At 43.0% G+C, this 236,877-nt stretch overlaps 10 protein-coding genes and 1 pseudogene across 11 annotated transcripts; 5 read left to right on the top strand and 6 right to left on the bottom strand.

Annotated features, from left to right (window-relative positions):
• Positions 1 to 4,324: 4,324 nt before the first annotated feature.
• On the top strand, positions 4,325 to 30,389 carry LOC117373127 (glycine receptor subunit beta-like). The gene is made up of 12 exons (XM_055225218.1): positions 4,325 to 4,359; positions 12,264 to 12,390; positions 13,142 to 13,248; positions 13,373 to 13,440; positions 15,034 to 15,260; positions 17,553 to 17,635; positions 18,680 to 18,817; positions 20,208 to 20,360; positions 21,260 to 21,408; positions 22,663 to 22,812; positions 29,572 to 29,574; positions 30,077 to 30,389. The coding sequence occupies exons 2-12, from the start codon at positions 12,269 to 12,271 to the stop codon at positions 30,368 to 30,370; spliced, it is 1,494 nt and encodes a 497-aa protein (XP_055081193.1). The 5' UTR covers positions 4,325 to 4,359; positions 12,264 to 12,268; the 3' UTR covers positions 30,371 to 30,389.
• Positions 4,866 to 11,236, bottom strand: LOC117370424 (trichohyalin-like; annotated as a pseudogene).
• LOC117373264 (protein CutA homolog) lies at positions 25,410 to 134,562 on the bottom strand. The gene is made up of 8 exons (XM_033969215.2): positions 134,509 to 134,562; positions 134,363 to 134,413; positions 133,924 to 134,072; positions 132,429 to 132,488; positions 132,025 to 132,070; positions 131,913 to 131,962; positions 129,676 to 130,957; positions 25,410 to 25,459 (listed from the first exon to the last, which is right to left on the bottom strand). Exons 1-7 carry the CDS (start codon positions 134,512 to 134,514, stop codon positions 130,837 to 130,839), a joined length of 483 nt encoding a protein of 160 aa, XP_033825106.1. The 5' UTR covers positions 134,515 to 134,562; the 3' UTR covers positions 25,410 to 25,459; positions 129,676 to 130,836.
• On the top strand, positions 39,835 to 68,801 carry LOC117374808 (glutamate receptor 2-like). The gene is made up of 19 exons (XM_033971009.2): positions 39,835 to 39,894; positions 41,463 to 41,603; positions 45,700 to 45,939; positions 47,210 to 47,331; positions 47,732 to 47,806; positions 48,012 to 48,065; positions 49,636 to 49,794; positions 50,759 to 50,926; positions 51,552 to 51,656; positions 54,103 to 54,210; positions 54,349 to 54,412; positions 55,606 to 55,748; positions 56,413 to 56,628; positions 58,516 to 58,670; positions 60,401 to 60,599; positions 60,889 to 61,136; positions 62,834 to 62,948; positions 64,304 to 64,438; positions 67,990 to 68,801. Exons 2-19 carry the CDS (start codon positions 41,516 to 41,518, stop codon positions 68,122 to 68,124), a joined length of 2,529 nt encoding a protein of 842 aa, XP_033826900.2. The 5' UTR covers positions 39,835 to 39,894; positions 41,463 to 41,515; the 3' UTR covers positions 68,125 to 68,801.
• LOC117373722 (ras-related C3 botulinum toxin substrate 2) lies at positions 75,973 to 91,211 on the bottom strand. Its single transcript, XM_033969816.2, has 6 exons — positions 91,102 to 91,211; positions 78,987 to 79,058; positions 76,974 to 77,091; positions 76,819 to 76,881; positions 76,552 to 76,711; positions 75,973 to 76,326 (listed from the first exon to the last, which is right to left on the bottom strand). Exons 1-6 carry the CDS (start codon positions 91,134 to 91,136, stop codon positions 76,196 to 76,198), a joined length of 579 nt encoding a protein of 192 aa, XP_033825707.1. The 5' UTR covers positions 91,137 to 91,211; the 3' UTR covers positions 75,973 to 76,195.
• On the bottom strand, positions 112,504 to 117,300 carry ift27 (intraflagellar transport 27 homolog (Chlamydomonas)). Its single transcript, XM_033965859.2, has 7 exons — positions 117,252 to 117,300; positions 116,990 to 117,069; positions 116,648 to 116,707; positions 115,920 to 115,979; positions 114,947 to 115,064; positions 114,110 to 114,219; positions 112,504 to 112,748 (listed from the first exon to the last, which is right to left on the bottom strand). Exons 1-7 carry the CDS (start codon positions 117,283 to 117,285, stop codon positions 112,647 to 112,649), a joined length of 564 nt encoding a protein of 187 aa, XP_033821750.1. The 5' UTR covers positions 117,286 to 117,300; the 3' UTR covers positions 112,504 to 112,646.
• Positions 117,927 to 126,739, top strand: LOC117374887 (synaptogyrin-1-like). Its single transcript, XM_033971096.2, has 4 exons — positions 117,927 to 118,032; positions 120,342 to 120,579; positions 121,503 to 121,648; positions 126,412 to 126,739. The coding sequence occupies exons 1-4, from the start codon at positions 117,931 to 117,933 to the stop codon at positions 126,619 to 126,621; spliced, it is 696 nt and encodes a 231-aa protein (XP_033826987.1). The 5' UTR covers positions 117,927 to 117,930; the 3' UTR covers positions 126,622 to 126,739.
• On the top strand, positions 134,524 to 157,841 carry tab1 (TGF-beta activated kinase 1/MAP3K7 binding protein 1). 2 transcript variants are annotated; one of them, XM_033972914.2, is made up of 11 exons: positions 134,524 to 134,814; positions 135,395 to 135,525; positions 135,999 to 136,152; positions 136,527 to 136,619; positions 139,813 to 139,921; positions 140,876 to 140,992; positions 142,564 to 142,675; positions 143,379 to 143,520; positions 145,987 to 146,197; positions 146,537 to 146,690; positions 153,905 to 157,841. In XM_033972914.2, exons 1-11 carry the CDS (start codon positions 134,785 to 134,787, stop codon positions 154,140 to 154,142), a joined length of 1,491 nt encoding a protein of 496 aa, XP_033828805.1. In that variant the 5' UTR covers positions 134,524 to 134,784; the 3' UTR covers positions 154,143 to 157,841. The 2 variants fall into 2 exon arrangements, with proteins under 2 accessions (XP_033828805.1, XP_033828812.1); XM_033972921.2 differs by having other exon boundaries at positions 134,592 to 134,814; positions 153,908 to 155,141.
• A 6,044-nt stretch (positions 157,842 to 163,885) lies between these two features.
• Positions 163,886 to 190,435, top strand: mgat3b (beta-1,4-mannosyl-glycoprotein 4-beta-N-acetylglucosaminyltransferase b). The gene is made up of 6 exons (XM_033974574.2): positions 163,886 to 164,267; positions 178,310 to 178,717; positions 182,531 to 183,138; positions 183,432 to 183,714; positions 189,362 to 189,962; positions 190,401 to 190,435. The coding sequence occupies exons 2-5, from the start codon at positions 178,316 to 178,318 to the stop codon at positions 189,857 to 189,859; spliced, it is 1,791 nt and encodes a 596-aa protein (XP_033830465.1). The 5' UTR covers positions 163,886 to 164,267; positions 178,310 to 178,315; the 3' UTR covers positions 189,860 to 189,962; positions 190,401 to 190,435.
• Positions 190,436 to 200,003: 9,568 nt separating this feature from the next.
• On the bottom strand, positions 200,004 to 215,129 carry LOC117370398 (transmembrane protease serine 6). The gene is made up of 16 exons (XM_033965848.2): positions 215,073 to 215,129; positions 213,254 to 213,376; positions 213,095 to 213,162; positions 212,756 to 212,922; positions 211,807 to 212,005; positions 210,994 to 211,130; positions 210,067 to 210,182; positions 209,455 to 209,564; positions 207,534 to 207,676; positions 205,837 to 205,935; positions 201,711 to 201,839; positions 201,235 to 201,351; positions 200,992 to 201,160; positions 200,672 to 200,931; positions 200,451 to 200,587; positions 200,004 to 200,198 (listed from the first exon to the last, which is right to left on the bottom strand). The coding sequence occupies exons 1-16, from the start codon at positions 215,127 to 215,129 to the stop codon at positions 200,037 to 200,039; spliced, it is 2,193 nt and encodes a 730-aa protein (XP_033821739.1). The 3' UTR covers positions 200,004 to 200,036.
• A 1,971-nt stretch (positions 215,130 to 217,100) lies between these two features.
• LOC117378212 (interleukin-2 receptor subunit beta-like) lies at positions 217,101 to 228,425 on the bottom strand. Its single transcript, XM_055225223.1, has 10 exons — positions 228,309 to 228,425; positions 224,265 to 224,338; positions 223,101 to 223,203; positions 222,770 to 222,863; positions 222,202 to 222,289; positions 221,568 to 221,701; positions 221,299 to 221,488; positions 220,163 to 220,256; positions 220,014 to 220,080; positions 217,101 to 219,060 (listed from the first exon to the last, which is right to left on the bottom strand). Exons 2-10 carry the CDS (start codon positions 224,329 to 224,331, stop codon positions 218,473 to 218,475), a joined length of 1,425 nt encoding a protein of 474 aa, XP_055081198.1. The 5' UTR covers positions 224,332 to 224,338; positions 228,309 to 228,425; the 3' UTR covers positions 217,101 to 218,472.
• Positions 228,426 to 236,877: the final 8,452 nt, after the last annotated feature.

Genomic DNA, 236,877 nt, shown 5'->3' with positions numbered 1-236,877 from the left:
GGACAATGAAACGCTGCAGATAGAAACAGAATCTGGCTCTGGCACTTGGATACACATTAGTCCTGGACACATCTGTGGCTGTCCGCCCATGAGAGTGAATTTCTCCTTCACTGTGGTTCTCTTTGAGGTTTCTCTTTTTCCCACTGGGCGTTTTTTTGTTTGTTTTTTTTTTTTCGTGCCGAGAACGAGGGTCTAAGGACAGCAGGCACTCTGGGACACTTCTCCATTTGCTTGTTTTCTGTTGATTAATTTGCTTGTTTGTTTCTCTTTCATTGTTGATTCTTTAACGTTCTTTTGGTTAAATTAATTCTCACATTCAGCTCTGAGAGGCAACTGCTCGTGTGATTTTGGGCTTTACAAAAATAAATTGAATTGAAAATGGAAGGAAATGTGAACTAAGTGTCTTGCGGACTCAACACCCACACTCACTGGCAGTAATGAAGAACACATATTGATATAATGAGATCAGGAGCTCAAAAGTGCAACATTTACAAGGCTCCTTTCTGAAAATGTTGAGGGCTGCATTGACTGCACCACTGTGGCCTCCCTGTGTGAGGCAGTCGCTGTCCATGGTGCTGCGTGCTGCTGGACTCTGAACTTAATGGAATCATGGAATGACTTCCCATCATGAATGTCAGATGAGAACACATTTAAAATATTAGAACAAAGACACCTTTCCCCAGTCTGTCCCATGGTGTTTGTAAGGTCTTTCAATGTCATGATCCATTCAAAATACAAGCTAAGGGACCCGGCACCAGCACTGTCTACATACACCAAACTTTACAAATATTGCAATTTAAAACCAAATAATTAGGAGTGATTTAGAGGTCCTGTATTATGCAAAATTGACTTGTGTAGCTTTAAGCCATATTATAATGCTGTTATCTCCTCAAAAACACACCCAGAGTTGTGTTCTATTTCATTCACACATGTTTGAGTAACACTTTATTATTAGTCTGTCTACATCTGCAAAGCTCAAAATGCTCCGTTTCACCTTGTGATGTCATGAAGTGGTAGTTTTCAAGTTAGCAGCTACATTTTACCTTTAGTTCAGTAGAGACTGGACATTCCAGGACTTAAAATTATCCAAATGATTCTCCACAATGGAGCACTTCCTGTATTACCACATGATGACATCACAAGGTGGAGTGTTTTCAGTTTGAGAGAAGAACTTAGCCTAAATGTGCAGGGTTTGTGCGTTAAACGTGTGAATGAAACAAAACACAACTCCAGGTCTGTTTGTGATGAGAAAACAACATTATAAAATAGATAAGAGACTAAGAGACTACTATATTGGCCCTTTAAGAATATTTTTCTTTCAAATACTCTGATATAAAATCCTCTCTGTACTTGTTATGTAACTATGTAGTACTATAATTGTCATAGTTGTTGCGCTCCAGCTGCAGTGTAAGAGTCTCTGCTTCACTGCATTCACAGGATCAGTGTACTGTGTGTACTGTGTGCACTGCAGGCTATAGACCCCCCTCCCTCCTCTTTCTTTCCCAATATCTCCTTCTCTCCTCTCTCTCCTCCCACCTCTATCTTTTCCCATGCACCTCTCTCTTTAGCTCTCCTCCCCCTTCTCTCCCTACTTCTGCCTCTGTCCTTCTCTCCTTCACCTCTTTCTCTCCTCTCTCTCTTTCCCTCTCCTCCCTCCTTATTTCATCCCCCTCTGCTCTCTTCTCTCATCTTCTGCCTCTCCCTCTCTTTCTCTCCCCAGTCTCTTCTCTACCACCCTCCCCCATCTTTCTCTCTTGTTTATTCTCTCTCCCTCTGTGCCTCTCTTCCCTCCACTCCCACTTTTCCAACCCATTCTCTCCCCTCTATCCTCTCCTCACCCTCTCTCCTTCCTTCACCACCCTTCTCTCCCTCTCCTGTCTCACTCCTCTGTTCTGTCCTCCTCCTCTCTCCCTCTTTCTCTCTCCTCCTCCCTCTTTCCAACTCTCTTCTTCCTCTTTTTCTCTCTCCTGTCCTTCCTTCTGTCACCCCCCCTCCTTCTCTCTCATTCCACTCCCTCTCCCTCTCTTTCTCTCCCCAGTCTCTTCTCTACCACCCTCCCCCATCTTTCTCTCTTGTTTATTCTCTCTCCCTCTGTGCCTCTCTTCCCTCCACTCCCACTTTTCCAACCCATTCTCTCCCCTCTATCCTCTCCTCACCCTCTCTCCTTCCTTCACCACCCTTCTCTCCCTCTCCTGTCTCGCTCCTCTGTTCTGTCCTCCTCCTCTCTCCCTCTTTCTCTCTCCTCCTCCCTCTTTCCAACTCTCTTCTTCCTCTTTTTCTCTCTCCTGTCCTTCCTTCTGTCACCCCCCCTCCTTCTCTCTCATTCCACTCCCTCTCCCTCTCTTTCTCTCCCCAGTCTCTTCTCTACCACCCTCCCCCATCTTTCTCTCTTGTTTATTCTCTCTCCCTCTGTGCCTCTCTTCCCTCCACTCCCACTTTTCCAACCCATTCTCTCCCCTCTATCCTCTCCTCACCCTCTCTCCTTCCTTCACCACCCTTCTCTCCCTCTCCTGTCTCACTCCTCTGTTCTGTCCTCCTCCTCTCTCCCTCTTTCTCTCTCCTCCTCCCTCTTTCCAACTCTCCTTCCTCTTATTCTCTCTCCTGTCCTTCCTTCTGTCACCCTCCCCCCTCCTTCTCTCTCATTCAACTCCCTCTCTCCCTCCCTGCTTCTCTCTTCTCCCTCTATAGCTTTATCTCCCCTTCCCTCTCTTCCCTGCTCCTCTCCCTCCCTCCCATCATTCCCCTCTCTTCCCCTCTCTTTCTCTCCCTCCCTGCTTCTCTCTTACCCTCTCCCCATTGCTCTCTTCTCTGTCCTTCTCTCCCTCCCTCTATCTCTCCCTCCCCTCCCTTCTCTGTCTCTCTCCTCTCTCCATCTTTGTCTCTCCTCAACTTTCTCTCAATCCCTCCTTCTCTCAGACCCTCTCCCCCCTCTTCCCACCTCCCCATCTTCCTCTCTCTTCTCCCTCCTTCTCCCTCCTTTCCTTGCTTCTCTCTTCCCCTTGCCCCAATCTTTCCCTCTACTCTGTCCTTCCCTTCCCCTCCTTCTTTTCCTCTCCCTTCTTCTCTCTCTCCTCTCCTATCTCTCCCTCCATGCTTCTCTCTTACCCTCTCCCACTTTCTCTCTCCTTTGTCCTTCTCTCCACTCTTCTCTCTCCCTCCTTCTCTCTCCCTCCTTCTCTCTCCCTCCTCCCTCCTTCTCTCTCCTTACCTCTCTCTCCCTCCCTGCTTCTCTCTTACCCTCTTCCCATTTCTCTCTTCTCTCTCCCTCCCTCCCCCCTCCCTCTCTCCTCTCCTCTCTCTCTCTTTCCCTCCCTGCTTCTCACCCGCTACACCTTTCTCTCCTCTCTCTATCTCCCTGCCTCTCTCTTACCCTCTCCCCATTTCTTTCTCCTCTATCCTTCTCTCCTCCCCTCTCTCTCTCCCTCCCCTCTCTTTCTCTCTCCTCTCTTCTCTCCATCCCTGCTTCTCTCTTACCCTCTTCCCATTTCTCTCTCCTCTGTCCTTCTCTCCTCTCTTCCCTCTCCCTCCCGTCTCCTTCTCTCTCCTCTCTCCCTCCCTGCTTCTCTCTTACCCTCTCCCTCTTTCTCTCTCCTCTATCCTTCTCTCCTCTCTTCCCTCTCCCTCCCCTTCTCTCTCCTCTCTTCTCTCCCTCCCTGCTTCTCTCTTACACTCTTTCCATTTCTCTCTCCTCTGTCTTTCTCTCCTCCCCTCTCTATCCCTCCCCTCTCATCTCTCTCCTCCCTGCTTCTCTCTTACCCTCTCCCTCTTTCTCTCTCCTCTGTCCTTCTCTCCTCTCTTCTCTCTCCCTCTCCCTCCCCTCTCCTTCTCTCTCCTCTCTTCTCTCCCTCCCTGCTTCTCTCTTACCCCCTCTTTCTCTCTTCTCTGTCCTTCTCTCCTCTATTCCCTCTCCCTCCTTCTTTCTCCTCTCCTCTCTCCCTCCCTGCTTCTCTCTTACCCTCTCCCTCTTTCTCTCTCCTCTGTCCTTCTCTCCTCTCTTCCCTCTCCCTCCCCCTCCCCTCCTCTCTCCTCTATTTCTCTCCCTGCTTCTCACCCTCTACCCCCTTCTCTCTCCTCTGTCCTTCTCTCCTGCCCTTTCTCTCCCTCTCTCTTCCCTCCTCTCCCCCTCTTTCTCTCCCTCCCTCTCCCCCGCCCGCTCCTTGACAGTGTTTTATTGCCCTGTAGGCAGGAGCAGAGGCAGCACAACTTGGTGGAGGATGTGAGCGCGGCGCAGTGCAGATAGAGCGCGCGCGGAGAGGACAGCCGTGAGGACGCACGCGACAGGACGCACGCGAGGACGCACGCGAGGACGCACGCGGCTGCACAGGACAGGGTCTCCTCCAAGACACTTCCGTTCCGCAGGTAACGTTTTTGGACTAGCACGCACAGGGTTGGCACGGTCCTGTATGTGTGTGTGTGTGTGTGTGTGCGCGCGTGCCTGTGTGAATGTGCGTGAACCCGTCTGTGTCTGTGTGTGCGTGCGTGTGTGCGTGCGCGCGCACACGCGGGACTGTGATTGTGCTGTGTCAGACCGGTCCGGCGCGTGACCAAAGTTAGGCTCCGGTCCTGTGCCTGTGCGCAGCCCCGTTTGACCTGACTGTAGTCCCGGAGGATGAGTTACTCGGTCTCAGGTTGGTCTCCCCGTGTGTGTCCAGTGTATGTCCCGTGCACAGTTATCCCGGTACCTCACGCAGCTGCCCCCTGTGCTCCGGTAGAACGCGTTTGTCCTGTACACTCGCAGCAGTTCTCATATGTCACTGTCACTTTAGGCCAATCAGGAGAGAGCGTTAGTCTTACTGTAGCCTATCGTGTTGCAGAGGCTATGTAAGGAGCTTTTTACGATTTGGTGCATTGTTCAATCACTCAGGCTAATGCTGCGCCTGCCCCGGGACAGCCTGGCAGGAGCGTGGTAGCCGCTCTACAACCACAAACCCTACAGGACTGTGAGCCCGCGGGGATGGCACGAAATAAAAATGGATTTAAGACATGATATACTGTTGCTACCTCCTCAAAAACAGACCTGGAGTTGTGTTTTGTTTCATTCACACATGTTTGAGTAACACTTTATCATTAGTCTGTCTACATCTCCAAAGCTCAAAATGCTCTGTTCCACCTTGTGATGTCAGCAAGTGTCAGCTCTTTTAAGCTGGAGTTGTGTTTTGTTTCCTGGGCTGAAATCATCCAAATGTTTCTAGTGAATTGTATCAAGTTTAAAAGCACTTTCTGTATCACCACATGATGATATCACAAGGTGGAACAGAGTGTTTTGAGTTTAAGAGAAGAACTCAGCCTAAATATGCAGGTTTGTGTGTTAAACATGTGTGAATGAAACAAACCTGAGCTCCAGGTCTGTTTGTGATGAGGAAATAGCTTAATATGGGCCCTTTAAAATGCAGATTTATATTCTTTTGTTTTGAAATAATCAGGATGGACATTGGATTCTTTAGTTATTTCTTCAGAAAATATGACAAATGACCATTTCAGGATAATCATAAATAAAGTGTAAACAGGTCTTTGGTAGAAATGCTGACTCATGTGCGCTCTGAACATTCACATAGCCTAAATAAAAAAATACGTAAGAAGACAGGCGAGATGTGAACTGGTGAATGAATGGTTGGGGGGCGAGCACTAGGGCTGCGGCCAACAATTATGTCAGTGGTCGACTGGTCAAGTAATTCTGAGTTTAAAAAAAACAAAACATTTTGACACATGGTGACCGCCTCTCCGTCCTTCTCCCTTCTCTGCTTTCTCTCTTGTCTTCCTTCTCTCCCTCTTTCTCTCTTTTCCCCTCTCCTCCTTCTCTCTTCTCCCCCTCTCCTCTTTTTCTCTTCTCCCCCTCTGCTCTTTCTCTCTTTCCCCCTCTCTTCTTTCTCTCTGCTCCCCTCTCCTCTTTCTCTCTCTACCCCTGTCCTCTTTCTCTCGCGTCCTCCGCCTCTCCCATTCTTTCTTCTCCCTCTCCTCTTTCTCTTTCCTCTTCCGCCTGTCTCTCCTTCTCCCCCTCTCCTCTTTCTCTCTCCTCTTCCGCTTCTCTCTCCTTCTCTCTTCTTCCTCTGTCCTCTTCCATTTATCCCATTTTGTCTCTTCTCCCCCTCTCGTCTTTCTCTCTTTTCCCCTCTCCTCCTTCTCTCTTCTCCCCCTCTCCTCTTTCTCTCTTTTCCCCTCTCCTCTTTCTCTCTTCTCCCCCTCTCCTCTTTTTCTCTTCTCCCCCTCTCCTTTTTCTCTCTTCTCCCCCTCTCCTCTTTCTTTCTTTTCCCCTCTCCTCTTTCTCTCTTCTCCCCGTCCTCTTTCTCTCGCATCCTCCGCCTCTCCCTCTTTCTTTCTTCTCCCTCTCCTCTTTTCTCTTCCGCCTGTCTCTCCTTCTCCCCCTCTCCTCTTTCTCTCTCCTCTTCCGCTTCTCTCTCCTTCTCTCGTCTTCCTCTGTCCTCTTCCATTTATCCCTTTTTGTCTCTTCTCCCCCTCTCCTCTTTCTCTCTTTTCCCCTCTCCTCTTTCTCTCTTTTCCCCTCTCCTCCTTCTCTCTTTCCCCCTCTCCTCTTTCTCTCTTCTCACCCTCTCCTCTTTCTCTCTTTTCCCCTGTCCTCTTTCTCTCGCGTCCTCCGCCTCTCCCATTCTTTCTTCTCCCTCTCCTCTTTCTCTTTCCTCTTCCGCCTGTCTCTCCTTCTCCCCCTCTCCTCTTTCTCTCTCCTCTTCCACTTCTCTCTCCTTCTCTCTTCTTCCTCTGTCCTCTTCCATTTATCCCATTTTGTCTCTTCTCCCCCTCTCGTCTTTCTCTCTTTTCCCCTCTCCTCCTTGTCTCTTCTCCCCCTCTCCTCTTTCTCTCTTTTCCCCTCTCCTCTTTCTCTCTTCTCCCCCTCTCCTCTTTTTCTCTTCTCCCCCTCTCCTTTTTCTCTCTTCTCCCCCTCTCCTCTTTCTTTCTTTTCCCCTCTCCTCTTTCTCTCTTCTCCCCGTCCTCTTTCTCTCGCATCCTCCGCCTCTCCCTCTTTCTTTCTTCTCCCTCTCCTCTTTCTCTTTTCTCTTCCGCCTGTCTCTCCTTTTCCCCCTCTCCTCTTTCTCTCTCCTCTTCCGCTTCTCTCTCCTTCTCTCTTCTTCCTCTGTCCTCTTCCATTTATCCCTTTTTGTCTCTTCTCCCCCTCTCCTCTTTCTCTCTTTTCCCCTCTCCTCCTTCTCTCTTCTCCCCTTCTCCTCTTTCTCTCTTTTCCCCTCTCCTCTTTCTCTCTTCTCCCCCTCTCCTCTTTCTCTCTTTTCCCCTCTCCTCTTTCGCTCTCGCCCTCCACCTCTCCATCTTTCTTGCTTCTCCCCTCTCCTCTTTCTCTCTCCTTTTTCTCTCTCATCTTCTGCCTCACTCTTTCTCTCCCCCCATCCTCTTTCTCTCTCGTCTTCTGCCTCTCCCCCTTTCTCTCTTATCCGCCTCTCCTCTTCCGCCTCTCCTCTTCCGCCTCTTCTCTTCTGCCTCTCTCTCCTTCTCCTCTTTCTCTCTCCTCTTCCTTCTCTCCTTCTTTCTCTCTTCTCCCCCCTCCTCTTTCTCTTTCCTCTTCCGCTTCTCTCTTCTTCTCCTCTCTTCTTCCTCTGTCCTCTTCCGTCCCTCCCTTTTTGTCTCTCCTCCCCCTCTCCTCTTTCTCTTTTCCCCCCTCTCCTTTTTCTCTCTCCTCTTCCGCCTCTCTGTCCTTCTCTCTTCTCCCCTCTCCTCTTTCTCTCTCGTCTTCCTTCTCTCCCTCTTTCTCTCTTTTTCCCGCTCCTCTTTCTCTCTTTTCCCCCTCTCCTTTTCTCTCTTCTCCCCCTCTCCTTTTCTCTCTCCTCTTCTGCCTCTCCATCCTTCTCTTTTCTCCCCTCAACTCTTTCTCTCTCGTCTTCCTTCTCTCCCTCTTTCTCTCTTCTCCCCCTCTCCTCTTTCTCTCTCTTCTTCTGTCTTGCTCTCTTTCTCTCTTCCCCACTCACCTCTTTCTCTCTCATCTTCCCCCTCTGTCTTTCTCTCTTTTCTCCCCCTCTCCTCATTCTCTCTCCTCTTCTGCCTCTTCATCCTTCTCTCCTCTCCCTTCTCCTCTCCTCTTTCTCTCTCGTCTTCCGTCTCTCCCTCTTTCTATCTTCCCCCTCCTTTGCTTCCTCCTTCTCTCTTTTTTCCCCCTCTCCTCTCTCTCTCATCTTCCCCCCTCTCTTTCTCTCTTTTCTCCCCCTCTCCTCATTCTCTCTCCTCTTCTGCCTCTCCATACTTCTCTCTTCTCCCCTCTCCTTTCTCTCTTGTCTTGTGCCTCTCCCTCTTTCTATCTTCCCTCTCTCCTCTTTCTCTCTCATCTTCCTTCTCTCCCTCTTTCTCTCTTCTCCCCCTCTCCTCTTTCTCTCTCTACTTCTGTCTCGCTCTCTTTCTATCTTCCCCTTCTCCTCTTTCTATCTCATCTTCCTTCTCTCCTTCTTTCTCTATTCTCCCCCTCTCCTCTTTCTCTCTCCTCTTCTGCCTCTTTCTTTCTCTCTTCTCCCCTCTCCTCTTTCTCTCTTGTCTTCTGCCTCTCCCTCTTTCTATCTTCCCCGTCTCCTCTTTCTCCCTCTTTCTCTTTTCTTTTTCGTTTTCTGCTTCTTTCTCTCTCCTTTATTCCACCGTAAATCAAATCCTAATCGATGTTAAATCACATTCTATTGTCTAGAAAAATCGTTTTTTTCCCTCATAGTCATGGTATTGGTATCGAGAGTAAGTCTTGATTATCGAGTATCGAGTCTATTTCTTAGTATCAAAATTGAGTTTACATTTAAACATTGTTTTTGTGTTTTTGGACATTGTTTTTGTATTTTTGGACATTGTTTTTGTGTTTTTGGACATTGTTTTTGTATTTTTGGAAATGTTTTTGTGTTTTTGGACATTATTTTTGTGTTTTTGGACATTGTTTTTGTGTTTTTGTATTTTTGGACATTGTTTTTGTGTTTTTGTATTTTTGGACATTGTTTTTGTGTTTTTGGACATTGTTTTTGTATTTTTTGACATTGTTTTTGTGTTTTTGGACATTGTTTTTGTGTTTTTGGACATTGTTTTTGTGTTTTTGGACACTGTTTTTGTGTTTTTGGACATTGTTTTTGTGTTTTTTGACATTGTTTTTGTGTTTTGGACATTGTTTTTGTGTTTTTGGACATTGTTTTTGTGTTTTTGGACACTGTTTTTGTATTTTTGGACATTGTTTTTGTATTTTTGGACATTGTTTTTGTGTTTTTGGACATTGTTTTTATGTTTTTGGACATGTTTGTTTCATAATGCTCCTGTTTTTATGTGTCGTCCAGATTACAATGAACAGTTATTCAAAATCCAGCTTATAGCGATCTCCGTCTCTGTGTCATTGTCGCGAGCCCAAGGTTAGCTGGCGTGCTCTTTGGAGACACTTTAACGTCCCACCATCAGCAGCGTCCATAAAGAGCCTGTCCTCTGAACCCTCTGCACATTCATCATCATCATTTCCCCTCTCAGGCTCCCGGGACACCTTATAACCCTCTACGTGCACTGGCTCACATACTGCCGTTTTGCACCTGATGCCCTCTCACATGAATGTAACTGTAGTGGGCGATGTGAAGTGTCTTGCCCAGGGACACAGCTGTATGCCCTTCACGGAGGTTTGAACCCACAACTCTCACATTATGAAATGGAAAGATGGAAAGGGCTTGTGTGGAGGAGTTCAAGTATCTCGGGGTCTTGTTCACGAGTGAGGGAAGGATGGAGCGTGAGATTGACAGGCGGATCGGTGCAGCGTCTGCAGTGATGCGGTCGCTGTATCGGTCCGTTGTGGTGAAGAAGGAGCTGAGCTGGAAGACGAAGCTCTCAATTTACTGGTCAGTCTACGTTCCTACCCTCACCTATGGTCATGAGCTCTGGGTAATGACTGAAAGGACAAGATCGTGGATAAGTGGGATGTGCGGATGAGCGGATGAGTGCAGATGAGTTTCCTCCGCAGGGTGGCTGGGCGCACCCTTAGGGATAGGGTGAGGAGCTCAGTCACACAGGAGGAGCTCGGAGTAGAGCCGCTACTCCTACACGTCGAGAGGAGCCAGCTGAGGTGGCTCAGGCATCTGCTCAGGATGCCTTCTGGACGCCTTCCTAGGGAGGTGTTCTGGGCATGTCCCACCGGGAGGTGGCCCCGGGGAAGACCCAGGACACGCTGGAGGGACTATGTCTCTCGGCTGGCCTGGGAACGCCTTGGGGTCTCACTGGAGGAGCTGGAGGACGTGTCTGGGGTGTGGGAAGTCTGGGAGTCCCTGCTCAGATTGCTGCCCCCGGATAAGCGGAAGAAAATGGATGGATGGATGGAAAGAGCTTGTGTACCTTAAATCAGCTGATGTCACAGTGACATGACGTGACCACTGTGAGGAAGAGCCATAATGAGCAGTCCACACTGTCAGGGAGGAAAACAAACTAAAACTTGGTCTGAAAAAAATAATCTATTACAATAAATAAACGTGACACCAAATGAACTGGACAATTAGAAGATACTGGAACACTCCAGTCTGCAAAGGACCAAACCTCCTCGTCAAAGCCTGATTCCTCACATCTCATAGGATAAGCAGGGCTGGGCCTGGTCAGTACTTGGATGTGAGAGCGCCAGGAATTCCAGGGACCACAGGGGGGCGCCAGGGGCAACTCTGCCATCGTGTCCTTATGCAAGACACTTCAACCACATTGCCTAGTATGAAAGTGGTGTGTGTGTGTGTGTTGTTGGTGGTCAAAGGGGCTGATGCCCTCACAGCAGCCTCACTTCTGTCAGTCTGCCCCAGGGCAGCTATGGGTACAGCAGTAGTTTACCAACACCTAGTGTGGAGTGAATGAATAATGCACAGAATTGTAAAAGATACTTAAAGGATCAGTATGTGTCCTGCACTGTTACTGTTTTAAAAATGTACTACAATCACAACTGAACCTGGGTGATCAGGGCTTTAACCTGCAGATACAGACACATGTGCGTCTCATTCTCAGTATAGTACAGGCCTCCTGTGGAAGGGGCAGGGTCAGGGTAGAGGCTGCACTAGCACTGATCCATGATTGGCTGCAGGTGCTGGGGTTTAGGTGGTGACCATTCAGATCAGAGAGAATCCTCCACGTCACCTTCAGACCTCATACAGAACCTCACCTTCACACATGTAACATCAGAGGAGCTGTGAGTCTGTCTGACCAGCAGGGGGTGCTGCTTCACGAGGCTCAGAATGTAGGCCTTGAGAGACAAGGATGAAGTTATGGCTTTAGACTCTAAAGTTAGAGAATCCTGTGTCACCATAGCAACACATCAGGACACCCAGCACCTAGGTCACCCAGAGCTTAACGCTCAGAGCACCCAAAGCCTAACTCCACAGAGAGCCTAATCACCCTGGCACCCTACACCCTCTTACAATCAGAGCTCAGACCACATTACGCAGCTCCTTTTAACAAGGGGGAAGCTCTGCTGAAAACAGTTCAACTTCACATCAAGTGTGGACAAAATATGAATGAGTGTATTCACCATAATGACCTCACAGTGCTGTTCTCCTGGACCTCATGGCCTCCTCTTGTGTCGTGCAGTTTGTGACTTGTCCTTCACCCCTCACTCACCTCCTCTGTTCTAATGCCTGAACAGACTCTCCTAAATGTCAGTGAAGGGCCAAGTAAAATGATTCACTGACAACATATCGAAATGCTGATTGTTTAAGTCTTTATAACAAAAAATAAACAACCATTTTGAATTTACAGGGCACAAGTTATTTTGCTTCTTCATTAAAAACACTATGATTTGAGCTTCACAAAAAGTACAATTTATATAAGTAAGTATAAGTATATTCAATGTTTTTTCTTTCTTTATGTTTAGTAATACTTACATTTTATATACAAACAGAAGACATGGAATATATGTAGTAAGACGTATGGAATTCTGCAGCAAAGAAAACAAGCATTTTTATATTTTATATTCAAATCCTCAGAGTAAGTGAGCTCCATGATGGCGTCTCCTGGTTTGTGCCCTGTCAGTGTCAAATATGCCAAAAGTGCAAATCAGAGATCAAACTAAAGGGTGAAGGCTGTTTTTTGAGTTATTTTGAGTTTACTTTGCTGTGTCATCCATAGTTTTGATGCTTCAGTGAGAATCTTCAGTATAAGTAAAGAGGAACCATACATATAAAAGTGTCCAAACATTTGACTTGTCATTTATCTCTATATCTACATTTATAACATATTTGAATTGATCTGTTCGGTTTGTAATTTATCATGTTTTGAAGAGTTTCATAAAACAGCAGTCAGATCAGATCCTTGTCTCTGTGCCCTGTATGTTGAAGGCAAGATGGCTGCCAGGCACGTCTTGGTCCTCCTGCTGCTCGGGCTGTGCTGCACTGACCTGGCCTGGGCCAAAGAGGGCAAGTCTGCAAAGAAGGGCAAGAAGGGCAAGAAGGTGGTGTGTCCCGCGTAAGTACTTCATATTAATCTTATGATGTACTTACACTGATAACAATCACATCTTTGGGGTTGAATAATGGAACCACTTTATGAAGATATTGTGAAAAGGTCATTTGACTTTTGTTTATTTAAAATGACAGAAGACGTTCAACTTTGTGCCAGTTTTTGTTTCATGTGGCTAGGTCCAATAATTGCAGATATTATACAGAGATATTAACCATAAACCAGGACAACACATCTGCAATCTGACAGTTACACTGCAAACTCCACCACAGAGTCTAAACTGTTGTCCAGCTCTGTTTAAACTAGAGGGATTCTACAAAACCTTTTTAAGGTTTAATCATGTTCTAATGCCGTTACCTCCTCAAAAACATACTCGGAATTGTGTTTTGTTTCATTCGCACATGTTTGAGTAACACTTTATTATTACTACTACTATTATTATTTATTAGAAACACTCAAACAGAGGTTCAGCGCAGGAGAACTGGTCAGGTAGGGTCAGTAGATCCTGTGTCAGGGCAGCCCTCAGGACAGAAGTGTCTGTCCTCTGTCTCCTGCAGCATCACAGCAGCTCCAGGGTGAGCCAGGTGAGCTCTGAAGACATAGTAAAGTCTCTTCTAAGCCTCTTCTGCTTAGAAGAGACTTTCCTATGTCTCTTTGCTTTAGTCTTGTCTCACTCTGCTCTGTTACTTTGGTTTAGAAATGAGACAGGACATTCCCTCTGAAGTCTTTTCTCTCTTTCTCTCTCTCTCCTTCACAGTCAGTTGTCGCCTGAAGACATGGCCCACGTTCCAGCCAACTCCACTTCCAACATTCTGAACCGCCTGATGGTGACCTATGACCCCAGGATCAGGCCCAACTTCCAGGGTAGGCCACAAAGCCATCACCAGCTTCACTGTTAAACTCAATCCTTTTTTAGGTTTTAGAACACAGAGACAAGACTAAAACAGTCATGTAATGTGAATGTGCTCTGATTGTTTCACTCTGTCAGGAATCCCTGTGGAATCCAAAGTCAATATCTTCATCAACAGCTTCGGCTCCATCCAGGAGACCACCATGGTGAGTGTGAGGAGCACCTGGCATGTGAGCTCTTTGCTTCAGATCTCTGCAAGATTGTGCTGAAATATCCATAATACCTAGCCCTGCATATATCAAATACGAGGTAAACATGAATATACTGAATGACCATGTTATTCCATCAATGGATTTTTTCTTCCCTGATGGCACAGGCATATTCCAAGATGACAATGCCAGGAATCATCGGGCTCAAATTGTGACAGAGTGGTTCAGGAGCATGAGACATCATTTTCACACATAGATTGTCCACCACAGAGTCCAGACCTTAACCCCATTGAGAATCTTTGGGATGTGGTGGAGAAGGCTTTGTGCAGCGTCAGACTCTAACATCATCAATGCAAGAGGTGAAAAATTAACCCAACACTGGATGGAAATAAATCTTGTGACATTGCAGAAGCGAAATCGAAACAATGCCACAACAAATGTGTAATCAAAGCTAAAGGTGGAACAACCAAATATTAGAGTGTGTGACCTTTTTTTATTAGCCAGGCAGTATATAACTTTTACTGATAATAATTGTAAGGCTGATTTATTCTTAATTAACAAAAACTTCACATAAACATCATTTGTAGAGCAGATCCACTGACCCAGCATTTCCAGCTCCCACAGATGCCATTGTGTCCTTAGACACTTGAACGGTGAATGGTTCCTTGATGTAGAACGCTTCGAGTGCGTGGAAAAGCACTCTATAAAAATGTGAGCATTTACCAAATGTGACCAATACGACCATTATCTAATCAGAAAGCAGAATGAACCTTATATGAGTCTTTCATGTCTTGCCAGTTGGTTTAAACCTGAAATGCCTCTCTCTGATTTATAATGGTCACTACTTAAACTCCAGCACCTGCAGCCGATCATGAATCAGTGCTAGTGCAGCCTCTGCAGCTCTGGGAGTGAGTTCTAGAGGTTCTGAGCTTTCACATGAGGTATGATCTATCCATAAACTTAGAATAAGAATAACTTTTATGTGTCCTCTGCAAGTTTAGACACTGGCAACTCAGGTTCAAAAACAGTAAAAGTGCATTCTACATATACACTGCCAGGCCAAAAAAAAGGTCACCACCAAAACATTTTCACACATTTAATACAATATTTGGTTGTTCTGTTTTTAGCAAGATTTATTTCCATCCAGTGTTGCATTCATTTTTCACCTCTTGCATTGATGATGGTCGATTCTGACCGCTGCACGAAGCCTTCTCCAGCACATCCCAAAGATTCTCAATGGGGTTAAGGTCTGGACTCTGTGGTGGACAATCCATGTTTGAAAATGATATCTCATGTTCCTGAACCACTCTTTTACAATTTGAGCCCGATGAATCCTGGCATTGTCATCTTGGAATATGCCCGTGCCATCAGGGAAGAATAAATCCATTGATGGAATAACCTGGTCATTCAGTATATTCAGGTGTCAGCTGACCTCATTCTTTGAGCACAGACTGTTGCTGAACCTAGACCTGACCAACTGCAGCAACACCAACCTATTTGCTTAGTTAAATCCAGGTGGCAACTTTTTTTTTGGCCGGGCAGTGTAATTCATTTAAATCACAAATTAAAATGGTAATACCTTGTTGGCAGGACTACCGTGTGAATATATTCCTGCGTCAGCGCTGGAACGACCCGCGTCTCCGCCTGCCCACGGATTTCAAGAGCGACGCCCTCACAGTTGACCCCAAGATGTTCCAGTGTCTGTGGAAACCAGACCTGTTTTTTGCCAACGAGAAGAACGCTAACTTCCACGACGTCACCCAGGACAACATCCTACTCTTCATCTTCAGGAACGGGGATGTGCTCATCAGTATGAGGTAGACCTGCGAGGGTGAATAGGCCTGAGTGGATGAGAACAACTACAGTATGTGGATGAGTAGACCTTATGTAGATGAGTAGGCCTGATGTGGATGAGTAGGCCTGATGTAGATGAGTAGGCCTTATGTGGATGAGTAGACCTTATGTAAATGAGTAGGCCTGATGTGGATGAGTAGGCCTTATGTAGATGAGTAGGCCTTATGTGGATGAGTAGACCTGATGTGGATGAGAAGGCCTGATGTAGATGAGTAGGCCTGATGTGGATGAGTAGGTCTGATGTAGATGAGTAGGCTTGATGTGGATGAGTAGACCTTATGTAGATGAGTAGGCCTGATGTAGATGAGTAGGCCTTATGTGGATGAGTAGACCTTATGTAAATGAGTAGGCCTGGTGTGGATGAGTAGGCCTTATGTAGACGAGTAGGCCTTATGTGGATGAGTAGACCTTATGTAGATGAGTAGGCCTGGTGTGGATGAGTAGGCCTTATGTAGATGAGTAGGCCTTATGTGGATGAGTAGACCTTATGTAGATGAGTAGGCCTTATGTCGATGAGTAGACCTTATGCAAATGAGTAGGCCTGGTGTGGATGAGTAGGCCTTATGTAGATGAGTAGGCCTGATGTGGATGAGTAGACCTTATGTAGATGAGTAGGCCTTATGTGGATGAGTAGATCAATGTGGATGAGAAGGCCTGATGTAGATAAGTAGGCCTGATGTGGATGAGTAGGCCTTATGTAGATGAGTAGACCTGATGTGGATGAGCAGAACTGATGTAGATGAGTAGGCCTGATGTGGATGAGTAGGCCTTATGTGGATGAGCAGACCTTATGTAGATGAGTAGGCCCGATGTGGATGAGTAGACCTTATGTGGATGAGTAGGCCTGGGGTGGATGAGTAGGCCTTATGTGGATGAGTAGACCTTATGTAGATGTGTAGGCCTGATGTGGATGAGAAGGCCTTATGTGGATGAGAAGGCTTTATGTAGATGAGTAGGCCTTATGTGGATGAGCAGACCTTATGTAGATGTGTAAGCCTGATGTGGATGAGTAGGCCTGATGTGGATGAGAAGGCTTTATGTTGGTGAAAATGTCTTACGTGAATGTGTAGTCTTTATATGAATGAGTTGGTCTATGTGGATGAAAAGAGCAATGCAGATGAGTAGGCTTATGTGGATAAGAAGGCCTGCGTGGCAAAAAAGGCCTTATGGGGAATAAGTGGGCTTGTGTAGATGAGTTGGTCTTATGTGAGTGAGAAAGCATTATGTGAATGAGTAGGCCTGAGTTGATTAGTAGACCTCAGTGAATGCGTTGGCCTATGTGCATGAGAAGTCTTTATACAGATGAGTAGGCTTATGTGGATGAGTAGGCCTTGTGTGAACAAATAGGTTTGAGTGGGTGAGCAGACATTTGTGGATGAGAAGGCCAGTGTGAATGAGTAGGCCTGTGTGGAAGAGTAGACCTGTGTGGAGGGGTAGGCCTGTGTGAATGAGTAGACCTGTGTGGAGGGATAGGCCCATGTGGAGAAGGTGACCTGTGTGAAGGATTAGACCAGTATGGGTGAATAAGCCTATATGGAGGAGTAGGGCTGTGTGGAGGAGTAGGCTGGTGTGGAGGAGTAGGCCTGTGCGGAGTAGTAGAACCATGTGTGGAGGATTAGGCCTGTGTGGAGGAGTAGGCCTGTATGGAGGAGTAGGCCTGTGTGGATGGGCAGACTTATGTAGATGAGAAGGTCTATGTGAATGAGCTTATGATGATGTTTCATGAGGACATGAGTAGGCCTGAGAGAATGAGTAGACCTGAGAGGATGAGTAGGCCTGAGAGGATGAATAGGCCTGAGAGGATGAGTAGGCCTGAGAGAATGAGTAGGCCTGAGAGGATGAGTAGGCCTGAGAGGATGAATAGGCCTGAGAGGATGAGTAGGCCTGAGAGGATGAATAGGCCTGGGAGGATGAGTAGGTCTGAGAGGATGAGTAGGTCTATTAGGCTTATGTAGATGAAGAAGCCTGAGGAGGATGTTTGTATAAGTAAGCCTTTTCTTGTAACAGATGATATATTCAGTGTTCTAATCCTGCCTATATTCATCACAATGATTAGAAAAAGATGATGTATGTGTGTGTGTGTGTGTGCGTGTGTGTGTGTGTGTGTGTGTGTGTGTGTGTGTGTGTGGGGTGGGTGTGTGGGTGTGTGGGGGTGGGTGTGTGTGTGTGTGTGGGTGTGTGTGTGTGTGGGGGGGGGGTGGGGGTGTGGGGGTGTGTGTGTGGGTGTGTGGGGGTGGGGGTGTGTGTGTGTGCAGGTTGTCGGTGACACTGTCCTGTCCCCTGGACCTCACCCTGTTCCCCATGGACACACAGTTCTGCAAGATGCAACTGGAGAGCTGTGAGTAACTCAGAGGCACAACTACTATGTGATACTGAGAAGACAGAAAGAAACACAGACAGAGGGGGGGGGGGGGGGGGGGGGGGCAGAAAGAAAGACAGAGGAGAGAAGGAGAAAGCGAGGGGGGGTAGAGAGAGGAGAGAGAGATAGACAGAAAGACAGAGGAGAGAGGGGGGAGAGAGAGAAGGACAGGAGAGAGAGGAGTGAGAGAGACAGATGAGACAGTGAGAGAGAGTGAGAGGGAGAGGAGAAGAGAGAAGAATGACAGATGAGTGGAGAGAGAGATAGAGGAGAGAGGGGGAAAGAGAGAGGGAGAGGGGGAGAGAGAGAGGGAGAGGAGTGAGAGATTGAAAGACATATTAACAGAGGAGAGAGAGAGACAGAAAGACAGGAGAGAGGGAGAGAGAAAGAAAGATAGAGGGAGAGGAGAGAAGGAGTTAAAGGAGAAAGAAAAAGAGAAAGACAGAAGACAGAGAAAGGCAGAGGAGAGAGAGAAACAGAGAGAGGAGAGAAAGATGGAAAGACAGAGGAGAGAGTGAGAGACCTAGAGAGAGGGAGAGGAGAGAAGAGAGAGGAGAGAGAGATGGAAAGATAGATAAAGAGAGGAGAGACAGAGACAGAAAGACGAGTGAGAGGAAGAAACCAAGAGAGACAGAGAGAGAGAAAAAAAACTTTAAAGACACAAACAGAGGAGAGAGAGATGGAAAGACAGATAAAGACAAGGCTCATATTTGGGGAGTGGTCAGAGAGATGGGTGGGGAAACAGAGAAGAGGCAAAGAAGAGAGACAAAGGAGAAACAAGAAAAGAGGGAGCGATGAAGATGAGCAACAGAGGAGAGAGATATGGAAAGACACAAGGGAGAGATAGAAAAGAGACAGAAATACAAACTGGGGGAGGAAGGGAAGAAGAGAGGCAGAGGAGAGAAAGAGAGATAGAGACAGAAAAAGAGAAGGGAGGAAGGTATGAGACAGAGGAAAGACAGACACACGAATGGAGCTACAGTTCAGTGTCCCCAGAGTAAGGTGTGTCTGTGTGTGTCGCAGTCGGTTACACCACTCGAGAGCTGGTGTTCATGTGGCAGTCAGACCCAGTGCAGATGGACGAGATCTCCCTGCCTCAGTTTGACATCCGCCAAGAGGACATCAAGTACGGCAACTGCACCAAGTACTACCAGGGCACAGGTCAGTACTGCATCATGTACCGCACTAAGTACTCTGCCAAATACTGCACCAAGTGTGTGGGGTCCCCCAGGGGTCAATCCTGGGACCCCTGTTGTTCATTCTCTACATTTACATATGCAGCAATAATGTGTCCTACCACAACTCTGCAGATGACACTCAGATCTATGTCTCACTGGCAGCAGGTGAATATGGACCAGTGGATTCACTCACTGCATCCAACAGATCAGTGTGTGGATGCAAAACAACTTTCTCCAGATAAACTCAGACAAGACTCAAGTCATTATGTTTAGTCCACAGAAACATAGAGAAAGTGTCAGCAGTCACCTCCAGTCTCTCTCTCTAAAACCTTCAAATCAAGAAATTAGGGCAATAATGGACTTGTCAAATCAATAACATCTGCAGCTTTTTACCATCTAAAAACATTGCAAAACTTAAAGGTATACTGTCAAAACCAGACTTGGAGAGACTTATCCATGCAATTGTCTATAGTAGGTTAGACTACTCTAACAGCCTCTCCAAACAAGCCTTAAAACAGCTGCAGTACATCCAGAACGCTGCTGCTCGGGTCCTGATTAGAACCAGGAAGTACTTCACACCTGTGCTCAGGTCTCTGGCTCCTGTGGCTCAGAGAATAGACTGTAATGCAGCTCTGCTTGTGTCTCTCCATGGACCAGCACCAAAGAACATCTCCCAGATGTTAGAGTCACGATTAAACATGAGGAATCACCATTTCAGTTTTGTGCAACTAAAACCTGGAACAGTCTTCAAATGAGAGACAGGCCTCTACTTTGACAATGTTTAAATTCAGGCTCCAAATGGTTCTGTTTATCTGTGCATATGACTGAAAGGGTTTTATTCTGCACTTTTTCTCTTCTAATGTTAATTTTATGGGGATTATTTGTGATTATTTATGTTTTGATTAGTTGTATTGTGGTTTTAACGTCTTTCTTATTATGTAAAGCACTTTGAATTACTTTGCACACAAATTGTTTTATACTTGCCTTGCCAAGTTTATCACCAAGTACTACACTGTGTAAAGACTATCACAAGTACTGCTTCAAGTACTGCACCAAGCACTATCAGGGCACAGGTCAGTACTGCACCCTGGTAGTACACTGAGAACTAGCTGTGCACTGGTCAATACTGCAACAGGTACTACACCGAGTACCACACAACCTACGACCAGAGCACAGGTTAGTTCAGCACCAAGTACTACACTGCATATTCTCACCAAGTACTACACTGTGTACTACTAGGGCACAGGTCAGTGCTGCTTCAGGTACTATACACAGTACTGCACCTTGTACTTCCAGGGCACAGGTCAGTATTTTAGGTGGTTGCTCGTGGATGTTATGATGATGGTTCCTCACAGATCCTTGTGTTCCTGCAGGACATTACACATGTGTAGAGGTGATCTTCACACTTCGCCGGCAGGTGGGCTTCTACATGATGGGTGTGTACGCTCCCACACTACTCACAGTGGTCCTGTCCTGGCTCTCCTTTTGGATTAACCCGGATGCCTCGGCTGCCAGAGTGCCCTTGGGTCTGTAATGCACTATGTAGTTAATACGTGGGGTAAACGACTAAACAAAATAGGACCAAGGACAGTGAGGTGGGACCTACTTTAAAACATGTAGAGACCAGAGAACAAACACTTACATATTACAGTGGTGAGTTATGGTACAAACACAACATCTATTATAAAAAATTATATTTAAAAGAGAAATTTGTGTACGATCTTTATGTTGTCCTGCACATTGTTCAGTGTGTCTTCAGTGTTTTTTGTTGTTTCTACTACACACTTTAAGACTGTGTACCTGATTTTTCCCATGCATTTGAGCAAAATGTATCTTTATAAGCAGCTCTAGAGGTCAAATTACGTCAGATAATCTAATAATCTAGCTGTTGTTAGCTTTACCATCATGGAAAAACTCATCTCTGGTCTCTCAGCGCTTATAAACATTAGGATTAGGATGTTCAGAATGCATAAGGAAGTGAGGAATAACTTTGGACCACTGAAAACGCTTTAAAATTAACTAGTTCTGTTTTTCTTGTTTTTAAGCAGAAATGGGTAGAGTAGCAAAAAAAACTAGTAACGCTGCTTCAAAATAATATTATTCAAGTACATGTATAATGTAGTGGTTCAAGAAACTACTCAAGTAAGAAGAAAAAGGCATTTGGGAAAAGTACTACTCAAGTAAGAGTAACTTTAAGAGTAACTGTCAGTACATAACATCTGATTTGTAATTTGAAGTTAAATCTGTGTAATTCCTCAGTCATGCAGGTATGATGCATTGTAGAAGAAAAATTCAAAGATGTTCACTGGACAAAAAATTGGATAAGCAGTGAAACACAGTTGACAGATTTTTTATTTTATTTTATTTTATTTTTTACAATTTGAAGTTAATTTAATCCCCCTGCCCCCTCCTCTGGTGCACACAGGTATCCTCTCGGTGCTGTCCCTGTCCAGTGAGAGCATGTCTCTGGCTTCACAGCTGCCCAAAGTGTCCTACGTGAAGGCGCTGGACATCTGGCTCATCACCTGCCTCATGTTTGGCTTCCTGTCCCTGGTGGAGTTCGCTGTGGTGCAGGTACAGTTGTTTGTGGGTTTTATAAGGCCAACATCAAAATTACTACTGAATACTACTGAATATAGGGAGATACATTATAATTATAGACTGTATAAAGAAGTGGACATGATTCAATTCAATTCAGTTTATTTTTGTAAAGCCCAAAGCCACAGCAGCAGTCGCCTCTTTGGGCTGAACATGAGAATTGATTTAACCAACAGAAAGTTAGAGAATCAACAATAAAACAGAAACAGACAAGCAAATGAATCAACAGAAAATGGAGAAGTGTCCCAGAGCGCCCCCTGTCCTTAGACCCTCAGCAAGAAACATGAGTGAGACATTACCCATAGTGTTCAGCTCCAGTCAAATGAAGCTCATCGAGACTAGAGCAGTTACAGGGGCCAATTTGGAGTTAAGTCCCAGCTCCCACAGATGAATGCTGTTGTTGAATGCGTTGAAGGTGGAATATAAAAAGGTGGCATCTAAAATGTGAAATTAAAATCTTCCCTTTATTCAATTCTGGGTGTTTATTTATATATATATATATATATATATATATATATATATATATATATATATATATATATATATATATATATATATATATATATATATATATATATATATATATATATTTTTTTTTTTTTTTATTCCTACAAAACCATGTATTCTTACAGTGAGTGGGCTCACCTCTCCACAGATATAACTCCACGAAAATAGAGATTTTAGAGATTAAATGCCACACTGTGAAACATTCCTGGCAAAGCAATAAGAAGCAGGTGAAAGGTTACATGTTAAATCTTTCAGAATATTGTTGTGTAATGAGTGTAAGAAGAAGAGGTTTGGTGATTTATGGTTTTAAAGGTCCTGTATTCCACACCATGTTAGAATGTTCCCTCCTCAAAAACAGACCTTGTGTTTTGTTTCATTCACACATGTTTGACTAACACTTTATTATTAGTCTGTCTACATCTCCAAAGCTCAAAATACTCTGTTCCACCTTGTGATGTCATGAAGTGGTAGTTTTCAAGTTAACAGCTCCTTTTACCTTTAGTTCAGTGAAGATTAGCAAATCCAGGCCTAAAATCATCCAAATGATTCTAGTGAAGGTGTGTGGAGTTTAAAAACACAGTGGAGCACTTCCTGTATTACCACTTCATGACATCACAAGGTGGAACAGAGTGTTTTCAGTTTGAGAGAATATGGAGCCTTAAAAAATAATCGGTAGTGTATGCCTGTTTACTATCTTGTGTTGTGTTGCCTCTGTCTCTATAGGTCATTCTGAACAGTCCTAAGCTCATTGAAGAGGAGAAGGCCAAAATGGCAACCAAAGAAAAGGCTTTGAAAGAAAAAGAGGGAAAGAAAAACAGTAAGAACACGGTGAACGGAACCGGAGGAACGCCCATCCACGTCAACACCCTGCAGGTGAGTTCAATCTCATAACCTCATAACAGTGCTCAGGCATTATTTGTGATACTTTGCAGCTGATGTCATCAACCTTTCCTGGGGGTGTGAAGCTAACTAAAGGCACTGCTCCGTCTGAAGCTGTTACTCAAATTAGACATAAATCTGAGCTTTATTTTAACACAATTTCACCAAACAGAACTGACTTCGTTAGCACTACAACAGGTGGGCTGATTTGTGCTGTTAAACAAGTCTCTCACATAAAATCACATTCACAAACTAGCTAGCATCAGCCAACAGCTTTTCAGTTAGTCACTCTCACCATTTTCTCCTTCTAAATAGAACCATGAATGCTCGTATCGATCACAGGTTCCTGAAAGTGTTTAAATCCATTTTGTATTTTTTCTTAAGTTTTTTCTTCTTTCTTAAAACATTTGTGTCAGTGTTTGCTAATTTGTGCATTGAATCACCATGGTAGCTATATCATATACCCCACAAAAGAAAAAAAAAAAAAAACCCTCTTTAATACCCCACAGAAGTAAAATACCCCTTTTTAATACACCCCAAAAGTAAAATAAACCTCCTCTTTCATACACCACATAAGTAAAATAAACCCCCTCTTTAATACCCCACAGAAGTAAAATAAACCCCCTCTTTAATACCCCACAGAAGTAAAATAAATCCTCTTTAATACCCCACAGAAGTAAAATGAATCATCTTTAATACCCCACAGAAGTAAAATACCCCCTCTTTAATACCCCACAGAAGTAAAATATCCCCTCTTTAATACCCCACAGAAATAAACCTCCTCTTTAAGACTCCACAGAAGTAAAATACCCCCTCTTTAATACCCCACAGAAGTAAATTACCCCCTCTTTAATACACCACAGAAGTAAAATAAACCCTCTTTAATACCCCACAGAAGTAAAATACCTCCTCTTTAATACCTCATAGAAGTGAAATACATCCTCTTTAATACAACACAGAAGTAAAATACCCACTCTTTAAAACCCCACAGAAGTAAAATAAACCCTCTTTAATACCCCACAAAAGTAAAATAAACCCTCTTTAATACCCCACAGATGTAAAATACCTCCTCTTTAATACCCCACAGAAGTAAAATAAACCCTCTTTAATACCCCACAGAAGTAAAATAAACCTCCTCTTTCATACCCCACATAAGTAAAATAAACCCCGTCTTTAATACACCACAGAAGTCAAATAAACCCCCTCTTTAATACCCCACAGAAGTAAAATATCCCCTCTTTAATACCCCACAGAAGTAAAATAAACCTCCTCTTTAATACCCCACAGAAGTAAAATACCCCCTCTTTAATACACCACAGAAGTAAAATAAACTTCCTCTTTAATACCCCACAGAAGTAAAATACCCCCTCTTTAAAACCCCACAGAAGTAAAATAAACCCTCTTTAATACCCCACAAAAGTAAAATAAACCTCCTCTTTCATACCCCACATGAGTAAAATAAACCCCCTCTTTAATACACCACAGAAGTCAAATAAACCCCCTCTTTAATACCCCACAGAAGTAAAATATCCCCTCTTTAATACCCCACAGAAGTAAAATACCCCCTCTTTAAAACCCCACAGAAGTAAAATAAACCCTCTTTAATACCTCACAAAAGTAAAATAAACCCTCTTTAATACTCCACAGATGTAAAATACTTCCTCTTTAATACCCCACAGAAGTAAAATAAACCCTCTTTAATACCCCACAGAAGTAAAATAAACCTCCTCTTTAATACCCCACAGAAGTAAAATAAACCCTCTTTAAAACCCCATAGAAGTAAAAAACCTCATCTTTAATACCCCACAGAAGTAAAATAAACCCTCTTTAATACCCCACAGAATACCCCACAGAAGTAAAATACCCCCTCTTTAATACTCCACAGAAGTAAAATAAACCTCCTCTTTAATACTCCACAGAAGTAAAATACCCCCTCTTTAATACCCCAGAGAAGTAAAATACCCCCTCTTTAATACCCCACAGAAGTAAAATAAACCCCCTTTAATACCCCACAGAAGTAAAATAAACCCTCTTTAATACCCCACAGAAGTAAAAGAAACCCTCTTTAATACCCCACAGAAGTAAAATACCTACTCTTTAATACCCCACAGAAGTAAAATACCTCCTCTTTAATACCCCAAGGAAGTAAAATAAACCTCCTCTTTAATACCCCACAGAAGTAAAATAAACCCTCTTCAATACCCCACAGTAGTAAAATTAACCCTCTTTAATACCCCACAGACGTAAAATACCCCCTTTTTAATACCCTACGGAAGTAAAACAAACCCTCTTTATTACTCCACAGAAGTAAAATACCTCCTTTTTAATACCCCACAGAAGTAAAATACCCCCTCTTTACTACCCCACAGAAGTAAAATAAACCTCCTCTTTAATACCCCACAGAAGTAAAATAAACCTCCTCTTTAATACCCCACAGACAATAATAATAATAATAATAATGCCTTACACTTGTAATGCGCTTTACAGGCTTGTCAAAGCCTCTCAAAGTGCTACACTATAGTCATTATTCATTCATTTCCACACTTGGTGATGGTAAGCTACTATTGTAGCCACAGCTGCCCTGGGGAGACTGACGGAAGCGAGGCTGCCAATGTGCGCCATCGGCCCCTCCGACCACCACCTATCATTCACGCACACGCCACTTTTCATACTAATGTGGGTGAAGTGTCTTGCCTAAGGACACAACGACAGAACTTGGTCCGAGCGGGACTCGATCCTCCGACCTTAGGGTTGGGGGACCAACACACTAACCACTGAGCCACTGTTGCCCACAGACGTAAAATACCTCCTCTTTAATACCTCACAGAAGTAAAATAAACCCTCTTTAATAGCCCACAGAAGTAAAATGAACCCTCTTTAATACCCCACAGAAGTAAAATGAACCTCCTCTTTAATACCCCACAGAAGTAAAAAACCCTCTTTAAAACCCCATAGAAGTAAAATAAACCCTCTTTAATACCCCACATAAGTAAAATAAACCCTCTTTAATACCCCACAGAAGTAAAAGACCTCCTTTTTAATACCCCACAGAAGTAAAATAAACCCTCTTTAATACCCCACAGAAGTAAAATACCCCCTCTTTAATACACCACAGAAGTAAAAGACCTCCTTTTTAATACCCCACAGAAGTAAAATAAACCCTCTTTAATACCCCACAGAAGTAAAATACCCCCTCTTTAATACACCACAGAAGTAAAATAAACCTCCTCTTTAATACCCCACAGAAGTAAAATACCCCCTCTTTAAAACCCCACAGAAGTAAAATAAACCCTCTTTAATACCCCACAAAAGTAAAATAAACCCTCTTTAATACTCCACAGACGTAAAATACCTCCTCTTTAATACCCCACAGAAGTAAAATACCTCCTCTTTAATACCCCAAGGACGTAAAATAAACCTCCTCTTTAATACCCCACAGAAATAAAATAAACCCTCTTTAATACCCCACAGAAGTAAAATAAACCCTCTTTAATACCCCACAGAAGTAAAATACCTCCTCTTTAATACCCCAAGGAAGTAAAATAAACCTCCTCTTTAATACCCCACAGAAGTAAAATACCCCCTCTTTAATACCCCACAGAAGTAAAATAAACCTCCTCTTTAATACCCCACAGAAGTAAAATACCCCCTCTTTAATACCCCACAGAAGTAAAATACCCCCTCTTTAATACACCACCGAAGTAAATTACCCCCTCTTTAATACCCCACAGAAGTAAAATAAACCTCCTCTTTAGTACCCCATAGAAGTAAAATAAACCTCCTCTTTAATATCCCACAGAAGTAAAATAAACCTCCTCTTTAATACCCCACAGAAGTAAAATGAACCTCCTCTTTAATACCCCACAGAAGTAAAAAAAAACCCTCTTTAATACCCCACAAAAGTAAAACAAACCCTCTTTAATACCCCACAGACGTAAAATACCCCCTCTTTAATACCCCACAGAAGTAAAATAAACCCTCTTTAATACCCCACAGAAGTAAAATAAACCCTATTTAATACCCCACAGAAGTAAAATAAACCCTCTTTAATACCCCACAGAAGTAAAATGAACCTCCTTATTAATACCCCACAGAAGTAAAATGAACCTCCTCTTTAATACCCCACAGAAGTAAAAAAAAACCTCTTTAAAACTCCATAGAAGTAAAATAAACCCTCTTTAATACCCCACATAAGTAAAATAAACCCTCTTTAATACCCCACAGAAGTAAAATAAACCCTCTTTAATACCCCACAGAAGTAAAATAAACCCTCTTTAATACCCCACAGAAGTAAAATACCCCCTCTTTAATACCCCACAAAAGTTAAATACCCCCTCTTTTATACATCACAGTATTAAAATTAACCCTCTTTAATACCCCACAGAAGTAAAATACCCCCTTTTTAATACCCCACAGAAGTAAAACACCCCCTCTTTAATGCCCCACAGAAGTAAAATAAACCCTATTTAATACCCCACAGAAGTAAAAGACCTCCTTTTTAATACCCCACAGAAGTAAAATAAACCCTCTTTAATACCCCACAGAAGTAAAATACCCCCTCTTTAATACCCCACAGAAGTAAAATAACCCCTCTTTAATACACCACAGAAGTAAAATACCCCCTCTTTAATACCCCACAGAAGTAAAATAAACCTCCTCTTTGATACCCCACAGAAGTAAAATACCGCCTCTTTATTACCCCACAAAAGTAAAATAAACTATCTTTAATACCCCACAAAAGTAAAATACCCCCTCTTTAAAACCCCATAGAAGTAAAATACGCCCTATTTAATACTCCACAGAAGTAAAATACCCCATCTTCAATACCCCACAGAAGTAAAATACCCCCTCTTTTATACCCCACAGAAGTAAAATTAACCCTCTTTAATACCCCACAGATGTAAAATACCCCCTTTTAATACCCCACAGAAGTAAAATAAACCCTCTTTAATACCCCACAGAAGTAAAATACCTCCTTTTTAATACCCCACAGAAGTAAAATAAACCCTCTTTAATACAGCACAGAAGTAAAATAAACCCTCTTTATAACCCCACAGAAGCAAAATAAACCTTCTTTAATACCCCACAGAAGTAAAATAAACCCTCTTTAATACCCCACAGAAGTAAAATACCCCCTCTTTAATACCCCACAGAAGTAAGATAAACCTCCTCTTTATTATCCCACAGAAGTAAAATAAACCTCCTCTTTAATACCCCACAGAATTAAAATAAACCTCCTCTTTAATACCCCACAGAAGTAAAATAAACCCTCTTTAATACCCCACAGAAGTAAAATAAACCCTCTTTAATACCCAACAGAAGTAAAATACCTCCTCTTTAATACCTCGTAGAAGTGAAGTACCCCCTCTTTAATACTCCACAGAAGCAAAATACCCCCTCTTTAATACCCCAGAGAAGTAAAATACCCCATCTTTAATACCCCAGAGAAGTAAAATACCCCCTCTTTAATACTCCACAGAAGCAAAATACCCCCTGTTTAATACCCCAGAGAAGTAAAATAAACCCTCTTTAATACCCCACAGAAGTAAAATAAACCCTCTTTAATACCCCACAGAAGTAAAATACACCCTCTTTAATACCCCACAGAAGTAAAATAAACCTTCTCTTTAATATCCCACAGAAGTAAAATAAACCTCCTCTTTAATACCCCACAGAAGTAAAATAAACCTCCTCTTTAATACCCCACATAAGTAAAATAAACCCCAATTAATACCCTACAGAAGTAAAATACTGCCTCTTTAACATAGCAGACAAAAACAATGAAACGTATAGTAGTGCACAGGGGAGTACTGTAGTTTATCATTACTGCTGAACTTTTTTACTTCATGCAGTTATGAAACCAGTGATAAAGACTATTAATTACATTCTCTGCAAAACCCTGTGCCACTGCTAGTTTCAGCAGTTTATACTTGACATCCAAGCTGAACGTGGTGTATCACAACGATGTAAGATGGCTCAGTCGGGGATATGTGCTTCAGCCCTTCTACTGTCTTAGGGAGGAAATCACACAATTCTTGGCAGAAAAGGGGCAACCGATGGCAAAATGATCTGATCCTGCTTGGCAGGTTGATTTTGGATTGTTAGTTGATATAATAGGACATCTGAACACGCTTAACACAAGTCTTCAGGGGTAAAATGCAGCGGTAAGCAGACATGCAGCAGACATTTCATCTCTGGATCAGGAGTTCAGAGAGCGCTTTCAGGATTTTGCAGCAATTGAAAAGGAAATCACACTTATTTCGTCTCCTTTTTTTGTGGACCCTGTTAACACCACAGGACGCCTGCAGCTGGAGCTTATTGAGCTGCAGTGTGAAGCCGAGTGTCGCAGTTGGCACCAACAACTCCCACTTGCTGACTTTTATCACCAACTGGATAAAGACAGGTTTAATGAAATTCAAACATTACTAAGAAAATGCTGAGTTTGTTTTGTTCGACATATTTGTGTGAGAAAACACACGAGTCCAGATCTCAGTTTCACCTTCACATTAGTGCAGGCAAGTTATTTATTATCCTTTTGAGGTTAATGGATTCTAAAATCTGAGTGAATTTATTGTGATTGTCAAAACCACAGTTTAAATGTTCACTTTTTCACATTTATAATCTGTGTATCATTGATTTTGTTTCTGAAAGGTGAAAGCCAAAGAATGATCAGGCCAAATTATCACGTCACCAAATTTGGCCCTCTTTGAAAAAAGTTTGGACACCCCTGATTTAAAACACTCAAAACAGAAGCAGGTGTGATTATAAATGTTTATCACCAGATTATTAAAGTGTATTTGTGGAACCAAACCAAATGCTTTTTTTCCACATTTCAGTTCTGGAGCGGCCAGTTTTTAGACCTAGACAATCATTAGATCTTGTATTAAAAGTTCCCATATCAAAGTTCAACAAACAAGTGAGATATTGAGTCAGTTTATCGCCATATAAATACATTTCATACAGTGTTGTTCTTCTGACAGAGCGATGGCCAACCTACTTTTTCATAGAGTGCACAGTGATGGGTTTAAATTCACCTGTTATGAAATGAAGGGCTGAGTAAAGAGTGGATCTAAAGGTTTCAAAGTAAAGGCTGAAGTCTGCATGTTTATTGTATCTCCTTAATCCAGAACAGAAGGAAAGATTCATTATGATACGTTTAGTTCATAAGAAGCACAGTGATAATGTGTGATCCAAATGTTGGGATGAAAATGAGAGAAGGATGAGAATATGAAGTTCTGATCTCCTGTCTGTTTTCCAGGTGGCAGAAAAGCCTTGTAAGAAAGTATGCACGTCCAAGTCGGATCTGCGGTCCAACGACTTCAGCATTGTGGGCTCTTTACCGCGCGACTTTGAGCTCTCCAACTTTGACTGTTACGGCAAACCCATCGAAGTAGCAGGAGGCCTCAAGTCTCAGAAGAAAGCCAACAAGAAACCGCCCCCTCCCAAACCCGTCATCCCCGCAGCAGCAAAACGCATCGACCTCTACGCACGTGCTCTCTTCCCCTTCTCCTTCCTCTTCTTCAATGTGGTCTACTGGTCCATCTATCTATGACCGCTCAAGCTACGGTTAACGCTGGCATTTGTACAGTCATCCAATATTACATTGTGCATTTGATGAAATAGGTTGGGTTCATGCTGCAGAGTTTGACGAGGCTGACATTTGAGATGGAGTGCAGGGGTGAGGAAAATTCTACTGCGGCATGATTTTAGTTCCACACCACATTAAAGCAAGGTATATTACTTTAATTATATTCAAGGATCTCTATGTAACTACACTGCCTGGCCAAAAAAAAAAGTCGCCACTTGGATTTAACTAAGCAAATAGATACAAGCCTCCTGCAGTTGGTCAGGTCTAGGTTCAGCAGAATGAGGTCAGCTGACACCTGAATATACTGAATGACCAGGTTATTCCATCAATGGATTTTTTCTTCCCTGATGGTACGGGCATATTCCAAGATGATAATGCCAGGATTCATTGGGCTCAAATTGTGAAAGAGTGGTTCAGGAGCATGAGACATCATTTTCACACATGGATTGTCCACCACCACAGAGTCCAGATCTTAACTCCATTGAGAATCTTTGGGATGTGCTGGAGAAGGCTTTGTGCAGTGGTCAGACTCTACCAGCATCAATGCAAGAGGAGAAAAATGTATGCAACACTGAATGGAAATAAATCTTGTGACGTTGCAGAAGCGAAATCGAAACAATGCCACAGCAAAAGTGTGCTGTAATCAAAGGCGGAACAACCAAATATTAGAGTGTGTGACCTTTTTTTTTTTTGGTGGTGACTTTTTTTTTTGGCCCAGCAGTTTATTTTGGCACTTACTTATCTCTACAAAGAGGAGCAACAGTAGGTCAGTTGGTAGTTTTGGTGATTCAAATCCCATTCTCAACATAAATATCACTGGTTGAGGGGTCAGATCCACTCACCCACAGGTTGCTCTTGTTGTGTCCTTGGGCAAGACACTTAACCCACCTCACCCCCAGTGTCTGCGCACACTGGTGTGTGAATGGGTGAGTGGTTTCTTAATGTAAAGCGTTTTGACTGCCTCAAAGGTGGAACAAGTTACCATGTTATAACTTGATTGGGAATGTTCCATAGTATGGCATTAAACGTTTACCTCCATGCACTCAAGGAGGTGATGTCATTGGGCCAGTTAGAGGGTCAGAACCATAGAGGAGCGAACATGTTTTTAAAATTGTATTTTTGAGCAATAAATGCACCTGTAATCAAATACATTAAATATCATTTGGTTTTATGCCACACTGTGAAACATTAGAAGGAAGGCAATTCCAGCTCCATGGAAACAAGCAGGTGGCAAATCATCCACCAGAAAAGTTACATAGTGCACCTTTAAGAATATAAACTTGGATTTCCGCAGTATGGACACAATGATTATTAGTTCAGTCATGAGCTGGATGATTGAACTTATTTCATGACATTTATGACAGAATATGTGGTTTGAAATGAAAACAAATATATAAGTATATAATAGTTTAGTTGATAAGTTTATCTGTCTATACAATGTGCAAATATATTAATGTACTCACTCCCTTCCAGGCAGTTCAAATAGTTAAACCAGTCCCACTCCATACACTGTTTACGTATTTCATGTTGCTGCATTCATACGACACCACACACCGCCCTACTTGGCCCTACTCTACTCTAATCAGCCATACTGGGCCCTACTCTACTGTAATCAGCCCTTACTTGGCCTTGTTGTGTTTCAAGTGGCTCTGTGCAACTATAGCGGCTGGCAACCTCACTGTTAGTGTCACTACTTCCTGTGCAGTTGTGTCTGTACCTCGGTTTTTGCAGAGTCACTAAAATTAATAAATATTTAAAGCTCAGACCGTGGACAGGGAGGGGAGGGTGGATGTTACTGACCACATGTTAAACACTACACAAATAACATGAGGACAGAGGACACTTCTGTGTTTAGAAAGAGAGATGTTTGTCTCAATGCTAATGCTAATACTAATTTTGAGTCTAAATTAATATTACTACAACACAACAAACTGAAATATTCTGCATTTAAAAACAATAGGATAGCCTTTATTTTTATTCATTTAAATTTTAATAGGTTGTTTATTTTATATTTTCCAGTTTTAATGAAAGTGACTGTTAGCTTTGAGACACAGTGAGCTAGCTAGCATGCTGCTGTGGAATCAGGTACCGTATCCATGGAAACTGCCCACAACAAACCATGGGAACTCTGTAGGAACCATGGATTCCACCAGCACGCTGACCACACACTGACCAATCATTCAGAGTTATGGCGTGTTTTCATTAGCCCTACTCAGCCCTACTCAGCTCTACTCGGCCCTACTCAGCCTTACTCAGCCCTACTCAGCCCTACTTGACTTCAATTTGTTGCGTTTCTGGTACCGGCTTGGCCTGGGTTTTTCCACTGATTGGTCTGAATGCTGGTGGTTTCCACAGAGTCCACAGGTATTGATTTGTTGTGGGCAGTTTCCATGGATACCAGTGGAAACAAAACCAGGCCAAGTAGAATAAGACTAAGTAGGGCTGGTAGAAACATGCTGTATGTTTAGGTAGTGCACACTCACATCTTTTGTTTCTCCAGTGTGCCCTGGGTTTTCCCCTGGGTCTCCTCCCGGTGGGGCACAGACCACCTCTCTAGAGAGGCATCCAAGCCGCCTTAGCTGGCCATTCTGAACCTGAAGGAGCTGTTTCTCTACTTCATTTGTTACCTCAACAGACTCCCAATCCTTGGGAGTGTGATGCAAACTGTAGGCCCTGCTCTGTCAGAGACTGTTAGACTGTGTTCAATCTGAGCTTTATTTAAAGACAAACCAGAAAGAACTGATGTGTAACTACAACAGGTGAGTTGATTTGTGCTGTTAAACAGGTTTACAGTCACAAGCTAGCTAACATGAGCCAACAGGTTTTCAGTTCAGTCACTCACCATTTTGTTAAAAACCAAACCCCTAATTAGGACCATGAACTCTCGTGTCAATCACAATGTCCTGAAAATGTGCTGTTTAAATCCATTTTGTACTTTGTGCTCTTACACATCTTATGGCTTAAAGTCCTTTGATGACACTCACGTCTTTTGGGCTGAATAATGGCACCACTTCATGAAGCTATTGTGAAAAAAAATCATTTCTTTTTTATTTATTTAAACTGACGGAGAAGACACTGAACTTTGTGCCGTTTTTTGTTTCGTGTGGATTGGCCCAGTAATTACAGAGAAATGAAGCATAAACCAGGTGCACACATCTGTAATCTGACAGTTACACCGTAAACTCCATGAGAGAATTCTGACCTGTCTCCAGCTCTGGTTAAACTACGGACTGCAGGACGTTATGACTTCACATGAACTCAGCCTATTCACGTGATTGTAGTGTCTGACATTTCCTAATAGAGTAAAACCAAGCTGATTGTAAACTGTTTTTTTGTTTTTTTTTATCCATAATTCTTGAATATCTGACTTTGGTTGCAGGCAGAGGTGGGCAGAGTAGCCAAAAACTGTACTAGAGTAAGAGTAACGTGACTTCAAAATAATCGTACTAAAGTAGAAGTACAAAGTAGTGGTCCAAGAAATGACTAAAGTAAAAAGTAAGTGGGAAAAGTACTCCTCAAGTAACTTAAAGACTAAACGTTTGTGGCATAGCATCTGATTTATAATTTGAAAAACAAAACATGAAATAATACACAGAATATGGTCATTTCAAACAGACACAAAAATGAACCAAACTAAATTGTATCTGAAGGAGCTGCGAGAAACACAAATGTTCAAATCACGACGTAAAGCTAACTGAGTACTACCCACCTCTGTTTGCCGGTTTCCAAAGAGGGTTGTATCTTTCTCATAGACTCTATAGATAAATGGACATAGCTAACTCGCTAGCCACTGCGTTCCAAACAAACAGGAAGTGAGCATGAGCACACTTTTGCTTTACACGATCCTGTTTTTCATTTTGCTCTTGTGTCCGTCAGTCAAGACATGAACATTAAAAACAGATAAATCAGGTGCCATCTTTCCCCGAGGTTTCTCCTGTTAGCGTTAGCAATTGATTTGACTGACAGCGCTGATGATTCAATTCAATTTATTTTTGTTGTGCCCAAAATCACAACAGCAGTCGCCTCTTTGGGCTGAATATGAGAAGGGATTTAACCGGCAGAAAGTTAGAAAATCAATAATGAAAGAGAAACAGACATGCAAATGAGCCGAACGCTACAGGTGACATCACACTCCCTTAGTCCACTTCTTTATACAGTCTATGATCTTACCTCATGTAAAACAGTCGTGATAACCAGTCTGCCGGAGCAGAGTGGAGGAGCATGCAGACGCCATGTGCCAAAATCCAAATGAAATATGCAATGTACAGCTGTCTACAATTGTAAGTGTAAGAAGGTGCATGCCGAGGGGAATAAAGCTCATATCTGTTCCAACTACTTTTTTTTTAGCCTTTGTTTAGCCAGAAGAGTAAAGACAGGGCCAGTATCCCATTTTTCCTCATGTATTTAAGCAGAATGTATCTTGTCCCAGTGCAGATATATTGTACAAGGAGCTCTTGATGTCAAAATGTCTAACTTATGCATTTGTTTTATATGCATCTAGCTTTATTGTTTGTTAATCAGGAAGTGCGTGTGGTCTCTCTGCTCGTGGTTATCCAAAATGAGCCTTCAATAGATCTAAGAAAGCTAAAAAAAAAAAAAAAAAAAAAAAAATAGGACAACAGAGAATCTGAACCCATCTTCAGTGTAGTTAGCCCCACCCTGCAGACAGATATAAAGCAGTGTCCAGCAGTAATCTGACCAGAACCAAAGACGAGGCTTGGATGAGCAGCGAAAAGTATTCACTCCTACAACTTTTTATCCAGTTGACAAATTTAACTTTGGCTTTTACCACTTTCAGACAGATCCACTTCTGCGTTGTTCAGACTAGACTCAACTGAGTCAAGTTCACAGCCAAAAGCAGTACTATTGTCTTCTCTAACTCTGGTGTTCTCATCCAGATGCACCAACCGTAGACTAAACACCAAACTCCATTCACAATAAACAGATGAACTGACGTAATATTTTGTAGCTTTAATGTTGACTCCTTCATGACATGGAGTGAAAACTTTTGCCAGAAATGAAAATAAAATAAAAAATATAATAATAATAATAATAATAATAATAATAATAATAATAATAATATGTTTACATAAATTATTGAGTATTAAGCATAACAAAGCATTATTTATATGCAGCTTCCATTAGCAGTGACTATTTATACATCATATTTTTATGCTACAATCATCACGCTTTTCAACCAAAATTATTTAACAATGGCATGAAATAAACATTGATTTACAAACATAAGCGTCCATATTATGAATTAAAGTAACTTGCAACATTGATTCATCAGTCCTTAACAGTGGACCGACTGGGTTCCCCAGCTGTGGACCATGTATCTTCCCTTCTGCTGGGATAACAAAACAGGAAGTGATGCGCTTGACTTTGTACAAACTTTATCGACAAACCAAAACAATACAACATTGAACAGATGACCTAACAATGAATATTAAACCTGACACTAACAATAATGGCTTTCTTAAAATCACAAACATTAGTCTTTGAACCTGTTTCTGTCTTAAAGTGTTTGTAGACCCAAAGCAAACAAAGGAAACAAGGAAAACAATAGAGCTAGCCAGGTACTACTAGCTACTACTATTACTGCTACTAGTGCTGCTGCTACTATTACTAGTGCTACTACTTCTGTACTACTGCTACTACTACTACAACTACTATTACTACAACTACTTCTACTACTGCTGCTACTACTCCTACAATTACTACTACTACTACTACTATACAGTATACATTTCTACTAGTACTGCTACTACTACAATTACTAATACAAATACTACAGTGAATGCTCCTAAAGCTACTGCTACTACTGCTGCTTTTACTACTACTACAACTACTATTATTATTACAACAACCACCACTACTACTACAACTACTACTACTACTACTGCTACTACTACTACTACTACTCCTACTAATACTACTACTGCTGCTATTATTGCTATTACTACCACTGCTACTACTTCTACAACTACTGCTACTACTACTACTAATGTTACTACTACTGCAACTACTAATACAACTACTACTATTACTGCTGCTGCTACTACTACTACTACTACTGCTACTACTACTACTACTACTCCTACTAATACTACTACTGCTGCTATTATTGCTATTACTACCACTGCTACTACTTCTACAACTACTGCTACTACTACTACTAATGTTACTACTACTGCAACTACTAATACAACTACTACTATTACTGCTACTACTACTACTACTACTACTACTACTACTACTACTACTACTGCTACTTTTACTCTACTGCTACTGCTGCTACTACTACTACTACTGCTACTACTTTTACTCTACTGCTACTGCTACTACTACTACAACAAGTACTACTACTGCTAATACTGCTAGTAATACTGCTACTAACAGCTACTGTTATTACTTAAAATACTACTACTACTACTACTACTACTACTACTACTACTACTGTTGAGGAGGAGGTGAGGAGAGGTGGAGACAGTAGTGGAGGAGAGAGGTTAGGAGAGGAGGAGGAGGAGAGTGGAGGTGAGGAGAGGAGGTCAGAAGGAGGAGCAGAGGAGGAAAAGAGGTCAAGAGGAGGTGGAGGCTTTCTAATACTACTACTGCCACAACTATTTCAAATGCTACTACTATTTCATAGAGTAATACTATTACTGCTACTACTACTACTACTATTACTACTATTTCAAATCCTACCACTAGTAGTATTTGAAGAAGTTGTTGTAGTTGTAGTAGTAATATTTGAAGTAGAAAGTTGAAATAAATACATTAGTAAAGAGAAAATGTTCAAATGTAAATAAATGTAGAAATAAAAAAAAAAAACATGTAAAAAATACATTTGAGAATAATGTAGATGTTTAAATAAATGTAAAATAATAATAATAATAATAATAATAATAATAATAATAATAATAATAATAATAATAATAATAATAATAATAATAATAATAATTTCAGTGATAAAGGGCCGTTCTGACCCTTGTGACAGAGGAAGGACAGGCCACAGTGTGAGAGCTGCATATCAGCCTGAGCTCGACATGTCAATCAATATTTCCACTTTCATGTTGGAGATAAATGTCTATGGCCCATTGTAACTTTGCAGGGGGAGCTGGAGAGACATTTTTAAAGATACACTTTTAAATCCACATATCATTTTGTCCAGCTCATCAAAATACACAGACACTACTATGGGTTTGAATCTGATGATGTTTGCAAAAGTTACAGGATTTTTTTCTGTAAATGTTTTCTGTAAACTTTTGACCTCAGACATGTCCTGATGTTGCTGCCTCAGTTCGTAAGTCCATCGTTTGTAAAAGTATGAGTGTTGGATTTTGGACATCTGTATAGCTAGATTCAAAATGGCTGCCTTCATGTTGGAGATAGGGTATGGCCCCCATAGACTTTTTGCTCAGGGTCACATAAAGGATGTATTATGGCAAACTTTTTTTTTTCCACTTCCCATTGACTTTTTTGAGGCGTGGCCATGCAAATATCGATGTAGGCAGGGCGTGGTCTTTTTATATAGTGAGGGATATATATATATATATATATATATATATATATATATATATATATATATATATATATATATATATATATTTCCCTCGCTATATCATGACCACGCCCAACATTTTATTTAAAATTGAATTAGTAATCTTTTATCGCACATGGGTTTTATGTCTTTTGGCCAAGTTTGGGGTGTTTTTGATTAAATCTGTTGGAGGAGATGGAAAAGATTATGATGAGTGATTTTGTCAATTCCAGGTTTGATCTAATATGGCTTTAGGGTTTAGGGCGGGGCCATAATATAATTTTTTACATGTCGTGACCTCGCTGAACTCAATTTTTTTCAATACCACTTGCCTGTACATTATTCTTTACTGCTAGATTTTCTCCAAAATTGTACAAATGCAATAGGGCTGTAACACCTTTGTGTTTGGGCTCAAAGTTTTAACTTATGAAAGTGATGCCAGTTCAATAGCATCAGATGATACTATAAGACTGACGCACACGTCTACTCCCAAACAAGCTCAAAGATGGCCTAAGGCAGGGGTGTTCAAACTTTTCTCATTAAGTGCCACATATAAAAACACAGACAAACCTGAGGGCCGATTGAGGGAATGATGTAATATAGTGTTAATCTTAAAGTACTAGGATCTGTGCAGAGTTTCACAGAATAACCAGTGTCAACCTGAAAATACATTTCTACTCCAAATTCACATCTTGAATGTCTCCAAAGCCTTCTGAGAAAAAAAGACATCTCGTCTGGGTGAAGTTTCTGAAGGCGTTTATGATCGCCCGGTAAGTGCCATATCTTTCTCTTCATTTTGATCTCTGCCTCTGCTCCTGTATTTTTTTATTTATTTTTATTTTTTTTTATTTTATCACTTGGCCACACCGTATTCAACTTTAAGATTTAGTTTTTGTTTCCTTATGTTGTGGACAGTTCATTTGAAGTTGTAAAAGTGTGTTTGTTTAGTTTGTTCGACTGGTTTTGTGTACTAGTTTTGTTCTGATGAAAAAAAAAACCTAACTTGTCGGGTTTTACAGTGTGTCTGAAAAGTCCATTTTGCAGAATATGTTTGCTTTAACTATGCTTTAGTGAGATGAGTATGCGCTTTAATCAGGCTCAGTGTCTCGCCATCCTACTGTAGGCTGTTTGGAGAGGTTAGGTTACATCACAGGGCAAACACCTGATGCTGTGGGGGTATCACGTACATGACACGTATGGTGTGGTGGTACAGAGGCCAGTGTGTTATCGTTATGAACACGTTTGGGGAATAAAAACGTGCGACCTAATCTAAGGCACAGACCAAGTGCAGACGCCACGGCTGAGGGGGTGACTCCTCTGCCGCCCTCTTGTGGTAGTGGGGGGGAAGTACACAGGCCTCCGCGCGCACTGGTTTGTGATGTGCGCTCCTGCTCCACACTCTTCTGCGACTCAGAAAGCACCTTTAAATATGTTCGATACGTTGGAACGGGGGAGGAAAGACGCGTGGAAGCTGTGGTGTGGTGTCATATAAAGAAGAGGTCCTTTAGGATGGCTCTTTAACGGTGCCATATGAAAGCGTGCGGCGCGTGCTGCGGTGTTAACAGTCCGTTCTTGCCGTTTCTTTAGAAGCACCGCGGCTCTGTTTACGACAGGGCAGTGATCTGGGACACTCTTTGTGATATTTGTGCCGTTTCTTCCCCATGAGCGCATGATCGTGTTATCCTCGGCAGAGCGGTGCTGTTCTGGGCCATCCGCGGCGCGCGCCCCCTGCTCAGCCGCAGCGGCAGCACGCGCATTCCTTTGAGGAGGGCACGCGACCGCACACTCCACGTCTCCTTCACGGCACGATGGCGTGAGTCCCGACTGCGCCCAAAAACACTCGGAGCTGTGCTTTTAGGACGAACCTCCGCCATGGAGCTGCTGCTGCTGCTGCTGTCTCTACTGTGGCGCCACGCGTTCTGCGGATCTCCGAGCGTTCAGATCGGTGAGTCGTGCCCGTCTTCTCCACCGTGCGCCATTCCTCAGCACTCAGCCACGAGCAGTGCCGCTGTCACAGCGACACCTTATACTGGCACTGGATTCTTTCATTTTATGTCTCTGCACGTGTGGCTCCTTGATTCTCAGCCTTTATTGCCAGTGCGCGTGCACGCGGGTCCTCGGGTATCTGCCATGGCGTTCAACAAGGACAGAGACGGAGACATGTTTTCTGAGGCCCGCGCGGAGAGCCCGGTACACAGATCCATGACTACACAGCGCTGTGGCCCCGGAGCTCCGTCATGTGGCTCATGAATGCGGGGTTTGTCCGCTGTGTGCGGGTCGAGTGATGAGTTGGATGTGCAGGTGGCCCCACTCGTCTGAGAGGTGTAGTGGCAGCACATTTTATAGACAATAAGCACCATAAATGTAACCTTATTTGCAAAACATTCTGCATTATTTTTGGTTGTCTCCTTTGAGCTCAAAGTGTCTTGCACAGCGGCATCATGTCAGACTAAAGACTGTAGAAGCACGCGCATCATGTAGCGCCCTGGCCCCTGAGCCGCGAGCGCAGCTCATGTAAATCACTGCATAAAGCCTACATGTTTCACTGATCGTTCAAGTGGAAGAGTGGTATAGGCCAGAGTCCTCCTGGAGCCCGTCACTGAGCGCGTAGCAGCCAGGGAGTCCTCTGCCCGGGCCTCCTCTGGGCCTCCTCCGGGTCTCCTACGGGTGCCAGTGAAGGGCCAAGGAGCACCGAGAGGACCGGGAGCACCGGGAGCAGGCTCTCTGTTGCGCACAGGTCTGCTTAGAGGCTCGTAGCTCCGCAGGGCATGACGCGCGGAGGAGACATTTCAGACCCAGGAGGCCCAGAAAAGACCGGGACTAAAATAAAACTCTCCTCCTGATCTAAGCGAACAGACACACGTGACCTACTTTCTCTTTCTGGGCTATTCTTCACCAGCTCACTGTGTATCACATACAAGTGCACGTGTGTCTCTCCCTTCCCCCCTTCCTTTCCTTCTCGCCTCTTCTGTCTCTCTCTTCCCCCCCTCTTTCTCTGTCTCCCCACTCCCCTGCCCCCCCCCTTTCTCTGCATCCTGCTCTCCCCCCTCTCCTTCTCACATCTTCCCTGTCCACCTCTCTCCTCTCCCTCTTTCTCTCACTCTCTCCATCTCTGTCCTCCCTCCTTGCTCTCTCCCTTTCTCTCCTCATCCCCTTCTTTCTCTTTCCTCTTTCCCCTCGCCTTATCTCTGTCTCTCTCCTCTCTCCTCTGTTTCATGGGCGACAGTGGCTCAGTTGGTAGAGCGCTTATCCTCTGATGCAAAGGTCGGCAGTTTGAATCCCGCTCTCGACATAAACATCATTGGTTGAGCGGTCAGATCCACTGACCAACAGGTTGGCGGTTTGTTGCTGTTGTTGTGTCCTTGGGCAAGACATTTAACCCACCTCACCCCCAGTGTCTGTGTACACTGGTGTGTGAATGTGTGTGTGGTTCCTTTGACTGTCTTGGAAAAGCCCTACATCACTATACAAGCACTATACAAAACCATGGACCTTGTTTCTTGTCTCCTCTAGGGGGCTTGTTCCCACGGGGAGCGGACCAGGAGTACAGTGCGTTCCGGGTGGGCATGGTACAGTTCGGGATGGCAGACTTCCGCCTCACGCCTCACATAGACAACTTGGAGGTCACCAACAGCTTTGCCGTCACCAACTGCTGTGAGTACAACACTGTAGTCCATGTGTAGTAGTTATTCTGGGGTAAGCCTTTCCCTTTTCTTCACGTAGGATTTAAAGGTTCTGTATTACACAAAACTGACTCTTGTGAGCTTGACGCCATGTTCTAATGCTGTTACCTCCTCAAAAACAGACCTGGAGTTGTGTTTTGCTTCATTCACACATGTTTGAGTAACACTTTATTATTAGTCTGTTTGCATCTCCAAAGCTCAAAATGCTCTTTTCCACCTTGTGATGTGTTAAACATGTGTGAATGAAACAAAACAAAATAAATCACTGTGTGTATTGCTGGTTAGGTTTCCCTTATTCTGCAAAATTGACTTATTAGAGCTTTTAACTATGTTCTACTTTTTTCTTCTTATTGACCCTCTCAAGTTATATTTAAACTGATTCATATATGAGTCATTTTAACTCTCCTGTATTCAAGACATCATTGCTCTGATCTACTCCTGTTTCACCCGGCACTAGTACACGCCCATTGTGATGACCTCACTTCGGCTGTGTCCAAATATCTACACTACAGTTGTCCCTTGCTATATCGCGGTTACATCTTTTGTGCTGTCGCTGTTTCGCAGATTTTTTGTGCAATTTCACATGCTTTTTTTTACAGTGTATGAGCGTGCATTGTGTTCTGCATCCTGATTGGCTAACGGACTCTAGACCATTGTCCATCAGTCTCCTCTCTGTCCCCTGTACAGTACAGAATGTGTTCAGACAAATTTACATAAATGTTGGATCGCAGTGTGACTCTGAAGTGCTGTATGTTTGCAATTTGTTTTCTCCCCGACAAAACCCACTTTGAGAGTGTTTAAACACGAGAGAAATGTGAGAAAATGTTAATGCCTGTGTGAGAAAAGTGTATAAAGTGTGTAGTGAGGGGTTTTACAGCTGCAAAACATATAGAATAATTGTTAAAAAATAAAGCTGATACTTCTCGGATTTCTATTATTGTGGGTTATTTTTAGAACGTAACCCCTGTGATAAACCAGGGACCAGTGTATTCTCTACTTACTTGCAAGAGGCGGAAAAACAGCAGCAGAGAGAAGCACTGGTTTATCGCGCTGTTGATGCTGATTATGAATAAAACTTAACTCTTAAATAAACCATTGTAGTGTAAAGTTTCCAGTGTTGGCTGCTTACTTTAGCTTTAGCTGTAAAAGAGCAATAATTTCTACACCTCAGACAAAAATCAGATAATCCAGTCTGTTTATGTACGATCCAGCTTGACAAAAAATTATGGTTGTGATTAGTCCATAAATACATCTGTGCCACTCCAATCTGATCAGTATTTATGACACAAATCAAGTTTTAGCAGAGTTTAGTTTTAGTTTTTAGACTTTTTTCACCCAGACATCAGAGTCACATGATTTGAATGTAGTGAACTGTGTGTCTGTGAGTGTGTGCATTATAGTCTGTAAAGAGTGTGGGACTGTGTAGTAAATGAGGGGTTATAGTGAACAGTCGGACACAGCCTTTGTTCTTGTTGAGGGGTCATTTTGGCTGGTATAATCCATAGGAGAGGTCAACAGTAGCCACTTTGTTGTGATGATGTTTACGGTGATGTCAGGTCCCATTGGACTTCGCAGTTTCCCAAACTGAAAGTCAGTGGACCTGTTTCTTTTATTAAGTTGTTTTAGATTAATATTGTGATTTAAAATGTGCAAATTATAATATAATGATCCCCAGGTGTCATAGATTACTGTACAGCAGACACAAGCACAAGGTCTGGTTACTTGCCTTGTGTTTGTCCAATATATGTGATGTGTTTGTGTGGCATTGTATGTATGTATGGCGTTTTTCTCTGTGATTTGACTGTGAAGACAAATTTCCCCTCGGGAACAATAAAATAACTAACTAACTAACTAAAAGGGAGTGATTCCACGTGGATGTTACAGAGTAAATGGTGCTGTCATGTCAGTCTGGCTCATGGCAGCTCAGGGTCACATGTGGCTGTACCAGACTGTTTCCATGGAGCTGAGCAGTATCTGTCTGGTCCCAGTGCAGTTAGCCTACATTGCAAAAGCAGCTCTTAGGGTTAAAATGAGACCATTGTGTGCTGACTGCATCTAATTATAAATGAGAAAGTGAAGGCTAAGCGGTCACACTGCCTTGGCAAAGCCTGACCTTGTCTGATCCCTGAAGCTAAGCAGAGCTGGGCCTGGTCAGGACTTGGATGGCAGACCTCTGGGAAAATCAGGTGCAACAGTGGGGTGTCTCTAGTAGGAACTCTCATTAGGCAGGACACTTCACCCACATTGACTATTGTGAGTGTGGTGTGATGGTGCAGTTTGGCAGCCTCACTTCCATCTGTCTGTCCCAGGGCAGCTGAGGCCACAATAGTAGCTCCCACTACATTGTGTGGAGTGGATGAATAATGATGACTACAGTGGAGCGCTTTGAGAGGCTTTGTGGGCCGGTAAAGCACATTATTGATAGGTTGGCAGACACTGGTTCTGATTACAAATGAGATGAAACGACTGCATTGCCAAGGCCTCTTTTTCAGTTGGACACATAAATGTGCCTACAACAGGTCAGACCTCTCATTTTACTGAAAAATAGTTAGTTAATAGTTGGTGAAGATTATATTTTGACTTCCTGTTTAGTTACATTCAGCAGATGTAACACATGTAGAGGTTATTCCACAAACAAGCAGCCATAGCTTCAGTACATTTGAGAGCAGTATCTGTACTTTCTACTCCACTACATTTTTGAACAGGACTGAAAATTAATAAATGAAAATACTATTATTTTATTAAAGAGGGGTTATTCTTCTATGGGATATTAACTACCAAAACACATAACGTATTTAGATCAGTATGGTACTTTTATTGTATTGAAAATGCTATAGTCACCAAAAACAACGTATTAACATGTTTTACTTTCATTTTTGCTGCTCTACGTCCCCCCTCCCTTTGCCCTCCGTGTCAAATCACTTCCCCATCAGAGCATCCCTCCCACTAATGACAGTACTGTACATCGCATCGGGTTTTTTAAAGTCATGTTTCTTGTGTGGGAGTGTAGGTGATGTAGGCTTGTGGGCGGAGCTTTGCACAGAATCATACAGCTAAATGTAAGGAGGGTTCAAATACGGCCCGGGAGAGATGGCTAAAATACTCAAACATGCATGGGTGACATCTAAAACCTCTTCAGGGATGTTTTTAGTGAGGGAACCACGTTATAAAATGGTAGAAAGCCAAAAAAAAACAAAAAAACCTTTAAATTAAGGTTTAAACTATCAGAAAAATGTCTTCCTTGCTTGTAAATTGTCTCTGCATTTTGGATGCGATGTAGAAATCTGTGCTACGTCCTCTATTTTCCGACTCTTCTTTTCAACTTTTTCTCACAAAGTGCCACTTAACTGTAAAATTATTATAAATATTGACCACAGATTCTATCCCATTAAACCAAGTCATATTTTCGAAGTTGTATTTGGAGTGATTTGTGCATGTTTGAGCAATCTTTAATCACTTATTTTAAAATGCCATATTGCCGATCAACTCCTGTTTACACCGTCCCCCAGTACCAGTACACTGCTTTTTTTTTTTTACAGTGTATGAGCGTGCATTGTATTCTGCGTCGTGATTGGCAGTTGGACTGTAGACCATTGTCCATCAGTCTCCTCTGTGCTGTGTCTCCTGCACAGTACAGAATGTGTTCAGACAAATTTACATAAATTTTAGATCGCAGTGTGACTTTGAAGTGCTGTATGTTTGCAAGTTTTCTCCCCGACAAAACCCACAATGTCGATGAAATGATGAAACAAAAGGCATCTACAAAGGTTTGAACTTTGAGAGTGTTTAAACAAGAGAGAAATGTGAGAAAATGTTGAGAAAATGTCTGAGAAAAATGTATAAAGTGTGTGGTGAGGGGTTTTACAGCTGCAAAACATATAGAATAATTGTAAAAAATAAAGCTAACTACTTTTTATTTCGCATATTTTAGATTTTTTTAGACCGTAACCCCTGCGATAAGTGAGGGACCACTGTATTGTGATTTAAAATGTGAATATTATAACATCATGATCCACAGGTGTCATAGATAACAGTCTGCTTTCTGATGCAAACTCCTCCTTCTCCAGTTTGTTCCCAGTTTTCCCGAGGTGTCTTTGCCATATTCGGATTCTACGATAAGAAGTCGGTGAACACAATTACGTCGTTCTGCGAGACGCTCCACGTGTCCTTCATCACTCCCTCCTTCCCCATAGAGGGCACCAACCAGTTTGTCCTGCAAATGAGGCCGGACATCAAGGGCCCCCTGGTGTCCCTGGTGGAGTACTACAAGTGGGAGAAGTTTGCTTATCTCTACGACAGCGACAGAGGTGCTAAAAAATAGGAAGACTGAATGTCCGATCGTCACCTGTCAACTAATCACAGTCTGCTCCTTGTCTGTTCATATAAATGCACTTTCTGTCCAGCAGCAGAAACATTAGCCTCTTCAGCCTCTCCATCTCATCCTCGTCATCACCCTCAATGACTGTATGTGTAAGAGGTATCCATCATTCATAGTCATACTTCATACTTCCTTCCTCCGTCCTTAAGGAACTTTCAAGGGATGTTATCAATATTCCTTGAGGGGTCAAACTAACTTCAGGCACTGCTCTGCTCCGTCTGAAGTTGTGTGACTCAAGTTAGACTTTACCCTGAGCTTTGTTTTAACATAATCTGACATTAAGAACTAGCCTAGAACAAGTGACCTGATTTGTCCTGTTAACCAAGTCGTCCTCAAATAAGACACAAGCTAACATTAGCCAATAGTTAGTCACTCGCACTTTTTTATAGAAAATTTGATAAAATTATTTGAATTTAAATTAGATGCCTGTATTTATCACAGGCTCCTGAAAGTGTGTTGTTTAAATTATTTTTTGTTTTGGGTTTTTCACAGTAGACAATTTTTCACTGGAGACAATAAAGATGTTTCGGGTCCCATCCAGCAGAGATCCACGACACAATAGGGACATAATGGCCCATAAAGATGTGAGCTGGTAAACAAGGGCAGGGCTGGACTTAGTGAAATCAGAGAGTCGCATAAATCCCAGCGCCTCAAGCCAGTACCATCAAACTGAAAATGGCTTCTGGATGGGAGCCGAAATGTCTTGATAAAAAAAAAAAAACATAGTCCAGATCACCAGCAGGGACATTACATTGAACCACTCCTGGACAAATGAGGGATTTTTCTTATTTCTGAATATGGAAAGACTTAAAGCCACCGTATGTAACTTTTTAGTCAAATAAAATAGACAAAAATAAGAGTGCTTTTCATTTAGGTTGTTTTTATTGAACTGAAAACCTTTGAAAAACATGCATCCTTACTGTGTTCCTTTGGCCATAATATTCCACAATATGCCATAAAACATATCTTTATAGAGAATGTTCCAAAGTGTGGTTTTAACTTTCTATTTCCAAGGAATTGACACGATACCTCCTGAAAGTTACATACTGTAACCTTTAAGTGGTTGTTCCTCCATGTTTGTATAGTGTATCACCATAGTAACTAACCCCCAGCAGAACACAAGCGATGTTACTGAAAACTATCAGTATATAACTACACCTAAGCATGATGAACTGAAAGATGATGTCTGCTGTGTTTAGGGTTGTCTACGCTGCAGGTCATACTGGACACTGCAGCAGAGAAGAAGTGGGTTGTCACAGCGATAAACGTGGGAGAGCTGAAAGATGAGAGGAAAGATGAAGCATACCGCTCGCTCTTCCAGGTGAGGCTCATTATTTTATAAGAAGAAGCCCTAATTGTGAACAGTTGGTATTGGACATAATTGGACACCGTCTCCAGACCTTGATCCAGGCTTGGTCAAGACTATCTTTGCTCTTTGCTGGAGGAGTTTTTGGGGAAAAAACAGAGTTCTTGGAGGAAACCCACACAGACACAAGGAGAAACATGCAAACTCTGCACAAAAAGGCCCAAACTTAGTTTCTGCTACTTTCCGTCTGCAGTCCCCAAGGAGGCACACACAACAATAAAAATACACACACACACAGGGTATATATATATATATATATATATATATATATATATATATATATATATATATAAACCCAGGTCTGGTCCATTGGAGGTGCACGTGCTCATGCTGCTGACCTACCTCTCTGATTCAGGACTTGGAGATCCGGAAAGAGCGGCGCATCATCCTGGACTGTGAGCAGGACAAAGTCAAAGACATCTTGGAGCAGGTGAATCTGGACGCAGTAGCATGATCTGATGTTTTTTATGTTCTAGTGAGCAAGACACATGTAACATCTCTCCTCCAGGGTCTATGCTCACTGCTGTGTGAATATGTGTTAATGGGTGCATGGATTCATAATGTAAAGCATTAAATACAGGTAGAAAAGATGTATTCAAAAGTGACATTTATTAACATTTACTTTCTCCCCACAGGTGATCACCATTGGGAGACATGTTAAAGGATACCACTACATCATTGGCAACCTGGTGAGACAATGCACTATATGTACTTTTGATAAATAGTGTCTGTGGAAGGCTCCTAAACAAACTGTAGAAGTGTAGAAGAGTCTAGAAGGCCCTCTAAGTGTAGAATATCCTCAAACCAAAGTGTAGAAGACCCTTGAACCAAAGTGTAGAAGACTCTCAAACCAAAGTGTAGAAGACTCTCAAACCAAAGTGTAGAAGACTCTCAAACCAATGTGTAGAAGATCCTCGAACCAAAGTGTAGAAGACTCTCAAACCAAAGTGTAGAAGACTCTCAAACCAAAGTGTAGAAGACTCTCGAACCAAAGTGTAGAAGACACTCAAACCAAAGTGTAGAAGACCCTCAAACCAAAGTGTAGAAGACTCTCAAACCAATGTGTAGAAGACACTCAAACCAAAGTGTAGAAGACCCTCGAACCAAAGTGTAGAAAGCCCTCGAACCAAAGTGTAGAAGAACCTCGAACCAGTGTGTAGAAGACTCTCAAACCAATGTGTAGAAGACCCTTGAACCAAAGTGTAGAAGACCCTCGAACCAAAGTGTAGAAAGCCCTTGAACCAAAGTGTAGAAGACCCTCGAACCAAAGTGTAGAAAGCCCTCGAACCAAAGTGTAGAAGAACCTCGAACCAGTGTGTAGAAGAACCTCGAACAAAAGTGTAGAAAGCCCTCGAACCAAAGTGTAGAAGAACCTCGAACCAGTGTGTAGAAGAACCTCAAACCAATGTTTAGAAGATACTCGAACCAAAGTGTAGAAAGCCCTCAAACCAAAGTGTAGAAGAACCTCGAACCAGTGTGTAGAAGAACCTCAAACCAATGTTTAGAAGATACTCGAACCAAAGTGTAGAAAGCCCTCAAACCAAAGTGTAGAAGACCCTCGAACAAAAGTGTAGAAGAAGAAGTTTTTATTTCACTCTTTTGTCCATAAATAAAAATATGAACATTAGTAATAGATAAATCAGGTGCCTTCTTTCCTCAAGGTTGCTCCCGCTAGTGTTAGCAACAGGTTTGAATGACATCGTTGCTAACTGCCCTCTCCCTGCAAAACCAGCAGTATGAGCAGGAAAGGACGTGACCTTCAACAGTCTCCAGATCCTTGGTTGTTGTGATACTCATGGCTGAAATTCCAAATATGGAACTTGGTCCAAATTGGCCCCTGTAACTGCTCTAGCCTTGATGAGTTTCATTTAACTGGAGCTGGACACTATGGGCGACATGACACTCACTTACTCCACTTCTTCTTACTTCTTTATACAGTCTATGGTAACCGTGTATTAAATGAAGTATTACTCATACATGCATGAATCAATCCAATTACAACTCAGACTAAAATAAAAAGAGGACACTGTTATCGCGTACTTAAAAGCTCATTAATGTTAGTTTTATATAATATCATATATACATACATACATCTAACTAAGACTCATGACCAAAAACAGAAGATCCCAAAATTTAAGTGTAGACAGCCCCTGAACCTAAGAGTAGAAGGATAATTTTGAACTGCTGATATCAAGATGAATATACACATGCAGTGAATGCTCCAGGACTTAGTTTGTGTTTCTGTCTGTGTTTGAAAAGGGCTTTTTGGATGGAGACCTGTCTAAAATCCAGTATGGAGGAGCCAATGTGTCTGGCTTTCAGATTGTAGACTTCGATGACCCTGTGGTTGCCAAGTTTGACCAGAGATGGGAGGCTCTGGAAGAGAAAGAGTACCCAGGAGCAGACGCACGCATCCGGGTGAGTGCTCAGCCTGCATGGCCTGGAGAAGATACGCTTAAATAATATTGAAAGACTGTCAAAAATAACTGGCACAGATGTTGTGATCCATCTGTGTGCCCCCTCCCCTCACCCAGCAGACCCTCAGTGAAAAGCAGTGAACTGTAAGGATTTTTGAGGACAAACTGCTGCAACATGAAGCCTTTATGTAAATTTCATACAGAACAGAATGGTAGTGAATAAAAAAAAAGTTTAGAAAGTGCAACTGGGTCTGTAACAACTTTAATTTACAAAAATATACCTAGTGTAGTGTTAAGTTTCATTCACACATGGTTGAGTAATCCTGCCTTTAGACTGTCTTCTCTCCTGAAACACTCCCAAACACTCATACTAGTGATCCTAGCTGGCGGTAACACAGAAACGCTTCTCAGTGTTTTTAAATTTCAGAAAGTTTAATTTTTTGGGTCGACAATGGCCCAATGGTTAGAGCATCTGCCTGTGTATTAATTTGGTTTGTGCATGGTGCTGATGGCTCAGATTGGCAGCTGTCGTTTCTGTCCATCTTGAGAGGTCCTGTATAAATCCAATGCATTAATTGTGACACATAATTGTTTTTAGCCTCATTTGAACTGCTTCACTCCTCCTGCAAAGTCAAATACTTAAATGTCAAAACTACTGAATAATAAAGGTATCTGGCCTTTTTTCTATTCTGAAGGAGAGATTCTGCAGTCTGTTGCTGTTTTCATAAAAGTCATATTAAGGTGGGAATAAAGTCATGTATGATCTATTATTATTATTATTATTATTATTATTATTATTATTATTATTATTATTATTATTATTATTATTCACTAGTGATGGAGAAAGTGAACTAATACTTGCAAACCCAGCAGACAGTAGCTTATAGAGAGCGCAGTTATTTTGAATGTTTCATTTGAAGAGGGTCCCGCTCTTAACATGCCACCCGTTTGTGCTCTTGGTCCAGTATACGTCGGCTTTGACCTATGACGCGGTGCATGTGATGACTGAGGCCTTCCGCTTCCTCTACAAACAGCGGATTGACATGAACCGACGTGGGAACACCGGAGACTGCCTGGCCAACCCGGCTGTGCCCTGGGCCCAGGGTGTGGAGATTGAGCGTGCACTCAAACGGGTGAGGTGTGGGGCCAATATGACCATGGCGTTAGAGTAAGTTTGCTCATCTGGCTCTAACTAGTTTTTTATGTAAACAAAAACAAAAAGAGCAAAGATTCTGAATTGCAGTGCACAAGGTTTGTGTATATGTTTAGGACCGGACTGGGTCAGATGAGACCAAAACAACTTCACAATGACTTTGTAATGATGAGTCGGCAGAAATTTGTAAGTTGACTTTTTTGTTTTAGCTATAAACCGTATTGTTACCCCACAAAATGTTATAAAACTTGGAAATGTTTTTGTTTAATTAAAGCCCCATCCTGTAACGTTTTAGCCATAAAAACATTTTAGGCATAAAACTCATCTGTCTCCATGGAGAATGCTCATTTCCATGAAATCATGGAGGTGCCACCTCCAGAAACTGTTCCACTGTGGTTAATTAATATGAGTAACCCAGTTCATCTGTTCCAGCGCTAAGGCCTCACACTGAAGGACTTTGAAACACTCAGACTGTAACAGCTGAGGACTTCAGCTATGACTAGAGCTATGTGACGTGGACTCAGAGCCCCAGGACCAGGTCTGAGCAGTGTGTGTGTGTGTGTGTGTGTGTGTGGGTGTGGGGGTGTGTGTGTGTGTGTGCACAGGTGCGTGTGGATGGACTCACGGGGAATATACAGTTTGACCAGCATGGCCGAAGAGTCAACTACTCAGTGACCATCATGGAGCTGAAGAACAACGGCCCTGTTAAGGTACCTATACACACATACACACACATGCACGCATACATACACGCACACACACACACACACACACACACATACACGTGCACACACATGCCTGCACACACAGGTTTCCAGGCTGTGTGGGGACATTATATTGACTTTTAATTCCTTGGAGAGTGATTCTAACCTTACTTATTACTTGCCTAACCTTGACCTAAAATCTAATTTCAAAGAGATTTGCCGTCCCAGTAAAGCTAACAACAACTATCATGCAAGCGCGTACTTCCTGATTATCGGACAATAAAACGCTTTATAATTAGATGAAGACAGTACACAACAGACATATTTTGAGAGTTGCTCATATAATATATCTGTACTGAGGCTACTGGGAACATTGCTAAGTGCCCAGTCCCTGCCAAACAAATGAGGGCAATGTGTGTGAGCGTGTACCTTCACTAAGGTACTGCTTGCTCCTGGTTGGCTCCTTGGTTGCTAAGATACTAACACTCGAAATTCTAAATAGAGAACTTGGCTCCAAATTAGCCTGGCTTGTCTTCTTTTGGATGGAGCTGAACACTTTGGATGACGTCACAACTCCTCAGGCCACTTCTTTTAGTATCAGCTTTATTTTTTACAATTACTCTTTATGTTTTGCAGCTGTAAAACCCCTCACCACACACTTTATACACTTTTCTCACACAGGCATTAACATTTTCTCACATTTCTCTCTTGTTTAAACACTCATATATTATATCCCTCTTCCTCGATGTTCACTTTAAATGTGTTGTTCTCGTGCCTCTGCTCCAGCAGTATCCACAGAGGTGCCTCTCCGTGCAGAGAAACACTTAAGTCTAAAGCTTTTCTGAAATTTGACGGTGCAGAACGTTTCATCGACATTGTGGGTTTTGTCGGGGAGAAAACTTTCAAACATACAGCACTTCAGAGTCACACTGCGATCCAACTTTTATGTAAATTTGGCTGAACATATTCTGAGTGTAGTCTGTATGAATTTATGAACTATTTTTTTTATTTATAGAAAGTGAAGTTGGGACTTGGAGCTTTATAGAAATCATCTAATTTGAGTTACAAGAAATAGAAACATTCCACTAATTTTGCAATGCTTTGTGCTATTTTGGTGATATTATGGTGTAATTTTGAAAATGTTCTGACCTAAAAACAGTCCTCCAGCAGTGACTCATGGAGATTTTTGGGGCCACTACTTTATTCTCCCTCCACTGTGTAGAATGAAAGATAGATCAGGTCCCAGGCTCATTCAAGACACTGTTTTCTAAATCTTTGATGTCGGGATGTCTTGGTTGGAAAATCTGCTGTTCTGTAACAACAATGTTCAGTAAAAGATGATTAGAGTGCATATGACAGGTTTCCTTGATTTTCTAAATCAGACTTGGTTTGGCGGGACCTGTGGTAAATATTTGGCAAAGTTTTACCTCAGTAGCCAGTGGCAGTTTGGGGTAAAAATTTAAAAAGAGAAGTACATGTTTCTTGCAGATTAAACATTGATTTAACAATGCTGCTATTTAACAGAGAGCTATGTTGCAGGCCTGATGAATGTCAGTCTATGCTTCTCTTATTTATGTATATTTAAGCACTAATTTAAGGGGCCTGAACCATTTCTTCATGTAATTGAGCAAAATCTTGCCCCAGTTCAGACATATTGTATCAGCAGCTCTTGAGGTCAAAATAATGTTGTCTGCAGCTAATTATAAACTGTTTTATCAATGCAGTGACATCACGCTGGAGATGTTCTACATGTATTGCTGTGGTGGCATGTTCAGCAGTTACCATGGTGACACAATGCACACATTAGCAAACATTTTCAAAAAGGTTTAAGACAGTTTGAAAACTCAAGAAAAAAATACAAAATTTATTTAAATTGGGCATTTTCAGGTGCCTACAACTGATATGAGTGTTTATGGTCCTGTTTAGGTGTTTCATTTCCAACAACAAAAAGGTGAGAGTGACTAGCTGAAAAAACAATAATGTTGGCTAATTCTAGCTAACTTGTGACTATAATGTCATGTTTGAGAGAGTTTAATAACACAAATAATTTCTCACCTGTTGTGGTTCCAAGTCTTTCTGGTCAGATTGTGTTAAAATAAAGGCTTAGATTAAACTCTAATAGAGCTTCTGACAGAGCAGTGCCTCCAGTTAGAATCACACCCCCAACGAATGTTAATGACATTAACTGCAAACTATTAGTTGTCCAATAGTCAGGAAGTGCGCGTTAGATACTGTTAACTTTACTGTGGTGGTAAAACTCTGCTCTGGTCTCTGAGAGTTGTGAAACGTGCTTATAAACTCACTGAGGAGAATAATCAGGATGCTCTGAATGCATAAGGTCAGTGAGGAATTACTTTGGACCACTGCAAACCTTTTAAAAAAGTGCTGCTTTTCATGTTTTTAAGAAGGTTTAAATCAGGTACAATGTTTACATGCTCCGTTTGTGCACCAGATTGGTTATTGGAACGAGCTTGACAAGATGGTGGTAACCAAGTCGGACCTGTACCCCAATGACACCATGGGGATGGAGAACAAGACAGTTATCGTGACCACCATTCTGGTAAGATCTAAGTGTATACAGACTACAAAGATGGGACCCAAAACACAACTTAACCACCATGTATGTTTGTGTGTGTGTGTGTGTGTGTGTGTGTGTGTGTGGGTGTGTGTGTGTGTGTGTGTGTGCATGTGCGTACAGGAGGCCCCCTATGTCATGCTCAAGAAGAACGCAGAGCTCTTCCAAGACAACGAACGTTATGAGGGTAAAAGGCATTATTCAATCTTCTCATAAAATGTCTTTAATTACAAAATTGTGTAGGCTACATTCTATCCTACTTCTAAGATAACTTTATAACTCTCATAAATAATTCAGCAACACTGAATAAACACTTCAAATGTTACTAAAAAAACATTAATGTTAGTGTCCAAGCAGATGTTAATAACAGAAAGCATAAGAGAGTTTAGCATTAGCACAAAAATTGCAGAATTTGCACAATTTATGCTGAATACACCCTTTAGTGGAGATAACCTTGACCAAACTCAGGTTACTCAGTTGTAACTGAGTAACCTCTAAATGAGTAACCTCTAACTCTCAATGTCTACCCAGGTCACCTGAGCCCACCTGTCAACTTAAGTCACCTCACCCCAGAACAGGCAACAATACTTTTTGTTCCATCAAGAACCACAATTCCCACTTTTATAAGTTTACCTTATAATATACCTTAAGGATCAAAACTTAGACATTGTTTTCAAATAAGAAACATGTTTTTTTTGTTTTGCAGTATTTTTATTGCCTCTCAAAATTCATAGCCAATGAAAAAGCCACAAGATCCACCTCAGTGCCCTCTAGGGATGGATGTTGGAGGGCACTGACTGAAAGTGGTCTTTTAAAAGTTTTATTGAGAAGTGTTTGACTTCCTGAATGAGAAAGTCAGACATCCCCAAAGCATCACTGGTAAAGTGACAGACAGGAGTTTGAATTCTGTAAGCATGGGGAAGACAAAGACCACTGCTAGCATGATTTTCAGTCCTCTTGTAGGGGGAGTCAGGTCTAAGCTCTTTTCCTCATTGTCGCCAATCACTATATCACCTGGATAGACAGGGTCATTGGTGGTCTCAATCTGTATGTTTATCTCAGTAGGCATGTCCTATATTAATCCTGAAAAGATTTTATAAATAAACAAAGAATGTAATAATTTACCTTAGTGCACAAGGTAAGTAACTTTAGGGTCCAGATTAATCTGGCCATGTGTTGAATGAGCTGTGCAAACTGAAAAAGAATGTGAGATGATTATTAGAAACTGTGTGTACTATTATTATTTCCCCAAATCTTATATTTAAGAGAAGTAAGAGCCTATAAGAGCCACGTCCATTTTTTATGAAACCAAACATGAAATACCAATGTCTGAATAGACTAAATATACTCTTATAATTAAAAACCTTCTCTCTCTTCCAGGGTACTGTGTGGACCTGGCTGCAGAGATTGCCAAACACTGTGGCATCCGCTATCAGCTGCGTATTGTTGGGGATGGCAAGTACGGGGCTCGTGATGCTGAGACCAAAATCTGGAACGGGATGGTTGGAGAGCTGGTGTATGGGGTGAGGGAGTGACACAAGCTTGCACATTCTACAAGTAGATGGTATAAGGCCCGTTCACACATGCAAGAGTCTCAGAACATTGCAGAGTTTGCCCTGTTCATGGCATTCGGTTCTCTGCATTCTTTCACATAGCAAGAAGCTGCAGCATCAGTTAAATTGAATGAGAATGGAACATAGTCAGGAAACCAAGCTTGCAAGCAAGGACGCCAGGCTCGTGACCAAAGAAACCAAGCTATGGTCCTGACAATTTTCTGACTTTATTCACAAATATGCATATTGTGTGACTGCATATTCCTTGGAATTTACCCAGCAAATTACCAGATCAAAAATGCAGAGAAATCATTTCTGGCTTTGTTCACACATGACCCTGTTCCGTCAAAATGCAGGTAAAGTCCCAGGTTCTCCCCCTTTAGTCCCCCAGACCTTGCCGCTTCTCCCCCTGATCTCTCCTCTTTAGTCCCCCAGACACCACTCCTCCTCTACCCTCATGCTCTCAGTCCCCCATACTCTGCACCTCCTCCACCTTTAACCTCCCCGTTAACTGTCGAGGCAATGCCCAATTTAGCAGCTCTTTTGGACTGAGGCCGTGGGCGAGGTTCAGGTCTTTAGTCCCACTTTAAGACATGTTAACAGGTTCTTTCTGATGCCTGTGTCTCCTGCACAGAAAGCAGACATCGCCATAGCTCCTCTGACCATCACACTAGTGCGGGAGGAGGTTATTGACTTCTCCAAGCCCTTCATGTCCCTGGGCATCTCCATCATGATCAAGAAGCCGCAGAAGTCCAAACCAGGCGTCTTCTCCTTCCTAGACCCTCTAGCCTACGAGATCTGGATGTGCATCGTGTTCGCCTACATCGGAGTGAGCGTGGTGCTGTTTCTGGTGAGCAATGGGATGGAGTTATCAGAGTGTGCTATAGACATTATGCAGATGACATCACAACTTTTGGAACTTTATTACTGAGTTTATTACTATTGATACTTTGCAGTGATGCAGGGAAGTTCTACATGTATGTGTATGGCAGAATAGTAAAGGAAAAATTGCCTTATATCTATCTGAAGGAAGGAGCTAGCTACATTTAAACAAACACACCTATTCTGTACAGTTTCTGTTTGTTAGCTAGGTCTATTAAACTATACTAATTGTGAACTGTGCCTAAGTCATACTTAACATAATCATCAGGCACATCGATACAGACTTTGGGATCAGACACAGTGGAACTGAACCTTTCAACTTAAATACAAAGTTTCGGAGTCTAATGTGAAGCAAAACAATAGTTCAATGGACAAAAATGATGCCATAAAAAGCAAAGAACCATGTTTAGTCTGTTGTGCTACCCATAGTTCTGCCTCAGTGCCAGTCAGAATGTTGAGGAGTATTTTTCAAATACATGCATATGCATATCCTCGCATAGAAATCATAGAGGCCGCTCTAGTGTTCTGAGCCTATGGAGCGTGTTCCAACAGAATGGCCTCCATGTCAGGACAGGATACTTCTCCCATAAGAAGCAATGTTATTAGAGGTCCCTCAAAAGCCAGGCTTCACTCACTTTTCCACAGATTTTAGATTTTGTATTAACAGTCACTGTGTATATTTTATGCACAGTGACTGTGTATAAAACCAGAGTTGGTTTGGATTTTTTATATTAAGAAATTAGATTTTAATAGAACAGTTTTCTCCATATTGAATACAAAGAACCCCTGTCATGCACTCTCAAGTGGATATTAATGTATACTACACTTAGCAGTCAGTCCACACATCAAAACTGATTTTACTAAATAATTTATGAATGACGAGGACTGAAGTCAATGGTAACAATCATTTTCTGCTAGTTATGTTTTGTCTTGTTATTTTAAATGCATTTATTGCCAATATAAATGTTTATTAACTGTGTTTTAACTGTTAAGTGTAGGCATACATTAATTGGCTGTTAGTTTGGCTACACCAACACATTAGGAGCAGTAAGTTAGTGTAACTGACCTTAACTTGTGAAAGGATTAACATTTTTTCTCCTGCTTTGTTATTTATAGTAATAAAATTACCAAAAATACAAAGTAAAGTTTCTGGCTTTGCATCTGTCTGTGGCAGCCGTCTTGGGGTGACATTTATTGCTGCTGTCCAAGTCACATCTGACAAGATTTTATGCTGCTTCTATGGTTTCTATGACAACCTCTATAGGATTGTTAATTGTGATGTCATTTCCATCCAGGTCCATCAGATGAATGAAAGCAATGAACATTTACAATGTTCTCTCTTTTTACTAACAACACATCTCATAATAAAAATGAGATTGCAGTCATTTAAAGCCAACAAGGTCATGAGCATGAATGTGTAGTTATACCTGTGACAGAAGGTGTACAAGGGAGGATGAGGTAAGAAGTCGTCTACATCTCCAGAGCTCAAAATGCTCTGTTCCACCTTGTGATGTCATGAAGCGGTAGTTTAAATTAACATCTATCTTTTACCTTTAGTTCAGTAGAGATCAGCAAGTCCAGAGCTGAAAATTACCAAATGATTCTAGTGAAGGTGTTCAGAAACATAGTTGAACACTTCCTGTATTGCCACATTACATCACAAGGTGGAAGAGTGGTTTTATGTTCAAGGGAAGAACTCTAAAGTCTAAGTCTAACCATTCAGGGTTTGTGTGTTAAAAATGTGTGAATGAAACAAAACACAACTCCAGGTCTGTTTGTGATGAGGAAACAACATTAGAACATAGATAAGAAAAAAGCGTAATATGGGCCTTGAACAGCTCCTTGTGTCCTGTAGGTTTCACGCTTCAGCCCGTACGAGTGGACCCTGGAGGAGCCGGAAGATGGTGCATTACCCCTCACCACGGAATCCACCAATGAGTTCGGCATCTTCAACTCGCTGTGGTTCTCCCTGGGTGCCTTCATGCGCCAGGGCTGCGACATCTCACCCAGGTACGCAACAGGCCACTCTCCTCGCTGTATCTTCAACGCATTAAAGATAGATGTGCAGGCAGATGAGGAGAGGAGTATAGGAGGAACATACGAAATGAATAATTGATCCAGAGTCCTCAGGCTTCTCATGTGCAACCAGAGTGTATGTGTAATGCACCAGAGCAGAGGAGCCGATGTCCCGAGGCTGCCCTAAGGGGAGATAGGAAAGAGCGACGTAGCGATAGTCCAAGTCTCCAGTCCTCATCCAGTGCGCTCAGACCAGGCCACATCATACGCGCTTTAAAGAACACATTATGCGTTCTTGTGGCTTTACTTCCCTTTTGAACCTGTTTTTGATAAGTATTTCTTCTTTTCTAACTTATAATGTCCAATGTTAATTTCCAATGCTGTCACCAACAGGAATGTGTAAAGGCAAAGTAAACAAAATAGGTCCTTTGTGTCTGTGAATTCTATGCTAATAGAGCCATGTGTTTGTTTTGAACATAATTTGACCAATCTGGTGATGATTCTTAAAAACTGTGTAGGAAAGGTTCGGAGTTTTATCTATGATGCAACAGTCTAGGCAAAATACAAACACCGCATTTTCGAGTCTCAGAGAAGACGACATTGGATTAATGTTCCCTCATTAAAAACATACCTGGAGTTGTATTTTGTTTTATTCACACTTATTTTGTTAATCTATTATGTCAAAGTTGTCTTCTCTGAGCGCTCTGTTCACATAATGGCCGTTTGGTAGTTAAAGTCACAAGAATGCATCAAATGCATCTTTAATGGATTAATGAAACATGCATGAACGAAGTAAAAATAAAGAAATACTCCGGGTGTGGAGAATAAGATGATTAAAAGTTTTGTTAAGTCAGTTCAAGTTAATTTTGCTTAATATGTGCTTTTCAAAGGTCAAATTACACAAAAATGGCTCTTGTTGTGTTTTGTCTCATTCACATGTTTGAGAATCCCTTTATTATTAGTCTGTTTACATCTTCAAAGCTCAAAATGCTTTGTTCCACCTTGTGATGTCATGTGGTAGTTTTCAAGTTAACAGCTCCTTTTACCTTTTGTTCAGTAGAGATTGGAAATTCCAGGACTGAAATTATCCAGATGATTCTCATGAAGGTCTATGGAATTTAAAAACACAGTACTACCACATGGCATCACAAGGTGGAACAGAGTGCTTTCAGTTTGAGAGAAGAACTAATTATGCAGGGTTTGTGTTAAACATGTGTGAATGAAACAAAACACAACTCCAGGTCCGTAGCAAAAGAAAAATAAAATCCGCCAACTGGACAAAACATTGTAGGAGTGAAAACGTTTCATGTGTTCACTGCTTTACAGTTTCAGAAACTGTAAACAATAGGTATTTTCAGTTTCAGTGTAGTTAGCTCCGCCCTTTAGACAGATATAAGGTAGTGTCCAACAGTAATCTGACCAGAACTGAAGAAGGGGCTTGGATGAGCTGCCCAACGTCTTCACTCCTACAGCGATCTGTCCAGTTGACAGATTTTATTTTTCTTTAGGCAGTATGGCATTACATTTCTATTTTCCATCTTGCATTTATTCAATTTAATGCGAAGGTGTTCAACTAGATGTGCTTGACACAATTTTGACACTGTGGTCTGAACGTAGCATTCCTGTTCCCTTATGTGTGTCATCCAATAGTCTTTTAAAGCCAAACCTGCAGTATACATCAGGCTTCATATAGAGACATGCTTCTCCGTGTGCTACCTCTGTAGGTCTCTGTCTGGACGCATTGTGGGCGGGGTCTGGTGGTTCTTCACACTCATCATCATCTCGTCCTACACGGCTAACCTGGCAGCCTTCCTCACTGTGGAGAGGATGGTGTCGCCCATCGAGAGCGCAGAAGACCTGGCCAAGCAGACAGAGATCGCCTATGGAACACTGGACTCGGGCTCCACCAAAGAGTTCTTCAGAGTCAGTGACATTTTGGGCCTAATATTAACTGTATCAAAGTATATGTGATTATATATCAAATGGAAACTGATGAGTTATTCTATTCTTTGCCAAATTGTAAAAATGTATCCAATTATTTTTAGAGTAATTTATAAATAACACACAAGATTGTATTGTTCTAATGCTCACAGGGTCTTAATAGGAGTGGCTAGCAGACACTGTCCTCTGCTCTGTTTCTCAGTAGAGAGATGTAACAGTATAAGAAAATAAAAACGCACTATTGACCAAACATTGTCCTTTCTACACACAGCGCTCAAAGATTGCCCTCTTTGATAAGATGTGGCAGTACATGAAGTCTGCAGAGCCTTCTGTGTTTGTGAAGAAGACTTCGGAGGGTGTGCAGCGTGTGAGGAAGTCCAAAGGGAAGTACGCCTACCTGCTAGAGTCCACCATGAACGAGTACATCGAGCAGAGGAAACCCTGTGACACCATGAAAGTGGGCGGCAACCTGGACTCCAAAGGCTACGGCATCGCCACGCCCAAGGCATCGCCATTAAGGTGGGTGGATCAGTATAACAATGCTAGCCAGCCTAAAGCCATGTACCATTCACTTAGGCAAGCTGCTGCAGAGCATACTGCCCCTCTCCTTATTCCAAATCAATAAAAGCTTATTCAAGAGTAAGATAGGCCTATTGGCCACACAGGTGGTGAGGGCCAGAGTGTGCACTCTGGACAAGCTACCCAAGGAGGAAAGCCTTTCTGGGGCACAGGATGGGCAGTATGTCAGTGGCTGAATGGGGCATGGCCGCTAAAGTGGTTGTTATAATTATCCACCTACCCTGATGACCTCTTGTGGTTTGTATGGTCCATGGTGACCTCCTCTGACCCAGGTGAGAGGTGGCTGCTCCGACCAACTCTAACACTTTGATTCTTCTATGTAAAATTGACAAAGACATGTCACTATGGCAACCAATTTCTCTTTAGTTTTTTATATATACATGTGTACATGATGGAAGGGGGACTTCCAATGTAGTGTAGTGTGTTAAAGTGCTTGGCTTTCTCAGTTTTACATATTATGAGCTGAATGTGAACATGTTCTCTGGTTCTGTTCACAGTAGGCCTTTGGCACCCCAATAGAACAAGCTGCTTCACTAGCTCACAGTTTGAGCCAATTAGAGGAGAATGGGCCTTACCACCTAATCTCTGCTAACACAAGAGTCACGACCCACAGCGCCCATTTTAAGCAGTGCCACCAGGTCCAGTGTGGGCAAGGCCTGGTGTGAACAAGGCCAGCTCCTTAGAATGTATCCTGCTTCAGTGATGAGTCAGTCAGAATACATAACTCTCTAAACCTCATGTACACTTCTGTTATAAGATCCAACTACAATGAAGTCTACTATATCCCTCCACTGAGGACTGCACACTGCCATGCATTTACTTGAAGTAGTCTTATGGTTTATACTCAGATTCTTCAGCACATATCTAGCACTTCAGATACTCAAGTACTGCTTCATGTGACTATCTCAGTGCAGGTGTTTTCTTAGCCTTAGGTCTGCCTTAGCCAGGGGTTTGCAACCTTTAGCTTCCAAAAATTCTCAATTCAAATAAGAGAATAAATAAATATTACGTGCCCACAGCATACAGTCGATTTCCTGATTCCTCTGTACATGTGACTGCTTGGAGGCTAAAACACAAGAATCACACATGCAGGTTGCAGATGTCTGGTCTGTGCAGCTTTATTCAGATGCACTGCTTCATGTCTCTGTTCCACAGATTCTACTGAGGCTTACTTATACAAAGTGTTTTTTTTTTGTTTTTTTTTCTATGTCTCTTAACACTTGTTCTGAATTCTTATGTGCGGGTGTGTGGCCCTAATCATGGATCAGGTAATGTGCTTTCTAATTATGAGCGGGATCAGGTGATGGGCTTCTTGAATATGGGCAGGGTCAAGTAATGTCCTTTCTGATGGCGTAATATTCATGTAATATACATAACTTTTCTCCAGTGGTGGGCGGAGCCAGGTGGCGGGTAGGGCCTGGTATTGTTTTATCTGATGGTGAGCAGCGTCTGACTGTGGGCTGGGTTTGATAATGGGTGGGGTCGCTCAGTGAGCAGGGTTTGGCTGTGGGCGGGGTCTGTCAGTGGGAGGAGTCTGGTGGGGGGTGGATGTTGTAGGGTGTGTCCTCTCTTTGCAGGTCCTGCTCGTGTGCCTCGTGGCTAAGCCCTGGCCTCTAACAGCCCATGTGTTCATGTAGAAATGCGGTGAACCTGGCGGTGTTAAAGTTGAACGAACAGGGGCTTCTGGACAAACTGAAAAACAAGTGGTGGTATGACAAAGGCGAGTGCGGCAGCGGAGGAGGGGAGAGCAAGGCAAGCACACACACGCACACGTGCTGTGCACAGGGAGCAGCACACAGCCACACGCTCACCGGTTCTGTTCCCACATGAGCCTCCCATGAGCCAGCCATGGGTCGGGCGTGGCCTGTGCTGCTCCCTAGACTCTGTATAGTGGAGCCTCCTGTTTGGGTGAGGTCAGGGTTCAGGTACAGGGGTCATGTCAGGGTCAGGTGACCTCACACCAGATGGCAGCGCCCCCTGTAGGTGATGCTGTGAATGAAGAGTTTGTGCAGAAGTCAAACTCATTCATTCAGGGCTCCCTCATGATATTTCAGCTGCCAATGAATCTGCAGGTATCGAGTAGCACTTCTCATTCTTTTAGGACAACTTTTATCAATTAAAAATCTAAATTTACATAAACCACTATAACTTTGGCAAACAACTACTTGAGCTGGCCATTTTGTATAAACACAGAGAATTAGAAGTGCTCCCTACACTAATAACATAAGATAACATTGATAACGATGTTATTTATGTTATTCCTATTAAAGAGTGCCAGTAAACCTTGCCGTATTGAAACTGAATGAGCAAGGAACCCTAGACAAGATGAAAAACAAGTGGTGGTACGATAAAGGCGAGTGTGGCTTCAAGGATTCAACTAATAAGGTTAGTTTAATGTCTGTACAGTGTGAACACACATATCCAGGCCTAGACCAGATACTGTAGGAGCACATGTCTGTCTGTGTCCATGTGTGTCCTGTGCCCACGTGCAATACACCTCGTACAGACCAGGTTAGATTCTTGCACTGCTGACTCATGTTATAACATTTCATCATAAATATAGCTGGAGTTTTTAATAGTTTAGTAGTAATGCTGCACATGCACTGTTTCTTTCTTTAGCTATCTAAGCATTGCTCAGTAGCTTTCAAGAAGAAATGTTAAGCTTTTTTAAAAAATCTGCTGCTTAGTGATAAACTTTAACATTGTGTAGATCATGAATTTATATTTTGTTCTTTGTAAACCATGAGACTGATTTACAATGACTTAATAATACAAATGGGACCACTGATGTCCCATTCAAACTGCAGAAGAACGCTGACATTGTTCTATACTGAGACGCGGTATTTCAATTCAGTACATGGATGCATGTAAGTATGACCTCCACAGAACAGCAGCTGTAGTACTATTGGTCAGTAGTCAGTAGTAGTAGTCAGATTCAGATCTCCTGGGTGCGCCTGATAAGAGTCAGAGAAGTATTTTCACAGTCTGTTTGGTGTTTTCTGTATGTAGTCCTACTGGTATGTTAAGTGTTTGTGGGGAGTATCGTGTCTTTAAATCTCTTCTCTTTTTGCCTGGTTGAGTGTACTGACTGTGTGTTGTGCCTGCAGGAGAAGACCAGCGCCCTGTCCCTCAGTAACGTGGCAGGGGTCTTCTACATCCTGGTGGGGGGTCTGGGGCTGGCCATGATGGTGGCTCTGGTGGAGTTCTGTTACAAAAGTCGTGCAGAGGCCAAAAAAATGAAAGTATGTTTCTCACGTTGTCATCACTCATCTAGATTATCAGCACACTCATAACATCAGCTATTGGCTTTATCCATCCACCCTCATCCTGAGCTGAGACCATTGGGCTTAGAGTTCACACAGGGCTGACTGCAGAAGCTCAGTCTAAACTGAAAGTCACTTAAGGGGGGGGGGGGGGGGGGGGGGTACGTGTGCGCGTGCATGGTGGAGTGCCATCATAGTGATGGCACTTTCTCCACATTGCCATCACAGCTGGAATACTCTGTCATCATGACTGTGACAGCACAGGCTCTGGGTCCTGGAGCTGCTCTCTGGGGCCCTGTTTTCTGATGCATGGCCTCTGTAGCATACTGTTTCCATTCACATATCTTCCATACGTCTTCCAGTGTTGTAGTGGACCTCTGCGGATAAGGTCCCTCTGCTCCTCAGAACCCACAGAGAGGGGCTGAGCCTCCATCTGCTGCTTCACCCAGCGCATCCAACCATCACGGCACTTATACCATGGTCATCTGAGGCCAGATTACCAGTGATACGATCAGCAAGCACAGAGTTCTATTTACGTACCTTGATATGATTATTGCCAATTCATTTAGCATCTTCTAATGTAGCTCTAACTTCTTACTGGCCTGGTATCCATGGCACCCAGAATTGAAGATATACTGGTCTGTTTGGTCTGAAGGCCCACCTCCTCCGAACTCCTCTTGGACCATGGTATAGGTACAGGACATGAGCCATGCACCATTGCTCTGCTCTGGGAGACTGACCTGGTCTTTATTTCTTCATGAAGGTTGTAGCCAACACTCTGGCGTCCCCCCAGCACACAGGGAACTACACACACCCTATGTCCTCTCCTCCTCCTCCTCAACACGCCCCCAACTACAGCCTGGTGTCCCCCAGCCACCTGCCCACCTACACCACCTATAAGGAGGGCTACAACGTATACGCCATTGACAGTGTGAAGATCTAAGCGGGTAGGACTGGGGCAATGGATGGCCTACCTCCTCTGCTCACTCATAAGCATCATGAAGTCTCATCAGGGAGCAGGTCCAGAGCAGGAGGAAAGGAAATTCCTTCAGAACAAATGCATAGGGATAACCTACAACCATAGCTAAATGTGTTGTTTGGACATGTGACGTATTTGGTTCCTTTAGCCTAAAATAGTTTTACCTTTCGCATTGTATTTCTGTCTGGTTTCAAAAAGTTTTGAATTATGAAAAATATTGAGATTAGTTAAATAATAATAGATCACATTTGTATGCAAGTATGAAAAAATAGCTTATCTCAATGTAAGCTATTAAAACTCAAAAGCCTCTTTTCCATCGGCACTGTTCTCTTGGGGCCGCGTTGGAGCGGGTCTGTTGGGTGCAGGTCCTTCCAGCCGAGTTGTTTCCATGTTCCGGGCACAGCTTTAGGTCCAGGGACAGAATTATACTCATAATTGCATGACCAATCTCAGCGATTCCCAAAAAGACATTTAATAATTCCAAGTTTGTGGTGCTATGAGATGAGGCTTTAGCAAATGGTAAAGCTAGCACAAACACAAAACTACTTCTGGTTTATGGTCAGCTTTTTCTGCATTTATTTAATTTGTTTGCTCCTCTGCACCACGTTTTAGCAGCTCTTTATGTGATGTAGTGGGGTTGGCTCATGTTAGATGGATTATGCTCTAGAAATATTATATTTTCACTCTTTGTGCGAGAGTGTTGTGCATTATAAACAGTTAACAGCTGTTGCATTCACATTAGCTTTGTTTTGTGGCGCATGTCAGCTCAACATTTAAGTTGCCATAACTCGAAATACGGCATTTTATCACAAGATCAAGTCAGCGTTTGTTTGGTGAGAGATAAATATTTTAAGTTTATATCTGCTTTTCATCATATTGTTTTCACGTGACTCTGTGTTCTCTCTTGTCCAGTCATCAGTTTAGTCGTTAACCACACCTAGAGCCATTTCTATGAGAGCTAGTAACCTCCAGGGTCCACTTCAGACCCCTCAAACAGGCTGGTATGATTCACTTTAGACAGTGGAGACACTTGTGGGCAGTACCGATCCGCTCCAAAGTGAACAGTGGAAACCAGGCTAAAAAACCCAAAAAGTGAATGATTGCAGATATTACTAGTTTGCAGTGTGGATTTTTATTTTATTTCTTCTTTATTAATACATTTTTTTCTTTGATTTATTTTTTTGTTTTTGTAAAAAAAAAAAAAAAAAAAAATGTATATATATTTTTTTCCATACATGTTTTCCAGGACTGCCAACAGTGATGCTGCTCCCAACCACCCACACTTCTACCCTGCAACATCCTCCCCTCCAACCACCCACCCCCCACCCACCCTCCATCTACCCTGCAACAACCCACTCTCCAACCACCCAACAACCCACCTTTCAGCAATCCAACCACCCTCCGTCAAACCACCCACCCTCCTACCCCCCGACCACCCACCCACTATACATCCAATGATCCATTCTACAACAACCGTCTCAAGCCCCACCCACTCTTTCCACTTGGTCTGTCATCATGAGCCATTGGCCTTATTTCTCTAGAGATTCAAGGATTCCATAATTTCTTCATGAAGGCAGTAAACTATATCAACATTTTAAATTTTGGTTTTGGAAATGTATTTCTAACTCCATCTTTTCAAATATAGAATGGCATTGCCAAGGCAACCATGAATCACCGAACATGATCTGATTGACACTCAGAGCTCACGTTAGTGGTGTGGAGACCAGAACAAAGTATACAGACCTAAGAAAGGCTATTTTTACCCTTTAAGTGAAAGTCCATCCTTACTCATCAAATTCAATGTATTTTTTGTATAGCTCAAAACCACATCGGCGGGCAGAGCTTCATCAAATTGTGACTTAACCAACGAACAGAAAGTTCAAACAGTCATTAGTCAATAAAAAAACATTAAAGATTCACAACAAGCACCTGAAACCTGAAAGATATACCTCGGGGAGAAGCACAGTGAGATCCACCACATGGACGGCAGCTGTAGATGTGTCCAGGACTGTATCCATTTGTAGATATAGTTCAAGTCTGTTGAGCCAGAGTCCACTCAAGTTTAAGGGACAGAGGGAGGGTCATTCAGGATATGGTGAGGGTTGGAATGAGATTCTGGTGGAGTATCATGTCACCCCTACAGGTCACCGGAAGCATCTGCAGCAGCTGCATGGCCTTGTCCATGTTGTAAAGCCTCCTCCCTTTCAGCTGTGGATTGGTGATTACACCTAGACCAGGTTTAAATCAGACATAAAACAGGTCTAAACCTGTTAATGGTGAGTGCATGAGTCTGCTATGAAATGAACCTTACTCCTGTATCTGTGGGCAGCTCCTCAACGTTTCTGACATAACTAGCTGTCACATTTGAGCATGTGTAGATAAAATAAATCAATACAGTGAAAAGAAAGCAGTATGTCTGATTGTCCACCATCACTTCCATTGTTACATTAATAACACATTCATTTGACAGCCCCTGCCCTGACCATGCCCACCCCCCACGTGTGTGTGTGGAGCAGGGTCTCGCACTGTAACGTTTTCTTGTTTGTTGCAGATGAAGTTTACTGATGCCATGCGCTCTAAAGCCCGCCTGTCCATCACGGGCTCCACCGGTGAGAATGGCCGCGTCCCTGTGTCCTACCTGCGGCCTGGATTACCCATGAGCCTCAGCATGACGCACCTGTCCTGACCCCGCCCCGCGCAGTGCCTTATGCCCCACTCCTTTTCCTGAGCCCCACCCACAGACACGTCCCATCAAAACCACACCCCTCCTGGATATCATCAACCCAATCAAGCACAGGACGCCTTTTCTACGCCGGGCCACGAGGACATGTCCTTGGACCGCTCTTGTACAGAATAGAAAACACTCCCTAGGTGTTGATGCAATAACTCTGTGTGTCAGGGACCACTGCACAGGACGCACCCGGAGGCTTCAGGCCTCTACAGACTCTTCGACATGACATCATCATTTGTTATTGTATCATTTTATCGTTCATTTCCTTCTTTCTGCCTGAAATGCAGTAGTAGTAGATGATTTTGATTCAGAGATGAAGAGACTAAGTATGCAACCATACTTACATATTGAAGAAGCTGTTGGTTGCACTAGACTGCGCCTGGATAATTCAATATTTATAAAAGTTCATCAAATGGAGTTAATATAGTTTACAGATAACAGAAGTGATGGATGTTTGGTGACATGAGTAGGAGCAAGTTAGGATACTGCAGAGTCCATATGTACAATGCCCTCCTCTAATGTTACAATATGTGGTAGCGTTGGTACCTTTGTGTTGTGGTTCTGGAGACTCAACAAGCATACAAAGTTCTTCAACAGTGATTCATGTAGATTCATTATAAATATGTAGGTTTATGTTTCAGATGAGGTGAGCATGATGAAACACTTTCTAAAGTAAGTTTTTTCATAATTACTTGGTTAAAATTCAGAAGGAGAAGGGGCACTACATTTTTTATGTGAATTCATAAAATTCTGAAATGTCTGTAGTGGGTTTCCCAGTCATAGTAAACCCCTTTTAATTGTCAAAATTATGATTTGTTGACCTCCAACACAACACAAGACAAACCTCAGCACAAATTAACTAATGTGTACTTATTTATTTTCACTGTAGTGGTTCAAAAGTAGCGGTCCCTGCTCTCCTTTTGATTTTGTAATCTCGCCAAAATGTACAACCTGAACACCAGTGTGGGGCGCTGTACAGTCCTGCTTGTTGTTCCCTCGTGTCACCAGGTGTCCCTCTGCCCAAACGCTTCTTTGCACACACACAAACTGAGCCGAGCCGTGCCGCGTCCGCCACAGCTCCATTCAAATACTGTGAATACTCATGTTTATAGACAAGGAGCCAGACCAGTGCCAAGTCGCTCACTGGGGTCTATGACTTTCTTATTGGCTCAGACCAGTGCTTCTCAAAATGTGCTGTGTGTATCAGGCGATACTTGAGTCTTTTAAAGAGGGGGTATTACACTTCTATGGAGTATTATTTACTTCCACCTTGCATATTTAGATCCCCCATTCATAGCGATTCATAGCGTCATCACAACACAATCAGCTGCATCCCACTAATGAAACTACTGCACATCACATCAGGTTTGTCAAGTTGTAGTGTATTGTTTTGTATCCTGCTCTAGTGTTTATGAAAACTGGGAAGTATGGAAGTACGGATGGTTTGAATAGGGCCTGGGCGAAATCGCTAGATTACTCAGACATGCTTAGATGACATATAAAACCACATGTTATAACCGCAGGTTATAACATGGTAGAAAACTCCAATAAGTCAATTTTACCCCCTCTTTAAAGTTTCCATCCTTAATTTAATCATTTTTTTTCCTACCTTTAGTTCTGATTTATTCTAGGTTTAGTTCAGTGATGATCCATGTTTAGATCTGATGTAGTCTGGTTTAGTTGATGTTTAATTTTGTTTGGTCCAAGGTTTTCATGAACTTTTATTGAACGTCCAAAAATCGAATAACTTGACTAAATACACTAGAATAATTAGAGCCTATTGACATTTTTATTAAACAAAAAAGTATGAAAAATCCAACAGTCTGCCTGCATCTAGTCGTTTGGAAAGAGTAAAAGAAAATTTTTAAGACCAATAAACTGCATTTTTTTTAGCAGAACCTTGTGGGGACACAGCATTTGAGAATCATTGCGTCATTATTTTTTTGGATAAATATAAGGTGATAGTTTGTCAAAGATCTGTATATGGTGCTGCAAATATAGCAGCATATGCCATAAGACAATTATTGTAATATTATTATAAATATGATTTTAAAACTGTAGTGTCATGCCGTTCTCACATAGGCTTGTAAGTTGGATAAGAGACATTTTGGGGACATTTTGGGAACTCGGGTACAGTGGCCCTTATCCATATGCCCGGGATGAACAGGCTTTGTTTTCTTTCTCAAATCAATACTTAAATCAAGAAATACTGACTTTTTAAATGGTGCCAATGTATTACAGATTTTTATATACAGTATATTTACTTATCATGCTTAATGCCATGTGAAATTTAAAGTTAACAGAGAGAAAAATGTACGAGTGTGGACAAATATGAAGATCCAGATTGTGTTTGTGTAAAACTTTACTCACAAGTCACCAGAGAGACGCTCAGAAGAGAGACAGAGACCGTGAGCCGCTCAGAGGACAGTCAGACAGTGAGCCACTTACAGGAGAGACAGAGATGGACAATGAGCCGCTCAGAGGACAGAGACAGTTAGCCGCTCAGAGGAGAGACAGACAGTGAGCCGCTCAGAGGAGAGACAAACAGTGTGCCGCACAGAAGACAGTCAGACAGTGAGCCGCTCACAGGAGAGACAGAGATGGACAATGAGCCGCTCAGGGGAGAGACAGACAGTGAGACGCTCAGAGGACAGAGACAGGCTGTTAGCTGCTCAGAGGAGAGACAGACAGTGAGCGGCTCAGAGGAGAGACAGTGAGCGGCTCAGAGGAGAGACAGAGACAGGCAGTGAGCTGCTCAGAAGAGAGACAGACTGAGCCGCTCAGAGGAGAGACAGACAGTGAGCCGCTCCAAGGAGAGACAGACAGTGAGCCGCTCAGCCGAGAGGCAGACAGTGAGCCGCTCAGCCGAGAGGCAGACTGAGTGTCCACACACAGATTTCTAGAGTGTTTTGTGACTTTTGATAAAAACTCCATGCTCTCTTTATACTATGGTGTATGGCATCTTCTCACAGCCGTGGTTAAAGGTATGAATATGCATGTGTTGAGTTCTCACAGCTGTTGGCAGCCTCTTCCACTCTGTAACTTGTCCATGTGTTTGAGTTTCCTCAGACGGGCACAAGCCGCAGTGCCCTCTATTGCCATGAGTGTGAATAAATGTGAGAATGGACCGTGTGGCTTCTTTCATCAGAGCACAGGTAAACAGAGCACAGGTAAACAGAGCTCAGGTAAGCAGAGCACAGGTAAACAGAGCACAAGTAAACAGCTCAGATAAACAGAGCATAGGTAAACAGAGCTCAGGTAAACAGCACAGGTAAACAGAGCACAGGTAAACAGAGCTCAGGTAAACAGAGCTCAGGTAAACAGAGCACAGGTAAACAGAGCGCAGGTACAGGAGAGTGCAGGTACACCAGAGTGCAGGTACACCAGAGTGCAGGTACACCAGAGAGCAGGTACACCAGAGTGCAGGTACACCAGAGCATAGGTACAACAGAGCATAGGTACAACAGAGCGCAGGTAAACAGAGCACAGGTAAACAGAGCGCAGGTACAGGAGAGTGCAGGTACATCAGAGTGCAGGTACACCAGAGCATAGGTACAGCAGAGCGCAGGTAAACAGAGCACAGTTACAGGAGAGTGCAGGTACACCAAAGTGCAGGTACAGGAGAGTGCAGGTACACCAGAGTGCAGGTACACCAGAGCATAGGTACAACAGAGCACAGGTGCCAGGCTTAGCATTGTCTTGCTGAAATAAGCAGGGACGTCCCTAAAAAAGACGGTGCTTGGATGGCAGCATATGTAGCTCCAAAACCTGTATGTACCTTTCAGTATTAATGGTGCCTTCATGGATGTTCCCCATGAGCACTAACACACCCCCAGACCATCACAGAGGCACTAACACACCCTCAGACCATCACAGAGGCTTTTGAACTTTGCACTGATAACAATCCGGATGGTCCCTTTCCTCTTTGGCTCCCAGGACACGACGTCCATGATTTCCAAAAACACTTTGTGTCAGTCCATCTCAGGTGAGCTCGGGCCCAGAAAAGCCGGCGACGTTTCTGGGTGTTGTTGATATATGACTTTCGTTTTGCATGGTACAGTTTTAACTTGCACTTGAAGATGTAGCGACAAACTTTGTTAACTGACAATGGTTTCCTGAAGTGTTCCTGAGCCCATGTGGTAATATCTTTTACACATTCATGTCTGTTTTTAATACAGTACCACCTGAGGGGTCAAAGGTCACGGACATTCAATGTTGGTTTTCGGTCTTGCTTCTTACGTGCAGAGATTTCTCCAGATTCTTTGAATCTTTTGATGATATTATGGACTGTAGATGATGAAATCCCTAAATTCCTTGCAATTGTACATTGAGAAACATTGTTCTTAGACTGTGACTGAACTATTTGCTCACACATTTGTTCACAAAGTGAACCTCACCCCATCCTTGCTTTTGAATGACGAAGCCCTTCGGGGATGCTCCTTTTATACCCAATCATGACACTCACCTGTTTCCAATTCACCTGTTCACCTGTAGAATGTTCCAAACAGGTTGATTTTAAGCATTCCTCAACTTTCCCATTCTTTTGTTGCCCCTGTTCCAGCTTTATTGGAATGTGTTACAGACATCAAATTGAAAACGCAAGTTTCTGGTGTTTATTACTTTGTAGTTTATTCAGTTCAATATAAGTTGAAAAAGATTTGCAAATCATTGCATTCTGTATTTATTTTATTTTATTGTTTTTGTTTTTGTTTCACAGTGTCCCAACTTCATTGGAATTGGGGTTATACATTAAAATGTATATTGAAATGTATTCCGATACATAGTCCAATCAGAGTACAGTGGTCCCTCGCTATATTGCGGTTCACCTTTTGTTGTCTTGCTGTTTCGCAGATTTTTTTGTGTATGAACGTGCATTGTGTTCTGCGTCCTGATTGACTGTAGACCATTGTCCATCAGTCTCCTCCGTGCCGTGTCTCCTGTACAGTACAGAATGTGTTCAAGCAAATTTACACAAATGTTGGATCGCAGTGTGACTCTGAAGTGCTGTATGTTTTACAAGTTTTCTCCCCGACAAAACCCAAAATGTCGATGAAACTTTCTACACCAACAAAGAAATGCTTTGGACTTAAGTGTTTCTGTGCACGCCACTGTGGATGCCACTGGAGCAGAGACACGTGAACAACACATTTAAAGTGACCATCGAGGAAGAGGGATATAATATACGAAGGCTTGAACTTTAAGAGTGTTTAAACAAGAGAGAAATGTGAGAAAATGTTAATGCCTGTGTGAGAAAAGTGTATAAGTGTGTGGTGAGGGGTTTTACAGCTGCAAAACACACACACACACACACACACCACACCCCCACGCACACACACACACACACCCATATATATATATATATATATATATATATATATATATATATATATATATATATATATATATATATATATACTGCATTCTGAATACTTTGAATACTTTTTCATCAAGTGAAGACACAAGAAATGGATTAAAAGCAGCTTCACATTTCACCGTTTTACTGGAGAAGGAAAGATCTCACATACCTCACAACCAGAGCAGTGTTTAATTTTTTTTCTCACTGATTCTGTGCAGTTTGAAGCATAAATTACATGATCAAATACCACAATGTATTCCTTTGGTTAAAAAAAAAAAAAAAAAAAAAGTATTCTGAATATGATACAAGTATTCATTTACTTCCACAGTACTGAATTCGCTTCAACAGGCCCAGGGCAGTACTTGAATAAACTCTCATTTACAACCAAATCCGATCATTATTTTCTGAGTGAGTATTGTGACGACAGAGCACCAAGCACCAAAACATAGGTGCAGCGTTACCCGGAAGCAATCAGAAGAGAATGAGCTACCAACTCTGACCTTTTTATATGGTGGTGCCCTCTGCTGGTAGATGGACTGCACTAACCAGATGCATTCACAAGAATGCAAAAAAATATACACAAAGAAGTTTAAAATGTTTTATTGATTAAAGTGGTTGAGTATCAGCTGATTGCTTGTAATTAGTGATATACTAACTACACACACATATATATAAATGTGTGTGTGTGTGTGTATATATATATATATATATATATATATATATATATATATATATATATATATATATATATATATATATATATATATATAGACCCCACCACAGCACTGAGACTGCTCTTATCAAGGTGACAAATGACATCCGCCTGAACACTGATGCAGGCAAAGTCTCAGTCTCGATCCTGTTAGATCTGAGTGCTGCCTTTGACTCTGTGGATCATGAGATCCTCTTACAGAGACTAGAGGACAGGGAGGGTGTCTGTGGTACGGCACTAAACTTGTTCAAGTCCTAGAAAACAGGGAGTACTTTGTTGAAATCGGAAAATGTGTCTCAGATAAAATGTGCCTGACCTGTGGGGACCCCCAGGGGTCAATCCTGGGACCCCTGTTATTCAATCTCTACATGCTGCCATTAGGCCAGTTAATACGCAGCAATAATGTGTCCTACTACAACTCTGCAGATGACACTCAGATCTATGTCTCACCTGCAGCAGGTGAATATGGACCAGTGGATTCACTCTTTCACTTCATCCAGCAGGTCAGTGTGTGGATGCAAAACAATATGTGGTATACACCACATTTGCTTGCCACTGGCCTCAAGGGTGGTTTTCCACAACCTCATGGAGTTTGCAGTGAAGGCTCTTAGAGTCCTGTTGATGTTGCACAGCCCCGTTCAGTGATCCATGCGTGTGGCATTGAGTCATACACTTTCTTGTAATCAATCCAGGCAGTGCACAGGTTGGTCTTACAGGTTCTGCAGTCTCGGGCAACTGTTCGGTCGACCAGGAGCTGGTGTTTGGCTCCCCTGGTATCTTTGCTGATGCTCTTCCGCGCTGTGCTCATGTATTGATCCATGTGCCCAGTTATCTTAGCTGCGATGAGCCCTAACATGAGCTTCCATGTTGTGGAGAGACAGATTACTGGCAAATATTTGGATGGTACTGTACCCTTTGAGAGATCCTTCTGTATCAGGATTGTACGCCCTTCGGTTAGCCATTCAGGGTGCATCCCATCCATTAGCAGCTGGTTCATTTGTAACAGTGAGCTTCTTCAGCCAGTAGGTGTGGATCATGTCAGGGCCTGGTGTGGTCCAGTTTTTCATGCCTGAGACTCTTTCCTGGATGTCTGCCACTGTGATGATGACTGGATTCTGTTCTGGGAGGTTGCTCTGGTCTCTCAAAGCCACCAGCCACTGTGCATCGCTGTTATGTGCTGCCTCCTTCTCCCACATACCTCTCCAGTACTGTTCAGTTTCCAGTCTTGGGGTTGCCTTGTGTTCATTCGGGCCATGATCTTATCTTTCAGGTCAGTCGCTGCCTCTCTCAGCATGGTACTTATTGGGGCTTCGTACCCAAACTCTGGTTGGGGAGTTAACATTAACTCCTCTTTCAGTTTGTAATAATAATAATAATATAACAGCCAATATCTAACTTCCAGCTCCACTAATGTTCATAACTAAGATTTGAGAAATATTAACTATGTAATAACTAATAATCTACACAAAACAGTGCTACATATGGTAATGATTTCTGACAGCGGAATTATGCTCATAAACATACTCATAGTACATACATCAAACACATTTGGAGTTGTTGAGGTGTTTTAATGAAGCATACAAATGGCAGGACAAACAATGGCACATAATGGAGTTGTGTAAATGCCACAGGCAGTGTATGTGTCCCACACACTGAGGGCAGCGGGGAGCAGCCTGTGCACACCTCTGTTTGATCAGAGCTTCTCAGTGAGTAAACTGGTTCAGATGATGTCACATTTCATTTAAGATGAACTTTTGTCAATAAATACTTTGACTTTATACTGTTTACTATTTTTGACAAAACAAAAATACTAAAGCAACTTTACAGAAAATATAATCTAAATTTGTTCTTCCAACATCAACGGTTCCTCTACCTGCAGCAGAAATAACAGGCACATATGAGGTGGCCCTTCAGTGTGAGGCATGGCTTTGGGTGTAGTACTCTTGTTCTTGCACTGCTCAGAGGAGGGTGCACTTCTTGCCCTTGGCGCGGGCCGGCGGCGGGCACAGCACGGCACGAATGGCCTCATCAAACACTGTCTTCAGACCACGCTGGGTCAGAGCCGAACATTCCAGGTACTTCACTGCATCTGCAGCAAACAAACACTCAAATAAACAAACACAAACAATAAACAAATACACAAATAAACAAACACACACAATAAACAAACACACAAATAAACAAACACACACAATAAATAAACACACACAATAAACAAACACACAGTGCAGAGGAGGGACAGTGTCCTCAGACTGGACAGGTGCAGAGGGGGACATTGTCAGGGATAGGGCAGGTGGCTGTGGACGGGACTCACCGATCTCCTTGGCCAGAGCCAGGCCCTGGGGGTAGGTGATAGGGGCCAGCTTCTTCTCCTTGAGCTTCTCGATGGTTTCCTTCTCATCCCTCAAGTCCAGCTTGGTGCCCACCAAGATGATGGGTGTGGATGGACAGTGGTGCCGCACCTCCGGGTACCACTAAGACACAACAGAACAGAGGGTTATGTCACAGTCTGCTATGGACACATGCCCAGGTCTATGGACACATGTCCTGGACACATGTGAATGTCTGCTGAGGAGCATACCTTGGCTCTGACGTTCTCATAGGAGGCAGGGCTCACTAGGGAGAAGCAGATGAGGAACACGTCCTGTGGAGCACAGCAGGGTCAGTCATAGAGTTGCTGAAGGGTGTGTGTGTGGTAGGACAGGGGGCGGAACTTGTGGAGGTGTGTATAGTTACTGTCTGTGGGTAGGACAGGGGGCGGAGCCTGTCGTAGTCCTCCTGTCCCGCTGTATCCCAAAGACCCAGGTTCACTGGTTTACTGTCCACCATCACATTGGCAGAGTAGTTATCAAACCTGGAGCACAGAGGTACACATTCAGCCTCTTTATATTATTATTATTACATCGTATGTTGGGATATTCAGAAATAATCATGTTCAGAAATATTGCTTTTCATTATAACAGCTGTAATCTTATTTACTCACAATTACAAGTTACAACTACATGATATTCAGATTGTCTTTATGTGTCCTCAAACCAATCAAGGAGTCAGTCGAGCTCATCACTTTGGATTTCCAGCTCTCACAACTAAAATAAGTTAACCCAAAAGATGTGGACCAATGAGGAAATCGTCTACAAGCAGTCTGGTTGTATTTATATGTCGCAAAACTGTTTAAGGAAGTGGAAAATAATGTTGTTCTCAATATTGTACAGGAAACCATGGCTGTTCATTTGACCCATTTCTAAACAGAACCACTGTTTTCAAGATGTGATTTTCTGGTGGAGGTCTGCATCCTGTGCTTCACTCCCTGAGTCTACCTGGACGTGTTATGATCCAAATGAAAGAATATGTATATGAAGTTGTAATAATGATGGATAAAAATAATGGATTTATATATCCCCTTTTAAGACACCCAAAGTGCTTTCTCCATTCATTCAACACTTGGTGGTGGTAGCTCTTATTGTAGCCACAGCTGCCCTGGTTTTTGCAACAGTGCCCCACAATGCCACATAATATTTCCAGAGGTCTCACATCCAAGTACTAACCAGTTTCAGTATGGCCATATGGCATATACTGCTGTTAGATAATCAGGAAACTTGGCCAGGATGACTCTTAATTATGCATTTATTTTCTTCTGCTTTATCCAAGACTGGGTCACAGAGGCAGCCGTCTGAGCAGGGAGCCCCAGATTTCCCTCTCCACACACACACCTCTTCCAGCTCTTCAGGGGGAACCTGAGGTGTTCCCAGGGCAGCTGAGAGACATAGTCCCTCCAGTGTGTCCTGGAGTCACCTACAGTTAATGGACTAAACCAGGAACGTAGACTGAGCAGTAAATGGAGAGTTTTGTCTTTAGACCCAGCTCCTTCTTTACCATAACAGTCTGATTTAGCTCTGAGATATTTCAGCTCCTTCACTTGAGGCAGGGACACCCCACCACCTGAAGAGGGCGCCACCTTTTTCCAGTTGAGAACCATGCCCTCAGATTGGATGCAGCTGAGATGAGAGATGAGTTCCTGTCGTCCTTGAACCAGACCCTTTCAACCCCTCAACAGAACTGGTGACAAACATCCAACGTCTGACATGCACTGGGACCAGGTCAGAACCAGGACTAAACCAGGACCAAACATGCACAGGGACCAGATTTACTACAGAGAACGCAACTCCTGCTCCAGTCATACAGAGACCAGACAACCCTAAGCAAAGGGCCCCAGACCCCATACTCCCAGAGTGCCCCACAGGACACCACGAGGGGCACGGTCCGGCGTCTTCTCCATCCTCTAAGCCTTGTGTGTGAGTGCTGATGGTGATCAGAGGAACTGATGGTGTAGATTGGCAGCTGCACTTCTGCTGCACTTCTGGGCACTTGTTGCTACAATAGTAACTTAACATCAACAAGTGTGGAGCAGAGGATGCAGAGGATGCAGAGGAAACGGGGTCAGAGGAGCAGAGGGTGCAGAGGAGAGGGGGTCAGAGGAGCAGAGGATGCAGAGAAGGTCAGGGGAGGTCAGAGGAGGTCAGAGGAGGTCAGAGGGGGTCAGAGGGGGTCAGAGGAGCAGAGGAGAGGGGGTCAGGGGAGCAGAGGATGCAGAGGAGAGGGGGTCAGAGGAGCAGAGGATGCAGAGGAGAGGGGGTCAGAGGAGCAGAGGATGCAGAGGAGAGGGGGTCAGAGGAGCAGATGATGCAAAGGAGAGGGGTCAGAGGAGCAGAGGATGCTTTAGTGGTACTCGTGTAGGGCAGGGTGACTCACACTGTGGGGATGTACTCTCCGGGGAAGGCGTTGGTGGTGTAGCTGATGAGGAGACAGGTCTTACCCACAGCTCTGGAACACACAAAAACATCAGATCAGTGTCTGTGTAAACAAAGGCCTGAGCCTTTTAGGCCTGCAAAGGAAGTGACATCACTGACGCCTATCTGACTACAGGACTACAGTAATAGGCAAGTCACTGCAGTCTTGTTTTACCCTGTGGTGAGTGTTTTGCCTGGAACGTTTCACAGTTAAACTCATTTATCTCCATGGAGACACCGCCACCAGGCCGAGAGGTAGGTCTTAAACGTTTAGAGAAGAGTGCATGTTTTCAATGTAATTATAGCAAATGAATTATGGTTCTAAATGTACAGTAAATCTCTATTTATTAAAAATTGCAATTGAATAAATACCATAGAGATATATTTAATTCCATACTGTGGAACATTCCAGGCAAAACAATTACAACTCCATGGAGAGTGCTAGACATGTCACAGAAAAAATGCATTGTGTACCTTTAATGATTCAACACATCACATGAAAAAAACATCAATACAATATATTTATTTAATATATACTGACACACACAAGATTTACTGACTCGCACAAGACCTTCTGACAACACACAAGACCTACTCATACACAGTAGACCTACTGACAACAAACAAGACCTACCCATACACAGAAGACCTACTGACAACACATAAGACCTACTCATACACAGAAGACCTACTGACTCGCACAAGACTTACTCATACACACAAGACCTACTGACACACACTAGACCTACTGATACACACAAGACCTACTCATACACACAAGACCTACTGACACCACACAAGACCTACTGATACACACAAGACCTACTGACACACACTAGACCAACTGATACACACAAGACCTACTGACAACACACAAGACCTACTGACAACACACAAGACCTACTGATACACACAAGACCTACTCATACACACAAGACTTACTGACTCGCACAAGACCTACTCATACACACAAGACTTACTGACTTGCACAAGACCTACTCATACACACAAGGCCTATTGACACACACACAAGACCTACTCATACACACAAGACCTACTGACTTGCACAAGGCCTATTGACACACACTACACCTACTGATACACACAAGGCCTACTGACACACACTAGACCTACTGATACACACAAGGCCTACTGACACGCACAAGGCCTATTGACACACACTAGATCTACTGATACACACAAGGCCTACTGACACACACTAGACCTACTGACATGCCATAGCACATATGGGGCACTGTCAAACTGTTGCTAACACTAGCAGGAGTGACCTTGGGGAAAGAAGGTGCCTGGTTTGTCTGTTATTAATGTTCATATCTTGATACCTGATCCAATTGGACTACTGTGATCTGAATATTTAAAACACAAGATCAAACAGCTTTATGTTTGTTTCACTGTTTGTTCTGTATTTCATTTCACTAATTGGAGATGTTAAAATGACACATGCCTCACGACAAGAATTGTGTTTTCTGTTTTTCTCACCAATTATGTGCAGTTTGAAGCCTGAATTGTGTGATCAAGTACTGCAATGTGTTCATTTGATATTAGAAAAGTAACTATGTTCTGAACCACCAAAACAAAAAGTAACTGTACCAGAATACTGACACCTACAAGACCTACAGACACACAGAGAGAACACCCAAACCACAACGGGCAGGAAGTATACCCTGACAGAAACAAGTATTTATAATCAAACTATAGGGAGTGACTAGTCTAAACTCAAACCTTCTCACATTTTGCTGGTACTTTAAAATAGGCCAATGGTACTCAAGTAGAAGTAACAAATATCCATCCATCCATTTTCTTCCGCTTATCCGGGGCCGGGTTGCGGGGGCAGCAGTCTAAGCAGGGACTCCCAGACTTCCCTCACCCCGGACACATCCTCCAGCTCCTCCGGTGGGACCCCAAGGCGTTCCCAGGCCAGCCGAGAGACATAGTCCCTCCAGCGTGTCCTGGGTCTTCCCCGGGGCCTCCTCACGGTGGGAAATGCCCAGAACACCTCCCTAGGGAGGCGTCCAGGAGGCATCCTGAGCAGATGTCCGAGCCACCTCAGCTGGTTCCTCTCAACGTGTAGGAGCAGCGGCTCTACTCCGAGCTCCTCCCGTGTTACCGAGCTCCTCACCCTATCCCTAAGGGTGCGCCCGGCCACTCTGCGGAGGAAGCCCATTTCAGCCGCTTGTATCCACGATCTTGTCCTTTCGGTCATTACCCAGAGCTCATGACCATAGGTGAGGGTAGGAACGTAGATTGACCGGTAAATCGAGAGCTTCGCCTTCCGGCTCAGCTCCTTCTTTACCACAACGGACCGATACAGGGACCGCATCACTGCAGACGCTGCACCGATCCGCGTGTCAATCTCCCGCTCCATCCTTCCCTCACTCGTGAACAAGACCCCGAGATACTTGAACTCCTCCACTTGGGGCAGAGACTCACCACCCACCCGGAGAGAGCAAACCACCTTTTTCCGGTCGAGAACCATGGCCTCGGATTTGGAGGAGCTGATTCTCATCCCAGCCGCTTCACACTCGGCTGCAAACCGCCCCAGTGCCTGCTGCAGGTCCTGGCTCGAAGAAGCAATCAGGACAACATCATCTGCAAACAGCAGAGATGAAATCCTGTGGTTCCCAAACCAGGCCCCCTCCGGCCCCTGGCTGCGCCTAGAAATTCTGTCCATAAATATAATGAACAGAACCGGTGACAAAGGGCAGCCCTGGTGGAGTCCAACATGCACCGGGAACAGGTCTGACTTACTGCCGGCAATGCGAACACAGCTCCTGCTCTGGTCATACAGGGACCGGACAGCCCTTAGCAAAGAGCCCCGGACCCCATACTCCCAGAGCACCCCCCAAAGGACATCACGAGGGACACGGTCGAATGCCTTCTCCAGATCCACAAAACACATGTGGACTGGTTGGGCATACTCCCATGAGCCCTCGAGGACCCGATGGAGAGTATAGAGCTGGTCCAGTGTTCCACGACCAGGACGAAAACCACACTGCTCCTCCTGAATCCGAGGTTCCACTATCGGTCGGATTCTCCTCTCCAGTACCCTGGAAAAGACCTTACCGGGAAGGCTGAGGAGTGTGATTCCCCTGTAATTGGAACACACCCTCCGGTCCCCCTTCTTATACAGAGGGACCACCACCCCGGTCTGCCATTCCACAGGTACTGTCCCCGACCGCCACGCGATGTTGCAGAGACGTGTCAGCCAAGACAGCCCCACAACATCCAGAGACTTGAGGCACTCAGGACGGATCTCGTCCACCCCCGGAGCCTTGCCACCGAGGAGCTTGCCAACCACCTCAGTGACTTCAGCCAGGGTGATGGACGAGTCCGCCTCTGGGTCCCCAGTTTCTGCTTCCTCCTCGGAAGACGTGACAGTGGGATTGAGGAGATCCTCAAAGTATTCCTTCCACCGCCCGGCAACATCCCCAGTCGAGGTCAGCAGCTCTCCACCCGCACTGTAAACAGTGTTGGTGAAGCACTGCTTCCCCCTCCTGAGGCGTCGGACGGTTTGCCAGAATCTCTTTGAGGCCGTCCGATAGTCCTTCTCCATGGCCTCCCCGAACTCCTCCCAACCCCGAGTTTTTGCCTCTGTGACTGCCCGAGCCGCAGCACGCTTGGCCCACTGGTACTCATCAGCTGCCTCAGGAATCCCACGAGCCAACAAGGCTCGATAGGACTCCTTCTTCAGCTTCCCTTACTTCCGGTGTCCACCACCGGGTTCGGGGATTGCCGCCGCGACAAGCACCACAGACCTTACGACCACAGCTACGAGCAGCCGCATCGACAATAGAGGTGGAGAACATGGCCCACTCGGAGTCCATGTCTCCAACCTCCCCCGGGATCAGGGAGAAGTTCTCCCGGAGGTGGGAGTTGAAGACCCCCCTGACAGAGGGCTCCGCCAGACGTTCCCAGCAGACCCTCACAATGCGCTTGGGCCTGCCAGGTCTGTCCGGCTTCCTCCTCCGCCAGCGGATCCAACTCACCACCAGGTGGTGATCAGTGTGACAGCTCAGCCCCTCTCTTCACCCGAGTGTCCAAGACACGCGGTCGGAGGTCAGATGACACGACAACAAAGTCGATCATCGACCTCCGACCTAGAGTGTCCTGGTGCCACGTGCACCGATGGACACCCTTGTGCTCGAACATGGTGTTTGTTATGAACAAACTGTGACTAGCACAGAAGTCCAATAACAAAACACCGCTTGGGTTCAGATCGGGGAGGCCTTTCCTCCCAATCACGCCCCTCCAAGTGTCACTAACAAATAATAACAATAGTAACAAATAATGACACAAAAATTATGCATAAAATTATACACCGTAGTGACAGTGTAGTGACGGTGTAGTGATGGTGTAGTGACGGTGTAGTGATTGTGTAGTGACGGTGTAGTGACGGTGTATTGACAGTGTAGTGATGGTGTAGTGACAGTGTAGTGATGGTTTAATGATGGTGTAGTGATGGTGTAGTGATGGTTTAGTGGTGGTGTAGTGATGGTGTAGTGATGATTTAGTGGTTGTGTAGTGATGGTGTAGTGACGGTGTAGTGATGGTGTAGTGACAGTGTAGTGACGGCGTAGTGTTGGTTTAGTGATGGCGTAGTCATGGTTTAGTGGTGGTGTAGTGATGGTGTAGTGGTGGTGTAGTGATGGTGTAGTGATGGTGTAGTGACAGTGTAGTGATGGTGTAGTGACGGTGTAGTGATGGTTTAGTGGTGGTGTAGTGATGGTATAGTGATGGTGTAGTGATGGTTTAGTGGTGGTGTAGTGATGGTGTAGTGTAGCCTGGGTTTTGCCAGACAACATCACCACACTACACTACACCATCAGTAGACTACACCATCACTACACCATCATTTGACGCTTTTGAGGAAAGCTACAGGAAGTACCTGAAACATATAAAGGAGATAAACAAACGCTCTTGTCTGACTAAAACAATGACTAATGAAGCTTTTGTCACGTCACAGTATGATGAGGAACTGAAACTTCGACTTTGAAACAGGCATTTTTGTTGCACAAAAACTACTTTAAAAGATGTAGCTTTACTGTGAGCAGGCTTGCCTCTCCTCAGATCTGACTTGTAATTTGGCCTAGTTAATTGCAAGTTGCTGCTTCTCTCCATGGAGATATTATTGTTTTGTGAGATTAATGTGAATGTGAATTAAAGATTTTATTTAATACTTCATATTATGAATACTGTACCATTACTTGTTTTGCCTCCTGTGAGCTCCACTGTGGTATGTTTGCTATAAGAACTTTGAACTGTTATGTGTATGTCTAAACTCAGAGAACTAGCTAAGTACACATGCTATGTTTGTGCTGTCCTGATGTAAACCAAAGGGACCTGTTAATGTCGAGACATACTGAGTTAATCATTAAGAGGATGTTATGAGATATGCCAGTATAAGAGCTCACTGAGGAGAGGTGATTTAGAGGAGATCGTGTCGAATCAGTATGAATGATGCCTGTGCCGAAATAAAAGAAACTGGTTTATGGATCTACTTGAGCCTACTGGACTTTTGTTTGCGGTGTGCCTCCGGGAAAAGCTGACAGTTTTTGCCTTAATGTTCCACAGTATGGCATTACTGTTCAAACTAAAATTTACCCCACTGGTAAAGGGGCGGTGTTATGGTTAAAGTGCAGATTTATGTTTTTCTGAATCTTTGTTTGGTGGGTAATACCCCAGCATATATCACAGTTTACATTAGTTATGTAGCAGTTTGTGGGAGAAAAGGTTTTAAAAGATTGGCACAAACATACAGGAAGTTCTAAAATAGAACCTCTGTGTCATCTACACAGAAATTTACATCTAAACGAGAGACAATTTACACCTTCAATTTTCACCTAAAGGTGTTATCATTTATACTTAGTTTAATCGTAAGTACTGTATTGTGTAATTCAGGTGTTATTCCATGAAGCGAGCTAAAGCCAAAACCTGCCTTATTTGGGCAATCCAGCCTCATCAAATCCTCAGTTCTGTTCCATCAAAATGAATAATCAGAGCTGAATTGCCGTAGTAACAAGCATGCAGGTATAAACCTGATGGGACCAGGCTAACTGTCCAGATTATTATAGCTTTGTCTCTGAGACAAAGCTATAATAGGTGTAAAATAGGTTTTAGGACCCTGTGTTACCACACACCATCATCACCATCTCTGATACACTTTCAGAATGACTTTTAATAATGAGCAGCTGTGTGCTCCCGCACAGGACACTGTGTGGACACTGCACACTTCATGTACGTCAATTGATCTGGACCATGCACAGCATGAAAATAAATTGCTCTTCAAGATTCATTTTTATCAATTAAAATGTTTTAATATGAATAAAGTCTACATTTTCTATGTCTCTTGGTGAGGGGCGGCACAGACACAGAAGCTGCTCAGAAACCATGAGAATGAGCTAGTTTTCAGTGAGTTCTGTGTTTTCATTGGGCTCTGTGTTTTCAGTGGGTTCTCTGTTTTCAGTGGGTTCTGTGTTTTCAGTAGGTTCTGTCTTTTCTGTGGGTTCTGTGTTTTCAGTGAGTTCTGTGTTTTCAGTGGGTTCTGTGTTTTCAGTGGGCTCTGTGTTTTCAGTGGGTTCTTCACACAAAGCACTGTTTAAACCTCCAGCGTGAGTTATCTTTTCTATCATGAAACAGGCTTAATCTGGAGATGGAGCTTCAGTTTCAGGATTTCAGAAGAAAAAAAAACAAAAAACTTTGATGGAATATCCCCTTCGTCAAGTTTTGGGCCTTGTTTACATTATGGTTGCTAGGTAACATAAAAGGAATTACAGATTTTTAGTAAAATCTTGAATTGAATTACTGCATGTTAACTATGTTTTATTGAAATGAGTAGTCTGACCTGCCACATGCACTTTAACGTATCTCAGGATATGTAAGTGAGTACTGCCCACGTGTTTTTGAAATGAAGGTACTGCAGTAGTACAAGCGTGCACAGAGCCTAGGTTTAGTGAGGCCTGAGGCTATGCAGAACTCTCCTGTGACTCACTCGTCTTTCACCAGACAAGCCTGCATAACAGCGGGGAGGGACTTATGCACAACAGGGTTATAGCCACAGGTGGGAAGTACTCAGCTACATGTACTTTTTTGTAGAAATCACACTTTTCAGAGTATTTCAGATCCAGGCTCAAACAGTTCTGTTTAGCTGTGCATGCGACTGTACTTGTCTCTTTTAATGTTCATTTTATGAATTACTCTGTGTACAAATTGTGCTCTACAAATAAAATTGCCTTCCCTACTTTTCTAGAAGCATGTTTCCACTCCTACGTATTATTAGTAGAAGTACTTTTATTGATGTAACAGTACTCTTACTTGAGTAAAAGTCCTTCAGATATGATTTAGTTTGTCTAATTTTTGTGTCTGTCTTTTGAAAATACCACATTTTGTGCATTATCAGATTCAAATGACATTCACTTCAAACTTAACTTGATTAACTCAGTTAATCACACTCCTCAGCCTTCCCGGTAAGGTCTATTCCAGGGTACTGGAGAGGAGAATCTGACCGATAGTCGAACCTCGGATTCAGGAGGAGTGGTTTTCATCCTGGTCGTGGAACACTGGACCAGCTCTATACTCTCCATTGGGTCCTCGAGGGTTCATGGGAGTATGCCCAACCAGTCCACATGTGTTTTGTGGATCTGGAGAAGGCATTCGACCGTGTCCCTCATGGTGTCCTTTGGGGGGAGGAGCTGTGTTTGCATTGCCGGCAGTAAGTCTCACCTGTTCCCGGTGCATGTTGGACTCCGCCAGGGCTGCCCTTTGTCACCGGTTCTGTTCATTATATTTATGGACAGAATTTCTAGGCGCAGTCAGGGGCCGGAGGGGGTCTGGTTCGGGAACCACAGGATTTCATCTCTGCTATTTGCGGATGATGTTGTCCTGATGGCTTCATCGAGCCAGGACCTGCAGCAGGCACTGGGGCGGTTTGCAGCCGAGTGTGAAGCGGCTGGGATGAGAATCAGCTCCTCCAAATCCAAGGCCATGGTTCTTCCTCCGCAGAGTGGCTGGGCGCACCCTTAGGGATAGGGTGAGGAGCTCAGTCACACGGGAGGAGCTCGGAGTAGAGCCGCTGCTCCTACATGTTGAGAGGAACCAGTTGAGGTGGCTCGGGCATCTGCTCAGGATGCCTCCTGGACGCCTCCCCAGGGAGGTGTTCTGGGCATGTCCCACCAGGAGGAGGCCCCAGGGAAGACCCAGGACACGCTGGAGGGACTATGTCTCTCAGCTGGCCTGGGAACGCCTTGGGATCCCACCGGAGGAGCTGGAGGACGTGTCTGGGGGGAGTCCCTGCTTAGACTGCTGCCCCCGCGACCCGGCCCCGGATAAGCGGTAGAAAATGGATGGATGGATGGATGGAATAATTTTTGTGTCTGTCTTTTGAAAATACCACATTTTGTGCATTATCAGATTCAAATGACATTCACTGTCCCATCCCGACAGTTACTCTTTAATTTATTCTTTCTTGAGTAGTACTTTTCCCATATACTTGTTTTAGTATTTCAGTAATATCATTTTGAAGTACTTAACTCTAAGTACCTTAACTCCTTACTGTCTGAAAACCATGAAAAACAGCACTATTTCATTTGAAACAGTTTGCAGTGGTCCAAAGTTATTCCTCACTGACCTTATGCATTCTGAACATCCTAATTACTCACCATGATGAGTTTATAAATGCTTTTGTTCCCACAGTAAACCTAACCACTAGCATACTAACAGTGGACTTATTTTGACCTCAAGAGCTGCCTGTACAATATATCTGTACGTGACATGACACATTTTTCTCAAACACATGGGGAATACTTGGTACTTGGTAGTAGTAACTAAGCCTGAATCAATCCTAATACGTGATTTGTTCAGTATGAATTAAGTCTTTGTTCATGTTTTTTTAAGACTAATTAAAGGTTCTACATTACACAAAATGGACTCTTGTGAGCTTTAAGTCATGTTCTAACACTGTTACCTCCTCAAAAACAGACCTGGAGTTGTGTTTTGTTTCATTCACACATGTTTGAGTAACACTTTATTATTAGTCTGTCTACATAATCAATAGTCTAATTTTGGTTATCTTCAAAACAACCTTTAAAGTCGGCATCCATGCATCAGTTTTAGAATGATGCAAACTTAGGACCGTTGCCGTTGTGATCGCATCATATTCTCGTGTCTTTAATTCTCTTTTAAACATGCTTTTAAAACTACCTCAGTTTCTAATGAGGCGTAGAGGCGTTGGAGCTCCCACTGCTGTCGACAACGGGAATGAGCAAAGGGGATGTAAACAAATGCTAATAGAGCCATGCGTTTGTTGTGAGCACAATCTGGTGATGGTTTATGGCCTTGAAAACTGTGTAAGAGAAGTCTGGACTTTAAGGAACAGTGTGATTGGTCTAAAAGATATCCACATTTCAAACTTGCAACCAGGCATTTGCAATCAGAAACACATGGCTGCAATCAGGGCAGTCCTGTGTGATGTCACGTAGTACTTAAAATTGCAATGGCCACTAGAGGCAGCACAAAGTTGAAAATAACTAGGAATATACAGTAGGTAATGTTATTAAAGCACCGTGTGCACAGTTTAGCGGCGAGTGGGTTTAGTGTTTAGTTCAACTTTAAGTACAAAATAATGTGTTTGAATGACAAGTCAATGTAGTTTTTTGTGACAGGTCAAAGGTCAAGAGGGGACATAAAACACAAAGTCACACAAAGTCACACAGAGATATTAAAGGCCCTGCACCAGCTTTTTTCACATGTCTTTGTCCAAAATGTGTTTCACCCCAGTGCATCTCATTATAAACAGTTTAATTTTATGAGAACCAGTAAGCGTGCTGTTAGCATGCTAGTTGTTGTTCGCACAATAGCCTCACCATAACAACCATAATGACAGCACGACTCCGGTCTAGTCTCTGAAAGCTGTGAAAAGGTGAGTAAAGGATGTTCTGAGTGTATAAGACACGTCAGAAGTAACTCTGGAGCACTGCAGACTGTTTAAAATGATCTAGTTTTGTGTTTTTTTATGTTTTCAAGACAATAAAAATAAGGTTGAGCGGCTTTAATCATTAATCAAATAATTGTTTCTTTTATCAGAGATTACATTTTATTACTTTTTTCGAATAGCCTTTCTGAGAGAGCTTTTTGTGTTTTTAAAATTGTACATTTCAGAGTAGTTTTCAGTACTTTTACCTCTACTTGAGTACTACATTGCACAGTGTAACGGTACTCTTATGAAATATGAAATGATTTGAATATTTGTGTTTCTTGCAGCTCCTCCAGATTTGATTTAGCTTGTCTCATTTTCGTGTCTATTTTCCCCCATCCCCCCGTGTAGGAGTACACTCTGAAGTACTCCTACATGTGTACATTTTTGGTTGCTCTACCCAATTCTGATTTTAGAATGTAAACACGTTCCTCGGCTCCATTTTACATCCGCACACACACGAGCGCACACACGAGCGCACACACACGAGCACACACACGAGCACACACACGAGCACACACACAAGCACACACACGTTTGGGTTTTCATACTTTGAGCGGGACATTACCTTGACTACTCACTACGTGTCTAACTTTAACTTATTTAAAAGTGCATACGGTTTTCATGTTTTTCTAATCCTGACTTGGTTTGGTGGGATAGTATCTGTGGCAAATATTTATTGTAGTTTTACATCAGTTGCATGGTAGTTTGTGGAGAAAGAGAGAAGAAGAAAAGTACAAAAATACATGAAGTAGCGCAGATCACCTCTACCTCTGTCAACACTCCAAAAAACTCAGAGACCATTTACACACCAGGAAGGCATTTTTTTGACAATTTAAACTTTCTAAACTAAATAAAAGTGTGTGATTCATTTGTCTCTTGTGCATTTTAGACCTTTAGCTCTTGTAAACATTATGGTTGCTAGGTAACTGTTATGGAATTACCTCATACCATGTCAGATTTGCTGTCATTGTCCAAACTGGGAAGTCAAATTGTAAAGTTCTCCAAAATAAAAGACAACATTTTTATTTTTTGTCAAATATTAAATATAGTCACTTGCCTAACCTTACCTAACTCCTAACCTATTTGACCTTTAAACAGAGGAGGGTAGAGTAGCCAAAAATTGTATTAAACTAAAGTAAGAATAACGTTACTTCAAAATAATATTACTCAAGTAGAAGTACAAAGTAGAGGTTCAAGAAATGACTCAAGTAAGAGTAACTTAAAGAGTAACTGTCAGGACGTAACATCTGATTTATAATTTAAAGTTAATATATTTTGAAGAATAAAATATTAAATAAAGTAAAACACGTGGTATTTTCAAAGGACAGACACAAAAATGAGCCAAACTAAATCATATCTGAAGGAGCTGCAGGAAACACAAATGTTCAAATCATTTCATATTGTTGAATAAAACTCAAGTCACTTTAGATTCGCTCACAGAGGGAACTTTTACTCAAGTAAGAGTACTGTACTTCAATTTAAAAAAAAAACTCAAGTAGGAGTAAAAACATGCTGCTTGGAAAGTACAAAGTAAAGAAAAAGTTCTTTAAAAAGTTACTCAAATAAATGTAACTGAGTACTACCTACTTTTGACTTTAATCCATGCTGTGTATCTAATAAGAAATGATTCTCTTGATTTTTGTCCCCTTAAGGCATGTGTGTACAGACTGTAGTCCCCACAGTGTGCTAATTCCCTGCTAACACACTCGCAGCATGCACAGGCAGAGCTGCAATGTAGTACACAGAGATCTGCACACACCATGCAGACCGCACACTTCCTGCTCTATTCTGACAGTAACTTCTGCTTTTGCATTTCCTCCTGAGTGACCTGACAGTCAGAGTTGTTCCTCCATCTGTCAAACTGCTCAAAAACATCCAAAAAACACAAGTTTTTTTCATAAATTCCCATCGCCAAATTAGTCCAAGAGCCAGAGCTGCATTTTGAAGCATGTTCCAGCCTGCTCTCCCTGACACTAAAGGTATTTGACCGAAAACAAGTCACTTTGGGAACTTTTCATCACTCAAAAAATTTAAAATAACACATTTCAAAGTGTAGAATATTTTCTGATGAGTAAAGTGCACCTACCCATCTCCCACCACCACACACTTGATGGCCTGCATGTTGCTGTTGTCCTGGGTCTCGCGCTGACAGGATGAAGGAGCGCGTGATGGGTGCTCACAGTTGGGTGCTCTGGGCGGCTGCTTTGGGTGGCCCCTCCCTCGGTGCTTTGTCTCTTCCTGATTCTTGCACTCTTTTTAGTTTCAGGTCAAACACATGAGACACAGCTTCCTTATGCTTCCTGTATGGTTGTTTTTTTTCTGAATTACTGAATTTAAATGTGCACTGAGTAACTTTTCTAATCTGCCTTTTGCTTGTCTCTATGGATATGTTATTGCTTTGCTTAAATGTTCCACAGTATGATTTTAAATCTGTCCGTGTACTTATTGTGAGTGGGCTTGCTTTTCCACAGACCAGTGGCTCGACTTGGTTGCATCACTTGTCTGTGCCCATGGAGATGTTCTTAATTAATATGACATTAAATATTCTTACTGTGAGTGGGCTTGCCTCTCCATCGAGCTGAATAGGATCTTGATCTAGTGGTGCCAGCTGCTTGTCTCCATGGCGATGTTATTGCATAAGTAAATACAGGCCTCAGTGTATATAATGTAGATTTATGTGGCACTTTTCCACCTTTAAGGCTCAGAGCACTTTACATCAAGAAACCACTCACACATTCACACACCCCCACACACCCCCACACACACTCACACACACACACCCCCACACACACACACTCACCCCCACACACTCCCACACACACACCCACACACCCCCACACTCACACACACATGCACACACACACCCTCACACACATACTCACACACAGATGGAAATGAAGGGGGTTAAGTGTGTTGCCCAAGGACACAACAACAGCATTCATCTGTGGGAGGTGGAATCACACCACCAACCTGTGCGTCAGTGGATCTGACCGCTCCACCAATGATATTTATGTCGAGAGTGGGATTCAAACTAACAACTTTCAGATCAGTGGACAAACACCTGTGTCACTATTACAAATGTTTATGAAAGAGGATTGTTCAAATAAGCTGATAATGTCATAAATGAAAGATGCAGCCAAATAAGTTCAGATGGTCTCAAACTCAAGCAAAAATACAAAATACATTTAAAGTGACTATGACAGACATGGGCAAACTACACTGCCCGTCGGGCTTATTAATCTGGTCTGTCGAACGCAATCAAATTATATTAAAATTGGGAAGGATAAATCTTGTACAATTTACCTTTCCCCTGTAATGCCAACGTTTCCCCAAAAGATGTCACACTTCAGCTACATCACCCTTGTTTGCGTGTTACTCTCTTATTGTCTTATCAGCCCTTCTGCAAAAAATTGCTGAGCATCGAGTGTTAAATACAGAGTGGACAACAATATTTTTCATTGAAGTCCAATCAAAGGCTGTATGCCAAATATGCCATGACACTGTTGCAGTTTTCAAAGAGTACAGTATCAGCCGTCACTTTGCGACGAAGCATGCCAACTGTGCTAGCAAGCAGTCAACGCAGTAATGAGTGGCTATGGCTCAGAGGTTGGCAGCCAATTTACAGATTTAATTCATGCATTTGGATAACAATTTGTACAATGAGCCTTGCATATTCAGGCTTTGCTACATGTTACAGACCAAATCTCTAATGTAATATATATATATATAAGTTTATCCTGGTCCAGCCCCTCTATCAAGTTTTAGAACAGACTTGCTTCCTGAGACAAAATTGTGGCTGATGGGCTCTTTGGTTGCTATGATACTGGTGGTTAGAATTGCAAAAGTGAACTCAGCTCTAAATTGGCCCCTACAACTGCTCTAGCCTTGTAATGTAGCTAGTCCATTACCATCATGGAGGCTAGCAGAAAGGAAGGACATACACAAGCGTTTAAAATGTTTTATTGATAAATGTGTATCACTGAATTGATTGTAATTGTGCAAATTTTAACTTACCCATGTTGTCTGCCTTAGGTGTTTCGGCCAAATGAGTCCCCTTCTTCTTCTTCTAATAGTGTTTTATGGCGGTTGGCACGCAACTAGAAATGGTGAATTACCGTCACCATCCGGTATGGAGTGTGGGCCGGGACGACCCCAATAGCCTTTCTATACCCTCTTTATCAGTTTTGTGGAGATAAGATACTTTGTTATTGCTCTGAGTACACAATCTTGTTTAAATCCTTGTAAAATGTATTTTAATTTGCAGCGAACACTATTCTGATGAAGTATCTTTTAATTCTGATGAAGTATCTTTTAAAATTCTATGTTGCAACTGATATTTTGAACAATATATGATTACATGTTCAACAGTTTCCTGACAGCTACAATAATCACACTCCCCCGTTTCATGCTTTCCTATCATTTTAAGTGTGCTATTTAGTCTTGTGTGACCCAGCCTCAGTCTTGCCAACACATCCTCCTCCTCCCGGTTCTTGCAACCCCATTCCGCTGTTTTACCCTCAACCCTTCCCTGTAGATTGTAATAAAACCGGCCCTTAGGGCATGAATCCCATTTACTCTGCCATTGTTTTCTTACCCTATCTTTAATGATTGTCTTAATTTCTGATTTACTATATTTTACTGGGAAATCTACCTCCTCCTTTGCAGCTCCTCCTTTTGCCCACTTATCTGCCAGCTCATTCCCTTCCACCCCTATATGTGCTGGAACCCACATGAAAATGACATATTTCTTTTGTCTGTTTATTCTTTCCAGTATTGCCCTACTTCCAGTAGTGCCCTACTTCCCAAATTATGTCTTGTCTCGTCTCTGACTTGAATGTTTTAACACTTGTCACTGCACTGCTTGAGTCTGAAGCGATCACATTCTGCTTTGGCCCATTCTCCTCCACCCAAGTCAATGCCAAGAGTATTGCCAGCAACTCTCCTGTATAAACAGCCACATTGTCACTTGTCCTCTTTTTAACTGCAACACCTATATCTGGAATAACATATGCTATGCCCACCTTCCCATTCGCTAGCTTTGAAGCATCAGTATACATTATTAAATGTTCAGAGTACTTTCCACAGATATACTCATCAACTCCCGCACTACTGCATTTCCTCCCCAGGAGTCCTAAATCTACTACAGGTTCCTTAAGCAACCACGGAGGCACCCCAGCGATCGGGACTGTAGGACTTAATTCCAAATGGGCTATTCCTGCCCCTTGCGCCAAAGCTGGTGAAGTTTGCCTTTTCTTTTTCCTGACATGGTTTTAACACGCTCAGTCCTGGATGACTTTCACTATGTCCTTATGTGTAGACTAGTCCAATAAACTAGAACCAGTTGGTCCCTTCTACAGCTTAGTGGCATTTCCCCCATTTCCACCTGTAGTGCATCTACCGGAGTTGTCCTCATCGCCCCACAACAAATTCTTAACGCCTGATTCTGGATTATTTCTAGTTTTTTAAGACTACTCTTTGAGGCAGAATTATACAAGATACACCCGTAATCCACCACCGACCTGATCATAGCTATGTATATTGTCTTTAAACATGTCCGGCTGGCTCCCCACTCCCGTCCTCTCAAGCATCTCATAATGTTAATTACCTTTTTACATTTTTCCACTGTTTTATTAATATGCAATCCCCATGTTAACCTATTATCAAACCACATACCCAAATACTTAAACTCTGTTACTCTCTCCAAATCTACTCCATACAGCTTGACAGTATTCTGATCCACTTTCTTCCTGGTAAAAAACATGACCTTTGTTTTATTTACAGAAAATCTAAAACCCCACTTTACAGTCCATGCTTCTTCTTTCTGTATAGCTTTCTCACATTGAAGTCCATATTTCTACCTCTCTTCCATATCACTCCATCATCTGCATAGAGGGACACCCCCACTGAACCTTCTACATTACAAAATATTTCATTAATCATTACAGAGAACAATACTGGACTCACAATACTTCCTTGTGGAGTACCATTATCCACTTCATATTTAGAGCTAAAATCTTTTCCCACCCACACTAAAATATTTCTACCTGTTAAAAAGTTTCGAACCCACTTTAACATAACCTCGTATTCCCATCTGATGGAGCCATCCATCCATCCATCCATTTTCTTCCGCTTATCCGGAGCCGGGTCGCGGGGGCAGCAGTCTAAGCAGGGACTCCCAGACTTCCCTCACCCCGGACACGTCCTCCAGCTCCTCCGGTGGGACCCCAAGGCATTCCCAGGCCAGCCAAGAGACATAGTCCCTCCAGCGTGTTCTGGGTCTTCCCCGGGGCCTCCTCCCGGTGGGACATGCCCAGAACACCTCCCTAGGGAGGCGTCCAGGAGGCATCCTGAGCAGATGCCCGAGCCACCTCAGCTGGTTCCTCTCAACGTGTAGGAGCAGCGGCTCTACTCCGAGCTCCTCCCGTGTGACCGAGCTCCTCACCCTATCCCTAAGGGTGCGCCCGGCCACTCTGCGGAGGAAGCCCATTTCAGCCGCTTGTATCCGCGATCTTGTCCTTTCGGTCATTACCCAGAGCTCATGACCATAGGTGAGGGTAGGAACGTAGATTGACCGGTAAATCGAGAGCTTCGCCTTCCGGCTCAGCTCCTTCTTTACCACAACGGACCGATAAAGCGACCGCATCACTGCAGACGCTGCACCGATCCGCCTGTCAATCTCCCGCTCCATCCTTCCCTCACTCGTGAACAAGACCCCGAGATACTTGAACTCCTCCACTTGGGGCCTGATGGAGCCGTATGATTAAACCCTCCCTCCACATCATATCATATGCCTTTTCCACGTCAAAGAAAACTGAGACAACACCTTCTTTATTTGCTTGGGCTCTCCTAACTTCATGCTCTAAAATAACTGCCGGATCTATTGTGCTCCTGCCTTTTCTAAAACCATATTGATGGTTTTTAAGTAGATCATTTTTTTTCCAGAAAGTAGCATAATCTCTCATTAACCATTTTCTCCATCAATTTCCCCAAATGAGAAGTCAGGGCTATAGGTCTGTAGCTTTCTGCTAGGCTGGGATCTTTTCCTGGTTTGCAAATGGGAACTACTACAGCCTCCTTCCACCGCTCAGGTAAACTACTCTCCCCCCACACTCTATTGTACAACACTAGGAGCTTGAACTTCCTTTTTGTACAAAGGTTCTTCAGCATACAGTAAGAGATTTCATCTTTTCCAGGTGATGTCTTTCCACACTTACTTAAAGCAGCATTTAACTCTGTCATTATGAACTCCACATTTATCACACATTCATACTCACTCACATCTTCTAACCTTTCAATATTTTTCCCCATTGTCTTTCTCCTTGCTCTCCTTTCATCTATACTCAGATTTTCATTACTGTGAACCTTCACAAAATGTTTTGCCAATAGCTCCGCTTTACTTTTATTATCTAAAATTACTCGCTCCTCATTCTTCAACACAGGATAACTAATTTTTTTATTATTACCAGACATTCTTTTAATCGTACCCCACACTTGGCTTATAGATGTTTGCCTACCTAATGTGTCACAATACCCTCTCCAGTATGTTTTCTTTGCTCCCTTAACCACTTTCCTGGCAATAGCCATTCTCCTCTTATATTCAATGTAATTTTGGTAACAATGATTTCGTTCTAAATCTTTGTATGCCTTATTCCTCTCTCGAACAGCTTTAGTACACTCCTCTGACCACCAAGGGACAATCTTTCTCTTTTGCTTACCTTCCTTCTTCCTTATTGTCTGTTTTGTTGCACTCAAGATTGCCCTGCACAAAGAAAAATTCAAGTCATCCACATTAACATTTTCATTTATCTTCTCCATTTCATTTTCACAAATAATTCTGAATTTACCCCATTCTACCTCTTTAAAACACCACCTACTCATTCCACTCGTGTCACCCTTCTCCAACCTGACACCTACCTCTGTTATAATTGGATAGTGATCACTACCTACAGTAGATTCTTTATCGACTTTCCACGAGCAAGTCCCTGCAATGGTTTCAGAAACTAGTGTTAAGTCTACCGCTGATTGTGTCCCATTTCTTGCATCAAACCTGGTCCCACTTCCATCATTCAAACACACAAGCCCCTTCAAATCCATCAAGTCTTCCACCACTAACCCATTCTCATCATTATGCCCACTCCACAATGTACTGTGCGAGTTAAAATCACCACAACATATAGCCTTACCCTCAAGATAAACTGTAAATTCTTCTAGCCCCTCCATTGATAACCGCTTACATGGATTATAAAAATTTACTATATTAACCTTACCTTCTTTACCCCAAACCTCTATCACAATACACTCCAGGACCTTTCCATTACTTAATACCCTATACTGAGTCCCATCCCTAACAAATATTGCACACCCACCCCCATTCCCCCCTTGCCTATCCCTTCGAACACATTCATATCCTGTAATACTAAAATCCAATGTAGGCTTAAGCCATGTCTCTTGTACAAAAATTATATCAGGCTTCACCTTACTATATTGCACATACCCCTTAAATTCCTGTCCATTTGCTATAATGCTTCTAGCATTCCACTGAAGTACAATCAGGTCTTCTCACCTGCTCCTCCCACCTTTCTGTCCTCCTCCAACATCTTGTACACTTGCTCCCACATCACTCATTTTACACCCAAATACTTCTCTGCCCCCTTTACCACAATCTTGATTTTATCTGCCCTATGCTTGGCTTATTCAGAGCAATTAATCACATATGCTAAAAATACTAACAAGTCATCCATAACCAGGCCTGGACTTATTTCTTCTCTGCATGGAGCAGCAGCCACTCCTCCACTTCGTCTCTGCACTTGGACCTTTTTTACAGCTTCCGCATAAGTGATATTCTCTGCTTGTTTGACCTTTTCCACCTCCACTGCCTTCTTCCTGACCTCACACCCACCAAACGTCGCAGTATGCTGCCCCCCACAATTGCAACACTTAACTTGGGCATTCTCACTACACTCCTCAATCCTGTGTTCCCCTCCACACTTTGGGCACCTCTGCTTCCCTCTACACACCGCAGCTATATGCCCATACAGTTGGCATTTGTAGCACCGGAGCGGAGGCGGGACAAACTCTCTAACCGGGAAACTCAGACAACCCACTCTTTCACTCTTTAAGGAAGCACCACATCACGAAATTCCAAAAGTACCGACAAGCTCTGAACTCTTTGACCATCACTCCATCTCATCAATCTTTTAATAGAACTCACCCCTTCACCCAGACTGTTTTTGATTTTATCCAAATCCTCATCCAAAGGAATCCCTGAAATCACCCCACGTGCCCCTTTCCTTTCACCCACAATCTTACACTCACTCACTACCATTTTTCCGATACTCCCAACCTTCATTGCAATGTTTTTCTGCTCCTCTGACTTGCACACAATCAACAAACTACTATCTCGCAAAACCACATCCCCAAGTTTCTTTTTTATCTCCCTAGACAAAGCAAGAACTCCGACTTTTCCAACCTCTCCTTCATTTTTAAACTTAATAATGGCCTTAGGATTATGTTGCTCCCTCACTGCTCTTTTCTGAACCCCAGATCCCCCTTCATCTGGACTCACATCTTCCAAAGACATTCTCCGTTTACTACTCTGGCTGCTCCTATTCCCAGCCTTTCCCCTCCCCCATCCTCCTGCTCTACCTGAGTGTATAAAGTCGTCAAAGTCCCCGTCATCATCATCGTCCTCTTGGGACGACATCCCGACCCAGTCACAAACCGGATTATGCCGAACCGCCAAAATTGCAGTGCAAACTTAAACAGATAAGCATGTTTTTCGTTCGAATTCCCTTCCCCAACGCGCCGCTGAAAATTCAAACCTTCACCGGGACCAAAAATCAATCTCCAAATGAGTCCCCGGGGAGCCGAAGCACCTTAAGAAGGTTCCGGGGCAGACCACTGGGGGTTAACAAGGAGGGGTGCTGTATATTTTAGCTTTGTGGGGGAACGTGATTAGTTTCCACTATTAAAACAATTGAAGTAAAACGGAGCTCTATTTTAATTAACAACTTAATTGAATAAATTCTTACATTGGTTGATTGGAGCTGAATTTTAACAAGAGAACTGGATTTGAGAAAGAATTACCTGTTATACCGAATGGGCTCACCCAATTAGGGAGAGGCTCTATAAAAGGAACAATCTCAGTGGCTACCTGAGAGGGTGCTGCATGTGTAACAGGTACTGCATGTGTAACAGATACTGCATGTGTAACAGGTACTGCATGTGTAACAGGTACTGCATGTGTAACAGGTACTGCAAAAAACTTTTTTCTTGTTTCTTTGTAAAGTTTATGGTGAAAAATAAACGCACTTGGGTCTGCACTAGACTAATTGTCTCAGCTCTGCTCTGTTCCTCTTTTAACCGCTAAAGTTGCTATCTGGGCGATTACAATTGATGTCAGAAGCTGGGGCCCATGCAACAGAGTAACTGAGGATGAGTACAAGAAGAAAAGTGCAGATCGACCAACATGAGGAGCCTGACGAGGGGACAAGTGCACCTGCCGACCAAGAGGCTGGAGCAGCTTGCAATCCTGGGGACAAGCTGGAGGAGTTGACGGTGCTGGTAAAGTCACTCGCACAGTCCCAGGCAGTCAGAGATCAGCGTTTAGAAAAGGAAGCAGTACAACAAGAAACAAAATGGAAAAACATGCAGCGCCAGATGAAACAAATGCAGTCTTTGGTGACTCGTGTCATCCAAAGACAAGATCAAGAGCAAGAAATGGCTCCCCCTACAGGTCAGAATGAAAACTATGAAGATGAAAGCTATGGTCAATGTGAACACAATAGATTTTTTAGAGAGATGGTAATCCACAGAGAGCCAAAGCTGCTACCACTCTCACCTGAGGATGATATTGAACATTTTCTTACCACTTTTGAGAGAATGGCTCAAGTTTGCAGATGGCAAAGAGATGAGTGGGCACTCCGCCTCGTGCCTCTACTCACAGGCAAAGCTCGCAGTGCGTATGTTCAGATGGACTTTGCGGAGGCTGAAGATTATGAAAAGGTTAAAGCAGCAATATTAACAAAATATGAAATAACTTCAGAGACTTCGGTCCATAGAGATCTTGCAAGATGAAACCCCGAAGGAGCTAGACGTATGACTGAAGGACATGTTCTCTAAATGGGTCAAACCTGAAAAATCTACAATAAAGGAGATATCAGAGACTTTGATTTTGGAGTAGTTCCTGAGAATGGTTCACGCGGAGCTTGCAGTGTGGATCCGTGAACATGACCCCAAGACGGCAGAAAAAGCAGCAGAGCTGGCAGAGGTCTTCCTAGCTGCAAGGAAAGGACTCAACCACACCACTTATGGACGGAGCTCCTTCCAGGTCCAAAGAGGTCGGGACTGAGAACATGGACACAGAGACCGAGCCCAAAGTAAGCACAATGGGGGTGAACGGGGTTTTGGTCATAATATGGCTCTGTCTAAACAAAGGCAAATTATACCTAGCCATGTTCAAAAATCAAATCTTGGTAACAGTTCCCATAGGTCCAGCAAAGAAGTCAGATGCTACTTGTGTAATGGGCTAGGCCACACCCAGTATTCCTGTCCTTTAGCTAATAAGTCTAAGCCATCCCTTTACTGTGCAGTGCCCAGACCTGTGCGGCCAAGTCATTTTGCAACCCAGAGAGCTTGTACCGCACCAATCCTGATAAATGGCCACCGTACTACAGCACTATTGGATACGGGTGGGTTTCAGTCTATGGTTTTGTCAAGTTTGGTGTCAAGGGAAAAATGGAGTGAGGACGAGACTACCATTAGCTGTATTCATGGAGATGAGCACCAGTATCCAATAGCAGAGGTGTACTTGACAGTGGGAGGTCAAACTTTTCTAATGCCAGTAGCTTTGGCCCCAAATTTTCCTTTTGATGTGATTCTGGGTAATGATGTTCCAATTTTGTTAGATTTGATGCAGGAGTCAGAAAACTTGCCGGAGAACCTGAATATACCCAAATACTTACCTGTAAATCCTAATCTACTTGAAGATATACCTGCAAATCCATCTGTAAACTTACCTGAAAAAGCAGCACCACATAGGCCTTATAATATGGTTATTACAAGAGCTCAGCACGCAAAAGAGTCTTTGAAAGAGTTACCATTTTGGGGGGAGGACCTTGAACCTGTAAGGGAAAAACCAGTCAAATCAAAGGCACAGAAAAGACAGGAAAAGTTTATAGGTACAGCTTGCAAACAGACAGGAAAAACAATCAAACCTTCTCTCCAAATTGAGTTTGACCTCCCATCAGATGTAGCCAGACTCCAAAAAGATGATGCAACCCTAAAACCCTGGTTCCAAAAAGTTACAGAAGTGGAAGGGGTGAAACAGGGCAGTCCAGGATGTTTAGAGGAGGCAACATACATCATTAAAGCGGGCATTCTGTACCAAGCAAGGGCACTGTTGAAGCCTTGGCATTACCCAAATCCTTTAGAGCCAAAGTAATGGAGCTCGGTCATTCGGTGCCATGGGTGGGACACATGGCATTCCAAAAAACTTTGTGCAGAATTTCAAGCAGATTTGTTTGGCCGGGCATGTACAATGACATCTCAAAATTCTGTAATGCATGTGAAATATGTCAACTTACCTCGTCTCGCAAAGCCCCTCGTGCTATGTTGCAGCCTCTACCTATTATCGAAACTCCACTTGACAGAATAGGAATGGACATAGTTGGGCCATTAGAACGCAGCAGTTCAGGAAACAAATATATTTTATTTCTCTGTGATTATGCAACTTGGTATCCTGAGGCATTTCCTTCGAAAACAATCAAAGCCAGAAATGTTGTTAACTGTTTATTACAGCTGTTTTCCAGAGTGGGAATACCAAAAGAAATTTTGACAGACTGTGGGACAAACTTTATGTCTAGGTTATTACAGCAGGTTTACAAGCTCCTAGGTATTAAGGGTATTAGGACCACCCCATACCACCCCCAGATGGACGGGCTAGTTGAGCGGTACAATCAGACTTTGAAAAATATGCTGCGTAAGTTTGTCTCACACAGGAGTAGACTGGGACCAGTGGTTGCCATACCTGCTATTCGCATACCGTGAAGTGCCACAGGCCTCAACGGGGTTCTCGCCCTTCGAGTTGCTCTACGGACGCCAAGTAAGGGGGCCTCTCGACCTCCTCAAAGACTATTGGGAGAATCCAACCCCCTCAGAGGAGAATGTGGTGGCCTATGTGGTAAACATGAGGCAACGTCTAGAGGAAATGTCTGCTCTGGCAAAAGAGACTTTAAGGACCGCTCAACAAAATCAAAAGACTTGGTATGATCGCAAGGCTAGGGAAAGAAGCTTTGAACCTGGCCAGAAAGTGCTTCTTCTCCTCCCCACCTCATTTCCAAATGGCATGGTCCATATGAAGGTCACATATGAACTTTATATGCCTGACAGAACCAAAAAACATCAAACGTTTCAAGTGAACTTGTTAAAAGAATTTCAGTCCCACCAGGAATCTGTTCATCAGCTGCTGATCCGTGCTGTTGAGGACGAGGAAAGGCCAGAGAAGTTCATGCCTGGAAGCCAGGGTGAGTCGCTAGTCGTAGACACGTCACATCTGTCTATCTCCCAGCAGGAGCAACTGGTTCCTCTCATTGACCCAGAGCTGTTCAGAAACTCACCTGGTTACACAGACCTGGTCCAGCACAACATCCGGCTGAAAAAAGAGGCTCCTCCATGTCAGAAGAGCTACAGAATACCTGAGCGGTTGGTGCAAGCTTTGAAAAAAGAAATCAAATTGATGTTGGAACTAGGCATAATTGAAATCTCAAACAGTGAATGGTGCAGTCCAGTGGTTCTAGTGCCCAAAAAGGATGACTCGCTGAGATTTTGCATAGACTTTTGTTATCTGAATTCTGTTTCATTGTGTGACCCTTATCCAATGCCTAGGATTGATGAGCTGGAGCGAGTGGGGCAGGCAGAGTACATCACCACCCTGGACCTGAGCAAAGGCTATTGGCAAGTGGCACTGGCTCCAGAGGTCCGAGAGCTGACAGCCTTTAAAACTCCTTTTGGTATGTACCAATTCAGAGTTATGCCATTTGGACTCCAGGGGGCACCAGCCACCTTTCAAAGACTAATGGACTATGTTCTGAGAGATGTTTCAGAATTTGCAGTGGCATATTTGGACGACATTGTAATCTACAGCCAAACCTGGGAAGAACACATGGCTCACCTAAAACAAGTCCTCCAGTGCATAAAGTCTGCTGGCCTAACTATTAATTCTCAGAAATGCTGTCTGGCTCAGAGAGAGGTGGAGTACCTGGGCTTTGTCATTGGACATGGCAAACTCAGGCCCCAGGTGGGAAAAATGGAGGCTATTCATTCTTTCCCCATTCCAACCACAAAGAAGAAAGTGAAGAGCTTCCTAGGTGATAGGTTCACCTTTTTAACCTATATTACAGTTCAAAAGAGAAGAGAAGACAAGAGAGATTATTTTGTCTCAATATTGAGGAGAAAGAGCGGGGAGGCAAAACCTTCAGTTTACAACCTCACTCCTTTCTGAAGTTTCCACCGTCTTTCTCCTCCTTTTATTTAGTTAGGGACCCTAGTTACAAATGCGTTCTCAAGGGATGGGGGACATAGTTTACATACTTTGCAAGCAGTTAAAACTGACGTCATAAAATGACGTCTACCATTTGCACAAAAGGTTTGTCATAGTCAGGAAGTGCTAACACAGCACTAGAAACTAAGGCCTGTTTTACTTCTGTAAATGCTTTTTCACTCTCCTCTGTCCATTGTAGTTTGTCCTGCATATTTATTGTCACATCATACATCATTTTACTCAATGGATGGGTGATTTCAGCATAATTAGCTATCCACTGTCTACAGTAATTAGTTAATCCTAGAAATGACATCATTTGTTTCTTTGTTTGAGGTTTTGGTGCTTTAAGTATAGTCTCTTTACATCCTGCTATTATTGTACGGCCTCCAGCACTCAAACTATGTCCTAAATACTTCACTGTATTTTTGCAAAGTTGAAGCTTATTTTTACTCACTTTATGGCCATTTTCTGCTAGGAATTTTAGTAGAGCAATTGAATCAATTTCACATGATTTTCTATCTGGGGAAGCCAAAAGTATGTCATCCACATACAGAAGTACTTGGCTTCCTTTAGGTGGGTTAAATTTTGCTAGGTTAGCCGACATAGCCTGTGAGTATATTGTCCCTCAAAAGTAAATGCAAACCAGAATTGACTATCTTTATCTATAGGCACCGAGAAGAAAGCATTACTAATGTCTACAACTGTAAATACCTCAGCATCTGATCTGAGTGAATTTAATAGTGTGTGTGGATCTGGCACACACGGTGCTCACTGAATTACTGCATTATTTACAGCTTGTAGGTCCTGTACCATTCTCCACCCTGTAGATGGTGCTTGTTTTTTCACAGGAAATATTGGACTATTACAAGGTGAATCATCACACTCCACTATTACCCCTGCTTGTTTTAAGCTTTCTATTTCTGGTCTAATCCCCTCTATAGCATCAGGTTTTAATTTATACTGTTTCACACAAGGTCTGTATTCAGATTTGGGTCTAATTGTTACCCATATTACCCCTTTAATCAGCTATATAGCTGTTGACCTTTTGCCTCACTTCTAGTTTGTGTAGTTTTCATCTGGTGTACTAGCTCTGTTGCCTCTTGATACGGGTGATACGGGGGCGGGGGCACTTGTTGCTCCCCTCCCGCTACTGCTCCCTCTATCTCAGCTTGAGCCTGCTGTACTGATGTTTCTGGCTGAGCCGCTATTACAGTGGTGAAATCATCTTCCTCCTTTGTATTAAGCATAATTTGTTGCTTACGTTTTACCTCTGTCTGGCCTTTTTCTCTGGCTTGTGCCAGTTCCAACCATCTTTCCCAATGATAGTACAGTATAGTATAGTATAGTATAGTATAGTATAGTATAGTATAGTATAGTATAGTATAGTATAGTATAGTATAGTATAGATAGTTTACACATATCATATTCTTCATTTTTGCATTTTTCCTGTATTTTATTTTGTATTTTATTTAGTATTTTATTTAGTATTTTATTTTGGATTTTATTTTGGAGCTCCATTATTTTAGAAGATTTTAACTCGCCTTCAAATTTATTTGAACTGTATTTTGTTACCCACAAATCTAACTGTGTACATTTTTCAGGATATTTTGCGTGCACGGCTTTCTAGTCTTTTACTTTTGGTGTCAATTTTGTAGTTCTATTTCCCATTTTTATTTCCTCAAATTTAGTCCAGCTTTTAACTCCTAGGGAGGTCTCTATCGCTGGAATACAACAACAACAGGTTGGTACGAGTGATTAGTGTGGTATCTCTCACTTTAGCCTCAGCAGGCGGAGAGATCTTGCCTCTGCATCCACAGAAATACACCGTATTTCCCCAACCTTTTTGGTATGAGATTCGTCACCTAGTGGTTCAGAATCTCCACTCACACGTCTCTCTCTCTCACACACCCTTGCTTTTTATTCCACGGTTTTGTACCAGCCAGTAAAATGTCACTATTTTACCCGGTAACGGGACTCCGCATCCGTCCCTCTTATCACGGTTTTGTACCAGCCAGTAAAATATCACTATTTTACCCGGTAACGGGACTCCGTATCCGTCCCTAGTACTACTACTACTATTAGTATTAGTAGGTTTTAGTACCTAATTGGAGCCTAGGATAATTAGGGTTTCTCTACGCGCATGACCCCCAGTCATACCGTTTTTTAAAGCAAGACTTACTCACTCGTCTCGTCTCTCTCCCTCGGTATCCCGTCAACCTTTAGACTCCAAAAGATATCGAAGAGACCAGTCCTGGAAAAGGTCTCAAATGCTGTGGCCACAGTCTCTCCTGGGTCTCCGACATCCGCTGGAGTCCTCCGGTATATTGGGATCCGGCTCGAAGGACCAAGTTGATAGGTTCACCTTTTTAACTTATATTACAGTTCAAAAGAGAAGAGAAGACAAGAGAGATTATTTTGTCTCAATATTGAGGAGAAAGAGCGGGGAGGCAAAACCTTCAGTTTACAACCTCACTCCTTTCTGAAGTTTCCACCGTCTTTCTCCTCCTTTTATTTAGTTAGGGACCCTAGTTACAAATGCGTTCTCAAGGGATGGGGGACATAGTTTACATACTTTGCAAGCAGAATAAAAACATATGACGAGATTCACAGAGAAATACATTTTGTTTTCGCATCTCCAAAGGTCATTCCCAAGATGTTTCTGTTTCACACATTCAGAGTGACCTTCTTCCCGTGGGATCCTGCAACTTTCAAAAGATAACTTCTGCAAGACTCAAGAACAAACATTAGTGCAGATGACATAGTTTACATAGTTGAAATGAATATAATGATTATAGTAACTACAGTTACAGTACAGTACCTACAGTACCTTTAAAATGAACAGTGAGATAACATCATATAACTTGAATATATATTTTGAATCCATCACTAGGGCTTATTGGCTGGCACAGGAAATTCATTCCACACTTTGCAGATCGCTCCGCAGTGCTTAATGACCTCACCAAAGCATCAGCACCGAGTAAAGTGATATGGACTGACCAATGTGACCTCGCTTTCAGGGACCTAAAGGAGGCCTTGGACAACCATACCATTCTACAAACCTCAGACTTCAACAAACCATTCCTTTTACAAACTGATGCATCTGGAGTGGGCTTAGGTTGAGTTTTATTGCAGGAGGTGGATGGAGAGACAATGCCAGTTGACTTTTTGAGCAGAAAGCTACAGGATAGAGAGACCAGGTATTCTACTGTTGAAAAGGAGTGCTTGGCCATGAAGTGGGTGATCGAGTCCCTAAGATACTACCTGTTGGGACGCCATTTCAGCCTAGAAACTGATCATCATGCTCTACAGTGGCTCCATAAAATGAAGGACTCAAATACAAGAATTGCAGGCTGGTACCTGGCCCTACAGCCTTTCAACTTCACAGTCCACTGCAAGCCTGGCAAGGCCAATGTAGTTGCTGACTCTCTCTCCAGGTTATATGAAGACTAAAAATATTGTACCCTTAAAAGAGGGGGGAGGAAATGTAATGTAGCTAGTCCATTACCATCATGGATGCTAGCAGAAAGGAAGGACATACACAAGCGTTTAAAATGTTTTATTGATAAATGTGTATCACTGAATTGATTGTAATTCTGCAAATTTTAACTTACCCATGTTGTCTGCCTTAGGTGTTTCGGCCAAATGAGTCCCTGGGGAGGTGAAGCACCTTAAGAAGGTTCCGGGGCAGACCACTACATGAGAGGGTGCTGTATTTGTAACAGGTACTGCAAAGGCTGATTTAAAAAAAAAACAAAAAACTTCTTTCTTGTTTCTTTGTAAAGTTTATGGTGAAAAATAAATGCACTTGGGTCTGCACTAGACTAATTGTCTCAGCTCTGCTCTGTTCCTCTTTTAAAAAGTTTGCTAAAGTTGCTATCTGGGCGATTGCAAGCCTCGATGAACTTCATTTGACTGGAGCTGAACTCTGTGGTGACGTCACACTCACTCAGTCCACTTCTTTACACAGACTGTGGGTTGGACACAAGCAACAGATGTGACAAACATAGACGTGGTTGTATAATCATTACCTAGCAGTCATAATGTTAACAAATAAATGACAGCCTCTTTATTTTGATAAATGAATGTATCTTGAGCCTAAATGGTGTTTTCAGTGTTGACAACTCAGCGCTACTTCATGTATTTTTGTACTTTTCTTCTCTCTTTCTACACACACTGCCATATTGACCACAGGTACTATCCCATCACATGAAATTAGGATCTGGAGGTGGCAAACTCTACATGTGTGTGGACTGTCACCAACAAAACAGCTATTTAATCACACTGTAATTATAAGTGTAATGACACAAACAGGAATGAGCTGATGATATAGGTGTGGCCAAAAGTGGACCAGCTCACAAACGTAAACCTACTGCAGTTTATTAGGCATATCCAAACTATGGCCCGGTCCACACCAGTTTTCCTTGGCCCAGGTGAGTTGGCCTATATTACCTTAAAGTGCATTTGACAGATTCATATATTTTAGTGGTATAGTACCTGATGTTAATATTCAATAAAAGTCCTATACAACACAAAATTGACTCTTGTGAGCTTTAAATCATGTTATAATGGCGTTAGTTCCTCAAAAACAGACCTGGAGTTGTGTTTCATTCACATATGTTTGTGTACATCTCCAAAGCTCAAAATGCTTTGTTCCACCTTGTGATGTCATGAAGCTGTAGTTTTCATGTTATGTTTTACTTTTTGTTCAGTAGAAATTGGCAATTTCAGATTTGAAATTATCCAAATGATTCTAGTGAAGGTGTGTGGAATTTAAAAACACAGTGGAGCACTTCCTGTATTACCACACGATGACATCACAAGGTGCTACAGAATGATTTCTGTTTGAGAGAAGAACTCAGCCTAAATATGCAGGTTTGTGTGTTAAACATGTGTGAATGAAACAAAACACAACTCCAGGTCTGTTTGTGATGAGGAAACAACATTAGAACAGAGATCAGATAAAGTGTAACATGGGCCATTTACATGAGAAGAAAAAGTACACAAATACAGGAAGTAGTAGTGAGTTCACATACACATTCACACACAAACACACACAAACGTGGAAGTGGTCGAGGGGGATTAAAGGCCAGTTTAAGCAGAAATTCTTTGAGAAGTGATTTTAATTGATCATCCAAAATGCACGAACAGGAAGACTTTTTCAGGCTGCTGAAAACTTCATTAAACCAAAGAAAGGTTATTTATTGGTCTAATCATAACAATGATGTAATTCAGACAGGTTTTACTCATAGACTGTGTATATTAATGGGCATTGCTAACCTGCTAGCCACCGCACTTCCAACTTCATCGACTCAGTTCACTTTACATTGAAAAATTGTCACCCCTCTCTGTAACTGCTGCAGTCAGCCTCATAATTTTGGTCTTAAAATGTGTGTTTTAATCCCCCTCTACATAATCCTGGTTTTATCTCGCTATTGTGTCCATAAATCAAGAAATAAACATTAATAACTGTTGTTCTGCTAGAATTAACTACAGGTTTGACTGACAGTGTTGCTATGCCCCGTCCCCTGCTAAACCAGCTGTGTGGGTGGGAAGAGGCGTTACCATCAACAGCCTCACTCCAGATTGCCTCTTTCGTTGCTATGACACTCATGGTCGGAATTCCAAATATGGAAATATGGAGCTTCAAATTGGCCACTATACCTGCTCTAGCCTCGATGAGCTTCATTTGGAGCTGTTCGCTGTGGGTGACGTCACACTATCTTCTTTATACAGACTATGGTTTTAGCCATTTTGGTTACTAGGTAACATACTTCTACATACGTCATATTCCGTTACCCTTTTCCAACCTGAAAGTAACAAAACTAAAAAAGGTCAGGCAGTATTCTAAATAAAATCTTAAATATAATCATAACTGTGTTTTAGTGAAATGTGTATTCTAAGCAGCAATATGTACTTTGAGCAGGACTTTTTAAGGTTAAGCTTAAGGTACACTTTATTGCCTTTGTAGGGAAGTGTGTGTCTCCTCAGGAGGAGTGAGCACCGCGGTGACTGGGGACCCATCTCCACATCTTGAGCTAGTCTTGGTCAGGACGACTTTAGCTGGAGGACTTGACCTAATGTGCAGGTTTTGGGTTGATGGAGGAAACTGAAGTACCAGGAGGAAACCCACCCAGACACAGAATAAAAATAGAAGAGATTGGTTAAATCCTCCTATCACTCATTCAGAGCATAACAAAGGATGGCCAATAGGAGGAGAGGAGGCGGGGATACAATTTTATATTTACATGATACTCTATTCTATATATTTTTTGAGCTTTTAACCATGTTATAACATCCGTCATTAAAAAACATCTGGAGTTGTATTTGTTTGATGAATTGATGAAGTCTGCTCCTTCTAAACCCCATAGAAACATGCAAATTTGAATTTTCCAGTTTTGTGACGTCACAGGTACAGTCCAGAGATTTCCTGTTCTGTTTTTAAGTATATAAATCAAAATATGAGCATTTCTGCATCAGATGCTGACACAAAAATGCAGTCCCTTATAAATGCACGTTTGTGAAAAACAGATTGTGACCAATGTTACCAAAAACGTGTGCACAGCAGTCAAGAATACTTCCTAGGCACTCTGTTGTATGAAAGATACAGACAGCTAACGCTAACGTGTCTTCATCGGGGCAATGTTTGAACTTGTATTAGCATGTCGGAAAAAGTCACCAACCCCAGTCCTGGCTTGTTTGTCAAATAGTACTTCCCCCTACTTGCAGCAGATGGCGATCTGACTCTAGTTTTCAGTATTGGAAACGAGGAGTCTGCCTCTGGGGATGCAACTGTTTCAGATGCCCTCACAGTGGTGACTGAACCCTTGTGCCCTGACCCTCTGCCCAGTGGACCCTCTTTCAATTCAATTCAATTCATTTATTTTTGTAACGCCCAAAATCACAACAACAGTTATCTCGAAGGGTGTTCATGTTTTGGTTGATGGGGGAAACCGGAGTACACGGAGGAAACCCATCCAGACATGGGGAGAAACATGAAAAACTCCACACAGAAAGGCCTGGGTGACCCGGGGATCAAACCAAACCCTCTTGCTGTGAGGTATGAGTGTTGCCACTCAGCCACCGTGCTGCCTACACACAAAAACAAAACAACAGGAAAAATCAGACAAAACAAGAAAAATTGGCCAGACGAGGAGGAGGAGGCGAGGGGGAGAGGGAGGCGGGTGGAGGAGGGCCAGGCGGGGAGGAGGAGAGGGTCCAGCTGTCATCGAGGCATCTGAAAGAGTTACACTCCACAGGGGGAGTGGGACAGGGGACAACATGTGAATAGCATTGCTGATGAGAAAATAGGACAAAGCAGAGGATAGTGCTCAGGTTTCCATACTTCCCCCAGCTAGTTATCTCCTACTGCAGCCTATCTTATCCCGGGCTTTAATGTCCCTAACTCCCTCACTATGTAACCTGGTCATAAGCTATACCGAAGAGGAAGGTTTTAAGCCTGGTCTTAAATACAGAGACTGTGGGGGCCTGTTTAACATCAGCAGGGAGTTGATCCCATAGCACAGGAGCTTGGTAACTGAATGCTCTCCCTCCCACTGTACTTTTGGACACTCTAGGAACCACTAATAGTCCTGCATTCTGAGAGCGGAGTGCTCTGTTTGGCTGGTATGGGACAATAACATCTTGCAGATAGGATGGGGCCATACCGTTTAGGGTTTTGTATGTAAGGAGGAGGACTTTGAATTTGATTCTAAGCTCGACAGGAAGCCAGTGCAGATATTTTAGTACAGGACTGATGTGGTCTCTTCTTTTAGTCCCTATTAGGACTCTGGCTGCTGCATTTTGGACCAACTGGAGGCTCCTTATAGTACTTTTGGGGCAGGTGGCGAGCAGAGAATTACAGCAATCAAGTCTGGAAGTAACAAATGCATGGATGAGTTTTTCAGCATCGTTTTTAGGTAAAATATTTCCATTTTAGTTATATTTCGCAGGTGAAAGTATACGGTTTTACAAGCTATGTTTATATGGGCTGTGAATGAGAGCTGTCACTTCGCTGAATGACCCCTACCCTGTCCTAGATGAGCCCCCTCTGTTCCTTAGTCTTGAATGGCTCTGGCCCTACAGATTTGAACTTTATCTGCAAATGGATGCATTAGTCCTGGACACATCTGTACCCTGCCTATCCTGGTTTAGTCCTGGTTTAGTCCCAATTTAGTCCCAATTTAGTTCCAGTTTAGTCCTGGTACATTAGTCCTAGTTTAGTCCTGGTGTAGTCCCAATTTAGTCCAGGTTTAGTCCTTGTTTCAACCTGGTTTAGTTCTAGTTTAGTCCTGGTTTATTCCTGGTTTAGTCCCGATTTAGTTCTTGTTTAGTGCCGGTTTAGTCCTAGTCTAGTCCCGGTTTAGTCCCAGTTTAGTTCTGATTTAGTTCTGGTATAGTCCTGGTTTAGTCAATAATTTATCCCCGGTTTAGTCCCAGTTTAGTCCTGGTTTATTCCCAGTTTAGTCCTGGTTTCAATCTGGTTTAGTCCAAGTTTGGTGCATGGGAGTGGATCTCTCCTTCACTGTGATTCTTCTTGAGGTTTGTCTTTTTCCCTCTGGGTTAGTTTGAGTTGTTCCTGCAGGAGGAGGGTCTGGGGACAGGGAGCACTCTGGGACATTTTTCTATTTGCTTGTTTTCTATCAATATTGTTAATCTGTCTGTTTCACTGTTGGATTTTCTTTCTGTTGGTAAAATCAGTGATCTTGTTCAGCCCTGAATTCCAAAGTAAAGGTCCTAAAGAGTTTAATGTTTACAGACTAATACACATGATGCATGATATTTACTTTTACTTTAAAAAAAGTACCTCTTGGTTACATCATCACACTTTATTATTATTTGTATTTACATATATTTATGGCCTTAGAAAAGGGAAAACAATTGAATACAAAAATAAATACAAACAGCAGATTAACAACATGCTCTCTGATGTGTAGATTACAGGTGCAGAGAGAGCAGAGAGGAGCAGAGAGGAGCAGAGAGGAGCAGAGAGGAGCAGAGAGGAGCAGAGAGGAGCAGAGAGAGCAGAGAGAGCAGAGAGGAGCAGAGAGGAGCAGAGAGAGCAGAGAGAACAGAGAGAGCAGAGAGTTAGTTGTCTAGCTGGCCAGGCTGTGCATCCTCTCACAGCTCTGCTCGTACAGGGACAGGCAGGTCTGGGCCAATCGGAGCAGAGGGGCGGAACAGGTGTCGAGCTCCTTCTGTAACACAAACACTCAAAGTTTACTATGCTTCAGATTGCATTCTCACGCGATATTAAAATTTCAAACTCAATTTCAATACTAAGGAATAGACTTGATACTTAGACCGATTTTGATACCACAATAATAATAAATCTTGTTATTTTGACATTAGAATGTGATTTTCCACATTAAATGGTAGTACTTTCTTTTCTATTCCCATGTGGCCTTTTGTCTGTGTAATCCCTCAGTGTCCAGTAGGTTCATAGTGGTCCATGGGTGTATACTAGTCTATGTTTCTTATACTTGTGAAAGATACAGCTCAAGATCATTATAAAGCTTCAGGAAAGGTTCATTTCTGTCTTGTGATTTTTTTTAGAATTGATACCTGCTCAAATTTCAATACTACTTTTAGAATCAATTAGTATCTGATTTTTGATACTTTGGCAACCATATTCTCTACAGGTGAAAAAGGACCAACGCACAACAACAAAACTACTGTTATTCTAAAGGACATGCATCAAACTCAAGGCCCACGGGCCAAATGTGGCCCTCCACATAATTTTATGTGACCCTCGACAGGGTAAATTAAAATGTGTCATTTTATCAAGAGATATGTCGTTACACAGCCATATTTTACATCTATGCAAATGAATATGCAATATTTGTAACTTGAATAAGTGATAAATACAGAAACAGTTAATTAAAAAGTTGCAAAAGTAGTTAGATTTATTTTACATCTGCCCATTTTGCTGATGTGGCCCTCAGTGAAAATGTGTTTAACACCCCTGTTCTAAAGCAACATGTACCTAGATTGCCTAGTCAGGTCAGCGGAGTCTGCTCACAGTAAGACAGCATTTTTTTCAAGGTATTTTTGAGCAATAAAAACACCTGATGTTGAATTAATGCAAGACAGATAAATTTAATGCCATACTGAGGAATGTTACAGCATTTCCATGGAAACAAGCAGGTGGCAGACCCTCCAACAGAAAAGCTGCATGGTGCACATGTAATAAGTTAGCAATGGGTTTATTAACTTCCTATTCAAAATGGCTAAATGCATTCCTGCTTGTCCTTTGACTGGAAGGTTCAACAATATGGCATTAAATTTATCTAATGTAATCTAATCTTTTGTAATCTAATTTGTTCAAATACAATTCTTTTTAGAGTCCAGAAATACCAAAAAAAACAAAAAAACACCCATTCCGTCTTTAAGCAGGGTCACCTCTCCACAGATCCAACCTGTAACTTGATCTGTGGTGTTACATAAGTATAATACCATACTGGGGAACATTCCAAGCAAAGCACCAACATTTTCATGTGGGAAGCAGGTGAAATGTAAAGTGGGTGCAGCCCTGTATGCATGCCCTAGTGTGACTTACAGCAGAAGTCTCATAGTAGTCCAGGCCGTGAGCCTGAGCCCAGCCCTGAGCCTCCTCTGTCTGCACTGCCCTCCGCTCCAGCAGGTCACACTTATTCCCCAGCAGAACGCCTTACAGACAGAGCAGTGCATATGGTTACATGGGGGTCAGAGAGGAAGAGACACACCACCAAAGTCAAATTTCATACACCATTCTAATACTCAAGAAAAAAAAAAGCTAAAAGTCATTGCCAACCGATACGATATGAGTGTCAGTGGTGAGTAATGACATTTTCTCCTGTAAATGCTCAAAACATTAAATCTAAAATGTGAAAGAGCTGCTGCAGCCTAATAACAAATATAAAAGTCTACAACTCTGCTGAATAAACTAACTTCAATGATTTTAAATGTAGCTAATTACAATTACATGGCTAGAATTATATTCAAGTACAAGTGCAGGTTTAAATATCTACTTCTACTCCAAAAAAGTACAATTACCACAAAAAAATACTCACAGTAATGTGAGTATTTGTAATTAGTTACTTTCAGCCCTGATCCCCATTTTGACGTGGTGTGCAAATGTAGCTTCATTGTGGTTTGGTCCTGGTGTGGTCCTGGTGTGGTCCTGGTGTGGTCCTGGTGTGGTCCTGGTGTGGTCCTGGTTTAGTCCTGGTTTGATCCCGGTTTAGTCCTGGTTTAGTCCTAGGGTTGTCCTGGTTTAGCCCTTGTTTAGTTCTGGTTTAGTCCTGGTTTGATCCTGGTTTAGTCCTTGTTTAGTCCTGATCTGGCCCTGGTTTAGTCCTGGTTTGGTCTTTGTTTGGTCCTAGTTTAGTCCTGGTTTAGTCCTGGAGAGACTGACCTGAAACAGTGTTTCCCAAACTGTGGGCTTGGACCCTCTGGAGCCAGCGATCACAGCTGAGGAAGGACTGATCACTGCTCAGGTCAAACACCAGGCACAGCAGCCACGCCTCCCCCCACTGAGGACAGAACACAGAACCAGACTGACTTAGGGCCATAGATTGCATATATAAATGGACATAGCTAACCTGCTAGCCACCACATGCCAAACAGGAAATGAGAAATTTTCTATTAAAAAAAGGTCTTCCCTCTCTCTCTCCAAGTGCTGCACTGAGCCTCATCAGTTTGGTTTAACCCTCTCTACATGAACATGGGGTTTTTATTTTACCATTTTGTCCCTAAATCAAAATATGACATTAATAACAAAAAAATCAGGCGCCTTCTTTCCCAGAGGTTGCTCCAGCTGCCGTTAGCAACAGGTTTGATTGACAATGTTGCTGAGCTTCTGCCCCTCGCCATGTCAGTGGTGCACGCAGGAAGGGACATCACCTTCAAAAGATTCACTCCAGATTGGCTCTTTGGTTGCTATGATATTCGTGCTCAGAATTCCAAATATGGAACTTGGCTCCAAATTCATGTATGTCTATGGAGGAATGGTCAAATAGTGAAAACGTTTTTTTAAGATAGTAATATACATTTAAACAGCACATTTTCAGGAGCCTGTGATGAATCTGAGCATTCATGGTCCTGTTTACAGATTTGATATTCAAAAAAACGTGGAGAGTGACTAACTGAAAAACTGTGACTAACTGAAGCTCTGTTGGCTAATGCCAACAGAGCTTCAGACAGAGCTGTGCTTAGCATCACACCTCCAGGGAATGTTGATGACACCAGCTGAATTTTGCAGGCTTAGACATGTATACACCCTAATGAACACAAATAGCAGCACCGGACCATCCACAGCAACTCTTTACTACTTTGTCTAAAGTGAGTATACAAGAGGACAGTGCTGCTCTGAAGGAGGCTGGACTCACCATCTTCTCACAGGCCTCTGCCAGCAGCTCCTTCCCGGGACAGTCCACCAGGTACAGCTCCTGAGGAGAAATAGGTACTCATAAGTACTCAGACACTGTAGCCCCATTCACACATGCAGTCTGACCTGGGTATTTACCTGCATTTTGCCAGAACAGGGTCATGTGTGAACTAGGGCTGTCAAAAGAATCAGAAATCAGATTCTAATCAATACTAAAACTGTTACTGAAACTAGATACTCATTTGAGCAGGTATCAATACTAAAAAAGGCCCATTCACCAGACAGAAGTGAACCTTTCCTGAATATCTTTAGAATGATCTTGAGCTGTATCAGAACAAGTATAAGACACATGGACTAGTGTACACCCATGGACCACTATGGACCTACAGGACACTGAGGGATTACACAGATATAAGGACACATGGGAACAGAAAAGAAAGTACTACCATTTAATGTGGAAAATCACATTCTACTGTCTAAAGAGAGAGTGTTTTTTACTATCATCATCATGGTATCGATATTGGTATTGAGAATCAAATCTGTTATAGAGATGCACAGATCCAGCTTTTTCAGTTTAGATGGTGATACTTTATATGGTGAAACTTTGAAAGTGGCAGAATATAGGGCTGAGTAGGGCTGAGTAGGGCTGAATAGGGCTGAGTAGGGCTGAGTAGCCCTGGTGGAAACGTGCCACATGTGTGAATGAGGCTTATGTGTGGTCAGACTCACCACACTGTGTTCACTGTCGGGGATAGTGGCACATTTAGTGACCAGCTCCACTCCAGCCGTCTGCAAAAAGAAGCACAAGGAAGACTTCATACATGTGGAAATCTTCATATATGCAGGGCTGGAAAGAAAGAGAGGAGGAAAGGTGGATGAGCAAAGGAGAGGGAGGAGGAGGAGAGGAGGGTGAGAGAAGAAGGAGGAAAACATGAGAGGAAGAAGAGACGAGGATGAGATAAAGAGAAGGAGGAGGAGAGATGGAGGATGAAAGAAGGTGGACAAGGAGAAAAGCAGGAGAGACAGAAAACTAGAGGAAGAGGAGGAGAGGAGAGGTGGAGCAGCTCTCACCATAGTGTAGCTCCTCTGGAACTGAACTCCTTCACTGTGGAACATGTGGCACAGAGAACTTTTCCCCACCGCCGCATCTCCTAAAAGGACAAGGCCCAAGGACACAACGATGGATTAACAAACAGTCCACTAATACTCATGAGCTAAAACTGTTACAATTACAAATGATTATTCTCCTCTCTTCCTCTCGTTCCTCCTCCTGTTCCTCCTCCTGTTCCCCCTCCTGTTCCTCCTCCTGTTCTTACTGGTGCTGAGCTCTTACCCAGGAGCAGACATCTCGTCCGTAGCTTTACCATTGCAGATGTAGATTGTTTAGCTCGTTCTCTCCGTAAAGAGCACGGGCCTGTGTCCTGTGAACGCTCTGTCCCGCGGTTTTCCGCAGGCTGCTGTGTCCCAGGACCGCTGTGGTGCCCAGGCAACGGACACAGCCAGGCTCAGCAATGCGCCCGCTGATTGGTTCTTGCACTGAGCAGGCACGTGCCAGTAACAGCGCCAGTCATTGGCCCTTTCATTAGTCCTGCACAGTATTAACACCGCTCTGTGTGTTTATTATGGTTGAGGTTATAATTCAGCCACGTTAGTGACCAGGACACACACGTCCAATAATGAGAGCTCAAATCTTTAATGTGAGACATAATGAGGTAAATAAACGTTGTAAGATGTAGCCTAGAGCATTAGAGCCGCATTCTTGTGATTAGCTGCCCACAGATCAGACTGTCCCGCTCAGTGTGAGACCCTCGGTGAAGCGCAGACACGGTGCGCGTGACTTGAGAGGCGCGGTCACGTGTCTGCACCGGCTCAGAGCGCTGTCCACTCCAGAGAATCACCTTGAATCACGACAGCGCTGACTCCCGGCCTTGCGCCTCACTAGTCGGCCACAGGAGCACATAGTGCGCTCTGGTCCCCGGTGCAGCAGCAGAGCAGGCCCGGCCGGAGCACTCATGGACGGGCTGCAGGCGTATGGAGCTGGGAAGGCAGGAGGAGCCTTCGACCCCGTCACCTTCTTCCAGCAGCCGCACGCCATTCTGCGCATCGTCAACTGGGTGAGTGTCCGCGCATCTTCGGACAGTAAACAAAGCGTTTGTGCATGAGTGTTGTTTACACTGAAACATGCGGGCGAGGGCTGATTAGCATAACTATAGCCCGTTTGGGCCCAGTTGTGCCGTGACAGTGCATAGCCATCATCACAGATTGGTTGGATGTAGGCGTAATCTAGAGCTGTGCGCTGTTTCACCACTAAGTGGCGCCAGTGCACTGCACATTGTGCACAAAGTAAACGCCAGGTTTAAACTTGACTTCACACGTGCGTACACTGGTTTATCACGAGAGCTTTCATTTGAGCTGTCAATAAAAGAGTATGTGGGATTTTTATTTTTATTTGTCTATTCAGGAGGTGAGTCTTTTGAATGAGTATCGCACAGACTTACCGCCGTATAGTTCTCCTGGTCATTATTATTATTATTATTATTATTATTATTATTATTATTATTATTATTATTATTATTATTACATTCAATAAGGCTGTGTTCTGTTCATAAACCCAGTCTATGGTTCTATTCTGTTTTGTTGTGATTCTGGTTCAGTTCCTTCCAGTCCCCGAAGTGAATGCGCAGTTTGAGGATGAAAGATTCGCCTATTCATGAGACTCTGGAGCATTTACCTCTTCTTCAGTCCACTCCCTAACATTTTAAACATAATTTCCTTTAAAATAAACAAACAAAACACAGTTCAACGCGGAGAGAATGGCGCCATCTACAGGTCTGTTATGATACTGTTTAAGTCACAGATGACCGTGGTCCTGACCTCATGGGACCAGTATATGGCATTTTCACCAGAACTAATCTACAGGAAAATCCACAAATCCCCACTATAATTCCCAAATACCTGTATGTAAAGAAAATGACTGATACACTCATCTAAACTGGATAATCATGAATGTTTACAGTTGGTGAATCTCAAAAGACTTACAAATAAATGACTCATAAACTGTACATTAATAAAGTCTATTATTTGTCTCATTTGTACTTATTTATATGATATGACCTTAGCAATTACATTTTACAACAAAAAGTTAGTTTTCAATATCTGTCAAAACAGTAAAATAGCATCTGGAGGACTAAAGGGGAGAGTGAGGGAAGAGTAGGGGTGGGTACTGCAGGTATAATGAATAGTGTGATTGGTCTAACACACATGTGTCAAACTCTAGGCCTGCGGGCCAAATGCGGCCCTCCACATCATTTTATGTTGCCTTGACAGGGTAAATTAAAAGGTATGATGGTTTTAAAATGTCATTTATCAGGAAATACGCAGTTACACAGCCATATCTTCCATATCCATATCTAGGCAAATGCATATGCAATATTTGTAACTTGAATAAGCAATACATAGAGAAACAGTTAATTACCAAGTTAAAAAAGTAGTTCGATTTATTTTACATCTGGCCCTTTGAGGACAGCCATTTTGCTGATGTGGCCCTCAGTGAAAATGTGTTTGACACCCCTGGTCTAACAGGTAACCACACTTCAAATTCCACCCCTGTAGTCAGGTGTTTGTAATCAGAAACACCTGGCTGTAATCAGGGCAGTCTTTTGCGATGTCACCAGCTACTTAAAATTGCAGTGGCCACTGGAGGCAGCACAAACTTAGATGTTGGTGTTTTTGACCAGAACCTGCCAATATACCTAGTTTGCACTAAAGTTGCCAAAAATTACTAGAAACAAGACATGATGTTATAAAAAACAGCATAGATACAGTTTAGTAGCAAAAAAAAAAAAAAAAAAAAAAAAATGTAATTCCACTGAATTAGTTTTGTTTTTCATGTTTTTTTAATTTTAAGACAGTAAAAATCTGGTACACAGATCATCGCAGATCAGGTCAAATTTGATCCAGTTTGGGATTTTTGTTTTAAATATTCAGAAGAAGATGTAGAGGTGGGTACTCAGTCACATTCACTTTGTAAAGAAATTGTGCTTTTCAGAGTATTTTTCTAGCAGCATACTTTTACTCCTAGTTGAGTAATATTTTTTATTGAAGTAAGAGTACTCTTATTTGTGTTTCTTCAGATATGTCTCATTTTTGTGTCTATTCTTTGAAAATATCATTGGTTGGACCAAATCTGTCCCACCAGTTACATTCACTTTAAAATTATAAATCAGATGTTACGTCCTCACAGTTAGTCTTTAAATTTGCTTTTAATACTTTTACTTCTACTTGAGTAATATTATCTTGAAGTAGTGTTACAGCTACTTGAGTACAATTTCTGGCCACCCACTTCTGGCATCTAGTTTCAATGTTGTCTGATTTTGGATCCTTTTGACGTGTTTCCTGATGCTCGTGTGTTTGCCTGTTTCAGCTGTTCTCGGTGGTGATCTTTGGCTGCATTGCTAATGAAGGCTACATAAACCGTCCCACTGAGGAGGAGGAGTACTGCATCTTTAACCAGAACGCTAACGCCTGCTCCTACGCCATCTTCATGGGCTGCCTGTGCCTCCTGAGCTCCAGTGCTCTCCTGGCTCTGGACGTGCGCTTCCCCCAGATCAGCAGCGTCAAGGGGAGGAAGAAGGCTGTGCTGGGGGACCTGGGGGTGTCAGGTGCACGCACACACACGGATACACACATACACAACACACACAGATAGACACATACATGACACACACACAACACACTCACACAGATAGACACACAACACACACACACAGATAGACACATACACAACACACAAAGATAGACACACACACACATCACAGGCACACACACAGATAGACACATACACAACATGCACACACTTAGATAGACACATACACAACACGCACACACATAGAAAGACACATACACAACATATAAGCTGCATGTGTCTCTAGCTGCAGTTAAGGCTCTGGACACACAGGTACAGTTTTCATTGTTGTACCTCTAAAAATGATAAAAGTTCAAGATAGATACAGTCCAAACTGTAACCTTAACCTTTTTTAACGCATACCATATGTTGTTGATCTTATGCTTTTTGTCATGGGGGGTGGGGCTGTGTACAGATTTTTATCTCCATGATGTGATAAATACCCCCCCCCCCCCCACACACACACACACACATGACCACTTGTTCAAGAGCGTTCTCGTGACAACACAACATTCAAGAAATAGTTTAAATTGGAAACAGGTCAGAAGTCTCTGGTGGTTTGCTGTGTAACAGATTTGCTGACCTGGTTTTTGGTTAATAAGTCTATAATTACTGACCTATCCAGATGAAAAAAGAAAAAAAAAATCAATGTTCCAGTAAAAAACATTTGTGAAATTATTTTGTTAAGAGATGCCATTACTCAACCTCAAAGACGTAACTGCCAGGTGAAAGGACTTTAAGCCATAATATAAATATGGAAACTTAATGGTCTCTCCCATAGAGTTATACAGGCCCCGGTCATCCATTTGAGATCATGGAATCAGACCTACCTCATGACGAAATATAAAAACATTAGCAGCAGTTTGTACTAGTGCTGTGCTGACGGGTGTTTGTTTGCAGCGTTCTGGTCCTTCATGTGGTTTGTGGGCTTCTGCCTCTTGGCCAATCAGTGGCAGGCGAGTCGAGTAGAGGACAACCCCCTGAGAGAGGGAGGGGATGCAGCCCGGGCAGCCATCACCTTCTCCTTCTTCTCCATCTTCACCTGGGTAAATGTCATGTGCCACTTTTTCAACAGTAAACCCAAGTCTTTGAGTTTCTACTGCTTTCAGTTTCCATTGTAAATATGTTGAGGTGTGTTCCAGCAGTTGTGCAGGTTTGACCAGTCAAAGGACCTGTTTACATTCTTTTAAATTAGTATTAGTTTACAATCAACTAAATGTAAAATAAGGATCTGCGTGTGTTTCATATCAAACACTAGAAAAAAGTAAATATGTTGACTTTAAAGAAGACATATTGTGTTTGTGTCTGCTCTAAAGTTACAATCTCTGACACTTGTAGATCATTGTGTTATAATTCACACATTTTAAATCACAATACTGATTTAAAACGACTTAATAAATAATTTAAAAATATTTTTTGAATATGCCCATATGTGCATGCCATATTGACCCCTCAGTGAGTCTACATAATGAGTATACAGCGGTCCCTGGTTTATTGCAGGGGTTACGTTCCAAAAATAAAAAGTAGTCAGCTTTATTTTTTATAATTATTGTATATGTTTTAACGCTGTAAAACCCCTCACCACAAACTTTATACACTTTTCTCACACAGGCATTAACATTTTCTCACATTTCTCTCTTGTTTAATTAATAGTGGCTCAGGTGTACTTCACAGTTCCTCTGATTGTGCTCCGCTGTAGTGTCGATCCAACATTTATGTAATTTGTCTGAACACATTTTTTGTGGGTTGAGGCCTGATTTTGTGATGTCCATCGGTGTTACTCGTGTATTTTTATTGAAGAGAAAACAACTTCCACTGGACTCTGATGTAAAAAGAGAGTTCCAAAATTCGAAGTCACAGCTTTGCAAAATCTTTTTTTACAGAAGTAATCAAACCAAGTCATTCTCTATAATAAACAATACCACAGTAAGAAAACCATTTGGTCTGTATGTGCTGCCTCAACTCAGCACGTTTCCCAAGCGTGTGCTCTTTTCCTCGCACGTGCTGTTGCTCAGTGACGGTAACATATTTACATAAAACTTAAATAATAACAGTTCTAAAATATTTTAAGATCAACATTGATGCAATAAATTGAATGTAGCTTATGTATATAAATCAAATATTAAACCTTTCAATATGAAATTATTCATGTAAACATAACAGCATTTATAACAAAATATCAACACTGTCAATTTGCAGCATTATCCATCCATCCATCCATTTTCTTCCGCTTATTCGGGGCCGGGTCGCGGGGGCAGCAGTCTAAGCAGGGACTCCCAGACTTCCCGCACCCCAGACACTTCCTCCAGCTCCTCCGGTGGGACCCCAAGGCGTTCCCAGGCCAGCCGAGAGACATAGTCCCCGGGGGCTCCTCCCGGTGGGACATGCCCAGAACACCTCCCTAGGGAGGCATCCTATCCCTAAAGGTGCGCCCAGACACCCTACGGAGGAAGCCCATTTCAGCCGCATGTATCCGCGACCTTGTCCTTTCGGTCATTACCCAGAGCTCTTCGCCTTTGGACTCAGCTCCTTCTTTACCACAACGGACCGATACAGCGACTGCATCACTGCAGACGCTGCACCGATCCGCCTGTCAATCTCACGCTCCATCCTTCCCTCACTCGTGAACAAGACCCTGAGATACTTGAACTCCAGAGACTCACCACCCACCCGGAGAGGGCAAACCACCTTTTTCCAGTCGAGAACCATGGCCTCGGATTTGGAGGAGCTGATTCTCATCCCAGCCGCTTCACACTCGGCTGCAAACCACCCCATTGCCTGCTGCAGGTCCTGGCTCGAAGAAGCCATCAGGACAACATCGTCTGCAAACAGCAGAGATGAAATCCTGTGGTTCCCAAACCAGACCCCCTCCAGCCCCTGGCTGCGCCTAGAAATTCTGTCCATAAATATAATGAACAGAACCGGTGACAAAGGGCAGCCCTGTCGGAGTCCAACATGCACCGGGAACAGGTCTGACTTACTGCCGGCAATGCGAACACAGCTCCTGCTACGGTCATACAGGGACCGGACAGCCCTTAGCAAGAGCCCCGGACCCCATACTCCCAGAGCACCCCCCAAAGGACACCATGAGGGACATGGTCGAATGCATTCTCCAGATCCACAAAACACATGACTGGTTGGGCAAACTCCCATGAACCCTCGAGGACCCAATGGAGAGTATAGAGCTGGTCCAGTGTTCCGCAACATCCAGAGACTTGAGGTACTCAGGACGGATCTCGTCCACCCCCGGAGCCTTGCCATCGAGGAGCTTGCCAACCACCTCGGTGACTTCAGCCAGGGTGATGGATGAGTCCGCCTCCGGGTCCCCAGTTTCTGCTTCCTCCTCGGAAGACGTGACAATGGGATTGAGGAGATCCTCAAAGTATTCCTTCCACCGCCCGACAACATCCCCAGTCGAGGTCAGCAGCTCTCCACCCGCACTGTAAACAGTGTTGGTGAAGCACTGCTTCCCCCTCCGGAGGCGTCGGACGGTTTGCCAGAATCTCTTTGAGGCCGTCCGATAGCTAGTCTCCATGTCCGGAGATCCGGTCGTCGAGGTCCCCGCCTTCGACTACCGCTCAGATCTCTCTGCACCCGCCCCTCATGGCTCCTCCCGCAGGTGGTGGGCCCACGGGAGGATGGCCCCACGTCGTTCCTTCGGGCTGGGCCTGGCCGGGCCCCGTGGGGAAAGGCCCGACCACCAGGCACTCGCTGCCGAGCACCCACCTCCAGGGTGGGGGCCCGGTAACGCCAGTCTGGGCGACGTAACTGGCCTTGTTCTTCTACTCGTCATTTGGGGCTTCTGAACCCCTCTTAGTCAGACCCGTCTCCCAGGACCTGTTTGCCATGGGTGACCCTACCAGGGGCATGAAGCCCCCGACAACATAGCTCCCAGGATCATTTGGGTACTCAAACCCCTCCACCACGTTAAGGTGGCGGCTCGGGGAGGGGCATTATTATATATGAATTAAACTTGGCTCCCACACATTCTGTGCTGTGAGGGAGACACAGCACGGAGGAGACTGGTTGACGGTGGTCTGCAGTGCCTTGGCCGGTCGGGATACAGAGCGCAATGCACGTTAATACACTGTAAAAAAGTGTGTACTGGAAAAATCCGCCAAACAGCAAGACTGCAAAGGCTGAACCACGATATAGCGAGGGACCACTGTAATGTATCTGACTTTTTCACTGTACTTTTCCAGGTTTGACAGGGCGCATCCTCATTCTTGAAAGCCCTGCATGCTGCTCTTGAACATTACATTAGTTAGTAACGAGTTAAAAGCATCATCATAATCATTTGTATTTAAATATCCACTTCCTGCCGGCACCTTTGGTTGTGATGACGTTTGCGGTGATGTACTGTAAAGAGGCAGGCTCCTAATACTTCCCTGGGCTAAGCGATTTACCAACCTAGAAGATAGTGGAGTTGTTTCGTCGTTTAAGATGAAAACTGCAAGTTAAAATGTTCAAATTACAACATAATGATCCACGCGTGTCATAGACTATAACTATAGAGCAGATTAGGTCTGCTATAAAGGTCCTATATTGCACAAAATTGACTGGTGTGAGCTTTTAGTCAGATTAAAATATTGTTATCTCCTCAAAAACATACCAGGAGTTGTGTTTTGTTTGAATAATCCTGCATTATTAGTCTCTTTACATCTCCAAAGCTCAAAATGCTCTGTTCCACCTTGTGATGTCATGAAGTAGTAGTTTGAACAGCTCCTTTTACTTTTAGTTCAGTAGAGATTGGCAATTCCAGGGCTGAAATCATCCAAATGATTCTAGTAAAGGTGTATGGAGTTTAAAAACACAGTGGAGCACTTCCTGTATTACCACATGATGACATCACAAGGTAGAACAGAGTGTTTTCTGTTTGAGAGAAGAATTATTATACATAAGATCATTATATTTAAGATTTTGCTAAAAATGTTATCATTCTTTTCCAAGTTTGTCCATTTTTAGGTTTAAAATTTTACTTCCTGATTGGAAATCGTGACATCAAACTAGGGAATTCCATAACTGTTACCTAGCAACACTGAGCCAAAACTCCTCTAATGTTCACAGACATTAAAGCACACAGCTGCTAAAATCATAGGACTTCCCACACCCAATCTCACAGATCTAAATAATCAGGCTATTGGACGCCTTGCACTCTCCATAATACAGGACTCCACTCACCCCCTCCAGGACCATCTAATCCCTCTGCCCTCAGGACGGTGGTACAGGGCGATCAGGTGCAGGAGGGCACGGTTCAACAGAAGCCTGATCCCAGCAGCCATTGCCTTTTTAAACAACAGGCCCCGCTGAGGCATAATGTCTGTTTTTGTAATGTGTCTATGTAACTGTGATGTTTGGTTTTTATCTGTGTGTATGTCAGATGTACTCTGTGTATGTGGAAAAGAATCTCCCCTCGGGGACAATAAAGTAAAGTAAAGTAAAGTAATCATCCCACAAATACAAATGTAAGAAAAGACCTTTATTTTGTTGAAAGTCTCAGAAAAAAATGTGTGTGGACATAATTCTGCCAGTGTGATGTCTACTTCCTGTGATTTTCAACATATTTTTCAACTTTTCTTCTCAAACTGCTTCTTGATTTTTGTAAAACTATAATGTATAATTGCAATAGTTATAATCCCACCAAATGAAGTCAAAATGAGAGAATCATAAAAACACTAAAATGTATAAAATGGTCACCTGTTATATAACATAAACAGATGCATATATTGTATTTGTGTATTTTTCCAAGTATTCAATATTTCTTCCCATAAAGCCCAGTTAACTTCCCCCTTAACCCTTCCACCCACAGGGGGTGCAGTCCTTCCTGGCCTTCCAGAGGTACAAGCTGGGAGCCGACTCCGCCATCTTCTCCCAGGACTACGCCGACCCGGGGCAGGAAGCTGGACAGGACCTGGGCCCCTACAGCGCCTTCCCCGGGGACACGGTGGAGAGCCCGCCAGGAGGGGGCGCTGATGGGACACTGGACAGCCCCGTGGGGTACCAGAGGCAGGAGTACTAAGGCTCTGCTCCACACTCATGTATTTTGTATTCTTTGTACAGAATTCACAGTAACAAGCTTCCCGAGTGTGTCATTAGAGTCCTGATATAAGTTACCGGTTTAACGTTAAAGTAGAAGAATTGCATTATTGTGCAGCTAGGTACTCCTTGGTTACTCCCTGGGTACTTCACGGGTACCGCCTGGATTCTCCTTGATTTATTCCTTGGTTACTTTCTGGGTACTGCCTGGTTCTTCCTGTTTACTCCTTGGTTACTCCATGGGTTCTCCCTGTTTTCTCTTTAGTTACTCCCTGGGTACTGCTTGAGTTCTCCCCGTTTACTCCTTAGTTACTCCTTGGGTACTGCCTGGGTACTTCCTGGTTGCGCCCTGGGTATTTGCTGGGTACTCCTAGGTTACTCCTTGGGTACAGCCTGGGTACTCCCTAGGTACTCTCAAGTTACTCTCTGGATACTCCATGGGTAATCTGGCGTTCTCGTACCCTCCAAAGACATACACATTTAAAGACAAATAACTACATATGGTCAGTTCAAACGGCTTGAATCTGACTCTTGGATTGAGCTGTGTTTACTAGTTCAGTGCTTAAATCATTACTGTTTTCAATGTTTTTAAGTAAAAAAAATCTGCCTTGATTAAAAAAAAAGTTAGCTAAAATATTTAAACAAGCTTTTAAAGACATTTGAAATCAAGATAAACAGAATTTATGTCATTTGAACGTATTTGTCGGGTTTGTTTTTACTGTGCCGTGGCCCTGAGGATGACCAAGAGCCATCGTGCACAGCAAAAAAGCCACACCAGTTAGAATGATGTCATTTTAGAATATTTATGTTCTTAAGGGGAAATTTAAACAGGGTTCGATTCATTTATTTGGTTGATTTGTTGGTCTAGATCAGGGGTGGGCAAATTTTTGACCCACGGGACACAATGGGTTCTAAAATTTTACAGAGGGGCCAGGCCAGGAGATATATATATATATATATATATATGTTAGAGATTTGGCCTGTAACATGTAGCAAAGCATGAATATGCAAGACTCATTGTACAAAAGTTTTCCAAATGCATTAATTAAATTAATAATTAATATATTACATTTCAGTTACATAAACACAGCAGAAAAACTTTGAACAAGGTTTACCCTTACTTATTTTAATATCATTTGGTCACGTTCGGTGGGCCAGATTAATAAGCCCAAAGGGCCATGTGTGACCCCCGGGCCATAAATTGCCTATGTCTGGTCTAGATTGTTGATGAGTTTTTAAGAAATTTCTTACTGATTTTATAAATATTTTCTTATTCATATTATTATAGCTAACATCTGAACCAGCTCTCTAAATCTAAGCAAAACTCACTCTAAATATTCAGAAAAATTCATTTCAACTCATATTTTTTGCAGTGCTATAGCTCCTACAAAAGAACTGGCAGAATTGTTTTTTTATTTTATTTTTTGAAATCTCAATGTTTAGACTAGAATTTTAGAATTTTTTTAACGGTTGATATTAAGTTACAACCTCAGTTTGGAAACAGATATTTATTTTTACATTAGTTTTATAATTTTGTATTATATTTAAGAATTTTAGATTGATCAAAAGACTGTGTGAGTAATTTTTTTTTTGTTTTTTTTCTTTTGTTGTGGTGTTACAGCGCAGTTTTCATGTTCGGTGCTAAACGCTCTGTAGCTTGGAGTCACATTCAGAGGACGGATCCCAATTCTGTTTCTTCTACTCACTTGTCTCCTGATTTCTCTCTGTCGTTCACATCTGCTGGAACTAGAAATAAAGAAAACTAAGAATCAAGGAGACTAGGAATCGGGAGGACAAAGAAACTAGGAATCGAGGAGATGAGGAATTGAGGAGGCAAGAAAACTAGCAATTGAAGAGAAAAGGAAATGAGGAATTGAGGAGACTAGAAATCAAAGAGACAAGGAGACTAGGAATCAAGGAGACTGGAAAACTAAGAATAGACGAAACAAGGACACTAAGGATCAAAGAAACAAGGAGACTAGGAATCAAGGAGACAAGAAGACTAGGAGTTGAGACAAGGACACTAGGAATCAAAGACCTAAGGAGACTAGGAATTTAGGAGACAAGGAGAGGAAACAAAATGGGGATTCACTTTGGCAAATAGGCCATGTTTTATGTGCAGTTATTGGAGCTGTATTGACACTTTGCAGTAACATCACAAACATTTATTGACAAAAAAGAATGTCTGAAAAAGAAAAAAATACAAAATGGATTTAAACAGCAAATTTTCAAGAGCTTGTGATAAATATGAGTGTTCATGGTCCCGTTTAGAAATTTGACTTTCAACAAAAAGGTGAGCATGCTAATGCTAGCTAGCTTGTGACTGTAATGTTATTTGAGACACTCTTTTTAACAGCACAAATCAGCTCACCTGTTGTGATTCCAGCTAAGTCAGCTCCTTCTGGTCAGATTGTGTTAAAATAAAGCTCAGATTAAAGTCTAACTTGAGTGACAGAACTTCAGACAGAGGAGAGCCTTCAGTTAGCGTCACACCCCCAGAGAATGTTGATGGCATCAGCTGCAAAGTATCAATACTGGAACTAAATCCAGAATTAGTCCTGGGCTTGACCATCACTAAACTATGATCAAACCAGAACCAAAGCAGGGTGAACGCAGCCCAGAACTTAACTGGCTCCTAGCAACAGGCCTCTGATGTTGCATTTATTTTTATTTTTCTGTTGCCAAGGCTCATCCATAGCCTGTATTGTTCTTGTAGGCGGGCTGTGCCATCACAAGAGACCATCCACTGCATAAAGAGCGATCCAAATCAGGTTCAATAGCCTGAATTTGAAATACGAGTCTTCATTTGAGAAATTGACAATTAATTTAGTTCACAGATCAATAATAATAATAATAATGGCTTACACTTGTAATGCGCTTTACAGGCTTGTCAAAGCCTCTCAAAGCGCTACACTATAGTCATTATTCATTCATTTCCACACTTGGTGATGGTAAGCTACTATTGTAGCCACAGCTGCCCTGGGGCAGACTGACAGAAGCGAGGCTCCTCCAACCACCACCTATCATTCAACCACACACCACTTTCATACTAGGCAATGTGGGTGAAGTGTCTTGCCTAAGGACACAACAACAGAACTTGGTCCGAGCGGGACTCAATCCTCCGACCTTCGGGTTGGGGGACCAACACTCTAACCACTGAGCCACTGTCGCTCTTAGAGTGGTCGTTTAAAGGTTTAATATGTAACTTTTCTGTTGAGGGTTGCACCACCTGTTTGACTCTTGTGATCTTTATGCCATGTTGTATTGTTGTTACCTCCTCAAAAACAAATCTGGAGTTGTACTTTGTTTCATTCACATGTTTGAGTAACCATACATTATGAGTCTGTCTACATCTCCAAAGCTCAAAATGCTCTGTTCCACCTTGTGATGTCATGAAGCAGTAATTTTCAAGTTAACAGCTCCTTTTACCATAAGTTCAGTAGACATGGGCAATTCCAGATCTGAAATCAACCAAATGATTCCAGCGAAGGTGTGTGGAGTTTAAAAACACAGTGGATCATTTCCTGTATTACCACATGATGACATCACAAGGTGGAACAGAGCATTTTCAATTTGAGAGAAGAACTCAGCCTAAATATGCAGGGTTTGTGTGTTAAACATGTGTGAAGATTTTTTTTTTATCTTGTGTTTGCAGCAAAATTATGATTAAGTCTGATTTCAGAATTAACTGAATACAAATTCTCAAATCAAGATAACCAGTTTTCAGTCCCAGCCATTGTTCTTGCAGTGTGTAATATACTTCATTTATTCTAGCTTTTGTTTTGTACTAAACAGTTAGCCGTTTGTGAAGCAAAGCTGTACTTGAGAGAGTGTATAAGCAGAAATATTTAATAAATGTGGACTGAACAAATGTGTCTCATTTTTTAACATTCAAATTATATATTTTTCCTTTCAACAGAATAGTTCAAATGTAGCATCAGACATTTCAGACAAAGGGTTGTAAAGAGTTGTGTTCTGCTGCAGTTCTTTACGTAACGCAACATCTTGTGTGTTAGGTGGATTCCCTGTGTCTTAATGGGACCTTATCCTGTGTAAAAGCTGCTAATCCTGTAGTTTAGACCTCTGCAAACATGTTCTGAAATGTCCTGTGTGTCAGATCCCCTCCCCATGTGTCAGATGTCCTTCCCGTGTCTCCATGGGGTTGATCTGGGTTTGAAACATTTCAGAATGGGAGGTTTCATTTGTTGGTTGAAGTTGGTTCATCCGGGACCACTTCTCCGATCCACTTGAGATACGGGGGGTTGCCCTGCTCGATGGGCAGACTGATGACCTCTGCCACCTCGTATGGATGGTTGGACCTGGCAACACACACACACAGTTGACAGTTATGGTTACAAAGCTTAAAAACATATACAAATAGAAATAGTGTGGCCATTAATATACTGGCAAGTTAAAGGTCCTATATTACACAAAATTGACTTTTGTGAGCTTTAAGTCATGTTGTAATGTTGTTACCTCCTCAAAAACAGACCTGGAGTTGTGTTTTGTTTCATTGACACATGGTTGACACTTTATTATTAGTCTGTCTACATCTCCACAGCTCAAAATGCTCTGTTCCACTTTGTGATGTCATGAAGTGGTAGTTTTCAAGTTAACAGCTCCTTTTACCTTTAGTTCAGTAGAGATTGGCAATTCCAGGGCTGAAATTATCCAAATAATTCTATAGTGTGGAGTTTAAGTACACAGTGGAGCACTTCCTGTATTACGACATGACATCACAAGGTGGAACAGAGTGTTTTCCGAGTATAATTCAGCCTAAATATGCAGGGCCTGTGTGTTACACATGTGAATGAAACAAAACACAACTCCAGGTCTGTTTGTGATGAGGAAACAACAGGTCAGAAAATAGCACAATATGGGCCTTTTAAAAGGAACTGTAAATAAGATTTAGATTTTAAATTTCATAAACAGGACTTGTAAGCATGTTCAAATCAAATATAGCTTTTACTGATAACAATTGTGATAATGATTTATTCTTAATCACAAAAACATTGGACATGATGCCAGGTTGTTTATGCTAAAATTTTGTGTTCTGTTTCTCAAGACGATTATTTGATCAGAAAGCAGAATGAGCCTCACACGAGTCTCTCATTTGGGTTATCAGTTTCAATGCTGAAATCCAGTTGGTTTAAACCTATAATGCCTCACTTTAATCTGATGCACCTGTTGGACCATTTCCTTTCATCATACAGCCCTAGCAATGTTTCTTAAAACCTTGAGATTAAGACTGGTCTCCCCCATTCAGGCTCTTACCGGACAAACTCGGCTAGAGAAGGAACCTTGGAGCTTCTGGTCTTGATCATCTGTAGGAGGAGGAGCGTCACAAACAGGCCTGGTGTTAACATGTGCTTTATTACAGACTTACCAGCAGCACCTCGTCATCCTCCTCGATTTTCCCCTGCCATTCATATCTGCACAGAGAGGACATGTGCACAAGGAGGCTCGAGATGGCAGAATTAAAGATGGGGTATTTTACTTCCATGAGGTATTAAATGGTAACACATTGCACATTTGGATCACCAAGTTACCCCTCTTCAGAGCATTATCACAACACAATCAGAGTGCATCCTGCTATGAAACTCACATCACATCAGATTTGTCAAATTTCTGTGCACAGTTTTGTATCATGTTTTTGGATATTTATGGAGAATTGTCGTGTGGGAGCATGGGTGATGTAAGTTTGTGAGTGGAGCATTGCGACACTAAGATGTTGTTGTCTATGAATGATTTGTGATGAAGGCACTCCAGATCTGACTGTCATATCCTTACACTGATTTGATGGCTGGGACAATGTTCACACAGGCGGCTAGTTTCCTCTGGACGATGCCTCTGCGTGAGAGAGAGAGAGAGAGCACAGGATAAACACTCACTTGGACTGACACCATAGTAGATTGTGGTCATGTTCTACAAAGTGGTAATGGCATAGTTTCAGATGGAGGGGAGGGGCCTATATAACTCTATGTGAGATGTACTGAGTGTTACGGACTAGTCCCTTTGTTTTTAGCCTTGCCTCCAATTGTCAGATCCACCCACCGGCTGAGCCGCACCTGGAGAGACTCAGCAATCAGTGCAGGATATAATGGCCCGGAGCTGCGCACTCCACCAGCGACCAGTGGGTCCTCCGCTGCAGCATTGTTGAATTATTTGTATTTTATTTTTGTATTATCTAGTTGTTTAAGTTGTATACACGTTTTGAGCACTTTTTGTAAGAATAAATTTACTTTTAATTTTGACCACGTCCTACGCCCGGTTTTAACATCAAGTCGTTGCGTGCCACTACCCCTGGACCAACTGGCACGTAACACAGTGTATGAAAGAAATATCCAACCTTCTGATCCACAAATGTCAAACCTTATCATTATTTGAAATTGGCTCCACAAACTTAAGCCTTTTAAATCTTGTGGCTTCCTTCAAGTGGCAACAGTTGGGGGGAGAGGGGCTCCACTTTCTGAAGCTTTTGTGAGAAAAAAACACTTATTTATACTCACAGAGAAAATGTTGAACTTTGGGCCCGTTTTGTTTTATGTGGACAGGCCCGGTAATTCTAGAGATATTAACCATAAATCAGGTCAACAAATCTGCAATCTGACAGAGTTCTGATTTTATAATGTGGAGTAAGTAACTTTAAAGTTCATTTTCAGCTTCCATGCAACATTTTGAGGCCATTTTCCCATTTAAAGGATATGATATTTTGCTTTCAATTGTTAATCACTATGGCAACGGCCCTAAATATTAATTATTCTGATACTCATTGGTGCCAGTGGTATTGATACTTGCAGTGACATCACGCTGGGGGAATTCTACATGTATGTATAGGGTGGAATATTCCACAGTGACCATGGTGACACAATGCACACATTAACATCGTCAAAGAAGTTCTAACATAGTCTGAAAACTCAAGTAAAAATACAAAATGGATTCAAACTGAATATTTTCAGGAGCTTGCGATGAAAACAAGCATTCAAGGTCCTGTTTAGGTATTTGCTTTTCAACAAAAAGGTGAGAATGACTTACTGAAAAATCTGTTGGCTCATTCTAGCTAGCTTGTAATTGTAATGTTGTTTGATAAATAAGTCTAACTTGAGCAACAGAGCTTCAGACAAAGCAGTGCCTGCAGTTAGCATCACACGCCAGGGAATGTTGATGACATGAGCTGCAAAGTATCAATGAAGTAGTCTCAATATTATCGTTTATCATAAATGTGTTGTGGTGACAGGCCTATACTTTAGGCCCTGTGTGAGGTGTGCAGAAGGCCAGAGCCTACCGTGCCAGCTCTAGCGCCACAGTGTGGTTGGGGCAGGTGATGAAGGCCGCCGAGTGCGTGCCCGGAGAGTACACTTCTGATGCCATGGACAGTGCCCTAGAGCCAATCCTCTGGAGCAGGGGGAGCATGCACAGGCTCAACAACACCACCTACGGAAGGCAAGAGACATCTCTCTGTAAGGCTGACTTCAATTTCATTGAACCATATGGCATTCCTATATTGCTACACATTTATTTCTGAAGTGTTTTCAATGTTACAGGCCATTTAACTCCACACAAAACATGGACGTAAACTCAGGATGTGAAAGTGGACTATCATCTCACGAGCTTATCTGAGCTCTGCCCAAACACGCCACAGCAGACTCTAAGCAGTAATTGTGGACTTGATAAACAGTGATCTGAATGTCTCTCCTGTACAGCAGCTGTGCAGACGCACTCACCAACACGAGCGCTCTCACGGATCCTCCACGCAGCGCGTCTGCACCTGCGCTCTAAGGGCACATATATGCACTTATCACTTTACACGTCTAATAAAGTCGATAAATCAATACATCATCGCAAAACAAAAGCACATAGAAACACACACCTGCATACAGGAGACGTCGTAAAGTGCAGCTTTACGACACTGTTTGCGACAGTGGATAACGCGGCTGCGCAGTGCATCCCTCTGCTGTGTGTGTCCTTCTGCTGTGAGTGTGTTTGCTGACAGTGAGGGGCTGCTCTGCTGCGAGCCTGTGGCTGTGGGAAGTTCCGATGCGGAAGGGTTGCTCTTGGAGAGATACTTTAGTTTGGTACTTTGGTCAAAGCGCACACTTTACGCACAAGTTCCGCTCCTTTTGGCGCAGTTCGGAGCCGAGCTAACATGGCACAGCGCAGGAATCTGAGCCAAAGCGTAAGTACCAGAGGGTCCCTCTTCCAGAGAGGGCTGGGGTTGTTTTGACTCATGCCCCGTGTATACACTCTTAAAAAGCCCAACTTTATGGTCCCTCTGCCTGGGTCCCTTTGCCCGGGTCCCTTTGCCCGGGTCCCTTTGCCCGGGCCCCTCTGCTCGGGTCACTCATGAGCCAAGCGTCTGTGTCATCCGGGGACTGACCCGAGCGCGAGGATGACAGGTTTACTGTACTGTAGGATGATGGGTAAAGTTTTAATTTTTATGAACAATTTGGTAGCTTGGTTTGGTTTGTTTTCCAAAAGCGCACTGGGTGATAACAGCACAGGAAATACACGACAGTGTGTGACAATATAAATGCGTCTGGGTCATATAAAGACACATGTAAACACTACAACACTCAGGTGTGTCCAGTGTGATCCCTGTGTGTGTGTGTGTGTGGTGTGTGTGTGTGTGTGTGTGTGTGTGTGTGTGTGCGCGCGCGCGCGCGCACGTGCTTGTTTGTTTGTGTGTGCTTGCTTGTGTGTGCTTGTGTTGGTCAGCACCAGACTCATGTGTATATGTGTGTACTTGTGTTGGTCAGCATCAGAGCTGGACAGATGACCTGCCCGTGTGTGAGATGTGTGGAGTGGGCACTGCCCCCAACTGTGTATACGGAGCGGAGGGAGCGGGCAGCCAGAGCCACACTTATGAGGACGCACACATCCGCTTCAGGTAAACCTACAGCAGCCTACATAAGCCTAGACCAGTCTATAGTAGCCTACTCTACACCATTACACCCACCTAGTTGTCACGTTTATATATCTTCCGTTAAGTGTCTTGTCCAAGGACACAACAACAGTATTCATCTGTGGGAGCTGGAATCATAATGGTCGATCTGATCACTCTACCTATGATCTTTATATCAAGAGCAGGATTCAAACCTGGATCAGAGGATGAGCACTCTATTAACTGAGCTACTACCAACCTACACCAGCCTACACTATAGCAGCCTACTCTATACCTACAACACCAGCCTAGAGATAGAAGACAGAAATCACTGTAGCCCTTTGACAGGTTGAATGAGTGACAATTTCATTCAGAACAAGTTATTATTTTGTGCCCATTTTGTAATGGATTGACTGATTGATTCATTTACAGCCTGGGCTTCTTCCCCCTGCAGCCTGATGTGTGTGTGTTGTTTTCAGGGGTGAGGACGGGTGCTCTCTGTACGGCGTCTTTAACGGCTACGACGGCAGTAAAGTGGCCAATTTTGCCTCTCAGTTCCTCACAGCCGAGCTGCTGCTGGGGCAACTTGCCACTGCCCACAGTGACGGAGAGGTGCGGCGCATACTCACACAGGTACGTTCCCTAGTGTGTGTAAGATGTAGTGCATTCTCACACAGGTACGCCTCCTAGTGTGTGTGAGGTGCGGAGCATGCTCACATAGGTGTACGCCCCATAGTGTCAGCAAGAATCTACTCACACAGGTACACCCCCTAGTGTGTGTGAGGTGCGGCACATTCTCACACAGGAACGCCCCCAAGTGTCAGCGAGCTGTGGCACTTACTTACTACATTCCACATGTGTTCACTCATAGTTTCAAATCCTCCAGGAAGAATGTACAATGTAGATAAACATGGAAATAAAAGTGTGTCCCAACATTTGCCTAGTCATGTTTGTCTATTTCAGATATTTGGTTATTTCTGCAGATAACTCAATTTGTTTCCATTTAGGCATTTGATGTGGTGGAGAAGAGCTACTTTGAGTCGATAGACGACGCTCTGGCAGAGAAGGCTCACCTGTCCAACTTCCTCCCACGCGACGGGGTAGGTATACACTCAGACACTAGGTTAGACTATTGATACTTTGCAGTGACATCATGCTGGGGGTGTACATGTATGTGTACGGCGGAATCTTCAGCAGTTACCATGGAGACACAATCCACATATTAACATAGTCAAAAAAGTTCTAACATAGTCTGAAAACTCCTGGTCCAGGTCCTGTTTAGGGGTTTTAGTTTCAACAAAAAGGTTAGAAACTTAAAAACTGTGCTATGTAGCTTGTGACTAATGTTATTTGAGAGGAACTTTGCTGTTGTAGTTTCAGCTAAGTCAGTTCTTTATGGTCAGTGTTAAAATAAAGCTCATATTATAGTCTAACAAAGCCTCAGACAGAGCATGCTTACAGTTAGCATCATACCCCCAGGGAATGTTGATGGCATCAGTATCAATACTCACATGAATACTATAGCTCAATTTTTTGTTTTTATTCTCAGCCCAGTTGACATAATCCCTCAGAAATGTGCTAAAATGTGCATGTGAATGTCTTTGTTGAAAATTAGTAACGGAATTGTACAGACTGTAGATAGAATATCACTTTAGCAACAACCAAATATCTAGTTATATTACACAGAATTGACTCTTGTAGCTTTAAGTCATGTTCTAATACTGTTTCCTCCTCAAAAACAGACCTGGAGTTGTGTTTTGTTTCATTCACATATGTTTGCGCAATCCTGAATTATTAGTCTGTCTACATCCCCAAAGCTCAAAACTCTGTTCCACCTTGTGATGTCATGAAGTTGTAGTTTACGTTAGCATCTAGCTTGTGTCTTTTAGTTCAGTAGAGATTGGGAATTCCATGTCTGAAATTACACAAACGATTCTAGTGAAGGTGTGTGGAGTTTAAAAACACAGTGGAGCACTTCATGTATTACCACATGACATCATAAAGTGGAACAGAGTGTTTTCTGTTTCAGAGAAGAACTCATCCTAAATATACAGGGTTTGTGGTTATGTTTGTAATGAGGAAACAACATTTTAACATAGATAAGAAAATACAGTAATATCGGCCCTTTAAAACCCTTTAGCCTTTCGGGTCATTTTGGTGAAATTGCCTTTGTTCTGACCTCTCCAAATTAAAATGATCACCATTATTGAACCCTTAGTAGTAAATGCACAAGTTTGGGGTCTTTGTAACGGTAACACCCTATAGTTTTACCCACAGGTGTCAGAATCATTGTAAGTTTGTCTGCTGAGCATTTATACACTTTGGAACACATACATAAAAAAAAAAAATTCTCATCCTCGCCTAAATTTTTGTGTGAAAATGAAGGTGTAGAAAGCTGCAGTAGGGAGCTGGGGCCAAAAATACACTATATCTCAACTGACAAGATTGTTGACCACTTAGATTTCAAATTTTAGGTCAATACCTATAAAAATTTGAGTTTTACACTCATATTTTTTATCAGTAAGTCCAGGCCTCTCCAAACCTATTCAAATGAAGATATTTGGAGAACGTTTGGAAAAACTGCAATAACTTTTGAATGTTTCGACCCACAGACATCTGTGAGGCTCTACTGAAAGCTCACACTGAGAGGAATCTGTATCTGCACAGCTGCTCTATTACTGTACATTTATATATCATATGAAAACACAATATAAAATGTATATTTGTATGTAAAATATAGTCAAAACAAGTGGTATGGGTCAAAATAAATATATATTTACAAACCACACACTGCAAACAGTAAAGAAACACACACACACTTCAAAAGGGGTGTGTGTGTGTGTGTGTGGCGGGCTGTCGGAACGTCAAGTGGTTAAAGTACTTATTATTGAAAATGGTGACATTTAAGTAAAACAAATTATGACATTTCTAGGAATAAAATCTGGAGCTTGTTGGGTTTTTTTTTTGTGTGTGTGTTTTTTGTTTTATTTTCTGAGAGTAGTATTGTGGAAAAAAAAGACTTCACCGTAAAATGTCACCATGTGATATGGAACTACATCCATCCATCCATCCATTTTCTTCCACTTATCTGGGGCCGGGTCACGAGGGTAGCAGTCTAAACAGGGATTCCCAGACTTTCCTCGCAGACATGTCCTCCAGCTCCTCCGGTGGGACCCCAAGGGGTTCCCAGGCCAGCCGAGAGACATAGTCCCTCCAGCGTGTCCTGGGTCTTCCCCGGGGCCTCCACCCAGTAGGACATGCCCGGAACACCTCCCTAGGGAGGCGTCCAGGGGGCATCCTGAACAGATGCCCGAGCCCCCTCAGCTGCTCCTCTTGATGTGGATGAGCAGCGGCTCTACTTCGTGCTCCTCCCATGTGACTGAGCTCCTCACCCTGTCTCTAAGGGAGCACCCAGTCACCCTGCTGAGGAAACAAATTTTGACATATTGTATTTGCAATGTTTTGGGATTTTTTTTGGTCATTACCCAAAGCTCATGACCATAAGTGAGGGTAGGAACGTCGATTGACTACAATCACAGCTCAACCTGGGTTGCCAGTCACCTGTCTCACGCCACATACTATACACTCTGAATTAGTCCTCCAGATATATCATTCTGGGATTACTCTTGCTGAACGTGATTGGGAAAAGCCATGACAAAAACTTCAAGCTGATAGCAAAAGCTAAATAACAAAGCGTACTGAAGCACGTCAAATTTAATGTGTTTGCCTTGAATTTGGGGACATGGATAAGTCATGTTTATGAAATTTAAAGGGCACTATTTTCTGATCTATGTTATAATATTGTTTCCTAATCAGAAACATACCTGGAGTTGTGCTTTGTTTCATTCACACATGTTTCACACAACACTGTTCCATCTTGTGATGTGGTAATACAGGAAGTGCTCCCATGTGTTTTTAAACTCCACACATCTTCATTTCAGCCTTGGAATTGCCGATCATCTACCAAATAAACTGTAAAAGGTAGCTATTAATTTGAAAACTATTGCTTCAGGACAAGATGGAACAAAGTATTTTGAGCTTTGAAAATGTAGACTGATTAATAATGCAGGATTACTCAGACGTGTGTGAATGAAACAAAACACAAGTCCAAGTATGCTTTTGACGAAGTAACAGCATTATAACATGGCTTAAATCTTACAAGAGTGCATTTTGCATCTTGTGGCCCTGGTTTGAGTGTGGAAAAAAAAGAATCACTGGTTTGGTAGTTATAGAAAGAAAAGTCACAGGGAGTTACAGTGAAAGTATAGAGGAGTGTGTGTTTTGTGTGTCCAGAGCCAGAAGGTGCAGGAGCGGCTGCAGGAGCTGGAGCAGGAGGTGTGTGGAGGAGCTACAGCCGTGGTGGCCCTCATCCTTAACAACAAGCTCTACATCGCCAACATGGGTACGCACGCACACACACACGCACGCAACATACACCCAACACACTCACACACACACAACACGCAACATACTTACACATACACACGCAACACACACACACAAGGACCATAGACTGTGTGTGTGTGTATATATATATATATATATATGTGTGTATATATACATATGTATGTGTGTGGACATAGCTAACCTGCTAGCTGGGCTCCAATTCTCTTTACACAAAAAAACTGTCGGCTCTCCCTCTGTAACTGCGGCTCGTCATTTTGATCTGTAAATCAACATATGAACATTAATAACAGGCAAATTAGGCCTTCTTTCCTCGAGGTCACACCCGCTAGCATTAGCAACAGGTTTGATTGACAGCGTTGCCAAGCGTCTGGTACCTGCTAAGCCAGTAGTGCGGGCGGGATTGGGCAGTACCTTCAACAGCCTTGCTCCAGATTGGCTCTTTGGTTGCTATGATACTCGCAGTTAGAACTCCAAATATGGAGCTTGGCTCCAAAGTCACCCCTATAACTGTTGCCTCAATGAGCTTCATTTGACTGGAGCTGAACACTATAGGAGACTTCACACTCCCTTAGTCCACTTCTTTAGACAATTTATGGTACACACACACACACCAAACCGTCTCATCCTTAACAGCAAGCTCTACATCGCCAGCATGGGTACACACACACACAAATTCCTATTATCTACATACAATGATTAGTCGACTTATACAAATTTTGGTCGACACCATCAACTGATGAATTGACTAAGCAACTAAAGGACTCCAGCCCTAGTGTAAATGTGGAATGTGCATCCTTAGATTTCCTTGTGTCCTTAAGCAAGTCACTTCATCCAGCAGATAGAGCTTACCACCCCCAAGTGTGTGGAGTAGACTAATAATGCACAAAACTGTGAAATGATCTGGAAAAGTGCTACTTCATACTCATTTGTGTTGTTCTGTTTGGGACAGGCACAGACCGGGCCCTGTTGTGCCGCTCCAGCAGTGATGGGCAGAACCAGGTGCAGCAGATCGGCCGCGCCCACAGCACCGACAACGAGGACGAGCTGCACCGGCTGGCAGCACTGGGTGTGCTCTTTTGTTTACTCTTTTAACAGTTTTGACTAATGCATCTCTATGCATGTTCTTCATTGCTGCTAAAAAAAAGACTTTTTTTGTCAATAACTGTGAGCGATCTATTGATACTTTGCAGCATGTCATCAGCATTCCTTAGAGATGTGACGCTAACTGTAAGCATGTTCTGTCCGAGCTTTATTTTAACACAGAAAGAACTGACTTAGGTGAACTACAATAAGTGAGTTGATTTGTGCTGTTGTCCCTGTCCAACATTATAGTCTCAATCTAGCCAGCATTAGCCAACAGTTAGTCACTTTGACCTTTTTGTTGAAAATTAAACTCCTAAACAGAATCATGAACACTTGAATTATTCACAGGCTCACAGAAAGTTTTTTTTCTTGAATTTTCAGAGTATTTTAAAGCATTTTTGGTAGTGTTTGGTAATGTGTGCATTGTGTCACCATGGTAACTCCTGAATACACCATATGCCATACACATTCATGTAGAAAACCCCCAGCGTGATGTCACTGCAAATTATCAATACTCTGGCCTTATCCAAAAGTTTCTACCCAACCTCCATCATATCCAGTCAGAACTAACGACTGAACATCATTTAGCCATGTCATACTGTCACATGGACTTAATGAAAAAATAAGTATAAGAACTATGATATGTTATACATAAACTTTATAAAGAAGACTGAGGAAGTGTGAGTATTTTCATGCAAGTATTTTTTTTTTTTGATCATCTGTGAAAGAATTAGAGGAAGAGGGAGGAGGAACTGATTATGGAAAGGACTTGACTGACATGTATTACGACAGATTCACTGTCTTTGTATAATTATCTCAGTTCCTTGTTCCTCCTCTTCTTCTCTCTGCTGCCTCTCTGTCCCCCTCTACTCCTCTCTCCTATCTCTTTTCTCCGTCTCGGCTCCCTCTTTGCTCTCCCTCTCTCCTCCCTCTCCTCCCTATCGGCTCTCTCTCTCCTCCCTCTGTCCCCTCTCTGCTGCTTCTCTACTCCCTCTCTGCTTCTTTCTGCTCTCTCTGCTTTCTCTCTCTCACGCTATGCTTTGTCTTCTCCTCTCTGCTCCCTCTTCTCTCTCTGCTCTCTCCTTCTCTGTCTCCCTGGCTGCTTCCTCTCTTGCTCCCTCTCTGCTCTCTTCCTCTCTGATCCCTCTCTGATCCCTCTCTGATCCCTCTCTGATCCCTCTTTGATCCCTCTTTGCTTTCGCCCTCTCTTGCTCCCTCTCTGCTCTCGCCCTCTCTTTCTCCCTCTCTGCTCTCGCCCTCTCTGCTCCCTCTCTTGTTCCCTCTCTGCTCTCTCTCTGCTCTCTCCCTCTCTGTCTCCCTGGCTGCTCGCTCTCTTGCCCCTCTCTGCTCTTGTACTCTCTTGCTCTCTCTCTGCTCCCTCTCTGCTCCCTCTCTGCTCCCTCTCTGATCCCTCTCTGATCCCTCTCTGCTACCTCTCTGCTACCTCCCTGCTCCCTCTCTGATCCCTCTCTGCTCTCACCCTCTCTGCTCCCTGTCTTGCTCCCTCTCTGCTCCCTCTCTTGCTCCCTCTCTGCTCCCTCTTTGCTCCCTCAGGGGTGGACTCGGTGCTGGTCAGACAGGCTGGGCAGATTGCCGGACACAGGAGCACCCGACGGCTGGGGGACTACCGCGCCAAGATCCACTACAGCGACACCCACCTCCTCAGGCAAGCACCTCCACCCACCCCCAGTCTGTGTTTGATCATGCACATTTAGTCCTCATAGTCATCTCTGAGTGGGATTCTGATGAGGTCTATCCACCGAGGCCTGTCCCGATATCTCATTTTGAATAAGGATATATTGCTACAGAATTGATATCATGATAATATTGAAAACACTATTGAAACAGGATAATCCCAGTGAACCTTTTTCACAGTGACTCTTATTGGAAAATATGGCCAACAATAAAGTACAGGCACAATTAAACTCTTTAGTAGTTAATACTATCCAATATCCTCTGCCGATATTTTTGAGCCAATATTTTTAGGCTGATATTTTGGGCCGATTTTGATTATTTTCTCCAAATTATGTAATTTAAATTTACTACAAACTCCCCCGAGCCCTTTCTTACCACCAACCTGAGAGATGTGTAGTCATGTTTTGTGCAATCCTCTCTTTGTATTAAAGTGTTAGTATAAAGCTTTGCAGCTGTGCTGGAAATTTTAAGGCTCATACGCTAAAAAGTTATCGTATAGGCTTAGTACTACAAGCAAATAAATGCCCTATGAATGCAAAGAAAAGATACATACGATAGTTATTGAGTCTGAAAAATATTGTTCTTTCTATCATATAGTGAACGATAAGTTGATATAGTCATTAACAGGCCTGTTCTGATTGGTCTAGTTTTAGCCCTACTTTTTGTGTGTCCAGCTCTGCTAAGGCAAAGCCGATTATTGCGGAGCCGGAGATCCACAGCCAGTCCCTGGAGCGGGTGAGCGGGTTCCTACTGCTCATGTCAGAGGGGCTCATCAGTGCCCTGGAGAGTGCCCACGGCTCGGAGCAAGCCAACCAGGTACGCCCACCTCCGTACGCATGCTTTTGTATGTCCTCATAATAAAACTGAATGAAGATCATTCTGTGGCCACAAGATGGCGCAAATGCAAGACTATATACCGTGGCAGCACGGTGGCTGAGTGGCAACACTCATGCCTCACAGCAAGAGGCTTTGGTTCGATCCCCGGGTCGCCCAGGCCTTTCTGTGTGGAGTTTTGCATGTTTCTCGCCCTTCGAGACAACTGTTGTTGTGATTTTGGGCGTTACAAAAATAAATGAATTGAAGTGAATAAAATGGGCCATAGTATGCACAGCCTTCATGTGGGCCATGTCTCAATTCGCCAAATGCACCTTTTGAAGGGACCCTTCCAAGTACTCCTCAAAGTGTAGTTTGAAGGTTCCGGTCGAGAATGTGTCCTCCTCAGTGTAGCCGCCATCTTGCTGAAGTGGGATAGGCCCACACCACGGACCGCACTTCCACCGCTGTCTTTGAGCGTACGATACGTACATTGCGTAAGTTATTTTTAATTATTTATTATTTAATAGAAGAAAAGTCAAGATGTCGTCGTCGCAGCCGTTTCTTTCTGTTTAGATTGAATATCAATAGGCAAATATAAGTTTCAAGGTGATTTTTTTTCTGAATTGTAACTACTTCATAACTTTAACTAAATACCTTGTGAAAACGTAATAACAGAGACAGAAGTGACAATATATTTTTTTACATTTATAGTCTATAAACCAGAGAACACTGATTAGTTGCACATATAGTGGGATGTTGCAGTTTAACGATTCAGTATTTTGGCCAGTGGCTACACCACTTTAATAACAGTAGAGGGCACTGTTTCCCTTCTATGCCGTGCCAGTTCTTTTCATGTTATTATTGTAAAGTATTTTCTAGCAGTGCAGCACTACATCAAGCTAGTATCTTGATTTACTAACACGAAGGTAAATTACACGTGCCACCAGGGGGTGCAGACCTATGGAATGTACCGGAACAACTCATGAAGATTTGGTGCATGTCTCAGGACTCTCTTCTGTCCTTTCCTTCCGTTCCGAGTCCGTTGCTTCATTGTTCACATTACCTGTCTGGAACTCATTAAACCTTCTGACTTTATGTTTCAGTCTCTTGGTCTTTGACGCTTACAATAGAAACGAACATTCTTACATTATTCTTATTGCAATAATAATAATAATGATAATAATGTATTCTTATTGTCTAGCAATAACTGCACATTCATTTATTTCATGTAACTCCTTTTTAATCATCAAACACACGGCCTGTACATATCTTTATTCAGATTTAACAGTTTCATGTCGCACTGTTGTAGATGAGGTAAACCAGTACGAACATTTGAATGTGTATTGCGCAGCGGACTCCATTTTCTTCTCTTTTTTGCGTTGTCACGGTGCATGATGGGATATAGCAGTGCGTGAAGTCTGCATGGATGCACGCTTCGGTTACGTCCGATCTCCATGGAAACGGTGAAAAGGGCAGGGCACGTTTGTCGGGCGCATTCAGTAGGGTGGATTGAAATGACACAGCCCTTGTCGCTCCAGAAATTTCGTAACTGCCCTTCGACGCGCACTTCCAATGGTGATTCTAAGGCCATTTTGGTGAATTGAGACACGGCCGTGGTGTGGCTGTGTGCCCTGGTCTGGTGCGTGAGTGAGAATGGAAGGGCCCAGAGGAATTGGGGTTGTGGTTGGGTTTATAACTCTCATTTGTTTGTGTTTGCGTCAATGCAAAAAATAGGACTGTTACCATAACTCATTTTCAACATGGAAAATGGACTTGCTGATAACCATTATTTGGCTATCTGTGTGATGGGAAGTTAGCACTGTCATTATAGCAACAAAATATAATATTTTTGTAAGGTCAAAAGTAGTCAAAATGTCACTATTGAGCAGAAAGCTGAAACTCACAAACTGAATCAAAGTGGGAAAACACCTTAACCCTCCAATTATCACATATTCAAATAGAGGTGGAGGACTAAAGGTGAGAGTGAAGTGAGAGTGAAGTGAGAGTGAAGTGAGAGTGAAGTGAGAGTGAAGTGAGAGTGAAGTGAGAGTGAGGTGAGAGTGAGGTGAGAGTGAGGTGAGAGTGAGGGGGGAGTGAGGGGAGAGTGATCTGAAAATGTAAGGAACAGTTGTCTACACGTCAAACTCTGCCTCTGAAACCAGAAGTTCTTTGTGATGCCATGTAGTACTTGAATTGCAGTGGCCACTGGAGGCAGCACACACTCACTTTTTGACAAAGCAGCAAATGTACCTAGTTTGCCAAAAAGGAGTAGGAGTACACGATACTATTATAACACCATATACAGAGTTTAGTAGCAAAAAATATATATTTTTAGTGTTTAGTTCCACTTTATAGTTGCAGTAAATTTTTTATGAACTTTTCATGTTGAGATAAATAATGACATAATGCTACAATATGGTTTGTTGTACTGTGTTATGATTGTGTAAATTGTTGTCCGCGCGACAGGAGATGGTTGCCATGGTGGCGGCAGAGCTGGCGCAGCAGTCTAACCTGGAGGCCGCGGCTCAGTCTGTGGTGGAGAGGGTCAAACGCGTGCACCATGACGTGTACGTGTCTGGGCGCCAGAGAGCACCCTTCTGTGGGCAACACGAGGACATGACCCTGCTCATCCGGTGCATCAACTACCCCGGGCCGGACCCCCCCACACCCACACAAGGTACTCCCCCACACGCACGCAAGATAGTCCCCCACACTCACGCAAGATACTCTCCCACACCCACACTAGTTACTCCCCCACACCCACACTAGTTACTCCCCCACACCCACACATGAGACTCCCCCATGCAAGGTACTTACACGCAAGGTGCTGTCAAATGGCCATGGATTTGTACCTGAGTACTTGTTACTATGGCAACTCGGCGCCAGCTGTGGTAAACCACGTTGGTGGAATGTAGCTGAGTGATGAGCCTGGATTGTCAAAATAAGCCAGACTTGGTTGGGCATGGTTCCATCGAACGGTGTTGGCTCATGTGCTCTGTGTTTACCGTGTTGTCAGGGGGACGGATCTACCCCGTGTCAGTACCCTACTCTAACTCTCAGAGCACCAGTAAAACCAGTGTGACACTGTCCCTGGTCATGCCCTCCATCTGTACCCTGACCAACGGGACCAACACCACCTCTGCGCTGGAGGAGGAGACCCCCACCCCAGGGTGAGCCCCTTCCCACACACACATGAACATCACTGTAACAGCCCGGGCCTACTACCTAACAGTACCATGAGGTTATCATGGCTGTTAGGATATTGTGAGGAGAAAAAATGGGCCTCATGCAGCCTTGTTTTATAAAACTAAATATTGTATTGAAGTTACAGGCGCACTGTAAAACTCTCTGAAGGGCACACTACTTTATCTCCATGCAAATGTTAGTGCTTTGCCTAAACGTGTTAGTGTTGACTTAAACTTACCTGCTTAGCATGTATTTGGTTAGGGTTTTTATTGCTCAAAAACATGCATTCCTGTCATTTGACCTGGTAACTCCACCTGCTTTTCTCCACGGAGATCTGTCATAATCTCAGATGGAGGGTGGGGGTCCATCTCTGAGGGCAATTCACTGTTTTTGAAAGAAATAACCAAACAGAAAATTTTTGTAATTCAAACTTGTGTTAATTTAGTTACTGAACTAAGGCAGAACAATAAATACTAAGAAATGAAAGTACATATGATTAATAAATTCAAGTGGCAGTTTGTGGAAACAAGTTGAGAAGAAAAGTGCAAAAATACAGGAAGAATTCTACAATAGAATCCCTCTATGTCATCAACACGGAAAATTCTATTCAAAATACAGGCATAATTTACACACAGTTTAAATGTTGATTGCTGTTTTTAATCAAACTACTGTGCAATTTAGACAAGTTCTGGCCCTACCAAAATTAAAATAAACTAAATTTCTAGTAAAACCTTGTTATTGCAGTGCTCTGGTAGGGAAACACACCAAATTACTTCTTGTTTGTTTGCTGTAACCTATGCCAAAACAAGTGCTAAACAAGAGCAAAACAACAGCACTATTAACTCAGCAGCACCAGTCCTAACTCCCATAACTGACAATAGAACCTTCACATCAACTTGTCAGCAAAAAAATGTGTCACATATAAAAGCAGTTATATTAACAACAACACAGACAGTTAGAAGAACATCAAAAGGAAATGAAGAAATGATTACACATGTTAACAGTTGCTGGCATGCACACACAAACCAAACATGTCACCAAATGAGTCACGGCTACATTTGCATCTGCGCTCCTGGCACTGGCCAAACAACCTTACACATTTTCACAAATTATTAGCTGAGTGCCTGTCACCAGTCTGGTTTTTATGGCACTCAAACGGTTTGGCAGGTGGGCCGTAGAATGAGCTCCAGCAGAAGAGCACCTGATTCACCTGTCACTTTATTTTTTCACTGTTATTTATTTATGAAGAACAGTGCAATTGGTCTGTGCAGGACAGAGCGTTGAAGCAGGGCTACTGTTCCTGTTTCTTCATGCACTCATTTGCATCCATTTGACTACACCTATGGAAATACTTGCCTGGAATAAAGACTGGTTTTCTCTGTATTTTGTCCAGAGAAGAGCCTTTTTGCCTGGCCTGAGACGCAGACGGGGGGTGGTGACCAAAGTCAGATAGAGCCGTCCAATCAGGTTTCTTCATTTCATTGATGCAAAGGAACAGGAAGTGCTTGTTTGTTTTCTGTCATTTTGAACAAAATCGAATATCTCTGACCTCAGATTAACAGAGGTTAGTGCTTCGCTCATTGATTTCAATACTTCACAAAGTATTGGAGGCCACACAATGTGAATACTAAGAAAACGTCCGAAATCCTCTCTCGCAATGAAAGCTAATGGCTGTTGTCAGCATCTAATTTTAAACCATTTTATTGTCTGATAATCAGGAAGTGTAAGTTAGCATACTTCTTGTTGACAGTTGTGTTGTGGAAAAATAATAACTCTGTTTTGATGAATAATAATCCATTTGCGAAGCTCACTGAATTATGAAATACAATAAGTTTTATTGTTTATTACAGCAGATACAGGACAGGGCCCAGGCCACAGACATGCAGACTTTGGGCATCCCAAGCAAGTCTTTCCTCAGTATTTATACCAGAATTACAAAGCTACATACATATCAAAGGCAGGGTCACTTTTGTTTCACACGTGTGACTTAATCAGTAAAACAACATAGTCAGTCTGACACAGATCAGCCCTTATAGACTCATGGTGAGTAATTACAATGCTCAGATTGCATAAGGTAAGTGAGGAATAAGTTTGGACCACTGCAAACTGTTTTGAATACAGTAAACATCAGATACAGCAGCAACAGTAAGCATCAGATATTAATTTGAATTAATGATACTCTACTTTTTGGCTACTATACTCTGCCCAAGTCTAATCATGCTGCATACACAAATACAACTTCATACCAGGAGTTGTATTTTTGCTTCATTTACTCTCAAACCATGAATCCAAAGTCATCTTCTCTGAGCACTCAAAACTGCTCAGTTCGAATTTTGTTGCTTCACAGCCAAAACACAGCAGTTTTTAAGCCCATAAACCATCAACGGACTCATCCTGTGGTCAAACTGTGTTCACAACATGGCATTAGCGTAGCATTTACTGGGGATAAGCACATAAGGAATTGTTTACATTCCTATTGCTGACAGCAGAGGGAGCATATTTTCCCAATGTAGTTATTTTAAGTTAGAGTTAAGTTAAATGTGAAAGACTTAACTCAATTTGGCAAAAATGTGTAAAAGAGAATGAAAGCCACAAGAATGCATAATATGTGTTCTTTATATATATGTTTAAATCAGATATTGTTGCTAGTGTGCGGACTTAAAAACAACCCAAATTGATCGAGGCAAACACAGTGATGTCCATAGAATTACGCTGCCCAAGAATGCTAGCTAGCAGGAGGCAGTATCTTCAAATGTCCATTGGCTTAGTTACAGTGACCCTACTATTCTAATACTCCCAGTGTTCTCCAGTTGAGTTGCGTTTTGACCACACACATTCCGAGCTCTGTAGCGTGTATTCACCACGTTGTGAAGGGCCTATTGTTTACCATGGGGTGGGGTAGAATTGTTGATCTGCTGAGTAGGCGGCTGGAGATTTAAAATGCAAGTATTGTCTGACCTGGTTGTATGAGAGATGGTTCACTAGCAAGGGCCACAACCTCAGAATGATCATGAAAGAGCAGCCCCATTCACACGTGCAGCCTGACCCGGGAATTTACCTGAATTTTCCCAGAACAGAGTCATGTTGGAACAAAGCCAGAACAGATTTTCTTGCATTTTTGATCTGGGAATTTCTCTGGTAAATGCCCGGGAAAATGCAGGGAGGACTCATGTGTGAATAAAGCTAGAAAATTGCTGGGAACATTACTTGGTTTCCTTGGTTACGAGGTAATACAGGAAGTGCTCCACTGTATTTTTAAACTCCATACACCTTTTCTAGAATCATTTGAGTGATTTCAGCCCAAGAATTGTCAATCTTTACTGAACAAAAGGTAAAAAGTAGCTGTTAACTTGAAAATTACCTCTACATGACATCATGGAACAGAGCATTTTGAGCTTTGAACATAGTAGACAGACTAATAATAAAGTGTTACTCAAACATGTGTGAATGAAACAAAACACAACTACAGGTCTATCTTTGAGGAGGGAATAGCATTATAACGTGGCTTAAACCTCACAAGAGTGCATTTTGTGTAATATAGGACCTTTAAGTAATATTGAAAGAAGATTTGAGGCTTCTGAGTCAATCAGCACATATATTAAAGATGGAAGGAATGAGAAGTAGAAAATGAGAGGATAGGTGCGGCAAGTAAACGAAAAGGAGAGTGGGTGTTTGTATATTTATAGAACAGGGACAGGACACGGCGTGCATTGGGTGTGGTTCCTAACCTTAAGATATCTCAACTTGCCTTCATACAATACATGTGTCAATATGGATTTTTTTCTTGTGACCGATGTCTATATTTTAAGCAAGGCTTCAGAGATTTAAAATTTGACTAAAGTTAATGTTATGGTATGTTTTAATTTATACGGGGCGATGTGTAGGACTACTATTGATACTTTGCAGCTGATTGCATCACACCTCCAGAGAATGTTGCTGACATCTGCAGGCACTGCTCCGTCTGAATCATTCATCGTTTTCTCTGTCAGCATAAATAAACAAAAATGAAATGACTTTTTCACAATAGCTTGAAAAAGTGGTGCCATTATTCAACCCAAAGGCGTGATTGTCGTCAAAGGACGTTAAACCATAAGATTAATATGACAAGTTTGTCGAGCCGATCCCAAACTAACAATGAAAAGGTTCAACATTTGCAGTGCGTTCTTTTAAACTAGACGAGTGAGTTTCTATGGAAATATGAAAAATGAAGGTCAATGTACCGGTCAAAAGTGTGTGAAGAGGTCTTAAAATGTACTGCTTTCTACATTTTAGATACATACAGGAGACGCCAAATATATGACCGAAGATATGTGGAATTATGTAGTACAGAAAAAAAGCATCCACCCTTTGCTTTGTCGACAGCACTGCAAACCCTTGGCCTTTTTTCCTTGAGCTTCCTGATGAAGTCTCCTGAAATGGTTTTCACTTTACAGGTGTGCGATGTCAGGGTCAAGAAATGCCAAGAGTGCAAAGCAGTGATAAGAGCAAAGGGTGGCTATTTTTAAAACCTGAAATCGTGCTAATCACGTTTAATATGTGAAAACACGCCTGAAATCTAAAAAAAAACTTGGAGTTATTATGAGTTTATTTTTTGTTTCCTACACACAGTGGTCCCTCGTTTATTGTGGGGGTTACGTTCTAAAAGTAACTTACAACAGACAAAATCTGCGAAGTAGTCAGCTTTATTTTTTACAATTATTCTATATGTTTTACAGCTGTAAAACCCCTCACCACACACTTTATACACTTTTTTCAGACACGCAGTAACATTTTCTCACATTTCTCTGTTGTTTAATTAATTAATAGTGACTTGCGTGTATTTCACGCCTCTTCGTCCTGGCATTGCTCCGCTGTAGTGTCGATCCGACATTTATGTAAATTTGTCTGAACACATTCTGGACTGTACAGGAGACACGGAGGAGACTGATGGACAATAGTCTACAGTACCTTAACCAATCAGGACACAGAACACAACGCACGTTCATACGCTGTAAAAAAGCATGCAAAATTGCACAAAAAAAATCTGTGAAACAGCGAGACCACGAAAGCTGAACTGTGATATAGCGAGGGACCACTGTACATATTCCATATGTGTCATTTATAGTTTTGATGCTTCATTGAGAATCTACACTGTAATAATCTTGGAAATAAAGAAGAAACATGAATGAAATCCCACTTCTTTACTTTTCTACTTGTATTTGTGCTATTTCCCATAAATTTTAAAGTATTTATCAGAAAATATCTGCTGCAGCAGCAAAACCGATATTGGTATCGGTTGAGGTCTTTTTTGTGACCTTTGTACCACTTGCGTTGGAATAGGTCCAGTGAGATGAAGGATTGTATTTCATGATTGCATCATAAATGAGTGGTTCCAGACACCGGTCAGAGCATTAAGCTACAAGAGAAATATGTAGTGACTTTAGAGGTAGGTATGTAATCTGGCAGCCACCTGCTTGTGGCCATGAAGATATGATTGCTTTGCCTGGAATGTTCCACAGTATGACTTTAGATTTGTTACTTATCCTGTCACAGGTATTTAGTAGTCAAAAACACATTAAAAAACATACATTCTTACTGTCAGCAGGGTCGCCCCTCCACACATCTGACCTGTAACTTGGCTTGGTGGTGTCGCCTGTTTGTGTCAATGAAGATAGAGCTTAGGTCTAATGCCATGCTGTGTAACATTCGAGGCAAAGCAGTAACAACTTTGAGGAGACAAGCAGGTCAAGGGCCCTCGAAGCAGAAACGTTTCATAGGCGTTGTACCTGATTTTTACTGTCTTTAAAAATGTAAAAAACAGGACTAATTCATTTTAAACATATTGCAGTAGTCCAGAGTTATCCCTCTCTTACGTTATACACTCTGAGCATCTTAATTATTCACCACAATGAGTTTATAAGCACTTTTCACAACTTTCAGAGCCCAGCGCAGAGTTTTGCCATCATGGTAAAGCTTAACAACTAGCATACTAACGTGCACTTCCTGAAGATTGGACAATAGATAAATTGGATGCAGACAGCACGCAGGAGTACAGGGGCAAGACACACTTTGATCAAATACATGGGGAAAAATTGGATACAGGTCCTACAGACTGACAGATGTAGATATAGATATAGATATAGACATGTACGTACTTTATTGATCCCGAGGGAAATTCAAGTTTAGCTGCAGGAAAATTTCCACTGCTCTTCTCAGTCACCTTTGTGTTTCAGTTAAAGGTTCAGTCTAACAGGAAGGTTGGTCAGGTAAGGGTCAGCTGTCGGAATTATTCTTAGTTGGTTCAAATCCCATAATATGATATTAAAAATTATGACCTGTTCATATTCATATTAGAACAATAAGAGGGCCATTAAAGGTTGAATAGGGTCGTTAAAGCTGAAACTGGAGACCGCAGCTGTTTCAGTGTAGTTAGCCTCTCCCTTTAGATAGATATAAGGCAGTGTCCACCAGCAATCTGACCAGAACTGAAGACTTAGATGTGCAGCCAAATGTCTTCGCTCAGATTTAAACTTTGTCTTTTGCTATATTCCAAAAAGCTTAATTTTGTCTTCTTTTCTTTAACTGATCTATTAGATGAAAACAAAAGTAATTTTGTTTGTGTACCTTGACATGTTTGGACTACTTGTCTGCAGTCGTACTCAGAAGAGTCTCGTGATGTTGCTGTAAAGTGTCTTGCAGCTGATTTACACAGTCTTCCTTCCAAGAGGAAGGAATTGGTAAGGAAAAAGTTTGCAATTGAAGTCTGCCATCTCAGACCACTGCAAAAAGTATAACCACGCCATAGATTGGGACAGAGCCAAAGTTATTGGTACAGAGCACAGTAAACACCACTGCTGGATAGAAGGCAATAGAAATTTAGAAATGTGCTTATAATACACTGAACCGAGACGAGGGGGTATTCTTACTTTCCCACACTCAGGATACTGTTCTTAAGAAGTCGGAAAGCAGAGGGTGCTGTCGTACTTCGGTTTCCGGAAGGAAGACTGCGCCAAAGTAAATCAGCCGCAAGACATGTCACAGTAATATCACATGACTCTTCTGAGGATGACCGCAGACAGTCCAAACATGTCAAGCTAAACAGACTGCTCTGTTAGATGAAAACAAAAAATATATATATGACTTGTTTATATTTAGAGATAATGTGATGTATGTATAATCCTTTCTATACATTGAGTGTGTGCTCTGATGTGTGCTACAGCAGCCAGAGCCCCACCACCACCCTGCAGTCGACCAACACTCACACCCAGAGTTCCAGCTCCAGCTCAGGTGATGGCAGCCTGTTCCGGCAGAGGGGCAGCCAGGCAGCTCAGCCCGACGAGACGGGCCGCGTGCCACCCTACGTGGACTTCAGCCACTTCTACCGCCTGTGGGGCAATGAGCACGGGGACCTGCCCTCTGATCTGACCTCTGCCCCGGGCGGGCTGGGGCCACAGTAGTTCCTATGCTCATATGTACATGAGGGGAAATGACTTGGGTTCATACTATTTATCCAGAGTACGCTTTTCTTCACAGAGCATTGCAGGCTCTGATCAGAACTGAGTCTTGTCTAAACCACGCCACAATTTTAAAGCAGACCGATTGTGCTTGTGTCTGTAGTTATAAGTATAATGTATGACACCTGTGAACCATTATGTTATAATTTGTACATTTAAATCTCAATATTCAGGGCAGGTGAAAACGTCCTGGCGTCTTGAAAATAATCGATTAAAGATTACTCAAGCATCACTCCACAAAAAACTTCAGGTGAGTAAATGGTAAGGGGTAACAACTAAAACATGGTGAAAAGCTCTGAAAAGTCCAAGAGGTCTGATTTAAACAAGGACTATAACAAAGCAAAAATTAAAAGAACTGAATGCAGCCTGCACTCCTATTGTTTTTTGTTTATTTTTTTAAGTATTAAAATCCCAGCTGAACCTGTGTTGTCAGAGCCTTAATCTGCAGATACGGGACACAAGTTTTTTCATTCTCAGGCCTCATACGAAAGCTCAGAACCTCCAGAACTGACTCACTGAACTGCAGAGCCTGCACTACCACTGATTCATCATTTGCTTCAAGTGCTGGGGTTTAGGAAGTGACCATTCAGATCAGAGAGCGTCCCCGTCTATTCTTAATAAGCCTAGGAAGCTCCTTTCCTTATCGTTAACCCAGGCCCAGGACCATTGCAACTGATCAGTGAAGTCACGAAGGAGAAAGGAAAGGAGACTAATTATGCTTCCTTTTATAGCTCCTTTAGCATAAGAACCTGACGAGGATCCCAACCAGCAGTATCTAGTACACAGTGCACAGATAGCACTGGATTGTTAGATGTGGTGAGCTGAAGAAATGTACAAGTTACAATGCAGATTATTTAATCAAAATAACTGGAGGAGCTAGAGGAAGTGTCTAGGGTGGGGGAAGTCTAGGAGTCCCCTGCAATCTGATTCTGAATAGGCTGAAGAAGATAGATGGAGGTACATAAACTCAACTTGATGAACTTGATGAAACAAAAGCAACATCAACAAGTTATTCTAGTACTGAAGAGTAAAACAGTTCAAGTAATTAGTAACTAATCAGTAAAAATAGCTGTTAACTTTAAAACTATCACTGAATGACATCACAAAGTGGGACAGAGCATTTTGAGCTTTGGAGATACAGTCTAATAATACAATACTCAAGGTGTGAATGAAAGAAAACACACCAACAATGTTGTTACTTCCTCAAAAACAAGCATGTTTTTCCAGAAAGCAACAGCATTGTACCATGATTCCACAGCTGAAACGTCACGTTGTGTTGAAATGGCACACCGCAGTGAAATGTTACCACATTTTCACCTCCACCAGTACATGCCCACTGCGACATATGCACTTTGTTTTAATCACATCATTCTGCTGCTCGATACTGTGATGTGCAGCTGTCCACAGGAGGAGCCAACAGCTCCATGGCTCTTTGTTCTGATGATGTTTACGGTGACGTCAGCTCTCATTGGGCACCACAGTTTTCTAACGTGGATGTCAGCGGACTTGTTTCTTGTATTAAGTAATTTGAGGTTAATTTGGTGATTTAAAACGTCCAATTTATAACATAATGATCCACAGGTGTCATAGAGTATAATTATAGAGCAGACACAAGCACAATATGTCTGCCTTAAGATAAATGATCGTCCAGTTACAAGCCTGCTTTGTTTTCAAGTTCATATGTGAAGCATGCACCAGTCACAGTCTGGGATGCTCTTAGCTGTCCTATGTTAAAAGGCCTGTACCTGATTGTAATGTGTTCTTGTCAAGATAAATGCTCTTTACATTATGCACTGTTTTATAAAAGCTGCTAAATAAGAAAAAAATGTACACTGCAAAAGATAATCTGTCATTTTACATAGCATTTTCTCAGGTAATAACCAATACAGGAAACTACTGACAGGGTCAACTTATTTTCATCCGATCAGGTACATTTTCAGTCTGTCATGGTGCATTTTCAAGAGACAATTACAAGCAAATAGTAGCAGCAATGTGAGAACTCTAGGGAAACAACTGCCTGACATTTTCCCAGACAGTTGTTTCAGTTGTCAATTTCAAATGACAATTTTCTTTTTTCGATTTCAGTTAATTTTTGTAAAGCCCGAAGTCACAGCAGCAGTTGCCTCTTAGGGCTGAACATGAGAAATGATTTAACCAACGGAAAGTTAGAAAATCAACAATGAAACAGAAACAGACAAGCAAATGGAGAAGTGTCCTATAGCGCCCCCCTGTCCTTAGACCCTCATTCTCCACAAAGAAAAACAAACAAAAAAAAATAGTGGGAAAAAGAGAAACCTCAAGGAGAACCACAGTGAAGGAGAGATGGACGGGCAGATGTGTCCAGGACTAATGTGCATCCATTTACAGATAGAGTTCAAGTCTATAGGGCCAGAGCTGCTACAGACTATATGATCCCCACCCTACTGCTTTTCCATGGTGAGGGTCATCCCGGTGTTGGGTCCGTCCAGTCAGGTGAGGGAAGGGAGGGTCCGGGTCCACAGAACAGGATCGGGGCACAGGAGGGGCATTTAGGGTCCAGTCAGCGGTCAGGCATCTGAAACAGTTGGACTGTCCAGAGGGGAGCGGGACAGGGAACAACATGTGAATTGCAATGAACAAACTCCAGGTGAACTGAATAATGAATGCTGTTGACAGGGAAAGTAGGAGGTAACAGAGTATAGTCTCAGGTTACCATACTTCCCCCAGCGTGACTTCTACTAGGCAGCTTAAGTAAAATTGCAGGTTTTATTTCTGCCCCTAACAGACCTTACCATAAGCTCATTCAAAGAGGAACGTTTTAAGCCTGGTCTTAAATGTAGAAACTGTGGCAGCCTCTTTAACATGGGCAGGAGCTGATTCCATAACACAGGAGCTTAGTAAGTGAAAGCTCTCCCTCCTACTGTGCTTTTAGACACTCTAGGAACCACCAGTAGTCTAGCATTTTGAGAGCAGAGTGCTGTGTTTGGATGATATGGTACTGTAGCATCTTGCAAATAGTTGTGTCATGGCGCAATATTACAGTGTCGAAAGAACTAAGTGAGCAGCGCTAAAAGTTCAAACTAAAATATACTTCCTACTCATGATTTGAAATCTGATAAAGGCTCTTTAAAGGAAACATATGTTACAAGAGCAACCTTTCTGTGCTTGTAACCACATCATAATGGTTTTCTTAGACTTAGACTTTAGATTCATGTTTAAGTGATCCAGTATTTGACCGGTTCACTCTCCCATCCCCGCTCAATTTCAGTACTAAGGAATGGACTTGATACTCAATAATGATTCTGATACAACAGTGACAGTAAAAACACTTTTTCTTTAAACAATAGAATGTGATTTCCACATTAAAGTGCCACTCAACTAAGGGCCAGTTGAAGGCTTATCCACGGCAGGGTGGGGGTCATTTGGTAGGATTCAGATTACAGTTATTTTCCTAAAATCAAAAGAATACATTGCAGTATGTGATCATACAATTTTGGCTTCAAAGTATTTTAAACCCGTGTAAATACTTTTGGTGATTGGTCAAAATTGAGTTGTATTATTAGTGTTACTTCCTATACATGTGTGAAAATCATATGGTTTTAGTTGTTTATATTTAAAATGTATAAAATAAATGCACATAAAACAAAAAAGTCTTTAAACTGCACATTAAGCTTGGTCCTCTTACTCCTCTCTACTCTTTCAGTCTGGTCTGATTCTTTTAGTCTGGTCTTAATTTTTTAGTCTGGACTGACTCTTTTAGTCTGGTCTTACTTTTTTAGTCTGGTCTGACTCTTTTAGTCTGGTCTGACTCTTTTAGTCTGGTCTTACTCTTTTAGTCTGGTCTTACTTTTTTAGTCTGGCCTGACTCTTTTAGTCTGGTCTGACTTTTTTAGTCTGGTCTGACTCTTTTAGTCTGGTCTGACCCTTTTAGTCTGGTCTGACTCTTTTAGTCTGGTGTGACTCTTTTAGTCTGGTCGGAATCTTTTGGTCTTTGGTCTCTTGATCAGACTGCACTAAAAGACTGGACTAAGTAGATCGTGATTTCTGTTTTATCAAGATTCCTGTTGGACTGCCTTTAAGAAGGGCCTGAGTGTTATGGAGGGATGCACCAATCCTGGAAAAAATCCTGGATGCAAAGCTGGGGATGTCAGCCTGGGACCTGCTAAGGACGACAGTCTTGGGTCTGCTGGCTCAGTATAACCTGTGATAAATGCACTTTCACTGCATTCAGCACCAGTCTATGGCCCTCCAGCCCTGACTTGGGGTTATAGACCAGAGGGAAATTTGTTCGTTGTATTTGACCCATCCTTCAATGCCACCAGGCGACCCAGATCTTGAGCTAGTCTTGGTTAGGAATACATCAGGTGGAGGATTTGACCTGTTGTGCATGTTTTGGGTTGATGGGGTAAATTGGAGTGCTTTGTACAGACCTCAGGAAGCTGTGTTGTTTTTAAATGTGCTTTATAAATAAACTTGACTTGACTCACATGGGGAGAAACATGCAAACTCCACACACAAAGGCCTGTTGGGAGTCAAACCCGGAATCTTCTGGCTGTGAGCCAAGAGTGCTAGCCTCTCCCACTGTGCAGCCTGCTTCTGCAGAGGCTTCACACTTGACTGTGATTGGTTATATCTGCCTGTCACTCATTACAGAGGCTGATCAGAGGCTAGGAAGAGAGGGTGGGGAAAAGTATGTTTAAGTATTCACTTTATCCCGGAATTTGCTGTGGTTGCTTCCATCGTCATTCGGGTTGTATTATTTTGCATGGGTCTGCCGACCTCCACAGAGAAAAAGTTCTGTATGGACCACAGAGGTGTTTTAAAGTCTCCAGAGGTGGAGCAGTGTTGACTTGTTGGTCACATGAATTTTGGACATTTCACACAAATCAAGAGTACTTTATATCAGATTTTAGCATTGAAATCAATGAGGTTCCTGCTTAACCCAATGTGCCACCACATAGAAAACCTAGTTTAGTCACATTAACAGCAAAAGTGGGCGGGGCCAAGTACGTTCAGTAAAGCTGTATTATGGCCTAGTGCGTCACTAAAATGAGTTGGAAAGATTTCAATGAAAAACATAATATTCTAAAGTTCATCTGTAGGTATCATGTGCTCTGTAACCTTCAAGGGGAGGGTCCACTATGTGCTTGTCTCCATGGAGATGGAAATGTAATTAATTTAATGTCATTATTTGGCACATTCAATGAAAGAAATAGCATCTCCATGGAGACAAACACCAGGCTACATTACAAAAGTGTAATATCTGCACTACCAGGCAAAAGTTCTTGATTTTTTTCTTTTATTCAGCTGTGAAGTGAAAACCATTTCAGGAGACTTCATCAGGAATGTCACTGAGAGAAGAACAAAGGATTGCACTGCTGTCAACAAAGCAAAGGGCGGTGGTAGAAGTACTCAATTCTGTTACATACGTAAAAGTACAAATACCGGAGCAAAGCAATACTCAAATTATTAACATATCCATTTAAAAATGTTCTTAAAGACTAAAAAGTAAAAGTATTTCATGCAGATTTTGAGATCTAATAATGCTTCAAATGTAATGATTTTGTTTAACAGAAACAACTTCCCTTCCTCTCAAAAATTGTAGAACGAGTGGTGGTGAAACAGCTCTGCCGCCACCTGCAGGACAATAATATATTTGAAAAATTTCATTCTGGATTCAGAGCTCACCACAGCACAAAGACTGCACTGTGTAAAGTAACAAATGACTTACTACTAGCTGCTGATAACGGGCTGGCTTCAGTCCTGGTCCTACTGGACCTCAGTGCAGCGTTTGACACCACTGATCACAACATTCTACTGCAGAGGTTAGAATGTGACATTGGAATCAGAGGGACCGCCCTCAAATGGTTTAAATCCTATCTATCAGATAGGTACCATTTTGTTAGTATAAACCAGAGTACCTCTCCCTGTTCTAAAGTAGCCTGTGGTGTTCCACAAGGATCTGTGCTTGGTCCAATCCTATTTACTCTGTATATGAAATATAACTAAAATTAGAAATATTTTACCTAAAAACGATGCTGAAAAACTCATCCATGCATTTGTTACTTCCAGACTTGATTACTGTAATTCTCTGCTCGCCACCTGCCCCAAAAGTACTATAAGGAGCCTCCAGTTGGTCCAAAATGCAGCGGCCAGAGTCCTAACAGGAACTAAAAGAAGAGACCACATCAGTCCTGCACTAAAATATCTGCACTGGCTTCCTGTCGAGCTTAGAATCAAATTCAAAGTCCTCCTCCTGACATACAAAACCCTAAACGGTATGGCCCCGTCCTATCTGCAAGATGCTATTGTCCCGTACCAGCCAAACAGAGCACTCCGCTCTCAGAATGCAGGACTATTAGTGGTTCCTAGAGTGTCCAAAAGTACAGTGGGAGGGAGAGCATTCAGTTACCAAGCTCCTGTGCTATGGAATCAACTCCCTGCTGATGTTAAACTGGCCCCCACAGTCTCTGTATTTAAGACCAGGCTTAAAACCTTCCTCTTCGGTATAGCTTATGACCAGGTTACTTAGTGAGGGAGTTAGGGAGTGAGATTAAAACCAGGGATAAGATAGGCTGCAGTAGGAGATAACCAGCTGGGGGAAGAATGACAACCTGAGTACTATTCTCTGCTTTGTCCTATTTTCTCATCAGCAATGCTATTCGCATGTTGTCCCCTGTCCCACTCCCCCTGTGGAGTGTAACTCTTTCAGATGCCCCGATGGCAGCTGGACCCTCTCCTCCTCCCCGCCTGGCCCTCCTCCACCTGCCTCCCTCTCCTCCTCGCCTGGCTCTCATCCTCCTTGCCCGGCTCTCCTTCTCCTCGCCTGGTCTTCCTCCTCCTCGCCTGGCCCTCCTCCGCCCTCCTCCGCCCGCCTCCCTCCTTCTTGCTTGGCCGATTTTTCTTGTTTTGTCTGATTTTTCCTGCTGTTTGATTTTCCTGTTTTTTTTTGTGTGTAGGCAGCACGGTGGCTGAGTGGCAGCACTCATGCCTCACAGCAAGAAGGTTTGGTTCGATCCCCGGGCCGCCCAGGCCTTTCTGTGTGGAGTTTTGCATGTTTCTCCCCATGTCTGGATGGGTTTCCTCCGGGTACTCCGGTTTCCCCCATCAACCGAAACATGAACGCCCTTCGAGACAACTGTTGTTGTGATTTTGGGCGTTACAAAAATAAAATGAATTGAATTGAATTGAACATGGTTAAGACGTGTGAATCAGGACACACTGACTCTGACCTCTGACCTTTTAAAGTGACTTGACTTTGACTTCATTTGGAAGGATAAAACCTGTGCTAAATATAAATGATGGTTTTACACCAGTCAAAAAGCAGTTTGCGAAGTTGGAAAATATGTTGAAAATTACACGTAGTAGAGAATACTACAACACTGATGACATCACACTGACGACATCACATTGACGAAATCACACTGATGACATCACATTGACGAAATCACACTGACAACATCACACTGATGCCATCACATTGACGAAATCACTATGATGACATCACATTGACGAAATCACACTGACAACATCACATTGACGACATCACACTGATGACATCACATTGACGAAATCACACTGACAACATCACATTGATGAAATCACACTGACGACATCACACTGATGACATCACATTGACAAAATCACACTGATGACATCACACTGACAACATCACACTGACAACATTACATTGATGAAATCGTACTTTGAGAATTCTGTCCAAAGTTAACACAATTTACACTGTTTAAACATGATTTCACCAACATAAAGGTGTTTTCTTATTTTATCTGTCATACATTAATGTTTGTGTACATTAAAGTTTTTGGCTCAGTGTACAGCATGGTTGCTAGGTCACAGTTATAGAATTCTATTCATGTGACATCACGATTTCCAACCAGGAAGTAAATGGTAATAAATAGTCACATTTGAAATAGGAGATGTAGACAGACTAATAATAATAAAGTGTTACTCAAACATGTGTGAATGAAACAAAACACAACTCCAGGTTTGTTTTTGAGGAGGAAACATGACTTAAAGCTCACAAGAGTCAATTTTGTGTAATATAGGACTTTTTAAATAAATAAAAAAATAAATAAATAATGCACAAAATTTGGTATTTTCAAACACAATTATATCTGAAGAAGCTGCAAGAAACACAAATGTTCAAATCATTTAATATTGTCGACATAAAGCTCCAGTCACTTTAGACTTACAGAGGGACGAGGAACACAACTTTTACTCAGGTAAGAGTACTGTAACACTGTACCATATATTACTCAAGTAAGAGTACTGTTACTTCAATAAAAAAATATTGCTCACATAGGAGTATGCTGCTGGAAAAGTACTTAATTTATTTAATCCATAGTTTTGTCCTTTGGCTTAGGCCGCATGTGTAAAACTCAAGGCCTGGAGGCCAAAGGTGTCCCACCACGTCATTTTATGTGGCCCGCGACAAGGTAAATTTTAAATTAAATTAAAGTCCATGCTTCTTTAATGTGTGCATTGACCATAAACTAATGGTTTATATAATTTTCCCAACAAGTGGAACTGCGAATTATTTGCAAATAATGATCACAAAATGTTCAAGAAGAGGAAAATTTTAGGAATTTAAGGCAGTTTCAAGAAAGGTGAAGGTGAAAACAAGTTTGTGCTTCAAGGTTATGAGGCGGGGTCCCAGGACACGCTGGAGGGACTATGTCTCTCAGTTGGCCTGGGAACGCCTTGGGGTCCCACCGGAGGAGCTGGAGGACGTGTCTGGGGTGAGGGAAGTCTGGGAGTCCCTGCTTAGATTGCTGCCCCCACGATCTGGCCCTGGATAAGCGGAAGAAAATGGATGGATGGATGGATGGTCGGTTGTGAAAGAGAACAATCTACGTCAGCATTTTGACACCAAGCACACAGCTAAGTATGCAAAGTTGGCCTTCAAGAAAAACAACATATTGTCCAATAATTAAAAGGCTGTTTTTGAAGCAGTGCTGAAAGTGTGTGAGCAGGTGTGCCCCGACCAGATACACATTTTAAAAATGTCATTTTATTGGGGGATATGCAGTTGCACAGACATGTAAAATTTGCCACTTGAATAAGTAATAAATACAGAAACTGTTATTTAACAAGTGAACAAGTAGTTACATTTATGTTATATGACATTTGGTTACATTTAGTGACATTTATACTGCTGCAGTTAGATCTGGCCCTTGATGGCACCATTTTGCTGATGTGGAAATGAGTCTGACACCCCTGGCTTAGGCCTAGTTTAGACCTGCTTTAGATCTGGTGATACTCAGAGGGCCAAATATTTTCTCTCTCCTGAGTTCTCCTTTCCTCACTTCTGCTCTTCTCAGTTCCCCTCTGTTCTGCTCTCCTCTTCTCTCCTCTCCTCTGTTCTCCTCTTCTCTCCCCTCTTCTCTGATCTCCTCTCTTCTGCTCTTCTCTGTTCTCCTCTCCTCATCCCCCCTCTGTTTTCCTCTGCCCTCCTCTCTTCTTCTTCTCTGTTCTCTGGGTCTATCACAATTGTGTTTAGTGCGCGTGCAGAGGACCGGTGAGTGGCCCTGTGTTTGGCGCCCCCTTGCGGCTTGTTTCGGGGCTACGTGTTCCAGTTGCTGTGTGTCAGTCTATCTGCGGCAGTGTTTCCAGAGGGAGGGCCGCTCCGGAGCTCCGCCTCTGACTCCCCGCGTTTCCTTTCACCTTCTCCGGGCACACATCTCCGAGCGTCCGCGGCAGGCCGTGTCGGAGGATGTGGGAATAGAAGCCAAATATAAAAGGGGCTCTCAATTTGGAACGTCCGAGCGGAAGAGCGTCAGCGCAGCCTCGGAAGAGAAGCGTCCTCGTCGGGAGCAGGGAGGTGGCTTTGGGGGCTTGTAAACAGACCACAGCGAGTGGACGGGCGAAGGCATCACTGAGAGCCGCTCCTCCATCCTCGGCTCTGCTCTCGACGATGCTCGTTCTTCTCGAGGATAAACACTAATCCGAGCCTCCGCCGCTCCCGCTCAGCTCAGCATCAGCGCCGCGGGCAGTTATCTGCGGACGTCTCCAGCAGCAGCGCGATGCCGTAGACTCAACATGAAGCTGTAGCACCGCGCGCTCCAATGGGTAAGACACGGGACACTGCTGTGTGGGGCCAGGGAGGGCCGGGGAGGGCCGGGAGGAGGGGGTCCGGCCTGTCACCCACTAGCGGAATCAATACCAGGCCTTTGTACGGCGGTGTGGGTGTACTGCGAAGCGGCCGCGTCCCCGCTGCAGCCCGCGCCCCGTCACGATGCGTTTATGTTGGACATGATCGTGTTTATTACTGAAGGCCCTCGCCTTTGGCAGTTTGTGTGGCGGCTGTGGAGAGCGAGGTGTCCCGCTGCTCCGTGCAGCAGAGCGCCTCATAACAAGTGCAACCCAACGGGTCAGCTCGGGTCAGGCGGCTCTCGAAGCGCACCCAAGGAGTGTAAAGGTCACATTACTGTGCTCCGTGTAATAACCGCGTTAGAGCTGTACTGGCCTGCTCGGTGCTAAAGCCCGTGGACCCCCGAAAGCGGAGCGCTGCTTTCGGTTTGTAGCCATGTCCCGGTGAGGGTCCGGACGCAGCCTGTCACCCCAGACTCTCCCCGGGCTCAGACTGCACGCGGTTCAGCTTCGGTCCGGTGGCCCTGAGTATTCTGCATAGTAAAAAATAGCCTCCCAGAGGTGCTCAGACACCCGCCGGTCAGTGCGGTGGTGCTGGTGGAGATGCGGCGGCGCTCTGGATAAAATCCGTTAGATTCTATTTTTGCTGGACGCCAGAGCGCAAGACCTTTACGTTAAATAATAAATAGTTATCGCGTGAACACATGGTCTCGCGCCTCCGGCTTCAAAGGCAGTGACTGCAACAGCAGAGCATCCAGTATGCAACTAAACACAGGCCACACAGGAATTGAGCTGGACCGGGTGCAGTCGGCGTCATAGCTCTATCATAGCTCCATCATAGCTCCATCATAGCTCCAGTAGGACTCATAGACTCTGACACTGTAGACCAGGGGTAGGTGAACTTTTTGACACACGAGCCACAATGGGTTCTAAAATTTTTGACAGAGGGGCTGGGCCAGGATATATATATATATATATATATATATATATATATATATATATATATATATATATATATATATATATATATATATATATATATATAGCAAAGTATGAATATGCAAGGCTCAAAATAAACACAGCAGAAAAACTTGCATTCAGTTTATTTATCTATTTTAATATAATTTGGTCACGTTCGGCGGGCCAGATTAATAAAACCAAAGGGCCCTGTGTGGCCCCCAGGCCGTAGTTTGCCCATGTCTGCTGTAGACTCTGTAGACTCTGACTCTGCAGGCTCTGACTCTGCAGACTCTGACTCTTCAGGCTCTGACTCTGTAGACTCTGACTCTGCAGGCTCTGACTCTGTAGACACTGACTCTGCAGGCTCTGACTCTGCAGGCTCTGACTCTGCAGACTCTGACTCTTCAGGCTCTGACTCTGCAGACTCTGACTCTGTAGACTCTGACTCTGCAGGCTCTGACTCTGCAGGCTCTGACTGTGTATCTGACTGTAGGTCTAATCAGGACAGGATGTTTCATCATTTGAAATGTTCCAGTAGTGACTGACTACGTTGTTTTGGTCAGTTCCAGAAACAGTTCAGAGTCTTTCATCATTACTTCCTGATTTTCTTTATGTTAAAAATGGTTATTGCTGCACCTAAACATCTTACACGATTAATACACTATTTTCTGGTGTATGTTCTAATGTTGTCTCCTCATCGCAAACATACCCAGAGTTGTGTTGTTGCTGTTTAACTCACAAACCTTGCATATTTTGAGTAATAATAATAATAATAATAATAATAATAATAATAATAATAATAATAATAATAATAATAATAATAATAATAATAATATCTGTGTAAACCCTCAGTCATCCACGTTTGATCCATACCAAAAAGGTGAAGTTAAAATCTGTCAACTGGACAAATCGTTGAAGGAGTGAAGATGTTTCGCTGCTCATCCAAGCCGCTTCTTCTGGTCAGATTACTGTTGGACACTGCTTTATATCTGTCTAAAGGGCTGTTAGGCGTGTTCTATCAAAATGACGACTGGATTTGGTCAATTCAAATCTCAAGTTTATTTCCCTGACAGTTACAATCTAATACAGTACCCGGGGTCAAATGATCTATCCCTCGTATGTGCAGCAGGCGGTCTGTCTGCCTTTCCCTGGCCCCAAAGACAAAAATGTAACATGCAACATGAATATGCAAATATTTTTGAGAAGGTAGACGCCTTGAATCCCTCCTTCAGGCCTCGTTCACCTCTCCGAGCCGCACCGGCTGTTTTTCCGGCCTTGAGTCTACTCCGGCAGCCTTATCTCTGTACGGGAGTCTGTGGAAAGCACCCACTGTCTCCCACAATTCACATCTCTCATTGTTGCCTTTAAAGTAGGACTGTTATAATGAGTCAATAGTTTCAGTGTTAGAATATAGTGCTTGTTGGGCATACCTCAAAAGGATACAACTTTAATGAATAGTTTCAGTGTTAGTATATCAAACCCGTGCTCAAACTTTAGTATAAAATAGTGCTTGTTAAACAACCTTCAAAAATGGTGGTTACATGACAATATTCAAAGGATATATGAATTATTATGTTTTGATATGATATATGAATTATATAATGCATCTAAAAAGCTTTATTACTTGACATCCCCTTCAGGGCGTTAAACCAGTTTTTGTCTGAAACTGGAATCTCAAAATTCTCTAAAGTTTTTCAGACACACCTGCTGTGTAAGGAATGGTAACACCTGTCCTTTTAGGTTCAGATTCCCTGTTGTCCTGTGTTTTAGCTCTGTTAGATCTACTGAAGGCCCACTTTGGATATCCACAAGCAGAGAGGAAAGGAAGGCTCTCACTGCTCTAGAGAAGGACCACAGTATCAATATTTTGCCAGCTGACAAAGGGAGATAAGATAATAATAAAGGATTACTCAATTCCAGGTATGTTTTTGAGGAGGCACGACTTAAAGCTCACACGATATTTAGTATCATTTTGATGTGGTTCAGTCTGGCTCTAGTCTATAGTCTGGTTGTGTTGCAGAATGAGTTCTTGTTCCGTGCCTGCCGATAATGATCTTGTTTTTTTCTTTTTTTTTTGATAGCCATCAGTAACACAGTTCATCAGAATCTATTAGAAATGTGCAACACAAATACTAGGTAAAAACTAGTATCGATACTGAAAAAGTCACAATCACAGGATGGAAATGAACCTTTCCTGAATATGTTTAGAATGATGTTGAGCTGTATCAGAAAAAGTATAAGACACATTGACTAGTGTACACCCATGGACCACTATGAACCTACTGGACACTGAGGGATTACACAGATATAAGGACACATGGGAATAGAAAAGAAAGTACTATTATTTTATGTTGAAAATCACATTCTATTGTCTAAAGAAAGAGTGTTTTTATTATTATCGTGGTTGCATTTGTTAGTATGTCCACTCTCGGTTCACTTCAGCATACCTACAATTCTCCATATATCCCAATCCCATAATGAAAAGACTAGGACAGAGCTGGACGTTTTCTGTATAGTTTAGAATGGTTTTGATTAGGTTTGCGAAATTTTTTTATTTTGGAAAATTCCCCAAATTTCCCATGGGAAATTTGGGAAATGTTCCAAAATACTAGTCTGGACTTGCCACGGAATCTGTACCTCACTCATTATTAAGAGAAAACGGTTAGTTCTATGGTGTGATTTGCTGTGTAACTGTCAGATTGCAGATGTGTTGTGTTTTATGGTTAATGTAATTACCGGGTCTCTCCACATAATTGTTTGATTTTCCTGTTTGTTTTTGTGTGTAGGCAGCACGGTGGCTGAGTGGCAACCACTTGCATGTTTCTCCCCACGTCTGGATGGGTTTCCTCCGGGTACTCCGGTTTCCCCCATCTACCAAAACATGAACGCCCTTCGAGACAACTGTTGTTGTGATTTTGGGCATTACAAAAATAAAATGAATTGAATTGAATTGAAAACAAAAGCTGGCACATAGTTCAGTGGCTTGTCTAATCTTTGACCATAAACAAATGAGCGTGAAGTCATTTATCACAGTAACCTCATAAAGGGGCGCCATTATTCAACGATAAAATTGCTGTCAGCCATGTAAACTATAAGGTTACTGCGTCAGGTCTGTGGAGCCAATCCTTAACAAAAACAGATTGATTGGAGATTGGAGATTCCTTTCAAAAACAGTAAATCTCCCATAGAGTTATACAGGCCCCGCCCCCATCTGAAATGATGACTTCATCAAATTATAGAATGGGAACGCAACCTTTGCCCATTGAAAATTCTCAACTTGGATGATTCTTGAAATTTGGCAGTATTGATCTTGTGAACTAGTACCGTACTCATACAACTCAAGATCACTCTAAAGATATTCAGGAAAGCTTCATTTCTGTCCTGTGAATATGGCATCAGTATCTCCTCAAATCAGTATCTAGTTTCATAATCTAATCTATGTAGTTCATAATACAGTAGGGTTATCAGAAGTATCAAAAATCACATATTAATCTATACTAAAATGAGTATTGATTAATATGTGATTTTTGACACCTACTATAACATGAACTGTAATACACTGCCTGACCAAAAAGGTCACACACTCTAATATTTGGTTGTTCCGCCTTTAGCTTTGATTACGTCACACATTCTCTGTGGCATTGTTTCGATAAACTTCAGCAATGTCACAAGATTTATTTCCATCCAGTGCTGCATTCATTTTTCACCTCTTGCACTGATGATGGTCGATGGCTCTGCACAAAGCCTTCTCCAGCACATCCCAAAGATCCTCAATGGGGTTAAGGTCTGGACTCTGTGGTGGACAATCCATGTGTGAAAATGATGTTGCATGCTCCTGAACCACTCTTTCACAATTTGAGCCTGATGAATTCTGGCATTGTCATTCATTCAGTACAGACTTATCCATGCATTTGTCTCCAGTACATTAGACTACTGTAACGTCCTGCTCACTGGCCTCTCCAAACGAGCCTTAACACAGCTGCAGTACATCCAGAACACTGTTGCTCGGGTCCTGACTAGTACCCGGAAGTACTTCACACATGCGTCCTGTGCTCAGGTCTCTGCACTGGCTTCCTGTAGCTCAAAGCATAGACTTTAAAGCAGCTTTGGTTGTGTATAAGTATCTCCATGGCCTAGCACCAAAGTACATCTCCGAAATGTTAATGTCATATGAACCTGCTGGTGCCCAGAGTCAGGACTAAACCTGGAGAATCAGTGTTTCAGTTTTCTGCAAAACCTGGACCATCTTCCTGAAGATGTGAGACAGGCCTCTACTTTGACAATGTTTAAATCCAGGCTCAAAACAGCTCTGTTTATCTGTGCATACGACTGAAGGGGTTTTATTCTGCACTTTTCTGTTTTAATAGTAATTTTATGATGATTATTTATGTTTTGGTTTGTGTGATTCTTATGTTTTTCTTATTCTGTAAAGCACTTTGAATTACTTTGTGTACAAATTGTGCTATACAAATAAACTTGCCTTGCCTCGCCTTGCCTATTCAGGTAGTCAGCTGACCTCATTCAGACTGTTGCTGATTGACTATTTGCTTAGTTAAATCCAGGCGGCGACTTTTTTTTTTGGCCAGGCAGTGTATAAAAAAGTACTACAATGTAATGTTGAAAATCACCTTCTATTGTCTCAAGAAAGTGTTTTTAATATCACCGTAGCATCAGAATCGGTATTGAGTATCAAGGATATTCGTTGGCATGAAAATCAAGTTTGAAATGTCAGTATCGTATCAACAGTACAGGACCCGTGGAGCAAGCCAGGCAAGTACAGGTCCGATCAGGTGTGTCCCATTTACAGGAGTTACAAGGTGTGCCAGTGGTGGTGACTTGATTGATGCCAGATGAGAGAGAGATGTGTGCATGGTATTTATTTTTGAAATAGCCACACTGAAAAGGAGTTATGGTGGATTGGAGATGGGCTGTTGTATTGCAAAAGCCCCTGTTGTGTGCCCATCTGGTTGGCACAACATCAGCTTCATTTAGACTCCGAACTGCACCACAAACCAGACATGCATTAAAACAAGGTCAATCTCACGAGCTGGCAGTGGTGCGAGTCCAAGAGCCACGAGATTTTCAAGATTACACTGTATCAAACTCTTAGGACAAGATTTGAAAAGTAGTGGAAGTGGTCCGTATATTCTGGGCTCTTATTTTGAATATCGTCAGTAATACATTTCATATCGCCCAGTCCTAGGTGGTTGTCTGTTTTTAACTGCATCTTTAATTGTCAAGGATATGGTGCACACATTTCGTACCATATTAATCTTGTGGCTATACGTTCTTTCATTTGACAGTAATGGTGCCTTTGTGATGAATAATAAGATATATATTACTCCTGTATATGTAAGTGTGCTGGAATGATCTAATGTGTTTAGTTCAGAGTTGACACCTTTTGTTGATCTTCCTGTGAACTTCCTGATTTGTTGTTATTGTAACTTTTGTATGTGACTCTTGGTTGCAAGTTGATGTGAGGGTCTGTTTGTCAGTTCCTCTTCTGTTTTGGAGACTGGCTGTAGTGATTTGAGACTACTGTCGTTTTGTCGTGGGTGACGGTCTGCATTAGCCCTTGTGTTCAGGAAATAAGCAACCCGAAGATACTGGGTGTGTTTACTTACACCAGAACACTACAATACATATATGTATCTTTGTGCCTTTTACATTTGTGGTGGCCCTGTAATTACAAAGGCAAGGCAAGTCTATTTGTAGCACAATTTGTACAGTAAAGTGCTTTACAGAATAACAAAGACATTAAAATCAAAATACAGTGGTCCCTCGCTATGTCGTGGTTCACCTTTCGTGATCTTGTGGATTTTTTTTATTTTTTTGTGTAATTCTGCATGCTTTTTTTTACAACGCATGAGTGTGCATTGTGTTCTGCGTCCTGAACATTAAAAGAGAACAATAAAAACCTGTCAGTCATTGTGGGGATGCCGGTCAATGTGGTCAAAAGCAGGAGGCAGACTCAGAAAAATTACCAGTTAATGAAATTTATTGTGATTTACCGTGGTAAGCCGGAGGAAAAAATAATAAAGACAAAAACTAACTGTGCTCAACTTAAGCAAAAGCAACAGAAATGAACAAAACTACAGGTGCTGCTGGTATAACTTTAGCAGGATCTCATAATAAACTGCATACTTTTGAGGGCCTAAGTCTCTTTAACCTAAAAGTGTGTAAAAAATAAACTATAAACACTTAAGCATTGAAACAAAATACATAAAGACATTAAAAAAAAAAAAAAAAGAGCTTAAACCAGTTCCCCCCTCCACATGGTCCAGCCCACGACCGCACCTAGGGCTTTAAAAATGGCCGACATAGGGCACTCCCCCTCTTTGTCGGGACCATGAGGAGATTAAGGTAAGAATAGATGCATATGTTGAACTGAATAAATTTAACCAAATAAAATCTCTTTAAAGTAGTAGGTGCAAGTGTGGTGTTTAAATTAAAGGTTGACCATAACTAAAAGACTAAACAAGACAAACCCGGGATAGTTACGTACAGTTGTGTAGTTACTTATTGACAAATTACAGGGAATTAAGAAATGTGTGAATATATTGAAGGTTTTACAGAGAGAGACTGGAGGTGACTGCTGACACTTTCTCTTACATTAAACTAGGTCAAACATTCAGATTTCTACCATAGAATTCTCCAGCTCGATCTAAAACTATGATACACTTGGCTCACATGATGTTACATTCCAAACTGCAGAGAGATACTGACCATAAACCAGATTGACACATGCTCAGAGTGTTGTTAATCTTTAGCTTTCTCCATCATATGTTCATTTTTAATTTCCCTCGTCTTATCTGGCTGGTCACTGTCACTCCTTTGACCGTTACTCCACCACTTCTGCTCAGCTGTAATGGAACTGGCCCCGTGTCTGTGGAACCTATTCACATTATGGGTTGGCTGAAGTTGGGTCAAGAAAAATGGATACCCACTAATCGATACTAAATCTTGCATCAAAACTATTGATACTGAACAAATCACTTAAATAGAACATAATTAAAATGTAGTGACATGGGGCTGGAGTTCTTTACAGTATGGAAGTGATGATGTGTGCAGGTTTTGTAAAGGCTTATGGTGTTGTGTACAGGTTGTACATACAGGTGTTGTGCATGCATTGTAGATCCTTGTAGATTTTTTATTGTCTATAAAAAGGGTGAGTTTGACTAACTAAAAAAGAGTTTGCTAATGCTAGCTTGTGACTATGTTTTTTGAGAGCGAGGAGTTTAACACTGCAAATCACATCACTTGTTGTAGTTCCAGCTAAGCCAGTTCTTTATGGTAAGATTGTGTTAAAACAAAACTCAGATTAAAGTCTAACAGAGCTAGTAACAGAGCAGAATATCAGACAGAGCAGTGCCTCCTTCACTCAGATAGTTAATTTAGAAAATCAAGAATGGATCTGGGTCCAAGGAACAGGATCAGGATCAGGTGATCAGATGCCTCCATTGTGCAGATTTATGGGGCAATACCTTTTTTAAAAAAAACACCCGTGCCAGATAAGGGTGGCAAATGTTTAATCTGTAGATCTATAGTGCTCTATCGTATCATTAAATGAATGTTAGAGCAGGGTGTGTACACTGTTGTGCAGAGGTTCTGGGGGGGGCTATATTGTGGGGAATAAAATCTGTAACACAGTCACTTTAAGGGAACCAAAAATCATGAGGTAAATATTGTCTCAACAGCATGGTTTAAGTCTCCATATGATAGAGGTCAGCTTAGGGCGAGGATCAGACTCATGGAAATGAATATTAGTCACTGAATGTAGTGTCTAAAAAGTAAAAGTGTGAAACACAAGTGTGTGAGGGTGGTGCCCTCACACACGAGAGAGGGCACATGCATGTGAGAGGGTGACCTGATATGACCCTGCACACTTCCTGGTCTGTACTTCCTGTCTGTACTTCCTGGTGTTCCCTGCCCCATCTGACATACAGGGACATTTCAGTGTCAGCAGCTTCTTGTTTTCACATTTACTTAATCAGTCAATTTGCATGAATGAACTAATTGTTTGAAATCTAAATTAGTAAAGCTGTTTATTTACTTATTTACTTTGTATGTTGTGTATTGTAATAATTAGTGAGATTTTTTGAATTACATTTTATCATATTAATAGTTCCATTTGTATATTATTGCCATGGTGACACGATGCATTGCACCAATAACAAACACTGCCATGTAAGTGGATGTCCGAAGTCTGAAAACTCAAGGTTTATGGTCTCCTGTTTAGGAGTTTAATTTTCAACAAAAAGTGAAAGTGATTAACTGAAAAACTGTTGGCTAATGCTAGCTGGACCGCCCCACATTTCCTCCCAGGGAATGTTGATGACATCAGCTAATTGAAATAAACAGCAAACAGGATGCTTTTAAAAACTCCTCAGTATTTAGGAGTCTAATTGTAATAGCAATAGGACGTGATCTATTCATTATAACTAGGGTATTTTATTAAAAAAAAAAAGTTACATTTTTTGGTTAAAAAAATATTTACTTTTTTGTTTATTTTTTTTTCATTATAGGTGTTTTATTCCACTGAAAAACACCATTACTATGAATGGGCTTGCACATGTGCCTCGGTCATCACAGTCTGCTCATCAGCCCTCCAGGCCTTCAAGAGGCCGGGGGGGTCATAGGTGAAGCTCACAGGCCGGCGGTCGGTTGTTTCACCCTGGAACAGCTCCAGTACTGGGCTGCCAACACCCCAGATGTGTGGGTGTTGACCACCTTATCACAGGGATACCTCCTACAGTTCTGACGCCGACCTCCTGTTTTTGGCCAGGTCTGAATGACCGCCATCTCTGACCCAGCAAAGTCCGATGCACTCAATAAAGAAATAGCAACCTTGCTGGAAACAAGTGCAATTGTACATGTAGACCCTCGACAGGATCCAGGTTTTTTTTACTCAAGATACTTTCTTGTCTCAAAGAAAACCAGCAACCTACATCCAGTTTTAGACCTGCGAGGTCTCGATGTGTTTTTAAAAGTCATGCCGTTTCACATGCTACGCACCTCAGAGGTGCTTCAAGCACTTTCCCCAGGCAAATGGTTCACGACCATAGATCTGAAGGATGCTTATTTTAATGTACCGATCGCACACAATCATTGGAAGTTCCTTCACTTTGCTTTTCAAGGCACAGACATTTTCAGTTTAGGGTCCTCCCGTTTGGGCTGTCCCTATCACCCAGGGTGTTCACTCGAGTGGTGGCAGCAGCCTGGTCTCCCCTGCAGGCGCGGGGTTTGAAGATTCTACCGTACCTCTGATGCTGGGTGCATTCCCAGTGGGAGAGGCTCTGCCATTCTTGCGATACTACTACTGCTACTTTCATTACGGCCGATGCCGATGTGGCTGAGCAGCTTACAGCTGGACCCAACTCTGTTCACACACAGACGAAAGAGGTTGCGTGCGTCTCCCCAGTGTCTGCACTCCCTGTCTCAGTGGAGAGACAGATGTTGGATCCTACAGGGCGTCCCATTGGGGTCTCTATCATCATGGACAGGAGTTGTGTATATGGATGCATCCTCCACGGGTTGTGGTGCATGTGGCAAGGTCAGGTGATACAAGGGACATGGACCTCGAGTCTGATCGGGGAACACATAAATGTTCTGGAGTTAAAGGCTGTGTGCTTGGCACTGGATAATTTTCTGCCAAAATAGCTAGGCAGGCGTGTACTTGTACATTCAGACAACAGGTCAGTGATTTACCATGTAAATCACATGGGAGGGACCAGATCGGTGAATCTCACACAGAGAACAAGGCAGCTTCTCATGTGAGCGTCCATTCATTTTGCCAGCCTGAGGACAGCCTATCTTCTGGTGACGCGGGAATGGAAGCCTCACCCAGAGGTGGTCTGCACCACCTGGAGGATCTTTGGCAGGGCTGTTCTGTTCACAGGAAGCGACCCATTGCCCTCTATGGTTCTCTCTGAGAGACAGCACCAGCCCGTTGGGTCAGGATGCACTGGCTGACGACTGGCCTCATGTTCTCCTCTACGCCTTTCCAGCTTCTGCTGGTTGCTCCATTCTGGCCAGCGAGGATCTGGTTCCCACTTCTACACAGACTCTGTTGGAACTCTCCAGTGCGCCTTCCCGCCAGAACGGACCTCTTGTACCAGCTGGGGGGACAGAAACTGCATCCCCATCCCAGTCGCCTTCAGCTCTGTGTGTGGCCTTTGCAGGTCTTGCATTCTCAGAGTATGCTGGAGGAATAGGACATACGATCTGTAATGTCTGGGCATCGTTGACGCGGCGACTGTACACAAATAGGTGGAAGCTATTTGAGGAATGGTGCAGGAGATGTGGACAAGATGCGGTGCACTGTTCAGTCTCTGCTATCTTGGAGTATTTACAGGAACTTTTCGATTGTGGTCTGTCGCTTTCAACATTAACGGTATATGTGGCTGCAATATCTTGCTGGCACATTGGCGTGAACGGTAGCATTGTGGGCAGTGATAAGAACGTTTCCTCATTCTTGAAAGATGCCAGACAGCTTCACCCACCTACACGGCCAGTGGCTCCATCATGGGATCTTTCGTTGGTCCTGGAGACTCTGTGAGGTCATCCATTTGAGCCTATTGCCCAGGCAGACATTAAGTGCCTGTCATTTAAGACTGCATTTCTCCTCGCCATGGCTTGGGGTAAGCGTGTGGGTGAACTGCGGGCTCTGTCTGTCAATGAGTACTGCTGTAGATGGCATGCTGATGGCTCAGGCGTAACTCTCTGGCCTAATGTCCCTTTCCTCCCTAAGGTGTTATCTTCTGCAGGTAATGCCCAAGTGCTCCAGTTGGCGAGGTTTGGCACGGAATCTACAACAGAACCTTTACGCCCTGTTCGCTCATTGGAGGCTTGCATACAGGTTACGGAAGGTAAAACATGCTTATGCCTCGCAGGGGCGGCTGATGCCCGAAGGCGTGAGATGCCATTCACCCAGGGGCCTTTCTACCTCCTGGGCTGCTATGCATGGAGCTCCACTAAATGTGATCTGTGCTGCGGCCTCTTGGACCTCACCCTCCACATTCGCCAGATTTTACTGGGTGAATTTAGCGGTCCCCCATCCTCTCGATGGAGTGTTATGCGAGCATCATGCTTCCTTATGAGGTAGGTTTTGCTTGATGTGGTCTGTGGATTCCTCGTGACCATGTTGGTGCAAGTTATCCAGTGCTTGAAGCACCGCCTCTGGCGGTCAGAAGGGATGAAATAAACAAAAGTTACGTATGTAACTACAGTTCTATGAATCCCAGATGACCGCCAGAGGTCTCTGTCCCTCGGAATCTTCGTGCCCTCACGAGAAGGATAAGGGACTGTGCTTCTGGAGTCACGTGACTATATAGCCTCACGTGGGTCACTGGAAGGTCATAGGTGAATTTGTTGTTATTAAATCTCGACCTTTGCATGCACAAGAGTGATCATTCAGTGCTTGAAGCACCGCCTCTGGCGGTCATCCAGGATTCATAGAACTGTAGTTACATACGAAACTTAAGTTTTCTACTTCAGTGAAATCATGCAACTGACTTTCCATCTGCAGAAAATCACAGAGGCTACACTTTAAAGATCACACAAATTTGAGTAACCCTTAATTATTAGTCTGTGTACATCTCCAAAGCTCAAAATGCTCTGTTCTACCTTGTGATGTCATCAAGTGATAGTTTTCAAGTTAACAGCTCCTTTCACATTTAGTTCAGTAGAGTTTGGCAACTCCAGGACTGAAATCATCCAAATTATTCTAGTGAAGCTGTATGGAGTTTAAAAACACAGTGGAGTACTTCTTGTATTACAACATGATGACATCACAAGGTGGAACAGAGTGGTGTTTGGGCGAGGAACTCGCCTAAATATACAGGGTTTGTGTGTATAACGTGTGAATAACAAAACACAACTCCAGATATGTTTGTGATGAGGAAATATTAAAACATTGATCACAAAATAGCCTAATATGGGCCCTTTAAGTGCCAAACTCAAGGCCCAGGGGCCAAATGTGGCCCTCCACATCATTTTATATGGCCCTCGACAGGGTAAATTAAAAGGTATGGTGGTCTTAAAATGTCATTTTATCAGGAGATACGCAGTTACACATTCATATTTTTTTACATCTAGGCAAATGCATATGCAATATTTGTAATCTGAATAAGTAATGAATACAAAAACAGTTAATTAACAAGTTAAAAAAGTAGTACATCTGGCTCTTTGAGGGCAGCCATTTTGCTAATGTGGCCCTCGGTGAAAATGTGTTAGACACCCCTGCTTTAAGCCAAAGCAATGATTGAAACACCTACACTCCATTTTTTGCTTATTTGGTGAGTCCATCATGACAATCTCTGGACTGCCCTGTGTCCCAAGCAAAGTGTGCACAACACTGCCCCTGTTTGGTTAGAACAGGACAGACAAGCTGCTTAAATTAATTTGAATAGAAAGTAAAATAATACTATAAGACTTGTGCTATTTCAAGTCAAAACAAACTCCTTCAAAGCTGTACCTTATACTGTCTTAAAAATGTGAAAAACTGAACTAGTTCATTCACAGTGGTCGAAAGTTACCTTATTCATTCTGAACATGCTAATTATTTAACTCAATGAGTTTATATTTTTTCACAACTTTCAGAGGCCAGAGCAGAGTTTTGTTGCCATGGCTCACTTGAAGTTGCATTTGGAGTGATATTGTTTGAGAAATCTTTAATCACTTATTATCAGGACACCATTTTGCCAATCAGTCCCCATTTTCACTGCCACTGGTACACGTCCACGGCTCTGCATTTACTTCATTCTCCAATTTTATTTTCTTAATCAGTGATACTTATGGGATTCAGCTGCGTTGTGTAGTCACTTTGATACAAATGAAAAAAATAGATAGATAGATAGATAGATAGATAGATAGATAGAAAATAATTGAGAAGCACTGTTTTAGATTAATATTGTGATGTAAAATGCAAATGCAAATTATAACATCGTGATCCACAGGTATCATATGACTATGATAGAGATTATGTCTATAGAGCAGACACTCGCACAATAGGTCTACTTTCTCTATATGACTCTAGTGCCTTATGTGTCCCTTGTCCTCAGGATAAGATGCGGCGGTACCGTGTCTTCCTGCTCTGTACCGTGGGGCTGTGTGTCATCTCCTTCCTTCACTACTACAAGGCCCTTCACTATGTGTCCCTGCGGGAGCTCACGGCCCCCTACCCCTTCAAATCCTTCATCCTGAGCACCGGCTTCTTCTGGAGGGAAAGAGGGCTGGCATCCACCCCACTCAGCCCTGCCTCCCCGGAAGAGCCCCCACCCCCACCCCAGAGGAAAGAGTCCAGAGCGGAGGTCTCGCCTCAGGGCACGACTCTGGGTATCCAGGGGGTTGCTGTGGGGGCAGTGAGTGAGCTGGCCAGTGTGAAGCTGGAGCTGAGGGTCAGGGAGCATCCCGCACCACCGCACCCATGGGAGAAGCCTGAGGAGGGCCAGGCCGGAGACACCAAAAAGGTAATCTCCCACTTCTAATAATAATAATAATAATAATAATACATTTTATTTGTATTGCACTTTACATTTCAAAGAAATCTCAGAGTGCTACAGACACAGAAGAAACATATAAAAACATTATAAATCAGAAAAGGAAATAAGCATATAAAAAGACATTACAATTGACATTTGCTTGACATTTGCAAACATTAAATAATTAATAGCAGTAGTAATAACAGTTAAAAGTCATAAAACTTAATAAGACTTTTTTTTAAAGAATGTCTTAAGGCCTTTTTTAAAGGCCTCGACACTTTGTGGTGCCCTCAGAAACTCTGGGAGGGCATTCCACAATCGAGGGGCAGCAGCCTGAAAGGCCCTGTCCCCCATAGTGGAGAGTCTGGTCCTAGGCTGGTGGAGGCAGTGAGTGGTGGATGAGCGGAGATTGCGTGAGGTCGTATGTGGGGTGAGGAGCTCTGTGAGATAGGCAGGGGCAGTTCCATGGATGCACTGGTAGGTGAGGAGGCAGAATACCAAACGCGGATTATTGTGCCATTGATATAATTAAATACGGGACCAATCTGTCTCTTGGTCTGCTTTTTCCTTTTCTCGTTATAATAATTATTATACTGTTATAGATTACAGTAGCCTATGTTTGACACAGATTTGCTCATGACCATTTGTTGTCCGCCACATGCCTGAATTTAGTCCTCTGTGGTCCGGTTTCCCTTACTACTAAAAACATGTGCAACAAGGTCATCTCTGAGGAAAAGATGCTATGCTATAATGGTACCACCCTCAGCTTTAGTCTTCAACATGAGCCTAAAGCTGAGGGTGGTACCACAACTCTGAAAGACCTCCTGTGTGGTACCGGTGCCCAAGACGCCACAGGCCAAGGAGCTCAGCAGCTTCAGGCTGGTGGCTCTAACATCTCACCTGATGAAGACACTGGAGAGACTGGTCTTTGGCCACCTCCGCTCCACCGTGAGCTCAGCGATGGACCCGCTGTACTTTGCGTACCGGCCTGGCATCGGAGTGGAGGACGCCGTCATCTACCTGCTGCACCGCTCACTGTCTCACCTGGAGAACCCCGACAGCACTGTGCGGACTCTCTTCTTTGACTTCTCCAATGCTTTCAACACCATCCAGCCACTGCTCCTGAGGGACAAGCTGGAGACCGCCGGGGTGGACTGTGACCTGGTAGACTGGATCCTGGACTATCTCACAAACTGGCCCCAATTTTGGATAGCCAAGAACTGCATGTCTGATCTCATGACCTGTAGTGTGGGGGCGCCCCAGGGCACTGTCCTCGCACCGTTTCTTTTCACCCTTTACACTGCAGACTTCAGACACAACACGGACAGCTGCGTCCTGCATAAGTTCTCTGATGACTCTGCCATCATTGGCCTCATCAAGGATGATGATGATGTGCAGAGGACTAACACAGGACTTTGTGGACTGGTGTCAGCAGAACCACCTCATCATCAATGCAGAGAAGACCAAGGAGATGGTGGTGGACTTCCACAGACGCCACTCTACTGCCCCCTCAGTGAACATTCAGGGAAGGGACATTGAGAGAGTGGACTCATACAAGTGCCTGGGTGTTCATCTGAACAGCAAACTGGACTGGAATCACAACACAGATGCACTGTACAGGAAGGGCCAGAGCAGGCTCTATCTCCTGAGGAGACTCAGATCTTTTGGAGTGAGAGGGTCACTCCTGAAGACCGTCTAGTCAATAGTCTTTAGTCTATACATTAATGACCTGCCCTCCATCTGCAGTGATGTAGAAGGCTTAATGTATGCTGATGATACGGTCTTTTTTGTGCATGGTTCTGACACTAACTCTGTTGCCACTAAGTTATCCACCACAATGGCAAAAGCACTAGAGTGACTTAACAACTCCTGCCTTGCGTTGAACACTGAGAAAATGGTCACTATGTATTTCTCGAACTAAAAAATTCAAAATGTCTTCCCAAATATTTATGTGGATAATCGCATGATCAAAAACGTTGAAGAGGCTAAATATCTAGGTGTCATATTGGACCCTTCACTTAACTTTAAAAATCACATTAAAAAGACCTGTAATGTCTTGAAGTTCAACATTGCGAATTTTCAACATATTAGGAACGCATTATCACTAGAAGCTGCAAAGTCTTACTTTGATGCCATGATCATATCTCATATTCTGTATTGCATATCATCATGGTCTCAGGCGAACCTAACAGCTCTAAAATCTCTTAGATCTTTACATAATCAGGCCCTGAAAATTCTGGATAAAAAGCCAAGGCGTTACCATCATTGCCATGTTTTGGAAAAATATAAAATGCTAAGTCTCGACAACTTGATCAGGTACTCTGATATCCGTCTGGTCCACAACGTTTTACATGATGTCGCCCCACCTCCTCTTAAGACCTACATCCAGCCTCGCTCTCAGCTTACAAGTAGAGTGTTAAGGTCTGTGTGTAGAGGCGACTGCAATGTTCCTAAAAGAAAGTCTGCCTTCTCTCAATCAGCCTTTTCCTATAAAGCCACCAAGGAATGGAATAGGCTTCCAGACAATCTAAAGAACATGACTGATTTTTATAGCTTCTCACGGGCCGTCAAAAATTGGATTCTGGAGCACCAAACATGCTCACACTAACAATACCAGACGGGTATTTTGCCATCAGGTGTTACCCTTGTGGGTATCACCTGATGGCCCCCAGGTTACCAGATCAAATGTTACATTACATTGCACATTGCACTTTTAACTTTTAACTTGGACGGGTACAACATTACATTACATTGCACATTGCACTTTTAACTTTTTAACTTCGATGGGTATATTGATTACCAACCTATAGTGTTACTACATTACATTACATAACATTACATTACACTACATTACATAACATTACACTACATTATATTACATTACATTACATCACACATTGCACTTTTAACTTATATTTACTTTACTGTATATTTGTATATTGTTCCTGTGTTATATTGCTCACATTTTATATTGTATTGTGTTGCATTGCTTATATTTTATATTGTATTGTATTTTTCACCTGTTCAGGGACTACAGACGAAAACTAGCTTCGGCTATAATCTGGTGCAAAGCATCTATTAATGTTTTTTTTGCACACTGTTTTTGCACACCTTCAAATAAACTAATAAACTAAAACTAAACTAAAACTTCTATGACTCTGTGGTGGATCAGCCATCCTATACGGTGTGGTCTGCTGGAACAGCAGCATCACAGAGAGGGAGAGGAAGAAGCTGGACAAGGTCATCAAAAAGTCCAGCTCCGTCCTGGGCTGTCCTCTGGACTCAGTGCAGGAGGTGGGGGACAGGAGGGTCCTGGCTAAGGTCATTTCTATGCTGCGCCATGAGTCTCACCCCCTGCAGGACGCTCTGTCTGCCCTGGAGAGCAGCTTCAGTGACAGACTGATTCACCCTCGCTGTGTGAAGGAGAGGCTTCGCAGGTCTTTCCTTCCTGCTGCTGTCAGACTGTACAATGAACACTGTTAACACTGAACATGTGTCATTCATCCATACCTATGTGCAATACTTAAGTCACTTTACGAAGATGTTATATTACAGTCTATTTTTAGTTTATTTTTAAGTATATTTTTAAAATTATTTTAAACTATTTATTTATTATTTTGTTTTATTGCATGTACCATTTTCCTTCTGTTCTTTAACTGTGTGGTGCAATACTGGAATTTCCCCGCTGTGGGACTAATAAAGGCATATCTTATCTTATCTTATCTATAATAGGCTAAATTAACTATATTTTTACTCGAAACAACAGCAAATCTGATGTGTGAAACTCCTCTGTTTGTGAAGGAGAGAGAAGAGGACAAACCTGCCAACCTAGTTCCTACACCTCCCAGACGAAATGGCTTGTTATTTCCTAAAGACAGCCTGTGGGACCCAGTGGAAGCCATGGGGGACCTGCACAAGCGCCCGCACCAGCTCCAGGATGACCCCACGGCCTACTTTGCACATACCAAAGCTGGGGCTCTGTGCTTCAGGCAGGGCACTGAGGTGGCCACCCCAAAGGAGTCTACGGGGAAGACAGGGGGTGCCATTGGTAATAGTGCTGCGGAGAGTTCTCGAGTTGGTCAGCGAAAGCTTGCAGAGGTCCAGTCATCCAATGCGCCAAAACCGAAAAGCAGAGGACGGCCTCCGGGCAAGCGCCTGGTCAAGTGCGTGTGCCGCCCCGGCTGGCACGGCCCTTACTGCGGTGTGCCCACCATGGTGTACCACTCCAACCTGCCCACCAAGGAACGCTTGACCCCCCGAGAGGTCCCACGCAGGATCATTAATGCCATCAACATCAACCATGAGTTTGACCTGCTACATGCACGCTTCCACGAGCTGTCCCAGGCTGTGGACCTGTTCATCGTGTGTGAGTCCAACTTCACCGCGTATGGAGAGAGGCGCCCCCTGGGGTATGCACACACACACTACATTATACACATTCACCCTTCTAATCTACACTGACCAAGGCATACAAACACTACAACTTCTCTAAAATCTTTCTGAGAACTAATGTCTGGTGAGGCCACAGCATGTGTCCCTGATGTAAAATCCAAATCACCATTGGAATGGTTCTGGTTTAAATGTGGTTGAACTTGTTTAGACCTGGTTTAGGCCTAGATCCTCAGACATCTCTGTAATATTTAGCCCATATTAGCTAGCTTGACTGTGGAGAGCTGACACACTGTGCCACTCTTTGTGTTAGATTCCTTCAGCGTCTGCTCAATGGCACGTATGACTACATGCGTCAAAAGCTGCTGTACGTGTTCCTGGACCACTTCCCGGACGGTGGGCGTCAGGATGGATGGATTGCTGACGATTACCTGCGCACCTTCCTGACTCGAAACGGCATGTCCCGTGTCCTTGGGCTGCGGCCGGATGATGTCTTTGTCATCAACGATGCAGATGAGATCCCAGCGCGAGAGGGCCTACTTTTCCTCAAGCTGTTCGATGGCTGGACCGAGCCCTTCGCCTTACACATGCGCAAGGTACACATTCATATTTGAGATTTATATATAAAGCTCATTTGTTGATCTTATGTAACTCATAAATACTGTGTCTATCATTCTGTTAGAAAATAGGATGATTTCATGTAGTGAGATTTAGCTCTTTACTAGATCACAGCAAAGACTCCAATAACAGCACAAAATGTGATGAAAATAAAGTACATAAAATAAGTACATACAAATCTTCAGTGTTTTGTAAATAATGCATGTAGTGTAATAATAATGTCCAGAATTGGCCTTTTTTAATTGTTTTCACAGAAATTATTGAGTCAAAAAGTATTTGAAACTATCCATAGATTGTATATATATATATATAGTGGGGCAAAATTATTTAGTCAGTCACCAATTATGCAAGTTCTCCCAATTAAAAAGCCTTTCAAGAGAGAAGCCTTTCATTTTCATCATAGGTTCACTTCAACTATGAGAGACAGAATGAGAGGAAAAAATCCAGAAAATGACATTGTAGGACTTTTTAAATAATTTATTTGCAAATTATGGTGGAAAATAAGTATTTGGTCAATAACAAAAGTTCATCTCAATACTTTGTTATATACCCTTTGTTGGCAATGATAGAGGTCAAATGTTTTCTTTAAGACTCCACAAGGTTTTCACACACTGTTGCTGGTAGTTTGGTCCATTCCTCCTGCAGATCTCCTCTAGAGCAGTGATGTTTTGGGGCTGTCGCTAGGCAACACAGACTTTCAACTCCAAAGATTTTCTATGGGGTTGAGATCTGGAGACTGGCTCGGCCACACCAGGACCTTGAAATCCTTCTTACGAAGCCACTCCTTCATTGCCCGGGCTGTGTGTTTGGGATCATTGGCCGTGTCCCAATTCGCCAAATGCACCCTTTGAAGGGTCCCTTCGAAGTACTCTTTAAAGCAGGGGTCACCAACCTTTTTTAAGCTGAGAGCTACTTTATGGGCACTGATTCATACGAAGGGCTACCAGATTGATACGCCCTTCTGAAATAACACATTTGCTCAGTTTATTATTAATAATGATAAATGATAATCATCTATGTGAACACACTGATCATGTTGCATGACACTGATCACATTAATGATTTCTCAAAATAATTATCAACAATGAGCAAGGAGGGAAACAGATATCAGTATTCAGCACTTAAATTTCCAGATGACACTTACATCACTACATCTCATAGGAAAAGTGTCCCATTTTCACTATCCATTAACAAACCTTTTTAACAAAACATAAATAATACACATTGCACCATGTTTCATAAGGTTATCAATTATGTAATGTTAAAGAAAAATAAGATTACATATTTTTAAATAAATCCCTTTTGCGTTGTGTGACTTTTTCACCGGTGTCGTGAAAAAAGCCTGTTGTTTACCCAAAGCTGCATTTAGCTCTGGGCTTGTTCTGCCCATAATGTGCGTCCCCGTGGAGAGTGCGCATCCCCGTGGGTAGTTAGTGTGGAGCTTTGTGAGACGTATTGAAGTGTCCCTCCACATTGTGCCGCTTTGCCGTCACCACAGTCGCTCCGCAGATGAGATACGCGTAGGTTTCTTTTACAGTCTTAAATCGTTGTGAAAGTGATCTCTTTATTTTCTACAATGTTTTGGAGTAAGAAACTGCATTCAGCGCATCCTCACAGCGCTCGCGAGCAGAGCACTGGTTTTGCGCACAATACTGACCTTTGAAGTGAGTAGGTCAAAGTTCACCTTAACTTATCTAAACTTCACGTATAATGAACATATGTTTAAGATATTGTCATTTTTAAATCTATCTAAACGCAAGGGTGATAAAAAAAAAAATAGCAACAGAATTAAATTAAATTTTAGATGCAGCTCATTAGTGAGTTGTGCTATTTTTAGAACCGGTCTGCGGGCGACTCATGTGGGGCTTGGGGGCGACATGGCGCCCGCGGGCACAGGGTTGGTGACCCCTGCTTTAAAGTGTAGTTTGAAGGTTCCGGTCGAGAATCTGCCCTCCTCAGTGTAGGAGGGCAGATTTTGCTGAAGTGGGACAGGCCTACACCACGGACCGCACTTCCACCGCTGTCTTTGAGCGTACGATATGTACATTACTGTCGTAACGGTGCAGGTCAGGACCAAAGTATGCGGACTCAGAGCAGGTTGACAAACTTTATTGACAAGTTTGTGAATCAAAAGTCTTAAATAGTTCAAATGACACACACGAGGAACCAGGAGGCGGGAGGCAGGCAGGATGGACGGAGAGCAGGTCGGGAACGGGAAGCCGGGACTGGAGTGAAGACGGGAGCGGAGACGAGACCAGGACAGACAGGGCGTAGTCCAAAGAGTGGGACCCAGGGTAAGAAGCAGGCGGGACGCCGGAGACCAAGACAGGCAGAGAGTAGAGGCAGGAGCAGGAGCGGGCGAGGGCAGGAGTGTTTTACACGTGGACGGTCTGGCTCCGAGTGTAGTCTGCCGAGTCTTCTTATACCCACAGCAGGTGAGGGTGATTGCGCTAATGCACTCCAGGTGAGTGCAGAAGGAGTCAGAGACTCCGCCTAGCTCCAGACAGACAGGTGAGGGAGGGGGAGAGAGAGTACAGGAGGGCAGCAACAAACAGGCATCATGACAATTACGTACATTATTTTTAACGATTTATTATTTAATAGAAGAAAAGTCAAGATGTCGTCGTCACAGCCGTTTCTTTCTGTTTAGATTGAATATCAATAGGCAAATATAACGTTCAAGGTGATTTTTTTACTCAATTGTAGCTACTTCATAACTTTAACAAAAATATACCTTGTGAAAACATAATAACAGAGACAGAGATAACAATATCATTTTGACATTCATAGTCTATAAACCAGAGAACACTGATTAGTTGTACATATAGTGGGATATTGCAGTTTAATGGTTCGGTATTTTGGCCAGTGGCTACACCACTGTTTTCCTTCTATGCTGTGCCAGTTCTTTTCATCTGATTATTATAAGGTATTTTCTAGCAGTGCAGTGCTACATCAAGCTAGTGTCTTGATTTACTAACACGAAAGTAAATGACACGTGCCCACGAGGGGGTGCAGACCTATGGAATGCACGGAACTCATGAAGATTTTGTGCATGTCTCAGGACTCTCTTCTGTCCTGTCCTCAGAGTCCGTTGCTTCATTGTTCACATTACCTGTGTGCAACTCATTAAACCCTTCTGACTTTACGTTTCAGTCTCTTGGTCTTTGACATACAATACAATAGAAACAAACATTCTTACATTATTCTTATTGCAGTAATAATTTTTAATGATAATAATGTCTTCTTATTGTCTAGCAATAACTGCACATTCCTTTATTCAATGTAACTCCCTTCCTTTTTAATCATCAAACAGACAGTACAGATCTTTATTCAGATTTAACAGTTTCATGTCGCACTGATGAGGTAAACCAGTACGAACATTTGAACGTGTATTGCAACGGACTCCATTTTCTTCTCTTTTTTGCATAGCCGCGGTGCATGATGGGATATAGAAGTGCGTGAAGTGTGCACGGATGCACACTTCGGTTACGTCCGATCTCCATGGAAACAGTGCAAAGGGAAGGGCAGGTTTGTCGGCCGCATTCAGTAGGGTGCGTTGAAATGGGACAGCCCTTGTCGCGCCGGAAATTACGTAACTGCCCTTCGATGCACACTTTGAATGGTGATTCTAAGGCCAGTTTGGCGAATTGGGACATGGCCATTGTCATGCTGAAAGACCCAACCATGTTTCATCTTCAGTGCCCTTGCTGATGGAAGGAAAATTTTACAGTATATGGCCCCATTCATTCTTTCCTTTACACAAATCAGTTGTTCTGGTCCCTTTGCAGAAAAACAGCCATAAAGCATGATGTTTCCACCCACATGCTTCATAGTATGTATGGTGTTCTTTGGATACTACTCAGCATTCTTTCTCCTCCAAACACGACAATTTGAGTTTTTACCAAAACGTTCTATTTTGGTTTCATCTGACCATATGACATTCTTCCAGTCCTCTTCTGGATGGAGCCCCAGATCGAGGGAGATTATCAGTGGTCTTGTATGTCTTCCATTTTTAATAATTGCTCACACAGTTGATTTCTTCACACTAAGCTGCTTAACTACTGCAGATTCAGTCTTCCCAGCCTGGTGCAGGTCTACAGTTTTGTTTGTGGTGTCCTTGGACTGCTCTTTGGTCTTGGTCATAGAGGAGTTTGCAGTCTGACTGTTTGAGGTTGTGGAGAGGTGTCTTTTATACTGATAAGATGCCATTAAAACAGGTAATGAGTGGAGGACAGAGGAGCCACTTAAAGAAGAAATTACAGGTCTGTGACAGCCAGAAATCTTGCTTGTTTGTAGATGACCAAATACTTATTTTACCCAACAACAAAAGCAAAAAACCTTGTGAAGATGCTGAAAATGACAAGAGTGAGTCATTATCCACAGTGAAACAAGGACTGTACTGACATGGACTGAGAGGCCACTCTGCAGGAAGAAGACATTACTCCAAAAGAAATATAAAAATCACAGAGTTTGCAAAAGCACTCAGGGACACAGACCTTAAGTTTGGACACATGTCCTGTGGTCGAACTAAAATTGAACTGTTTGGCTATAATGAGCACTGTTTAGAGGAAAAATGGGAAGCTTGCACCATCCCATCTGTGAAATACAGGAGTGGCAGCATCATGTTGTGGGGTTGTGGTGCTGCAGGAGGGACTGGTGCACATCACCAGATGGCATCATGAAGAAAGAACATTATGTGTAAATACTGAAGCAACATCTCAAGACATGAACCAGGAAGTTAAAGCTTGGGTGCAAATAAGTCTTCAAATGGACAATGACCTGAAGCATACTGCCAAACTGGTTACAAAGTGGCTTAAAGATAACAGCCAGTGTTTTGGAGTGGCCATCATAAAGCCCTGATCTCAGTCCTATGGGCAGACCTAAAAAGGCCTGTGCAAGCAAGACGGCCACAAACTTGGCTCATTTATATCAGTTCTGTCAGGACAAATGGGCCAAAATTCCTGCCAACTATTGCAAGAAGAAAAATCCTCCTCTCATTATTCTGGCATTTAGCAAATTGAAATAATTTTGGTAATTCTAATTGACCTAAAACAGGAAAAGTCTGATTTCATGTCGGACGGTGAGGACAAAAAGCATTTTTGTCTTTTTATATAGTGGATTTAAAATTCTGGTTTCAACTGTAGCTAACCTGCTAGCCACTGTGTTCCAAATAGGAAGTGAGCATGGGCGCGCTTCCAGCTTCAATGACTCGGGCTCCAATTCACATTCTATTGAAAAAAAAAAACATCTCCCTTCTCTCTGTAACTGCTGCTGCAGGCCCATCATTTTGGTCTTAAAATGTAGATATAATCGCCACCTCCCTGCTAAACCAGCAGTGTGGACAGGAAGCTAGCCTCCAGATTGGCTCTTTGGTTGCTATGATACTCGTGGCTCAAATATGGAATTTGTCCATCTAACTGTTCACCTCAATAAGCTTCATTTGGCTGAAATCAGACGTTGTGGGTAACGTCATACTCTCTCAGTCCATTTCTTTTTACAGTCTATGACAGTATTGCAATAATATTGTTAACGCAGTTCTTAACAGCCATACTGCATATCTCAAAATTTTCCAGTATCATGCAGCCCTAGTTGATCCGGCTGTGTGCTCATATGTTTGTCTTGCAGTCACTCTACGGATTCTTCTGGAAGCAGTTTGGTTCTCTGGAAGTGATCTCGGGCTGCACGGTGGGGATGCTCCGGGACGTGTACGACTGTGACGGCATCAAGCTACGGCGCCGCGAGTACTATACCATGCCCGGCTTCCGCAAGTACGAGAATGACACGGGCCACATCCTGGTGCAGTGGTCCCTGGGCAGCCCCATACATTTCGCCGGATGGCACTGCTCCTGGTGCTTCACTCCAGAGGGCATACACTTCAAACTGGTGGCGGCGCAGAACGGGGACTTCCCCCGCTGGGGGGACTACGAGGACAAGCGTGACCTGAACTACATCCGGCAGCTGATCCGCACGGGGGGCTGGTTCGACGGGTCCTTGCCAGAGTACCCCCCCGCGGACCCCAAGGAGCACATGTACGCCCCCAGGTACATGCTGGACCATTACAAACAGTACCGCTACCTCCTGGAGAACCCTTACAGCCAAGTGTCACGGACTGGAGGAGAGTGAAGCCTGCACAAACATGAGGTGACATGAGCTGAATTCAGAAGCTTACTTGAGTAGTTTTGACTAGTTTGGATTTAGTTACCCTTTAGGTCTACAATACTTAAAGGTATTTTCAGATATATGTTCTAATGTTGTTTCCTCATCACAAACAGACTTGGAGTTGTGTTTTGTTTCACTCACACATGTTGAATACACAAACCCTGCATATTTAGGTAGGTTTAGAGTTCTTCTCTCAAAGAGAAAACTTGTGATGTCATGTGGTAATACAGGAAGAGCTCCACTGTGTTTTTAAACTCCACACACCTTCACTAGAATCATTTGGATGATTTCAGATCTGGAATTGCCAATCTCTACAGAACTAAAGCTAAAAGGAGCTGTTATCTTGGAAACTAGCACAATATGACATCACAAGGTGGAACAAAGCATTTTGAGCTTTGGAGATTTGGACAGGACAACTCTGGGTATGTTTTTGATGACATAACAGCATTATAACATGGTTTAAAGCTCACCACAATCCATATTGTGTAATATAGAATCTTTGAAGCTACACAGTGTAACTTTTCTATTGCTTATTTCCATGGAGATCTTGTTGCTTTGCCTGGAATGTTCCCCAGTGAGGCATTTGCCATTTGGCAGGTGTTTGTATTGGTCAAAAACACATTGAAATGCATGCATTCATACCCTTAGCGGGGTCGCTCCTGAAAAGATTTGACATATAACTTGACTTTCCCCATAGAGTTTAAGTGACAGTTTAATGATATATTGTGGAACATTTTAAGGAAAACAATAATATCATGGAGAAAAGCACATGGGATACCCTCCAAAAAGTTATACATTGCAAGTAGTCTCATCATATTGAATTGATTGTTTGATTTTATGGTTCAGATAATTACATTTAGTTATTTTTACAAAAGGGAAAATTTATATTGGGGAACTTAAAATTCGCCATGGATTTTACAATTTTAAAGGCGCTGTACCAGATTTTTATTGTTTTTAAAAATGTGAAAAAAACCTGGTTAATTTCAAACAGTTTGCGGTCCAAAGTTATTCCTCACTTATCTTATGCGTTCTGAACATCCTAATTGTTCACCGCAATGAGTTTATAAGCACTTTTCTCAGCTCTCAGCGACCAGAGCAGAGTTATGCCGTGAACACAAAGCTAACAACAAACAGTGGTGGAAGAAGTACTCAATTCTGTTACTTAAGTAAAAGTACAGGTACTGGAGCAAAATATGTAAAAATATCTCATGAAAAAAGTAAAGTAAAAGTGTTAAAGTACCTGTTTAAAAATTTACTTTAAGAGTAAAAAGTAAAAGTATTTTGTGCAGGTTTTGCGATCTAATAAAGCTTCAGATGTAGTGATTTTGATAAGTGCTGAATTTTGTTCAACAGAAACAAAGTGTGATCGTGTTAAAAATAAAATGGCCGGCCTTTTCAGCAGGTCTCAAACTATAATAAAAAATACTTTGCGCTTCAGTCCCGTTCAAAAATGTAGCAGAGTAAAAAGTACAGATACCTGCTCTCAGATGTAGTCAAGTAAAAAATACCCACTGTAAAATTCACTTAAATAAAGTACAGATACATAAAATGTGTACTTAAGACAACGTTTGCTCAAATACATGGGAAAAATCGGGTACAGAACCTTTAATATGGGTAATGGTAATAACTGACTCAAAAAGCTGTAAGGAAATCTAGTCAGAACTACTCAAAAGATTCTGAATTGGTTTCATTGTAACTCCTGTAAATCCACCTCACATCACGTCCACACTGATCCTCCTCTCTGGATTTGACATGCACTGGATACAGACCTGTCCTGTCCTAACCCTGATGCCCTCCCGGACGTCTTCCTGTCATGTCCAACCGTCCAAACACACACACACACACACACTGCCAATGTCCTGGGGCTCCTGTCCTGCAGTGTCCCCAGTGTGTCCCCATTCTCATATGCTGAGGACAGGTCAGACACAGGGATAGACTGGGCATGTTTGATGGCGCAGTACAGTGATGGGCAGACGTATTCTCCTTGTTTTTTACAAAACTAAACTACTGCAAAAAGGAACCCTGACAGCTATCCAAATGACCTGAATGTCTCTGCGTTTCAGTTATTTCTGGCACAGGGTGAGAGGATGGGGGCACAGCATGTATATAGAAGTGGACTGAGGGACGCTATACTGTTCGGCTCCAGCTAATTGAAGCAGTTTTAGCGGCTAATTTTGAGTGCCATATTTGGAAATCCGAGAGCGCCTTTCATGGCAACCAAATAGCCAGTCAGGAGGAAAGTTGTTGAAGGTAGTCGCCATTTCCCGCCTGCACCACTGGTTTGACAGGGGATGGGCGCTTGAGGAAAGAAGGCACCTGATTGCTCTATTAATATTGTTCATACCTTGATTTAGCGACAAAAAAGTGAAATAAAATCGTGTAGAGCAGGATAAACCGAGCATTTTAAGGTCTGAATGACTAGCCTAGCCTGACAACAGCAGTTACAATGACAATTTTTTTGGAGAGATATTCAGTGGAGCCAGTTCATTCCCATGCTGACTCCTATTTGGAACATGCATGTTAGCTATGTCCACTTATATATACAGTCTAAGGAAGCACCCAGCCAGTCACCCTGAGTAGGAAACTCATTTGATCTGCTTATATGTGAGAGCTTGTCCTTTCGGTCTGGACTTGGCTTGGCTTAAAGCTGTGCTGTGTAACATTTTAACATTTCTGATGGGGAGTCTGCTCGAAAAGTTATTGCTTTGCCTGGAATGTTCCACAATATGGCCATAAAGTCATATCTTGCATTGGATGTTGCTAAAATAATAACACATGCATGGAGATAGACAAGTTTTATGCTGTACTGTTGAACATTCAAAAAAAAGCAATAGCATCTCCATGGAGACAAGGAGATGACCATTAACCACAAAAATTACACCGTTAACGTTTATGAAGATCGCAAGTTCAAGTCATTTGAATAGCATCTGCCCTTTCTCGGGATGCTTGCTGGCTAGTGTTTTGAAGCATACAGACCACTCAGGGCAGGGTGTTCTCCTGTTACTCAGCTCACTGAACCTGACCTGATCGAAACTGAGCAATATTCAAAAGTTTGACTGCTGCCGGGTTAGACGTGTCAATGTTATATGAGTGATGATGACTCTGCAGGCCATGAAACTACCTGCTGCCTTCTCCATAGCTTCCTGAAACAGGCATTGCATTGTGTACTTGTATCAGTATCATCATTGTGTCTTGTATCAGATAACAGCTGGAACCCAGGAGACAGGTGAAAGTCAACACCTCACTAGATCCTCTGTCCTCAGCCCAAATTCCAACTCTGTAGCCCGGGAAAGATAATCCACAAATGCCCCCCGGATTATCAATAAGATAAAGTCCCATTCACACGCACGCAGGTCCCAGAAAACTGCCAGGTACAAAATGCCACAACACTCAGCAGTGACCATCATTTCAACTGAATGGAACGTAATCATGTAGCGTAACCAGGAAACTAAGCTCGTAACCAGGAAACTATGCCAGTAACTAAGGAAACCAAGCATGTAACCAAGGAAACTGAGTAGTGGTACTGGCAGATTTCCGGCTTTATTTACACATAAACCTTTCTGCAAATTCCCAGGTCAGACTGCACTTGTGAATGGGGCTTAATTTGACTGTTTTAATCTCGGAGATGTGCTAAAATCAAATCCGTCTAACCAAAGACAGCTAGTTTTAGCCTAGCATGGGGCTGCGGAGGAGGGGTCGGAGGTCAAATGGCTGAACCAGTACGATGGGTTCACAACATTGTAATGATTTGAGATGGAGGACAGGGGCTTATAAAATATATATTTGAATGCCATATTAATCTTATGGCTGACAACAATCACTTGAAGCTACTGTGTTAAAGCTTCACTAGGTAACTTTTCTGATGGGGGTCATGCCATCTGCTTGTCACTATGGAGGCAATATTTTTTGTTTAGAATATTCCACAGTATGGTATTAAACTTATCTATACTGCATGTATTTGTTTCTATGACTGAAAAGATACGGTGAAAAACATGCGTTCTCACTGTAAGCGGGGTCGCCTCTCCACAGTTCTGACCTGTACTTTGGTCTGGTTTAATGCAATATTGCAAAACATTCTTGGCAAAACAGTTCCAGTTTTTGTTTCATGTGGACAGGCCCGGCTAAAGAGTTACCTAGTATACCTTTAAAGGTCCCTTATTATGGCATTTTCTGATTTATGTTATAATGTTGTTTCCTCATCTAAAAAAAAAAAAACATATCTGGAGTTGTGTTTTGTTTAATTCTCACAGTTGTTCTCTCAAACAGAACTTTAAAACTACTACTACATACTACATGACATCACAAGGTGGAACAGAGCATTTTGAGCTTTGGAGATGTAGACTAATAATGCAGGATGACTCAAACATGTGTGAATAAAACAAAACACAACTCCGGATATGATTTTGAGGAGGTAATAGCATTATAGCATGACTAATATAACAGTATAATAACAAATCCATTCTGACCTGTCCTCCATCTCCATTTGAAAACTACAGGCACATTACAACGCTGTGATGTCACGTGAACCCAACCTATTAGAATCACTACTTCTGTTTTGTTTTTTACTTTTTGCACTTTTTCCTGTGAAGCCAATCGTCACCGGTGTAGTTCTTTCTGGGAGCAGGGTTCTTAGGTTTTCTAAAGCCACAGGCAGCTTGTTTGGGGGGTCCAAGTGAGGTGCACTGTGCGGCGCAGAGTAAACCCTCAGTCACCCACTAGAGGGCGCATCTCACCTGTACCAAACCGGCTCTACTTTCTGACCTTGTGTCCCTCCACTCTATCTGACACACTTTGGACTGTAATGTAATGGAGTGTGTAGGGCGTCGGACAAGAGAGTAGGGCAATTTTGGAAAAGCAGGATACAGGGCTCATGTAGAAGAACCACTAAGCATTCTTACTACTACTACTACTACTACTACTACTACTACTACTACTACTACTACTACCACTACTATTACTACTACTACTACTACTGTCACAAATTACAGTTAGGCTAACTAGTTATTTGAAGGGCAAAATATTAAATAATGCACAAAATCTGGTATTTTCAAACAGACACAATTAGACAATTAGACAAACTAAATTATCTCTGAAGGAGCTGCAAGAATCACAAATGTTCAAATAATTTCATGTTGTCAACATAAAGCTCAAGTTAGATTTACTCACAGAGGGAAGAGGAACACAACTTTTACTCAAGTAAGAGTACTGTTACATTGTACAATATATTACTTAGTACTCTTACACTGTACACTGTAACAGTGTTCCTTCATTCCTTCATTACTCATGAAGGAACAAAAATATGGGATCAGAAAACTACTCTGAGAAGTACAATTATTGTAAAAGACTACTCAAGGAAATGTACTTGAGTAAATGTAAGTACTTGCATATCTTATTTGAAAATCTGTATTTTTAAATTGTTTTCAGTTTTCCAAAAATAGCAGATTCTCTAAAATCAGCTGCTCTCCGCCGCTACCTGAGCCCTCTGAGCTGTGAACTGAGCTCTGTATTACAGCGCCCTCTACAGTTGCTCTGTACTGTCCCGGGTTTATTCTGCGTGAATCTCTGGAATGCACCTTACTGAGAGAGAAGCCTTTTATATGTGACATAATTAATATTTATATGAATGTTTGTGCACTGTTTCATGTCTGACACTTGTTCCTTGTTTAGACCTGTGATTTCTGTATGGAGAGTCATTTGTGTCATCGGAAGTTTGATTTTGTCTCAATGCTGTTGAATTTCTCACTTTGAAATTTATTAACTCTGAAGCACACAATTTCAATGTTTGTAAAAAATTTAAATATATAATTCCCCTTTTAAATATTAAGAGTAAAAGTCCTCAAATTCAGCAGTCAAAATTCAGAGTATAAAATTTGCAGGGAAAAAAATCCAAGATGTCAAGACAAAAGCAATCGATTGTGCGTGAGTGAGGAGGACAGAGGGGGCTGTTTCCTATTGGCCTTTCTCTTATGTGGCTTATAGTTAATGAATCAAAGAGGTTAAAGATGAGGTTTTAATTAGGCTAATTCTATCCAATCAGATTCAGTTCAATTCATTTTATTTTTGTAATGCCCAAAATCACAACAACAGTTGTCTCGAAGGGCATTCATGTTTTGGTTGATGGGGGAAACCGGAGTACCCGGAGGAAACCCATCCAGACACGGGGAGAAACATGCAAACATCCAGCTGTCATCGTGGCATCTGAAAGAGTTACACTCCACAGGGGGAGTGGGACAGGGGACAACATGTGAATAGCATTGCTGATGAGAAAATAGGACAAAGCAGAGGATGCTCAGGTTGCCATTCTTCCCCCAGCTAGTTATCTCCTACTGCAGCCTATCTTATCCCGGGTTTTAATGTCACTCCCTAACTCCCTCTAAGTAACCTGGTCATAAGCTATACCGAAGAGGAAGGTTTTAAGCCTGGTCTTAAATACAGAGACTGTGGGGGCCTGTTTAACATCAGCAGGGAGTTGATTCCATAGCACAGGAGCTTGGTAACTATATGCTCTCCCTCCCACTGTACTTTTGGACACTCTAGGAATCACTAATAGTCCTGCATTCTGAGAGCGGAGTGCTCTGTATGGCTGGTACGGGACAATAGCATCTTGCAGATAGGACGGGGCCATACCGTTTAGGGTTTTGTATGTCAGGAGGAGGACTTTGAATTAGATTCTAAGCTCGACAGGAAGCCAGTGCAGATATTTTAGTACAGGACTGATGTGGTCTCTTCTTTTAGTTCCTGTTAGGACTCTGGCCGCTGCATTTCGGACCAACTGGAGGCTCCTTATAGTACTTTTGGGGCAGGCGGCGAGCAGAGAATTACAGTAATCAAGTCTGAAAGTAACAAATGCATGGGTGAGTTTTTCAGCATCGTTTTTAGGTAAAATATTTCTAATTTTAGTTATATTTCGCAGGTGAAAGTATGCGGTTTTACAAGCTAGGTTTATATGGGCTGTGAATGACAGGTTTTGATCAAATAGGACTCCAAGATTTTTTACAGTAGGGCTAGAAGCTATATTCACATTGTCGAGTGAGATTATCTGGTCCGACAGAGAATCTCTTTGACCTTTGGGACCAACGACAATGACCTCTGTTTTTGTCCTTCACACAGGCACTGAGTTTATCTATTTGATCAGTCTGGTTTGGTTTCATTGATAAGTACAGCTGAGTGTCATCAGCATAGCAGTGAAAATTATCAGATCAGATGAGCTCCTGGCAGCACTTCCTGATTGTCACTTAAGTTAAATCAACTCACTCAGGATCGACTGCTTTTGTCTTTGGATCTTGGATCTTTGCTGCTAATTTGTCACTGCGAATTTTACATTTTACACAGTTGAATTTGAGGTTTTTAATTACATCAACTGAAATTCACTAAAAAAACAGTTCAAAAAATATGAGCGAGAAATTGAACAGCATTTAAAATTCAAAGTCGGATGACACAAACTATTTTCCGTATTTCTGTTTTTTTGTACTGATTTTGGCCCTGGGTCGGAGCGTCCCCGCACGTGCACTGGTGGAGAGTGGACTGTGAAATCCTCCTTCATATTTGACTCTTGGCTCTGATTGTCTGTATGTACAACACTTAACCTGGACACCAATCAACAGCAGAGCGCCCCCTGTGGATCGCTGACTGTACTTTTCTAACGGGGCTGAAGATGGTAATACTGTCTTGTTCACTTATGAATGATATCATTAAATTATTTTACATTTTTAAAAGCCTCTGTGTCTTTGATTACATGCACATGAACAGTGACTCGCGCAGGTTCACCCAGCCTGAGAATCATGATGAACAGTTAAAGAGGAGGTATGAGGTAAGAGGAGGCATCTGTGGGGTATTTATTGCTAACACAACACATTTAGATCACCATGTTAGCTTTTATTGCATCATGTTTTTGTGTATTTATGAGGAATTGTCACATGGGAGAATGGGTGGGAGGATGTAGGCTTGTGGGCGGAGCATTGGACAGTATCTTACAGCTAACCATAAGTAGGGTTTAAATAGGACCCGAGAGAGATCAGTACATTACTCAAACATGCATGGATGACATCTCAAACCTCTTCAGGCATTTTTTTGATGAGGGAACAACGTTATAACATGGTAGAATGCTTTAAAAATCAATGTAGATTTGGCCAAAATTGATATTTTTTTCCGATATTGGTATCATCATCATAATATATGGTGCTGATACACTGCCCGGCCAAAAAAAAAAAGTTGCCACCTGGATTTAACTAAGCAAATAGGTTGGTGTTGCTGCAGTTGGTCACGTCTAGGTTCAGCAACAGTCTGTGCTCAAAGAATGAGGTCAGCTGACACCTGAATATACTGAATGACCAGGTTATTTCATCAGTGGATTTTTTCTTCCCTGATGGCACGGGCATATTCCAAGATGACAATGCCAGGATTCGTCTGGCTCAAATTTTGAGTGGTTCAGGAGCATGAGACATCATTTTCACACATGGATTGTCCACCAGAGTCCAGACCTTAACCCCATTGAGAATCTTTGGGATGTGCTGGAGAAGGCTTTGCCCAGCGGTCAGACTCTACCATCATCAATGCAACAGGTGAAAAATTTATGCAACACTGGATGGAAATAAATCTTGTGACATTGCAGAAGGGAAATCAAAACAATGCCACAGCAAATGTGTGACGTAATCAAAGCTAAAGGTGGAACAACCAAAACATTAGAGCATGTGACCTTTTTTTAGTGGTGACTTTTTTTTTGGCCAGGCAGTTTATTTGTGTGCCACTTTCTTTGTCTGTGTGTGTCCAGGTCTGATTCCCAGTTTACCATTTTGAAAAGACACATGACAAACAAATGATTTCATATCCCAGATAAATAAAAAAAATTTTTTTGTTTTTTTACAAAAATGAAAGTTATTTTGTGATGTTTACTTCAGCTTAAAGAGGGGGTATTATGCAAACACAACTTTTTTGAGCTTTCATGTTATAAAATTGTTCACTCATCAGAAACATGCCTGAAGAAGTGTTAGATGTCATCCATGCATGTTTGATCTCTCTCAGGGCCTATTCAAACCCTCCGTACTGTTAACTGTAAGATTCTACGCATTGCTCCTCCCACAAGCCTACGTCACCCATGCTCTCACATGACAATTCTCCATAAATATACAAATACAAGATACAAAACAATACACTATAACTTCACAAACCAGATGCAATGTGCAGTAGGTTCATTAGTGTGTTGTGCTTTGAAGAGGGAGTAACTTAGTGCAGAGAGCAAAGGGAGGGGGGGACTGAGAGCAAATGCAGCATTTTCAAAACAATAACAGGAAACATGATCTAAATATATTTTGTGTTACATTTAATACCCTATAGAAGTAAAATACCCTGATTTCAAAAGCTTAATTTCAATATCAGCAAATATTGATTATCGGCTTCAGCGGTCGGACAAATTTATCGGTATCAGCTCAAAAACTCCAAATTGGAAACTTCCCCAGAGCCTGGACACTGGAAGTGGTGGAAGCGAAGAAGGTCTTAAGTTGTGAAGATGGATAGATCCACCAGAACGTGGGAGAAGGTGTAGGTCTGAAGAGGGCGGAGGGTTAACAGAAATGTAACCCATTGAGAGGCTGAGGCCATGACTATCACAGACAGTGTTACGGGTACGTCAGTTTGAGAAGCACAGATTTAATGAAATTCAGAGCCTGTGCAGTTTGAAGTCTGTCAAAGATTTTCATTTTCATGTATCTTTACTTCTACAGGGAGAGCCCACTGAGAGCACCAGATTCTTTTTCATGAGCGCCCTTTTCAAACATAGGACAGTACGAACAAAACAAATCACTGCATAGGTCCATTTAAAACATTAAACAAAAGCAGGTGTGATAATAAATGTTTATCACCAGATTCTTAAGTTGCACTAGTGGCACCAGTCAATCTGGTTTTGCATGTCAAAATATAGTTTTTTTCCCCATTTCCATTCAGTTTTTAGACCTAGACTCTCATGAGATCTTGTATTAAAAGTTCCTGTATCAAAGCTCAACAAGCAAGTGAGATATTCAGACTGTCTATGGTCGTAGTCCCTTATAAATACATTTTATTACAGTGATGTACAGTGATAGTTTTAAATTCATAAAGATGTTCACTGATCCAGGATGATGCTCTTCCAGAGACAGCCTGGTCCTGGTCAGGGAGAGATGTGCTCTTGCACCCACAAGGAGAGGCTGCTCAGGCGGGTGTACACTCCGTAGTACCCAGGCCGAGCACACCCGTGGCCCCAGCTCACTACTCCAGCCAGGAACCAGCGGCCCCCAGACTCCTGACACACCAGGGGACCTCCGGAGTCTCCCTGTGGGGACAGGCGTGAGAAGGGTGTGTGTAGTACGGGAAAAGGTCCATGACATAGGCCTAAGTCCTTATTAAATGAACAATGGTTTAAAGATCAGATTTGGGTTAAAATATGTTAAGGTTAGGCAAGTACTGACTATGGTTAAGGTTAGGATCAATCTCCAGGAAATGCATGAAAGTCAATGTAATGTCCCCACGAATCATGGAAACCCAACATATATGCATCTGTGTGTGTGTCTGTGTGTGTGTATACCTGACAGGAGTCCTTCTGCCCCTTGGCGTACCCAGCACAAAGCATTCTGGGAGAGATGTGGAGCCCGTAGGAGTCCACACAGGCCTCCTCACTGACCAGCTGCACGTCCACCTTCTGTAGCACATTACTAGCTCTGCCTTCAAAGTACAGAGGCACATGGTCAGCCATGAGGAGGAAGGATGTACAGAGGTTTTATGTAGAAATGACTGAGGAGCACCAACCTCCCTCATACAGGGCTCCCCAGCCGGTGATCCAGCACACTCGGCCGGGGGACAGCAGGTAGGTGGGAGGGGGCAGGCAGACGGGCTGGGCCAATGAGGGCTGCTCCAGTCTGAGCAGGGCGAGATCGTAGTCGTGCTTGTCGGGCTGGTAGTACTGGTGCAGGAGGATCTGCTGGAGGCTCCTCCGCTCTTCCAGAGGACTGGGCTGGTCCAACAGCACTTTGCCCAGGTACACGGTCCACAGGCTGGGCTGGAGCACGCTGAAACACAAGGGTGTAAGACACAGAAGAGAAACAGACACTGTCCTCTGGAGCACTGACCTGAGCTCAGAGAAGCAGTGAGCCGCAGACAGCAGCCACACACTGGTCACCAGAGCAGCCCCACACACGTGCTGACCTCTAACCTGCAGACTGGCCTGCCATGGCCACTCCCCCTCAGACGCATTGCTCCCTCCCACTATGCGGCTAGAAGGCAGTGCTAGACCACAGTCTGAAACAGCCTTCATCATGACAGAATTCTCACACAATTATACAGGAGAATATTAGAAACACTGAGGAGATTACCACAGTGGTGTTCATCAGAGGCATCAGGGCAGTCCTCCACCAGGTCACAGCGTGGGTTAGGCTTCTTCACACAGGCTCCATCAGCGCACATGTGGGTCCTGGCTGAGCACGGCACCACTGCAATGCAACTCACACGGGTCATATATAGTCCCCACGAGCACACACATACAGGTCACATACAAATCACACACAGGAACCATGAAGACAGACAGACATACACGTCACAGCGAGGGGTAAGCTTCTTTACACATCAGTGCAAATGTGGTTCCTGTCTGAGCATGGCACCACTGCAACTTAACACACACAGGTCATATACAGACCCCACAAGCACACACATACAGGTCACAGCGAGGTTAGGCTCCATCACTGCACATGTGGGATCTGTGTGAGCAGGGTACCACTGCAACACACACCATCCCCACAAGCACAAGCATACAGGTGACATGCAGTCCCCATTAGCACATACAGGCCTGTACCTGTGGAGCAGTTGGTCTCGTCGGAGCCCAGGCTGCAGTCCTCCTGTCCGTCACACACTCTGGAGTAGTCCACACACTGAGGGCTGAGTCCTAGGATCTGAGCTGTGCACTGGAACTCTGCTGCACACTCTGACACACACACAAAACCAACACACACACACCCACACACACCCCCCCCCCCACACACACACACGCTGTATTTAAAACTGAGGGACTGAGCGACACCATACGGTTCAGCTCCAGCCAAATGATATAATACTTAACTGTACATGTGGAGAGTATACTTTTTACTTTTACTTCATTACATTTGAGAGCAGTATCTGTACTTTCGTTGTTTCACGAAAGTACAGATACTGCTCGAACAACGAGCGGTATCTGTACTTGAAACAACAACGCCAGTTACGTCGCCCGGACTGGCGTTACCGGGGCCCCACCCTGGAGCCAGGCCTGGGGTGGGTGCTCGGCAGCGAGCGCCTGGTGGCCGGGCCTTTCCCCACGGGGCCCGGTCGGGCCCAGCCCGAAGGAACGACGTGGGGCCGTCCTCCCGTGGACCCACCACCTTAGGGAGGAGCCATGAGGGGCGGGTGCGGAGAGATCCGGGCGGCAGTCGAAGGCGGGGACCTCGACGACCGGATCTCCGGACATGGAGACTACCTCTGGGGACGTGGAATGTCACCTCGCTGGGGGGGAAGGAGCCTGAGTTTGAGGTTGAGCGTTACCGGCTAGATATAGTCGGCCTCACCTCCACGCACAGCTTGGGCTCTGGAACCCAACTTCTTGAGAGGGGTTGGACTCTCCATTTCTCTGGTGTTGCCCGCGGGGAGCGGCGGCAAGCTGGTGTGGGCTTGCTCATTGCCCCACAGCTCAGCCGCTGCGTGTTGGGGTTCACTTCGGTGAACGAGAAGGTCGCGTCCCTGCGCCTTCGGGTCGGGGACAGGTCTCTCACTGTTGTGTCGGCCTACGGGCCAAACAGCAGTGCAGAGTACCCGGCCTTCTTGGAGTCCTTGGGAGGGGTACTAGACAGTGCACCAACCGGGGACTCCGTTGTTCTCCTGGGGGACTTCAACGCCCATGTGGGTAACGACAGTGAGACTTGGAGGGGCGTGATTGGGAGGAACGGCCTCCCCGATCTGAACCCGATTGGTGTTTTGTTATTGGACTTCTGTGCTAGTCACAGCTTGTCCATAACGAACACCATGTTCGAGCACAAGGGTGTCCATCGGTGCACGTGGCACCAGGACACTCTAGGTCGGAGGTCGATGATCGACTTTGTTGTCGTGTCATCTGACCTCCGACCGCGTGTCTTGGACACTCGGGTGAAGAGAGGGGCTGAGCTGTCAACTGATCACCACCTGGTGGTGAGTTGGATCCGCTGGCGGAGGAGGAAGCCGGACAGACCTGGCAGGCCCAAGCGCATTGTGAGGGTCTGCTGGGAACGTCTGGCGGAGCCCTCTGTCAGGGGGGTCTTCAACTCCCACCTCCGGGAGAGCTTCTCCCTGATCCCGGGGGAGGTTGGAGACATGGACTCCGAGTGGGCCATGTTCTCCACCTCTATTGTCGATGCGGCTGCTCGTAGCTGTGGTCGTAAGGTCTGTGGTGCTTGTCGTGGCGGCAATCCCCGAACCCGGTGGTGGACACCGGAAGTAAGGGATGCCGTCAAGCTGAAGAAGGAGTCCTATCGAGCCTTGTTGGCTCGTGGAACTCCTGAGGCAGCTGATGAGTACCGGCGGGCCAAGCGTGCTGCGGCTCGGGCAGTCACAGAGGCAAAAACTCGGGGTTGGGAGGAGTTCGGGGAGGCCATGGAGGAGGACTATCGGACGGCCTTAAAGAGATTCTGGCAAACCGTCCGACGCCTCAGGAGGGGAATGCAGTGCTTCACCAACACTGTTTAGTGTGCGGGTGGAGAGCTGCTGACCTCGACTGGGGATGTTGTCGGGGGGTGGAAGGAATACTTCGAGGATCTCCTCAATCCCACTGTCACGTCTTCCGAGGAGGAAGCAGAAACTGGGGACCCAGAGGCGGACTCGTCCATCACCCTGGCTGAAGTCACTGAGGTGGTTGGCAAGCTCCTCGGTAGCAAGGCTCCGGGGGTGGACGAGATCCGTCCCGAGTACCTCAAGTCTCTGGATGTTGTGGGACTGTCTTGGCTGACACGTCTCTGCAACATCGCGTGGCGGTCGGGGACAGTACCACTGGACTGGCAGACCGGGGTGGTGGTCCCTCTGTATAAGAAGGGGGACCGGAGGGTGTGTTCCAATTACAGGGGAATCACACTCCTCAGCCTTCCCGGTAAGGTCTATTCCAGGGTACTGGAGAGGAGAATCCGACCGATAGTCGAACCTCGGATTCAGGACGAGCAGTGTGGTTTTCGTCCTGGTCGTGGAACACTGGACCAGCTCTATACTCTCCATCGGGTCCTCGAGGGCTCATGGGAGTATGCCCAACCAGTCCACATGTGTTTTGTGGATCTGAAGAAGGCATTCGACCATGTCCCTCGTGGTGTCCTTTGGGGGGTGCTCTGGGAGTATGGGGTCCGGGGCTCTTTGCTAAGGGCTGTCCGGTCCCTGTATGACCGGAGCAGGAGCTGTGTTCGCATTGCCGGCAGTAAGTCAGACCTGTTCCCAGTGCATGTTGGACTCCGCCAGGGCTGCCCTTTGTCACCGGTTCTGTTCATTATATTTATGGACAGAATTTCTAGGCGCAGCCAGGGGCCGGAGGGGGCCTGGTTTGGGAACCACAGGATTTCATCTCTGCTGTTTGCAGATGGTGTTGTCCTGATGGCTTCTTCGAGCCAGGACCTGCAGCAGGCACTGGGGCGGTTTGCAGCCGAGTGTGAAGCGGCTGGGATGAGAATCAGCTCCTCCAAATCCGAGGCCATGGTTCTCGACCGGAAAAAGGTGGTTTGCTCTCTCCGGGTGGGTGGTGAGTCTCTGCCCCAAGTGGAGGAGTTCAAGTATCTCGGGGTCTTGTTCACGAGTGAGGGAAGGATGGAGCGGGAGATTGACAGGCGGATCAGTGCAGCGTCTGCAGTGATGCGGTCGCTGTATTGGTCCGTTGTGGTAAAGAAGGAGCTGAGCCGGAAGGCAAAGCTCTCGATTTACCGGTCAATCTACGTTCCTACCCTCACCTATGGTCATGAGCTCTGGGTAATGACCGAAAGGACAAGATCGCGGATACAAGCGGCTGAAATGGGTTTCCTCTGCAGAGTGGCCAGGCGCACCCTTAGGGATAGGGTGAGGAGCTCGGTCACACGGGAGGAGCTCGGAGTAGAGCCGCTGCTCCTACACGTTGAGAGGAACCAGCTGAGGTGGCTCGGGCATCTGCTCAGGATGCCTCCTGGACGCCTCCCTAGGGAGGTGTTCTGGGCATGTCCCACGGGAGGAGGCCCCGGGGAAGACCCAGGACACGCTGGAGGGACTATGTCTCTCGGCTGGCCTGGGAACGCCTTGGGGTCCCACCGGAGGAGCTGGAGGACGTGTCCGGGGTGAGGGAAGTCTGGGAGTCCCTGCTTAGACTGCTGCCCCCGCGACCCGGCCCCGGATAAGCGGAAGAAAATGGATGGATGGATGGATGGATCTGTACTTTCTACTCCACTACATATTTCAACTGGACTGAAAAGTAAAAGTATTTTTTATAGTTTTCTGAGAGCTGCTGAAAAGGCTGAGGGTTTATTTTTTTAACAATTTCATAATTTGAGCAAACAAAAATATTTAAATAAAAAAAAAAACTAGAAAAAACACTATTGATTCAATTGTTTCTGCTAAACAAAATTCAGCACAAATCTTTATAAAAATCACTATATAAGATGTCAGAATCTGAAAAAAGAGAAATACTTATATTAATTTTTACTCTTTAAGTGCATTTTTAAACAGATACTTACTACTTTTTGAGTATTTTTTGCTCCGGTGTCTGTACTTTTACTTGAGTAAAAAAATATCATATTTCTTCCACGACTGACTTTGGCAATTGTTCTGTTTATCTGTGCATATGACTGAAAGTGTTTTATTCTGTACTTGTCTTTTTTAAAGTAAAGTTTATGATGATTATTTATGTTTTGATTTGTTTGTATTGAGATTTGAATATGTTTCTTATTCTTTGTGTACAGATTGTACAGATTGACTCTTACCACAGTGTTTCTCGTCCAGGCTGTTGGGACAGTCTGTGATGCCGTCGCACTCTGGAACACACTGTCCATCCACAGAGCACAGGAGCTGCCCAGGACATGCTGCACGCACACACACACACACGCATGCACGCGCACGCCCCCCCCCCCCACACACACACACACACACACACCCACACACACCCACAACACACATACACACACAGACATATACACACACACAACACACATACACATATATTTAGATCACTGTGTTTCCTTTTATTGTTTTGAAAATGCTATACTTTTGTATGCTGCAAATTTACAGAGTGTTGGTATTTTGTTATAAATGCTGTTTTATGTTTACATGAATAATTTCATATTTAAATGTTTAATATTTGATGTATATACATGAGCTAGATTTATTTTATTGCATCAATGTTGATCTTAAAATATTTTAGAACTGTTATGAATTACGTTTTACGTAAATATGTTACTGTCACTTTAAGAGTGACAGCATGTACGAGGAAAAGAGCACACGCTTGGAAAACGTGCTGAGTTGAGGCAGTGCATAAAGACTGAGCCAAATGGTTTTCTTACCGTGGTATTGTTTATTTTAGAGAATGACTTGGTTTGATTACTTCTGTAAAAAAGGATTTTGCAAAGCTGTGAATAAAATTTTGTAACTCTCTTTATCGGAGTCCAGTGGAAGTTATTTTCTCTTCAATAAAAATACACAAGTACCAATGGACATCACAAAACGAGGCTTCAACCTGCACAGAATGTGTTCAGACAAATTTACATAAATGTTGGATCGACACTAGAGCGGAGCAGCGCCAGGACAAACAGGCACGATCAGAGGAACTGTGAAATAAACTGTGAAAACCTGAGTCACTATTAATTAAACAAGAGAGAAATGTGAGAAAATGTTAATGCCTGTGTGAGAAAAGTGTATAAAGTGAGGGGTTTTACAGCTGCAAAATATATAGAATAATTATAAAAAATAAAGCTGACTACTTCACGGATGTTGCCTTGTTGCAGGTTATTTTTGGAATGTAACCTCCGCAATAAACCAGGGACTACTGTACTACATCACATCAGACTTGGCAAGTTGCTGTGTACAGTTTTGTGTCATGTTTTTGTATATTTATGGAGAATTGTCATGTGGGAGCATGGGTGACATAGGCTTGAGGGTGGAGCATTGCACAGAATCAATAATTGCCTGAGAGAGTTGGCTAAAATACTCTATCATGCATGGATGACATCGAAAACCTCTTCAGGCATGTTTCTGATGAGGGAGCAATGATAGCTGAAATATCACAGGTCATGAAAAGGTCTTTGAAGAGGGGGTATTATGCTAAATCGACTGTTTCCTCATCAAAAACTTGTCTGAAGTGGTTTTATATATCATCCATCCAACATGGTGATCTATATATGTTATGTGTTAAGACCCCATACAAATGTACTACTCCCCCTTTAAAGAGGCACTGTGTAACTTTTCTGCTGATAGGCACGCCACCTGCTTGTTTCCATGGTTTCTATTGTTTCTCAAAAATATCTTGACAAACATACATTAGTACAATGAGCAAGGTCACCTCTCCACAGACCTGACATATAACTGAGCCTGGTCGTACTATCTGCTTGTCTACTTAGGAAAATATAACTTTAATGACATATTCTGGAACATTCTATGGATTGCTATATATGGGCAGAGTGCTTACGCTCAGACAGGTTGTAGACACTGTAGAAAACGCGTAGCCCAGGTCCAGTCTGGGTCAGGACGGAGGACAGGAGGACACTGGTGCTCGGGGACAACAAAGGGACACGCTCAGTGTATGCCTGGGCAATCCTGCTGCCACACAGTCTGATGGGAGCAGAGGAGAGGGTCAGAGGAGCAGAGGAGAGGGTCAGAGGAGCAAAGGAGACGGTCAGAGGAGCAGAGGACAGGGTCAGAGGAGCAGAGGAGAGGAGCAGAGGAGCAGAGGAGAGGGTCAGAGGAGCAGAGGAGAGGGTCAGAAGAGCAGAGGACAGGGTCAGAGGAACAGAGGAGAGGGTTAGAGGAGCAGAGGAGAGGGTCAGAGGAGCAGAGGACAGGGTCAGAGGAGCAGAGGAGAGGGTCAGAGAAGCAGAGGAGCAGAGGAGAGGGTCAGAGAAGCAGAGGAGCAGAGGAGAGGGTCAGAGGAGCAGAGGAGAGGGTCAGAGGAGCAAAGGAGACGGTCAGAGGAGCAGAGGACAGGGTCAGAGGAGCGGAGGAGAGGGTCAGAGGAGCGGAGGAGAGGGTAAGAGGAGCAGAGGACAGGGTCAGAGGAGCCTAGGAGAGGGTCAGAGGAGCAGAGGACAGGGTCAGAGGAGCAGAGGAGAGGGTTAGAGGAGCAGAGGAGAGGGTCAGAGAAGCAGAGGAGCAGAGGAGAGGGTCAGAGAAGCAGAGGAGCAGAGGAGAGGGTCAGAGAAGCAGAGGAGCAGAGGAGAGGGTCAGAGGAGCAGAGGAGAGGGTCAGAGGAGCAAAGGAGACGGTCAGAGGAGCAGAGGACAGGGTCAGAGGAGCAGAGGAGAGGGTCAGAGGAGCAGAGGAGAGGGTCAGAGGAGCAGAGGACAGGGTCAGAGGAGCCTAGGAGAGGGTCAGAGGAGCAGAGGACAGGGTCAGAGGAGCAGAGGAGAGGGTTAGAGGAGCAGAGGAGAGGGTCAGAGAAGCAGAGGAGCAGAGGAGAGGGTCAGAGAAGCAGAGGAGCAGAGGAGAGGGTCAGAGGAGCAGAGGAGCAGAGGAGAGGGTCAGAGGAGCAGAGGAGAGGGTCAGAGGAGCAGGGGAGATGGTCAGAGGAACAGAGGAGAGGGTCAGAGGAGCAGAGGACAGGGTCAGAAGAGCAGAGGACAGGGTCAGAGGAGCAGAGGAGAGGGTCAGAGGAGCAGAGGAGAGGGTCAAAGGAGCAGAGGAGAGGGTCAGAGGAGCAGAGGACAGGGTCAGAGGAGCCTAGGAGAGGGTCAGAGGAGCAGAGGAGAGGGTCAGAGGAGCAGAGGAGAGGGACAGAGGAGCAGAGGAGAGGGTCAGAGGAGCAGAGGAGAGGGTCAGAGGAGCAGAGGAGCAGAGGAAAGGGTCAGAGGAGCAGGGGAGAGGAGCAGAGGAGAGGGTCAGAGGAGCAGAGGAGAGGGCCAGAGGATGCAGAGGAGAGAGTCAGAGGAGCGAGGAGCAGAGGAGAGGGTTAGAGGAGCAGAAGAGAGGGTCAGAGGAGCAGAGGAGAGAGTCAGAAGAGCAAAGGAGAGAAGCAGAGGAGGGGGTCAGAGGAGCAGAGGAGAGGGACAGAGGATGCAGAGGAAAGAGTCAGAGGAGCAGAGGAGAGGAGCAGAGGAGCAGAGGAAAGAAGCAGAGGAGAGGGTCAGAAGAGCAGAGGAGAGGAGCAGAGGAGTGGGTCAGAGGATGCAGAGGATAGAGTCAGAGGAGCAGAGGAGAGGGTCAGAGGAGCAGAGGAGACGGCCAGAGGAGCAGAGGAGAGGGTCAGAAGAGCAGATGAGAGGGTCAGATGGTCAGAGGATGCAGAGGAGCGGGTCAAAGATGCAGAGGAGCAGAAGAGCAAAGGAGGCAGAGGAGAGGGTCAGATGGTCAGAGGATTCAGAGGAGAGGGTCAAAGGAGCAGAGGATGGACGTGCCTGTGTTCCCTGATGGTCCACTGGCCCTGTTCACAGCTCTGTTCAGGGGAGGCTAGACTCAGCTTGTATCCTTCAAAGTCCAGACGTAGACCTAGACCTGGACTGGACACCTGGAGCCAAAGAGGAGCAACTCATGAGCATGTTCTGAAGATACAACCTCCAAAACCCTGGGAGAAGTTCCTATAAGAGCTCAGTTTACAGGAAGGCAGAAGTAAGTAATACATAAGTAATGCTGATTTATTCTTAATTACAAAAGCATTGGACATGAAAGCCAAGTTATTCATGTTATAATTTGATGTTTTGGTTCAAGATGATTATCCAATCAGAAAGCAGAACTCTCTTTTGGGTTCTTGATGCTTTTGTCCTACTGAGATTAAGAATCTCTTTTTCAGGGGAGTCCTGGCTCTAGAGGGGTCCCTAATGTACATGTTTTAGTGGTAGATGACTCTACCTCTTGTGGTACCACGTGCAAAACTGCCCAAAGAAAGGCCCCACTTTTAAGATATATCACCTGATTTCAGTCTTTATTAAACATTTCTGACACAATACGTCTGTGTTCATTTATAGACAAATAAAACTATACACAAGTACAGTGATAATAAATGGACTCACCTGAAAAGTCCAGTTGCAGGTGGTGTTGGGGGGGTAGTAGCTGGGGAAGAGGGGGGTCTGCAAAGTGCCCTGGACTGGACCCTGTACTGACCGCAGCTCCAGTGTGGAGAAGCAGCCTGTAAGACAGCACACACGTGCTGGGTTTCCATGCTTTATGGGGACATTACTCTGACATCCATTTCATTTCCTGGAGACTGATCTTGACCCTAACCATAGTCACTACTAAACCCTCACCTTAACCTAAACCCTCACCTTAACCTGTTTTAACCCAGATCAGAACTTCATACCAACACCATCGTGACAGTTCCTCTGGACCCCAGTCTGCTGTACATCTCCATCTCAAAGACACTAACCACTCCTTTGCAGATAGTGAAGTTCAGATCTTAGCCAGAGAAAATAAATGGTTTGAGAGGAGAGTTAAAGAAGCTATTTTTGTTAGGAAAGAGAATCCTTCCTTAAACAGGAATAGACATCACCTGTCCCCCATCTACAACTCCATCCTCAGAACCAAACAAAAAGAACAATAGCAGGGTTGTTAAAGGTTGAATACGGTAGTTTCAGCTGAAATAAAACAAATACTGAAACAATAGCTGTTTACAGTTTCAGTGTAGTTAGCCCCTCCCTTCATATAAGGCAGTGTCCAGTAGTAATTTGACCAGAACTGAAGAAATGGCTTGGATGAGCAACAAATTGTCTTAACTCCTACAACAATTTGTCCAGTTGACAGATTTAAATTTCATCTTTTTACAATATTGTTGATCTAATAATACAGGAATTACATCATGGACCTGATTTTTGTCCCCATAAGGAAGGCAGGTCTCCATGACATTAGTGTGTGCAGATTCCCCAGTATGAATACTCCATACAAGTGAAGTACCCCTTCTTTAAGTTGGAAGATCAATACGACACATCTTTGAGCAAACATACCCTGGACATCCACAGCGCGTGCAGACAGAGAGACCCTCCCTTCACCCTCCTCTCCCTCTCGCTCCCACACCACCGTCATGGCCTGTCCTGATGAGAGGATGAGTGCCCCCTGCTGCTGAGGGCTGCAGCCTGCCACTCTGCAACACAGCACATGGCTTCAAATGGGCATGTTGTCATTAAACAGGCAAAACCCAAACCCCAGCTCCCCAGAAAAAGAGTTGCTGTAATCAGAAACACCTGGCTGTAATCAGAATCAGAATCAGAAGACTTTTATTGCCATAGTCTGTGAACACAGTTCACAAACTAGGAACTTGCTTCGGTGAAAAAGTGCAACATAAACACACTGAATAAATACAAATAAAAATAAGGGCATGCACAAAGTTAAAAAGATATGCTTAAAAAAATCAAATGAAATACTCAGGGCAGTCCTGTGCAATGTCACGTAATACGTGCAGTTGCCACTGGAGGCATCATGCACTTAGATTTAGCTGTTTTTTGACCAGAAAACTGCAAATGTGCCTAGTTTGCATTAAAGAGGGGGTATTTTACTTCTGTGGGTTATGGTAAATATGTTTTGTGTTAATTGCTAACACAAAATATATTTAGATCACCATGTAACCTTTTATTGTTTTGAAAATGCTATATTCACTGACAACAACGTATTCAATCTTCAGCAATGTTTTTGATGAGGGAACAACGTAATAACAAAAATCTAATTTGCATAATATTTCCTCTTTAATCTGTCATGGGCAACACAGGTAAAGATCTAAGTTTTCCTACCCCTGTGCTCAGTCTGTCTGGGCTTTGTCTCACCTGGTGATGAGCAGCCCGTCTGATGGCAGGAGAGTGTCGTACACCAGGAGGGGCCCCTGGCATGGGGGCCACTGGATGTGCAGCTGCAGCAGGAAGCCAGAGGAGGCCCAGAGCCTCCACCTGAAGGAGGCACAGTGGAGCTGGGGTCCAGGCAGAACTGTGGGGCCCCCAGACCTGACCTCTGTGTATGTGTCACAATCTGCAACACACAGATGCTGTCACTATGGAGAGTCACATGATATCTCCACATGAGCAAAAAAATGTAACAATGCAACTTCATTTAACTTCACGTGCCTGTATGACTCTTTCACCTGTCTGTATGACTCTTCCACCTGTTCACCCATCTGGAAGACTCTTTCACCTGTTCACCTGTCTGTATGACTCTTTCACCTGTTCACCTGTCTGTATGACTCTTTCACTTGTTCACCTGTCTGTATGACTCTTTCACCTGTCTGTATGACTCTTTCACCTGTTCACCTGTCTGTATGACTCTTTCACCTGTCTGGATGACTCTTTCACCTGTCTGTATGACTCTTTCACCTGTTCACCTGTCTGTATGACTCTTTCACCTGTCTGGATGACTCTTTCACCTGTTCACCTGTCTGTATGACTCTTTCACCTGTTCACCTGTCTGTATGACTCTTTCACCTGTCTGTATGACTCTTTCACCTGTCTGTATGACTCTTTCACCTGTCTGGATGACTCTTTCACCTGTTCACCCATCTGGATGACTCTTTCACCTGTTCACCTGCCTGGATGACTCTTTCACCTGTCTGGATGACTCTTTCAACTGTCTGGATGACTCTTTCACCTCTTCACCCGTCTGGATGACTCTTTCACCTGTCTAGATGACTCTTTCACCTGTCTGAATGATTCTTTCACCTGTCTGGATGCCTCCCTCACCTGCTCAAATACTGAGACTGTTATTATATTATATAAAGTGACGCACCTGTGACCTGAAGAGAGGGCAGGTGTGTTTCCAGGACCCCACCCTGGGACACGTAGAGTCTGAGGCCCTGCTGAAGACTCTTGGTGACCATTTCCACACTGACCCGGGAGACGTGACTACTGGGGACACTCAGGAGCAGCCAGAAGAACACCACCAGACTGCCCCGGCTGGACACACAAAGTATTACATACAATGTATTATCATCTAAATAGTGTCGTGTCACGATACTAACATTTTAAACTCTACTAAGGAATAGACTTGATACTCAATACTGATTCTGATACCACAATAATAAAACACTCCTTTGCAGTTTGAAAAGGAGGGGAGGAGCAGATTTACCCGAAGCCCAGCACAGTGGACTGGTTGAAGTACGGGGCCAGTGATGAGGCGTTGACTGCACTGTGGATCTAAGGCCCAAACAGAGAGAATCAGGGGCCCTCATTAATCACTACTGTGTTCATATTCCTTTTGGTAGATAAATGGTGTTGTGGCACTGACCATATGCTGGACGGCTTGGGCCTGGCTGCTAAAGGCGGGACTGCTCCTAGAGGACAGCTCAGAGGAGAACACGGAGTTTACAATGAGAAGAGAGGAGGTGTAATGTCTCTGGACCCACGGCTCCTGCTGCCACACCCACAAGTCTGGAACAGTAACAAGTTCTAGTTTAGTCCTGGTTTAGTCCAGGTTTAGTTCTGGTTTAGTTCTGCTTTAGTCCTGGTTTAGCCTTGGTTTTATCCTGGTTTAGTCCTGGTTTAGTCCAGTTTTAGTCCAGGTTTAGTCCAGGTTTAGTTCTGCTTTAGTCCTGGTTTTATCCTGGTTTAGTCCTGGTTTAGTCCAGGTTTTATCCTGGTTTAGTCCTGCTTTAGTCCTGGTTTAGTCCTGGTTTAGTCCTGCTTTAGTCCTGCTTTAGTCCTGCTTTAGTCCTGCTTTAGTCCTGGTTCAGTCCTGGGTTAGCCCTGGTTTAGTCCAGCTTTAGTCAGACTCACCCAAGAGGTACCAGATGAGGACAGCAGCAACCAGGCTGAGCGCTGCCACAGCGCCACCTATCAGTCGGCAGAGGCAAGCTCTTCTGCACACAGGAGCTCCTCTCTGTACAAACACTGTTTTTCTTTAGATTCCTCCGTGTGAGAAGCAAAAGACAAAAGCTGCAGGTCAAACTGGGAAACAAACCTACAGGTCCTATATTACACAAAATGGATTCTTGTGAGTTTTAAGCCATGTTCTAATGCTGTTAAAATATACTTGTAATTGTTTTGTTTCATTCACACATGTTTGAGTAACACTTTATTATTAGTCTGTCTACAAAGCTCAAAACACTCTGTTCCACCTTGTGATGTCATGAAGTGGTAGCTTTCAATTCATCAGCTCCTTTTTCATTTAGTTCAGTAGCGATTGGCAGCTCCAGAGCTAAAGCTCAATCTGTGGAGAGGCAAGCCCATCTATCATAAGCACAGTGTAAACACCTCTAAATGCATGAAAGTTAAGTTGAATTTTTATGCCATGGACTGGTTCCATATGCATTTTAATATCAGTCAGTTTTGGGGTACGGAGCATTTTTTCTGTTACAGCAGGTGAACTGTTTGAGATACAGAGCTCATCTTGGGCTTAATTTGAAGCTAATAAATTGGGCCTGTTTTGTATTTATACATGAAACTCTAATTCCATGCCGATGTGTCACAATCGGTTAGTTTGTGGAGTGGATTTCACCGTGAGAATGCCATATTTTTTTCTATAAATGGTCCAATAATTGTAAACACAAAAAAGTAATGTTATATTGCTGTATTAAACATCATGTCTGTATTTCTTGTTCTACATTTCATGACTCTGTGACACTGGATGTGATGGATGATATCTAATATAGATGTTGGCAGCTAAAATGTATATTGTTAAAATGCAGACTTTTGTTGTAATACAGCAAGATCTTGGGTCTAGTCACTAATAAAATTGGCCGGGTTCAACATTGGTGCATTTACCTTTTGGATATTTCATGACAAAATACAATGTAATCAAACGGAAAAACTGGCTCTATCTGGGAGTATGACATAATGTTTGCACAAGGTGAGTCCCAAAAAAAGGTTTTTGTGCATCATGAGACCAAACGGGGCCAAGCTAAAACAAAAGATCCTGAACTCATAGTGGGCCGAGGTGTGCACTAATGAAAAATAGGCCTCCAGACTAACATACAGAAATGTTATACCATATGTGGAATACTAGATAAAACAGTATCATCTCTATCAAGACAAGATGGCAGCATACTCTCCTGCAGAAAAGTTACATGGTGCTTCTTTAATGTAATAATTCTGAGCTTGGACTGTACCTGACAGTGATGGAGTGGTGCTGGAGTGGTGCAGGGTCCAGCGGGGTCCGGAGCCATGGCCCTGACTCTCATTTGTCCTGGTACTGGGATTGAACCACTAACCCTTCGTCTTTCCGCATGACAGTTACAGGCTGAAAACGAAGACAGGAGGGCTGGGCCAACACCCAGGGAGCACCAACCCCCTCAGGTAGCACCCATCACCAGGAGACTGGGTGCACCTAGCAACGTGACTTCAGCATTCAGCTCAGACCAAGCCCCACATGCACAGGAGAGATGGGACTGGATTATTTATACACAAGCAAAACATAGAACTGACAAACATGGATCAAACATTTTTTTGTTATGAGAAAGTATTATGTTAAAATGAGAACATTTTTAGTTAAAACATTAATCATTACAGGTCATAACGACATCAGTTTCAGTTTTATGGTGAACATATTCTTCATGCCCAATGCACTGACAGGGCGAGGCTGATGTGGGAGCACCAGCCTCTGTCCTGAGTGGAATTATGCCCAGAGCTACTGCTGGGGGTGAGTCTGTTAACTGAAATCACACTGAAATCAAAACATTTTGTGAAAACAGGAAAGTTTCCAAGCCGATAAAAGGCATTCTACACTCGTCAATCTTCATGCCAGTTTTTTATTTTACATTGATATTTAAGCTGTTCTGGTGACTTTTAGCTGTTAAAAAAGACGCTCATTGAATAAAGTCTGTGCCAATATTACTGCCTTAATTCTACGTGGCATTGATTCAACAAGGTGCTGAAAGCATTCTTTAGAAATGTTGGCCCATATTGATAGGAGCATCTTGCAGTTGATGGAGATTTGTGTGATGCACATCCAGGGCACGAAGCTCCCTTTCCACCACATCCCAAAGATGCTCTATCGTGTTGAGATCTGGTGACTGTGGGAGCTATTGTAGTACAGTGAACTCATTGTCATGTTCACAAAACCAATTTGAAATGATTCGAGCTTGATGACATGGTGCATTATCCTGCTGGATGTAGCCATCAGAGGATGGGTACATTGTGGTCATGAAGAGATGGACATGGTCAGAAACAATGTTCAGGTAGCCCGTGGCATTTAAACGATACCCAGTTGGCACTAAGGGACCTAAAGTGTGCCAAGAAAACATCCCCCACACCATTACACGACCACCACCAGCCTGCACAGTGGTAACAAGGCATGATGGATCCATGTTCTCACTCTGTTTACGCCAAATTATGACTCTACCATTTGAATGTCTCAACAGAAATCAAGACTCATCAGACCAGGCAACATTTTTCCAGTCTTCAACTGTCCAATTTTGGTGAACTCGTGCAAATTGTAGCCTCTTTTTCCTATTTGTAGTGGAGATGAGTGGTACCCGGTGGGGTCTTCTGCTGTTGTAGCCCATCCGCCTCAAGGCTGTGCGTGTTGTGGTTTCACAAATGCTTTGCTGCATTCCTCGGTTGTAACGAGTGGTTATTTCAAAGTTGCTCTTCTATCAGCTTGAATCACAAGGCATTTTCGCCCACAGGACAGCCGCAAGCTGGATGTTTTTCCATTAACTGAGCAGATTGTGAAATACTCAGACCGGCCCGTCTGGCACCAACAACAATGCCACACTCAAAATTGCTTAAATCACCTTTCTTTCCCATTCTGACATTCAGTTTGGAGTTCAGGAGATTGTCTTGACCAGGACCACACCCCTAAATGCATTGAAGCAACTGCCATGTGATTGGTTGATTAGATAATTGCATTAAGGAGAAATTGAACAGGTGTTCCTAACAATCCTTTAGGCGAGTGTATATATATAAATAAAAGTTATGCATAAATATTTAAAACATATATTTTTTCATTTTCTCATTTTACCGTTTACCTCAGATGTGCACAGTGTATTTCTTACATGATTTCTGCAAATGAGCAAAAGCTTTTGTCTTTAAAAGATGAGTTAACACGTCCTGACACAAGTGTATGAAGCCTGTGACTCTGCACTCCGACCACCAGGGGACGTGCACGACAAGCACACTCAGGGTCCTACAGGGGGGCCGGTTAAAATTATTTATTTTATTCATTTAATTTGTTCCAGTCATTGTAAAAAACAAAAATAAATTAAAAAAATAAAAATAAAAAAAATCCCAGCAACATTTAAATACAATAAATAGCACTGGCTTATTAAAAATATCATGCAAATGTATTAGGGCTTGTCAGGTCAATAAAAACAGGCCAGCAAGCAATCCAAAAATCTGTTTTGGATCAAATCAACCCAGTTCTAATCAAATTATACACACATATTACATTAGTAAGCTTAGCCTATAATATCATGACATAAAAAGTGCCATGTTTTTTTTTCTCCCAGTCACTTTAAGCATGTTAGTTCTACCCTTCTGTACATTAGGGCTAAATGATTTGGGAAAAATTTACATTCATGTTTTAAACATGTCCAGAAGAATTAATAAAAAGACTTCTACCCAAGTAATATTCTCTAGACATTTGTAATACATTCTCTGGTCGATCTCTACAACAGCACATATACAAAGGTTCAGGTTGAATTATTGATACTTTGCAGTGACCTCACACTGGGGGGGTTCTCTTATGTATGTCTATGGCAGAATGTTCAGGAGTTGCAAACACTGCCAAATATGAGTGACTGTAATGTTATTAATGTAATGTTATTTGAGAGGGACTTGTTTAACAGCACAGATCAGCTCACCTGTTGTTATTCCAACTGATTCAATTCTTTTGGGACAGATTGTGTTAAAACAGCTCAGATTAATGTCTTACTTTGGTAACAGAGCTTTAGACAGAGCAGTCCCTCCAGTTAGCATCACAGCCCAGGGGTTATGACATCAGCTGCAAAGTTTCAAATGAGGGCTGTTGTTTAGAGCCAGCAGCATTCATTATACTATTTAAACTATACAAAAATGTCCACACTGTCTGACGCAGAGCGTGTTCATCTCTTAAAATCAGGCTACATCACAAGCTTGTTCTACTGTAAACACATTTAAAATACATCATCGCAATTTGATATCAACAGCAAAAATGACATAATGCATTATTTTATATACATTTGATGGCCTCTTCATCAGCTCTGCCACTCTCACATGTATACATACAGGTGAGCTGGTGAAGTGTCTTGCCCAAGGACACACCAACTGCAGATGCTCTAGTGAAAACCTGTCATCATCTTGTTGGGGGCAAAATGTACTATGGGACCAACTACACCATGTTAATGCAGTTTTATCTGTCAGAAAAATGCCTTCTTTGCGTGTACTTTTTCAATGGAGTCTTTCATTTCAAAGTTAAAATGGTACAAATGTGTCAGAGCACACGCCCTGCAAAACTCAACTGTTCCTATCAGAGGGTGGACAGACATTGGACGCAATTTAGGGTGTACCAGTCTACGTAACATCATCCCTTTAAGCTGTCTCTAGCATGGGTGGGTGAGATCTGGGCGTGTGTAGAGCAGTCTGATCTTCTAGTACTGAAGAACTTCCACCAGCTTGGTCCTCCAGTGGATACAGACTGTCGTGGCTCACCTCCTCCCCGCTGCTCACGCCCGAGTCCACACTGGTCAGCCTCACCCTGTCCCCTGAGGTACCCACCGCCTCCACCCTCTCGTACTCGCACACAACTGGTACCCCCTGACACTGCTGTGACATAAGCTGCAGCAGCATGGCCAGTTCGGGGCACGGAAGTTCTCCCATGTGGCTCTGGAGATCCGGGTTAGGGTCAGGGTTGGCGTCAGAGTCTCGGGGGGGGTCGTAGGGGCTGTCTTTGGAGCAGGACAGCAGGGGCATGGTGGTGGTGGGGGGGCACAGCTCGGAGTACATAGGGTTGGAGAAGTTGGACTGGCTGGGGCGTAGGTGGATAGGTATGGCCGGTGGTTTGTCCTCCAGGAGGGGGCACTGCAGAGGCCCGGGTACAGCAGGGAGCACCTCCACGGAGGCGATGTCCACAGGTCTGAAGAAGGTAAGGAAAAAATCGCCGCTGAAGGGAGACCCTGCCTGTAAAACACAGCCAGGTCAGGGAAAGGACATTTATTTACTTTTATACTGCGCAAAAATAACTGGTACATCCCCCAAAACATATCTGGAGTTGTGGTTTGTTTCATGCACACATATTTGAATAATCCTGGATAATTAGGCCATCAAAATGCTCTGTTCGACCTTGTGATGTAATTTTGTGGTAGTTTTAAGGCTAACAACTATTTGTAGCCTCAAGTGAAACACTATAAACCATAAGTAGTTACTTTCATTTTTCAATACTTTTGTTTTACAGTCGAGATTGTCAATAGAAAGTCTCAAATAGAAAACAAAGCACTTTCAATGAGACTAAAACAAAAACTGTAAAAGTTAGGCGAATCCAGAACTGAAATTATCAAAATTATTCTAGTGAAGGTGTATAACATTTAAAAACACAGTGAAATTACTGACATTACAAGGTGGAACAGAGTGTTTTCAGTTTGAGAGAAGAACACAGCCTAAATATGCAGGGTTTGAGTGCTTAACATGTGAATGAAACAAAACACAACTCCAAGTGTGTTTGTGATGAGGAAAAGGATAACATAGAGCAAAAATAGTACAATATAGGCCCTCCACTCACTTTTTTCATTAATCCATTAATCCAAAGTAGTCTTCTCTGAGCACTCAAAAAAGCTCAAGTTCACATTTTGCCTGTTTAGTTACATCACAGATAAAACTCTGGCCCATAAGCCATCACCTGCCAAACTGTGTTCACAAAGAACACATGGCTCTTATTAGACTCTATTAGCGTAGTATTCATAAAGAACAAGGACTTAAATTGTTCACTTTCTGATTGTTTAAGTCTATTTTCCAAATGCAGACATTATTTCAAGTTTGAAAATGTAAAATACTTATTCTAACTCATAAATGCCATAAGTGTCATTTTTATTCTATAAATTCTCCTATTTTGTTTTAAAAATCCAATTATTACTCACCACCTTGAGGACAGAGGGGGCGGGGCTTGGCAGAGGATCTCCTTTGACCAGCCTCATCACGTACAGCCTGCACAGGATCACAGCCTGAGTACACACCCCAGCACAGTGCACCTGTCCAGGGTCACCTGCCTAGCCTGTCGGGTACTCACCAGAGGGTTCTTGAGGTCCGGAGGATGATCAGGAACAGAAGGAACATGACACCCCCCACAGCTCCGAAGACCCATGAAAGCCCTACCCAAGACCCTGCAGGCACAAAACCAGATGACATGGAGGCTAAAAGAGACATCCGATCTAGCCCGGTTTTCACCTCCACTGGTACATGCCCACTGCTCTGCAGCTACTGCAGCACTTTGTTGTGATGAGGTTTTCTGAGATGCACCGTAAAAGGGCAGGTGGGAATATGCAATTTTTGTCTTGTTTCTTTTATTACATTGTTGTTTTAGAGTAAAGATGTTTTGCCATCCATCCAAGCAGCTTCTGCAGTTCTATTTAGATTGCTGGTGGACACTGTCTTATATCTATCTAAAGAGAGGAGCTAACTACACTGAAACTAACACAAACATTACAGTTTCTGTTTATTAGCTAGAGGTACACAAGTGTGAAAATGGAGTTGTGTTTTGTTTCATTCACATGTTTGAGTAACCCTGCATTATTAGTCTGTTTACATATCCAAAGCTCAAAATGATGAGCCACCTTGTGATCTAGTGGTAGTTTTAAAGTTAAGAGATATTTTTAGCCTCAGTGAAACTGCTTTACTCTACAATATAATAGAATAACCAAAAGTTCTTGCCTTTTTAAAATATATTTTAGTTTTACCTTTTGTTCAGAAAGTCTACAGTATCCTCTGGTGTACGGAGAAGCGAAGGGTCAATGAGACTAAAACAACAAATGTATCTTCAAAGTTTGGGAATTACAGGTATGCAAATTATTCAAATGATAGTGAAGGTGAATGGAGTTTAAAAACACAGGGGAACGCTTTCTGTATCACCATTCAATGTCATCACAAAGTGGAACAGTGTTTGAGTCTGAGTGAAGAAAACATTTGCGTGTTAAACATGTGAATGAAACAAAACACAACTCCAGGTCTTTTTGTGATGAGGAAACAACATTATAATAGAGATCAAAGATTTCTATAATATAGGCCCTTTAAATTCCACTTCCTGCAAATGTCATAGTTTGAGAATAGGGATGGCACAGACTAAACTGTGGTCAGCTACAGGAGTGTATGTGCGCGTGTGTCTGACAAAGGGCATAGTGACCCCTTCTGGTGAAAGGGGATAAGTACCAGGCTGCTCCTCTCCCACTAGAGACTCCCAGGACAGTATGGGCCCCCAGTCGCTCCACTCAGACTCCATCTTGGCCAACAAGCGGCCCCGGATACGTGCTCTGTATCTGCCCCTGACCACCAGGGTTTCTGTGTCGAGCTCCACTGGGCACCGCTGCTGTTTACAGTTGATACTCTTGGACCAGCCCTCCTGGAGAGATGAGAGCACCCATCAGTCACAAATCTGTGCGTGCGTGTGCACGTACGTGAGTGTACAGGTAAGTGCATACCGCCCATGAGTGCTGCTGGGATGTCCACTGAACCTCGTACTTAAGGAGGAGTTCACAACATGAGTTTACAACATGAGGGGCCCAGGAGAGGCTGCTTCCATTTACCACAGGTATACCAGGGGCCTCCAGCTTTACTGCAAACACAAGCACACTGCACATTAGAGCTTTTTAAAATAGAATCTTTAAAAAAAAAGTTGTCTTTCCTATCAAACAGAGTACATGATCCCAGCTTGGACCCATGCCCACATGCTGTGTCTGTGTATAAAGGAGGTGCGAGGGTGAGTGATTGTTGCTCGATGATGCAGAATAGATTGACAGCCACGTTTCTGTCAATCCAAAGGCCACTTTGGTCACAGTAATATAGTAATATCCTCCAGCAAATGTGGATTGAAAGAATAATTAATAATCTGGAAAAGTGTATGCATGTCCAAGGGCATTTGGCAGCCAACAGCAAGGTGGGCAAATATGTGAAGACCCTGAGCATGAGAAAGCTTTAAGAGCAAAATCATATCAGGACTTTGGCAGCGAGTCTTTACTGGTCTTTAGTCACAAGTGAGTCCTGATTTTGAATCTGCCATAACTTACAGCGTGGTATTCTGGCAGAGAGACAGCAGACAGAAGAGCTGGTACTCACCATGGTCCTCCAGTTTGAACTCTAAGACCAGGCTCTGGAACAGGTGAGCGCACGACAGGTTCAGAGACAGTACGTCATAACTTTTCATCTGAAAATACAGGACAAATCACACGTCTTAGAATGGACTTTCTCTGAGAAAGGTCCTAGACCAAGCACATTTTGATTCTACCAGAGACTTCCTGATGAACATCTCTGCTTTAAAGCCCTTAAACTCTTTGGAATTTCACATCCTGCTCCTGAAAGGGTGGCTTGAGGAAATGACTGAAGGATAGACTGATAGGCTGAGTTTCCCAACAAGAAATAAAAAAAAGTGCTTCTCTTCTTAACTGAAGGAGAACTCATTTACAGGTGCACAATGCAACTTTTCTGGTGGGAGGGTTGTCACCTGTCCCCCACCTCTATGGAGACATTTTACTTTGTGTGGAATGTTCTATATCGCCATGGATAAAAATAAGTCTAACTAACTTTATAACATTTTAGGCATTAAACTCACAAAATAACACATTTCAAAAAGAAACAAACAGAAAAATCAAGCACAGTCCATATATCTCTCATTCTTTGATCTTACATGTCTTTTGAAGAGCAGTGAGCATCTCCTCAGCCCTGACTGGTCTGGGGGTCCCAGAGTGCAGTTGGAGCTGTAGTTGTGAAAATGTTTGAGGCTGAAATACAACATGAGGTCAGATCAATCCCATGTTTTAGTGTGGAGTTCACTGCTACGAGACTCACTGGAAGATTTCAACCTTTATAATTATTTTATGGTGTTGTGTGTGTGGATGGTGTTGTGTGTAGATGGGGCTGTGTGTGTAGACAGGGTTGTGTGTGTAGACGGGGTTGTGTGTAGACGGGGTTGTGTGTGTAGACGGGGTTGTGTGTGTAGATGGTGTCATGTTGCTTACTTGTAGTAGTTGATTTTTTGTGCTTCAATCGTGCACAGGTCTGAACTCTCACTGAGCCACTCACAGTTGATTTTACTGTTGTAGTTGTAGTAGCAGCTCAGATCTGCAGAGGCCACACAAAACACATGTAACACACATCTCACAACAATCATTGGGTGGATAGAGGAGGCAGAGCCTAGACTGAAGTAAGAGTGTGATAAGTTTAAATTAAAGTACATGTCAATTTTTTCCCCCCAAAAGAACAGAAAAAAAACTTCAGTTTGGACTTTGAGAAGCAGTGGTGTAAGTAATGAAAGTGCTAATATGGATTCTTCAGGTTCACTTAAGGCAGAAAAAAAAATATTATTTTGATGTTGTTTAAACGATTAATTCATTTTGTTGAAATTTAATATCAGAAGCAAATATTTTATGGAGGCATTATCATATTTAGTGTACTGACAATTATTTATACATATTTCTGTGGGGTGAAAAAACTTTCCACCGGAAAATGTGGTATCTCAAAGTGAGAAAAACATGACCTATGTATAAATACATGTACAAGGGCAAAGGTGAATTAACCTAATGATAAAAACAATATAAAATTTTCTTGCAGAAAGTCTCCACGGAAATGTTTTTTATTTTTTGAAAAGTTTATATTCTATGAGAAGCAGAAGCAGCTAGTAACTGAATACATGCAAAAAATACATATTCAGAATACTCATTTTGAGTAACTAATCTGGTACAATTACTCCTTCATTTGGCTGGTATTCAGTTACTTTCCTAAAATCAAAGGAACACAATGCAGTAGTTGTTATTTTGGCTTTTAACTGCACTGAATTAGTGAGAAAAAAAGAAAAAAGAAAACACAGTTGTGGTGAGTGCATGTGTGAGTTCTCGTTCTCAACTATATACAACAAACATAAAACTATACTTTAATTTAAATGCGTAGTAAGTGTTCTAAATATTCAGAACACAATTCTCTGATGGAGCCATATATCAGAATACGCTACAAAATACATTTTATGCAGTTATTCAGTATTCTGTACATAAATACATTTTCAAAGTTTCATTTCCCATCACTGATGATAAGAAACACCCAAAGCCTTAATAAACAGTTACATTTTCAGAACGAAAATGTAACTATGCTAAACAGAACCAGAGATAAAGCAGATATGGGCTACTCACTGTGGATGGAGGGGGCCACAGCAGACAGGCCAAGACATAGGCACAGCAGGACGGGCCCAGGAGCCATCACAGCACTGTAAAAACACACGTCAACTCAGAATCAGAAGAGGGAGATTTTTTATTTTAATTCTGTCAAGGACTAAACAGTTTGTAAAAAAGTTTTTGCACATGTTCAGTTGTCAGTGCACATTTTAAATACATCAGGAAAAATCAGAGAAAAATATATGATAAATTGCTAAAAATTTTAGGAGTGTTTTCAGTTTCTATACCCAAATTCCAATTAGGTGTGTAGGAATTTCATTTACTTTGCACAATAAACACACATGAGGGTGCAAAGTCCACAGGGAAAAGCAGCTCACAGTAAGGACGCAAGCAATGGAATAATGCAAGATAATGCAAGAATGCAATAAAATCTCCACTGGGAAGTAAGTGACAGACCCCCACCAGAAAAGGTACATAGTGTGCCTTTAAGCAAATGTAGCAGTGCACTAGTCTCCCCAATTACAAGCCCTGCTTTGACCCAGAGGTACAGGGCAAGGCTGTCCACTAGGTCCTAAGAACTTAGGACATAGAAATAAAACAGAAGCAGCATTTCAAAACACTGCAGAGGCACTTTTATCAAAATAGGATTTAAAGATGCACTGTCTTTTTTTCTGGTGCATTCTTACTATGTGCATGTGGAACTTTTCTTGTTGGGTTTTCCACTATGGTTTTCTATTGTAAAACATGTATAAACTACATAGACCTACATGATCCTTTGCTCCATGTCAGTGCAACTACGTGACAAATCCCAAAAAATAGTATTGTACAGCAGCAATTAACGATCATTTTGTTTGTAACAATTATTTTCTTCTTTTCTTCCTTCTTTATTAAACTGTTTGAAAGCAAAATGGCCAGGATCTGGTGAAGAAGTGATAACACCACAGCTGCACACACCCGGCCCACCACACTTACTTTGTGCTGCACCACAAACAGGATGAGCTCAGTTTCCAAAACAGCCTCACAACACCTCACCACCGCAATGCTCTAGAAAACATGTTCCCTTTTGGTTGTTTCTATAAGTCTGTAAAAATGTCTATTTTCAGAAACAGGTAGAGTAGCCAAAGATTGTATTCAAGTAATTGTAAAAAAAATATTTGGGAAAGGTAATACTCAGGCAAGAGTAACTTAAAGAATCAGGACATAACATGTGATTTATAATTTTAAGTTAATACACTTTAAAAATACAAAATAAATGCTTTATCCTTTAAGGGTGGACACAAAAATGAGACAAACTAAATCATATCTGAAGGAGCGCTGCAAGAAACACAAATGTTCAAATCATCATTGTCAACATAAGACTTTTCACAGTTGCAAGAGTAACTAAAGCTAAATATTACTCAAGTAGGGGTAAAAATATGCTACTAGAAAAGTACTATAAAATTAATTAAAAAATTTACTCAACAAAATGTAACTGAGTAAATTTAACTACAAGATCTTTCTTGATAACATTTTGAAGTGCAATATATCGCTGAGGTAAATATATACAATAAGCAATAATATTGAAACAAATTTATGCCACTGACAAGAGAAGATTTAAACCACAAGAACTATTCTAAATCTACAATATTGTTAAAAAAAATCATGAGCTGCAATAAATAAACAGCAGAATGAAACACTTTAGTACTTAGTTTGCATCTGTAATGAGTCACTCAACCTTTTACGGCTTAACTCTTATCATATAGCCCAAAAATTTCCCAGTAGTGAAAAATGTACACACAATAAATACTGAAGCCAAAAATATTATTCCAACTTTCATATATTGAAGGATAAGCTGATATGGTGATTATTGTGATTATTGTGCCTACCATGTGGTCCTATTGTAGTCAAAGTATCAAATCAATTTCTGTAAAAATATACATAGTATATATAATATAATAGTTTAGAGCTAAAGAATCAATGAGTTTAGACGGCTTCAAGCTGTTCTGTTTTGACCTGAGGTAATGAGATGGGGTAACACTCAAGCTTGTAGAGTTGACCCTATATAAAGAGGGGGTATTATGCAAAATCAACCTTTTGGATCTTTCTACCATGTTACAGCGTTCCCTCATCAAAAACATGCCTTAAATCAGGGGTGTCCAAACTTTTTCACCAAGGGACATATGTGAAGCATACTGAAACATATGTGAAGCAGAGGGCCACAGACCAGTGTTGATACAGGGAGTCAAATGGTGCATTTAACACAGGTTTGACATTGTACCGTTAATAAGACTTGGAAGATTAATTTTTGGTCTGGGTCACAATGCGATGTGATGTTATTCAAGTTATAGAGGTAGAATCTTTTCAGTTTGTAGTAAAAAATACTTCCTGATCAACTGGGCCAGTTTAGGAGGAGGTATGAGGGCCAACAAAAATTGGTCTGGGGGGCGGATTTGACCCCTGGGCCATAGTTTGGACAACCCTGGCTTAAATGGTTTTAGATGCCATAGATGATCTCTCCCAGGCACTATTTGAACACTCCTCATAGTTAGTAGTACAAACCCCTGGCTTTTGTACAAGGCTCAGTGTACAAGCCAACATATGATGAATACACAAAACAGTACACTACAACTTCACAAAATATGCTGTTTTCAGTCATTATAACACAATAAAAGATAAAAGGTCACACGGTTATCTAAATATGTGATACGTTAACACTCAATACCCCCAAGTGTAATATTCCCTCTTTAAATGTATATCCTTTTTCAATTTAATAATTTATGTTAAATGAACTCATATACTTCAAACTGAGCAACTCTGAATGATTCGCTTTGAATCATATAATTTGGTAAGCATAATAACCGATTTAAATAGAGTCTACATTTGATTTAACTTTTCTTTTTCTTTTTTTTTTCTTTTTCTTTTTTTTTTAAGGGCATGTGTTGTGTTGTGGCTGTGTGTGTTTGTGGTGATGTGACATGCTCATCCGTTCTGCTCGTGTTTTTTTGCACAACACGGACTGTCCCTATCTCACCACGGACCACACACTTCCTGTTTCCTCTAAACCTCACCTATCTAATTTCACTTTAAATCACTACTGTTGAGAACCTAGTGAATGACATGCAGAGTTCACATTGGTCTGTGAAGTGGAGATAAGATTTGGGAGTGATAATTATTCCAGAGTGGGTACGCAGCAAGGCTGTCCACTAGATCCACAGAAGTTTAAAGCAGCTGGACTTTGAAATCAAACAGAAGCAGCATTTCAAACCAATTTCATCTAAATAGGAATTAAAGATGCACCATGTAATGTTCCTGGAGCATGCTTACTAACTTTTCATATTTGTTCTAAAATATGTATAAACTACATAGACCATGATCCTTTGCTCCCATCAGTGAAACTACGTGACAAAACACAAAACCTGATGTGAGGACATGAATATGAGATTACTAAATCAGATAGTGATGTCATTTGAGGACAAAATAGTTATTTCATCAAAACTGATGACTGATGTCTGAGTCATAAAAGCACAGTCTGTTTAGTAAAAAAAAACAACAGTTTTTATTAATTGACAACAGCCCTAGTTTATGCCTTCATAATTTAACAAAAATGATGAGACTATTCACGATGTCACAATTAGATCATCATGATTATCGTACTGTCAGGTAATTTCCATGGTTAAAGGCTCTGTACCTGATAAATACAGATTTGTCTTGGCCCAGTATGGATATATTGTACAAGCCAGGTCAAATGATACCTGTGCGCCACCTTTGTCTAATTATAAAGCTTTTTCTTAGCGTGCTAGTTGTTGTTAGCTTTCCCATGACTGCAAAACTGCACACTGGTCTCTGAAAGTTATGAAAAGTACTTAAAAACTCATGGTGATGAATAATTAGGTGCTCGGTATACATAAGGTAAGTGAGGAATAAGTTTAGACCACTGAAAACCGTTTGAGAATTAGTTCTGTTTTTCATATTTTTAAGATGGTAAAATTCAGCTATAACACCTTTAACAGTATGTTTATGATTAGAATATTAGTACATCAATTCCAAAATTCAAAAGAGCTAACCTACTGGTCCTTCTCTCACCCTCTCTGGTTGGTGTAGTCCTCCTCTCACCCTCTTATGTCCCGTGGAGCCTACTCAGTATGACCTGGTCTGGCTCTGTTCTGCTCTGCTTCTCAGTTCCTCAGCAAGAACTGAGTGACGCAGAGGAACTTTTTGAGGCCAAACTAAATGTTGTGGCTTCCCTACTTCCTCGAAACAGCACAAAAAGAGCTTTAACTTAGGGGGAAATGGTAGCCAGGTTTCACTTCGGGCTTACACTAAATAGATCAGCTCACACTTCCCCTCATCACTCACCACAAAATGACACATTGCCAAACAGGGCCATCTGCCTCCTACATATCTAGAAAAAAAGGACAGTTTTGTTGTCTATTTTGGGGAGTTCAAAATATTTCCTGTAGCCGCACTAGATTGTAAAATGAATTCAGTTTCAAACTATTTAAGATAACAAAATGTCACAGACAAAAAATACAATCAATAAAAAAACAAACAATTATTTGTTTTTCAAGTGGCAATAGTACATTTTTGAAGCAATCACACGAGTCTCTCATTTGAGTTGCCAGTTCCAAAGCTGAAATTCAACTGACTGTCTCTGATCTGAATGGTCACTACCTAAACCCCAGCACCTGCAGCTCAAGGAGTGAATTCTGGAGGTTCACATGAGCCCTGTTCATGCACTGATAATAAGACAAACCTTTCTGTGTCCTCCATCTGCAAGTGAAGGCTCTGGCAACCCAAATTTAATGTTGATATCAGGAGATAATTTATTTTTTAAAATGGTAGCACGGGCAACATACAGTTCCTTTAGTATTCCAACCCACACCATAACAAAGATTTGTAATTGTGCAACATACCAATACATTTATACCATGTTATAATCTTGTTTGAAGATGCACTACGCAACTTTGCTAGTGGAGAGTACACCTCCTGTTTCCATAGAGATGGTGTTACTGTGTCTCAAACTTGTCTTTCTTCCATCTTTCCAATTACAGATGTTTTTATTTATGTTAGTTAAAACATGAAATCTTTCAGGAACAGAACATTTCAGGTAAAGCAATAACATCAAAATGTAGTCAAGGAAGTGCCAAGTTACACAGTGTACCTTTAAAGCAGTGCTTCTCAATTATTTTCTATCACGCCCCCCCTATAAAGTAGAAAAAATTTCGTCTTAGCGTGACTGAGCGTCTTATCAGCGTGACTGAGGTGTAATGAGGCGTCTTATTTGGCTTCACACTGTCCACTGCCACAGCAGACACCCCCCGGCATCTCACCCCCTCACCCCCCATCTCACCGCGCCCCACTATTAGAGAACCACTGCTTTAAAGGAACTGTATTACAGTCTTACTGTTTTGCTTTTTTTTCTTTTGTTTTTTTGTTTACTAAAATCACATCTGAATCTGGGTTGCCAGAGCCGTACCCTGCAGATAGAGGACACATACAAGTGCTTCTCATTCTCAGTATATGGACAGGTCTCCTGTGAACCTCCAGAACTCACTCCCTGAGCTGCAGAGGCTGCACTAGCACTGATTCATGATGGTCTGCAGGTGCTGGGGTTTAGGTAGTGACCATTCAGATCAAAGAGACGCATTTTAGTTTTAAACCAACTGGATTTCAGCATTGAAACTGGCAACCCAAAAGAGAGACTTGTGTGAGGTTAATTCTGATTTCTGACTGAATAATCGTCTTGAGAACCAAACACTTGATCATCATAAGGTTTGTTAATGTTACATATTGGAGCTCTGGAGATGTGGGCTGAGTCACATGCTCACAGGTCAGACAGGTCCTTCTCCATGCAGCTCTTGCTCTGTCACAGTTCACAGATTTTCTGCAGACTGTGTGAATCATTTCTGGCTCAGTTAGCAAAGGAGGTGCACCATTAGTAGCAGGTTCAACTCAACTTTAACTCAAAGAAGATACTTTGGCTTTCTCTGCTTATGAGATACAGGCCATTTACCATCTGGTGGCACTTTTCATACCTACATGCCATAATTGAGAAGTCTTCTCTACATAGATATTATTTTAAGTTTTACCAAAGGAAATACCAAAGGCTGTGGTGTTCAGTGTAGTATAAAACTATAACTTCTCTGGGCTTTGCCACCAGTTTGTCTCCATGACAAGGTTATTGCCTTGTCTGGAATGTTCGACATTATTGTATTAAACCTTTTGCATTCATTTCTTTACTGTTACATTTATTGCTCAAAAAGAGGGGTCTGGGATCTCATTAATAAAACTTGACATGGGATTTTGATTAAAAGTGAATGCACAAACAAACACTCTCATCTTTTAATTGGCTTATTTAAGTGACTATCTCTCTAACATCAGATGCCCTGCCTCGTCTCTGAAGCTCCCACAGGCACCGTTCACCGTTAAAGAGTCTGGACTATTACAGATGTCAAACTTAATGTGGAAAGGTAGTCCTGACCAAGCCTAGCAACAAGATCTGGAGATGGGTCCCCATACACTGCTCTGCCGTGCTCACTGCTCCTGTGGAGATGCCCCAGTAGCAGTGAGGGATGGGTCAAATGCAGAGGACAAATTTCAATATGGGGACAATGAAACGTACCTTAATCTTAAAATTTTTGTAAGTGTGTTTTATGAATGAGACCCCTGACCTATAACTTGGCCTGGTACCATTACTTGCATGTCCATATAGAGATAGATTTTTTTATGCCATACTATGGAATATTACAGACCAAAGCTATACCATCTCCATGGTAAGGAGTAGTTAGCGGACCCTGCACCAGAAAGGTTCCATAGTGCACCTTTAAATGTGACAGAAGTGAAACAAATGCTGGTGGAGATACATGTACATGGAGCATTCAAGTGTAATGTAATGGCACTATTTTATGTGTAATACCACTACAACTGTGAAGCACCAGATATACACTCACCTAAACATCTTCTTCCTGTCCCATGGCATGGAATAAGTAACAGCACAATGTGAGTGCTTAGTGTTATGTTCAGCACTAAAGGCCTTATTCAAGACTCGCTCCTGGCTCTACTTAACACATGACACACACACATCATGTACACACATGAATGTTCCTGTAGGAACAGAGGAAAGCCTGGGACTAAAAAGGACTGTATTTGTCCCACACAGCGCCCCCTGCAGGTATCGGGGGTCACTTCTCTTCCACAGTCCTTCTAAAGTACTCCCTCTGGAACAGCTGGAACTCCTCCTCAGTGAAAACACTCTTGGGCTCCTGGGGCCTCTGAGCAAACAGATACACTACCAGTCAAGTTTTGACATACCTTCTCAAATCAATGTCTTTTTTCGTTGGTTTACAATTTTGTACATTTCAGATAGGCAAGATAAGTGGATTATCTTTGATTATGTAGCAAAGAAAAACAAAAACCCTTCACTTTCTCTCAATGGAACGGTTTTCAATTCACAGCTGTGCCTTTTCAGGGTCAAGAAACGCCAAAAGATAAGGCTACTTAGTATTGAGTTATTTTGAGTTTAATTCATAGTTTTGATGCTTCAATGAGAATCTACAGTGTAACAAAAAATGGAAAGAAAGAAGATAAATGGAAAAAGTGGGTCTAAACTTTTGACTGGTGGACTTATAAGTATTGCCCAAAAAGGACTGGACTGTTGAATGAATCACACATCGCAACACGTCATCGGCAGTGTTGGGAAGTAACTGAAAACATGTACTGAAAATATCTGCTCAGAATGCTAATGTAGAGTACTAACTGTTTTCCACAATAACACATTTTTAAGTGTGATATTGTGATATATAGATAAACAATAATAGTAAAACCAAACCATGAAGCAGAATTCTGCCCAAAAAAGTAGTCTACAATTTGTTAAAAAAAAACAAAAACATGATCTGCAATAAATAAATAACAGAATGCCACTCATATACTGCAGAAATAATAACCAAAAATGCCCCACAAAGAAACGATAACTACTGACCCCCCAAAATGATGATGATGAATGAAAAATTGTTTGTTCTGTCCCATCCTCCAGGAAAGCCTTAGTTGTCTTATCTGTCCTCAGGTGTAAAAGTTCATTATCTTATGGATGTAAAACAAAAGTCACTCTGCTTTGAAATGTATGTAGCTTTGTCATTCTGGTATAAATACTCAGAGCTCAGATGCTTGGGAAAAGAACGGAGACTGAGGGGGAGAGATGCTTTAGGAGAGAGACTCAGAGAGACTTGGGACGTCGGAAGCCTACGAGTCTGTGGATAGAGCAGGCCTGGAACCTGTCCTGTCCATATCTGCTGTAACAAAGAATAAACCTTCTCTGTATTTCATAACTCACTAGGCTTTGCACATAGATTATTATTTATAGTATTTTTCACAACAATAATGGTGGCAGAAGTGGGATCCATGAGTGGTCTTCCTTTTTTTGTTTTCTTTCCTGATGCATGGAGCGTTCAAAAAAGATCATGGCTGGACATGGGTTTCTGTCCTGGATCACCAGTGCTGGATACGAACAAGTTATGCTTGATGAGATTTGCAGTACAGTACAGTGAAAGTAAATCTGCATCTACAAAGACATGTAAATGCTCAAAGGACAATGTATTTTGGAAAATGCTTAAATGGAGTTCTCAAAACATGCCAAACAGCCTTAATTCTGATATTGTACCATTTTTGATTCATCTCACAAAAGCTAAAATTCCCATTTTTCAGCGTTTGGACTTTTTGGCTCCAAAATCTGATGTGTGTACTACCAAGCTGCTATAACACCAAGATGCAGATACAATTCAAACAACAATGGCCCTCCCACACTCCTGATTTCCTCATTTTTGGGACACAGTCAATAGACGTTGCAAGTGCTAAAACAAAAATGGGGAACATAACTGATTCCAACTGAGGGGCCAAGTCAATGTGTGACATCAAAACTAAAGCAGCTGAAAGCCAATATGGAACTACACAACACCCATCCCCTTCCCTGTGAGGCCCTGCTGTGCTGTCTGTGACCCAGTCACTAGCCCTGCCCCTGATCCAGGTCTAGTCCATGAGACTGTTGCTCCGCCGTTGACTAAATTGTGAGACAGTGTAAAGCTGAACATGGTTTGTTGCAGTTTGCTTTATATAATATCTAGTATTGGAACCTACTTGAGTTTATTCTCCAGAATGAGGTTTAGGAGTCATTACGGTTAACTACCAAACAGTCATGGGTGAGGTTCCCTTCTAGTTGTAAGTAGCTAATAAACAGTCAAACAGATGGAAATCCCTGCTATTTAGCGAACAGTCACTAGGTGAAACTCCTATCTAGGGTTATTTACTAGTAAAAAGGAAAAAGGGTGAGAGTCCCGGTGTAGTTAAGTGTAAAGACGAGCTGAACTACAGTCATGAGGGAGCAGTGCACCTCCATCAGATCTAAGAATGGAGATATTATGTAAGTGCAAAATGCATGAAGACAAATGTAAATGTACTTCATGTCAACACTATGATAGATTTGAAATGGATCACATAACACTTCTCTAATTCACTCACAATGTAAAAAAAAAGAAAAAACCTAATTCACTGCAGAAAATTGTGCTGAAGTACGGAGTGTGACATCAGAGGTCAATTGTACGTTTGTGTGTCATTGGACCTGATCAGTCAAACTGTGTGTGTGTAAATTGTGCGTCATCAGAAAATATGTGTTTAACAGTTGAACTGTTGTAAACCGTGTCAACAAGAAAATAACTGGATGCAGTTTTAACTGATCAACACATTTTCTACATTTCTTTGTTTCTTTATATTTCTTTTTAACACAATTACTTAAAAAATAAACTCATGAAACAGGCCTGGACAAAAATGATGATACCCCTAGAAAAGACTGAAAATAATGTGACCAAAGGGACATGTTAATCCAAGGAGTGTCCAGCATCACAGGTGTCTACAGTCTTGTAATCAGTCAGTGGGCTATACATATGGCTACAGGTCGTCACTGTGCTGTTTGGTGACATGGGCCGTGTCCCAATTCGTGAAATACACCTTTTGAAGGTACCCTTCGAAGTACTCCTTAAAGTATAGTTTGAATCTTCCAACGTTGTCTTTGAGCGTACGATACATACATTACATACACTACTATTTTTATCCATCCATCCATTTTCTTCCACTTATCCGGGGCCGGGTCGCGGGGGCAGCAGTCTAAGCAGGGACTCCCAGATTTCCCTCACTCCGGACACATCCTCCAGCTCCTCCGGTGGGACCCCAAGGCATTCCCAGGCCAGCCGAGAGACATAGTCCCTCCAGCGTGTCCTAGGTCTTCCCCGGGGCCTTCTCCTGGTGGGACATGCCCAGAACACCTCCCTAGGGAGGCGTCCAGGGGGCATCCTGAGCAGATGCCCGAGCCACCTAAGCTGGCTCCTCTCGACGTGTAGGAGCAGCGGCTCTACTCCGAGCTCCTCCCATGTGACTGAGCTCCTCACCCTATCTCTAAGGGTGCGCCCAGCCACCCTGTGGAGGAAACCCATTTCGGCTACTTATATCCGCGATCTTGTCCTTTCGGTCATTACCCAAAGCTCATGACCATAGGTGAGGGCAGGAATGTAGATTGACCGGTAAATCAAGAGCTTTGCCTTTGGGCTCAGCTCCTTCTTCACCACAACGGACCGATACAGCGACCGCATCACTGCAGATGCTGCACCGATCTGCCTGTCAATCTCACGCTCCATCCTTCCCTCACTCGTGAACAAGACCCCGAGATACTTGAACTCCTCCACTTGAGACTCACCACCCACCCGGAGAGGGCAAACCACCTTTTTCTGGTTGAGAACCATGGCCTCGGATTTGGAGGAGCTGATTCTCATCCCAGCCGCTTCACACTCGGCTGCAAACCGCCCCAGTTCCTGCTGCAGGTCCGGTTCTGTTCATTATAAATATAATGAACAGAACCGGTGACAAAGGGCAGCCCTGGCAGAGTCCAACATGCACCGGGAACAAGTCTGACTTACTGCCGGTAATGCGAACACAGCATGAGACGTGTCAGCCAAGACAGTCCCACAACATCCAGAGACTTGAGGTACTCGGGACGGATCTCGTCCACCCCCGGAGCCTTGCTACCGAGGAGCTTGCCAACCACCTCGGTGACTTCAGCCAGGGTGATGGTTGAGTCCACCTCCGGGTCCCCAGTCTCTGCTTCCTCCTCGGAAGACGTGACGGTGGGATTGAGGAGATCCTCAAAGTATTCCTTCCACCGCCCGACAACATCCCCAGTCGAGGTCATCAGCTCTCCACCCGCACTGTAAACAGTGTTGGTGAAGCACTGCTTTCCCCTCCTGAGGCGTCGGACGGTTTGCCAGTATTTCTTTGAGGCCGTCCAATAGTCCTCCTCCATGGCCTCCCCAAACTCCTCCCAACCTCAAGTTTTTGCCTCTGCGACCGCCTGAGCCACGGCACGCTTGGCCCGCCTGTACTCATCAGCTGCCTCAGGAGTCCCACGAGCCAACAAGGCTCGATAGGACTCCTTCTTCAGCTTGACGGCATCCCTTACTTCCGGTGTCCACCACCGGGTTCGGGGATTGCCGCCGCGACAAGCACCGCAGACCCCCTCTCTTCACCCGAGTGTCCAAGACACGCGGCCGGAGATCAGATGACATGACAACAAAGTCGATCATCGACCTCCGACCTAGGGTGTCCTGGTGCCACGTGCACCGATGGACACCCTTGTGCTCGAACATGGTGTTCGTTATGGACAAGCTGTGACTAGCACAGAAGTCCAATAACAAAACACCGCTCGGGTTCAGATCAGGGAGGCCGTTCTTCCCAATCACGCCCCTCCAGGTGTCACTGTCGTTACCCACATGGGCGTTGAAGTCTCCAGTCAGTGCACTGTCTAGTGCCCCTCCCAGGGACTCCAAGAAGGCCGGGTACTCTGCACTGCTGTTTGGCCCGTAGGCCGACACAACAGTGAGAGACCTGTCCCCGACCCGAAGGCGCAGGGACGCGACCCTCTCGTTCACCGGGGTGAACCCCAACACGAAGCGGCTGAGCTGTGGGGCAATGAACAAGCCCACACCAGCTCGCCGCCTCTCCCCGCGGGCAACGCCAGAGAAATGGAGAGTCCAGCCCCTCTCAACAAGTTGGGTTCCAGAGCCCAAGCTGTGCGTGGAGGCGAGGCCGACTATATCTAGTCGGTAATGCTCAACCTCCCGGACCAGCTCAGGCTCCCCCCAGCGAGGTGACATTCCATGTCCCCAGAGGTAGTCTCCATGTCCGGAGATCCGGTCGTCGATGTTCCCGCCTTCGACTGCCGCCCAGATCTCCATGCACCAGCCCCTTACGGATCCTCTTGCGGGTGGTGGGTCCACATGAGGACGGCCCCACGTCACTTCTTCGGGCTGAGCCCGGCCGGGCCCCGTGGACATTATTTTTAATTATTTATTATTTAACAGAAGAAAAGTCGTCGTCGCAGCCGTTTCTTTCTGTTCAGATTGAATATCAATAGACAAATATAACGTTCAAGGTGATTTTTTCTCAATTGTAGCTACTTCATAACTTTAACAAAATATACCTTGTGAAAACGTAATAACAGAGACAGGGGTAAACAATATCATTTTGACATTCATAGTCTATAAACAAAGAACACTGATTAGTTGTACATATAGTGGGATATTGCAATTTAAAGTTTCAGTATTTTGGCCAGTGG

This window comes from Periophthalmus magnuspinnatus, chromosome 1 (genome assembly GCF_009829125.3).
Source record: "Periophthalmus magnuspinnatus isolate fPerMag1 chromosome 1, fPerMag1.2.pri, whole genome shotgun sequence".
In the NCBI taxonomy this organism is placed as follows: Eukaryota; Metazoa; Chordata; class Actinopteri; order Gobiiformes; family Gobiidae; genus Periophthalmus; species Periophthalmus magnuspinnatus.
This window is presented reverse-complemented; position numbering and strand designations above follow the sequence as displayed.

What these genes read in the sequence shown, in the direction of transcription:
- mgat3b (XM_033974574.2), top strand. Translation starts at nt 178,316, where the DNA reads ATGCGGCGGTACCGTGTCTTCCTGCTCTGTACCGTGGGGCTGTGTGTC. An exon ending in AGGCCGGAGACACCAAAAAG is followed by an intron (nt 178,718 to 182,530) that starts GTAATCTCCCAC and finishes CTGTTTGTGAAG; the next exon opens with GAGAGAGAAGAGGACAAACC. An exon ending in TCGCCTTACACATGCGCAAG is followed by an intron (nt 183,715 to 189,361) that starts GTACACATTCAT and finishes TTTGTCTTGCAG; the next exon opens with TCACTCTACGGATTCTTCTG.
- ift27 (XM_033965859.2), bottom strand. Translation starts at nt 117,285, where the DNA reads ATGGTAAAGCTACGGACGAGATGTCTGCTCCTGG. An exon ending in GACGAGATGTCTGCTCCTGG is followed by an intron (nt 117,070 to 117,251) that starts GTAAGAGCTCAG and finishes TTGTCCTTTTAG; the next exon opens with GAGATGCGGCGGTGGGGAAA. An exon ending in CAGAGGCCTGTGAGAAGATG is followed by an intron (nt 115,065 to 115,919) that starts GTGAGTCCAGCC and finishes TTCTGTCCTCAG; the next exon opens with TGGGGGGAGGCGTGGCTGCT.
- LOC117374887 (XM_033971096.2), top strand. Translation starts at nt 117,931, where the DNA reads ATGGACGGGCTGCAGGCGTATGGAGCTGGGAAGGCAGGAGGAGCCTTC. An exon ending in TTCTGCGCATCGTCAACTGG is followed by an intron (nt 118,033 to 120,341) that starts GTGAGTGTCCGC and finishes TGCCTGTTTCAG; the next exon opens with CTGTTCTCGGTGGTGATCTT. An exon ending in GGGGGACCTGGGGGTGTCAG is followed by an intron (nt 120,580 to 121,502) that starts GTGCACGCACAC and finishes GTTTGTTTGCAG; the next exon opens with CGTTCTGGTCCTTCATGTGG.
- LOC117378212 (XM_055225223.1), bottom strand. Translation starts at nt 224,331, where the DNA reads ATGGCTCCTGGGCCCGTCCTGCTGTGCCTATGTCTTGGCCTGTCTGCT. An exon ending in CAAAAAATCAACTACTACAA is followed by an intron (nt 222,864 to 223,100) that starts GTAAGCAACATG and finishes GTTGTATTTCAG; the next exon opens with CCTCAAACATTTTCACAACT. An exon ending in CACTGCTCTTCAAAAGACAT is followed by an intron (nt 222,290 to 222,769) that starts GTAAGATCAAAG and finishes CTGTATTTTCAG; the next exon opens with ATGAAAAGTTATGACGTACT.
- tab1 (XM_033972914.2), top strand. Translation starts at nt 134,785, where the DNA reads ATGGCACAGCGCAGGAATCTGAGCCAAAGC. An exon ending in TGCGGCGCATACTCACACAG is followed by an intron (nt 136,153 to 136,526) that starts GTACGTTCCCTA and finishes GTTTCCATTTAG; the next exon opens with GCATTTGATGTGGTGGAGAA. An exon ending in GCACCGGCTGGCAGCACTGG is followed by an intron (nt 140,993 to 142,563) that starts GTGTGCTCTTTT and finishes TTGCTCCCTCAG; the next exon opens with GGGTGGACTCGGTGCTGGTC.
- LOC117374808 (XM_033971009.2), top strand. Translation starts at nt 41,516, where the DNA reads ATGGTACAGTTCGGGATGGCAGACTTCCGCCTCACGCCTCACATAGAC. An exon ending in TCTCTACGACAGCGACAGAG is followed by an intron (nt 45,940 to 47,209) that starts GTGCTAAAAAAT and finishes TGCTGTGTTTAG; the next exon opens with GGTTGTCTACGCTGCAGGTC. An exon ending in TTGGAGAGCTGGTGTATGGG is followed by an intron (nt 55,749 to 56,412) that starts GTGAGGGAGTGA and finishes TCTCCTGCACAG; the next exon opens with AAAGCAGACATCGCCATAGC.
- LOC117373264 (XM_033969215.2), bottom strand. An exon ending in CCGTGAGAGCGCTCGTGTTG is followed by an intron (nt 134,073 to 134,362) that starts GTGAGTGCGTCT and finishes TGCCTTCCGTAG; the next exon opens with GTGGTGTTGTTGAGCCTGTG. An exon ending in TCTCTAGCCGAGTTTGTCCG is followed by an intron (nt 130,958 to 131,912) that starts GTAAGAGCCTGA and finishes GTGTGTTGCCAG; the next exon opens with GTCCAACCATCCATACGAGG.
- LOC117370398 (XM_033965848.2), bottom strand. Translation starts at nt 215,129, where the DNA reads ATGGCTCCGGACCCCGCTGGACCCTGCACCACTCCAGCACCACTCCAT. An exon ending in CACCACTCCATCACTGTCAG is followed by an intron (nt 213,377 to 215,072) that starts GTACAGTCCAAG and finishes GTGTGGCAGCAG; the next exon opens with GAGCCGTGGGTCCAGAGACA. An exon ending in GACGGGCTGCTCATCACCAG is followed by an intron (nt 211,131 to 211,806) that starts GTGAGACAAAGC and finishes GCTGTGTTGCAG; the next exon opens with AGTGGCAGGCTGCAGCCCTC.
- LOC117373127 (XM_055225218.1), top strand. Translation starts at nt 12,269, where the DNA reads ATGGCTGCCAGGCACGTCTTGGTCCTCCTGCTGCTCGGGCTGTGCTGC. An exon ending in GATCAGGCCCAACTTCCAGG is followed by an intron (nt 13,249 to 13,372) that starts GTAGGCCACAAA and finishes TCACTCTGTCAG; the next exon opens with GAATCCCTGTGGAATCCAAA. An exon ending in CAAGTACTACCAGGGCACAG is followed by an intron (nt 18,818 to 20,207) that starts GTCAGTACTGCA and finishes GTGTTCCTGCAG; the next exon opens with GACATTACACATGTGTAGAG.
- LOC117373722 (XM_033969816.2), bottom strand. Translation starts at nt 91,136, where the DNA reads ATGCAGGCCATCAAGTGTGTGGTGGTGGGAGATGG. An exon ending in GGAGAGTACATCCCCACAGT is followed by an intron (nt 77,092 to 78,986) that starts GTGAGTCACCCT and finishes TCTGTGCTCCAG; the next exon opens with GTTTGATAACTACTCTGCCA. An exon ending in CCCTGTCCTACCCACAGACA is followed by an intron (nt 76,882 to 76,973) that starts GTAACTATACAC and finishes TGTGCTCCACAG; the next exon opens with GACGTGTTCCTCATCTGCTT.